The sequence below is a fragment of the Notothenia rossii genome, assembly GCF_949606895.1.
Source record: "Notothenia rossii genome assembly, chromosome: 3".
In the NCBI taxonomy this organism is placed as follows: domain Eukaryota; kingdom Metazoa; phylum Chordata; class Actinopteri; order Perciformes; family Nototheniidae; genus Notothenia; species Notothenia rossii.
The window spans coordinates 68,421,589-68,709,946 of NC_136901.1; the positions used below are offsets into that span (position 1 = coordinate 68,421,589).

General features: G+C 42.1%; 2 protein-coding genes across 14 annotated transcripts; one reads left to right on the plus strand and one right to left on the minus strand.

Moving 5' to 3' along the window:
- The first annotated feature begins 8,556 nt into the window (after positions 1-8,556).
- Positions 8,557-17,533, plus strand: LOC307032195 (cysteine-rich and transmembrane domain-containing protein 1). Of its 2 annotated transcripts, none has more exons than XM_079670028.1 (3): positions 8,557-8,722; positions 12,627-12,955; positions 15,858-17,533. In XM_079670028.1, the coding sequence occupies exons 2-3, from the start codon at positions 12,646-12,648 to the stop codon at positions 15,962-15,964; spliced, it is 417 nt and encodes a 138-aa protein (XP_079526154.1). In that variant the 5' UTR covers positions 8,557-8,722; positions 12,627-12,645; the 3' UTR covers positions 15,965-17,533. The 2 variants fall into 2 exon arrangements, with proteins under 2 accessions (XP_079526154.1, XP_079526153.1); XM_079670027.1 differs by having other exon boundaries at positions 8,560-8,722; positions 12,639-12,955.
- Positions 17,534-19,257: 1,724 nt separating this feature from the next.
- On the minus strand, positions 19,258-239,842 carry tenm2a (teneurin transmembrane protein 2a). Of its 12 annotated transcripts, none has more exons than XM_079671446.1 (37): positions 239,491-239,842; positions 186,991-187,343; positions 164,111-164,404; positions 87,355-87,564; positions 78,905-79,136; positions 69,816-70,054; positions 56,557-56,679; positions 54,199-54,404; positions 53,382-53,577; positions 51,382-51,483; positions 50,740-50,934; positions 49,198-49,398; positions 47,129-47,314; positions 46,221-46,247; positions 41,535-41,681; positions 40,505-40,715; positions 39,657-39,776; positions 38,001-38,262; positions 37,460-37,727; positions 34,964-35,107; positions 33,402-33,651; positions 33,061-33,081; positions 32,729-32,958; positions 31,156-31,310; positions 30,758-30,859; positions 30,290-30,463; positions 29,366-30,003; positions 28,491-28,666; positions 26,059-26,294; positions 25,671-25,967; positions 24,730-25,287; positions 24,322-24,591; positions 23,425-23,835; positions 23,179-23,289; positions 22,812-23,079; positions 21,770-21,900; positions 19,258-21,661 (listed from the first exon to the last, which is right to left on the minus strand). In XM_079671446.1, the coding sequence occupies exons 2-37, from the start codon at positions 187,214-187,216 to the stop codon at positions 20,924-20,926; spliced, it is 8,355 nt and encodes a 2,784-aa protein (XP_079527572.1). In that variant the 5' UTR covers positions 187,217-187,343; positions 239,491-239,842; the 3' UTR covers positions 19,258-20,923. The 12 variants fall into 12 exon arrangements, with proteins under 12 accessions (XP_079527572.1, XP_079527568.1, XP_079527577.1 ...); XM_079671442.1 differs by having other exon boundaries at positions 54,199-54,425; XM_079671451.1 differs by lacking the exon at positions 87,355-87,564.
- Positions 239,843-288,358: the final 48,516 nt, after the last annotated feature.

Consider the following 288,358-nt stretch of genomic DNA (forward strand, 5'->3'; position numbering starts at 1 on the left):
TTTATAACAGCACACTGATTCAATCTGTGGTCTGTTAAGGTCTGCCTATATTTCAATAAGAGCTTGTCTATAACGTCTTGTGTAATGGAAAACCGTGTGGCCCCAGAAACCTGTTGAGAGTTAACCAGTTGCATAAGGCCTCACATATAGAATGGTGTGTTTTTGTGCACTGGAGTCAACTCCCCTCACAGACAGACTTGGCCCCTCTGTCATGGATTGGTTAAGTAGTTAAGCTTCAGGCTAAGTTATTAGCATTTAAGTCAAACATAAGCATAATCTTTGTTGCTTGAGATGCCACAGTCTGAAATGACTAATTAACCACAAATGATTCTTATACGGGATGATGCAATATGCCAGTATCAACTATAACTGAAATAAATATTGATATTTAAAGAATACTAATATGATTATACTGACCATGTGATTTTCTTTTGTTCATCAGTTCCTACTGATGCCTAGATGTCAAATTATTATATTTTGTGATTTAGTAGTTATGTTTACATACTCCACCTACCTATGATTCCTTGAATATTTATTGAGTTTTTGCTACTGTATAATACCCTGAGTACTGCACCCATATGTTGAGTGTCATTAATTTGCCAAACTAGACCAAATGCACAATAAACCAAAATAAATAAATGTACTGATAACATTCATGCCATTTTCTGGATCAAACACATTATTCTTAATTATTTTGGCAACAATAATCATGTAGTGAAAATCTGATAGAGCAACAATCCACATTCTAAATGTTGCTGTAGATGCGCTGAGGTGAGCCAAGAGCACACTTTTCATATGTAGTTCATTGACATGTTTCAGTCACCCTGGAAACAAATGTAAAACTTATATAGTCATGATACCTTTGTACAGTATTAGAATCAAAGTGCACCATTAGCATCCAGACCCCTGGACTGTTATGTATTCATCCTCTTGACCAGGGTCAGGGCTCGGTGCGTCTGTTTGTTTTCAGACGCTGATTTGTAGATTAGGCCGTCTGACTGTAGGAGATGGCCTTTGATGTCAGCTGCAGCTCCAAAGGCCAGGCATATTGAAACCACTGACTCTGCAATGCTAGGGGGGGGGGGGGGGCGGGGGACACACCTGCTGGTTTTCAACAAGGCAGTTATCTCTTGTGACCCCAAAACTTGGAAAGTTATTGCTGATGTCAAGGTAAATACAAATAAGCAGGTCTCTATGCGTCATATGTAGGTTAGTGATGTAGGTCAGTCTGCTCAGCTGGTCAGATCCCACGGCCTTGCACTCGTCTGGCAACAACCTTGCATTCCATCAACGTTACCTACCGACTTTAGGGCGGGAAGTTCAGAATGACATGATTTCACTAATTATCTCGGAGCAGGGTCAAACATGTGCTTAGTATTTGACCAACCACATTTCATCAAATAAGATCTCGCAATGTAAACTGGCTGTCTTCCAAATGTTACTGTGCCCTAAATCAAATTCTGGACCCAGACAGACCAGGTGATAAGATAGCCTTTTGCACAAAGTCAGGGTTATACGTTATCACTTGGCTGCCTTTCTAAAATGTGCATATTTCCTTTCGGGCATAGGAGGTTATTTTATATTGGAAATGATAATCCAGTGTTTTGGTTGGCACTAAGAGAGAAGAGGGTATGAGTCTTTTGTTCCACATGGACACAAACCGGTACACTATGTTATTATTATGCCATGTGGCCTACTATCCTGCGATGGGCATCAATGTGCATTTGGTTTGTCAGTTTTGGGAGCACAGCCAATTGTTGGGGGCTTTATCATGCTTGCAGCTACATCACATACATACCTTTTATAAGTAGCATCTGAAGACCAGGGTGGAGTTTAGTTTAGTTTTCTGGTCAAACGGTTAGATAGAACGACTGCAGTGATGTTTTGACCCTGTATGGACTATTTCACTCTGGCAGAAAGTGTGTTAGTGGGACAGTGATTCAATTCTTTAAGCATCAGTTTTGGGTTTGTTACCTCCACCCTTAGGCAGCCCTAACTATTCCTTGAAGTGAGCCTTTGTTTTAGAGGAACCTTTGGATACTACTTCGATTTGGGAGGCGTGTGGCGCAGTGGATAGAGCCTTGCTGTTGGGATCAGGGGGTCAAGGGTCAAACCCCACTGCAGTCAGCATGTTGGTGTGTCCCTGAGACACTTCACCCCAAATTGCTCCTGTCGGGATTGCCCACAGTATTGAGTATGTAAGTCTAACAAGTGACATGTAATGTAATTTAGTGCTTAGGGTAATTCCAGCTCTGTGTGTTAAACAGCTGATGCCTGGGGTCCACTTTGTTACAGCCCTGCAGATTTATGTACAACATAACAAGAAACTGAGAAACAAACATGGAGGTCAGTAATCAGTCATGTATGGGTGTGTGGAAATGTGCAGCTAACACAACCAAAACAGCAGATGTGTCCAAAAAAAGAGCTCTGGGGAAGGCAGTGACCTTTATACGGTATAAAGGTCACTGCCCCAGGTGCAGGCGTGGCTCATCAAGCTGAGAACTCATTATAGCTATATATTTTGTATTGTATTATGAATGGACCTGGGGCTGTCTCATTATCAGATTTTCATTACATGATTATTGTGGACACAAATTTCACAACTATAATATTATTTGGATAGAATGCAAGACAAAAAAGCCACCAAGGAAATAAAACATAGAACCCTAGTTGAGTAGAGGGGACGTCTCCCCCTCCCCCATGGGAAGAACAAAGCTATATCAACATAAAATAAGCAACTACATGGCATAAATCTTAAAGAATAATGTTTCATTTAATAATACATGTATTAACAGTAAATGTTCTCATATTGGTTTCTCATACTCTGAGTTAAGAATGTCCACCTCTGCTGCCCTTACACACACCAAAGTTTCCAGTCCATTTATATTTACATTTTTTACAGAGGGGTTTTTTCAAATACCATTCATAGGCATAGCCTGTATACATTACATTTGAAACCAAAAAACACAAATATTTTTAGTTTACGACAGGATTTGCTTGTATATGTAGTGACACAAAAATATTTTCTCCCTCTAAAAACCTTTCAATTTTACATGTCAACAAATGTAAATAGAAATGTGAACATGACGTCATCCATTGCTCGGATTTCAGTTTTTGTAATGTGGGCGAGTTAGCACATATTTAATAAATTTCAGAAAACTTGTATTTCAAATAAAAAAATTCTGAATGTAAGTAATCAACTGGTCTGGTTTCATGGTGATATCTATAAGTAACAATTTCACACTGTAGTGTCTCCCATATGTTTTTTTCACTTTGGACAAAACTTAAACAATGTCTTCATGCAAAATTAGCATTTATTTTCCATTTGCACGATATCATGGTGAAAACATGGCCACTTAAATATGAAGTAAACCTCATGTCAACAATGATCTCATGGCATGCTACTGCATGCCATGAGATCATAGTTGGCTCCTTTTCTGGCCCCCATGTTATTTGTTAATAATTACAAATTGATAACTTGGATTACGTCAAGAAACCTTTTCCACTGCTGTAATCTGTTGCTCAATGGGAGAAACTGGCATGTTTATCACTGGACATGTGACAGTGACACATAAGCCTGTCAGTAAGTCAGTGCACAAGGTATCCATCACCGAGCAAGGGCAAAAGAGTGTGTAAAAATGCGAGTGACAAGACTTATTCTGCTGTTTAGAAATGCGATCAACTCTAAATGACAACATAATGTCATTTATTTCAGTAGTAAATAAAGTCATAATAAAAAATAATTATGTAATTGCATCACACATCACATTTAATCCAAATTGTGACAAAAAGGGTGTAAATGTGTCACAATGTCTTTATTTTTTCTGAGTTAAAATGCTTCATTTTGGCTTGTAGAGAACATGTTTAATGTTTGTTTGCCATTCATTCAGTTGTTTTTCCTTCACATCAACCTTGTAGCAATGTAAACAACCCTCCTCCACTTTCTCTCTGAGTTTCAATGAACTCTGGTGATCTTGCTCAATTGCCCTTTCCCAAACTATGTACCCTCTCCCCCTCCTCCCCCTTGCCCCGAAAGAGGGTTGGGTAGAGTCCGGCTCTATTTCTGTCAGCTGCTCCTGCTGCAGCCCTTGGTAAAGGCTCGGGCTGTATCGTCGGGGCAACCATGAAAACAGACACTCGGACACACGCCAAATCTATAACATGACAGAACAGGGACCTAGGTTTGGAACACACATACAAACCAACATCTACTTAAACATTTATATTAAAGGCCCACAGTTGCTTTTTTGACTAAATTGTATTTATTTCCTAAAGTTGTTTCACTTTATTAACTGCTTGTGTCTCAGATTAATTTTCACTTTGTTGGATTTCACTGGGTTCATTGACATGTAGGCTATATTTCATCACTGGTTTAATCCGTTTAATTCCTCTATTAAGATTTGCACTAAGGGACTATTTACATTTTTCAAATTGCAGATAAAGACAACAAACTATTTTCCTCATAGCTTACAGCTAAGTCTACAGTGAAAGCAAACCTTGCTTTCTATACATCATTTCTATTGACAAGCATTTGCCATGCATACTGTATGGCTCACACAAAGCTCATGATTCCTCTGCTATTTATCAAAGAATCACATGTGGATGGAATAAGTATTCAGATCTTTAATTAAGTAAAAGAAAAAAAGAAGAACAAGTCTAATAATACTAGATGGTGTGTAAAAGTCCTTAATTCCAACTGTTACTTAAGTTAAAGTACAGAAATATTTTCTTTACAAGTATCAATGGTAAAGCTATTTATTCTCCTTTCACAATGTTATTATTATACTTTCAGGGGTTGTAGTTTGTCAACAATGAGCTACTTTTAAATACTTAACAAAGGCTACCACTGGGTAGTTTAGTTGGGTAGTACTGCAACATATTTAATAATTTACCTTTTTTACTTAAAATTAACCAATAACTTAAATTGTCAAATGAATGTAGTGAAGTAAAAAGTACAATATGTGCCTCTGAGTCGTAGTTGACTTATCATGGAAATACCAATATGTACAAGTTTGTCAACATGTTACTTAAGAACAGTACTTGAGTAAATGTACTTAATTAATTTCCACAAGTATGCCTTCCAAACAGTCTCAGTCTTTGGACAGCTGCTGCCAGACTATTGCTTAACATGTCTCCTTCCATCAACATGTTTTCCATGCATGACTTTGTACTGGCTGTAAATATAGCTTAGCCTGCATATGTCAAAGGTCAGGTCCTTGTATTCTCTGGGAGCATCAATAATCTCCAACTCTGTCTGTTGTTATTGGCCACCATGTTGTACACACTTCATTGTGCAAGCTCCTATCACATGTTGCTACACTGTGAGGTGTCACGTTGCGGACAGGGAGCGTTTACTTTTAGGTCTCACTGTCAGTGGCAGCTGTCAGGCTGGCTGGCTACCGGCATGCTTTTATTTTCATACAGTACTCATGTAGTGTCATGTCTGATGGAGGAACTGAGATGATGTTTCACAACCCTAACCCCCCTCATGGGAGAATGCATGGGTGTGTTTATCAGCAGCCATGGTTAAAGTTACAGATTATATATATATATATATATTAACAGAAAACAAACAATACTTGGCTATAGATTAACTACCAAACGGTAAATGTGCATACCTTACACTGGTTTTATACATCTTGCAACATTGTCTTGCACCATTTTATTCCTATTCAGTTATTTATTGCTCTATTTTGTATTGGTTTAACAGTTTTATGTCCTGTATATATTCATGTTGCATTGTTGGAGGAACATGGGACTTAAGTTTTCCATTGCCACTGTAGCTACTGTAAATATGACAATAAAGCCTTGAATACATTTTTTACACTGACAATAAATACATATGTGTGTATTTGTAAGTGTTCTTTATTCTTTGCTGTGAGCTTTCTTGTTGCTGCCCACCTAAAGTCCCTAAAAGCCCTGACCCACCTACCCCATTTTGGGAGTCAGAGGCCGTCAGAGGCAGTCGGGCATTCGCGGCGCCCATCGCCCATCCCCCATCCCCCATCTCCCCAAATGACAAAAAAACGTTCTAATTTTGTCTGTTTAGCTGTTACATCTCCTTGTTCTCTCTTGTCCTTCCTCTTTTGAGGGCTGCTCTTGTGCTTTGGTTTGCTGTACATTATAAATGCAAGCTATTAAATTGTTTATAATGCAACCGAACTTGTTGCTGCTACCTACAGTACAGGTTGATTAAACCATAGATATATATATATATATCTATGGATTAAACGGTTCGCTCGTCACGCAAGGTATCACATGACATGAAAGGGAGCAAGTTCATTGGACAAATTACAAATAAATGTAGGATGCTTGGTTACTTTGAAGACTGCGTGAACCGGTCAATGCCATTGGAGTCCCCCAAAAAGAAATATTTAAAATATATATATATATATATATATAAAAATATATTTTTTTTTTGGATGGGCCCCTGGCCGGCTCTGGGCCCCGTCAATAGTTACGCCACTGGTAAGGACCTTTAAAAATGCAGAGACACACATGTGCAGAGAGGCCCCAGAGCCTCATGAAAGAAACAGAGCAAACTAATTCATATTGACTCCCTGCGCTAATTATAATTACACATACATGCTATTTGGACCCTGTGACCTAGATAATTGTCAAACACTTCATTAGTTCAAAAGCATCTCATCTCCATGTTGCCAGCTTTCCTTTAAATTAAAGTTTTACGCCATGTTGTTGTGCCATTGTTATTTTAATACATTACAGTGCTGCATTGTATTGAATGGCCTTCATCTGAGTGGCATGCTTATAATTATTTTCCCTACAAAAAAACAACATAGATATTGGCCAATATTAGCCTACATTAAAGGTAGGGGTAGGTAAGAATGGAGAAACCTAGAGTGCGCTAGAATTTGAAAGTACGCAGCCGAAAGAAATCTGCCCCTTCCTTCAGACTTCATTACAGAGCCCCTCCTCCAACACACACGAACGCGCACATGACCAATGAGGGTACGAAATAAGTTTGTGCAAGAGATGGAAGGCTGACAGGCAGGATAGGCCATCCAGTTATTTTAGCCGGGCCGGCTAAAATATTTGGTCGTGCTTTTTACAGTATTACGGCTTCCACAGATGACATTTTTTTATGTATTTATTGTCAAAGCATTTACTGTATTCATTGCTATCGGGATGTTAAGAGCATTCCATGGAATATAACAAAAAGTGTTTCTGAAGTGAATTAGGGGAGAGTGGGGTAAGTTGAGCCATTTTGTAGTTATGCTGTCCTCTAAGCAAGGAGAAATGACACATAGTAAAATGAAAGCACACACCTATAATTCAGGATGTCTCCTATCAATGGATATGATAAGAATTCATATTTGATCAAGGGCAGTGAAAATATTACTTCTAAAAAAAAAGTGGTCTTGTGGCTCAACTTGCCCCGGGTTAGGGGTAAGTTGATCCAGGTCAGGGGGTAAATTGAACCACTGTTCAAACCTGGGCATACCTGTTCAAACCTGGGCATACCTACAACAAATCTTAAAGGTAACTTTAAACAATAAATAACAAACCAAATACAAGTTTAGTTTTCAAATATTTTTAATATAAATTTCGATTGAATTGATTGATTTTTTTTTTAACATGTTAAAGGAAAAGTAATCATACAAATGGTGATACAATTTCATACATCTTACCAATCAAACACATTGTAAATTCAACTTTAAATGTAGCCTATATGAGCTCTTATTATCAACTTGGCCTACTTTCATTAATTTCTCCATTGAAAATCTGGCTCAACTTACCACAAGGCCCATGGTTCACTTTACCCCATAGCCACCATTTTAGAAAAAATAGCCTAGCATTACAATTCAGTCATCTTTAGCTTAATGATTCACATGGTTTAATACGCTGCCAACACATCAACATATACAATATATGTGTTTAAACCTGGATATATATTTTTTGACATGACATCAGGAAAATGTACTTTGACAATCATTTACCCACTGGCTCAATTTACCCCCTTCTCCCCTACCCTACCTTTAACAACACTCCAACATAATGCAACAGCAACTTCAGAGAATAGACTGAGACTAGTCTGACATCTGCTGGGGGAAATTAGTACTGCTGCATCTTAGAGAAACAGGTGCATGTGATGAATAAAACACAATAAGGTGGTTGGATAAAAAAACTCCACAACACTTGTTAATATTTATATTGTATTATCATATATTTATGTAACATGAAGGTGGCATGTAGATTCCAATTCTCCATAAGCTCATTCAAATCAGAAATCAAATTCAAAGGACGTAAGCCTCTTGATAACTCATGAATGATTAACGTTTATAAGTCACCCATCGTGACTAACCTTAGTTATTTCGTCATTGTCTGGGTGATGGAGGCCTGATTTAATCTTTTATCAAGTCACAGGATCAGGAGTCTTCGCTTTCCCCTGACGTCCCACTGGTCATCGCTCTCTCTTCTGATTGGTCAATACGAGCAGCGAGTGTGCTGCTGTGTGACAAACAGCGACCCTGACCAATCCCCTCCTTTAATTGCCCACGATCACTCCTCCGTGCCGTACCCTTCAAATGACGTCACGTCCAGCAAACGCGATACGCATTGAGTTTGGAGACAAGAGAAGAGCGCGTTGCTCATTGCGGTAAAAAAAAAATTGTAGTAGTAAACTCTGGAGACAGAAGAAGGTGTTATTTCTACAAAGAGACTGCTGCTTTTTACACCAAACCGGGATACTATTCATTCAAAGGTAGGTGGTGCACACTTGTCCTTTACGTTATTTCGGTTGGTTTATGAGCCTAGTCATCATGAACTTAGGGGGCTGTGTAAAGTGGGTTGTGGCCTGCAGGTTCCACTTCTATTCGGCCTTTGTTAGCAGCCTATAATGTTTCTTAGACATTATAATGATATCCCAGTTTAATTTCGGAGTGAAATATACAAAATTACTACACTACTGATGTAAATAGGAACCATATTTAAAAAACAAACAACGGCTACCATGGTAATATTAGGCTAATTACAAACTAGCGTAATAGTGAATCTCAAAATGGTGTAAGACAGTAGCATGTTTATTTAGCATGCAACACATCTTTGGTTACCAAATGATATATTTATCAGGTTTGTTGTGACTTGGCTCAGGCCATATGTTTGCCTGCGTTGTTGCTTGTGTGAGATATTTGTCGTTGTTGTCCTAATTGGGTCCAGTGGGGCTGTCTTCATGCTCACATTCAGCCTCTTGGTCTTGTGATGTCTGGATGTGGAGAAAGTAAACACAGGCTGCAGGGCTGTAGCATGGCCTGTGTGAGCAGTCTCAATTAAATAAAGCTATTTTTTGTAGAGAACTAGGCCAAAATAGACTTTCAAAACGATATTTCTAGGAATAACATTCATGTAATGTGTAAACTAAGCCCTTGTACTGGATATATTACCTTAAGATGCCATTTTACCCTGGAGATTCCACTTGTGTGTGTTAAATTCCAAACAGTTTTTGCTATGTTTTTCACGTTTAACATAAAGGAAATACAACTGCATTTTATATGCAACCCGTGTTGTACATGGAGAATAATTGATATGGTTGACAGGGTCATTTTCATGTTACAACACATTTCCTGTTCAAACTTTTACATAGAAAAAAGGGAACTAGTTAATGGGCTACATGCAAGATCTCCCAGGATCCTTTTTTGATCATTTATATTTACTGTAGCTAATATCAGTTTCCCTAAAGAAACCTGTCAAGGCTGGTTTAAGGGGGTTTTGGACCCTCCAGCTGATCAGGTTGGCTGGTTAAGATGGAAATAGCTGTTTCCAGTAGTCATTAGATGTTAATTTGATCAGACAACTTGTTTTGTATTAATTTGATTAAGATGAATTAACTCTAGTTTGCACGTAAATTATTTTAAAGTGTAAATTGTTAAATCCTGCCAGACACAGATGTTAGTGAACCGACTAGGCCTATTTACTCCTTTTATCAATAAAAACAATGCCATTGTCTGAGGGATTTAATGGATTCAGAGACGTCTCAGGTGCACTGTCTGTGTGTGTCACTCTGAACGTGATATAATCATCATGATACTGCTGTGGAAGCATACCCTGAGCTCACTCACCTATTTTTAAAGTCAAACAGGGTAAAAATAATCAGTAACATGCAAAGGAACTCACACTTAACACAATGTGCAAATCTTTCTAGGAGCGACTTCTCCTGTAAATCACTTCTCATGTAGACTTTAATCTGATGCCTAAGAGTGGAGCAGTTTTATACAGGTACAATGGAGTCCTACAAGGTGCACTTTGACACTGCCAACATCCTTATTGGTGTCAGATTACAGACACCAAGGTCCCCTTTTGAAAAGGCCCTTTCTCAGCCTTTAGCCTGTAATGCAACACTCTCGAGTCACACACAGTCCACAAGGTGGATCAAAGATTACCAGAGAGACAGAGATCTGATAATTGTGTTATTTTGCTGCCTCCTCGCTGCCTTAAGGTACAACAAAAACAAACCATCAGGGATAACTCTGTTCCTCTGGGAGCATGGTAACCATAGTAACAGAGGCCTTTCCATCTGTCAGCAGCTCTAAGAACATTCAGGTCACGAGAAGTCATCCATCTTTGAAAAGCACTGCAAAGAGATGCTTATTGCCGAGGTTCCATCTGGATAATTGTGACAGAGTACAACAGTAACAGTTGTATTTCCTTTGTTTCCCCTTTGTTATATTTCATCTCACTCCACCTGTGCTAAAGAGCAATGTAACCTTTCATTAGGTACCCAAGAACCATCCTCAAACCTTATTATGTTATACACCTTACTATTTTTCTAAATTAGGTAATTAAAAATGAGGCAAAACAATAGCTTTACTTTAAACCTTATAAATAGAATATTGTTTTTGACGATAGTCTTTTTAACAGTAATGTTTTTTGACACAGGATGGCTTTGTTTTAAGCAAAGAATTGAATGATGATGGAGAAGCTTAGCAGGAGGGATTTGCAGTGCTATTTAGATGTTTATAGTGTACACACACAACATGACAAGGCAATCCTGGAAGGTTACCAGCGATCCAGTTTTCCATCTGGCCTTTTTTCTCTCCTTGTTGTGGCTGTTCTACATGAGCAAACCCAGCGGTGAAGGCTAGCATGAGGGTGGGGGCGGACCTGGATCTGCTTTATCGGAAGCCATTATTGGCAGGTTGGAAAATGCTAACCTCCTCTTGAGGTTTAGAGTGGAGCATTAACCTTTAATGCTGATGACAAACATGTATTGTAGTTTCCAAACAGCCGTGCGATTAAAACACTTCCTGGATATTAAGCAACGCCATTGCAATATTTAATCTCCATTGTGATGTTCCTGTAACACGGAAATGACTAATGTTGATTATTTGTCACATTACATATTTGTTTTTCTGAGTAAAGAGTGACGATCAAGGCGATTGGTCACTGCGTTATATTTCCTTTTCCCCATTGTTCATTAGCCTCACCCTGCCTCACACAGTGAAGCTGACTCCTCCATTTGTAAAGTGTGTGACCATTAAGAAAATGGTGCTACTCTGTAGTAGGGTGGACGTTGGTTGTAATTGACTATTGACTCCCTCAACTAGTAACAACAAATCTGTTGTGCTTCAATTTCCTGCGTGGCTGTGGAGAGCATAGTTGTTTGTTTGTGTGAGACGGCACAGAAGGAGATATTTTTAAAGGAATTAGGGAAAAATCTGTGCAATGTACTTTCCTGTTCTGGCAAACAGTTGCATCAGTTGTTCTCTGAAACCAGGACTCAGAGGAGCTCATTGTCTAATGTGACTCAGGAGGCACACACACACACACACACACACACACACACACACACACACACACACACACACACACACACACACACACACACACACACACACACACTCACATTTCTCTGCGGTCCTTACAAAACCACACATTATTCTGATAATTTCATTTAATTAAGGCGCATTCTCATAAATTGAACAATAATTGCAAACTATGTCGATAGATTGGTGATTGAGCTTCACCGCAATAACCACAACATATGCATACTTTTATTGTTGTAGTGTGGGAATTGAGTATACAGGTATGCAGTATAATTAAACTATACATGAAAATATGTATTTCCAGCTTTGTTATACACTAATATATATAAGGGTTGTTTAATTATGTATAGTCTGTATTGTGTATTACTTTTACAATATATCCTCATATAGGTCTGCATGTTGCATAAAATCCGAAAAACATTCCCTACTAATTTATTTATTTATTTATTTATTGTTGATTCCTCCCTTATTATTACTGCCTAACTATTTTATAATTTTCCAAATATACATTTTTTTTTATTTAAGCAATTACTATTATGCCTATTTTTGCTCTTGTTTGTCATGCATCATGTCAGGTTATGTACAGCGACTCGTTTTTCAGTATTTGTCCCCTGTTCCTTTTTTTTTCTACCACCTCAATAGTCAGTGTGTTGTTTTTGCACTATATATATTATATATATATATATATTTCTTTTTTAAAGCAGATAAACATGTTCCAAATTCTTATATCTGTCTTTTTTGTTCTTAGTATTGTATTACTTGTATTCTTCCCATTTGTGAATACTGAGTACACACCTCCTTTCTCCATTGTTTTCACCATCTCTCTTCTATTTCCTTGTCATTGAGGTGATCGTTCAGCTAAAGGATGAATTTTGAGCAGCCCCCTCCGTACCCAGGCAATGGCCCCTCTGCTCCAGGCTACCCGGTCCAGGGCCCGCCTCCACATGGCTACCCTAACCAGGGTTACCCTCCACAGGGATACCCGGTGAACATGGAGCAGCCCAATCCAGCTTACCCCAACTACCCTGCGGGACCAATGGGCCCTGGAGGCCCCGGAGGCCCTTATCAAGACCCCGGACAGCCTCCTTATGGGTACGCTGGACAACCGCAACCACAGTTTGGCTGGCAGGGGGGACCCCCTGGACCAATGTATGGGGAGGCTCCCAAAAACACAGGTGAGTGGTAAGACACAAAGGAGATGAATGCATATGTATTAATAATATATATCAATAATGGTGTCAGAGCAGTGTGGGTGGAGTGCCACTGAGGAGAAGTGCTTTCCTGTAGTTCATGCAGGGCCGCCCCTCCCTCCACGCAGATCACGCAGACTGCGTGGGGCCTCATCTTTGTGGCCTCATCTTATGCGCAAATGCGGCGCAATCATGCGCTGCGAGGCTCCGGTGCTAACAGTTCACCAGCGTGCTCCACTAGCACCCGCGCACTCCTCCTCCCCCCCCCCCTCTCAACGCTCTCGACACATGTGACGACTTGTGTACAGACCTGGGGGGCCTCATGAACCACCTTTGCGTGGGACCACAAGTTGGCCAGGGGCAGCCCTGAGTTCATGTATTGAGAGGGAAAAGTTATGTTGAAAAAGCTAGAATTTGTTTGCCAGGTGAGTTCAGGCAAAACCAGCAGTCTCCTGATGTAGACACGTTGTTCACACACTGAAAGTCTCTTCTTTTGATCAAATAGTCCCTTTCGGTCACATTCTGTTTCACATAAGTGTATACTTATATTGCTATAATAGACCTGCTTTTGGATTTTCTCAAAAGGCCGTCGCGACAAAGAGAGGCGAGCTTACACGCTATAATACTTTTTCTTTGCATTTGGTCATGTTGCAGGGGACACTTTTTTAGTATTGATTACTGAAATTACGTGTACTGTCTTTTACCACAGTAGATTTGAGACAAACCCCCCTTCATTAATTGGTGGGAGTCTTTTACCGAGCAAGAGACTCGCATTGTAAAGAATCTATGAGGAAATTCCTGTGATAAAAATACTTGTATTCAAATATTGGAAATTGATCATAACATTTGACCATTTTGGAATTGTTCTAATTACAATCTCTCAAAACCATTACATGAAAAGGATAGTGTTTTTAGTTTTTTTAAAGGTGGGGTTGTGTGAGGTTTTAAAAGTCAGTGTATTTACCGTCAGTAGATTGCAGTCTGCATTCCCTCAGATTGAAGAAGCAGACAGGAGTACCAACACAAGCTGAACAATGTAGTGCTGTAGAGGGAGGGCAGCAGCAAAAACATATTTCTAGTCACCCAGAAAATATATTTTTGAGTGTGCACATTATTTTGAATATCTTCACTACTTCACCCTACCAAAACCATTTTAGAAAATAAACTAAAGCCGCTATGTATTCTTTATGTGCTCTTATCAAAGACTCTTTTGACAAAACTTTGATTTTACCTCGATCGGTTTGTTTGCGCTATTTTGTGACTTCAGTGAATCGAAACTAACCCTTAAAAACACAAAAGTCACACAAGAAAAAAACTAAGCCATGAAGGCAGCGGTGCCCAGCAACTCCTGTTTTCTGCAAAGTTAAATGTCTTTTTTTGTCAAAGGAGTCTGGTGGCTTTCTGCCGGTCACAATTTTGTACAGCGGCAGCCCAATATGTCTTGAAATTGCAAATGCAGAAAAATATATGTGCGTCACTAAAATGTAAAACCACTATAAGCAGAACATGTTCAAAACTCAGAGGCTCCAAACGAACAAATGTTTGACTGTTCTGATTAAAATAAAACGTAATTATTATGTATTTTATTTATTTATTTGTTTATTCCACACATGGCAGTTATTTTAAAACCAAACATGTACACTTTTTGTGTAGCCCATGGTGGAAAGGAGCAGGGAGAAGAACATCTGATTTTACCTGCCCCTAAAAAATAAAATAACAATACAAATGTAAAATCAAAAGCAATGTTCTGTCAATCACAGTTGCTTACAAATACCTACAAAAACATAAAACCAGAACACAATCAAAAGTCATCTTCATACTGTCTGAATTATCAAGATAATTGAGCATTTATTTTCTGCCTTTTTGACTGATTAATACAAATGAGTGTTTAATTGACTGGGACTGAAAAACCTGTCACCATGTAGAGTAAGAGCAACTAAGGATTTAAAAGGTGTGAAGGCTTAAGATAAAAGGTGTGTGTAGGCATCAACGCCTCACAACTGAGCATCCAGAAAAAAAAAGGCACACATGTCATGGTAAAATATTCCAAATGAATTTGCAAAGCGGAGAACACGGTTAACACTGTTATCTATTAAACACGAGCAGCGAGGTGTTACTGCTCCAGATAAGCCTCCTCTTTCTGATCAAAGGTCTGCGCGCTGCTATCCAGATTCTGGCTTTGCGTTGGCTGGATTGACATTCATTATTAAATATTGGCCAATCATTAACCAGTCATATCATTATCAGGGTTCGGTGTGATAAGTGGTCAGCTAGCCTTACTTAATCTCTGGTAGTCGGTCGCCTTGGTAACCTATGTCATAAGTCAGTGCACCTGGCTGTTAAAGGCTTGATGAGTGTTACCCTCCACATGAATGATTAATCACAAAAACCAGGAAGGGGGGGTGTTTCTGTCCCTGTTGTTTGACTATTTGTGTGTAGGTGGAGCAGATGGTGAACTTAACATAAGAGTAACACAGCCTCATGACTTATTTAGCTGTATTGACTGAAGGAGATATAAAACCAATGTGGATTAATGGGAAATGCGTCGTTGGCAGAGTAGAGGCGTGGAGTTCAGGAAGCTCTCATTTCATTAGTCTAATGATACCTCAAAGCACTGCTGAAGTTACTCAACCGTCACGGCGTCTGATCATGGCTGCTATGGCATTACCATGACGATGTGCCTCCCGTGAAGAACGTAATTAGTGGAGAATCATAGCCATGGTTACACTCGAGCTCACCGCTGAAGACTTGACGGTGAATTATCTCAGTGTTTCTCTACGATTTTAATCACTAATTGCTTTCTTTGAATTGTCTCTCCCTCCTTCCCTCCATCCCCTTTTTTATATTCCCACCCTGCTTCTCTCCCCATCTCTCTTTCTTTCTCCAGTGTACGTGGTGGAGGACAGGAGAAGAGACAACTCCGGCTCGGACTCGTGCCTGACGGCCTGCTGGACAGCTCTGTGTTGCTGCTGTCTCTTCGACATGCTGACATAACTACTATCCAATTCCTGTTCACCCCCTCGCCCCCCATTTCTGTGCCTCGAACCCCATCACCCTTTCCCAATCCTCCCCCTCTTTATCTGCCTTAAACCTCGCACTCTCTCAAAACCAACCCTCCGTTTCCTCTACAAGTCTTTTATCCTCGTCTATAAATAAAAGCCTCGATTTCAATATGGAAGTCTCTGTCCGGAGCCGCTTACTTGGCGTGAATCCCTCAGCACTGAATAACTCACTGACCCTCTGCAGGGGCTGCTCTTTAGCAGTTTGTAACTGAGCTAACCTGAGAGGCAGGCTCTTCACTGTAATCTAACACCAACACACCAGGAATACACACACACACACACACACACACACACACACACACACACACACACACACACACACACACACACACACACACACACACACACACACACACACGCGCAGATACATAGCAACAAACGCATACACACACACATGCAGATACATAGCAACAAACGCATACATAAGCTGTGTCTCAATTTGAATACTTATTTGAATACACTGCATGTCATAGACTGTGAACAATAGACTGGGTAATGTTCTCCTAAAACGCACAGGACTGCTGTGGCCTCACGGAAAGTTGAAGATAGCCACTGTTAGCTAGTTAGCTAGCTAGCCGACATAGACGTAAGTGGTGGCAATCACTACAAACTGCTGAATTAGCCCAATAAAATGAATGGTGGCTTCTTTTAGACAATGGTATAGTGGTACGTTCATTTGTATAGTGCTGTGTTTACTGGAGCAATCCCAAATGGTCACTCCCTTCCATTACGAAGCCAAGATGGCGGTCGATGAGGATAAGAAGTGCCCAGTGTTCCCGTGTTCCACACTCAATTTCTGGACTGTTATGATTACACCATCCTGGTATTCATAATGCACTGCATGTTTCGTACTTTGCAAAGGAACCCACTTAAACACTCAAAACTGCTAGTGTAAGTACAGAAGTATGCATATTGAGACACAGCATTACAGTATACTTACATCTCAGGCTAATCTAGTGTGAGGCTCTTTGGCACTTTATGATGATTACCTCTGTAAGATACTCCTGCCTGCCCTGTCAACCATCCCTTAACTCCCCTTCTGCTAGTTCCCAACGCCAAGGGCAACTCCTTACACTGCCCCCCCCTCCCCCAACCCCACCCAAAGGCCACCACCAACACCCCGGCTTTTAATGAGCCACAGGGCGCTCTTAAGAAGCTGATGCTTGAGATGTATCCCTTTCATTTGCACAGAAGCTGTTTTCGCCGACGTATGTCTTCAGGTGGAATCATGACGATAAATGGAATGCATTTTTTTAAAAGATGACAGTGATTTATGTTTGATTACTGTCAGCAGTCGATGGCCGCAATGTTTTTTTTTTCTCATTGTGATCTTGATATGAAAAATGATTCCAATGTTATTTTTATTACATACCTTGGAGATAAAACTGGAAAATGAAAATAAAAAAAGAAGAAAATGTGATTTCTTAAAAGAAACCAAATAATCTGTCAGATGTCTTTTTGCTTTGGATGACTTGCATTAAAATAATTTGTTCCCATGAAATAGCTGGTTTTGTTGTTTGTGTATGTGATGGATTGCGATGTGTGTGGTGGAGGTTACAGGAAAGCAGGGAGCATAGATCTGTATACTGTAGCCGACGGGGCCAGGCCGGATCCATTCGACTATTTATAACCCAGCTGCTGGTGCAGGATGTTGAGGGCACATGGTTGCCTGCCTGACACATTACCAGTATGTTTCACACATGAAAAAATAGGAACTGTAGGGGTAGGTTCACACACAACTGAGCAGGGAATCTATAGGATGTTTCATGGCTTCCTGATACACAACCCAAAGGCAGTTGTAGAAAAAAAGTAGTTTAGAATTTACATAAAACATTTTATGCTACTTTTTACATGTATCTGAAAGGGGAGGGGTCATTCTGAATAATCCATACTTTACTTTAAGACATTTTCTTTGCTGATACAAAGCTAGGATATAAAAACTGTGAGTGAACCAACACTCAAAATCAAACTATGAGCTGTAAAACAACAAAAGGTCGTACACTCAATAGACAGTCGTAATATTGCCGTTTTTGATAATTCTTTGTGGGTATCCCTACAACTAAATCCTTCCACAAATATTGAAGCTATTTGAAATGTAAGCAATGCTGTAGACCTTCCCCGGACCTGTGCATGTTCCATGGAGGACATTTTTGACTCGCCACAGTAGGAAAAGCACAGGTGTAAATACTGACAGTGACGATGGCCGAATTTGATATCAGCTTCCTGGTATGGTGCATGCTGGCTCCCTATCACTGGGGCACTTGAATAGGAGCTGTCGTTAGTGTTATTAGTAACACCTGGGCCTTCCCTACTGTGACAAGCCATGTCTGCTGTGAGTGTCTCTGAGCTCGTTATGCATTGTCAGCTGTGAGACCTTTTTATACACAGGTGTGTGCCTTCCAAAATCACGTCCAATCAGTATTATTTAACACAGGTGTACTCCAATCAACCGTCTCAAAGATTAGCAAGAGAAACGGGAGGCTACAATTCAAGTGCCATTGCAAAAAGGTACGTAATTGTATGTTCATTTGGTATTTTCTTTTAATTACCCAAGCTGAAAAATTATCTAAATATTCTGTTAGTCATTTGGGGTAGTTGAGTGTAGATTGATTATTTTATTAAATACTTAGCGTAGTGGTACAACATTACAAAATGTAAAAAAGGGGGATATAAATACATTCTAAAGGCGCTGTAGTCATGTATTCAATTTGCGTGATAATATATAGATTATTACAGACAATTTAACCTGTTTTAACACAGTCGAGGGAGAATGAGGCATTTAAAATTCAATAGAGTGGTGGAAAATTATCCCAGGGAAAAACATTTATCCGTAAGCACTTAACAGGCGTAATTGAAATGGCTTCATAAATGGCACATCCTAATCGAAGAACAGTCAGTGTAAAGAAGAATATTGGCCCCTAAGCATTTGTGTTTGGAAATGTAAGCAGTATGTCTGAAGAAAGGAAAGCGGTAGTTGTGCGTGGGCAGGCCTTTCGTCTACTAATGAGTGTATTGGTTATTTATTTGAAACAAGAATATATAGAGCAAAAACATACCTGTTGAGTGAGGTTGAGGCACAATCTGCTTGTTTTCATTAAAGGAGCTTTCCCATAACACCAGTGCACCTATGTTAATGTGAGCTGTTGGAATTACGACTGTGAAAAAGAACATCAATCATCTTCAAACACAAAACAAAAAACGAGATGAAAGTGAACTACACGCTGCTCAGTTGAAGTAAACAATTATGTTTTATTGATAAGGTTCTCAGAAGAGTCTCGTTCAGTGAATGTATAAGAATCATCCTTTGATAATACTGATTTGGTACATTATGACATCCAGCACGAGTCTCTTCACAGTGAGAGGGATCCATTACTGCTACTGCTGTTGGGATCTAGGACAGATTAACCTCTGCTTTCAAAACCAAAAAACAGTCAAAAACAACAAACTCGGGGTCGATATTGTAGATATGGAATATTAGAGTGCCACAAAACTCTAGAGTAGTAAGACCAGCTAAAGATTTTGCACATTACAAGCCACTTCCTCTTAGAAATATAAAACTTGATATTCTGGACAATATTCTACTGTGCTGCATAAAGGTAGGTCTATACACTGTACATCGAAATATAGCTCGAAAAAACAGATTTCACAGTTTTAAAGACTTTATTTAAAGTATAAACCGCTTCTTTTTTTTTTAAACACTTTATTACATAAATTATTCTTTTTGAGAGTGACTATTATTTGCCCCCGGCAGCAAACTGAAATTAATACAAAAACAAAATTTCTTACATATTTTACAAAATAAAATAAACTCATCCATTAATGTTCATTTGGAATAGAACTGGTGACTCATTCATGATTGTCATATAGTACTAAGAATAAATAAATAAAAAAGAATAAAATAAATACTAACTTAGCATGTTTTTTCCGGACTCTGTGAGTGGTGTGTTTGATCATTCTGTACAGAAGTGCCTTGGTGAAAGTCTCACAATTCTACCGCGACTGAAACGTACAAAACTACGGCATCTACGATATACGCAACATCCTGAAATTTAGTGAAGTCGGACACATATGTAGTAATATGATCTTCACCCCATTTTAAAATAAACAATGCTGTGTGATACACTGTCCACAAATATAGCCATCACTTTTTTTACTTTGTTTTTTTAAAAAGTGTTTTCGAGTCCATTAACAGCTTGGTTTTGTTGAAGGATGCCGTTAGCTTGTGTGTTGCTTGGTTGGATGTGCGCTGACTCAGCAGCAGAGGACTGGTCCGTGGTGGACGATGGGAGGCCTGAGACAGGGAGACGACTCATACTATTGGACGACCTTTAACATTTCCTTTGTGTGTCGCGGTTTATGACGTCTTCCTTTGATGTGTAGTTGTAATGGCTGAACTCTGGAGTGGCCTTGTCTCCACTTTGGTCCCTTTGCGTTCAGTGTCTATTAGAGACAGAAAAGCGTTCGCCGCAGAATCCAGCGCAGTACAACTCCACCGCGTGCTCAGTAGCTGTCATGGCCGCCGCTCTCAGTGTGACCCAGAAAATATGGGCGAAAATATCACTATCTTTTTTAAAAAGGGGAATCTTCTTATTCATTAAGCAACGGTTCTCAAAGTTCTTCAGTGCTTTTTCAGTTGTTCAAAGTTTTTTTCCAAAAAAACAACAAAAAAACATTTGACTAAACTTTAAATGTTTTGCCTGTGGCAGTAAAATCAACAATAATATCTTTCATTCTTTTCAAAAGTCCCTGCAGCGTTCCATAGTAACCCCCTTTTGTTGGTTAATTCTCCGTGGGTTTAGAGAGGAGAGGGGTCCGAGGAGGCTGGGTAGGAAAAAGGAGCAGGATCTAGAGAAGTGAAAGGTGGGAGAGAGAGGGAGAGTCTGATGGGCTGTTACCTCTTGCCCATCTCGTTCTGTCTGAGGAACTGGATGTTGTTGCTGCTGTCAGCCAGTTCTGGGTACTGCTCCACAGGCAGTACATAGTATCCATCGTAGCCCTGTACTCTGCCCGTTGTTAGGAGCTGCTGTCTCTCCCCCTCCGTCCAGAGGCGACTGCCTCCCTTCCCGTCCCTGGCCCTCTGCTGCTCCTTGGCCCAGGCCCCAGACAGGGCTCTCTGCCTGGCCAGCTCCAACAGTCTTACCTTCTCTTCGTCCACCACGTCCGCAGCAAGCCCGTACCGAACACTCAGCACTAACGAGGGAACGGCGAACTCCACAGTCACGCCTCTCCTCGACCGGCCGCTCACCGTCACATTGATGCCGCTCTCCAGTGACTTCCGCCCGTTAGTTAGCCCCAAAGCTAACAGGTCACTGTCCGCAGAGCCGACTTTCACAAAGTAGTGGCAGTCCTTGGCGTCCAGGGTGTAGTGGGTGCCTTCCAGGTACTGAGCGCCATTGAGCACCAGAGCCACTTTGCGGCTGTCGTCACTGGCCAGAGCCGACACACCGGCCACCACCCGGCCTTCCTTCAGAGCCAGCATCACCCCTCGGCCTATTATTGGGGTGCTGGTGCCGAACCAGTGACCCGGCTTGTCCTTGCGTCTTCTCCGTTCCTTGTTGAGGAGACGACCCTCCAGGGCCATGAAAGCCTGGTTGTGACGCTCTGCTGCCTGCTGCACACCTGTGATGAGCTACAAGAGAAACAAGAAGAGTGTTTTTGACTTATCTGTGTTGACATAAACATCTGAGCCACTATCACAGGGTTAATATTGGCTTGATTCTGTCGATGCACTCCCTACCTGTCCGTTCTCACAGTGCTGGGTGGCCTGCAGCTCGTAGGGCGGCTCCACAAAGTAGAGTGAGTGTCGGGGGAACCCTGGGATTATGTTGCTGAGCTGGAAGCCAAACATCACCAGCCAGCTTTTCACATCTAAGCCAGACAGGAGGGGAATTAATTAAGTGCAAATGAATCATTTTTCCTCATAAAAGGTGAAAGTGTGTTTGCTTGCGTGACTCATCTGGTGTTATGCAGAGCTATCAGCTACTTTACTATCCGCAATACATTCTACTTGCATATTGTTTCAGCAATAATCGGATTCTCCTGCACTCTAGAGATATCAGAGACAATGTCAGGACATACCGTAACAAGCTAATTTGAGCTTGTTCTGGAGATGTGATTGAATTACGGATCTGCTGTCTGAACAGTACACTGTGGGTTCCATCGGACTATTCTGCTGTATACTCAAAGCCCTGAGAGGCAAGTTTAATCAAATATATTATGGTAATGAATTCTCAAGGTCTGATCTCAAATGTTATCTTTTATTTAGAGTTTATGACATAAGAACTGGTGGAATAATCTTTCTTATTTCATATTCTTTTAAAAAATATATTTTTTTGTAATACCTATTTTGGCCACAGGAGTGCAACAGTACCTCAGGTTGTAAATGAGACTCAAAGCAGAGTTTATGTTTGAAACAAAAGGAACATGTATTATGTGTTAGTATTTCATATCACATTATTGTCTTGTATTTCTTTTGGCAGCAAATCTATTTTCATCTTCATGTAACTTGTGATAAATATCCTTCAGAAAAAAAAGTTTTTATTTTGTTCTTCCCCTATTATTATTATTATTATTATTATTATTATTATTATTATTATTATTATTATTATTATTATTATTATTATTATTATTATTATTATTATTATTATTATGTCATAAGCACAGGAGAGAAAATAATGTCAAATGGATCACTATTTCAGAAATCAGTTTCTAGATACCATGGGGGAAATTCATACAACATAATTAGACATTTGCACATTAAAAACATATGAATCCTTTACCTGTGACATAATTTTTGACATCCAGCATGTCACTGAGGGGGTTGTTGTTCTTGAACATGTACAAATTGAACGGAGCGGGATCCTTCCCTATCTTGGGCCAGATGCTGTAGTCGGGCGAGGTCCAGCGCCCGGCCAACACGTCGTAGTCCCGCTGGGTGAAGTGGACCAGCTTAGTCAGAGGGTCGTAGAGACCGCCGTGGAAACCCACCACCAGCTGGAACTCCGGGTTTGAATCCAGGTACACTTCTCCGTAGGCTGTGTACTGCACCTGGGTGACACAAGTGGAGAACATTTGCAATGCAGATTAGTTTTAACACCTAATTTAAATTTTTGAAGCTGTAAAAGAATGTGAGATTTTGTAAATTACCTGTTTGATCATTTGCCCATTGCTGCTGAAGACAGCCAGCGGTGTGCCAGTGTTGTCAGAAGCTATGTAGTATTCCTCTCCACTGCTCACCTCCATGGCAAACAAATGTCCCTGATCACAAGAAAGTCATAAAATTGAGGGTACAATGTTTTTTACTATAAAATGAAACCTATAAATATTCAGGTTTCCCGAGAAAAGATGATCAATATATGCAGATTAGTCGGAATATAAAGAAGGGATATGTACCTGCAGGTCATAGTAGAGTGATGAGATCTCCGAGCTGGAGTGGTTGAAGATGTGTGTGACCCTGGTGGGGTGGTTGAGGTTAGCATAGAAGAACTGCAGGTGCTGCCCCAGGCTGTTCCTGGTGGACACCCTGCGACCCAGCCCATCGTAGTGATACACCACGCTCCAGCCTCCGGGGCCCCGATTGTAGGCCCTCAGCAGCTGACCTTTGGAGTTGTAGTCAAAGACGTCTGAGCCGCGCTGGCTGAGGTAGCCGTCTTCATCCACGCGGTACTGGACGTCTCCCAGGCGCGTGATGCGGTCTCGGAGGTCGTAGCGGAGCGGCAGGATGCGGGCGCTGTTCCCGGGGTTCAGCAGATGGAGGTTACCGTTCAGGTCGTAGCTGTAGCGCCAGGTGGACCAGTCATTCACCTGGAGAAAACAAGGGGGTTGAGTTTTGGTCTATTGCAATCATGGCCTGACAGGTTAGAGTGGTCTTAATTCAACATTAACAGCCTTAATGTTGGTGCTTCACTAGGGAATCAAGATTCAACATCAGATACTTTAATAAGTTGATAATAAACTGTGTAGCCAACCAACAGACATTTCAGAGAAACCCTCCCAATCAATGTTTACAATTTAGTGGATCTTTTTCTCACAAAAGGCAGGTAAACAAAATGGCATTTCAATGTCTAATTCTGATAATAAAAGAAATCTGTAGTTATTAGGAAGGAGGTTGTTTAAAATATGGAAGTGGAATATTATAGAATAGTTTTGTGTCGTTTCATTTTTGACTCAGAACTTTTTATCCTCGGAACACTTTTATAAAGTGCAGGCAGGGTGAAGATGCTAAAGATTAGACAGTGCTTAACAAATCTATATCAAAGAGTACAAACTCTCTCCAAACTAAATATTCACCTTGACGCCGCTGAGCTGTCCGTCTCCATCATAATCATAGCGGTACTGAGTGGTGTTGGCGTATGGCCCGATTTTGAGTTCTCTCTTCACCACCCGTCCCATGCTGTCGTACTGCACCGTCATCCAGTACATCAGCGAGCGGAAGATCTCGTACTGGACCTCCTTGATGCGACCGTGGGTGTCGAAATGCTTGCTCAGCGTCATAACGGCAGTGGTGATGATTTGATTAATGTCGTAGTAAATGACCCCAAACTTTCCAAAGTGCTCCACCTGAAAGGTTTAGAGAAAAGATGAGTCAGTGGCTGCCAAAAAATGTACATCCACAGACAAATGTGTTTTTTAAATACATTTTTTTGTACATCATTGCTCAAAATTAATGAAAAGTAGACTAGAGGAACATTTTGGCACCTTTCCAGAGATCTCGTCGTATCGGTATAGGTCAACAGGAAGTGGCGTCTCACTGATGACTGGCTTCATGCTGGCGATGCGGAAGCTGTTGTCGTGGTAGGTGTAGTCGAACCTGGCGTTGACCATTCCCTCCTCGCTGAAGCGGTAGATCTGCTTGTCAATGAGCGGGCCCATTTTGCGATAACGGATGGTGCAAGAGAAGCCCCCGCTTTGCAGGTTGACCATCTTCAGCACGCCGGCCGTCTCGTCGTAGCCGAAAGTGACGGCAGTGCTGTCGTACACGATCTCGGACAGCTTGGCCAGCTTGCCGTACTTGTAGAGGACGCGGCGGCCGGTGCCCATGAAGTGCGTGGCCTGAGGTCGGCCGTCCTCACTGAAGTCGTGGATGATGGAGGCGTTGCTCTCTGGAGGGTTGTAGGTGTTGCGGATGTAGCCCACTGATACGTGCGTGAACATGGTGTGGCGGGCCACGCTGGGCATGGTGACCGCTGTGACACGACCCGAGGCGTCAAACTCAAAGACGTACTGTCTCTGGCTCTGCAGCAGCAGCACCATGGACTGGGAGCAGAGAGCAAGGGAAAATCCGGATTAATATAATAGCATTATCAATGGATGACTTGCCTCCTGTGAAATAGCACCGGCAGTAATTTGCTTTCAACTGACACATTTGAAACTTCATAACCATGAAAATGATGTATTACTCCACTAAATTCTACAATTCAAATTGCTATTCATTACATGTCACACTTTTATCCAAAGCGTCTTACATACTCAATACTGTGGGCAATCTCCACAGGAGCAGTTTGGGGTGAAGTGTCTTGCCCAGGGACACAACGACATGCGGACTGCAGTGGGGTTTGAACCTGTGCTCCCCTGATCCAAACACCAACGCACTATTCCTCCTTGCCTTGATTTGATACCTAGATGACAATGTGACTTACTTTGTCAAGGTAGCTGTAGCTCCACACCTTCCCATCTACGAAAGAGCGAGACAGGACGCGTCCCTGGGGGTCAAACTCTGTCTTCTCGCTCATGCTCCCCCTCTGCAGCCCGACCAGCTGTCCAGTGGTAGAATAGGACACATTGACCACCGCCAGGCTGCTGCTGGGCAACCACATGGCTGGCCGGCCCTGAGCGTCGTACATGATGCGCAGCGTGAACTTCCGGTGGTCATCGTAAATCTTCTCTGTGCGCGTGTTGCGGTCAAAGTCAATAGATAGAAGATTGCGACCATGAGCCTAAAGAAAAAGGGGGGAAAGGAGAGGTTCATTTCATCTACAATGTCATTATTATATCTAACAGGGGTGCGTTCACTCAAAGACAACTCACTCTGAGCTTCCTCCCGAAGACGGTGACCCTGCCCTTGGTCTGCTCCTTGCGCAGACGCCATTCAATGGAGTTGAGGCCATTGTCAGTGGGCAGGGTGATGTTCCTGCGGCCAATCGTAGGGCTGACGGAGCCTGCCAGGAGGTGGGGCTCGGTGTGAAAGCTGATTCCCATACCATTGGCGTACATCACTCTCAGGGTCCCATTGTTGCACAGCTGGTAGCTGTTCCTCACCTGGTCTGTAGGGGGAGAGAAACAGGTATAAGGGAGGCAAGGACAGAAGCCACTAGGAAGACCAGATGATCTTGGTCTAAATGTTGTAAGAATTAAGTTATTAATACAAGAAAATACAATTTAAAAGGATAGTTTGGATGTTTGAGGTGGGGTTACATGAGGTACTTATGACAGTATAGTAGATGGCAGTCAGCATGCTCCCAGTAAAAAGTCTTAGAGGAGTTAAGGCATGGAAGCTAAGAAATGTACTGCAGCGATGTGAAAAATGTATTTTAGCCACCTAAAAAAATGGCCAACGTAGAAAAACATAAAAAGTCGTAAGAGTGCACTTTATTAAGAGAATTTTCACCACTTTACCTTGCCTCCTCAAAGCTCTTTCCATCAGGGAACTGAAGCCATTACATCCATCTATGTTCGAGCTAAAGCCACCAAAATCTATAGAAATAAACAGCCATTCTACCTTGAAGAATCAAAGTCGCTGGTCTACTGCTGTTTTTGTTATTGTGTGAATATGATGATTAGGAAATAATCAAAGTCTCACAATTACACAAACTATCCCCTGCAGTCATCCATAGCAATACATTGGTAAGCTTCCGGGCCATAACTCCTGCCTCCACAGGCACAGTACCTCATACAAAACATTTTAATTTGTATTTGCCTTCTGCCGGAAAAGTCAAGTTAACTAGAGAAGGAAAAGTACAATCTTAAGCCGAGAAGCTTGTGTCAGTAAGACCCAAATGATGTCTATAAAATATTTATGGACCTGATTCCTCTTTTTGTACAAACTCCAAAGTAATCTGAATGAAAATAGTCAGGCTGAACTGACTATCTATAATCTGCCCATCTTTACAGTTTAATGACTCACTCGCAAACACAAGAATGGAAACAGATAAGCCCATGCCTAATGCTGAGGTAAAATGTTCCCTCAGATGTCTGAAAACAGGCATCCCGATCACACGATGCGATTGAAACGAGATAAAATAGTTTTTCCGCTCAGAAATATCTGGCAGATGCGGAAAGAAGGCTTTTTCCCCCTTATAATTTCATTTAAAAAAGGTTAAGGGATCAGATAGTGTCTGCATTTGAAGCCCCTCTATAAATGACAGTAATCCATAAGGCCAATTTGTAATAAAGCTCCAGGCACATTTTTAACAATGCCTCAAACAGACAAGTGAAGCTTTTTCCATTGACTTGGCAGCAACGGCCTTTAGATAAATCTTCTTTGCTCTCTCTGTCTGAACGACCTCGTAATAAAACAGAAGCAAGGGAGGGGGGGGGGGCGAAACGAGAGCTGGAGGGCCGGCGAGAATTCACTGTGCATGAGTTAATGAAGAGAGCGAGGAAGAGAGGGAGATGGTTAAGTGAGTATGTCAGCAGAGCCGTGCTGAAACCCACACAGTGCGGTGGAAGCCTTAAATGACTTACAGCTCTGCGAACAACTCTCCCCCATTTTCCTTCCGCAACGCAGGTGGGTTTCGCTGAATACATCTACAACTTATTCTCTCCGAGGCCTTCACACTTTCACAGTCTGCATACTCACACTTCTGTCACGCCACTGGTCAAGGAAACATTATTCTCCTTCTTCTCCTTCCTCTTTAAAGAACCAAATAAGCTCAGGGATCATGGGGGAAAAAGAAGAGGGCTGTGTTTTTAAGTTCTACGCATGTGCCTGAGAGGGGGAAGCTTGAGGGATCAGGAGGATTCACCCCGTGTGAGTTAATGAATTTTTTTTTTCTGTGATGATATTCAAAAGCAGGATGATCCCAGCTGGGATTAGCAGCTATATATTGGTAATTTCACTCCATGACAGGTAGGGAGAAGAAGGTTGGATGTGGAAAGGAATGGAAAATCATTTCCTGGAGCCGGCTCACAGCGGAGTGAAAATTACAAGACTTTCAATTAGAGTCGGCAGGCCGGCGCATATTCACCATCACAGAGGGCGGCTATGTTTTGAATACTGAGATGAAGAAGCTTTAAAGTCTGCCAAAGCTCAGACTACATAAAAACAGACCCACTTTATCGGCTGCTCTATAATGAATTAATATCATAAATATTGATTGATTTATATTGCCCTGTGTTGATGACTAGAGGCAAGCATTTGTCCACCTTCGTGCCACATCCTCTGCAAGTGTTTAAAAATTCATGAGCGGCTCGTTTTTCCACTGCACGTCCTGTTTGTGCGGCTGAGCGAGTCTCCCTACCTTGGACCACGGTGTACGAGGCTTCGACGGAGGACAGGTTGGTGATGACTGTGACATCGTCGTCTCTGCTGGAGCTCTCGATGTCGATGTTGATGGAGCGCTCGATCTCACGGTGGAGGCTCGTCACCATGCCCGTGGGGTACGTGACGTTGGTCAGGCGGCCCTCGCTGTCGTACCTGGAGGACGGGAGCAGAGCGGTGAGGGGAGGACGACATGTATCGGAGGACAAAACTGAAGGATGCTGCCGCAGAAAACACACTTAATTTAGAAATTCAAAACTCCATGTCAAGGCTTTGTATCTTTCATTTTCATACCACCTGATGTTGTAAATATTTGTCTTTCACATGTTTTGGACACACTCACAAACTCAAAGTAAAATTTGTTCTGAAACTATCATTTTTTTTCATCAATTCATTCATATTTTATAGATTAATTGTTTGATCTATTGAATCAATGTGATGTCTTTTTAATGTTTAGATTTGTCAGTCTAACACCAAAGATGTTCACTTTTATATAATTGAACACAGAGTAAAGCACTAAACCTCAATGTTTAAAAGGCTGAATACAGCATGTTCTGTAATTTTTGAATTAAGCCAACGAAAACTCCTGATCAAAATAGCAAATATAATCTTTATGTAAATGTATCATTTGGTTATTTAATTAATCGTTGCAGCTCTAAAACCTTTTCAAGTCATCCTTAGAGGAACTGGCTGCAGTTGTAAAAGCTAACTCTGGGGGGCAGCAGCACGCTGTGTGAGTTGTCAGAGGAATAATTGGGAATGCAGTAGAACATGGCGAACGTAAAACCCGTGAACTCATTAATTTTGTATTTCAGGCTTGTAGGAAAAGTGGTGGACACTCTCCCAAACACTCACTGGTAAAATGTGGTCCATCCAGTCTCATCAGCTTTGGTAGCCAGGAGGCCCGTGTTGCCACTGTAGCCCATCAGAGCCACTTCCTGGCCCATGGCTGACACGCTCCGCAGCCCTCCGGTGGGGTCCAGTCCCAGCATCACCACCTGATTCTCTGGGAGCAGCACCAGTCGGAGCAGGCCGGCCCCCCCTCCCTGGCCCTGGCCATCCCTCCTCACCTTCACTGTGTTGTTGCAGTTATCCACCAGTGTGGCCAGCTCTCCGTCAGGGCCATAGGTGAAGTTGTAAAGTGGCTCACCAGTCACTAAGCTGATTGTCTGGATGTGAAGCCCCTCCCCGTTGAAGACATACAGCTCCTGTTCCCGTGGCGATGCGACCTCATACTGCGCAGCTCCTCCGAATCCAACGCTGGAGACAGCGGGGCCCGGCCTGTTGGCTCGCACGGCCCTGATGCGAATGTTGTTGAGGTCTGCGATGAAAAGGGTCCCATCAGGGGACACGGCCAAGGATGTAGGCGAGTTCAAGCCGGCATCTGGGGCGTAGCCGTCATCGCCGTAGAAACAGTTGCAGTTGACATCATTCTTGCAGTCGCAGTCGGAGGCGACGCCAGCCAGGAGAGAGATTTCTCCATTGGTGCTAACCTAGGAAAAAAATGACAGAAAAATGCAATTACAAAAAAACAAAAGTCAACAAGCAATGAAAGAAAATGTCTCACCAAAAGTGCAACTCATTTTGTGTTATCAAAAGGGATGTAGTGTCTGTAGATCTGAAAACAATCTCAGAATGCCTTAAAAAAATAGAAACACCCACGCAGCCCGACCAGCTGTGCTGTCAGTTTTTGCTTGCCAACAAAATACGCCCAACACATTCATTCTAAAACAACAACAGGGCTGAAACAACTGTGTACAGCTTTTCTCCATCTCATACCTGTCTAACTCTGTTGATCTTTTTCTCATCCGTCTCGGCGATGTACAGGACGCCGGTGTGGGACAGGGCGATGGCCGTGGCGCTCTCCAGGGCCGCGTGTATGGCCAGCTTACTGAGGCTGTAGTCGATACCCGGCACTTGGCAATGCATGGGCCGACCTGCGATGATGCTCACCTGTGGGCAAGGACAGAAAATCAATGATCAAACTGATAATAATATCCCAAATATAAAGAAGTGCGCAGCCTTTTCTCTCTAAAAGACCTGCGGTTAAACTTCCCATAATGAATTCCAGAAAGTATAATATTCTAAGAGCTAATTAATCAGCAACGTTACCGCCAGTGTGAAACTTTGAAAACCATGTTTTAACTTTTACTTCTAAATTGGCTTGAGAAAAGCCTAATTGGGACTAAATCCTGTCACAGCCACCCTAAGGGTCTTGTCGGGGCAATGGAGCCTTGTGGTACAGACCTGGTGGTTCTCAGTGATGCGTAGGACGACATTGTTTTCCAGGATATAGAGAGAGTTGTCCATGGGGTTCACTGCAAGGTCCGTGGGCCACTCGAGACGCACCTAATGGGTAGAAAGAAAAGTTAACCGTGAGATAATATCTATGCTGAAGGAGGCGTTTTGAAAGGACGCCAAGGTTCGCACAAGTCTCTTCTTCATTTTTTTAAGTGACTGCGGTCTTCACTCTCTTCTGATCCATTCATTTATCCACAGTCTCTTTAATCCCCCCCTAAATCAGTCCCTCCCTGACCTCCTGGCGCGTGTCCACACAAGCTCAGCACTCACTGGGCCGTTAGATCATCATCCATCACACCATCACCCAGAGTGTCTCTTGCACTTCCCTCTTATGACCGGCGTACCTGGCTGACGTCCATGCTGGAGTCACAGCTCAGCGGCCGCACGGCAGTCAGATCGTTGGCCCCCAGCAAAGTGGAGATGATGCCGTTCTGGTCCACCTTCCGGATCATGGTGGCATCCACGAAGTACATCAGCCCGTTTTTATCCACAGCAATACCTGTCAACGCAGAGATGAACACCGTGAGTGACGATTCATAACTCAAACGCTGCGGGGCAACCCAAAGACATTTTAAGTCAATTAAACTGCACTCTTTCCAACGGCTGGAAGCGGATGGCAGCCCTGACAGCCCGATTGCTCAATGCTTCATTGGATGACACTGAAACAAGTAATGTGAGGGGCATTGAACTGTTCGAGAAGTGTTAGTTTTGGGATGAGTCATCGGGATGCGGAGCCGAGCTCATGCTCCTCCCAGAGGGCGAATGTAGACTGCAAGCAGATTCTTTAGAAAAAGCAAGTGATCTATTTCCTTCCTTCCTGCTTTCTTTTTTTGTTCTTGCCCCCCCATCTTTTCTACCTTTGTCTCTTCTCTTTCTCATCGTTTACCAGTGCTGCTGCGTCAGCCTCATCGGCCTAACAGGCAGCAGGCATTCAAGACAGGTGTGTTTGTTCGAGGCAACTGTGCACCGAAATAACTCCTAGACGCAACGAGATACACAACAACAGATGGAGGATACAGGGAAGGGTAGAGTGTAAATGAGAGAAGGATGGAGAAGGATAAGGCAGAGAGAGGGCAAGCTGATGCATGCTTTCTGACTTCTCCTACGACAGGTAAGAGTGAATTAGGGTCTCATTGGCTTCCTTCATAAACACTCACACACACTGTATATGTATATATATATATATATGTGTGTGTGTGTATATATATATATATATATATATATACACACACATATATATATATATATATATATATATATATATATATATATATATATATATATATATACATATACACGTACTATCATCTGAAGTCCTACATACACACACTGGTGTCAGAGGCAGGAAATGTGATCGAGTGACATCCTTGACAGTTTGGTGTCACAATGTTCTGTGATCCATAAAAATAATTCCATTAATAAGTTCAACGTTAACCTGGTTTATAACCTCCTTCTGTGTCTGCCCTGCTTTAGTTGAGACAAGACGGGTACATAGTGAAAAAAAGGCTCTTTTTAAAATGGCATTTTAAGAATTCACCTGAATGCAACAATTTATGATTAATAATTAATTAACCTTAATCATGGATCTGTAATCATAACCAGATATATATGTAATTGGCTCCCTACCTAGAGCTGCAACTAAGGACTAGTTTCTTAATCAATTCAATAAAAGTCAATTAAATGTCACAACTTTCCTCCACAGGGTGACCAATTTAAATGTCTTATTAGGTCCAAAAAACACATTAAAAAAGCCACAATTAATTATATTTATCATGTAATAAAACGGAGAAAAATCTGCACACTAACATTTTAAAAGCAGGAATTGGATAAAGAAAACATTTTTGCCTGATAATTGACAGAAACGATTATTCAATCATTAACATAATTAATTCCTTAGAGTTTTTGCCAGTGGCTCACCTTTGGGGCTCATAAGTGTAGCTTCAGTGGCTTTGCCTCCGTCCCCGCAGCGCTCATCAAATGGCAGGCACTGCTCCCCAGTCCCAGCTACCACCTCTGCATTGTCCGACAGCAGGCGGCCTCCCGTTAATGAGCGCACGCGATAAATTCTGCGCGAGTTAGTGTCCGAGATGAACAAAGCCCCAGATACTGGATCCACTGCCAGGAAGTACTTATGGGTCGGGTTGTTACTAAAGGCGACATGAAAAGAAAACGTGATCAGTGAAAAGATTGATTTTATATGAAGAACTTTTTCATTGTTAACTTTTCTTTTATAGTTGTAAGGATCTTACCTGTGTCTGAAATCTTTGTTCCTTTGAGGAAGGAAGCGAGACAAAAGCACAACAAAAACACATTTTAATTCACACAGTCTGCGGAGAGCAACCTACAGAGAGCAATACAAAGCTGGCTATGGTGTGAACAACAGCATTTAGCCATGGGTAAAAACACCCTGGAGAAAATCTAGTACATTTCCATCCCCAGTGTGTCACTTACTTTTTTTTCATAGAGGATGCAATCCTACATGTTCAATGTACTGAAAATATCTATTTTCTCCCTCTGCGTCACCTGTCATCATACTTTAATCCAACCAGCCCATCCATCTAAAAACGTGTAAGCTTTCTAATGATTATACCTTAATTCCAGGATGCCAGTTGTGTTCATAGATGGGTAGACCCTTCGCACAAAGTTGAGATCCCCGACATATATGCTACCATCGGTGCCCATTGCCAAGGCGACCGGTGCCAGCAGCTTGTTGCCGTCTGCCAGGCCGTTACAGCTGGGGCAGGAGATACTGCGCCTCCGTCCATTTCCCATGACGCTGAGGACCACCGGGGGCTGCTCGGTCACGAAGATGTTCTCACCACTTCCCTTGTGAAGGATGCCTGGACAGGGTAGAGGGTGGAGAGAAATAAGAGTAGATTCAGGATCATCATTTCAATTAGATGATCTGTGGTAACACTCAGTTAGAGCAATAGAAGCTGTATCTCATATCTCAACATTTAGAGGGAGTGCCAATAAATTATGTAAAGACAGTAATGGTCCCCGAAGAATGATATCTAATAACTTTGATGGTCCCCTGAACTTTAATCTCAAATTGCCTTTAGGTTGACATTTGTGTGAGCAGATAAAATGTCTCAAAAACTATTGGATGGATTCCTGTTAAATTTGGTGCAGACTTTATGTCCCCCTTTAATAACTTCAGTTTTTCGTCTAGTGCTATCATTAGGTCTAACTTTGTATTCGTCAAATACCAAACTAACGACATTCCCACCATGTTCTGTATTATTTTCCTCAAGTGCAAGCTAAACTACGATGGTAGACATTAAACTTTCCAAATATCAGCCAGTTAGCATTGTTATTGTGAGCATGTTAGCATGCTGATGTTAGCTTAAATAGCTGCTAGCGTGGCTGTAGGCTCTTTATAGCCAAATATATATATTTTATTGAGGCTCACAAGCAGCTGATATTGTATATTTTTGATTTAACATCAGCCTTTTTGATAGCCAAAGTAAAACAGTGTACAATTCACCTTTTTCAGGAAAAACGTAATTTTATTGTAGAGCTGGCTAGCATAAGGTAAAGAGGAAGGCTTGGCTTCATTTCCCCCACTTCTAAAAATACCACCAATGGTTCTTCAGTTGTGTCCATTCCATTAGCGAATTGATTGTCACAGCAGGTGAACATTGGTGCATCAGCCCATTGATATTGCCCTGCTTTTTAGTATTACTGCGCAGAGTGTAGATAATGGTATGTTAGATGATGCAACAAGAATGGCTCCCCCTCGCCTAGAAATAAGTTTCTGGAAAACGTACATTATCTCTGCTCCCCCACCCTCCTCCACTTCCCTACCCCCTGCCTTTGTTTCAGTAGCTTTCACTAATTGATTGGTGACGGGGCACATGTTTACTAGGTTGGGCTGGCTTGGATGAGGGTTTCAAACTAGGTGAGACAACTCAAGCATTTCCTGTGAAAATCCACACCAACAGGTAAAAAGAGGCTCTTGGCAATTGCATGTGAACCACAGGAAGCAAACAGACTTACCTCCTCCCCAAGACAATAGCACGTTTAGTGAGATATACATACTGTAAACATGTTCAACACGGGGGAATGACTAAAAATACATTTGAAGTAAAGCATGGAAAAATATGTGCTTTGCTTATTAGTGAGGGAATATACGGGCGTGTGTGAACGTACCACTGCGTGTGTTGAGTATATGATGCTTGTCGAGTGACCAGCCGCCCAGACCGGTGGGATCCAGTTCGTAGCCTTGCAGAAGGGCTGTCCTCTTCTCCCAGAGGATGAGATTGGCACAGGACTCGTATTCATAGCCCACAGACACTACATGTAGGAAAGGATACAGGTGAGAGGAATAGATGAAAAAAGAGGTTAGTATCAGAGAATACATACAAATGAACAACCCAGTCTCACGGGATTTCGTGTTATACCCACAAAATTAATTTAATCTATTGATTCGTGTTCACCAACACGATTTTCGTTTCGTGTCACACAGGACAATATTAAAAGCAATGTATTTCTATTGGTAGTATGTTTCGTGCCTGCACCACGCCTTTTTGTCCGGTCGGGTCTTGGAAGACCAGAAGTTGTGTGGTTCCTAAAAACATTTTCTTACTCAATATCTTACCCTAACCCTATCCCTTTTATTTTAAATTGTATAATGTTGGAGTTTTTTTGCCGTTGGCAAGGACAATAAATGGGGCTCAGAGCCTCAGAATACTGAAATCTGTATTTTTTGTCATCTTTTTTTCCTTCTAATTTGTTATTATTTGGTGCAGGCACGAAACATACTACCAATAGAAATACATTACTTCTAAAATTGTTCTGTGTCAGAATACTGAAATTTGTATTTTTTTTTATCAGTTTTTCCTTCTAATTTGTTATGATTTACATTGCTTTTAAAATGGCGAAATTGTGTTGGTGAACACAAATCAATAGATTAATTTTGTGACTATAACACGAAATGCCGTGAAACTGTGTTGAAATTAAACAGGAGGCGAGGATGTGCAAAACTTGATCAATCATAGCCTATCCTCCTAAGGTAATTTAAGTTGTGAGTTGACGTGTGATACACAGAGAAGCTAGTTAGCACCTGTACCGAAATCTGCACTCGCACCTAACTAACACTCTCACAAGCTGCTAAATCAATTAAAAACCTTGTTAATTGGGCAGATTAGCCACGCAGGCCTTAAATGTGCAGGCCGCGCCGTTTGCCAAGAAGTGAACCCTGATGCACATGACCGAGCCTCAGCTGATTTGGCTAAGTGTACAAAAAAAGGAACATTTGGTATGATGACAAGTTAAGACAAGTTTTTTGCGCATACGTACGTTTATTGTACTGTATGTGTTCATGCATGTGTTCGTTGTTATGTTTAAACTTGTTAAAACGAAATGTGTGTTAACACATCAACTCCCACCTGAGTTACAGTGAGAAATTGTTGCCAGCACATTTTCAGCTTTACTCCAAACAATAATGTATTATACCTGCATCTGTATCCAAGCTTAGCAAGACATAACTTAATTGTAAACAATGTATTTGATTCGAGAGCTTTGAGAAACGTCAAATTTACAGCTACTCTAGAGAAGTATGGGATCTTTGAGTGAATGTAATTTCCCAAACAGTGTGTCCCTGTTGATTTTACTCCACATTGAGGTCCCAGATGGCCACTGCATCTGTGGCCTGACAGCGTTGTTTGGCTGACAGCATCTGTGAGCGACTGTGACAGCAGAATGTAATAGCACTGGGGCTCCCATGGACCCATGCTAGATGTTCCAGCAGCTAACTGCTAACTCACCCTGATGGCTAATAACCCTTCACCACAGCTACGGCTGGCTGAATGAACCAATCGTGGCTTCAATGAAAAATAGACGTATGAGAAAAAACAAAAGGCACTTAACTGTGACTACTTCCTAATGGATGGAAGCCGGGTTTCTGGCGTATTAACTCTCCTACACGCTCCCTAATTAGCCCTCTCTCACCCTTTGTCATAGCCAGTGCTGGCTTACTGGTAAAGTTTCTAGTCAACTGGAAAAAAATACAAGCACTTATAACTGCTTCTCTTCTGTCCACCCCTTAAAACTCACGGATGGATCACTGAACAGATCTCGGCATCATGTACAGGCAAACAAAGTGTCAGGCCCAACCCTTTAAAACAAGACACATATCAACTAGCAATTGAACCAAAATGTCCTAATAGTAACATTACAATTATCTCAGAGACACGAAAGGGTTTCAAAGACTTAAACCAACTACAAAGCAACTACAAAGAGACAGAAAATGACCACAAAGAGACTTAACAACTAAGATGTGCAAAATGACAAAAAGGGGTACAACAACTACAGACAAAAAACTACAAAAAGACAAAGAAAATAATTACATTTGAATAAAAAATTAACACAGATAAAGTCAAATGAGATCCAAAAATGTTTCACAGGGACAAAAGTTGATTACAAAGCTACAAAAATAAACAAAGGGGCTTAAAGAAACTAAAAACTACAAAGTAAAACGACAAAATGAAACAAAACTGACCACAAAGACACAAAAGTTATTTGTAACATGTACGAAGAGAAACAAAACAACAAGTGTCTAAACAGCTTTAAAGTGGGTGGTGGGAGCTTTTGTATATCTGTGGACAGAGCCCATTTGTCTCATAATCTGCCAATGCTTCCACTCACCAACAGCTTGAGATAGCCCGTAGACCCTCTGCCCATATGCGTCGGTCTTATCCCAAATGTAGGTGTAGGCCAAATTGGGCGAGGCATGGAACCACTTCTGGAAAAGATGGCCCTCCACTGCTACCATGAGGTGAACCTTCAGCAGGCCCATGGACACCACCGCTGGGGTCATGGTCACCTTGAGCAGGGAGCGGTAACCCTGAGTCCTGGAGCTTAGGTAGCACAGCTTTAGACTCGAGCCGGGCACCTCGATCAGCTCATGCAGCACCTGGAAGACAAAGAGAGAAGATGACAGGGGAGGGGGATTAGGCGGGATTAGAGAGAGAGGGAGTAATGGGGGTCACGCTTCCACTGACGGCTGAAGGACAAAAAAGGGGAAAAAACAATGGAAGAAATAAAGAAAAAGAGAAAGAGGGGAATAAATGGGGGGGGGGAGCTATGGAAGTGAAAGAGAAAGAGAGGAGATAGAAAGGAGAGTGGGAAGAGAGTGAGGGAACCAGAAGGGAGATTAGCCGGCTGCCAGAGGTCAGTGGTACTGCACCTGTGTCTCCGGTATGATGGGTTTCTCCCCTGGCTTGGAGCTGAAGAAGGAGGAGAGAGGGGATGCAATCACAAGAGGGTCAGGCCTGACGAAGCCGCTCAGGTCACAGCCCGGGATCGTGTTCTCTTCTGTCTTAAGCACCAGAGTGTCCATAGCATAAAACTGGCTCCAGGGCAGCCACACGGTGCGCTCCTGGCTCAGGAAGGGGGCGCGCTCGAACCGCAGAGTCAGTGACGCACCACCGTTAGCTATCAGGTCAAACCTGGAGAGGTTTAAAAGAGGATGGGAATGAGGTACAGATGGGGACGTGTTGTGGTGGACGAACATTGGACTGTCAGTGTTTCTAGTAAAGGCTAAACTCCACTGCTTTAATTTAACAACAAAACGAAAGAATTGTACAAAAAACTTTAGCTACACATATAGAAAGAGAGTCTAGACAACAGTTAAAGGTCTGACATATAAACAGCACTCAAGAACACTGGTCTCATTGTGTAACAGATTGTATTAGATGCTCTTTAACTTTTTGTCTCCGAATGATGATTAACAGCTGTAGGGTAATGATTAGAATAGGAAAAAGAAGGTTGTAAATGGCCAGAGCTTTTTAAGTGTGTGGACTCGCTGCTGCCTCCAACCACTGCAAGGAAATAACACTCATCAGAACTAAACAAGGTCAGACAGGGACATGAGAACATGATCATTCAAGTCATAAGTCTCTGAAACTGGTTAGTAACTGCCCCTGAAATGCAAATGTAATTAAATGTTACAAAAGTTCAGATGTTTCAGCGGCAGCTCGGCCTAAGTGGAAGAAAATGCTGCAAGGAAAGCGTAGGTAAGAGGAGGAGACCTGAGACAGGAAACACAGAAATTGTACATTTAATGAATAGGGGTCAGCTTAAAGCACCAAAGAAACACATTTTCAAATAACATGTTACGGGTGCCAGCCAGACTTTAAATTCAATAAAACTTGTAGGGGAATATTGGACAGAAAAGTTAACTTGAAGCAGCATAAAACTCCCCTGAAAGTGGAGCTCCTGCAGGAGAAATGGAGAAACATGTCAGGTGAGATACCCAAATGTGGTCAGAAGGTGGACATTAAAGCAAAGAGCTGCGGTACTTAAAAATCCAATTTCAAGGTTGCTTTTCAGTTTTGCTTTAAAAGTTTCTTTGACGGCCTGTCATTCACTTTCACATATTAAAACATGTTTATTTCAAGTGAAACTTCTGCTGTTATAAAACCTGAGATAATGCCTTATTAATTATAAATAATAACGTTTTTTTTCCAGCAATTATTCTGACTAGTTCACAATATTGTATTATTTATAGTGTTTTTTTATATTTCTTGAACATTTTACCCATTGTTTTCATTCAATTTTCCTTTCTGTTATGATTCTTATTAATATATTTTCACTTAGGATATTGAGTTTTGACTCCCAGTTGTGTTGTTCTTGTAAATACATTTCCTCTTCTCTTACTCAAAATCCCCTTTCTTTGCTGTATCTAATTATCTATTGCTGTAACAGCCAAGATTCCTCAAGGGATTATTATTGTTTTCTAATCTAATCTAATCTAATCAAATCAAATCTAATCTAATCTAATAATAACGCCTATGTGGTGAGGTAGATTCAGCAAGGAGCGCTGGGTAGCTGTTGTACATACATTCCATCCTGCCGTGTCAGCGTGTATCCGTAGTGGGGATAGTTGACAAAAGACACGTTCACCCCCACCAGAGGGGTTCCATCTGTAGTCAACACCTGACCCCGGATCAGAGATGCCAAACTGGAAGGAGACAGAAGAGACAGAGTGAGAGAGCGATAGTCAGCCCAATCTTCCTAACCATCCATCATCTGGTTTGATTAATCTCACCATCTTTCAATCATCCAATTTGCCCATTCATTGCTCTGGTCTTCCACCCCTCATTAATTAGAAACAATCAGCAAACTCCGCCATCTAGATTAGCTCTTGTCAATCATGTAGACAAAACATGATGTGGGATGTGTGTGTATGTTTGCGTGTGACTGTGTGCCTTGGAGAACTGCCACATATAGAATAACATATAACTTCACTTTGATGAGCTTTCCTTTGAAACATCTGATGTAGGCGTGTGTAAATGTGTGCAGACAAGAATCAGCCCCATGGACAGCGCTTCACAGCTCTGCTAAATCTGCGGGGAGATCTTGGCTCGGCCCTGCTTTGGCTCTGGGATTTGATAGGACCTTGGCGGGCTCTGTGAACCATTCTAAAGTCTATTTGATATTTACGTCATTGGATCTAAAGTTGTGCTATTTTTCACCGCATGCATTTACTCGTATGAATGTCAGTCCTTCGCGGAGCATCAAAGCGGCAATATTCTAAAACATGCAATCTCACAGGCATAGACCCCTTTAACATGATTGGCCAGCATGAACATGACATACATACATTTTCCTAGTGCGTACATCAAATATATGTCCACCTTTCTAGCTAAATATAGCACCATGAATCCTAACGTGGTTTTCTTGCCATACCTGGAGTTGAAAGGGTTTTCCCCAGGGAGGATATGGGTGCTGTCCCGTCCTACGAGCATCTTGACGCGGTCGTAGAAGGAGCGGACGCGTGGCTGGGACAGGGGGTTCTGCTGGATGACCAGGAGGGGGTCCCGGGAGCCGCGGCACAGCGGGCTGTTCTGGCAGGGACTCTGGATGCAGCAGTCTGGGTCCATGCAGTCTGTGAGTCCATCTGGGAGAGCAGTAACGAGGTTGTGGTGTGAGAATAGCAAGGAATGCAAAAAAAGCTACTGCCAAATTTTTCCATTCCTGATTGAATATTTTGATAATCTTTGATTATTTCGTAAAGGAAAGATTGTTATTGGCATTCATAGTGAGAGCTCTTCTCATTAGCTCTCTATATTAATTGAATTGGTTTTATGTAGGAACTATTTTCTTTCTCCTAAACTACAGCTGCATACGAGTAAGCACAGGTCCAAGAGTATATTTATGCTGCCTTGTACACAATGATATGAGTTACTGCCGAGTCTGGGCAAAACATCATCCTTTTCAATTGATCCTATAAGACATTTGAGAGAAATTGGCATAAAAAAACATATTAATTACTGAGTTATGGACAAAAATGTGTTTTGTGAGGTCACACTGAACGTTTAACTGGACATTTGTGGCATGTTTGAAGACATTTTCTCAAGGCTTTCCTCAGATATTGAGTTGGTGGTGTGGACGCTAGAGGCATAAAATAGTTCCTACATGAAACCGCTCACAGGCTCTGTGGATTATGTGGAGCAACAAGGTCAGAATTTCTGGAAAAAGACATAGCTGTTCTTGAAGTTATTTATTTGGCCCTTTTTATCTAGTTGCATTATATTTGAGGGAAGGCAGCCATCTCCAAGGCTGATATTGCCAACAGTTGGCAACTCACACTAAAGAAATCTACATTGATAAATAGCTCTCCAGGCTATATATGTATTTTGGGTCAAATTGTCCCTTTAAGTGATGCCTGCACTTAACACTTTCATCTCAAATGCTCTCCTGCTCCCCCCATATTCACCTCCTTCGTTGTCCTTGTTGTCGGCGCAGGAGGTCTCCATGGCAACACTGCATCCTGGGCCCCTCCAGCCTGTCTGGCATTCACAGTGCCAACTCTGCTGTCCCATGGTGCACTGGCCGTTCCCGTTACACAAGTTAGGACAGCCGTCTGCGAGGAGAGGACAGGCGGATAGAGGGGGAGGGAGGTAAGAAGGGAGGAGAAGGGGGGAGGGAGGGAGGGGTGGTGGGTAAGAAGCAGGGTGATGCTTGTTTGTTTTATCACTGATGATGCACAGGCGAGCAGACATTCGTCCAAACACACAGGCGCTCTCATGTGGTTATGATAGACCAATGAGTCTGACGCAATTCAATAAGCACGTGGTAGCATATTGTAAATATCGATTGTTCAAAACGTCTATTCAATTCAGCACGTTCGATGTTCATGCACATCCCATCCGCATGTCTCTGCACCCTTTGGGATGGCAGCTTGTGTGTGTGTGTGTGTGTGTGTGTGTGTGTGTGTGTGTGTGTGTGTGTGTGTGTGTGTGTGTGTGTGTGTGTGTGTGTGTGTGTGTGTGTGTGTGTGTGTGTGTGTGTGTGTGTGTGTGTGTGTGTGTGTGTGTGTGTGTGTGTGTGTGTGTGTGTGTGTGTGTGTGTGTGTGTGTGTGTGTGTGTGTGTGTGTGTGGAAAGAACTCTTGATTCACTTACTTGATGGAGCTCCACACCATCATCACACTCTCTTACTTATGATTCAGTGTAGGTAATGGGATTCTGATGGCCTGAGAGTAATGCTTTCTCATGAGAGAATGGGATTATGTTTGATAGTGTGTGTGTGTGTGTGTGTGTGTGTGTGTGTGTGTGTGTGTGTGTGTGTGTGTGTGTGTGTGTGTGTGTGTGTGTGTGTGTGTGTGTGTGTGTGTGTGTGTGTGTGTGTGTGTGTGTGTGTGTGTGTGTGTGTGTGTGTGTGTGTGTGTGTGTGTGTGTGTGTGTGTGTGCGCGCCGTGGCAGTCTATGAACTAATAAACCTTCACATTAGATTATGCAAAAAGCTCTACCAGAATCTGAGGCCCTGGAGCCAAGAAAGTTCTGTAACTAGCATAGCAAGGCCACCCACAACTCCAGAGCGACTTTAAGGCGAGGAAAAGCAGACATTTTAAGGGCATCTGGATAGGGAAATTTGCAATTATAGAAGACAGTGCCATCTTGAGAAATTACTATCTGGTAGCTCCTGGTTGGTTGAAATGGTGATTTTTTCTTTTTCAAAGAATAGCTTGACATTTTGAGGAATACGCTAATTCGTTTTTGCAAAGTGTAACGTGAGTTTAGCTTAGAATAAAGGCTAGAAGCAGCTAGCTTGGCTCTGTTTAAAGGGCACACAATTCACCTCACAGTACCAATGAAGTGTGAAGATCTTCTTTTGCTTAGGTGTCTAAAAAGGTGTTAAAAAACTTAAATGTTATGGTTTTACTGGGAATAAGAATGTTAGGGACTACATCCTAGCTAGGAGCAGTGAACTTGTTATATTTGTCAAATGCAACCAGCAGAGATTTTAAGAGGTTTTTGTGCCCGGTCAAGACTAGGTCCCAAACACTAACTTACTGTTCACATATTCTAATTTTTACAGTTAAGACAGGGCCAAGCTAGCTGTTTACACTTGTTTTCAGTCTTTAAGCCAAGCTAACTGGCTACGGGATCCAGCTAAATGCTGAATTTACAGATATGACAGTAGTATTCACCTTCTGAGGTAACTCTATGTCGGAAGTGTATATTTCTTTAAGACAACAACTATATCTAATCTTGATCTAAATAAGGTGTCCTTGGATTTTCACGGTTTTCATCACACTTGGCGGGGGTTTTGTTTACGTCTTAAGGAAGTGTAGTGCGAGCTCATTTATTAGTAGTCACTGTGTAGTGTATAGAGAAGGACATCATACCGTTAAACCGTTAAACCGCTGAAAGGCATGCTGGGTACAGACTTCTGTAGCTAGCTTATTAGAGTTCATTCAGACATGTAAAGACAGAGAGACAGGCACTTTTCTGAGGGACCATCATTCAACGAAATTGGTTCCTTTTATCCTCTAAATACCAAGAGATAAGAACTTTTGTTTATAAAAGCTCACTGACATTTTTTTTAAAATAATTTGCATTCACGCTGAGACACTGTTGCACATCGATGTCTTTTTAAAAAAAACTTTATCCCTGGCCTTCCAATTTTCCCATTTTGCTTTAACTTCAAAACTTTTAGCATTCACCAAGTCTGTGTGTTTGCCACATTATAATCAGGGAGAGTCGGGGGAAAAAAGGCAAAATGACACACAATGACAATGTTTTCTCCAGCAGTACAAAGAGCCTCTAACAAACTTGTCACAGTGATTTCCTCCTCAATAAATGAAGGAGCAGGATGCGACACTCTTAAGTCTACCCACGGGATATGGAGGCAAAGGCAGGGTTGACTGATAAAACAATACGTGCATGCACGCATAGGCACTTACTAAAAAACACAAACACACACACTCACAGACACACACACACACCCAGCACGACGCACCCTAGAGATATTACCTGACATTTCCCACTCAGTAGTAGTGTGCTGACACAGATTGAGGAAGGACAAAATAACCCAGCGAGAGATTATGAATATGAAATGCTTTTCATTGAGTCCCGCTCAATAGATTAATGAACATGTTTTCACTCAAGTTGCTCTGTAGGATTTTGCCCTCTAACAAATCGCTGCATCAATAAAGCCATGCATTATGAATACAAATAGTGCAATCTAAACCGTGGCAGCGGCTAAATTAACAGGCATTTCACCCCGATTGGCATTTTATCATACGTCTCAAGCACCAGGCGATGAGGGAAAGTCAACAGAGGACTTTGAGAAAGACGCCATCTTGTTTGAACTCCTAAGAAAAAGGGAGGAGGGGGGGCAGAGAAGCTTAACCACGTTTTTCAGCTCAACAAGACGAATCAAATCAAAGGTTTTTATCTTTAATTATGACCATTTTCTGCATCAGGGGACTGCTCACAACGCTGTATTAACAGTCAGGCTGGAATAGATTGTCCCCAAGTATTGAGCTCGGGGAACAAAGGCAGTTAGCAGTGATTGCCTGTTAAATGGAGTTGCCATTTAAAGCAACCAAATACTTATGAAGCACCCGGACAGGACAATCTATAGCGGGCATTGATCGGCTTGCCTGGGCAGGCCTGACACAAGACTCCTCTCTCTTTAATGCCAGGGCCCAATCAATACCCGCTCATGCTAACTAGAATAAAGTGGGATTTCAGAAACTATTAACTCCACCCTCCTCACTAATGTAGTTGGACTCTGATAAAATCCCCTTGAAAAGGAGAAGAAATTGCCTTGGGTTATGGGTCAGCACACACACTCTGGTGCGGTGTGTGTCGGGGTGTATGACTGGATAAAGAAAGATACCGCTGCGAGGGAGGAGTCAGATAGAATGAAAACTTATAGCATGAAAGAAGAATTTGAGCTAAAAGTTCCAACATATTTTCCAATTCCCCGTGTTTCCAGCTTTGTCTCCTCTAAAGGTCATGAAGTAAAGGTCACTGCCATATATCCAGCTGCCTAAAGATGGACCAGATAATGCCGCACTTCCTCGGATAAACCTCCACTCATCCACTCCTCCGGTTCCTAATGAGCTACCTTGGAAATGATATTGATTACTTTACCCCTCTGCTTCCCTTTGGCTCCATGCGTTCTTCTTTACTCTCCCTCTCTTGTCTTGCTCCCTCTTTAACCCTGCGATTTACCTTTTCTCTGGGCTGGCTCTTCATAAAACAATGAGAGCTATTCCATTAAGTGTAGAGGGTGAGAGGACACTCTCAACGGTGCTCGGGGGACCTGTACTGTCAGGCAATCTGTGCCGCTCTGTGTAACCCGACAGAAGTTCACCTGCGGGGCTATCTATTAAGCATTCCTGCCGTGCATTTGGGACAACTTACCCTAGCACCTTTCTCTGTTTGGGTTCATGTTTAACCTTACCCATGATTCTGTGTATCTTTATGCAATCTTATTTAACTGTGTTCTTTATCTGGGCTTACATTGGAGGGTATGAGTTTAATGAAAAGATAGAGAATCTGGAATAGTGCGCTGAGTCACGCTCACACAATCAAACACATACATACTCACCGAAAATAAATGTATAAACTGCTCCATCATTGCTGGGAATGTTGCCACAGATACCCAGATGTACACACACTTTTTGACACCATATTAAGGCCTTGCATCAGTGGCCTATGAAATTTGCCAATTACCTCAAAAGTTCTTTACGGCTTTTACCGTTTTCCCCTCATGTGAAGCAGCTATGTTTACGCGAAACATGACTGGAATACCTGAGCAGAGTTATGTGTTTGTGTTTCAACATTGGAAAATCTAGAGCTCACACACACACGCATGCACATCCACACACTCACAGCACAGCCCCTCAATATTGCTGATACCACACTAGGCTCTACGGTACCCCACAACACATCTAGGCTCAATGACAGCTGGCCCCCGCTGCAGCGCACTGCTGTAAGGGGGGGGTGCGCTGCAGCGGGGAGTCGTCATTGAGGCTGGCACCCTCATCTACAGACAGTTATCACCACAGAGTCTACAGAGCCAAGCCAGGCCGAAACCCACAAATGCAGCAGCTAGCTTCTACCACCACAGGCTAAGAAACAAAACACCAGAGTCAGATACGGTACCTGCTTTGTCTACCATGCTCCCATGGTCTGCAGTGGGAGAAAACATGCAAAAGGTAAGAGATGGGGAGAGTATTTCTTTTTCAATAAATGCAAGCAACATCATGCAGAGCTGAAATGAACAACAGGCAAGCTGAGATAAGCTAACACCGACAGTGTCTGGTGCTAGTGAAGTGTACTTTGCGCCTAGCTGGAGCCTGACAACTCTTTCATCTTGGGCTGATGCTGCAGTCAAAGCTGCCCTACTTTCTGATGGGGGAACGGGGAGATCATAAACTCCTGTTCCCCTGTGCGTATATATGTGTTGGCGTGCGTGCACGTTTACATGTGCTGCAGTGCGGTGTTTGTTTGTGTGTGTATCACATTGCACTCACAGTGTTTGTGGTGACAGGAAGACTTTGTCTCTCAAAGCAATGTGGGTGAATCAAAGGAATCTGGCACTCATCCATCCAAAGTGACAGTGATGTCAGAATGAGACGAGGTGATTGACTGACATTAAAGACACTCGCACATACTGGCAACACTGTGCGCATGCACACACGCACACACAAAATGCATTGGAGATATTTTTGGATCACAGTGAGGTGAAGAGTTTTATCTTTCATCCAAGTTACTTTGGTGTTACAAATGCCAAATAAACTGACATTCCTGGGTTGTGCAGTTGAGAGGCAACCCATAAGTGCCTAAATCTTGCTATATTGTAAACCTAACACCCCCACTTTTATGGTGTTTGCGCCTCTCCTCTCTGTTCGCCCACCTCCTATGTCACTCATCTTCTTCAAATGTCCCCTTTTGCCTGTACTTTTCCAGATTTCTTTTAACAAAGTGTAAAGGAGCTGCCAGTTTGTTCTGACTGGGTTTTCGGTGCCCACACACACACCTCCAGTTGACACACAAATGTGGGCGCTTACCTATGGTGCAGTGCTCTCCGTTCCAGCCCTGGTGACACTGGCACTTGCCGTCCTTGCAGGTTCCGTGTTTGATACAGACCGGGTTGCACACACGCTGGTCGCAGCTCGCGCCCGTCCAGCCCTCCTCACAGCGACAAGCTCCGCCCATACACACTCCGTGGGTGCCACAGTCCACTGAGCACACCTCTGAAGGAAGAGAGGAAGATCTGGGTCACAAACATTGTTCTGGGAATCTAAATATTAGGAGATTGGGGAAGAGGAGCCGAGTTCATGTCAATTAATACATAAATACTTTTAGCACTGCACTAACACCATGTATTCAAACCTTTCTGCATTTTGTTATTGTATGTTGAAATGTATAGATTACTCTATGATTATATATATATATATATATATATATATATATATATATATATATATATATATATAGCTAATATTTGGTAATATATGTGTATAAAAGTGCCTAAAGCAGCAAAAAAAAGCCACAACAATCAAACCCACATACACTCCACAAAAATACAATGCTAGACCTTCAATTTAAATCAGTGATAATATTTTTGTGAACACCGCATTTATTTAGTTTCTTTCCATTACAGTCACAGTTTGGGGGATGTAGATGTTGCAGGGAGCGACGGTGCATGTTTATATGTGTGACACAACCCCGCCCATGTACTCAGGACCCCCGATGTGCGGGGAGATGTAGTACGTACAGATGTTTTGATGCACATTTGCTGAGAGATCCTGCAGCGAGGAACAATGTTGTCTTTATTAAAGCTAAGCATTTATTTATTTCGTAAAAAATACTCCATCTGTGTTTGTGATCCTGACAAAGAGAAGCAAGACATGGTGGGGGACGCTGTCTGTCTTACAGCAGCTCAACAGCTTTATTTATTTGAGAAAAAGAATCCTAAAAGTTTAATATTTCATTATAAAAGGCATTTCATAAGCAATGTCTTTTCAGTTTTTCTAGGGAATTATGAGCCTCATGCACAGGAAGTGACTGCAGATGAGCTCCATTTTTCTCTTGTCCCCGACACAAACTTTATTAAATCAATTTATATATAAAAAGAAAATATGGAACTGTTTATATACTCGATGAAGGTCGAAGAGCAATTGCAATCAAACAAATAGTTTAGCAGGAAGCAAGACAGTGTGCTGGAGTTCTTCTCATTGTCACAGTCAGGTGTGCAAAGATTTTTTCAAATGACCTCCATTAGTCTAACATCACTTCATTTGCTCCCAGGGCAATTCAAAGTCAATGTCAAAGTTATAATAAAAAATTATAATCTATAAAGCTCATAATAGTTTGGCTCAAGAGAGCATATTTTACTACAGTCCAATCAGACCTCCAGCTAATGTATAGCCTGATGACCTGCTCTGTTGTTTAAAGTACAATTAAAATTGTGGATTTCTATTATCTGCTGTGTGTGTGTGTGTGTGTGTGTGTGTGTGTGTGTGTGTGTGTGTGTGTGTGTGTGTGTGTGTGTGTGTGTGTGTGTGTGTGTGTGTGGGGGGGGGGGCTTGGTGCGGGGGTGTGTTACATGTTCGCTGGTGTTGTATGTGGGTGGTTATTCTTTAGTTTTTTTCCCCCTTTGTTGTAGCTTTTTTTTCTTGCACTCACATTCTTTTATACAATGTTGTGACTTTCATGTGACGCCCATTGCAATGGAATGTGCTTTATGCAGCTTGAATTGCCCATCATGCATTTCTGGATGCTACCCTGATAATCATAAAAAGCTGTCATAACCATACTGGCCCTGACGATGATGATTGTACTTAGCATTGACACTAAAGTCCCACTAGTCACATTTTGTTCCTGTTAGCAATTTGGCTAAGATAATGCAACAGTTGCTCCAACCCATTTCAGAGCAAGTTGTATTGTTTGTGATTTTGTACATTTCATCCAGACCAAACCATATCAGCCTTGAGTAAAAAGCTAAACTAATTAGCCATGTATCCTAGGGGACCACACAACATGTTGGCAAAATGGGAAGTCAGAATCAGTTTTCGCTTAACTGTGACGCCTAGACTCTTCTTTTTTTACTCTGCTCTACTGCAGTCCTACTTACCCATAGAGCAGTCGGGTCCCATCCAGTTAGGGTCACAGCTGCAGAGCCCGGTGTCCGGTATGAAGGCCCCGTGTCCGTGGCACTGGTCTGGGCATTGGGCCCTGGGCAGCTCGCAGTGCAGCCCCCCCCAGCCCGGCTTACAGTGGCACTCCCCATTCACACAGATACCATTGTTGGAACATGTCGGATCCAGGCAATCCACTGCATCACGCCACACATACGCCCATGTGAAAAAACAAACAGGGGAAAACAAAATAAACAAAAAGCAATGCAGTCTGGACAAATCACATCGGAGACATACATTTAATACGGTTGAACTTTTGACAAAGGACATACTTTCAGTCTTTGTGTACACAAAATGATAGTAAAACAAAAGAGAACGCTATCAGACATATTGCTAAGCCAATTAAAGTGACCAATAATGAATAGCTGAGGCTATAATTGGGGCATGTCAGCAAATGTGTTCCACTCTGAAAGTGCAGCAAGGCTCGCCGACACATTATTCGGTGTGAGCGCTCGCATGCGTGCATGAGCGTGCGCGTGCATTAGTGTGTACGCGTGAATGCGCTAATACATAGGGGAGAATCTGACACTGTCAGTCTGCCAGGTTGACAGGCAGCTCTGAGTCCGAGCAGTGAGTGAAAACCAATTTGACAAATTACCTCCTCCCGGCAAAGAGCCCACCCATCCCTCTCCGTCCCGGTCGCTCCCACTTTCCTCTCCCTCTTTCTCTCTCCTCATCCTCTTTGTCTGACACCTCTCTCACCCCTCCTCCTCCTCAGGCATGATTAACCCCTATGCACATACACACATGAAATCACGCGCTCGCACATAACCTCGGCCCTCCGTTTCTGTTTGCCTGGCAGAAACTGCAGATCACAGTTATCGATTTTCATGTCGCTGGCACTCCAGGTAAATTGTTTGAGGGACTCGGCTGTGATGAATATCAGATTTGAGACCAGGGGAGAAAAAATGTGATGGGAGGGAGAGGGAGAGAAAAAAAAGAAACGCAGGAGAAAATGCTGACCTTGTTCTCCGGCCCCTGTGTCTGGACTTTTTTCTATTCGTCACTTTCTTCCCTTTGTCTTTTATTTCCCTCTCCTGATCTTCACCCTCGACACACTGCGCTCTATATTCTCCTTCCTTTCCAATTCTCTCTCTTTCTTCATACATATTCACCTGTCACTGCTACCCTGACTCCCCTTCCGTCTCTCATCCCTCTCCTTTACTCTCTCACGCTTTCTATCTTTCTTACGACCCAGAATGTGGCGGCCTGATCCTTCTTAACTAGGATCAATAGAAGCAATTTCATCCCTAAATAATATCTCTGATGTGTTTGGCTGTGGTATCATACTTCATCTGTATATATGGAGAGAAAGCAGACTCAGTCAGATTAGAGATTATGCTATGATGAGCTGTCTAACTGGAGTAAGAAGGATGTGTGAAGTGTGTTTGTTGTGATGCTCCCAACATCCATGTTTCATGAAAAAACTGAGGGACAATCATACATCCCTGAGGAACACCATATCTATTAACTCTCACCCTGGGAACAGCTCTGTCCTTTGTAGCCGATGGAACACACACAGTTGCCGTCGGTGCAGGAGCCGTGGCTGCTGCAGAGGGGATCGATGCACTGCGTGAAGGGGACGTCACACTCGGGGCCCTTCCAGCCGCTGTAACACACACAGGAGCCCTTGTCGTATTGACCGTTGCCGCTGCATAGCACCGGGCACGCCGCTGGAGAAACGGAGAATGTGGAGGGGGGAGAGACAGAAAAATAAAAAATGTGAAGACTTTTAAGAGAATGTCTTACACACACCCATCCCCGTATAGCCCCACCAACATTTCCCAGTGCAGGAGGGTGAATAGAGTGGTTAAAGGGCCTCACAGTGGCGATGACATGAAGAGTAATTACAGGCAGAGGTAACTAAACTATTCATCAAAGCTGTCTATCCCAGGTGAGCGCCGAGCCAGTGAGACGTTAGCTAAGGGGGGGAGCTGCCATTCATCATCAGTCATCTTGTCTGGGCTCCACCAAGGGCCACGCACAATCTTACCGCTCCTAATCCTCTCTGCTGGCTGCATAGAGCCTAAATGTGCCTGTTCGTCTAATTAGACGGTGGGGAAAACGGCATATATCCTTTTTTTTACGACGGAAGAAACACATTTGCGAGAAGCTAATACCTTTGGAGCAGTCCATGCCGTGGAATCCTGGGAAGCAGTGGCACACGCCAGAATTACACTCTCCGTTACCATGGCAATTGCGCGGGCACTCTTGCACTGAATCTGTGAAGGAGACAAAATGAGATGGAGAGGGAAAAGAGGGAAAGGGTAAGAGAGGAGTCTGATGGCAAGTATCAAAGCATTCGATTTGATAATTGGCACCATTCATTCTTTAAGGCACTGCAAATGGAGTCACACAGATTCCTTGCGTTCCTTTTTCACTGAATCTTTTATAGTGTGAGGAGTATGCATTTTGAATCAGACACGTCATTACCCATCCATTATTTCTCTCCATGCTGAATCAGAAGATACACAGACTCTTCTTCACCCCTGCCACGTTTTGCTTGTTTACTCTCTGGACCCACCAAGGTCATTAATACTTTATCCAGATGTGGTGGTGCGTCAGATTTTAGTGTGTTTCTGGCTCTGTGGTTACATGACCTCAGTGCTCTTTCTACCTTTCAGTGCCTCCCAACCCACTTCCCAGAAGAGAGGAGCTTGGAAGGGAGAAACAGGGTCGATGCTAATGATAAGGAGGCATTTTGGACTTTCATCCCTTCCTCCTTCGCTCTAGTTCCGCTCCTCTTACACAAAGCATGACTCAGCCTATCCACACTGCCTTCCTCTCCAACACTTCCTCCTTCTTTCTCTGTACTCAGCCTTTCCCCCCTCCCCCAAAAATCCCCACGTCTCCCTCTTACCCTAATGCCACCCTCTCTCTCACTCTCCTCTTCAGCTCCTCCTTCACTCCACTCCACTCATATCTGGTTTTGCCCCCACCATTATGTCTCTCCTCCAGCTCCCCCCTCTCCCTACTCACTCTAATTCTGCCCTTGCTGCCTCTCCCTGTCTCCTCTTCCGCTGAAAGCACTACCGCCAGATATTGACAGTGAAGGATTCTTTCACTCGGCTTGACTCTTCCTATTCACCCCCCCCCCCTCCCCCCCCTCGGTATCACACTCATGCCTCCAGCACAATTGAAATTATTTGGGGCGCTGTTTCAAGCTCTTAAAAAACATCCCATTTACAGGTTTATTTGGATGCATCCTTATCCGTTTCACACAAGCACAACACCACAACACATTCTACACTCTCTGCTATATTAGCTTATGTTTTTGAATGCATACTGTCAATTTGTGCTACTGCATTTTGGCAAAAATAAATCTTTAGACTCACTAAGCGGTCCTGCCCGCTTTACAATGTTGCTATAGTTGTGTTGCTAGTGGCAACACTGTGCACATGCGATTGTGAGTGTTTTTGCCCCCTGTGAAGGTGCAAAGTCCATATCCCTGTTAAAGGGGAACCATTGTTCCAGATCAAATGTAGGTTGATTTGGTTTTGAGGGTGGTTTTTATCAATTTGAACATTTTAAGGGTCATGTTAAGATGGTTACCCTCAATTTGTGACATGCAAGATTGTTATAGTATTGGTTGTTGGTTTTCACAAAGTTATACAAATTACGAACACAACCCTCCAGAAAGTTTCTCATTTTTTAAAATTCTTGCTAACCTAAATATCCGGTCATTTCTCAAGTACACAACATCCACATACTTTGTTGTTGAAACGCATTGGATACTCAATTTGACATTTTACCTACTATGAATATAATGTTAATGTGATTTTGAACATAGCCTATGATCAAACTAGCAGCAGTTGACTTCAATTGTGGGTACTGTAACGACTATGTTTTGATGTGTGGAATAAAACAAACACAACACCAATACTGCAGTAGGTTTCTCTTAAAAAATATATGGTGCATTGTGAGTCCAACAAATGTAACTGCAGGAGTGCAATGCTAAACTGCTGGAGTGCTCTTAAATCAGTGTCACTGTAACAAATAGCTTCATCTCTCTCTACGCTTTCCATCTCCCAAATGCTGCTGCTTAATCTCATTTCAGCTCCCAACCTGCCTCACCCTCCTTCCCCACTTATTCTCCCTCCGCCCACAACTTCAAACTCACCCATGATGTTTGTGCTGAAGGAAACCGTCTCTCTCTCCCGCCCGTCGTTGTAGAAGGCCAGGTGCCAGGCGCCGGTGTCCAGGTACTGGACGAACACCGCCTCGTTGAGGACCACCGTCTGGATGCTCCTCCTCTCCCGCGGAGACTCCACCACGCTCCACTTCTCCTTCCCATCCAGGCGCTCCATATAGTCATACTGCAGCAGAGAGAAGGACAGAGAACGTGAGGAGGTGAGAATAACATTATGAACCCTGTGATTCAACTATGAAGTGCTGCCGTGGCACTTTTCAGACTTTGAAAGATGGCCAATTGTTATATGTGCAGGGAGATTAAAAGATGGGGGAAGTAAATGTGGTTAGAAATGTCCCCAGGATGCATGAAGAAGGCCACAGAGAGACTGTCTTTCTCACTGAAAGTTTTTTTTTTAAACTGCTGCAACAACTTCACGGCCTTCACCAGTTTAAGTCAGGTCAGACAGTGAAACGCTTGTTCAGATGCAATTATCCCAAGCTACAAATCAAATCTAGTGTTAATTGAGTAGTCTCTAATTAATACGAGGCAGTAAAAGTTACATTACTGCGAAATCTAATTAAGTGTAAATCTTAAACTAAATGAGTTCTTTCAAATGACTATTATAATGAATCACAAATTAATTTAACATGTCCCATGACACAGGCAAGTTTTTTTTATCAAATGCATTCTCCGTTTTGGGTGATCAATACGAAGATAATGTGCTCCCTAATGAGTAGAATTATAATTCTTTGATTGCTTTAGATAACCCTGAAGGTGTAGAAGCTTTGGTGGAAGTTTTTTTTACCTGTGCGTGTGAGGGAGGCAGGCCCTTGCGGATGTACACTCCGAAGAGGGCATCCTTTCCGAGGGAGATGTTGAACTTGAGGAATTGGGGTTGGCTGAGGTGGAGCAGAGACCTCCAAAACACGCCCGGTGGGACTTCCTGGGTCACTCGCCTCCCGACCTCGATGGTGCCCGTGTCTATACTGCTGTTCCGGCCTGCCCACGAACCTGGAGTGAGGGGAAAAGAAACTGCATAATCTGTGATTATAGGCATCGATTGTCAGAGTCAATAGTTAATCATCACATTTAACTGAAAATGAGCTGCTATAAAAATTCATGGCCATCGAATGGTAGAAGATGAGCCCCATTAGCTTTTGCAAACTGTGCGCCCAAAGTTTATGTAAACTGAGCGTTGTGATGTGTGGCGGCGCGGATGCAAAACGCTGCCTTTGTGTCAAACGTTGTAAGATCGTAGAGTTTGTTTTTCTGGGCTAAAATGAGAGCGGGCCGATAGAACTGCAGGGCAGAGCTTTCCAAGCATCCACGGAGAGAAACACACAGCAATCCAGCAATCAGGTCAGTCATCTAAGAGCAGAGCGCTGAGGCCCAGACAGTGTATGTGTGAGTGTGTGTGTGTGCGGAATAGCGATGAAATAAAAGTAACAACGAGAGGAACAACAGCAGCATCTGGCCTAGACGGCTGGGGAACACAACACAACAGTCCTCTCATTAATACAGAATACAGACACAGAGCAGCAGCCCACACATACCTATAGTACACGCTCTGTGTGTGTGTGTGTGTGTGTGTGTGTGTGTGTGTGTGTGTGTGTGTGTGTGTGTGTGTGTGTGTGTGTGTGTGTGTGTGTGTGTGTGTGTGTGTGTGTGTGTGTGTGTGTGTGTGTGTGTGTGTGTGTGTGTGTGTGTGTGTGTGTGTGTGTGTTACAGAGCGAGATCGAGCTAGTGAAAGAAGAATAGATGGAAAACCGCATGGGGGCTTTAAAGAGAGAAGGGGGGGGGGGTGCAGTTGGTGTTTTACCTCTTTTCTGACTGAGACGATAAACCTAGCTCAATGCAACTCTGGTTAAATAGAAACACGCTAATAGCACATATAGTATCCTTTAGTTGGTGAGCGCTGATTTATATTTTTTCTTGTGCTTTAAAAATAATCTGTGAGTCTGTCTTTCATTTCTTTCTACTACAGTGTCTGCGGACCTCAGCCCTGAGCCAATTTGTGAGGACACGAATCTTTAAAAATTGAACAAAAATACAAAGAAGAGTGTGTACTGCATTTCTTGGGGACGATTTTCGTTGGCGGGTTAATACGCATTTGGCATGTTAGTGAGTATTTACTGCATTTCTTGGGGACTATTTTCAGTGGTGGATTAATACACATTTGGAATTACTTCCTGTCTGCCTTCTTCTGTTAATTTATCTGACGTCTAGCGCGCTCCGTCTTTTAACTTCTTTTCCTTTCTCTTTCTTGATCTTCCTTAGCAACGGTCATTATAGTCCTTGACAGCGGCCTGTACTGCGGTATTAACATGCGTGGTATCACATGTTCTGAATTGACCAATCAGAATAGTATACAACTAAGCTGTGTAATAAGTGAGTATTAACATCAGTAGAATTCTGTATGTGCAATGGAGTCAAACACTAAATGTTTATTGTAATAAAAGAGTGTGTTTTCATAGTTTTTTTGATTTATGGCACACAATAAAAAGCTTTGTCATTTTTAAGTAGTTCATCCCTCCGTTTCGGTCTTTCCTTAAAGATCACCTATTATGCAAAATCCACTTTGTCATGTCTGTTATACATAACCATGTGTCCCCTCAGTGTAAAGAGATTCTGAAAGTTTCAGGAAAAAAGATGTGTTCACTTTTTGACCTGATCCATTTATATAAAAACCTGTCTGAAAATGAGCTGATCAGATTCTGGCCACTTTATGATGTCATAACGATTTATTTGGCTTGTGTAACCATTAGCCAATCACCAACCAAGGTAGCCCCCCCCCCCCCCCCCCCCCACCTTATCACCTGAATCTCCTCCTAGGGCACCATTGTGTTCTTTTTAACAAAATATCTCTCAGAGGGGCGTGGGGAGTGGCTCCTTATTTTCATCTAAAGTAACAGACAGAGAATCAGAGGGGTTTATGGGATGCTGCAATGATATAGCCAAAGACTTCAGAGACATGGTTTATATATCTGAGACATATAATATATTGATGAAAAACAGTATAATAGGGGACCTTTAAGGTTTTTTGATAACATATCACCACCTATTTCCAATTGACGCAGTCATGTCGTCCAGAGTTTTGCCAACTCTACATATAGCGTGTTGATTCTTCTGTGGGGTGTGTCTGTGTGTGTGCTGCAGTTCATACCTCTGCCTCCAGAGGGCAGCGTGGCCACATCGCTGTTGACAGGCAGGCCAGCTCCCAGTCCGTTGTTTAACACAGGGCCGTCGGAGGGCTTCAGCTGCCATGTCAGACCCAGCACGTTGATGGCTGCACACAAAGGCATGGAGAGAAGAGGAGACTGTGAGGACATACGACTTGAACGGTGGATTGTCTACGAGCCTGGCACAACAAAAAGCCTCACTTCAAGGCTCATCAAGCCAAATAAATACAAGAGGGTGAACCATTAAGTCATTTAAATGGCAGCTTTTACAGAACGGCACTTTGATTCTCGTGTTAATGCGAATCAATCAAATGACACTTTGGCAGGTAACCTACAGCACACAAATGGAGTCTTACAAAACTCACAATTAAAAACCATAGGGATTTTCTTTACCTCAACCACTCACAAATCTTCTTTCAACCTGACAGCGTCTCCTTGCTTGTATTTATGCCGCCTCGCAGAGAGCAAGTGACAGATTGCTCTCTGAAGAGATGGCTCTCTGACTCTCCTTTTCCCTTCTCCTCTTTCCTTTGTCCTCTGTTCTGTAATTGTGTGGTACTGGTGGTATAAAACTACTCCAGTGTGTTCGATCCTCACTTTGTCAGCTCTCTCGCTCCTAAGTCTGCTGTCAAGCGTGACCTCCCCCGAAAAACAAGCAAAAAACAAAAAGGTCTCTTACTGTACACAAAAGTTTTAGTTTGGTATAGACATATGTTTCTACGGGTTGTAAAGGATTGGTTTAATCCATCAGATGTTCTCATATGTGAATATTTGAAATATGTTATAGAAGTGGCACCTGCAGCGTTGCATATCCACATGAACACTGTGGTGTGAGCTTTGAGGATGCACACGGTGTGGATTTGTGATCATGTGCGATGTATTATGTAGGTCTTATTGCGTTCCTCTCAACGCTGGCCCCTGAGCCCTATAACACCTGCACTGAAGCCTGAGAATCAATTTCCCTCTTGTCAAATTCCATCTCCACATGCCCAGTTTCTGCACACACAGGGACGAGCGTATACAAGTTGCGAGAGAAAGAAAGAGAGACGCGGCTTTAGGAACTGCTGCCGGGGCAGACTCATTCTCGCCCCGGTGTCCCATCTCTCTTCCTCTCTCTGTTTCTTTTTTTTAATGTTTCCTCTCTTTCTCTATCCCTCCCCTCCCTCGCTCCCGGTCAAAAGAAAGCGCTGACACCTCGGCTGCTGCTCGGCTGCTGCTCGGCCTCCACTGTCAGCTCTTTTTTTATTTTTCATGGGGGGGCTGGAGTTCAGAACAAGAGAGACGGAGGCGAGAGAAGAAGAGCAACTAAACCCCCCTCCCCCCCACACACCCCCCTTCCCTGTCTCTTCTCTCTTCCATCCACCTCTTGCCCTCGCCTCTCTCATCACGCTGACCTTCATTCCTCTACCTCTTTTCCTATTAATCCCCCCCTTTTTTCTTCTTCTTCTCCTCTTATCTTCGCCTGTCCTTCCTTGTAGATAATGCAGACATGCATCCGCGCACACATTCAGGCACACGGAGAGATGGTATCACGTGAAGCAGTCGATGGAAAGATTACCTGTTGAATCGGCAAGAGACAGTGAGCAATAGTGAGTCTATTGTGATGGCGCTCTCAATCTAGGTCATCCCCAAGAAGGCACCAGACAGCCCTATAGAAAGCGTATTGTGTATGTTTGCCCACTGTGTGTGTGTGAGGGGTCGCTGCACATCTGTGGTTCTCCTAGTTCTTTTCTTCTGTGGGTGGTTGTGGAAAGTCGACCAACAGATGGCACTCTTACTCCTCGGCGACAGGAGCTCAAAAGCTTTGTCAACAGGTTTTCTTTGCAGCAGCACAAAGAGCAGGAGAGACAGAAAGAGAAAGAAGACAGAGACAGACTCTTGTTTTCATTTACAAGCTCCATCCCTCTTATTAACAGCACTTCTTACTTAGTTAGGGTGTAATTTTAGCCCATACCCAAATGCTGAAATTGATGCATTTGGCTTTGTGTTGCCATCATTTTAAGCATTTTCTTTTCAGGTCATAATTGCCGTAATTGGTGTTTTGGAGCTGCATTGGAAGGCTTTATTAAATGCCATGCCGATAATGCCTATCTGAATTGAATTCGACTGACTGACACCAAGAGAAGCCTCTCTTTGATCTCTCATATTCGTCACGAGTAAACACACATGTACACTCAACACGGAGAGATCACAGGGAAACAGGTTTAACAAGCAAACGAGTCGGATTAAAAATAGATCTGTTGCTTCGAGAGGTTTTTATGTAATCTCAATGCATAATTCAGAGAGGCAAAGTGCTTGCCAGTATCATCTGCAAAAGACAGCATGTGAAACGGCAGCACACGTGAACCTGTGACAAAAACAAAATGATAGATAGGGGGGGGGGGGGGGGCTGGTGACAAGAGACGATAAGAAGGACGAGGTGGTGGTGGTGGTCAGGCTCAGAGACGGGGGTCAGGAGGACTTTAGGAAAAAACCTCGACAGAGAGGAGGAGACAGGAACAGAGAGAATACTGGAGGACAGCGAGAACTGAGGGAATATTAAAGAACATAAAAAATCCCCTGAAGATTTAAAAAAAAAAAAACAGGAGGAAAAACTCCAGATGATGCTGCAGAGAGGAGAGGAGGAGATGAATAAAGGCCCCTACGGATGGGAAAAAGGGGGGAAGACGAGAAGAGGATGGCAAGTGGAGAGGAAAGATTTAAGGGATGAGTGGCCCTGTATTCGTTGACTGGTAAGAAAAGATGGCCGTGATTCATCCTCTGACAGTAAGTGCTTCTCAGTGCGGGGCAATCAGACAGAAATACAATGTGTATAGGCTACGTGTGTTTGGGGAAATATTTATATGCCTCAGAGTTAAAGGGTGCAAATGGATTTCTGCATGAGAGTGGCAGAGATGGAGAAAAGGTGACTTTGTAGACAGAGAGTGTCCCCAGACTGGAAGATATATCATCATCATTCTTTTCCCTGGAACATGCTTCAAACTCCTTTCCTCTCTCCGTGCGTTGTCATGTCTCTCCCGTCCCTGTCTCATCTCAACCATATCATTGCCTATTTAAAAGGCAGCATCTCCCATTCAAGCAATTGCACTGCTCCTAATTGCACCAAAGCCAAAGTGGCCCTCTTGCATGTATTTCTTGCAATGTGATTACGATTACACACACACAGAGACTGCAGGCAACACACTTCTCTTTGCCATCTCCCCTGGCCGTCCTGGTAAATGCATATTAACTGTTCTAATTCGCTACTAAATTAACAACTCTGACCTCAATTAGGGCGGTAATTGTAGCTGAGGCCAGCCCCCCATCCTCGGCCCGGCTGCAAATTGGTTTAGGAAGCCCTTTTCCCCTGCTTTTTCTAAACACCTCCCCAATTCCAAGGCCCCTCATTTGGTCCAGAACAAACACAAAAAGAAACCACCTTAAAAAAAAACGCACCGTCGCTGTTTCTTTTTTAACCGCCTCACTCTTTATCTCTGCGGCAAAGGGGTGCAGTGCTAATACGGAGGGAGAGGAAGAAAAAAAGCAGCCTCTAGTTTCTCGATATCCAGCAGCCATTTGGGATATTTCTTAGACTTTCCCACACAATAGCCACTTATGTAGTCTATGAATAAAGCAGCTTTCTCTCTCAGCTAAGTTTTGAAGGCGCTCGGCCGCTCGCTGAGATCATTTAGAGTCTCCGACGGAGGGACGGGGGCGGCGGTTGGCTGCTGCCCTCGGGGGTCATAGACACTGAGAGAGACAATTTGTCTGCTGCTGAGTGTATCTGGGTATGCATGCTTATAGCTTGGTATTAACAACAAGTACGCGCGCGCGCGCGCGCACACACACACACACACACACACACACACACACACACACACACACACACACACACACACACACACACACACACACACACACACACACACACACACACACACACACACACACACACACACACACACACACACACACACACACACACACACACACACACACACACACACACACACACACACACACACACACACTGCTGCTGCAACCCCCGACGGGGCCTCCTCACCCAGCTGATGCAACTGAACTGTAATTGACTGCAACACAAAAGGTTATGTGAGTTTTTTACCTGCAAAACAGTGTCTACCAGAGAGAGACGGCAGCTCACTCAATCACACGGCAGAAATGGCTTCCTTATTGGCACTGAAATATTGAGACGGCTCGGCGCAGATGTAGCTGTGTGTGCGCGTGTGTGTGCCCGTGATGGGCTAAATGAAAAGAGATGTGAATCTGAGTGATGTCCTCCTTTTTCTGAATCCTCATTTCCTCTTCAGATATCTCAACCCTGACCCCTCCCCGCGCCTTCTCTTCTCCACATCAACCCACTCTGCAGCGTCTCATCCCTCCCTATACCTCGGTCCTTTCCCTCTCATCGATCTGTATTAGAAACAGGATATGAGGAACTATGCTATCTTATCGCAGATCACAGAGTGAGAGGGAACGAGTGAGGGAGAAAGACGGAAGGAGAGGGACTGAAAGAAAATGGGAGACAGAGAAACAGGGCCGCAATTTTCTTTCTCTTTGCATTCATCCATCTCCGTTTTCTAACACAGGACCAGCGGAGCACCATGGGCCTAATTGGACTAACGATTGGGCCCAGATAAGACCCGCGCTAATGAATAAATGAATGAGGAAATAATGAATGAAATGAGCCCGTGCAGGCTAATGCATGCATACGAAACAATCAGACACAACCCCAGCTGGAAGTACTCAGATCCTTTACTTAAGTAAAAGTAGAAATACTATTGTTTTAAAATACTCAATTACAAGTGAAAGTCGATCTAAAAAATGCTACTTAAGAAGAACTAGAGAACTAATATCGGCAAAGTGTACTGAGGTGTAATTTTGACAAAGTAAAATGTCTCTTTTCACGGTATTCTACTGTTCATTTATTATAGTTCTGTTTGTATCACCTGTAAATACATTTTCATCAGGACTGCACGAAATCGAAGATTATCTTGACTCATATTGCAACATGATCCACGATATTGGAGGGATTGAAGATTTTTTTTATTCATTTACTTTGCTGTGATTTTTTTCTAGAGCATTTGTACCAACAAAATGATGTTTTATTCAGTCAGCAAAATATTATTTGTAGGCCAGGATAGATTTATAACATTTCATACAAAATGATACTTTAACACATGTTTTGCCTTTAACAACGTTTTTGCTTCCAGGTATTTGAATATTGCACTTGTCCATATTTCGATTTTGATAAAATGTTGATCAATTGTGCAGCCTGGTCTGACAGATCTTAGATAATGGGTAGATTAGTAGTACAGTATTGTATCCTATCACATATCATGTGTTTTACAGTATATGTACAAAGTAACTATGAGTCTTAAATAAACTTAGTAAAGAAAAAAGTGCAATATTTGTCTCCCAAAAGTAGTTGAGTAGATGTATCATACAATTAAAATGGCCAAATATGCTAAAAGCCTATAATACTTTGTTGCATTCCACCACTAGCATCAACGTCAGTGAGGCTGCTGAATCTGGATCCATTCACATAAATCCTCTAAAGCACATTCAGAAACTCCAGCGACACACCAACAGAAAGTCAAAGGGTGAACACTGATGTCCCGTCTGAACAAGTGTACACCCTGCCTTGCATCACCTGGCTGGGGAAAATGACCCATTTATCCCTTCGGTGCAGATGGTTTAGCACCTTGTGCCTGGTTCCCTGCCCTTTCCCCGGCCCTGCAGCATGCGGTAAGATCCTCACCTCTGAGGGTCCGACAGGCCCTGCTGCTACATACACACGCTCCCCGTCTGATCCTCGTGCCCAGGTCCCTGCATTCACCATATGCCCCTCACCTCATCAACCCCCCCACACTGGCATGAGCGACACATCCTGACCTCTAGCTGTTCCACCTTAGGATCAGCAGACGGAAAGCCACATGCAGAGGGAGAGGGGACTCAGGGGTCAAGGAGCTAGTAGCTACTTTGTGAGACCTTCACATAGTCAAGGGTTCACTTTGTTGTTATTTCAAAAGATGTGATAACAAAAATAGGAAATATATTTTTTTAACAAAAGAAACTGGAAAACGTGATCCCCCCCCCCCCTCAATTATTTATAAGCAGAAGCATGAACCAAGGATAGCAAGATTAATCTGAGTCCATTGAGGATTATTACAATTGGAAAATACATATTTCTGCTTTAAAGTATATGACTTTCGTAATTTTATGGTTTCATCTTTAATAAAAGTGAAGCAATAAGAATAGGTTTCAGTTCTTTAGAAATACTAAAGTGAAACAATCCAAAAAGGAACATCGCTCATCAAATGTAATAAGAAAATCTGTTAAAAATTAATTCAAAGAATAATGTTAAAAAACTTTTGACACATAATTAGCAAAGTGTTAAGACTTTCTCTCGATGATTCTCTTCATGTTCTTTTTCAGGAAGCATGTACTCAGGCAGAGGGAGACTCCCCATGGGGTCGCCAAGATAAATCTGACAAGTTGTGAGATGATTCAATATGTAAGAGAGAAGATAGAAAGGTCACATTTATCTTAAAAACATATGAATCTTAGATTTGTGTCAGAACATTTCACCTCTCAGGCCTCTAGAGAAAACGCCTCAATTTAAAGGAATATCACATATTTAACATAATAGTGTTACTTTTTGCTTTAAAGGGCCAAACATTTCTAAATTAGTTTCAAAAGTAAACAAAATACAAATGATGAAACTTTGACACTTCAGCAGTGTTTTACATATTTCTTTTCTTTTTCCAGAGGCATGTACTAAGGCAGTGGGTTCAGACTCCCTATGGTGTCACAAAGAATCTGACAGGTTGTGAGATGATTAAAAAGGTAGAAAAAGTCGTATTTCTGCCTCAAAAAGAGTACGATTTCCTGAGCGGAGCTACTTTATGTTTTATTAATGTGAAATAAAAAACAGTTTCAACTTTAGAGACTATTCAAATAAAGGGAACATTACACTTTTGAATAGCCTCTGATCATAAGTTGCTAGACATCATTACACCAAAAGGAGATTCAAAAATGATTACAATTTTGAAACTCTGGCAACTAATTTGCATATTCTAATAATAATAATGATAATAATGGGTTTCATTTATAACGCACTTCATATTTGAATTCAAATCCCGAAGTACTAAGTGCTTCTCCCACTTTGTCTTTTTATTTTCTTTAACTCAAAGCCTAAATCTGGACAGTGGCTCCATAATCCATGTTGGGTCCCATAAGAAGTTGCATTATGAGGGTTATTGGTTGATCAATAACATAGGGATTAGGACTAAAAATCATATTTCTGCCTCAAAATCCCATGAATTGTCTCTGCCTATATATATTCTTCCTTGTAAAATGAATTTTCTCACTAAAAGCTATTGAAATCCAAATTGTTAACAGGAAGCACTGACCTGCTTCAAAGGGTCAAAATGAGTTTGGCACCACTTCATTAAGCAATGCAGCAAGAAGACACTATTTGTTGTACAATGTGATAATCAGTGTCTTTCTGTGTCAAAAAACGATTTAATTTGGAGGCATGGCGACATAAAATCTGTTGGGAAATAGCTTGGTCCTGTTTTTATAATCAACTTGATATGATCAGTGTCTCAGGTGTTTTCAAAATGGCTCCCCTTTTTGATTGTTAACAGCCCAGGGCTTTTCATATAAAGATGTGTTGTTCCACTTTTGATGCCTGGCAAAACTCCATGTTGAGATGTTGAGTCTGTGATGAAGCCAGTGTTGAAAACTAGCGGCAAATCAACATTTTTTGTTACTATTTACATTTTTCATGCATCTGTGTACATAACATAACAGAAATGGCGTTAACAAATGTGTTATATAAAAAGAAATCTCTCCTGAAATTCCACCATCTTTAAGCCAGCTTTTAAATGGTTACTTTGGCAGTGCAGCCACCCTACATCCAGATTGATGACAGAAATATGCAAATCATTACCCAAAATGCAACCCCCTTCTGTTGGAGTAATGCCTCGTATATGCTGGCCGAGCTATGTGTCTTTGCACGGTCATTAACATGTTATTATGTAAGGCAGCAGTGATATGAATGCACTCAAGTGAGACACTCATACGAGGGAAGTATGGCCAGTAAGCGATTGTGATCAGTCTGGGTACAGAGAGACAGCCATGATGGATGGAAAGCGGCCGGCTTAGAGGCATGAAGGTCACACTCGATGACAGTATGTGTGTATGTGTGTGTGTGTGTGTGTGTGTGTGTGTGTGTGTGTGTGTGTGTGTGTGTGTGTGTGTGTGTGTGTGTGGATCTGTTTAATCAATACACAGGGGAACTGGAGTCAGACTAAAAATACATTGTGTGTGTGTGTGTGTGTGTGTGTGTGTGTGTGTGTGTGTGTGTGTGTGTGTGTGTGTGTCAGTGCAAGTGCATGTGTGCTCTCATTCATCAGTGGTGACAATACCATGTGGAGTATGCCAAATTCAGCCATCACACACACACACACACACACACACACACACACACACACACACACACACACACACACACACACACACACACACACACACACACACACACACACACACACACACACACACACACACACACACACACACACACACACACACACACACACACACACACACACACACACACACACACACACACGCACCAAACACCCGTGAAAAGGTGACACTGGCGCCCGCGAGCCACTTTACTCATTGCATTCAAGGACACACCTGTGTGTGTGTGTGTGTGTGTGTGTGTGTGTGTGTGTGTGTGTGTGTGAAAATAGTCCACCTGGACTCTGACATGTCCTCGATCCTTCATCTATGCATCAAACCAGCCTTGTTCCTCTCCTTGCAAACCGTGCTGTATCTCTTTTTCTGTCAGTTTTTTCCTCTTTCTGTACATCTCCTGTCCTCTTCTCTTTTCCTCGCTTCCTCCTGCAGTCATCCCCCTGTCCTCTCTCTGTCCTCTCTCTGTCAGCCTCCCTCTGCTCTCCGCTCGCTGTGATCAATTAGGAGACATTAGTCCCACGGTTATTCCAGGTGACAGAACCTCGGGAGCCCGCGCTCTCCTTCATCCTATCCTTCTGCCTCCTCTCACTTTCTCCTCCTTGTCACTCCTGCTCCCCCTTCCCCGTCTTTTTTCTCCCTGCAGTGAAAACTCCAGACCTCCCTTCTCTATTTCCCCCCTCCCTTATACTCCCCTTCTCTAATCCCCTTCGGCGCCAACAGTGACATACCAGGTCTCCTCCGTCTCTCAAGTCATCTATCCTCCTCTTCCTCTCCACTTTGTCGCGGCTTCATGCTGACAGTGACGCATCTCCCTCCTTCCCCTCTGCCCTCTCTGCTCCAACTCCATTACACCTCCTTTCTTTTTTTTCGCCTTCCTCTATCTCGCTCTCTCCAGGTTTCCGTTCACAATGTCGGACCTCTTCCCTCCTGTATGCCAACTGTTCACCTGTATCCTAGCAACCACCTCTCCTTTGGCTTCGGTGCTCCATGCGGAGCAAGCAAACAAGACGCCGGGGGAATGAAGAACAAGCACTCTCGTTTATCCTCCTCCCTCCATCCGTTTCAGTCATTCCTTCACACGTAAAGACGCCTCCGCTGGCGTAGGCCTATGGAGCTTTAACTGAAAATGTGACTCTCTGTCCTCCAGACACATAAACTCTCTCTAACTCACATTTATGTACTCAAATGCGCACGTTTATTCCATCTTGTGTGTATGTTATATGAATAAGCTTCAAAAAGAGATATTATCTACCGTGTTTCTGAAGCACGCTGAGTCCAGCCTTTGTAAAAGCAACTCAGTGTGCATGCATACGTGTTTCCGTAGAATGTCGAGCAATTGTTGAAAAGCTTTATTTATAGTGTTGAGAAGAAAGAGAAAAGGAATTTGTTTGAAGGCCAGCATACACTCACAGCTTTGCAATCAGAGGCACACTTTGCCGCACACACATCCTGTAGGTAGCCCTGAGAGAAGGAGTATTCGTACACACACGCGCACAAAGAAGAAAAATGCTGCTCAGGCACATGTGTCCTGGTGTAATTTATGAGCGGGCTCCTGGGCGGACGCCTCGGAGGGGTCCTCTTCACGCTGCATGGCTCTGGGTACTCTGCGCAATCCCCCAGTGATTGCCGGGTTCTCTCACACACACTCACACACAAACAATGTAGTACAAAATCCCCCTTATGAGCAGTGAACTCTTCCGACCGAAACTCGCTGCACGATTAACGCTACAAAGAGCTAGGTAAACACTAGGGTTTCAGGCTTGGCAGCACTGCTACAGCTCTGTTCAGCACAGACACAACCAGAGCAAAACATTTCCTTACAGCAGCTGAAAAAGGGGGCCACACAGTTAGCAAAAGTGAAAACGTATTAACAATAAAGTATCATTTGCGGTGCTCATCTAACCGAATTATAGCCACTTGCACAATTAAGTTAGGTGGTAAAGCACTGATGTCTGGCATATAATAAAACAGTAAATACACAGAGAGCTTAGAGGGAAACTGAATAGCAACTCTTGCTTTTCACTTACTGAACTCCATTCAAAAAACAATCTGCTCTATTCATATATAGAGAGCATGCTTACAAGTCTTTTAAAGCTAGAAATGCCCACAGGAAAATCAAATGCTGGAGTGGTGCAAAAACGTTTGAATAAGTTCATTTTACAGTAGCCTCATGTAGTTCATTTGTATAGCGATTTTAGTTTTTGGGCGATTGTAGTTAAACAATGAAACCATTTGGGAATACAAAAAGCAAAAGATAGGTCATTGTTTTGACCAATCTTCAAGTTATACTTTTCTAAAACGGTGCTTCAGTGAACCAAAGGATTAACCCTAAGTAACTTTACTGTAGTTCAATTTCTTGCAGTGTTAAATAATTGGTATTTTGCAAAGTTATGTTCTTGATATATCTTCCAAAAATATTGGTCATTTTTATAATGGCTAATGCTTCACCTCAGATTTAAAAATGTATAATTTATAAATAATAACAGGCATGGTTTCTCCTTGGGGCTGCATATCCTTATGGAAATGTGTCATATATTTATACATTTTGTTTATTTGTTTGGATGATACTACCTTATATTTAAAAGGGCAGACACTGGGAATTGAGTCTTTACTTTGAAATTATAACAAGCTCATGCGACAATTATTAAGACATGGCAATACTGTTAACAAGTTGTATGTATCTGGCAAGTGCACAGATGGTGCCCTAACAATGATGTAGTTGTAGAAGGAACAAAAGTGAATAAGGCAAGCAATTATGTTCTCTGAAAAAGACAGATTTTTTCTAATGATTATCCTCATTAGATCCTTATCAACTTGCTATTATTAACGATTACATGTTCTCAGATGAAAACAAATATTTGTGTCATTGCGGCCCCTAGTGAGCCCTAATAAAACAAGATGGAGGTTGTATGCTCCGCCACATCCCTGCCCTCAAGGAGGTCTTTCTCCCCCCCCTTCTGCTCCCTAGCTCCATATGTGTGGCTGTCCAGCGCAGTGTGACCGCGTAAAGCTCAGGAGAGGATGGATCTGTCTGTGGGCCCCAGGCAAGGGGCCTTGATCTGCTCTGGAGGACACACACACGGCTCTCAAGGGCACAGAGGGGGTACGCAACGCCCCCTCACACACACACACACACACACACACACACACACACACACACACACACACACACACACACACACACACACACACACACACACACACACACACACACACACACACACACACACACACACACACACACACACACACACACACACACACACACACACACACACACACAGACACACACACACACACACACACACACACACACACAAGACTTGAGTGCAAAATGGAGACACATCCAGGACGAGCAAAGCCTACATTTTCCCAGTCAGAATGGATGGGTAGATGGATGGTGATGTGTATATAAATATATATATTTCTAAATAATTTAAAGTGATATTAATAATGTATGCAGAAGTGATGGAGGGTGGTGGGGGGGGGGGTTGTTCTGCTGATGCCACTGTTTCCTAAGATCCCCCATCTGTTGACTCTGGTCTCTGGGGTGAGAGGCCAATCAAGGGCTCGGTGACACATCTGTCTCCTCATGCAAACACACACACACACACACACACACACACACACACACACACACACACACACACACACACACACACACACACACACACACACACACACACACACACACACACACACACACACACACACACACACACACACACACACACACACACACACACACACACACACACACACACACACACACACACACACACACATTTTATCCTCCTCTTTCTTTTGTCTATCTCACACACAGATGTCTGCATTCTCGTGTCCGGTGAATAAGGTCAAAAGGGGAGGAAACACACTCACCTACACACACACTCCCACACACTCCCACACACTATCTCCGCCTTGCTCTATACCTGACAGATCCACCAGTAGTCCTGCCGAGTCTGATTTTGACAGTGTAGCACGGAGCTGCAGTGACAAAGCTCACACCTGGGAGAATCTGCTTTGTGTTTAGCTTGACACTTTTGTCGCGGTGAATACCAATAAAAGCAGAGTTCATCAGGGCGAAACAAAACAGGGCTGTTATAAAGAGATGTGTGACCAGAGGTGGGAAGTAGGGGGGTACAAATACTTCGTTACTGTACCCAAGTACATTTTTCTGGTATCAGTAATTTACTCCACAACTGATTTTTCTGACGACTTTTTACTTTTACTTCTTACATTTTGAACACAAATACCTGTACTTTCTACTTCTTACATTTTCAAACCGCATTTGGTGGCGCGATCATTATTATTTAGAGTCATTGCGTGCCTAAAACGATCCGTGTATCCATCATTTCCTGGTCTTCTCTAAAGAAAAGGGACCAATGAAAACGTTGTCATGTTGCCGTTGTTCAGCATGGAAACATTCATTAGCTAACAATGACATTAGTGTTCTATTAATATAAAGGGAGGTCAGGTACTCTTTAAAACAGCTGGTAGTTATGGGTACTTTTTACTTAAGTACATTTCGAAGCCCATACTTCTTAGTTTAGTCAGTACTTCTACTTTTAACAGAGTATTTTTAAACACGAGCATCTGTAGTTCTATTTGAGTAAAGGATGTGTTTACTTTTGCCATCTCTGGCTGTTATAAAGAGATGTGTGACTAAGCATGTGCGAAACGTAAGACCCTCTATAATTAAAACACGTAATATGTCAATCTCATGAATAATGCTTGGTGCGGTATCACTTACCGATGAAGTAAGACAGGAGGATGGCCAGCAAGGCAGCAGCTGCGATGGCTGACACCGCGGCACATTTCCAGCTGCAGTACTTGGACGGCTTCTTTAGCTTGAAGGCTGAGCGGGAGAAGGTGTTTCTGGGTAGCAGGCGAGGGGGCGGAGAATACACGGTTCCCGAGGTCAGAGGGTAACCAGGAGAGGAGCTACTGAAGAGGGGCGTGGTCCCTGACGATGTCTTGAACAAGAAGTGCCTGGAGAGGAGAACACATAAAGGAAAATGGTCAATCCGCAGGTTATTTTTTCAATTTTAGTGCGGATATAAGCAGTAAAAAAGCACTTCTTTCGAGGTAAACAGGGTGCAGACACACCGGCCAACTACTAAATCAGAGTCGAGATTACAGGGTCACATATGGGAAAGCATCCTTCCAATTTCTCTTTCTGATGAACCCTTCCTGCCATGTAGGTTGGAACATCCTTCAACTGATTATGTCTCCAATTCATCCCGTTCCAGTCCAAAGTCTTTTTTTAACCTCCAGCTGCTCTACTCGTTTTTTTCCCCTTCTCCACTACCCTCAAATCGCTTCCATTCACCCCACTTGCCTCATTTCTGCTAGAAATGGCTTGAGAGCATCTTTGCCGTGCTCCTCTCCTGCCCTCATTGCCCTAGGAAGGTCAGAGCACTGAGGGAGGATTTGAACCATCATCCCGTTGCTCGTATTACCCATTATCCTCTGATATCTCTGCACCTGCTCACCCGACGTGTCTCCTTTCTAACCCACCCTCCCTTCCCATTTCACAATGCTATCGTTTTTTCTCGGCCTACTTTCACTCCTATCCTTCTTACTGTTCCTCAGCGTCTCCTTTCTTATTCTCATATCTGCCTCTTAAGACTTCTTTTCTGATCTGACTTTGAAGGGGACGATGTGCCATGATAAATAATTAAAAAGACTCAACCTGAGAAAACTTTTCAAGGGCAGAATTCTCAGAAATAAACTTGTAGCGCACACAGGGAGCGAGGAGGTGCTCCTTCACAGACTCCAGGTGGTAGAACAGAAGAAAGCCCTCAGGTGAGTGTGACAGATCAGAGGCCATTCTGGCTCAAACATGACTGAGGAGAGGGAGTTTTTGTCTTGGTGGAATTGCTTGTTTATGTGCTGGGAGAAATGTCTGCAAAGAGAGGATGTTTGTTCTTCACTTCTTGAAAGGCTGTTTCAGGGCAGTCTTGATGTTATAGGCATGTTCTGATCATCTTATCTTGGGTCTAATTGACGTAGTTTTATCAGTAATTACCTGGATATGATAAGATTTTCCAACAAAGTAATTGCTGAGATGTTGGGACACGCCAAACATTTAGCTTGATAATCTTACAGTAATAGTCTACTTCTTTGATGGCTCCTAAAGGATTGTTGACATCCATCTGGATTCATCGTCATCTTATTTATAGACACATGCATTTTCAAGCATTTGGACTACGTATGTTGTAAATGTATTATCTTTTTTGATTTACACACGACACCTAATTGCACATCTGTCTGTCCTGGGAGAGGGATCCCTCCTCTGTTGCTCTCGCTGAGGGTTCTTACATATATCCCAATTAACTGGGGGGTTTCTATGGGAGTTTCTCCTTGTCCGATGTGAGGGTCCAAGGACAGAGGGTGTCGTATTCGTATTCTGTAAAAACTTTAAAGTCCACTGAGACAAATGTAAAATGTGTGATATTGGGCTATATGAATACACTTTGATTGATTGATCATTTTTAATGGAGGCAAAACCAAAAGTGAGCACACAAAAAATACTGGAAATTAAGTCGTAAGGCCTAACTATGTTATTATTATTATGTTACAATTATAGATGGCTAAACACTGACGTTAGACTTTGACAATTTCTTTAATGACATAAAAATGCATAATTTAGGCTGCAAAGTCCTGCATGCAAACATTTTATAACTCCTTTCTTTCACAGAAAATATTTTTCTTTCTTTTCCTCTGTGACTTTACTGGTTAAAATGATTGTCTGAAATACTGGTTAGGTTGAAAGTCCAATAAACACAATTAAAAAAACAGATGTAAGGAAAATAAAGTGTTTTGTGCTATTTTCTATCTTTGGGCTTTGTCAAGTCATTACAATTTAAAAGGCTAAAGTCCAAGTTAATCACAAGGCATCAGTCTAAAAGTCAACGTCAAGTCTTTTCTTTGTCAAGTGGAGTCTAACGTCACCACATTTGTGACACAAGACTGCCTCAAGTTAGAGAAATGTGATCAAATGAGGAGTCCTCAGAAGTAAAGTAAAAAACCTTAGTGCTTTTTTCAAATGTGCTCTGTTCTCTAGTAGCTCACTGTCTCTTTTTATCAGCTTGTACGACCAGAAACTATTTAGAATAATGCTTAGCTGCACTTTGCTGTGTAGTCTTCCTTTTGACGTTTTTAAAACTGCTGTTTCATAACAGCTTGTGTGAGTACAAGAGTGTTCCCTTCTTAAAAATAGTCAGGGAAAACAGTTGATGTGCTCAGAGCATAACGATTTGGTTTGGGAGCACCGCTGCACTCTCTATCAATTATTCAGCCAGTCTCTGCCCCCCTCTCTCTGCCCCCTCTCTCTCTCTCTCTCTCTCTCTCTCTCTCTCTCTCTCTCTCTCTCTCTCTCTCTCTCTCTCTCTCTCTCTCTCTCTCTCTCTCTCTCTCTCTCTCTCTCTCTCTCTCTCTCTCTCTCTCTCTCTCTCCTCATCTCATGCCACTGATTGTTGGAATGGCCCTGCTTGATTCTCCTCTTTTCTCTCATCCTCCCTCCCCTGTTTTACCTGTGAGGTACGCTGCATGCCACCAAGGAAAAAATAGGAAAAAAGAGGGATAGAGGCTAGATTGCGCATGGCATTCATGTGTTCACGCCCAAACAAGCACGCACGCACGCACACACACACACACACACACACACACACACACGCACGCACTTACCCACACACGCACGCACGCACACACACACACACACGCACGCACGCACGCACTTACCCACACACGCACGCACGCACGCACGCACGCACACACACACACACACACACACACACACACACACACACACACACACACACACACACACACACACACACACACACACACACACACACACACACACGCACGCACGCACTTACCCACGCACGCACGCACACACATAGACACACTCCAAGGTCAACCAGCATGCGTCTTCGCTTCAACTAATTTTCACCGGCACTCTGTGATGGCAAGGCCAGCGGTAATTAATTGCGATACCCCCAATGTGTGTGTGAGCGCAGGGATGGGGGCGAGATGGTCAATTACTTGCGACACAATGTATGCGATTTAATGTGCTGGTATGCATTTGAACGAGGGTGCCGAATTCATTTCATTGCCTTTCTTTGTTGTTTGTGTGCAGACGCTTTACTGTGAGCTTGGTGTGGGATGGGAATATGTCTATGGGCCATACTAATTACGAGTAGGAATGGAAAGTGTCTAATGTGCTCTGGGGAGGTAATTGACATTGATTTATGTTGCGGAGGACTATGGAGGGGTTCTATCATAGCAGGCAGCCGGCAATCACAATTCTGTATCATTAGGCTGGGGTGTGTGTTTGCTTGTATGCGTGTGTGTGTGTGTTTGTGTGTGAATATTGTGGGTTTTTGACAGTGGTCCAGCATGGAAACGTCACACATAATTAGAGAGCTGACAGAACGCCCCCCCCCCCCCTCCACTCCTCCTTATCCTCTTGAGCTGCCAGCAGCACCCCCCAACCCTCCCTCAAGTCTAACCATTGCTACCTCGCTGTCATGCATCCTGTCTTACACATGCAACACACACACACACACACACACACACACACACACACACACACACACACACACACACACACACACACACACACACACACACACACACACACACACACACACACACACACACACACACACACACACACACACACACACACACACACACACACATGAACAGGCAACACTAACTCACACACTGACACACATTTGCACAGGCTCAGACATAGGCGCCCACCCACGCACAAACAATACAAATTCATGTGGGTTTTCCTTTCATGAGATCGCCCTGTACGTGTTACTAAACGTTTAATTTGCATCCTCGCGGAACAAAATTGACATAAGAGAAGGATGGAGAAGGGGAGGGGGGAGGCTATAGATTAGAACACACACTGTGAGAAGGAAGGGAGGATGTGTTTTCTCTCCATTCCAACCCTGTTCCCCATTGAGAGGAAAAGAGGACCTGGACAATTAACCACAGAACAGAGAGCATGCTGGGTAATTAGCAGGAAGTCAAAGCTCGCATTCCCCCTTGAGCGTGCGACAACACGCGCTTTCGCGGGCGATGCGCACACATTCATGATTTTTTTGTCAGCTTTCACAAACATGTGGTGGCTGAGGATAGCACTCTGAGAATAATCGTCAGAGGTAGAACAATTAGCGGAGGTCGGCTCGGTATGGGGTCGACTGGAAAAACTGATCAGATCTGAGAATGAAACAAAAGGCTTGGGGGGTGGAGGATGCTCAACGATGGCGTCAGGAGAATTGTTCCCCGCTACAATAGTAGGAAACAACAATCGGCAGATGGACGCAGTATAATGGGCATTCATTCGCTGAGTGTTGCTTTGAAAGAGGACAGGGAACACTTCTGAGGCTATGTGTAAAAGCCAAATTATACAAAGGATCATTGAGTATTCAACCATCCAGAAATGCTATGAGGAATTTCTCGACATTAAAGTAATTCAAATGACACCCTATTCTTTTTTTAGTAAAGGTGCCCCACATCACCTGAAATAAACAATAACATCTGATATTGTCAAAGGGCTGTATTGCATTATTTTCTAAAACTACACATTATGATTATTAGGATTTGGTGAATATTAGATTTGGTAAAGGGTTAGGTGATTGTTCATCATCAAGTATAGATGAAAGGCGTCATAATTAGTCTGTTAGAACTCAGCATTTGATTGAACCATTGATCAAAGACCAGCATTTTAGGTTGGCTCAAGTTAGTTTGATAACAGTCGGATACTCACAACAGAGTCTGATTTGAGTTGAAGGTCGTTTTAAGTTAATTTTTTTTCCATCTGGATTTAAGCTATTACTTCCTGTCATCATTCCGTGTTTCTTTGTGGTGTTTCAGGGATTTTGTACAGCTGTATACACTTGAAAATCAACCAAGGCTATGTGGACGGTGTCATGGGGTGTAATTATGTGATATACTAGCTCTGCCCACTTGGGATGGACTAACCTTAAGGATCATAGTCAGACTTGCAACAGAAATTACTTTTTAAGCCCCTCAAAATGACATTTAGTTGAGCAACAAGGTCAATTTAGTAGCTGAATTTGGGCTTTATATGAATCCAACATAGACTCTAAGTGTATTTGGTTCTTCCTTGGCCCATACTACACCCTTCCATCATGTTTCATAAAAATCGTCGTTTTTGAAACTGGCTGACAAACACACAAACAAATGGTAGGTAAATCATAGCCTCCTTGGCGGAGATAATGTATGAAGTGGAGTTAATAAAAACAACCTAGTTTGTAAGGGTAGTGGCTCTGCATAATGATGTTACGTTTATAGTATATACTGTTTGAATACAAGATCATATCATTACTGTAATAAACCCTGCATGGTATTATGTACTTCCCATATGCATATTAGCGTCGTGGTTACGGGGCAGGGGCATGAATCTTTCCTCCTCCACCACCCCCTGTTGTTCCCACAGGTAGCATCTCCGCATCATTCCCCGCAGTAATGCATTTGAAAGTAACCTATAGCCCCCCCCCCCCCCCCCCCACACACACACACTCTGCTGCTCCTTCCCCATAAATTGAGATGCTGCAACCCTCTCAGTGATCTTATTCCTCCCCTAGAGCTGTGGCCCCGAGCGGAGGGAGCGGGGGGGGGGGAATGTCCTGAGATCGCAGAGAGAGATTGAAACTGGCATCAGCTAGCCAAGAGGCTCCAAGGGACCGATTGGAAATCAGGTGTTTTCTGGCAATGCTGCAACACATTTACACACGTGTGCGCTCACATGCACACAGAAAAAAGGCATTCTTTTCTGTGTGTTTCTCACAAACACAGTGGCACGAGCCATCTATAGTCATTTATCTCTCACCGGTAAATGTATCCATGTTCGTCGGTCCCCAATCTTTTTCCTCTGCCTTTCTATCTTCGCTCACACACACTCCCCCAAAAACAATCTCCTTCAATCACCACCTCTCTCCATTTCCCTCCCTCTCTCTCCCGCTGTATCTCTCCCTCCACTAACGTAAACCATTCCTTTCCATTCCCCCCCCCCCCCCCCCCCTCTAACTCTCTGGACTTATATTTCTCAGCGATATCCCCCCAAAATCCTCCTCCTCCGCCTCCTCCTTCTCGTCTGTTCGTATCTCTCTCTTTCTCTGCCAGTCATTCAAGCCCTGGGGTGTTCTTAGGTGATCAATCTTCATCCTCTCAGCGCTGTCACACTGTCGGGTCATGCCAAAACACACGTGCGCACACACATCCGCTATAACGAGTGGACAACAAAATGCCAACATTTACATATGATTACAGTGGGGAGCAGAGGAAGTGGAACACACATGCGAAGGATGCGAACACACACAATCTAGCCTCCCCTCCCTCAAAAAAGTGCACGCGCGTTCATCTTCTCATGGCTGCCGGTTGTAACGAGATGGAGGCCGTGCTCTGCCAAAGCGGGGATGGTGTGACTCTCTGGCTCGGCCGCGGCTGGCTCTCTCTCAGTCACGGGCTCCAGCAGCTCCAGCCAGCTCACCCAGCCTCCGCCATCACCAAACCCAGAGAGGAGGGCCCAATCTGGGCTGGAGGGTGGAGCTGGAAACCCGTCCGCTCTGGGCTCCATCCACTGCGACAGGCTCTGAGCCATGCCCAACCCCACCACCTGAACATGACCAAATACTGGCACCGCGGAGAGCTCAACAGCGTGTGTGTGTGTTTGAATCTGTAAAGATGGCAATAACAACATAGCTTCTGTGAAAAGAGGATTTATTACTTTTATTTTCGCTACCCAAACGTCACTAAAGATAATTTGCAATAAAATAAAAACATCCTCTATACTAAAATTACATTATGGCATATGCATCGCCATGGAAACTCAGGTAAGGTAAACAATCGGGACTGGAAATTGCTTCTATTTCAAGCCGTAGGTATTCTTGTTCAATACCTTCTTCTTATCCATCATGCATACTGACGTGATGCATCAGCACAGGTTGAGCACAGACCTGAGACCAGTGGGGCTGAATTAAACATGGCCGGGCCTCATAAATACTGCACAGGGCCGACACTCAGGGGAGCTTATCCGGGACCATAAGAGCTGGAAGTCCCAGCGCCCAGCAGGAGAAACACAACTACAGCTCGCAGAGTAAATGCTCACGGAGCGAGCGTGCGCATGCTAGCAAGCATGTAGCCAGCGTCCTTCTCACTGTATGCCTCATGAATAGTAATACCCTGCATGAATGCTCTGTTTGCCTGGTAAGTGTTCTTTGTGTACTGGCAAAAGCGTGTGTGTAAAGTGTGTGAAATGGTTTGTATTTCCTGCTCCCTCAATTCAGGGTGCATGCATAATAGCTTTGACACATGGTGGCTTTCTGTATGTGCTGCTCCAGGAGATAAGGTAGAAAATGCATTTGAGTAGCACACCTTTGTGAATCAGAGGCCATGAGCACTGTTTCATTATCTTTAGGTGGTTCATATATTGGTGTAGATTGATGGAGGGGAGTTGTGACTAGCACATGATATTCTGTAGTTTTCTGTTTGATCAGTGAAGAAAAACCTGTGGCTTTTGTCAATTAGACGAATGAAAAACAAATGATACTATGAGCCTCGTAAAGGCTGCTCAATAATCAGGTGAACTGCTTAAAGGTAATGTCTTCTACCTTTGCCCTCATTCCTGACCTTTATGTTACGTAATACTACTCTGAAGGACTACCGTATGAGAGGATGTCAGAATATTGCACTGTAGCTCTCTGGCATTTGTTGAATTTGGTGCAGAAGGATGAAAATACAACTCATTCTGGGTAAGAAACTCAGTGTGGTAGACATTTGTTAAGAGGCTGTTGAGTACGGTGGCCCGCAAACGACCTACATCGACACAAAACACTTACATTAGAAGAAATGGGCTGCACTTTATAAAACGAAGCACATATTTAAAAAACAAATGTGCCAAAACAGATGCTAAAGAAGAAACATCTTCACCAACTTCACGAAAAATGCGGAAACGAGGACACTAGAAAGTGTTAAGGTTCTCGGATTATAATGTGTTGAAGATGTTTCTACTCTGCATATGTTGTGGCACATTTGTGTGTTTTAATTTGCACTTTTCTTTATGTCGTCTAATTATTATTTTTTTGGGCAGATGAAGTGCGTTAGCCCCTGTCTGCTACCGTAGTTAAGATATCCGTCACACCTTTTTATGAGAGAAACATTTCTAAATTCAAACTCTGGTCGTTTCAAAAATAATCTCCATGAAACAAGGATTTGCTCCTGAGTCATTCTGTTTTTAGATTTTAGAGTTATATTATGGTCAATTGTTTTACACTCCACTTTGTGGTTTTGTTGATATTGCAAGTCCGTTAAAACGTTTTCTTGCTTAATATTTTTTTCATTATTTGAGCTGGATGTTCATCAGTGGTCACTTGAGATGCATGTATTAAAAAATCATGTGTGAACTAATGTATCTATTTTAAAGCTGTCCACTTGTGATAGGCACCTTAAAGACACATGTTAATACCAGGTGTACACAGGTCATGCTGGTTTACACTGGCCTGACAGTGATGTTTGCCAAGGACATTAAGAAGATTGAAAACCTTTTGGAGATTTTGTATAGACCCTAGAGAAAGTAAACTGTTTTGTATCAAATTTCATCCTCCTTGGCTTTTGCTTTCTAGCATTTCTCTCCATCACCATGGTTCTTTTCTCACAGGAATGTTGTGGAAGCAGCATGGCTCTGACCTTCCGTCCCTCACTATTGATTACTCAAGGCTCACACTGCCGCATTGCTTTCAGTAGGTGGCTCTAGATATCTAGAAAAAAGAAGAAAAAAGAGGAAACATTTCTTACCTGGTCTCCAGCGGGACGTTACTGTTGAGCACCCAGCTGTCTTGCAGCTGAACAGACTCGGGGGTGGTGGGCCCGTCTCCAGGACCCGGAACCGGGGCGTGGATGGGGTTGCGTCCCCCTCTCAGAGTGTTTCTGTTCAGACTGTTTGCAGACTGGTGGGATAAGGTGTGGTGGTTGTGCGGAGGGGGCAGTGGAGGCCGTAGTGTGGATTGGCTGTGGTGGTTGGCAGCCCCTGGAAGGAGACCAAACAGAGAGGAATTTTAGCATCACACATCTTTGTGACAGAAAACAAACAGAGCTTCAGATAAAAGGGAGGGAAGGATTTTATTTCAAGCTGCTACAAGTGTGAGACAAACACGTTATTTGATATTGTTTATTTCGCAGCAAAGCAATAAAAGTAAACCTTTTCAGCTCACAGAATAGCATAATTAGCAGTCCATTACGCGCTACTGATGTGTCTGCAATCATTTTGTCGGAGTAGGTGTCGAATTTTCCAAACGGTCGATAACTTTTTTTAGCAGGAATCTCCACCTAAATAGATACATGTTATTTGATAATCGTGTTTCCACATTTTGCTTTCACTTTTTCTCTATGATTTATCCCGTCTTATTTTTAGCCAAGTCTTCCGTTCGATGTTGTTTGCCTTTTCACAACTGAGAGAAAGTGTGTGCGTGTGTGTGAGTGGTATTAGAGCACTCGGCACAGCGTGTGCCCTCATCTCTCGCTCTCAGACTTGGGGGAACATGTCAGCTAGAATCCAATACCAGCCCTTCCAACTCTGAGCTAATGGACTGTCGAGTGAGAGAGCTGAAAAACAAACCCGGATGACTCAGACAAGAACACCCATTCACACATCACCTTTCTATCTCCGACGCTCTCTCTCGGTGGGGGATTTGAGCCTGTCTATAGCGTGTGTGTGGGTTCGTACAGTAAAATCAATAAACCACATTCTATACAGTACAGGAGAGCTTGTCAGGGTTACATCACTTAACATACCTTTGTTCACAAATTGAAAGGTAAATGTACTCAAAGCGACACTGATCAAAAAGAGGGCATACAATCACTTTGTGTATCACAACAAACTGTCCAAACCTTTATTTTAATCTGAACAGGGATGTTGGAATTATTGCAAAACACACAGGGTTATTGACTTAACTTGGAATTCTTGCTTAACATCACTATTGGCTTTTTCTCACATTAAAACAACACGCTGCATTTCCTTTATTATACTACACATCTGAGCGTGGAATACATTAAGTTGATTGTGTTTGTTTGCAAATAGCCTTCTGGCGTTGATCAAAGGGTGAGCAGTAAGTGCACATATGCACACGTATGTGCGGGGTGAAAACAACAGCAGCAACTGCTTTGTCAAGCTGCGCGATCACACTTGTACCCCGAGCATTTTTCCTCTCCTCTTGAATTTGATGAGAAAAGAAACAGCGTGTAAGAAGAAGAGAGACGAGTGGATGTGGCAAACGCTCCTGCCCCCCTTTCAGCTTTGATATTTGTCCATCAAGAGAGTCATGAGCGGCATCCATGATGACGACTCCTACACTGAAACAACACACAGAATGTAGAAGTTCACAGAAACCACCTCGAAGAAATCTATGTTTTAAACATATTTATATTTGTAGCATTAAGCAGGGGTGGATATTGTCAGAATGAGTCCCTGGGCACCTGCATGCAAAAGGCCCCCCCACTTATCCTACATGGTGCCAAGTCACTTAGAATTTAAGACAATTGAGCCTTTTTTAGTCGTTGTTAGGCATCTCTGTTAATTTTTCCTCTTTTTTTATCGTATTGTATCTCTTTGTAGTTTTTTAATTGTTGTTTTTTTCTTTCTGTTATAACTTTTAGATTATCATTTTTTTGTAATCATTTTGTGCTTGTTTTGCAAATATATATATATTTTTTATTTTAGTTTCCTGTAGTTCATTTGTTTCTTTCTGCAGTTGTCTGTATCTTTGTAGTTGCTTTGCCTCTATTTGTGGTTGTTAAGCATGCACAATTGTTGTGAGTCTCTTTGAGGTGTCTATTTGTTTTGTTGTCTTATTTGTCTTTTTATGTCCCAGGTGTTTATTCTTTTCTGGTAATTGTGAGTCTTAACCTGGTTGGTGCATGACTCTTTGGGTCACATTTGTCAAACATTGAGCTAATGAAACATTGGGCCCATAATAATCCATCTATGGAATTAAATCATTCCCTCTTCATAATTTCCTTTCTCTAGGCGGGTGTTTAGATCATATAGGGGGCATGGCACTCCTTTGCATCTGCAGCTGTAATGGCGACCAGTTTGTAAGGTGACCTGATTCCACCGGGCTGCCACTGGGACGCAGGTGTCACCCACATGGCCCCGAAGAACAGATGCTAGTGAAAGGAGAGAAGAGCCGAAGTGGGCGAAGAGACGAGAGTAAGACGAAGGGGCCTGACCTCTGCTACACGGGAGAGACGCAAAACATCTGTTTGTTTGCACATGCGAAGATGCCCCTGGGAGAACCGGCGTGCATATATTGGCATATGCAAACAGATATGCAGTTACACTCCTGCAGGAAAAGTCCAACTCTTGCATCATACATGCAGAGTGTAAATTGATATTAAAGCATGCAAAGAGTATATCTCTCCTCCTCCTTTCCATACAGCCAAATTCTTTCTTCAAGGATTTTTCCCCTCTCCTTTTATGGTGATTTTATTTGCATTTTGTTTGTGTCTTTTGCTGAGATGTAAAGCACTTTGGGATAAATCTTGTTTCTTAAGAGCACTTCATAAATACATTTGAACCGACTTCCCCTCTCTGCAATGCATACATAAATGTGACAGAGCTCCAACTACACCCTATCTGCATAAATACTTTTTTATCCAAGCAGAGCAACAATGCACACAACACAGAGCATGGGAAATACACTGGGAAAAATAAGCTCACACGCACACATGAAGGCATGGGCACACAGTCTGTGCGATATGAAAATAAAAGTAGGCACCATGTTAAAATCTGCGCACAGCAAACATGCACAGGTTTGTTTTTGTCTTTGTTCACTTTCCTGCTATAAATACTGAATCGTTTTTTATTCAAAATGGGATGAATAATACATGGCACACGTTGTATGGAAGAGGAATACATGGTTTTATAGCCTTAGTTTTCTATGTACTGCTGAGCGTGTGTACAAGCATCAATTGTGTGGAAATGTATGTGTGTGTGTGTACTGTTTAACAGTCCAGTCACTATATTGTTACACAGGGACTGAGTAATAAATCCTGTAGTGTTGCAGAAACTCACATCTGCCACATTTTGTAATAAAGATTTTAACATTCTGCTTGAAAAAAGACACAGAAATGCTATTATCTATCAGACAGCTGTGAATTGTATTATGAGTCTCCCGATAAAGTCAGAAAAATGTAAATGCTGAGAAAAGTACTTGTAATTCTATGCGTTTTCTGGCCTCCTGGGGCCGCGTACTGTCAGGTTAGCTGAAGTGAATTGTTACATGATAGAATGAGATTGTTTCTTTTATTCTGCATTGAATCAATATTTGCTAAATAAAGTGCATGAATGATTCAATGCTAATGTTTACTGTTCTTTAGGCACATGCCGCCTTTGTCTTCCACATCGACTTTAGTGTGCTGCAAAACAGCTACGACCGGAGACAAATTGCTTTCCTTTTTTCTCTGCTACAGAACAAAGTGATGTCAAAGAAATGTATTTTCATGTAGACTCAAAATCCATTAAAACAAATCCTTAAAAGCTCTTCAGAGAAAACACAAACACAAGGAGAAGTGGGGTCTGCCCGAGAAACAAGGCTGAAGTATAAGGCCGTTTTTTTTCTTTCATATGCTCAGACAACTTCTGACGAGAACCCCAGATTGCTTTAGCCACAGAAACACAAATCTGACCAACCATTGGAACAGAGGCCGCGCAGTAACAAGTAGGCTGCGGGCAAATGGATCCAATAAATTAAGATAGAGGACTTAGTCAGATGAATTGTCCGGTTTGTTCAAGTACAACCCGCAGGTAGGCTGATAGGAACAACTGTTTTAACCGGGAACTCAGTCTGATAAAAGGCAAAACATGCGGTGAGGAAATAGAGCAATTAGGGAGCAGCCAAGCATTTCACATTTTATTCCACTTTATCTTTCCCTCCTTTCTTTCCTCTCTCTTTGACTTGCCAGTGTGAGTAAACAGCGATTTTGAAAAGATTCTCTTAACAGCTCTCGGTTTTGTTTTCGCTGCCACTTTTTGTAGACAAGCTTGAGCCCTTCTGACTGCTGTTGAAGCCTGACCCACTTTATTCTGTCCAACGTCCCCCTGCGCCTAGAGAGGAGGGGGGGGGGGGGGGGGGGGGGGGGAACGGGACGGACGACACACACCATATAGCTGTAAGCTGGTGGTTTGGCTCAGGCTAATCCCTGGAAGTTCATTATGCTTTGCAATTCAAAAGGAGCCTCATTCAGCGGAGGAGCATTAGCCTGTCTGCTAACCTGCATCCTCTGTAAAGCACACAAGTGAGAGGCAGGGGCTCGCCACACCATATGAATCTCACAGTGTGAGTGTGTGTGTGTGTGTGTGTGTGTGTGTGTGTGTGTGTGTGTGTGTGTGTGTGTGTGTGTGTGTGTGTGTGTGTGTGTGTGTCTATATGAGTGTGTGACCAGCTGGCAGAAACCAATGCAGTTTGTTTTGTTGCCATGGATAGGCAAACTGTTTATTGACATTTTTCTGTGGTTAACAGAAATGTTGCAGGGCAGGATATGCACCTGGATGTGTGTGTGTGTGTGTGTGTGTGTGTGTGTGTGTGTGTGTGTGTGTGTGTGTGTGTGTGTGTGTGTGTGTGTGTGTGTGTGTGTGTGTGCAGAATAGAAATGCTCATTCAGCAGTTAAAAAGGGATCATCGCAGGGCTCAGCTCCCTGCCCTCCCTCCGTCCTTCCCACTCCTTTTGTCTCAATATTTATTTTATTTCACGACCCATATCTCCACTGCTCCTACATTTCTTTAAAAAAACAAAACAGTGCCACCCCCCATTGTTTTTCATGCACCTTCTCCCTGTGTTAATTGCTATTCTCCCTGTGTTTTAAGGTGGTATCTTCCCATGTGCTGCTGCTTCATATGTCCTCTGTCTGAGAATGTCATATTCTCCTCATTTGTCATTCTTCTCAGAGCTCAGAGACTGAGCACAATGGAAGGAGAGCTTGAGGTGAAACACACACACATGCTGAAAAAAGGAGCTTAATTTCTTACATCGGCTTTCGTATACACACAAACACATACAGGCACCAAAAAAAGATATAGTTAAATGCACACACACACACACACACACACACACACACACACACACACACACACACACACACACACACACACACACACACACACACCGCCTCTGCCTTGGCTAGTCATCTCTGTCTAATTAGGAGGCAATAATCCGCTAGAGAAGAGTCATCAAATTCAGCCAAAAACAAACAGTCTCCATGAGCAGAAAAATGCACGTGTGCATATTACCCCCACGCACACACAGATGCATATAACTGCACACACACACCAGGCGCGAATCATCCCACTGTTACGCAAATGTCACCCTTACATAAGCACCATTATGAAGAATAACATTAGAGCAGAAGGAGGCAACGCGTCTTCGCCTTTTGTTTCTGTAGATTTGTTTCAACAAAGCCATTAAACATTCATTGCTTCGGCAGTGACTTGGGGTGGCTTCCCTGGCATGAGATAGCTAGCCACTTTAGAGGAGGGCTCGGGCTAAAAATAGCCTAGCATTCCCCATGCATAATGAATGGCCAGACAGCGCTAACGCTCTTTCCAGGAGCGATCTGCCACGCTCCGGTTGGCCGTCTCAGCTCTGCCGGCGTTCCCAGACAGGTGCTCCGAGCCAAACAGTATTCCCACATAAACATTCGCAGACCCAATTCCCAGCCAATCCCCGGCAACACCGTTCCGTTCCCGTTCACTTGTCATGCTTCAGTGGGAACACAAGTCATGTCTGTCCACCTGTTAGCTTAGGTAATGGTGGACTACTTTACTGGAACAACACACGCACGCAGACACAAAAACACACATACACACAGCATGCTGCTTCCTGAGGATTATCTCGCTGTGGTCAGTTTCTGCCTGGCTTGGTAAGCCTCATTTCCTGCCCAGCGTCCACTCGCTGCAGGACCACACAAATCACACAAACAGACACTCACACAGGCACATGCATAAACAGACGCCGGTTATAGGTGTTTTATTTCCTCGCAGCCGTTCCTGTGACTTCCTACATGCCAGGGTTTGTTTATGCAGTTGCCAGACTGCCACTCTAAACTCATTTAGGTCGATTTTAATGGACGCCCAAAGCCAAGGACTCTCTCTGCACCCATTAGATCAGCAGTCCTGGCTGGGAATCGTGGCAATTTGCAATCTTCATCTCAATGTTGTTCTCCTTCCATCCAAATGTTTCTCTTTTCACCCTCTAAGCTCTCATCAGCGAACCCCGTTTTATTCACATTCCCCCCTTTTCATGTTCTTTATCTCTTTGACTCCCTGTGTCTCTCGGTTTCCGTCTCCCTTACAGTCCCCATCTATTTTTATTCTGTTTAGATGTTTCTTTTCACTCACTCTGCTTTTTCATTCTTTTTTTTTCCATGCACGATGTCTCATTAAACAACTTCAAAAGTCAAAGTTTGGCTTTCTGTATTTGTGTTCCCATTTGCCTCTTTGCACCTCTTTTTTCTCTGTCATTCTTGTTTTTTCTTTGTCTCCCTCGCTCTCTGTGTGTACAGGCTCAGCAGAGACTGAAAAGAAGCCCCGGAACAGAAAGTGTGGGTGTATGTGAACAAGAATGAGAGAAAGAGAAAGAGAGAGTGTGCCTGCGAGCCTCACTCTCCCTCTTTGCCAGCGTCTGCCATTAGGGTGTCAGTGGCAGAGTGAATTTATTTGCTGTGCGGTTACTGGGCTAATGATTGATGTTGCCCCAGCAAACAGTAAACCAATTAGAAGGCTGATGTAACGTCATTTTAAAAGCCTCCTAATCACGTTGCTCTTGAACCTGGGACCCGGGCCTTCCCTAATGAAGATTTATACTGGATCAAAGGAGAGCCTAACGCCATTAACAATAGATTGTATTCCACCAAAAATCACATTAGGATTTCTCTTCCCACCCCCCCACCCCTCCCTCCCATCAGGCCGCTGCTAAATATATCTGCTGATTACAAGTGCAGATGCACAGAGGAATGGAGAAAGGAGCGGGAAAGAGAGGGGCAGAGAGTTAGACGGAGTTGGCCCACGGTTAGCTAATTGTTGGGAATAAATGTGTATGATGATGAACAAACTCATCACAGCAGATGTGTGTGTGTGTGTGTGTGTGTGTGTGTGTGTGTGTGTGTGTGTGTGTGTGTGTGTGTGTGTGTGTGTGTGTGTGTGTGTGTGTGTGTGTGTGTGTGTGTGTGTGTGTGTGTGTGTGTGTGTGTGTGTGTGTGTGTGTGTGCGTGCGTGTGTGTGTGTGTGTGTGTGTGTGTATGGGGAAGAGAAATTGTTTTGAGGGGCTGATATAAGCACATAGGGCCTGTAACAGCCAAGAGAGAGTCCAATGATGAAAGAGGAAGCATACAGCCAGGAAAAATAAACTAGTTTGTCTTTTGCTGCACTGATCTCCTGCCGGTACTTAAAATTCATCATTCCCCTACCTTTCACTTTCCAGCGGATTATTAATGTCACATGGAAAGTAAGTACAAACACACCTACTCACTGGCAAACAGTCTGCGCTGTGCAGAGTGAAGAGGTTGCTTTTACTTGCATCATTGTTTTCCGGCGATAGTTAACTAAGGTGGGAGGGTAATATTTAAAATGAGATCCATTAAGAGATGACCAATTTTGACTAAAAATTTGCTTTTATTTATTATGTGACAACAGGTTTAGGAACAGAGCGTTTTCGTTTGTTACTTTCTGTCATTAATTATAATTTGTCATTATCATGTGCAGCTCTTGCAGCCGTCTTCACATGCCGGTTGATCTTATCAAATAAAAATATTTTAAATTGAATCCTTAAATGATCAATAATAGGATTTATCTCCTCTCTCATAAATCCCTAATATCCACAATTAACCATGCTAACAATCAATTTCTGTCTTAAATCTCTTGCTGCATATTTTATGATCCGTCACAATGCAAACAATAAATGCTTTAGTTCTTCTGTTTTGATTCCCAGCCCTGCAAACAAATGCTGACGACTGAGGAATGAAAAAAAAACGAAGAGCAGAGACAAAATGGCTAAAAGAATAAGATGTGACATTGAATTAAAGCGAGAGGATTGCTTGGCATTTTCCTGAGCAGCGACTAAATCAGATCAGGAAATGGACACTTGATGAGGTAATGCAGGTGATGGATGACATGTTGATGTATAAATAAAATGAATGAAAGGGTAAAAGGGGGGGGGGGGGGGGGGTGGGTGACTGGCGAACTCTCTTTTCTTACCCGCGGACGAGGCCTGGGACCGGAGCAAGTATGAGTCCTCGGGGTGAGGCTCCAGGTGGGAGTGGGGGGAGTTTTTCTCCAGCAGGGGCACCTGGCATTCCCTGAAGGGTGGAGACAGGCCGGGGGAGGGGTGGTGGTGGGGGGCGGACGAGGAGGACGGGAGGGACGGAGGGAGCAGGGACGAGGAAGAGGTTGGAGGGAGTGGGCGACCTGGAGGATGGAGGGACAGAGAGAGAGGGGGGGAGGGGAGGGGCGCGTTAGACAAAAAAAATGGCAATGGTTGACAGCGAGACAGGGGCCTGTTCCGAGGCGGGTTTACTAACTTATCTCGATCGTTTTTATTGGATGAGCCCAGAATGCCTTAAAGGGTCCGATAACCGAAACAAAGTTTAGTTTCTGAAGCCATGAAAATCGTTTGGGTTTTATTTTGTCTCTCTACGAACACTTTGAATGAAAACCGGACTTTAATGCTGACAGTTTTCAGTGGAACTATTTTCAAGGTATTTGTAAAAACTGTTGACAGCTTATTCTGAAAAGTAGGATATACTGCCACACTGGTTTGAGTCATAGTGCTCAGACTCAAAAACCTGAATATCTTAGGCCCTCTCTAAACAATAATATTTGAAAACATAAAAAAATAAAACATATTTTTAAAAAAATTTTTTTAGTTATATTTTTCATTAGTTTTACCAAAATAACTTGATTTAATTGTATTTAAAATAACATTTCCAAAGAAATAAATCCTTCGAATCTGCCTATTCAGTTTCTGTTGGAATGTGAAGGGTTAAATGAAAGAAGCTCATCTCTGTGAGTTACTGTGAAGAGAGGAGCTGATTGGTGGTCCAGCTGTGAATTCACAGGGCCCGCTATAGTAACTGAACGAGAGAGTAATGTCAAATGACAGTACAATTAGCCAATCATATATTCCCTCTAAATGGGTGGGCTTTATTTTCGTGGACTTTATGACAAGTTCCGCCCGCTGTGAAGTTTATGCATGTGGTGCAGTGATGCGTCCTAAAACCAGGAAGTAAGCTGCGCTCGGGTTCCCTTGACGAAAAAGCAATGGGATTTCTCCATAGGATTTTGGAAAATAGCTGGAAATAATGTCTGTGGAACGAACCTGTTTGATAATGTTTTGTTCAGCCGGATAATATCCACATGTCTTACCTACTTTTATACATTTCAAATCCTATATCTAATCGATAGATTTATGATCGATAGATTTATGATTAGCATAAGTTTGTTCATGATGGCTCATGTCAGTGATAGTGATGCGAAATTATTAACCGAATCATTTTCAAGATTGAGTTACAATGATAAACTGGAGTGGCAAAGGATCAGCTGAATGACCCGCCATCAAGTGCTTCATCCAAAAGGACAGGAGGATGGACTTTTTTGTTTAAGTGATTTGATCATCAAAGGTAGGCCTAAGTCATTTTTAATGTGGGCCGCCGTGCCGACTTAATTCATTTGTAATTGTTACTTGGCTGTGGGTGCCCTGTCATGATAAGTCTTTATATAAATTGTGTTGTTTAGTGTGGTAGAGGGTCGCTGTCATTGATGCGTTTTGCACCCCGGACCACTGTTTTGATATTCCGCTGAAGTATACGCTGTGACGCAATAACTCTTCTTTTGCTTTTTATTTCGAGGGAAGGGGGGGGGGGGGGGGGGTCAGAGGGCCTAGGTATAAAAGTCACGGCTCGCCACTGCTCAAAACAATACAGCTCTGCAGAAATCTCACACTGATACCACAAAATAAAACTAAACCTGCATGAGGTAAGTAAATACATGTTTTTTTGTTATTTAGAAGAATGAAACCTTTACAATCTGCTAAATGAATGTCAAAAGAGCAGCTGCACGTTGTAATCAATAAAGTTATCCAGATAACTTCGTAGTAAACTTGCTTCTTGGAACAAACCCCTGGTCATAGCAATGTAAAGCAGCTCGGATACAAACACAGAAGCTTGCTGAGTCGATACATTCTCAGAAAAAGACAGCAGGTCTCATTGATACATTAATGAGTGACAAAGAGATATTAAATGCACTGCAGACACTCAACTCATTATTACACACTTATGCTCAATTTAGCTTAGTTTAAACAAATGTTCCGTGCTTTAACCCTAATTGATTTTCATCCATACAACCTCCAAGAATAAATTATTTGCAGCACTATCCTTGCACTTGATCAATTAAAGCAAGCCTATATAACTTAAACAGTGGCTACTGTATTAAAAATGACAAAATTATGCTAAGACATAGTGAGAAATTAGCAAAAGTAAATACGAATGATGAAGTCCCTGCAAAATCCATCTTATGTTTCCTAAAATCAGACACCATAAGCTAATTTCATTTGTTTAAAAATTCAGATTGCAATTTCTTTTATATTTTACAACTTCTTGCTTTGCCAAGAGTACGATAAGATTTTCGTGAAGGCCTACATCCATTGTAAGATTGTCCTCTACATGGTGGAGACAAAAGAAAGTTAACAACCCAATCTTTAAATAGTGGGAGCCGTGGGGACGCGTGGACACAATCAGGCTGTCCCATACACCAGAGAGCAAAAAGAGGGATGGAGAACATTTTCTCTACTCTCTAAAGGTTTGGAATCAAGGACAAAGACAGATCTAATAAATTCTATTTGCAGACGGCTCAAAATATAGAATAATTATGTCTGCCATATTTGCAGCTCAATCAATCAACAATACAGTGAGAATGAGGCCAAGGAGTCCAGCCAATCCACCGAAGAACCTGGGTTATTACAACTGCTAATTATAGTCGACCAAAGACACTTTGATTCACTCAATATCACTTATTTTCTTCTGATTCCACTTTCAACATGATGGCCTTGTGCGCCAGAGATGTGTTTCTACAATCAAAAACTGTGTATTTTCTTTTTGTGACCTTCTACCAAAGTTAAATTGTAGGGGTCCGGGGAAAAAAAATAGGCCCTAGTTTTACAAACTTATCCATTCTTTCTTTGGTCAATGAAAACTTTACCAGAAAATAGAGCAAGTACAATAAACGGCCTTTCAGCAATTCACATCTTCTTTTATCACACTTCTATTTTCTCTTTTCTTTCGGACACAAAGATGCAAGAACAGACGAGGAGCAAGATGTGAGTTCTTGAAGAAAAGGCGAGAACATTTCTATTTCTTTCTTTCTCCTTTTCTTACTGACATTTCACAAGAATACAGATGTGGTGTGATTGTAATTTGACAGCATTCACCTTCCCATCTCGGAGTATTGATGGAAATCAAAATGTGTAAAGGCCATGATAGATTGGGAGCTCTTTTTGGGTAACGGTGCAATATAGCTGGCATAAGGGAAACTGTATCAAGGCAAGGGAGGGAGTGGGGTAGATAAATGAAGACATCGTTTAAGAAACAAAGTGATTGGACATAGTCTTTGGCTAGCTTGCCCATCTTTGCTGCTTTAAAACGAAGCGCATTAATCATGGGAAAATACACATTTGAGTCCAGGTGCCATTGCAGCTTTATCGAGATATATTTGATGGAAATGGAGGCAGAGTGATGTCTCCGTCCTGCCATCCAAACTGCTCTAGCTTAGAGCTTTGCGTCATGGAAACCAGAGCTAGGATCGATACACAGCCCCCCCCGTTAACTACACCCCAGAGAGGCCAGCCTTGTCTTCTGTTTAGGTATGTGTGTGTGTGTGTGTGTGTGTGTGTGTGTGTGTGTGGCTGTGTGTCCAGTCAATCTCATCAGCGCAAACAGAGAAAAATGGATAAACAATGGCAAAGCAAACACTGTGGCCAACAGGAGGGGAGGGACAGTGGGAGAAGGATGGAGAGAAAGGGGGGAGAGACAACGAGGTCACAGAGGGGAATGGAGAGTGGGAGAAAAAATAAATAGAGGGAGAGGAGGATGGAGAAAAAATGGGACAGTCCAGAAGCTGACAAAACGTATCGGCAATTAACAAAAAAAATGGGATAACAACCAATAGAGGGTAATTAGGAAGGGAGGAGGGAATGAGAGGGGACAGAGGAGAGGAAGATGGAGGACATGGAGAGAAGTAATGAAGAGGGAAAGAGGGAATGGGCCACGGAAGGATAGAAAGACAACGATTGATCTAAATGTATCGATCATTCACTTCAATTGACGGTAAGCAGGGACCTTGCTATTTGCATGTTTCACTAAACCCATAATGAGGCTATTGGTGACAGCAGCCAATAGAAAATGTACACAAGTGTGTGTTTTTGTGTGTGAGCGTAGGTGCACACCTTTGAGATTGCTTCAGTGCATTTTTTTTTATTGTACGCGTAAGGTTACTTGTTACGCCAGCGTGGTTATTAATATTTTAAATCATTTTAATTACAAAAAAGGAAAAATTGCACTAGTTGGCCAAAAGCAATTAAGGGAACTTTAATCTCCTTAGCAATTATGCTGTGGGGCATCCTTAACTCAGTCATTTCTGCCCGCTACATATCTGGAAAGGTCAGTGGAAATTGCTTTGTGTTATTAGAACAAAGACTTAGCAATGAGCATTCCTCTTGACGATTTGTTTCCGTGGCCCGTCCTTCATCCGCCTCCCCAGCCATCTGTACACATCTCAACGTCCGCCTCGCCATCCAAACACAGAGTCTATGCTTCTCTCGCAAGTGTTGATTAGCGTGAAAAATATGTGTATCACGGGGGGGAAAAACTGCCCATCTAAGGACGGTGGGATTAGCGTAGTCCTTTGATGATTTCATTACAATGTAAGAAGAAACTGTCTTTCATCATTGGTTTCATCCGTGCATTGACTTGCTTGTATGAGTCATGTAAGTGTTCGCTGTATTGAATAATCTCATCTATGAACTTCCTTTAATCCCCTCAAAGCCAATCATACAATGGCAACAAACAGACATAAGTCTCATTGTTGACCGTCAATGACTTCTGTTCCCTTCCTTTTCTCGTCCTTGTATCCCTCCCTCTCTTCGCATTCTCCCTCCTGCCTCACGCCGTCCATCCGTCCACCCATCTGGCTGAGGTGAGGAGTTGTAGGCCAAGGAGACTGGAGTGGAGCGAGGGGATGGAGCGACAGCTGGAGCCCAGTCAGACAAGAAGAGACAAATTACCCCTCTAACGAGAGCCATTCATCATCTCTCTCAACTCTCTTCCTACACACCTCCACGTGAAATACAGCGCACCTGGATGGGAAAAAAAAACACAAATCTACCGACTACGACTTGTTGTTGTTCTCAGTTACTCGTGCGGCTCAATCAGCACGTTCCTCTATTAAGAACATGACGAAGAGAAGAAGAAGAAGAAGAAGAAGAGGGGGGGGGGACAACAAGATAAGGGAGACGTGGAATGATTGAATGATCGGCGCGCGTGTTGGGAAAGAGCGAGGAAAAAGAGACGACACACCCATGCTGGCACATGCAGAGACTCATTACCGTGGCTGCTGTCAGCACAGATGTTGGACTGAGGGGGAACTGTCAGTCAGTGTGTGTGTGTGTGTGTGTGAGAGAGAGTGTGTGCCTATATGAGTATGTGTGGTAGTGTCTGACAGTGATCTGAGGGCTATTTAGTGATGACAGCTGCTGACACAATGGGCCCTTTTCTCTATTTATCTATACAGTGCAGTCTGTCTCCTCATCTCATCTCGTCCTCTTACCCCCCCTTTCTTTTTCCTCTAATCCTCGCCTGCTTTTTCCTCATATTCATGCCTTTTCTGATATTTCATTCAGCCTGATGCACACCTGTTAGCGTCTGTAAAGTATGAGCAACAAATTGATGTCACAGCCTATCCAGGGATGGCCGAGTTTATCCACCTGATACCTTGAATGCGTTCTCCCACAACTTTCCCGCTCATGTATTCCCTTTTACAATCAGAACCACTGCAGAAAAAGAGCGGTAAAATGAGCAAAGAAGGAAAGGGAGGGATAAGAGGATGATTCAACAGACGTGTTTTAATTAGTTAAGTTGAGCTTTCACAGCCTAAAGAGATGATTGTATCACTGGCTCTTTCTTTGATGTGTAACACAGTGTCTGGGTTCTTCTGTGGCCTACAGCTCGGGCTCCGTTCCTCTCTTTCATCACGCCTGCATCACTCCATCACTCCACATCTATGCGGGCCCTTTTCCCTCTTTCTAAAACAGGCAGATCCTCCAAAAAACCCACAGAAATGCACAAAGAGCCCGCAGCAGCTGATGATGAAGACGCCTTCCAGCTGCGAAGAAGGTGCCATCCACACTCTCAGCGTCACATTACTTTGTTTCGCATTACAGCTTTTTTAGCTTTTCTATCCCTTCCAGGTTTTGTCAAATCTGTTAAAAATGAGTTTAACCTAAATGTTCTTTTCCCATGAACTAAAAAGTTTCTGATTCAAGAAGTCCCGGTTCAGTGTAGTTTATAGTATTTGGGATGGAAACCATGAATAAGTTCTCAAATGAGAACTGGTTTCTTGTTGCCTCCCTGACTATCAGATCATCTTCTCAATGCTTTCCAACAGTAGCGCAATGAAGTGGCGCAAATAGCCTCCTGAATCATGTTTCTGTTCGTCAAGTATTGTAACCATGGCGTAAGTAAAATAGTTCTAAAACTTGACGAAACAAAGGCAAGACAATTTTATTTATATAGCACTTTTGAGCACCTAGCGATTCAAAGTGCATTACAGATTAAAAGCAAAGGTTTTACCATTTCAAAATGTCAATTTCATCAAAGAGGGGAGTGCTTCCAATAGGCTGAAGCATTTGTTAACACAGTGTGTCATTAAAGTGCACAAAGGTGTGTTTTTGAATAAGGAATAAACTCACAACCCAGTAGCACCTGTAGCGAGTCCACCGGTCCGACTCCCAAAAGTCATTCAAATAATGATTTGATTCTTGACTCAAAAACCCTAAATGAAAAGCGAATGCTTTCACTTAATAAATATTTTAGATGATGATAGTCAGACTGAGGCTGCAGCTTTTAGAAGGTTACTTAAAGTGTGTGGTGCTGAATGTTAGAGATCAAGAAATAAAAGTTCTAGTTTTAATAAACCTGTATGTACTCATATTCCATCTAATAATTCATCAGAAATTGAAAAAGGAATTGACAAGATATTAATAATTTCCATTCCTCGACACTTGTAGTTCCTTATTTTGTGAAATAGAACAGCCCTATAAACTGCAAATGCTTGCTTAACCATTTTTTTACGTGTGCTTTTATACATTATAATAAATACACAATATTAAGTGTGTATTGATACTACTTTTCTTCAAACCAAACCTTTGAATATTTTACCCCTCAGATACGTGACTCATCAAACTCGGAGAATTGCAGCAACCTAAGAGTGTGGACAAAAAAAGGAAAGTTATAATAAAGAAAATAAATACAGATTGCGAAGTGGAGAGGAGAAAACAGTGAAGGCCGAACACCGCCAAGGAAGAATGTCTTTCTTTCATTGAAAGAAACCGGCAAACAGATTATCTCTGAGTCTTCCTGACATTTGGTTCAGAAGGTCGCTCCTTACTGAAGTGGCTGCCTTTCTTTATTTGGAGAGGAGGACAGACACAACATGACACCGAGCGACACACTCGACCCGAAACTCACAAACCCAGCGCCTATCTGCATCTGCTAATTGAAACATGCCTCCCTGTTGCTGTGAAGTGCAAGTGTGTTTGTGAGTGTATCCGTGGCTGTACATGCTATTAAGATGCTGCAGCACACCTATGCTGTCCATTGTCAGAGATGCCCACTGCGTAACTTGGGGCAACCACGGAGGCTGCATTACCATATAAATTACATCCATGTTGTTGCCGCTGCTGTGGATTGATAGCATTGTTATGGATTCTTTGCATTGGACCCTCATTGAAAACAATCAAAAATGAATAGCCTCCTTCTCCCACATAAATACATACACACGCACGGAGGCACGCACTCATAACTGCACACACTGCAAGTGCACATGAAACAACACACACAGACATGGACACACTTTTAACATCAGGTGCAGAGAACTAGAATAGCCTTGGAAAGAGCTAGTGTGTGTGTGTGTGTGTGTGTGTGTGTGTGTGTGTGTGTGTGTGTGTGTGTGTGTGTGTGTGTGTGTGTGTGTGTGTGTGTGTGTGTGTGTGTGTGTGTGTGTGTGTGTGTGTGTGTGTGTGTGTGTGTGTGTGTGTGTGTGCATATTGCAGAATCTGTAACAGTAAATAAGTATTTCTTTAGCTGCTACTGTGTGCGGAAAACTGCTTGATGTCTATTTGTGAATTCATTTCATGTCCGGCCAAAAAATGTAATGTTTTTAACTTCAGGGCAGACAACACAATATATAATAAATCAGTGGCAAAATAATCACATATAATAGGTATAGAATATAATAATGGACTCACACCAACTACAAAAATTAAGTCATTTTTAGAGCTTAAAAAAAAACTAAAACCAATTATATCCAAATGTGTTATTTAAATGATAAACACACAGTGACAGCACTTTGCACAATGCTGAGCAATCTCTTAGGTAATTTAAGAGCTGGGCATAAGCAGTTTAATATAGTCTATAGTAGACCTGCGATGCTGCTTTCATATTTCCTCACTTGGGAGAAGACTTGAGAGTGAAATATGGACGAGCTCTTTGACGAGTGGAGATAGACTTGCACTTACACAAACATAACAAGAGTAAACCTGCTCCCAGCTTCAGAAAGACCCTCTTAGATTTATATTTGATCTGGAAGAGCAATATCTGTGTGTTTGTTATCTCGACCGGAGAAAGCTTTTAGAAGTTGCAGTGCGAAAATAAGTAGGGTGAAATGCCCAGGAAGAGCTTTTCCTCCGATCTGCCGCATCGCTGAATTATAAGCAGAAAGTTTAGTGACATGAGAACAAATTGTGAACTACAGTTACCACGGTGTGGACATGACAGACAGAGTTGCAAGTGGAGGATGACTTCCTTCTGCACAAATTGTGTTTCACATTCTTGGCAGGTACAAAGGTTAAAGTTGAACCGAAGTAAAGCAAAACAATTCTAATAAAAGACAGCCCAACCTAAAGACCAAGGTAAGGTTTGAGAAAGACAGAAGCTTTGATAGAATACAAAACTTTAATGGAGAAAATTACACCAATTAGCACTTAAGCGTAAGTCATCGAAGCTTAAATGAAATGTTCACACCTCTTCATGACTGATTTTCCACTCTGATGGCACCCTTTTGTGGTTATATCATGTCTCCTGCACACCAGCGTTTTAGGGTGAATGCCTTTATTTCACTTGCAAAGAAGAAATATGCAAAGTATTTGCATTTTAAGATAGGGCTCATTTCATGACAATTTTAGGAAACAAAAGCCTCGCTAAAAACAAAACTGCATTACCCACAATCACCCGACAGCTCAAAGAACGGCAGTCATCATGAATCCAATGCATACGGAATAGCGAGGAACGAAAAACACGTGCGGCAGAATACAGAAACACACATCTATCAACGTAGCACACACTTTTTGCACATGAACAGGTGCTTGTACACAAAATACCTATTCAACATTCCACTGAAACAACCGGTAATTGCTGCGGTTGCTATGACAATCCGGTTCCGTAAAAAGCACAAAAAGAACAGAAAACATCTGAAAAAACAAAGAGGAAAACATTTCAAAGAGAGAAAGGAGAGAGGAAGAGCCCCGGGAGAGGAGAGAAGTGATCCGGATTTGTTTGCTGCGCCGATCTGCCAGTTAGCGACCTTGTGCAGTCAGAGATAGCATGGTGTATTGTAATCTCATGAATAAACTTGATTTCAATGGAGTCTTGTTATTGTGAGTGATGTTACATTATGTGAAGTACGTGTGTGAGAGTGTGAGCTTGTGAGGCTGAGTCAGCAGTGTCTCCTTTGACGATTAGCGAACATGTGTGCAAACACACGTGGTGTATTTAGAGGCGGGGGATAATGATTCTGCTGCGGCCTGTTGCTGAGAGAAAGCTCTTCTCTCTTTGATGTTCAGCAGATGCTATATATGGAAACGGCAGGGAAAAAAATGATTGAGTCAAAAGAAAAACAGCCACATTGTATTCCCTCTAACTAGCTTACTGTTGAGCATCTCGTTGTCTTTCTCAAGGTGAACAGGCCGGAGTCTCCACACTCTGAGCCAAATGTACTGAGCCTTCTGCGCCTCGGTTTGAACACACTCTGCGCCTCAGAGATGTGTGTGTTCTTTATCAAAGAGACACAGCGGCGTGAAGCAGCAGATTCCCTGTCTCTACGCGTGTACCTCTCGCTTTTGTGTTGTCCTTTGAAAGAGGCATCGCACAAATAATGAATATAACAGGAGCTGCAATAACTTTGGGTGATTTTACCGGATTTTACCGGAAAGGGTCTTGTAAATGGGGAGGGACATTGTTACAGGGATTATTCTCGCCTTTAATCTACATATGTTGTTGTGGTAAAGGAAAGGAGCGTTAATCAACATGTGTTATATTGAAGATTCAATGACAAGTGACTTGAGTGTGAAGGGCAAATGCAATACGTTTGTTCAGGGCTAACAAATGAGTCATGAGCCCAATATCTGACTGTTATCATTCAAAACATCGAGTATAGTTTGATCATTAAAGATAAATTATGAAGACATCTTTTATGCAACTTCTTAATACGCATTTTCTCCTCAGAAGCTGGATTAATTACCTCCACCTGACTTACTTCTAGAAACTTTTTTTATAAATAGGTAATTATCACAGTTTTATCATAACAGACGCCCAATTTATTTTCCCAGCTAGAGTTTAATTGTGGGCTTAGTTAATGAAATTGACATTTTGGATATTACAAAATTCTAGTTTTTGGATCTCAGACAAATCCCGCTGTTGAACTGCACCTTTTGAGCTCTTCATCACGCTTATGAAGCTGTCCCAATCACGGATTGCATTATTAGCTGCTGCCTCAGTAAATCAGATGTTAATTACTTGCAGATTGCGAGATCAAACAGAATAAAAGGTGCGGCGTGAACTTCCGCAGCGCACTCTCATGGATGTAACTTAAATCTGGCCAACTATCTCCCAGCACTCCCTCCCTCTGAGGGTGTGTTTGTGTTTGTGAGTGTGCGGAGAGAGAAGAGAAGCGATTGCAGATTACCATGAATGTCTAGGCTCTTTGAAGTAGCTGCTGCATTGGTCATGGGAGGCTGAGTGGATGTGTGTGTAGATGTGTGTGTGTGTGTGTGTGGCAGCGATAGGATGAGTCACAAACTTCTGCGGTCCACTGAGAAGAATAGGTGTCTGATTCAGTTTATGTTTTGACAGAAAATACACACAAAACCCCCGCGTCTTCATATATTGCACGGGTAATTGTGCATTGACACCAGCGTCTCTAATTCTAAACTGAATCCCGGAGGTTACACCCCCCCCCTTGGCGCCGTTTGTTTGTTTGTTGGAGTTGGGCGACCGCAGGACTTGAACTCTGGTGCGAACCAACCAAAGTTCTCTGGTCTGCCTCAAAAGGATGCTTTAGAGTGAACTCTGGAGTACTTCGTTTTTGTTTCGAACCACATTCTAAGCCAGTCACAGGAAGTGTTCCATTTATGTGTCATTCCATCCAAAAAGAAAAGTATTTTCCTGTTTTGGTGACTGGTAAACCTGTAGCACATTTGCTGTGACTTGTGACTGCTTATCTGAATACAAAGAAGACAGTCTTTAGCTAGCTAGCGTATACCATGGTTCCTTTGCCAGACCTCCTCGCGCTATGGGGCTAATTTGCCTGCAGCATAGCGGTCTGAAGCGCCGTTTAATCAAGGTTAGGAGAAACATATGGAGCATTTAAACCCAGCGGCCATTAGCCCGTTGTTTGGCTCATTTCTTCCAACCAGTGCAGCCTGAAAGTATGGTGGAAATAGCGAGCTAGCTTGCTTACGGGTTAGCCGCTAAAACGTTGCTTCATTTAAACAAACTTGTCACAGTAAAGCACATTACAAATGTCAAGGCAACTGTTGTGTTTTACAAAAAGCCAACTACATGACTAATAATTGAACATTTCCAACACATTACTTTTGTTAACAAGTGTTGAACCAGTTGGAAAATGTTACCAATGTTTCATCCATGCATTGGTTTGGTTTTGAATTAGGAAATTCAGGTGTGAACAATTTATTACACTCGGTCTCTCTTTCACTTTTCCTGCAAGAACATGCAATCACCTTACAGCCTAACAATTAGCACAGCTTGCATCAGCTGACATCAGCTGACTCAGAGGAATTAGGAAGTCCCCATGATGATGGACTTCACATGCAGTAGTGCATCTAGGTGTATGCCTGAGTGTGTATTTCCGAGCGCTTGTTTGTGAGCCCATTTGGCACAAACACTCTCTTGCAAACGTGATGCAACTCTCCAAGGCACGACCGGCAAAAGCCATCCGGCTCATAAACAGTTGTGCCCAGCCAAGCAAAGGCAAAATACTTTACTAGGCACAGGAGATGAGAGACAGCCCAGTCAAATGTTCAACATTAGGCTATTAGTCTCACCCCCTCACTATGAAACACAGACCTCAGAGACAAATAATAAATGCTAATCTTTGTAGGACGAAGCCAAGTCAGTTTAAGCTGAGAGCGTCGAATGAGATTTTTAATTACTGTATGACCTGGGGTATATTAGCGCATATTAATGAGGATCATTAACCTAGAGGTAACTAAGACCCCTCCTCCTTAACTACAACTGATAGCACCTCTGCTGTCTGACTAAACTCCAATATGTGTGTGTGAGCTGTCAAGAAATAATTCCAAAGATGCCTTTTTCCATCCTTTGTAATAAACTGCACATTTTTGGTAGAAGTAAATAACAAGTGAATTTCTTTTTTTCTGCTGAAGGATTATACAGCTTCGAGCTTGAACTTCGGTTCAAGAACGCCAGTGCTGAATACTGAGCCTCACCTTGTAACTTGAATGTTTTTGTGTCTCTTTTATTGCAGATGAAGGATGGCAGGGGCAGGAACTATAGAATACTTTTTTTTCATCTGGTCTTTTAAGTGGACAAAAAAAACACAATTTCAATGGGCAGCAAGTAGGTACAGGGCGGAGTGGAATAAAAGATGAGGATAAGGAGAGAACCATTTCCGTTGAAATGCAAAGGTCAAGGTAATTTGTTTGGATAAAGTAGAGGACAAACAGAACAAAAGTTTTTGACAGCAGTTTCTCTATTTGACTACAAGGAGTCCATTTGAACATAGTCTACCAAGTGCCTCTGTAACGCCACCCTCTCTTTCAACCTTGTGTCAATGTAGGTGTTGTGGTGCCATTACACTGCTGTCTTAGTGAAACAGATGCAGACTATTTTATCTCAGTAGAGGGCGGACCAGCCGTATTTGTCTTGTAACATTTGCTAAGCACACACTCGCAAACTCGCTCACGCGCAGATGCCTGAGTAAAGATACACCCATGCACACACACTCTCCCTTATCTCTTACTCAGTCCATTTCTCTCCACTCTCAGCAGTTTATCCTTTCATCTTTACATAACAGTGCTGTCCCTCAGTGACCTGCTCTAAAACGAGTTGTTTCACAGGATAGGCGCGCAACACAGCTAATCCGCAGTGCAGGGACCCACCCACCTGAGCCTTGTATCCCAATACAACATCGTATCATATCTCATACACCAACTGGAGTAAAAATATCAATAAGGTAATGAGCGGTGCGAGGGGAGTTAGCTGCGCTGATACACACATAGGGCTTATATGTGAAATATAGGGCAACGCAGCGGAGGGAAAAAAGGCTCTTTGTGCAGTGAATCCCAAAGAAAGAATTGTTGAGAGTTCTGGGTGGTTACATGCACAATAGAGGCAATCACTTGAGCTGTGTGCTACTCTGTCTGCTGCTGGTATGGAATCATGGGGCATAATGCTGCTCCCTGGTAGACATTTACGTTGTATAATCTGAGGGTAAGTGCAGTTTGGCTGAATGCACCATATACTGTTTGAATTTAGGCAATTGTGGCTTTTGGAACATTTAAGGCAAATGGCCCATCTGAGTGTGTGCGCTCAGCAGGTTTGTGTGTGTGTGTGTGTGTGTGTGTGTGTGTGTGTGTGTGTGTGTGTGTGTGTGTGTGTGTGTGTGTGTGTGTGCATCTTCCGTCAGCACACCACGCATTAATTGCCATTCCCAGTGGTCGCCAAGAGAGCGCAGGACTCCTATGGGCATCTGCACCTTCATTAGACTCTACTGATCGGCGCGCTGCAGCACCAGGAGAGGCCCCGTTCCTCTTTCATCACTTCTTCTTCTTCTTCTTCTTCTTCGCTTCACTACTCCCTTGCCTCTCTCCTATTCTGCCAACCCTCACACCGTTTTTTTCTACCTCGCGCTTTTCCTCAACCAGACCCTGCTGAGTCGTTTCCCTTTAAATGTTATCTTCACAGCGCTTCTGGGTTTATTAGGCCCGGTGCAGAGAGGAAAGAAAGAATTGGAAAGAGCAGGGGGGGGGGGGAGATGTGTGAGAAAGTTTTGCACTTGCTGGACTTGAACACAGGCGCCCTCCCTTCTGTACTTGCCCACGCTCCACGGTGTACCCCGCGCCCTCGATTGGTAATGGCTTATGATTATAACGCCTTCCCCTCTCATCCTTCACCATTTCTGTCACTTTGCCCCCCCCACCCACTGCTTCACCCTTCTCCACTTCCTCTCCGCGTTCTTTTGCATTTTCCTTTCCATCAGCCTTCCTTTCGTCATTATCTCTCAGTTAATACTTCTCACTGTCTCAATCCACAGCGCAAGTGGTTCTTACCCCCAGGGGGTAGGTACGCCAGCACTCCACAGACCCCTACAGACATGTAACGCACCCCCCTCTCTCCCCGCCAAATACTCCTCCTCCTCTCCCTCTCTTTCTCTCCTCCTTTCTCCGCAGTGGATGAGAGACGCCAGCTGGAGGAAACAGAGAGAAATGGGCCCAATTACAGCATTGGGAACTGAAAGTTGGCTAATTAACTCTAATTCGCTAACAAACTGCTTTTTCACCAAGAATCATCTTTCTCTGTCACATGGCATACGCATGCATGAGGAACTGCATTTGCATCCACTGGCAAATAGAAGAAAACGCATAGACACACATGCACATCCGCACACTTGCAGGTACACACAGGAACATACCCTCCCATCTACACACAAGCTGGCATGCCCACACAAATGTGCGCGGACCCACTTGCTCAGCTGTATTTACCGCAAGGGCAATATGTTGATTAGGTTAGAGTGGCTGATTATTGCACAGTGACAGTAAAGGAAACAAATGTCTTTCATAGGCAGGCATCTATCTCAGCGAGAGGGCTCCCAGCTACACACTGTAGCAGCAAATGACTGTGCCGTATCCAGCTATGAAAGAGGAAAGAAAGAGAGCAGGAAGAGGAGGGAGAATGAAAAAGAAGAGAGTGAAAATTGCATAAACGAGGAGCTGGGAGAACAGAAAAAAAAGTTACACGAGCGCCAGATGGAGAGGAGGAAAAACCGATGAATAAATAAAGGATGAAATTAAGAAAGGGGATGGATACAGGCAGAAGATTCACTGGGGTTTGAACCGAAGCCTTGAAACAGTCTGCCCCTACATCGATATAATGGTGGTTGGAGGCGAGAACAATAGGTTTATCTAAGGCGAAGATGTTATCTGGGGTAAAAAACACACACAGATGCACACACATACAGCCTGTAGGATGTGTCATTAGTTGCGTGTTACAGACTGTATGTGGAATTATAGTGTAGGCAGCACTTGGAACAATGAGATTGTTGATGTTCAGATATCAGAACAGGTGTCCAGTGGGCACACCAGCGCTGAAATGGCAGTCTAGTCCTGAACACAGTTTATGAGTAGGGAGGGTAATAGCATCACTTAAAGCCATTGTTAGCGAGGCTGGATATCCTTTCATCTCTCTCAATGACTCGTGAAAGCCTCCTGGATTACCCGATATGATAAGAAGCATTTTACATATATGTGATAATTCAAGTGTGTGATAATACGGATGGATCACACACAAACGCAGTCACACACTCCACACCTAATGGAATAAAATTGAAAATGTCACGTCTGCTTCGTCTTGTTCCTCCCATTTTTAGCCCCTTTTGCTCAATACTCTTACCCAGAGAAGCTGTGCTTGAGATTGAAAATGTCCCAACCAAATATTATCCATAAACTGCCAAATGCTCTCCTAGAAAGTCTGTTACTGTCTGATAGAGCCGGTCTTTGAAAAGGGCCGCTCATTGTTCGGAGCATTTACAGCAAGCAAGCAAGTGGACCTGCTGATGGTTTTTCTATTGCGGCTGGTGTGAAACCGTAAGACACAAACACCAAAAGGGTAAAATAAGGAGGTAATTGACACAAAGACGCTGACAAAAATGTGTCACTGGAGAGGCAACATGATTCAGGGTCTTCTGTACTTAAACCAGACTAATGTAAGGAACAGCAACACTTGGTTTATCATCTACTGTTTACATGTGTGGAAGGTAAACCTCAAACAGTGTCCAGATCTGAATCTTGGAAGATTGTCTGGAGATGATTATGAGAAAATGTCTTTCCTTCTCCCTCAATACTCTTCAAATTCCTTCCTCTTTGGCTCTAACCGATTATCCTGCAATGAGATTGATCGTTACTCCTCTTCCTCCCTCCCTCCATTTTTTTGGATCCACCTTCTTTTGGTCTTGCACTTGCTCCGTCAATGTCCCTCTCTCACACCTCATTAGGGATGCTAATACCACAAGTAATAGAGGACACCATTCACAGTGTGTGTGTGTGTGTGTGTGTGTGTGTGTGTGTGTGTGTGTGTGTGTGTGTGTCCACACACTCTGGAAGGGACTGTGTCTGGGAAGGGGAGATGAGTTTCCCTCTCTGATCCCATTTCTCCGTCTGGGCCCTGCTCTCGTCCTCGCTGGGAGAAAATCCGATGGAAATGCAATCACAATCAGTTAGGGTCCATACGAGGACCGAAACACACACACACACACACACACACACACACACACACACACACACACACACACACACACACACACACACACACACACACACACACACACACACACACACACACACACACACACACACACACACACACACACACACACACACACACACACACACACACACACACACACACACACACACACACACACACACACACACACACCACTACCGCAAGGGAGCCATGCAGAAAATTGTTTTGGACATGGTGATGAGGAGAGGGGGTTCTAGGATGTGGTGAGGGGGGACTTTTTAATTTACATTTTTAATGTAAAATATCATTCAAAGAGGGAAAGTTAGGCATCTCATTATACCGCTTCTTTATTACACACAAGGCACATCAGTCTCAGGGGGCCGTGTCCCGAAAAAAGTGCGCACGCAAACACACATGTGAACAACCTGCTGAGCCCTCAGGCCATAATCACCAAGGTAGAAATTGGGCTCCTCTTCATACACCATAAATCTGGAGAGGAATAATATACCCTGTCCTCCAGATATCATCAATCACAGATCATCTGTCTTGAGATTTCCCCATTGTATTGAAAGCCTTCCAGTAGGGGTCACTTTGGGGAAAACTTTGAAGGGAATTCTTACACCCTCAATATAGGATGGTTATGATGGGGCACAGGACTATGGATATGGAGGATTTGACTTTCTTTTATGCTCAAGTGCTTATACCCTTACGGTAAGTAGGTTGTTTGTCTGCACTTTTTATTAGAATAACCCATTATTAACCACAATTAATCATATGGGCGGAAAGATTTTGGAAATGGTTAAACATAAACGTTGACAACAGGAGACAGATGAGCTGTAAATCTCACATTTCACAAAAACCTCTCAAGAAAACTCTTTGATTTAAAATACGTGCACCATTGTGCATATGAAAAATATTCAGAACTGCATCTTTTACTATGAGAATGTGACCAGTTCTGCATTCAGGGCTTTGGTTTGATGAACGGCAATGAACGAGTCTACTTCAGAGCTGGAATACTTAAAAAGAACAAAACATGCTTGCCCTGTCTGTTTGTTCAACACAATCTGTTGAGTTCCACAACAGCACAAATAAAGCAAACACTACTCAGTAGTAAATCTTAATCTCCGTCTCTCTGAACCCTCGCTCTGCTCAATCAAACAAGACACTTCCTGCCTTTGGCGTTGCCCCGCCTCCGAGGTCGAAGCTAGTGATGTCATGCCAAAATGGGACTGTCTGGCTCTTTGAAAAGCCCCTGGGGCTCCTTGTGGCCTGGCCATGTCATAAACGATCATCATCAGAACGTCGGTCTGACATACGGGCTGCCATCAGGATCAACCACCTGCAGGAACACTAGCGGTGGTGCCACGCTAATGGCATGTGTACATATTTTTGCATTTGTGGATATATAAGGAACCATCTGCACTCGACGCCGTTGCTTCCTCACCACTCGTTTATCTTTGCCCACACACACACGTCTGATCGTACATCGTCAACATCTACGTATGTTTTTGTGGACTAAAAGGACATCTGCCCATGTCAGCAGTGATTTAAGTGTTCTCTAAACAGGAGCGCCAGTTGACACATGTAGTTAATAAAGCGTTTGTCTGACGGCTGAATTTGATTGATGCCGATTTGTGTAAACAGCATTGTGCGTCTATTTAAAACTTGGTCTTTAACCTGCAGTCATTCACATTCTGTTTGCTTATCATATTGAATCGTGGTTTTAAATCAGCAGGATTTGTGTCAGCGCTCTGATAATCATCCCGCACAGACACTCCTTGTCAAAAAGTATAGTCTCTCAAAGTAATGCAAACACGCGGTAGGAAAGTGAACCTTGCGCTGCCCTCCCTGTCCTTCCTCCTTTTTTCTCTCTCCTTTCATGCTGTTTTTTGTCCTCTACAAGTCTCCTGCAGTTCTTAAAGGCTGAGACGGCACCGTGGGAGTCTGATCACTACTGAGTCCACACACACGTACACACACACTGAGTTTTCTTTTTGCTGCAGAAAAAAAATCCTTGCACCTTTAGAAGTGTGTCTGTCAAAATGAAATTGCTGGCTGCATTACAAGCCTTTGAAGCTATTGGAAACTCATTTTTACAATCACCCCACAGGCAGGTAGAGAGACATCTGTGTGAGCGTGCGTTAGACTGTTTCCACCGGGTATCTCCGGCAGTATGTTCTTTAAGTCAGTTTTGCAGTTTGATTATTATTGTCTTGGCTGCAATTTGTTGCTGAGCTTGTTGTCGTTCCCCATCCCTGCAAACCAACCTCGTCTTCAAATGGATAATCCTTACCTCTGTCTTCCCTGCGAAACACAGAGCAAAGTCATTTTTCCCATAGACTCCCCGCTGGGGAAAAACAAACTTTCAAAGCCAGCCAAACAATGAGTCACACGTACACACATTCCTCTATGAAAAGACACTCCCGCTGAGAAACATCAAGAGGCACAGAACGGACATAATGGCTTTCTGATAATTATTCATAAAGGTGACTTTTGTGCGAACGCCACTAAGTGCTCGAGCCCAGCAGCACGGAAGGAGCCTGGAGTTAGTCACAACACAGGCAGATGACCAACATTATGGTCTGGCTGAAACAGATTGACACACACACACAGACACACCCCTATATTAACACACACACACACACATGGGGTATCAGCTGAGGCGCGCACATATGCAGATTCCATGACTTTGCCTCATTGAAATGTTTCAATTAGCTGCAGAGGACAGGCTGGCCACACACTGATGGCCATGCCTCCCATCTGGGGTTACTGCAGTCAAACGGGCGGGCGGATGGCGGGACAGAATGACGGACAGGCTGATAGCCCTCCACGCTGATTAATTTCTGCGAGATGACGAGGGCGGGGTGAAACTAGAACACAGTGATGGGAATAATCAGCGGAGGCACTGAGCTATACTTTTCCCAGAATAACAATATGGTCCGAGAGCATATGGTCGTTGAGTTTCTGTCAGCACAACACCTCCGGCTCCACGGTTATATCAGTCTCACGGCTCTCTTTGAAAGGAACCCTTCACCTAAGCTCAGTGGTGCAAAGTAACTATGTACATATACTTTAAGTACAATTTTGAGAGACTTGTACTTGAGTATTTTTATTGTGTTGCTACGTTGTATTTCTACTCCACTAAAATTCCGAGGTAAATCTTGTACTTTTACTTCACTACGTTTATTTAATACATTTGGTTACTTTGCAGATTTGGATTTATAATGTTATATGTAAACAACACTTAAAAAGGACTTTAGTTACACGTGGTGTAAATTCACAAACTACCCTGCAGTATACAAGTATTTAAAACTAGGTGCACCTTTACCAGCTTTGACATACACATGAATGCATCAATAATTTCATCAAAACATAACATATTATTTTGGAATGGGCCAATCTGCATAATGAGCACTTCGTTTTTGATGCTAAATTCCTTTGTACTTTAACTTGAGCAACATTTTGAATGCAGGACTTTTACTTGTTACAGAGTATTGCTACCCTTAGGTAGTACTTCAGTACAAGATCTGAGTACTTCTTCCACCTCTGCCTAAACTCTCCCACATTCTGCTTGAATCCCACTTTTATTTGCAGCAACCGGTGACAACAACAACAACAACAACAACCAATAACACCCAGAGGAAAGTAGAAGAGCTGTATCACCCCCCCACAATCTCCCCTTCGGGAACCATTCTAACTCCCCCACGCCTTCCTTTATATTCCCAGTATTTTCTCCATCTCTGGTTTCCAGAGCGATGCTTAATCGTTCCCGTACGGAAGACGCGGTGTAAAGATCGATGAAATACGGCAAGGACAAACTAAATTTCTCCGCCTGTCTATCTGCTCACCTCTCTCTCTCTGTCCGGACCTCCTCGTCATCTCTCCCTCTCTCATCCTCCATCTCTTTCCCTCCATCACCCTCTCTCTGGTGGAGGGTAGTAATCCCATTAGGATCAATATTCCAGGCGAGTGAGCATCCTTTCACTGCAGCAATTACAAACCTTTAGAGACATAAAGGAGAGCATTTCTTCACAGCTTAGGCCATCAATCAACTATTTAGCTTCAGAAGCAAAGGAGGTTGTGTGTCTGCGAGTGTATGTGGGAGAGAGAGGGTGTTTGTATGTGTCTGAAATCTGCAGTATTGTTCCGTCTGCGTTACTGAAATGACTGTTGGGATTTTCGTCTTATAGATCCTATTATGGGTGTATGAATACACGAGAGAGCTTCTTAATGCACACTTCCCATCTGGCGGTGCAACAAGGCCCTATCATGTCCCCAGTGAATGTATTAGCATTGTCCACGGTGGGATTTCACAGACGGCTAAGCTTGGATGTTTAGCCAGGGGTTAATATTTCATGCCTTCACTTTTTCCTCCAACGCTCCCATCCTCCTCCTCCACTTCCAGCCATTGCATAAAATCCCTGCAAGAAGCCTCTGCAGCATCACGGTAATGTGATGCTACTGTGCCAAAGACAAGGTGTGCTAAATAAACGTTGAACTAGGTTCCTTGCAGAAAGGGAAGTACTCACATGTTTACTTCAGTCAAAAGTAAATATACAGAGAAAAAGATATTCAGCTTCAAGTAAACCTTATGAATTCAAAATTGTACTTAAGTAAAGTGCAAAAGTATTAGCATTAAAATATACTTAAAGTGGTATAGCTCGAGCGGCCCACACATTTTGTGGTCAAATATGATAAATGATTGTATTGTAACGTTCACAGATGGAGTCGGAAACAGGCTTTTAGTTATTAGGCTTTAATAACTCTTATTTCTTAGGATCACAGATTCAGGAACAGGTAGAGCTTGGGGTTTACACCTTACACAACTATAACTCCCACACACACACCTATATATATACCCGTGTCTACGTCACAACCTCCCCGCCCTCCCCCGTCCGCTCCCCCAACCACAGGCCCGCACCTAGACCAGCATCCTGTGCAGCTCTGTGATTGGCCAAGAGACGGGGGATGCCTGAGTGACACCCCCAGCCTCCTACCAGGGTCGCTACAGTATTATAATTATTGATAAATTAATATGGTAAAGGTGTGGTTTATTTGAGTGACCTAAAAGCTGTTGGGTGACTATAATAATAACAATGATGATTAGGGATGTAACGATATACCAAATATTGCGGTATCGCGATAAATAAACGTCTCAGTGCCGTTGTGAGACTGACAAAATCTACCGCGATATTACATGGTTAATACATTTTATTTTTTTAAAAACTTTATTTAACCAGGTGGTCCCATTGAGATCATCGATCTCTTTTTCATGGGAGACCTGTCCAACATGGCAGCAAGTAGGTTACAACCATAGACTGTACAACATGAACATAAAAGAGAGAGGAGAGCACGCTCGTGAACTGTCAACGGCGGTGTTATGCCGTGTTATGCATGCCCACCGAGACATACATGCACCTCGCGGGAGCGCGCACAGCGTAAAGCAAAAACTCCCGGACATTTCAATGATCAGTACGGCAAAGTACGGTTTGGAAACCATATCATTGAAGGCAAGCATAACACGGCAAACACCAGAGCCTCGCTGCGGGGAAACTTTGGCGCTGTTCCGAGTTTGTTCTAATCTGTCAAAATGACAGACTGCTTTCAGATTTTTCCGTCATTGTTAAATAAAATATTCGGTTAACGCGACTACTGCTGTCCCAGCAACATCAGTACCAAGCGAGAGAGCTTTTTCCACAGCAGGGGATATTGTAAACGCCCAAACATCCCAGCTTCTACCTGGAAATGTGGACATGCTCATATTCCTAAAAAAAACCCTGTCTGATGATGCTGAGTGAGTGACTAGTGAGTTTGAGTTGAGTTACTTGAAAAACTAAAGTGAAACTTGATTTATTTTATTGCAGGGTCTGATTATTCAAGTTACTTGTTTATTTGTGAGCTGCAAAGAAAAGGCCTACTTTGTTTCGTAGTACTAGTAGGTAAAAAAACACTGGTTGGTCTTGTTCCAGTCTGTTACTGTCACTTTGTTTTTGACACTTGAAAATACTACTATCCGACTGAAATGCTGTACAAATCAGATTTATTATTTAATAAAGATTTTTTTTTCAAATAAAATATTTTACAATTTCCAAATTAAATCCAATATAAAAAAAAATGTCTTTCTTTATTTTTCAATATCGCGATAAATACCATACCGTGGACTTGTTATCGCGATATTATCGTACCATGAGTTTTTGGTATCGTTACATCCCTAATGATAATACATCATTAATTTGTTGATTTATACTTTGTATTAAGAATCCAGATCCGTAAAGTAGCTATTAAATAAGGCTTTAAATAAATGCAGTGGATTAAAAGTATAAAGTAGCATTTGAAAATAAGTTCAGGAACCTCATATCTTTCTGTATCTTTTTGTGATTATACTGTACAACTGTAAATGTGCTCAGATCATTTCCACCACTGATTGCTTCACAGCTGGGAATCCTTCTTAAAATGTGTTTCTCAAAACCATAAAAAAATAGAATCCCCCTCTCGCCATCCTCCTCAAAATACCCTCTTTCTTGGTCTCTGTCTCTAATGAGGTGGCGTGACTGACAGCAACGGTGAGGGCATATCACTTCTTATCTTGTCAGCTCTGCGGCCACTTGTGCCCCACAATGTCACAGGGCTCCTCTTTGCTCGCAGGCCCTCCGGCTCCATCCCCCCACCCCCCTCATCTGGCACGTCCCGCCCCGAGACGCAGGCAGCCTCGGTCGGGTCACATCTGGAGGCGCTCTCTGTGCCAGGCTCTGGAGAACAGTATGGCGATGATAACGCTCAGAAAACGGGCGAAATGCTTTTCATCAAAGAGCTTCATATACATTCGCTGCAGTTGAAAATGTAATCTGTCTCCGAGTTTAACATTTGTTAGAGACTATAACAATTTAATCAGTTCTTTAGTGGAGCGGAAAATAGAAAATGCTAAACTGTTAGGTCTGACGCAGCAGTGAAGCTTACAGTGGATCTTAGAACAACAACAAAAAAAACGGCATTCAAATGGCTGGCTATTTTTACCGCCTGTATAGAGATGCATCACAGCCTGTGGCTCAGACTGTCAAAATGATCATTCTAACACTTTTTTCATGAGAAAATTCAATTAGACTATCATTAGACCGGGCTGATGATGAGGTTCTGTTTATCGTTAACTGCACATTATTCGATTCTTCATTTAACAGGCAGCGCCTCATTTGCTGAGGATCCATTTAACAAATGCTTTCTCCAAACTTTCTTTGGGCTGAAAGATGTGGAGTTTTGAATGTGTTTGTCAAGAGCGTAGCACAGAAAAAGTCTGGGTGCATTTCCACGTCTCTCTGTTTGAAACATGCTATCTGTTTTGTGCTGAGTTCCTTTTCCTGCCAGTTTGACAGAGAAACTCAAGCATATGACGGCAACAAAGAGAGGAGGGTTTAACGAGTGGACTGTTGTGTAGAGTAAAATAGAAAAAAAGGGGGATGGAGCATTTATGTATAAAAGAGTGTTAGAAAAAGCGGCAGAAGGGGCTTGATGGCACTTGTGGAAGTGGATTAACTGTTACATCCCTAACAGAAAGGGGGAGCTGGAGAGAAGAGGCTGAAGCCGAGCCCTCTTTTTCGCGGGGGGATTTTCTATTACCAACAATAGAGAGGGGACAGATTGACTCCTATAAGGCCAGCACTGTCTGTTCTTCATTTCCTACATCCCATTTCCATCTCCCAATTCTCAAACAAAAAAAGGAATCCACTTGTAGTTCCAGCTGCACTTGGAAAGCCTGTGGGACCACATTGGGCTTAGCACCCTATTCCCCTGCTGGTGAACGACCAGATGTCATTGTAACTACTGCACATCCTTTGCCTTTGCCATCACATTATCTCAGCTTCCAGCATGCACATATCAGCACGCGCGCCTGAGGTTCCTCGTACTGATCACCCACGCGCTCCGTGCAAAACCCTGGAGACGCGGGCTAACAGGGGATGAAAACAGAGTTCTGAGAGGAAAACGTAGCCCTGGAGGGAAAAAGTGGCAGGGTGGAGGACATGTTTCCTCGGAATCAAACTGTGCATATTTTCATCTTTGCTCATAGACCATCTCCCACCGGACATCAGTATGCCAAACCAAAGGCCTGCTGCGTCTGTTTACTCTGCGCTACAAGAGAGGAGACTGAATCAAACTCATTTAAAGGGAAGGGAAATTATGTTTTCTTTGATACTACTGTGTGAAGGCAAAAGTCCCCATCAAAGCTCCCTTAATCGAGCTCCTAAATCCAAATCCTGTTCCAACACCTCCGAGGAGCTAAACGCCGGTTCGACAAATATGCACCAAACACTCGTTTCCTAAATCACATTGGTCAAATATAGGAGGAGGAGGAGGCAGGGAAAATAGTCACAGTGAAGAGAGATAATTGAAAGATGAGATGTTTTGATTTGATCCAAACAACGTGAGAATTGAAAATGCAGTGCGGTGGATTTTATGCATTAGTTTGTATACTGGTAATAACTGCTATATAGATGGCCTTTGGAAACACAGCCCACCGCTATAGGAACTGCTAAACAACATCTATCAGAGCTGGGAATGCAAACAATAGCTTTAAAGTTTGTTTATCTCCCCACACACCTCCCCAATTATAATGTCAGGAGAATCGCGTCTGCGAATCAACAAACCATTTTCCTTTTTGACTACGGGCCTGCTAGACATATTAAGACGAAATCAATGCACGGAGATTTAAATGGAACTCAGCAACACGGTCGTGTTGATGCCATTGTTTCGCTGATCTTTGCTGCATGTAAAGTGTATGCAAGTGTGTATGTTTGGAGAATAGATATGTGCTGACAGTCTGGCATCCTTCATCTGAACCCCGCATCTCTGTCAGACCGCAGGCTGGCTGACTGATGAGGGGAAGAGCAGCAAAGTGGAAAATGAGAGGAAAGGAGCAGCGAGGAGGAGGAGGAGGAGGAGGATGTGTGAAAGAGGAGCAGAATGTAAGGAGGGCAAAGTGGACGAGAGGATTTGAGAAGGCTGAATAAAACAAGGGAAACAATGTGGCTGTGTTACAGAGAAGAGGTGAGGACAGTGTAGCATCAAAGGCAGAGCGATGGGAGACACACACAGTGAAATACACAAAGATGTAAAAGCAGCTGTGTGTTTGTGTTGCATGCGCAGAGCCCAGTGTAGGTGAGTGGCAGAGTGTAATAAGAACTGTGACCTATTGATTGGCTGTAGAAACATGCCAGAGCTCAGGAAGACAGCATCCAGAGAACAAAATGGCTTCCTTCCTCTCCTGTCTTCGCCCTTTTCCTTTTGTCAGATTCCTCCACTTGCTGAATGCTGACACATCTTTAGCATCCAACCCGAGATTTGGCTCAGCTGCAAATAACATGTGGTTATTACACGGTTACGACGTGTGGTTAAGGTAACGACGCCCCAGGGCTGTGCGTTTTATCATGTGAGAGCGTTAAACAAAAAAAACTAAAAAGGGAAGTGGGCTTTCCCCGGATTGACAATCCAAATAAACGAATATATGGCGTTTCGAGAGCGGACCACACAGGGAAACAACACATTCTGCCTACATTTAGAAACGGTCAACAGTGGGAAAAAGCATTACACCACAGCACACACTTATACACAGCTTATATCATGCTCTCCATCTCCGTTCTTCAAGGCTATCACTTGTGAAAGCAGTGGACCCCGCGAGCAAGACAGGATGAAAGAGCGCGACTTGACCTTGACTCTTAGCATCGTCGATAAGAAACCGCCAAGCCTGCGGACAGTGGACTATTCAACCCAGCCGCTCTGTAACAGGCTCCCTCTCAAGGCCCATCTCCTCAGAGTTCCTGTGTTTGTGTGGAGAGGAGATCAGAGGAGTAAGTACACAGGAAGCCTATAGACAGACCAAACACTTCAAATGCCATGCGGGTGATTGATTAGCTGACCTGACCTGGACTCATGCGTCAATGAGATGGATCATGAACGAGCATCAAAGGGAGGATGCTTGTGTGTGTGTGTGTGTGTGTGTGTGTGTGTGTGTGTGTGTGTGTGTGTGTGTGTGTGTGTGTGTGTGTGTGTGTGTGTGTGTGTCGGGTTTCTAATGCGGCTATAAAGGGCCGTTCATAGCTGATCAACTGCCAGACTCTCGGTCAATTATTGATGAGGTTGTTTGATATTTAGAGACGAGGAGAGAAAGGAGAGGTGGAATGTTCGTCAGGAGTTATTATCGTCATGTTTCGAACATTTTCTTTCTCTGTTCCTTCCCAGCCCACTAACGCAACTTATTTAACCTATGGGTGATTTAAGTGTAGATGCCTTTTTTCTCAGTTTCTACACTAATGTTGAACACAATTTCAGATGAGTTTTGGGTATAAATGGTGTGTTTTTAAAGAATTGTGATGCATATTATATACATATACCTTTGTATCCCCTTTTATAGCTACTTATCAATTTGTTGATTGACAGAAAAATTGCTTTTTTAATATTTGTTAAAGAATGCAACATATTCGTTATGCAGCATGCTGTTTTGAGCCTTTACAATTTCAAGATTTCCTCTTTTGTATCGTCAATATACGATATGTTTCCCAAATGTACTTTAAAGTTAAATGTAAATAGAAATCCTAATAAATGTACTTATTCCTCCAATGGTAAGTGTCTCGGTCTCGGTCTAAGCTTTTCAAAGTCTAAAAAATAACCTTGGTGATGTCAGTGACATATGGGTTATTTCAGTTTGGAGACGACACATTAATAACAGAGAGCCTTTGACGTGGAGTTTGAAAGATGTAATCATTAACCAGACAGGAAGGCTAATAGGATCCAGCATCTTCGCTTTAGTATTTCTATAATTACTCAGAATGTGCATGAATATTCTGGGCTGATTTGTACGTGCTATAGCGTGAGAGAGCTTGTTTCACAGGAATCCACAGATCTGTCCCTGAATCTGATTCAAAGACCTCCTGAGGTACCGGAGCCAGATGAAGGCGCGGAGGCGAAGTATGTCGGGTGATAGAAGGAACGGATTTTATTTGCACAGAGCGCAGTTAAGTGCATCCTTCATTGTTTCCTGAAAGCCTTATGTTGCGCCACACATCCGATGCATGTTCCCTTTTATCTGCTTCTCGACTTTATGTTCCTCTCCGCCTTCCGATATCTGCTTGGCTGCGACCAACCAGTGTCTTCCAATTTATGCGGAGGCGCATTGTCCCACACGGAGCCCATCTAGACAATCAAGGCTACCTGATGAGACCCTTGGGGAGATGTAGGGGGGAGGAAAGAAGGATGGAGGGGAAGAACATACAGGAGTGGCAAAGGGGGGGAGGAAGATGAGGGTGGGAAACAGGCGCCGAAAAACAATGAGGCAAAATCAGAAGATAAACGAGGCGCTATTTCAGTGGCAGGATTTATGTACTGTCAACATTACCCTCGCTATTAGGGGGAATCCAATTACTCTGCGCCTCTCCTTTCTCTCCGGGAGGGGAGGGAATAAGGAGGCAAAAAGAGTGAAGGATGAAAAGAAAATGGATGCAGAAAGAGAGAACACCTCGGCATGATTTATCCAATTTCCAACACATATTTAGATATTAAGGAGAGGGAGAAGCAAAGGGAAGGCACAATGAACTCAAAAACTGAGTGGCAGAGACAGGAAGGAGCGGGGTGCACAACGGCGAGGCGTAACGCAGCGTAACAGGACGAGACTGAAAGATCCTGTGCGTGTGAGGAAAAGGGGAAAGCAGGGGGTAAGAAAAGAGAAATTTCAAAAAAGAAAAAGAGGAAGGGGAGATTTGGAAAGACAGAAGCTCCCTCTAGATTTAATTGCATGCACCTCAGCTTTTAAATGGCTAATAAAGTAAACATGAAGGATGCTAAGACAATAATTACGAGCTGTTTTAGATCGGGTGAGGGCCGACAGAAAACGGCGGAGGAGTGCAAGGTTCGTGTCCGCCTTGAAATTCTCCACGGAAACACCTCTGGAGAGCAGCGCGGGGCCTGGGAGCGGAGGAATCACAGTGCATTCTCATGATGTTATGGAGGCTACATGGAGCAAGTAAAGTAGTCTTAGAGAAGCACACAAAAAAAGAGCCCACGTACAAACGCGCTGGATTTCTTTTCAATAAACTGCCCTCAGGTTATAGTCCCAGCTGCTTTGGCCCCTCAGATATTTTGGCTTTGTTTGTGGGACCTAGCCTACAGCGCACACACACACACACACACACACACGCACACGCACACACACACACACACACACACACACACACACACACACACACACACACACACACACACACACACACACACACACACACACACACACACACCAAGGATCCTTTCAATTGTCAGTCAATGCCTTCCTCATCGTTTTCTCAACTCTCCTCCTCTCCCTCCACCAATCCATGCCCTCTATCAGTAGATTCTTCAAAGCAGCGATGATCCATTCTCACTTGATAATCATTATAAATCTCTATTAAACCCCCACCTTCTGGATAGATGGGGAGTGTCAACCCACATCTGGCACTTTATGAGTGCGTAGGTGTGTGTGTGTGTGTGTGTGTGTGTGTGTGTGTGTGTGTGTGTGTGTGTGTGTGTGTGTGTGTGTGTGTGTGTGTGTGTGTGTGTGTGTGTGTGTGTGTGTGTGTGTGTGTGTGTGTGTGTGTGTGTGTGTGTGTGTGTGAGGGGGTTTGAAATCTATAAATGAGAGTGTGGGAGAAAAGGGAAGGAAATGAGGGAAATACAAATTGACTATCTCGCAAAAACAAAAGGATGACAGAAAATCAAAAATCTGATCCCAGCCCGCACGCTTGTCCATTCTTCAGCGGTGTGTGTTTTCATGAGCCCTTTATCTCGTTTCGCAGGGCTCGCTCGTAAAGCTGCGCGGGAGCAGCCAGTGAACGCAGCGGTTGCTGTTGTGCCCTTAAGCACAGCCACTTAACCCAGGCTAACTCACTCACTCAATACACTCAATATCCAGTCAGGCAAAAATGGAAAGCCCTGCAAAGGCATGCTGCTTAGCATAAAAAGCTATAAAAGAAACAGAGCCTCGCTAATGCTGTGTCCACAGTCCGTGCACTTGTCATATCGGCTAAGGCTGCGTGTTGTTTGTGTGTGCATTTGTGCGTGTGCGCGCTCCTTAGCTGCTAGCTGGGGGCCGCGCCACACTGGATGGCACAATCAGCTCAGAGGCAGATAGCGACTTAGCTCTAACTGCTTCCCTCTGCTCGCTGTACCAACACACAATCACGCGCACACACACGCTGAAAACGAAAAGGTCAATTTCTTGCCACGCCACTGGTCTGCCCAAGAAACCCGAATTGATTGATTTGACTCGATTTTACCGCAGGCCGAGAGCGAGGCAGAGTGGGAGAGGGAAGACAGATGGACTGACAGGCAGGGAACGGAACGAGGGATGAGAGGTTGAGGCAAAGTCAGGAGGAGAAAAATATGTTTTCCTGTGTGTGTTTTTCATACAGTAACATCTAAAAGAGCAACACCTGAAGATGTGAGTTGCGAGCCAACGATTCTGTCATTGTCTATTATCATCATTGCCACTGCCACACACACACACACACCTTGGTGTGAACCTGGCATGGTGGAAGTGTGTGAGGAGAGGTGCGATTGGATCACTCTATTCTAGTCATGGTGTCAGAAGGGGGGGAGATTTTGTGTGAACAGATGGTGTTTACCTAGTAGCAGGTTGGTTGGATCACCTTACTGCCCCCCCTCTTCGCCGACCATACCATTTTAGCGATGGGTATAAACACACACGCAGGATTTGCACATGCTGGTGAAAAAAGGAAAAAAACAAAAAAACAACAACCGCAGACACGCCACTCCTCTCATCTGAATGAGGGGCGATAACTCACCAAGCCGCTGTCGGGGAAAGGATGGAGATAAACGAGGGGTGACGAAATGAGAGAGAAAGAGAGCAGCTAGAGAGGGGGCGGCAGAGATAGAGAGAAAGAGGGAGTGGAGGAGAATTGGGCCATTGGTGTCTTTTCTTCTTCTGGTCTGTAGTTATGTAGGTCACTTTTTTCCCTCCGACTCTGGAGTGGGGAATTTGTAAATCTGACATAATAAGGCATTTGGCCCGCAGTGACGCTTCTGAAGTCGCTCTTTCTTCTACGCTCATTTCCACTGCACCATTGCACAGCTTGCTGCTTTACCTGCTGATGTGAGGAGTCAGAAAGGGGAGAAAAAAGGGAGGGAGGATGAATGGAGGGAGGGTGGCAGACTTGTTTTTTTGCCCGGGGAGTGAAGAAGTGAGAAAAATGAAGAATATTTAAATGGGAACGAGCTTCTCCACACACAAGCAGAAACAAAGGAAAACAAATTCCTTGATGCTGAATTGCAGAGGAAAATGCTTGGTATTTCATGCTTGCATTCTTTCAGAGACTTTGTTTTCTTGCTCTTCTTCACCTCTAGCTAAGGTAGAAGGACAATTCCCCATCTGGTTAATAATTCACCTTTGGCTGTGACCACTCCAAAGAAAGAAAGACATTTGAATTTCCAAACATCTTGTGCAGATGTTTTCTTGATGACATTGCATGCCCTGTCAGTCCTGAAATGTTGTAAAATGTGCACATACATGCGAGTGTAGAAAACACACACACACACACACACACACACACACACACACACACACACACACACACACACACACACACACACACACACACACACACACACACACACACACACACACACACACACACACACACACACACACACACACACACACACACACACACACACACACACACACACACACACACACACACACACACACACAGAGGGGCAGACGGTGCAGTGTATGAGGTCTGACAGTGCTCTCGAAGGACCAGCTTGTGTTGCTAAAATAAGGCTGTGTCTGGAAAGAGGTGGATTCCCCTTGAGTGAGGCGCAGAAGAGCACTAAAAGCTAAGTGGAGGAGACGAAAAAAAACTAGTGAGAGGATGAAGGAGAAAGAGCAGAGGGTGAAGGGCAAGAAAAAGATGGAAACAAAATCAAACGACAGAAAGAAAAGTAGCAGAGAAGTGTTCCTACTACCTTTGAAGCCTTCATCGTGGAATCATAACTTATCCATGGAAACAGTTATTATCTATACATGACTTTAAGTGGCAATGCTTTGAGAAAGGCACGTTGAGGGATAGAAGAGATAAAACAATAATCATCTACATGTCTACATACTCTGATGTGAATGTTCTATAAAAAGGCTATGGCATGTCAATGTGAGTAATACCCAGGAAGGGAATGGGAAAATAGTCAATTGGAATAATTCTCGAAACAACCAAAAGTTTACACTGCATTAGAAGTTAGCTGAAATTATTCATTGCTCGATTAGAAAATTCATTGGCAACTAATTGTGTTTTTCTACTCCAACCTCCACCTCAACAGGTGCATATTAGAGCTGCAAATATTACAATAATATGTCTTTAATTGTCAATTGTTGCAGACATTAAAGGATGTCATATTCGGCTGGGGAAAGAAATTATCGACATTTGGAACTATTTTCTTTTTGAACAATATAAACCAAATAACTCATTGTTGAAAAATGCCTGACCTGGTTGTATTTAATGTTTTGCAGTGGAGTATTTGTTGTATTAATTGTAAGTTGTCCTTGGGTGTCTCGAAAGGCGCCTCCAAATAAAATGTATTTTTAAAATGTATATTATGAATCAACTATGATAATAATCATTATTTGCAGCCTTACTGCATTTGGCATTACGCTTTAATCAATAAAATATCTGTCCATCATTTCCAAAATAATTGTAAATTGAATATATTTGTGGGTTATGACTGCTGCTTGGCTATTGTAATTGTAAGAAAGGTATTTTTCACTATTTTAATATTTTATAGACATTATCCCAACCCTAACCCTAACCCTAATTAATAGATAGAAAACCGGTAATTCATAATGACAATGGTTGTGCGTTTTAGCCCATTTTTAGTAACAGATATGCACATACACCTACGCATATGTACGGTACTACTAGTGCCCACAGACTTACACTGAGCTGTGAAGTACTTTACAACTCAGAGTACGGGTGTTACATTGGCAACATGACTGAGAGCTTTTTACTCCGTCTCCTCTCCACGACACGACATGGTGCCTCCCCACCTTCCTCTCTCTCTTTCTGCATGCTCTACGTCCCTCACCCTCTGTCTCTTGCTCTCCATCTGTGCATGTGTGTAGGTACATTCCTTCTCCATTAGCTGCTTCTGTAGCGGTACACTGTGTGGAGTACAGGGGGGTTTGGAGGTAAGACACAAGGACGACAGAGAATAATGGACGTGGCTGAATGTAGTCCCCTTGTCCACATACTGTCACTCATAAATGATGCGCTGGAGAAAACGAGAGGGTTTTAGGTGGGATTGTATGGGAAGCAGGAACCAAACACACAGCCGAAGCAGGAACCAAACACACAGCCGAAGCAGGAACCAAACACACAGCCGAAGCAGGAACCAAACACACAGCCGAAGCAGGAACCACACACACAGCCGAAGCAGGAACCAAACACACAGCCGAAACAGGAACCGAATTGCACAATTTGCAGCTTGGCAGCGTCGCCGCACTGTGTTTAAGTGGGATTGTTTTGTGTATCTGTAATTCTTTCTGCATGTCTGTGGTGAGAGATTGTAGCCTAAAACATGAGGCATGTGTGAGATGGATAAAAATAAACATTAAAATGAGCTGCTTTTAAAGCCATCCTAAAAACAAAACACCTTTGATACATTTCACCCGGCCGTCAATCTCACGTTTTTCCGATTCTCTCTATTTATTCGGCTGCCCGTTTATTCTCAAAGATGAGCTTTTACAGGGTGTGATATTGGCAAGTGGCCCTTTTTCAATTTGGGTGGCCTTGATCACGGTCATGCAGCTAGCAGAAGAGACGAAAAATTGCGGACGCAGAACCCTAGCTGTGTTTGGAAAATATCCTTTGGCTTTTATATCAGAAGCTTTGGTGTCAGTGTGCAGCTCCGGCGGTCCGAGTGGTTATATTCTAATCGAGACCGCAACAAAAGGCCGCCTTTCTGATGCCGATGCAGCCCGGGGTAATATCCTCGCCGTGTCCCCGGAGCGCTGTTTCAATCTCACCCGGTCGAGTATGATAGAGCAAGATATGAGGGCATGAGCATCAGGAGGAAAGGGAAAAAAAAGTATGGTTATAAACAACCTCAAGATACCGAGCGATAGGGGATGAGTCGAGGTGGAGTGTGTTTGAGGAGAAGCACTCCTCCGACTGTCTCCCCCTGTCTGTCTTCCTCCCTTTTTTTCTCTCTCTCTGCTATCCTTCTCCCCCTGCAAGCCAGTGTGTGTGTTTGAGTGGGTGAAACACTGCCACAGTCCTATAGCCTCCCGTGAGACACTACTTCAAACAGACTGGAGAAGCACTGCCAAGGGTTCACTAGCTGGATATGAGTGTGTGTGTCAGCTTTGTGTCTATACGCACAGATGCCCTTTTTCACTCACTAATCTATCTTTTTTTTTTTACATTATGCACAGTTTCAAAAACAAACTTCCATAAAAGTGCCACTTCACTTTCACCCCTTTTTTTTCCTCCCTAAACACACTCACTCCGAAACACACACATCGCAGACAGACGTGATTAAACAAATCCATGGTGTCTATTAAGCGTGAAGGCTTCCCCGCTGTGAGAGACATATTAAAACCAGGATTAGCCCAAAACAATTACAAAATGCCACAGATAGAGCCTGTACTCCCCTGGATGGCGTTGTAAAGTGTGCATGCGTGTGTGAGATGGCCTCTGTCGCCTCATGTGGGCTTTAAACTGGGAACACAGGCTCCTTTGCTCACATTGCTCTCGCTTCTTATGTTTTATTTAATACTTGGCAATTGTTGGCGAGCAGAGGCAGCGGGGACCTTGAAGCGGTACGCAGCGCTAAAATAAAAACCACTTTGAACGGTGCAATGGCAACCGCTCCACTCTCATTATGTTTGTATATGTGTCGTTACGCTCAAACTGTACCGTATGCGGTTAAAACATGTTAAGAGAGAGCAACAAATGAAGCAGAAAGGTGAAGGGGGATGATTTCCACATATTACTGGATCTGAGAGTTTTGTGCTTCACTGGAAAAATACAGCACCATTATCCTCCACCATTGCCTCTCCCACTCTAAGAACCTTTCTTATTATTTTTGTTCCTTACCTCACAATCCCTGTCTTTCCTTCAGACTCTCTGGAGCAACATTTGTGCCACTTCTCACCATGTCACATTTGCATATTTGTACTCTTCTTCTCCTTCTCTCACACTTCTACAGCAGGTCTTTTCCGATGGGCTTCCTGTGTGTCGCTGGGTGAAAAAAAAAAAAACTCTTACGTCTCGTCTATAAATCATTAAACGGCTTTGCCTCAAGATACATAAGCTGACTTGCTTGTACAATATGAAACGGCGAGAGCACGTAGCTCAGCTGGTGTGTTTGCCGTTCCCAGAGTAAGAACAGAGACTAGTGGATCTTCATGTAGCTACGATGCACTTGTGGAACAAATTACCAGAGGATCTGAGTTGTACATTTCTTTGCATGCATATAAGTATTTGACTTTGAAGTGGGCTCTTTACATCCAGTTCTAATCTCTTTAATGTTAATATTTGCCTTTAATTATTCCGTTTTAATTCTGTTTAAACACTTTGTGTGAGTCAAATCCTTCAAGTATTCATACAAAAATGCTATATGAATAGACTTTTCTTTTCCTCCTTTTTTTTAACTCTTTCCTCTGTCACTCTCCATCACATCCTCCTCGGCAGAAGAAGAAGAAGTGGGAAGTCTACCTGCTGGATAATCCTGCATTACATCCTTAATCTCCTCAACGCTCACACACACACACACACACACACACACACACACACACACACACACACACACACACACACACACACACACACACACACACACACACACACACACACACACACACACACACACACACACACACACACACACACACACACACACACACACACACACACACACACACACACACACACACACGCAATCTGACACCTCTCACATAGTGGACTGTCACTACAGGGGTCTGACATCGGGGCTGTCTAGGAATATCTTAAGGACCAAAGGAAAAAAAGGTAAAAAACAAGAAAATGAGTTCGAGGTATATATGTGCGTGTCGGTGAGAAGGGGCCAAGGCGAAAGTTGAAAGAGAAAATAAAAACAGTGTGAGATATCGAGGCACAGCAGCAGTGAGTAACAGACAGCGAGGGATGAGCGCAGACGGAGGAGTGTGTGTGTCTCCGAGCAGTGGTTCTCATTAAGAAGTGGCTGCGGGGTCCAGTCACTCGACATTGATTTGTTTAAAATCCAAAGCTCAGCCATCGACAAGCTAGGCATCCTCTAGTCTCCGTCAAAGCCAACAAATGCGCACGGAGAGAGTGCGAGTCAATGACCAATAACGTATTTTTAAATCCCCGAAACGCACTCAAGCCAGTGAGTCATATTATGACACCTGTACTTAACACGGTAATATTTAAAAAGAAAATCAAAGTCCAAATTAAATCTGTCTAATTTCTTCTGTGGACCCCGACACAAATCTGAACTCCTCAAACACTTAAGTGTTTGCCTGGTTTCAAATACTCATTGTCATGTACATGTGGTTCCATGTGTGTGTGTGTGTGTGTGTGTGTGTGTGTGTGTGTGTGTGTGTGTGTGTGTGTGTGTGTGTGTGTGTTCATGGCTGAACAGCCTATGAATAGAGGCCTTAGTCAATCAATAGCAATCTACGGCCAGCCTTCGCAATGCTAATGGAACTCTGGAGGAGCTGGCATTTGGCCAGTGTGACTGCAGCATCAGTCTGAAAACACACACACACACACACACACACACACACACACACACACACACACACACACACACACACACACACACACACACACACACACACACACACACACACACACACACACACACACACACACACACACACACACACACACACACACACACACACACACACACACACACACACACACACACACACACACACACACACACAGATATAGAAAAAGGTGAAAGAGACAAGAGGTGAGAGTTACAATGTGTGTCAGTATGAGAGACAAAGACAGAGAAGGAGACAGAGAGAGGGGGGACATGCATAGAGTGAGATGGATGTGTGGCGTGACATTGTTTAGGTGATCAGGGATGATCGATGGAATCATTTCACTGCCCCCCCGGCCCTGCTGCACGGCCCATCTCCCCTCATCTCCCCCTTAAGCAGTGGTCATTAGGAACACACACGCACATAGTGACACACATGCAGGCTGAGTTTCACTCTGTCATCATCCCTAAGGCAAGGTCACAGAACACTTTCCTGTTTGGTCTGGCAGCTGTGTGCCTGTGTGTGTGTGTGTGTGTGTGTGTGTGTGTGTGCGTGTGTGCGTGTGTGTGTTTGTGTGTGTGTGTGCACGTGTGTATGTGTGTGTGTGTGTGTGTGTGTGTGTGTGCCTGTGTGTGTGTGTGTGTGTGTGTGTGTGTGCCTGTGTGTGTGTGTGTGTGTGTGTGTGTGTGTGTGTGTGTGTGTGTGTGTGTGTGTGTGTGTGTGTGTGTGTGTGTGTGCATTTGTAAATTATGAGGAGGGAGAGATCCCTCGTAATGTACAGAAAAAGGCCTTATATATTGAGTTACAAAGTCGCTTGACGGCTTGTTCGCGTAGCTCAACTAAAGTGACCTTTACAAGTCTTTTCAGAGTCGACAGTTCAAACTGAATATACTGTACTGAATATACTGTACTGAATATACTGTACTGAATATACTGCGCAAATCCCTCCTGAGCTGTAAATATGCCAGAAAAAATACAAAAGCCCTGCACCTCTCTGTTTAATCATCTTTTTGCGAAAGCGAACACATTAAGTCGAGTTAATTGAGAGAAAGCTGAAAAAAACAAATATCTCAGGCGAGTGTGTCACCCACCTCGCAAAATTGATGGACGCCTAATGCACCTTTTTTGCAGGAAAAGCAATTTCAACTGTGTTCATCAAAGTGATTCAAAAGTAATAAAACTAACTCTATAATGTAAAAATGTCTCCGGGAAAGACAAGGCTTGTAGTGCTTGCAGTGATTTAAGGGACGCATGTAATCGATCATATCTTTCTTAAAAGTGAATATGACAGCAGGGAATAATTATTTACTGCAAGGTAGTGGTTATAAACTTGACGTCAATCTAGTATCTGTATCTATTACAACCATTTTGCCATTAGCATACTTCAACTGTTTATCAATTGTTTGAGCTACTTTACCATGGAAAGGGAAAATTACATTAGATTTTTGGATGGTCATAGTTAGTCTTTTTTTAGACAGTCCAAATATGAAGGCTCTTTTAATGTTATAATGTAATTCGACCTTACTTCCCCTTTCATTTTTTGCAAAATAGTGAATTAAAATATATTTAAAATGATCATTTAAACTCAGGGTCATCTCATTATATTGCAAATAGGAGCCAACCTTTGAAATTAAAACATTTACTTTGATAATTTAGCAAATGGTTATTTAAAATATTTAATTTTGAATGTGTAACTTGCGTCCTTGTAGAGTTCAGTAGATTGTAGGGAAACTGTTTCATATTGTATATGCTCATATAGTCCAGGATATTTTTGAGCATTAATCCTAATATGGAAGCTGTTTTTATGATATTAAGACACCTTTTCTGACAGTTGGTGAGAAATGAATCCTGAAATTCAACTCTTTCTTTGTCGTTGTTGGAGGCTCCTTACACCTATACAGTACCATATTCACCATTATTGGCTATTTGATGGGAGTGGTCTCCCGCTCAAGGCTTGAAAGGTGGCGGTCCTGCTTTTTCATCACTTATTAATATCCTTTAGGTAACTATTTTAACAATTTATTATTATGCTTTTTGTATAGGCCTTTCTAAATGCCTACTTACACGTTTTTAAGCCTTCTTATAGCATTACATCGCAAAACCAGCTCACTCAATAGGATGGATGTTTCGTTCTTATAAATATATATTCTATTGAATACATACAGTACATATCTTCAGATACATTGCTATTCCACTTTCCTTTCACGTATCACCTGGCAACTGCAGTAAACCCTGGGGCCAAGTACCCTTGGGAATCTCTGCTATAGGCAAAGGTACTTCCTGACAAAATATAGGCAGAATTGTATGATTGCAGCTCCTCCACTTAAAACAAGTAACCTCGTTTCTACTAATGCACAGCAAGAACATCTTCCCTCTCTGTGCTTGGGAAACAATCCTGTATCTGACCTATTTCTGCTTCAGACGCAGCGCAGCAAACCACCTGCACGTCTCCAGCAGAAGCGGCGCTCTTTGAAATTGCCGGATGCGACTCCCTTCTAACGCGCGAAGCCACTGTCCTCACCCCATCCCTTAGAATTGCTTTCACATCTGTCGCAACGTGCCACCCAGGGAGGCAGCAAGCGGCCGGCGGGGCGGAGTGACTCACAGTCTGGGCTGGAGGAAAAGGGAAGTCTCGCCTCCTTTTTTATGTTAATAAAACAGACCTGAGGAGAGTGTTCTGGAGGAAGATATTCAGGAGACAGAACAAAAGAAGAGGTGAAGAGTTCAGGAAGCTGGAGTCAGTGCTTTGGGGAGAAGGATATTAAATATGAAGGGAGGTGAGAATGAAACGTGGACGGGCGGCGGAAGCAGCAGAGAGGCCGAGATAGCAAAGAAATGGGGGACATTAGATAAGATGAATAATGGTATAGAGAGCGCTTAGTCTGGTTTGGAGTTTACAAACAACAGCGTGATGAGTCATTGAGTCACCGCTGTTGCGACTACCCCAGAAGCTATAATGAGGCTGTGTGGATGAACAATGGCACCTCTAAGACAAAAAACCCTTTTCAGCAGAAACACGGGGATCAATTTGTCACTTCGGGATGACTGTAATTGTGACACTTTCATCTGTCACATAGTTAGCTCTGGCACGGATCGATCACTTAGAGTGTTAACGTTGCATAGCTAACAAATGGGATAACACAGCATCTCGCTTTGATTGACGATACAATGCTTTCTTGCTTAGAGGAAAATTAAAAGGTGAATGAACATGATGAATAACAGTGTAACAAATATTTGTCTTCTTTATTAATATGTAGCGTGAAGGAAGTGAAAGGATTTAAATGAACTGGAATGGCAGCTTTTGTTTTCTTTTTATAAATTAGCGTGAAGAAAAAAAAGCTGGTGATAAGAGGAAAATGACGGTGTGGATGGAGGGCTGCTTAGAGATATGAGAGGAGTGGGATGTGTTGGGGTATAGGTGACACACATGGCAGCGCCACATGCAGATGGTTCACATGAGCAGCCAGGGTAGTGAAGCATAAAACCAGCCAGCTCACTGATCAGGCACACACACACACACACACACACACACACACACACACACACACACACACACACACACACACACACACACACACACACACACACACACACACACACACACACACACACACACACACACACACACACACACACACACACACACACACACACACACACACACACACACACACACACACACACACACACACACACACACACACACACACACACACACGCTCAAAAAAGCATGCCGAGAACACCAGTTAGCTTGCCAGCCCTTAACTCACCCAAATCACCACTGTGAAAATGAATACCTCCAACCATCCATACAAAAAAACAGCAGGGCCCTCCGTGGAAGACACACACACAGACACACTTACGCTGGAAAATCAATAAATGCATTAAATATTAACATAGGCAAATGCAATCATACAATTTGGAAACCTTTCGGAAGCATTTTCCTTTTAAAGTCGAATCAATAAAAAAGCTAAAATTTTAATATCAGACGTGTAAATCTAAATGATCTTCTTCTAAAAACACTGAGATTGACTGCGGGGGCTTTTCCATGCACACAAACACACGCAGGTGCTTACCTGATGAGAGACGAGACAGATTACTGAAATACAACATTCTCTTTTCGACGATTTCAAAACATGCACACAAAGCCCTCAAAGCGCATGAATTTGACACAAAACGCACGGGTGCTGATGGCCATACACACAATAAAGCACGGTGCGTCGGGGAGGACACAGGGGGCTGAAAGCAATCTTCCAACTGACCTTGAGTGGGGAGGACAAAACGTGTGATGGAGGGAGAAAGAAAAAAAACAACCCAATGCGATGGAAAAGCAGTGAAATACATAATCTATCTCCACTGGCAGAGGGAAACAAATGCTTTCACTATGATTGAGGACACATCGCCCTTAAACATCGACACACGCACATATATGCACACACATTTTGGCTTAGAGAACACTCTGTGTAAAACTGAAGGCAGAGGAAAAACTCATCTTCCTAAAGCGGGAGGGAAACGCAGAGAGAAAAGTGATGCAAGGAAGGAGAAAATCCGTGGGTGCGGAGAATAAGAGTCAGTGAAAAAGGCCAGAATAGGTGGAAACAAAGAGGGAGCGAAGCAGACAGAGACAGATGGAGGGAGTAAAGAGAGGGAAGGGAGAAAGAGAGATGACTGCAAGTGACCGGCCTTTGTAGATGACTGTCGTTGCTCACTTTCGAGTCAGCTTCACTGAGGCAAAGTCTTAATGACTCATGGCCCAATACTCTGCATAATCAAGCTGTGCATGTGTGGGTCTGTGCGTGTTGGCGTGTGTGTGTGCGTACGAGCCACTAGTCTTGTAACAGAGAACTTTATTACCATCTGTTCCCACACATGCTTATTTGTTTAGCCGTGACACGCACGTCTTCTTCAATCGCTTTGCCATTTTCTCTCTCTCCCGCTCTGCGCCTCTTCCAATCACCTCTTCCTTGTGCGTGTCCTCCCATCCCCTCTGCCTCGGACCCCCACGTAGAAGAGGGTTGTGTTCCAATTATCAGCGTTGGACAATATAACCAAAAGAAAAAACAAAACACGGCCATCATCAGTGCCTTTCTAACTACCCTCGCTCGCCGTGGTGAAATGGAATTGTGCTCCAGCTACTTTAATCAAAGCATGTTGTGTGTGTGTGTGTGTGTGTGTGTGTGTGTGTGTGTCAGCCTGTGTCACTGTGTGTGTGCCTCAGTACCTGCAGAGGCCATTAGGTGGAGCTGGTGACTGAATGAGAGGACGAGAGGCAGGACGAATGGCAGGGTGAAATGCAAGGGAAGGCTCACTCCCTTCTACCTGTTATCACCAATTTTTTCTGGCAGTGTGTTTTTAAGATGTCCGACAGTGTGTTGTAGGCTGGATTGCTTGTGTACAGGAGCATCCATTATTTATGGTACGCTTGGAGGAGATAGTAGTAGTAGTAGTATTTTATTGGTTGAAAAAAACATAACAGAAGAAGAATAAAATCCTATTTGTGCACCATGACACATTTAAAGGCACAGAACAAACACTGTGACGGACCCTTTTTCATGCCATACATTTTAATTAGTCATGGCAGGGAAAAGCACAGGTGTGGCTAATAACCTTAACGATGTCCAAATAAACAACCATGCACAGCATCAAAGTCCCCAGTCTGGAATGCAGCCATCGTTAATGTCATTAATTGCACCTATGCCTGTTCTGCTTCGGTAAAAAAAATTCTGCAGTGGAAAAAACTTAAATAAAGGTTTAATTAGAGATCTCAGCCTAATGTTACAACCAAATATCACTGAGGATTTATCCGCAACAAGATTTCCCGCGACAAAAAACCCCACCAGACTATCCCCGGAATTCGTGAAAAAAACCGACAAACGCGCACCTGTGCAACCGCAGATCTCGTTGGCAGTTCAGAGAAAAAAGGGACGGTAGCCCGGAGGAAGGGCAGGTGTCCACAGATGGAGCGCTCTCTTTTTCTCTGCCACAGATGGACCCAATCACACCTATTTCTCTCTCACATGCCCTGTAGCCACATTACCAGCGTGAGTGTGGGTGCACGTCTGACTTGTTTATTGTCACATAAAAGGGGTGTGTTGGGAATAAGTCTCTTAATATGCGTACTTCTGGGGTGTTTATAGCCGAGCACATGGGGTGTTTACTAAGTAGAACCCTGCTCACTACAAAGAGTAAACACTGGCCTTCGATCAATACAAGTCAGTAAGTGTGTTTGTGATTGTGTTGCACATTCCCTAGAACACACGTTATACGGCATGAAAATGAATCCTAAAATTCCAAATCTCTGCTGGTTTAGGATTAATTTCATATCATATTTGCATGCATGGTGACAGATGAGCACGTGTGAGGTGGCCTGCAGAGGTTCTGTCTGTCTCAGATGGCAGGGGGTCCCGCTAGCCAATGGGACCACCCGCTCTGTAAAGCAGGAAGTGAACCAGCGATCTGTCATCTGTCTCCATAAACATACCAGTCAGGACCCTCCTAATTAGTCACCATGGAAACCATAGCTAATTCCCTGGTCTGCCATGCCAATCACGTCCTGTCTGTGGCAGCAATCAGAAAGGCACATTTATCCACCGCTGGGCTGGATCCATGTAACAGATGTGTGTGTGTGTTCACGGGTGTGTGTGTGTTTATGCGTGTGGGCGGTTCAGTGAGTTTGAGCATGTGAAAGGCCTGTATTTCCTTTGACAATGTTGCCTTTATATTTTAGCGAGAATAAAAAAAATCCCGTATTACGCCTGTCTAGCTTGTAAATTCATAATGTGTGTTCAGATAGGAGGCAGATGTGTCAGGGCTGCTGTGAGGGGTGTGTGCCGTGTTGTGATTGTCTGTGGGAAACTGTTTGATTAGCTTGACGAGCGCTAGCAATCCCCTCACACCCACAAAGCAATCAAACAACCATTATATGACAGAAAATCACAAATACACACATGGATGCAAACACGGAGACACACTTCACCTTTTCCCTGAGGTCAAACATCAACACACTCAACACAACACCACCCCTGCTGCTCCAAATAACCTGCACGAGCTCACAGCTAATCAGATTTTTAAATCAAATCACATCTAAATATTCAATCAAATAATCAGCGATTGAATTACAAAGGCAAATACCTCGAAATAACCTTGTAAATATTGAGGACCACACACATGAAATAATTATGGATTGGAGTGGAACAGGGACATCCCGTGTCCCGTCCATTTCTTGCCATCAGCTACCTGTCAATCGCTGCAATTACCATCAACTGGAACGTGCTCACCAGAAATCTGAGGACACACAAGGGCACCTGGAAAAAAAAACACACACACACACGCGGGGTTGCAGGATTGCAATTCAAACAGCACGTACTGACATTCCCGGATGCCAATCATAACTTCAAGCGCACATCAAAGCCAAGTTCTATACAGATGTATGCCGTTTGATCACCGCCGCCTGCACCGTGCGCGCACATTCTCACACGGCGCCATATGCGTGGATAACCTACATAACAGCGAGGCATTCAAATCCAGGATGTAAAGGCTGGAGAAACTGAGAAATAATTCAAGGTTTTTCAGATGAGCGGCTGTCCTTCCACAGGAGAGGGAACACGGAGACAGTCAAGTTACAGCCACGCTCTATTGTTCCTCACTGAAGAGGGTACAGCACAATGTGGAAAAGAAGTATCCGAGGGTCTTACCTGTCTCGTGAGAGAGGGTCTTGGCTCTCCCGGTGTTGCCTGAGTGATGCATCGCTCCGTACTTGTCTCTGCTTCTGATTAACCCTCTGTCCTTATCTCCTCTCCTCCACACTCCACTCCTCTCCGCTCCCTTAAGAGTCCTCTTTTCTTGATTCTCAATCTTTTAGCACCCTGTTTCCACCCTCTGGTTTAAAAAGTCCTTGCTGCCTGTCGCCTCTCCCTTTCGCCGTTGTTCTTCTTCACTCTTGTTGCCCTTCTTCTTCTCCCCTCTCCCGTGTGTTTGCAGTGAAGCACAATCCGGAGCCCCGTGCCGGAGGAGGGAAACAGAGAGAGAGGGAGCAGGAGACGCACACACACTCTCTCAGCGTGGATCGACACACGTGTAGCTGAGGAGAGGAACGCCACACACTTAGGGACAAAAGATGAGCCCTGCACTGCTTTCCCCTCTGTTTTTCATCAAGACTGCAGGTCTTTTTGTCTCTCCTTTTTTGGTGCAATCCGTCACACATCAAGGCCAGCTCGGGCTTAGGGTGAAAGGATGGATGAGGAGAGTGAAAAAGAGAGTGCCTTTCAGCCTGTCGCAGGCAGAGCAGAAGAGAAGGAGAGATGCGACTGTGGCTCCATCCTCAATCTGCTCACAGCTGAGACTGAGAGCAGACTCAACACACACACTCTCTCTCTCTCTCTTTCTTTCTTTCTCTCTCTCTCCCTCTCTCTCTCTCTCTCTCTCTCCCAGCAGCGCCGCACCACCGAGATGGAGGGGGAGGAAGGTTGACGGCGGGAGCTAACGAATGAGCCAAAGGGAGAGGAAAAAGGGGCAGAGGTGAGACAGCGAAAGAGGGGAGAACGTAACGGTAGACAGAAGGAGAAGGAGGAGGAGGTTGCAACAGGGTTGGGAGAACGCGTCGGAGCTCACGAGCAACGGAGAGTGAAAGAGTGACAGAATCATGGGAATGTGACAAAGCATGCACATCAAATCGGAAAGGGGAAAAGGGATAGGGAGAGGATCAAATGGGATATAGGAGGCGCGAAAGGAGTGGGTGGCTAGAGGAGAGAGGAGAGGAACAGGAAAAGGTGGAAGGAGAGGGACGACGGGGTTGGGGGTAAAAGGAGAGAAGACAAGGCAGTGAAGCAGAGAGGCACAAGGGGGGAGGGAGGAAGGGCAGAGGACACTGCGGCGATGAAGCCAGTAATATGTCAGATCTCACATGGGCGCGCTCACGTTCGCATAATGTCCTTAAATGGGAAAATAACAATGGCAAACAGCACAGCCACAACAGAAGCATCCTTGACAAAACCCTGACCTGAAACCAAACATCACATGCCATAAAATAATTTATCCCCACATAAAAACAAGGCTAAACCAGAGCTGTCAAACTAGCCACTAAAGGTGTGTTTCATTCTCCCTTTGTCCCCTTCCCAATCACCAGCTCAGGTGTCATGTCACCAGGTGAGGGGAGGTCCTCGCAGTGGCCAGCAGAGGGCACACATCCTGTCACATGTCAACCAAAGGAGGGCTGAGGTCGTCACCAGCTCATCAACATATTGGAGTATTAACATAATCCTTCATTACTGAACACATTGATCAACACTCAGTATGCAGTTGACACATCAGTTAAATCGCTCATTAGACATTTAGAAAGCCCTGCATCACTAAAGCTGTTTATCACTTCGAGATGTTTCAATCTAAAGGGACACTATTTGAAGTTGAGATGAAATTAAGATTGTTCTAGATCACATGCCTTGGTATTTTTGATTTAAAACCATCTTGGCTAATGCGAAATAAATTAGGAGGTGCTCTTTCTTTTAGCAACCATTTTAAACCACCATTATCACGCCATCCATCCATCGCTCCAACTCTTGAAGGTTACTTGAAGAATGATGGAACTGAAATAAAAGCCGACAGTGATCTGAGAGTGAAGGAGAACAATGTAGCCTACACTGAAGAGCAGCTTAGTGAAAGCATATAGCTAACACAAAGCAGGGGTGGAGGAGAGGGGGGAGGAGAGGGGTGGTAAAGGCCAGCCCCTGAGCCACCACTCCAGAGGATGGCTGTCTGCCTCATTTTCTACCTCTTCATGTGACATTCTCTCACGCCATCTATCATCCTCAACGAGAGTCGCTGTGTGTAGGTGTGTGTAAGCTCAACATGCACAGTAGGGTAGTTTGATTACACAATCGGATTACATATTATAATGAACCCTGGTGACAATTGACTAAAATATGCAATTCGATTTAGAATATATTCATGAAGGATTAGTTAAAAGGCTTTTAAATTGAGCATTTTTTATGAAAAACTCAAATGTATTGTGACAGCCCCTAGGCCTCGGACCCAACTCCCCTGGTTAGGGAAAGATGGCCGACACCTGATTTTGGTTGACTGCTCAGCTACAAGTATGTTTGTCTTTGCTTTACAGTATATACTGATGCATGTTCACACACCCACACACTGCTGATTAACTGACTTCACAATTTAATTAGTTATTTTAACTAAATATACTTTAATTGGAAATGAATCATTTGTGATCTCCTTGTTTAGTCCGTCCTTGAGCCAGGGCCTGACAGTATTTACTTCTATTTTTTTATGATGATGAATATATAGTGGATTCTTCGATCATTTTTATCTCGAGATTAATTTGAGTGGCCTTTGGGATTTTGATAAAGGAAACAAGAACATTGAATACACATGTTGTAACACACACACACACACACACACACACACACACACACACACACACACACACACACACACACACACACACACACACACACACACACACACACACACACACACACACACACACACACACACACACACACACACACACACACACACACACACACACACACACACACACACACACACACACACACACACACACACACACACACACACACAGCTTCAAATACCTACTTTTTTCACAAAAGGTGCAACATTTTCTAAATAGGATTTGGAAGTAATCCAGAAGTATTTAAATTAGATCACGTTGTCCTTTGCCACCCAATAGATTATGTTACAATATTTGCCAGAAAATGTTCATCCAGTAACGGCCTACAAATCAAAATAATCAGACCCAACCCACCACATAGGTAACCACAGAATAAAGGCACGGTACACACACTTGCGTACACAGGTGTTCAGGTTCCATTTACCGCAGAGGGGGGGAGGGGGGAACCAAGGGGGGAGGCAAGGGGGTTTTCTCCTATGACTTCATCATATTAAAGTTGAAAGCGCGCGCAGGTAGAATCAGCAGGAGCGCATTGAGGAGACGCTGGATTTTTCTAGATGAGGTTCCGTCGATTTGTCATGATAAAAAAAAAACCCATCTGAGACAGAAACAAATTGCTTTCTTGACAACACCTTGTAATACTCCATCATGCACACGTACACACACTCACATGAACCCCTCTCACCTACACACACCCACATGTGAACGTAAAGTGATACATTTTCTCATACGGGTTATTTATCACTGCCATTCAGGATTATTTTACCTGCCATATCTGTATAACTGTATATATTACGTGTATGTGGGATACAGAGAAGCTTCCATTCAGCGCCATTCAAAAGAGAGTCTATTGAACCGATGCTTTAGTATGAAGGTTGTGAGGCTGTATGAAGAAGAAAAAGGCGATGAAGGAACAAGAAAGGAAGAATATGAAAAGGTCACAAGGACCAAGGTGAACAATGAAGGCTTAGCAGAATGAGACAAAGTTACATCTCTTGTTGTTAGGCCTAACATACAGATTAACTCAATATATTCCTTTTTCTTTTCTTAATTCTTCACTTATTTTCTGATTCTAAAACTAAGATAAGGATTGCAAGCTATCATACATAGAATCTTTCTTACATTTTCCAAGTATCCCCCCTTCCCTCAGTGACAGTTTTTGTTCTTTTCCACCCTTACACTTGCCATCCACCTACCCCTTTCTTGTTTCTCCTCCTCCTCCAACCTGTCTCTTGAAGTGAAGCACCAAGGGAGAGCAGGTGAAGTGGGGGAGAGCGCCAGAAAAAAAAAAAAGGTGGGAGGCGAATAGATGGAGAGAGAACGTGTGCTTTAATGTGCCCCCATGGGTTCAACGTGGTCATTTGTCATGAGGCTGAAAGCTTAAGAAAAGACTAGTTAACCTTTACAGCTGATCCCCGCGAGACACAGGTAAAAAACACAGCCCAGCAAAACACCTCCAGGACACACACACACACACACACACACACACACACACACACACACACACACACACACACACACACACACACACACACACACACACACACACACACACACACACACACACACACACACACACACACACACACACACACACACACACACACACACACACACACACACACACACACACACACACACACACACACACACACACACACACACACACCTTGCAGTATAGGCTTCAGAATCGATAGTGGTGAAACCGCTCTATGAGAAAGAGGGAGGAGGTTAGCATTTTCTTTTCACCACCCCCTCCTCCCTTCTTCTCAACTCTCCCTCAGCGTCAAAAGTGTTGTCTCCCTGGTCCTTGTTCTTTCCCCCCCCCACACCCTTTCCTTGTCATGCCTACACCCTGCCAGAGTAATTAATCACCTTGTGCTAATGAGCTATTAACTAATGACAGATTGACATGCCTCTGCCCGTGTGCGCATGTCTCAGTGTGTGTCTGTGTGTCTGAGTGAGCACGCCTCCAGTGTCGCCGGAGCCACCCTCAGCACGCTAATGTGATTAATAAGGTTAAGCTCCTATTAAGGGGGGGGAGCACTAGAAGTACGCAGCACACACACCTGACGACACAAAAGTGGAAGTTCATGCAAAGAAACGCAAATAAAGAACATTTCTTCCATCCATGAGGCAAAGGATGATGAGTGTCGGCCTGGTGTCGGCCTGCTGGAAGTTGTAAATAAAACGAGGGCACGGAGGAAAATAATACTTCATACCTTTCACTATATATTCTCATTACCCAGAGGCAGACTGTGCCATACACTAATTACATCTCAGGGAAAGAGGAACCGCAACTGAGTTAGAAATGTGCTTTTTATCAAAACCTACGACCACATTTTGTTTATTTGTTGCATGGAAACTCTCAGTCGTTTGTCGAAGTCTTTACAGTCATTCACTACAGTAGATGACTCACTCCAGCCCGTGGAGATCATCAGCGAGTGTGCTTCGCTTGCTGTTCGTGACAAAAAAAACACCCCCTCCTCACCAACTTTCTGTCCTCCCTCCACTTTCAAGACTGTTTTCAGGGCCACGGACAGCTACACAAAAGCATTATGAAGAAATGTGAAATGCCCTACAACAATGTCCTTGTTTCGGTGCAAAGTGTGATACTCTCCTTCTTTGCAACAACCCTCACCTCCTAATAGACTGTGTACCAAACGATTACAGGACAAATAGAGGCTCTACATCAAATTGAAAGTGTTGGTAACAGTAAAAAATTGCAGTACCTGGAGTCTGTTTAATCAGATCTAAAGCCTGTGCGTTTCAACTCCACGAGAAATGTACTTACAGCCAGATCATTTGATACTCAGAGGAATCCTTGCACTACATAATAGAGAGTCTTCCCCAGCTGCACGTGGGTGCATATGTGTAACTGTGAGAGCGTGTGTGCGTGTGCCAGAGCATGTAGTGTACTGTATGTGCTGCTCTGACCTAACAGTGCGTCCCTCCGGAAAAGTTTTGGCGCATATCGAGTCTCATTTGCATTCTCGCAGCTCTCTCATTTTTTCTGGGGCTTTAGAAGTGAACAGCTGCTTAATGGTCATAGCTCTTCAGAGACAGGACATTGGGAAGCACAGAGGGGGTTAGCCCGGGTTTCTGCACTACCAAACACACACACACACAGACGCAGGCACGCGAGCACTCGCCGAGCCACACACCAGGTAAAGCGTGCTGCAGCCATGGCTCTGAGAGTGAGATGTGACCATTTAGCAGATGTTTTTGTTTCCCAAAAGTGACTTTCGAGGCTTTTCACACTGTTGAATTTAACTACAACGGAAAACAAAGCTAGGCACACATGCATTAAATTGAAGCTGATGTGACAAGAGAGAGAAATCCTTTTCTCCGTATGGCAAAAACAATACTTTAAAAGAAAGGATTTGTGCCGATTTAAAGCTTGTCATGAGCAAACTTCATATTCTTATATGCTCAAGGCAGTGAAGGGTGTCAGTGTGATCTAATTAAAAAAGCAAAAATGGGGGTTAAGGCGGATTTTTGGGATATAGGGAATTTGAGGCATTTTTCAGTATTTTGTGGAACTTGCAAATTCAAATAAACCCTGAACCACGGACACATTCACAAGCACATTCATCAGACTGTATTCATCTCCACACTCATTTATCAGTAGCAAACATCACAGACACACACAGATGGGTCGTGTTTCATGAGATGCCAAAAGCAGCGATTGGGTACGAGACAAGTGAGAGACGATTTTCGCCTCGCAGTGTGTGAGTGGGGAGAGCCTTCTCAGCAGGGAGCCTCACGTCTTGACCTTTACATCTCCCAGATTACTCACATGTCCTTTGTTTTAACAAAAGCACATTTCCCTAAAACAGGTTAAGGCGACGCACACGGAAGTGCACACACAAAGCAACAAATCGATTGATTGACAGTTTTATTGACCCAGGTATCATGGCTTTTTGGTCACAGGAGCCATAAATAAACATAAGAAAAACAACCTTCGGAATACATTTGATCTTTCTAAAACAAACAAACAAACAAATTAATTGAATATGGCTGTTTTGACTTAACTAGGATAAAAACAGTGATATGTTGAGGATGTCTTCAAGAAAGAAACAATTACAAATAATAAAAAATACATGTATTTGATTTCTATGTTGGCCCTCTCTTACAGGTCAATACAATTACAAATTATTATTTTATTGGCTTGAGAACTTCATGAATTTTCCATATTTTGTGAGAATTATTTATAAACAGAATTGTGAGAAGTTCTGTTTGGACTCCAGCTATACAACATGGTTAAACACGATGGATTCTGATGAACCTCCATAGATAGTGCTTTTCACATAGCAGGTTTCAAAGACCTCTTCAAAGTTTAATATCGCTTTGTTCTCTGTTGGGATTTATTTTCCGGAAACCGTACATAAAACATGCAATATTTTCTAACTTGGTGCACAACAATGCTGAAAGGTTCTAAAAATGACGTTTTAATCAGATGGATTGCTTACAAATGGTTCTCACCATGGTTACGACTGAGCAGAAGACTAGCAGCTAACGATGCTAACATTGCTGATAGCGTTAAAAAAAAAAAACAGTGTTGACAGAGCTGACAGTTTAAAACTCAGGGGGATACTTCTCTCAGTGTGAAAGGTTGTCACCTGGAGTTTTGAGCAGAGTGATTGCTTCCAATTGGTTCTCACCATGGCTACGGCTAAGCAGAACGAGAGCAGCTAACAACGCTAACTATGCTAATAACATCAACAACGATATTTGTGTTGACAGAGCTAATAGTGTTAAACTGTGAGGAAGCCACCAAAAGTGTGTGATCCCAAACAATGTCGAAATAAAGGAAATAAGTAGAGCAAATTCACAATACATATCCAACCGCCGTATATTCAGCATTCCTTTTCATAACTCGCAGTAATAACCGTATAAACCGCCTGGGGGATCGACAAACAAACCCCAAATCACATCAGAATTAATTAACATGCAGTCAGGTAACAGATGATTAACTCCAACAAGTATGTGTTCAAGATTGACGGGGACTGGATAAAAATGAAAATAAATCCTGCCTCTTTCATTTTGAGTGGCTCCTACAACTTGGGAATAGCTGTTGAATGGTTCACTAACAAAGTGCCTTAAACTCACCACAGTCAAGCAGGTGTGGGTGATTACATTAATTAACATACATTGCGTAGCTTGAATTATTGTTTAAAAGTGTTTATGATAAATGGCAGAGGTTGGGTGTAACACTTTACTCATGGGCTCAGCATACACAGAATAACAATAAAAGATGGGTGCAGAAATAAGGGTTCAATAGAGGCATACATAAAGGTAAATACCCTTAATGAAAAGAGCTAAGAAAAACACAAAAATAAGAGACAACAGCCTGCCAAATCTCACATATCTGGATGATGATGAGGAGCCAGATAGCAGGAGCAGGGAAGGACAGCTCTCATATAGAGACAAATGACCTCCCAACATCAGACACGGTGGGCTGGGGGAGAATCAAAGCTTGGATACATAGAATAGAGAAGGCAAAAAAGACACTGAGAGAGAAAAGGAGAGCGAGATCAAACACAAGGATTGATGGGCTTGTAATTTTCTCTATTCTGCCTGCTAAAGATGATGAATCCCTCTATGGGGAATTTAATCAGACTCCAACAAAGAGCACACACATAAGCAGGGCTGCAACAAACCTGTCAAGTAACCAGAACAGTACAAACAAAATACAGAGCTTTTGTGTATCCCTGTGTGACTCCAAGGCACACATTCTCAAATGTTGGGCTCAAATCAAAGTTTTTGTGTCCATCCATCAACAAACAATATAGTTGAAGGATGTGCATTATTTTTAAGGATGCACACACAGTAACAAGAGAAGATACCGAGGGACAGCATGCATGTACTTCCAAGGGAACAATGCTGTAAAAGTGTGTGTCCTTTGTTGGTTCTCTTCTGGGCATGAATGCTGCCTCTTTACCAGACTGAATAGATTACAATGCCAATGCCACACAGATCGATAGACACAAGCTATGGCCAAATTAATTGCTTGTGACAACGTAGAGGAAGACAGCAGAACTTGGGAGGAGGAGGAAGAGGAGGAGGAGGAGGAGGAAGAGGAGGAGGAGGAGGAATCGGCTGGATGGGGAAGCGCTGTAAATGTTGGGAGCGCATGAGCTCATTGTCTGGCTGAATGGTCCATGCTTAAAACAGTCATTGTTAGTCAATAAGCAATTTCAATGTGAGAGGCTTGCTGAACGTCCAGTCTGTTAATTCATTTACACCCTTGGCATTATTTAAGAAATAGAGAAGACATTGAGAAGAAGAGGATATTATATGGATAGAGAGAGTTTGGAGGTTACTGTCAATATGATGGATAAATCGAGAGAGTAGGGGCTCCCGGAAGGAGAGGTGTAAAAATAGGATAGCACCTCTCCCCTGACTCCTCTCCTCTCAGACGATTTATCCAATCCTGGGGCACCTACTCCCCCCCTCCCACTATCCCTTCACCTACGACTTGCCCTGCACCTCCTTCTCCAGACATCATCTCCCAGCATCCTTCCTCCTCTGTGTCCATTTACTCACCCCCTTAAACCTACACCCAACGCAGAGGAAAGACAAAACCTCTTCATCCCACAAGGTGTTCCTCTTCATCGCACTTAGCTGTAGAGGCTTTCAAATGTTTTACTGCTCTGATCCCAGATGAAATGCTGTTTCAGTATACTTTGCTCTTGTTTGATCAAAAACCTATATTTACCCAGAGGGATTTTGCTCACAGGGTCCTTTTTATTTTGGCTGTCTCGCCTCGCTTTGCATTCATGCTGTTGCACAGATTCAACACATTCAAGCGGGTGGCCAATGAGGGATGCTAATGGAAGGCGCTCAGAGCTCCACTTATTGTCTTGTGTGTCCTAAATGCTCAACAAGCCAAACAGCACTGAGACTACTAACGCGGGAATAGAAACAGTCCTCCACTGTTTTCCAGACCAAGTTTTTGGCCAAGTCTCAGTTCCATTCTTCTTCTGTCCTCTCCGATATCTATCACTTTCTTACTCATTAACCCCCAACCCCCCCCCCCCCCCCCCCCTCTTCGCCATCCCTCTATTCCTTTTCCTCTCTCCAGAGAGGAAAAAACAAACAGCTGTCAGGGTCAGACTTGCAGATGAATTCCAAATGACTTTGAAGGGCAGAGGGGCCGACCAACTTTCTCCAGAGGAGAGGCCGGTTACAAACACTGCACATGCATGCAAACAGCATTGAATAAATATGGCCCAATCCTCGACCCACACATACATCACACAAAGTGCAGCTGCTCTTTGAATCAATACTGCATCTTAAGTCGGCCCACTGTCAAGGTGAAGCAGTTTGTGTGAGCACAGTGGATCTGATGGTGGTGTGTGCGTGCGTGCGTGCGCGTGCGTGCGTGCGTGTGTGTGTGTGTACAAGTGGCTAATGCTGGCTCCCATGTGATGACAGATGCCGTGAAGCTCAATAAACAGAAGTGCATTGTGGGCAGGTTTGCTCACTTCCTCTGGCTCAGATTTATTTCAGGAGTCCTTCTCTAAACTTTCTCAAGACATAAGGAGTCAATTTCACCTTCGCTAGCTCGACACCCGTGGCTCAATTTGCAGCTCTCGCTGGGTCAAGAAGAGTCGATGAATCACTTTTAATCTTATCAATCATATCTATGTGATATCTCTCCATCATGTCTGTTGTCTGAGTCCACTCTCTATCACTGTCTGTTACCATTCATCCATCACAGATGAGAGAGACTTTTACATTATTCAGCGGAGCTAAGTCAATGTTTAATCACGACATTTACATCACTCTCAATTCTTTCTTGCCGATTTCTCTCTAATGGGGTCGATACCAAAGTCTAATTTGATTATGCAAGAAACATATATATTTAAACTATAACGTTTTTTGTGAAATAGCTTTAGAAAGGCCATGGAGAAATGTGAGAAAAAACAACAAAGTGTCCTGGCTCACTTTCACAGTTCTAATGGATGACAACATTACAGCGCGGTCAAAGAGGTGTGCTGCACTTACTTTTTATATTGTCTTTAGTGCCAAATAACTGATTGCAAACATTATTAGTGAAGACTGCAACTAGGCCTCATGTTGTGAGTAATAATGAATACTTAGAGACAGGACCGAAAGCAGTTGCTCTGTAATACTTCAAGGGGATCATTATATAGATTGCTTATACAAATTGATTTCTTTGTAGTTCCCATGATCAGCTAATTAATTAAATGATAGTTTAGCTTTGGGGATTTATTCCAAAGTCACACAATCCACTCCTTAGTCTGCTTGCTTTGACACTACATGAACCTATTAGAGTCCCATTACAGTGCCACAATCAACCTTTTGAGATAAAAAAACATTAGTGAGGGGTTTGGTTTCGTAAAACCCACAGAACAGCTTCTGCTTTAAGGCATGGCTAGCTTGCGTTTAACATGTTGCTAAAATTTGGTTGCTAGCACAGTGTAGCAAACACTGCGCTGTTTAGCATTGGTTGTAGTAGAAGATGCCCTAATGATTTGTCTGTTACTTGTTGCTGGTAAGTACATTTTGTTTTAAACAATTCTTCTGCTAGCCAAAATGAGTATCCCGATTAATATCCAAGTTAATGTTTAAAGTGGATGCACTTTGCTAGGCTTAGGGTACCTGCCACGCCGTGCCTTATCGCAATCCAGTTACACCCATGCTACCAAATATTGTCACTTTTTTTTTTAAATAAACAACTAAAATGCTTAAAACAATAGTCAACAAAGCAATAGTTGACGTCACAGTGGCCTAGCTACTTGTAATTTACTGTCTATGGCTGTATGCTAATGGTAAATGTGTCTGTTTGTGCTTTGATGTGTATGGATCTGTCTGTCTGCCAGAGATAGGATCATGATGAATGTCTGGATTCTGTCTAATGGGTAAAAAAAAAAGCTAGTTTGAATCATTTTCAAACCACACATAAACTTGTAAGTATATCTTACAGAGTTGGTTTAAACAATGGCTGACGAAATTGAATTGAATTTTTACTGCTCCGGTATATGTCGATGTGTATGTGCCTGCTCGTGTATGTGTGTTGGTCCTTCCAAGTCTTTGAGTTTTGGCAGCAAGATCAGAGGAACCGTGTGTTGTTGTGTTTGTATGTGCGTGACATTGTGTGTGTATGTGACAGGGAGAGAGTAGGCATGAAAGTGAGATTCTGCTCAGAGACGTTTGATGTCGAAGAACAGCGTCTGCTGTCTGTCTGCCAACTGCCAACCCTCTATCACCATCCCAACACATGGCCTCTGCAAAGTGTGTGCATGTGTGTTTGAGTGTGTGTGTGTAAGTGGCCTGACTAAGCAGGGACTTGGCTATGTGACACCGCTACAGAGCTAGTTAGACTCATAACATGCACCTGAATGTGTCACAGTGTAAATGTGTGGGCCTGAGAACGCAAAATAGGATTTTGTTTTTAATCGCATGACAGAGACAGGGCGAGGTATGAGGAAAAGAGGTGAGTACGGATGTGTGTGTGTGTGTGTGTGTGTGTGTGTGTGTGTGTGTGTGTGTGTGTGTGTGTGTGTGTGTGTGTGTGTGTGTGTGTGTGTGTATGCGTAGGTGTATTGGAAAGGGTGAGTAATCTCTCACTTTTACTAGCTCTCATCCCACACCACCAATCTTTGGATGAGCCCTTAACACACAGAGTCAAGCAAACTTATGGCTAATTGTTAACAGATGTATGTGTGGTTCTGTGTGCATCATGTATGTGAACATGCCTGTGTGTGTTGTGTGGTACAGACGCGCTCGCCCTGATCGTCTCTCTATATATACCTGCCGAATTGTCCAAGAAAAAGAGGCATAGAATATATATGTGAGGGAAAGATAAAAGATACATTTCCTTCTTATATTAGGCCTAAGAAGGCCATGGGATGCTCTTTTGCTTTAGTTAGGTGGGAAGCTAACTGAAAAGACCCAGCAGTTGTGTGAAGAACTAAAAGACGAGGGAACAAAAACATTGAAAGAGAGAATGGAGAAGAAAGCCAGGAATGAAATCTGTTAAAAAAGTCAAACTCTTGTCTTTGACTCACACTGGCAGACACACAGGCCTACGCAAACTAAGGCATGAACAAACAAAACAAAAACTGTGATTGAGGAAGCATGAGCGCACACACACATGAGAGAACCTACTGATATATTGGCAGAGCAAAAGGCTGAAAGATCAGGTGAATATACAGAGCAAAGACACACAGATCTTCCTTTTGAACGCTTCCTGACATTTTATTTCTGATAGGGCCAGATATAGCTTTTCTGCCTCTTCACCAAACAAACACACACAGTCTGCAAAAATGATGAGTTGAAGATCGAATGGGAGGTAGTTATTTTAGAGAGAAAATATAAAACGGTTAAAAAGCGAACAGTAGCCAGGCGCTTGAAATGTCCTGTGGCAGCAGACAAATAAGTGCTTCTACTGAAGTGATCCGAGCACCTCAGGTTGGCTAGATTGATGGGGAAATTAACAATGCTGCACACCCCCGAAAGGCTTGAGAGTTTGAAGAAGAAAGAGATGGGGCTTAGAATCAAAAGTACTGAATCAATATGTAGACTTGTGACAAGATACAAAAGGACTTGAGACTGAAGATTGGAGTACACTGAATAAATAAAGACATGCTGTGAGAAGTTTTCCTTTCTTGGAAATGTCCCACTGTTCTTTTCCTCAGTGTTATACCAAGCAATGACATTTCCCCTCTGTCTTTGGATAGTAACAGGAAGGCAATACAGATCTGTGATTGGTGAATTCATTTTTAATAGGTTCAGAGGGCCAGGTGGCATTAATTACACCCAGAGGTGACTGGAGCATATTAATATTGATTGACTGGATAGTTTTGATATAGTCCATTGCTGGGGTGTCCAGTGAAAAGTTATTTGATGACAGTGGCAGAAGGACCCAGTGTCAATATCATCAGAACTGAGAGGGATGCTCAAGGTCCAGCTTTGAGGAGGTTATGATTTCTGTTTGATTTCTATGTTTCTGATTTTTATCCTATTTGTCTTTAGGAATCTTTTGGCCTTGATGTCAATGCACTTGGGTGAAAGGGTGTAGCATGGTCCAAAGAAGAATCCATTACATTTTCGAGCTAGCCCAAATCACCGGCTGATAGAACCATCTCTTTTCACTTATGGAAAAGCTTTGACGGTAGTCTACGCCCTTGAGTTGTCCTTCTAGTGTCCATTTCAAATGCGCAGTCCTGAACCTGGCCGAGATGTTGACTCTATTCATGTTCATTCTTAAATATTATACTATAATATTTTTTCTTCATACCGTTAGCCTAAATATCTGCCTACATTTTTTACTTAAGTATTCATATAATATGAGTGGAGGTTTGAACAGGATTGCGGCAGTCAACTAACCAAGGGCAGCAATATAGTGGTGCTCTTATCCTGCAAAAATGTTGCTGAAATAGCAGGCAAGAGCAAAATAAGCATTTTTCTGTATTTTGAATCACCTTTTGGTAACTTTTACTTGAAATTAATTCCTTATTATGTGATTGTGTCAAGCCATAGTTCACTGACATTCAATTCCGAGCATTTCAGTATACCACTTAGGGATGTATCAACAAAGCCGATTTTCCATTTTGCCTGGAGGCCTGAATGGAATGGCCATTGTCTTTAGTTGATACAAATCTATTATAATTGCTTTGAATGGCCCTGTAACTGATCTCAGGAATCAGCTTATGCATTGTTTGTATTGTTATTGACTTTAGTGACTCGCTGCAGCCTGCCTCAAAATAGATAGTTATGACTTTGCAAAGGGATCACTTTGAACAGAGGCTGGGGTGGTCTAGTCTGACCCATTGATTCAGAGTAAAGGTGACCTGGGTGTACTATTGATTGGAACTGGTTGGACAAGTACACATTTGCATGAAGTTGGCAAAGCTTTTAGCGTTATAATCTGGATGGAGAGACGAATGATGACCAATATAAACTTCTCATGTGGCTATTCTCACATTCAACACAGTAGGAACAGGGCAGAACCAAAACAGCTGATCAAGATCCAAGCAGTCGTACTCCTTTGTTCCCTGGGCTTGAGCCCCACTGTCTGTACAACTGATACTTGGCTTAGCCGTGGAAAGGGTTCAGAAAGGGAGATTTGGGACCAGCTGAGATGCCAGGCTGTCCCCATGCCCGCTTATGGAGATGGGAGATAAAGTCGGATACTTGTCTGATGATTAGCCAGCTTCGAGCATTAAGTGGCAAAACAAGAGGAGTTGCACAATCAGAGGTTAGAGACTCTAATATAGATTTACTCATCTATTCTCTTTCCTCCCATTTGACTCCTCGCAAAACAAAGCCAACCTATTAAAGCAAGTATTGAGTGGAGAAGAAAGGGTTTTAACAGAGATATTGACATCAGTGCTAGCGTTCCCTCCCCTCCTCTGCTAAACAAGACCTGTTTCTTGGCTTGGAAGTGGCTGAACAAAGGGGTTAGCTCCCTGAATGCAAATGATAGCAATGCAATAAATGCTCAACATGAGGGGTCTCAAACTCAGGCTAATGACATTATAGGAGGCTTTATAGATAAACACCGATGGGAACCTTTTTCATAAGAATGTCAGTAATTTGACCAATTACGATCAGTTTACCTGGCATAAGGAGTTTTTGGATGCCTTTGGAAAGAGTTTTATAATGATGGGGCTCTGACAGGAGGATTTTGTGGGGAAAAAAACATGATGATGTCCTGACTTGAGCTTGGTGACCATACTTGAAATGCATGGGCACATACAGAGCCAAGTAGGAAGGAGTTAACTAAATATGCCACTAAATTGCACGAGTGCAAGTGAAGGACCGGAGTGTTTTCTTTTCTTTTGCAACCCCCAACTTTAAAAGTATAGCATGCAGAAGGCGATGACCTATCACAGTTGTTTTGATTTCTTCACACATAAACAAACACTGGCCCGCAGAGACTTGCAAGGTAATGCCACGCAATTTCTAGCCATGCTGTGTGGTACCCCGCGTTGCTTTGCTCCATTCGATGAGCCAGCATGAAGCAAGAATCAATATGGATTAACACTCTGCACGAAGCTATCCACTGATTCCTCCTCATTGCGTACAGGGAAAAAAAAGTATGCACTTAATATGCTGGATTTGAGATTTCCCCCCTTGTGATTCATAGTGGAAAAGCAAAGAGTGGAGATAAACTGACCCTGGATAAAGGGCCACCGTCACACCTGGAGAAAATAACCGGGGCCACGCCCGCCTCTCGTCACCCATCAAGCCGCATGGCGGGCGGTCTGGAATCAGCTCCTCATTTCACCTACCACACCTAGACTGATTGTCACACACATGAGCACACACACATACAGTCTGCAATGACAGGCCTAGCGGTAGGCCTCCACCCCCCCCCCCCCTGCAGCGCTCAGCGGGACCCCACAGATTATCCCAGTGCTCACAGACAGTCACAGAATGTTAATCCCCAACCATCTATTCTACTGTACTGTTAAACCTGGATCTTCCTCTCAATCGCTCCTCCTCCTCCTGAGCTCAACTCTTTCTTTGTCCATCACTTTCACTCCTCCTTTAAAATCCGCTAGAATCCCACCCCCAAATTCCCAGCTCCATCCCATGTTCAATCATGTGCTTTTAACCCGATCCTCTCCTCCCCCCTAAAATCTGTTGATCCTACTGGAAAGAGACAAGGTCTCATCCCTATTCTCTCTTATCCTTCCTCTTCGCTCCAGGCCCGGGCCTCGCTATCAGCCCCACATTGATCTTCTCATCCCCAAGAAAACAAAACACCAATCAGCCTGTCATAATCACTCTGCTGGAGGAGGAAGCGCTGAACGCCAAGCACAGCTGCTACATGTTGATGTAGAGACAGTGGAGAAGCAGACAGGGCAGCAAAGGGTAGCTCAGTCTTTTCAGTTTTTTTGATGAACATGTGCTGGATTGGTTCTATTTTAAGAAAATGTGAAAAAAGCGACCATGAAGGTTTATTAACTACACAGTTGATTCCATTCTGTTAATCATGATACTGATTCTCATTTCTTTTTTATTTGTGCACTGGAACAATAAAGTGACAGCTGCTGGAAGAGTTCCTTCAAAAAAATTCACATAACAACCTCTGAATGATATCTGGTCTCCCACAGCTTCCCTTCACTATTCACTCTCATTTGCTCTCGTAAAAATTGCCCTCTACCGTTGGGACCTTTTTTACTACTTGTCCCGCAGGATTTTTCTTCCGAACACTATGACTGCTAACTTCCAAACAATAAATTCAGTTTGTGATCTGTCAGCAGTCTCCAGACTGTTACCCCTGTCGTACTTGTGCTTTGTTGTCATGCAAACCATGGATTGCAAACTTTATGTCTTCACATACCTCAGCATCTTTCCACCGCGGCCGATCTGGCAGATCCAATAAATCTCCAGCCGAAATGTTTGCAGTGATGCATTCAAACTTGCATTAACAACTTGAACTGTAGATTTTCCCTATTACCCTTTAATAGCTTTTTGAGTCAGATAACTCGTTCTTTTTGGCACTGTTTGATACCATCCGATTATAATTGGTATCTGCTTGTCCCATATGTTCATTCTGGCTAAATCACACACATTAAGGAACATGTTTAAATCCAAAATGCCACTATTTATGGACGCCTCATTGCATTAATTGGAGACATCTTGTGCTGGACAGTTTGAGTTAGTAATAAGGGACATGCCAACAAAACTGCAGGGGCGAAGCAGTTAACACTCAGTGATTCATTTATAAATATCTGATTGATAGACTTACACTTACAGTACATTTCTCGGCTCCTTTACTGGGTTTTACGTATTTTTAAACAGTTGATACAACCTTGATACCACAAACGGAAGAATGGCAAACAAAAGCCGGTCAACATAAAACTCAGATCTATATTTCTAATCATCATGATATTCAAGGGATTTCAGATGAATTTGTTATTAAACCTACCCACGCACTGCCTTTTTCCACCCATAATATTTAATTAATTCACTAGCGTTAATATACCTGAAATCATTTGAACCTGGTGGCATTCATCACTTTTATCTACTCTGCATTGCTGAGGCTTGGTTTCCCGTCTCAGATTTCTCACGATGTTCTCTATTCAGAGCAGAGTAAAAGCACTAGAAACACACTATAAAGCTTTTTTGAATACATAATGTATTGCTTTAAGATAATTTGATTTCACTTCATGCTTTGAGGTATAATTCAAACTTAAGACTCCATAGTGTTAGAACACCTTTTTGAATCAATTTTGTATTGTCACTTGCACTACCTTATTTTTTAATAAGACCTTGAGCCTTTCCCATAGACTGTATAAAAGAGTGGGACAAAGTCACCATTTTGTCCCCCATTGGTTAGTGGACTATGGTTTTTAAGCCTCAATTTGTTTTTTTACCAACAAATTAGTGCTTGGTGATTGACATTTGAATTTTTTGCAACCAGAAGAGAGGTTGCGGCATTTTACAACCAAATAGTTAACAAGACATTTAAAGTCAACCTAGATGCACAATGAACTTTCATGAACGGAACATGCACTGTGAGAGGAAGTTCTAAGGCGGAAATATCCGTCAATCACAAGGTAGACCCACCCTAAAACATATCCTGCTTTATGTCTATTTTACTTTAGATGGGACTATATTTTAATTTATTTACATTGTGATGTGTCAAAAAAGCCGTTACACTAGCGTTTGAGACCATTATCTCATTGCAAAAGAAAATCCAGAGGTAATTCATTAAGTGAAAGATGGTTAATTTTCTCATAGACCTCTATATCATTTGACTCATGTATGACTTATAGGCAGTGCTTGAATTGGAATAAAAAAGGTGCCAGTACTCTAAATCAGCAACAAGTATTTGGCACAAAGTCATAGTATATACTATAATGCTGGTGGGTTTGTCTCTTTACTGTATATTTTAGAAAGGCTCACTGTACTTAAACAAAATGACTCAGGGTGCATCTGAGATTAGAGGGGGTGCAGTGGTAAAGTGCTATTTTTATAAGTGGGGAGTGGACCTGACACCCTCTAGTCTAGGGGGGTCCGGGGGCATGCTCCCCCAGGAACATTTTTTTTTAAATATTGAAGTTAGATGCATCAATCTGGTGCAATTTGAGAGCAAAATGAAGAGATATATGGATACCTCTCAACATCCATAATGAAACAACTGTAAAAAGATTTACTTTTTCTTTATGGATATAAAAGAAAGTAAAGCTTGACTCCTACTGGCTGGTTAAATGACTCCTTGTCCCTGAGGCCACTACCAGTTTTTTGTGCCATTTTGCTGGATTTATTTGTCAATAGCGTTGCTGCACAAAGTGATAGCCCTCTAGTTTAAATCTATTACCCAAAAAGAAACATATGGAGATGGGTTACTATTTAAAAAAAAATTGCAAATCTATTTGGGAACAGTGGGGCCGGGCCTCAAATCCTATAGGGGGGTCCGGGGGCATGCTCCCCCGGTAAGATATTTTTTTAAATGTTGGACTTAAATGCATCAATCTGGTGCATTTTGAGGGGGAAATAAAGAGACTACACCCATATGAAACAAAAATGTATACATTTAAATAATCATACAATCATAAGTACATGGCCATAACCAATAACATACAATATCCAATATGAAAAAACATTGAAACTTGTTTATTTATTTGTTTTTGGTTCATTTATAGTTGTGAGTGTGTCTGGGCTCCTGAATCGGCCTCTCCTGTCTCCCTCCTCTCCCCCCTGCTCCTCTTTGAGGCAACAGCAAAGACTAGTTTTAGCTCTCAACAAGTTTATCTTACCTTTTTTCACCTAGTTAACATTTTGTTTGTATTATTCATGCATATTTTACTAATCACTACCCCCTCAAATGGAAATATGTGTTTACATAAATGGTGACCGAACCGTTTGAGACCCACTGAGATAACTTAAACTAAGTTAACTATCTAAAGACTCAGAGAGTAATTTACCTCACCAGAGCTGTAGTTATCAGCCTCTCAGTCTGACAGCAAAGGACTCTCCCTCCACCTTGTTGTTGAAAAAGCTCCTTATATCCGTTAGCGCAGCTAGCTAGCACCAGATGCTAACAACAATACACGTAACCGGTGCGCGCGCTTTCTCGCTCGCTCGCGCCACACATACACCAACACACACCCTCCCGAGCTTGAATGACACACAGAGACCAATCGAGGGCATTAGTATGATCTGTATGTAAGTGGCAATGTCGGCAGGCCACGTCATGTAGACAGCCAGTCACCCTCTGTGAGGCAGAGTCAGACCCACATTTGCGCTGCGTTGCGTTCACAATATATACGTATATTGCCGGCGGCTGAGTACCGGCATTTTACTGAGTACCGGCACCTTGCCGGTACTCAGTAAGAAGTGCCGGTACTACATGGATAAAAATCAGAAGTGCCGGTACTGCGTACCGGTGAGTACCGGCCCAATTCAAGCACTGCTTATAGGTTACCACCTGGTCTATCCAACAGACTTTTCACATATAAACCTCGACCTCCTGGCACTAAAAGAATAGTCAACAAAGTAATTGGGAACCACTATTTGAGCAGTATGGATATATGTCCCAATTCTCATGGCAAATCAAACCTACAAACCAACTGAAGTTCTTGAGATATTTTCTGGTCTGAACGAAGTTGTGGACCAACCAACAAATCAACATTGCCATCCTTAGATGGTCTTAATAAAGGTTACTATAATATTAATGCTAAAAGCAATCACATGAAGAAAGCTGTATCACCATCTGTTACTTATCCCTTAAAAGGTCTCACAATCAAACAGTAAACATGAAGCAAACATACAAGAGTGGGGTAGTATTCAATTAGTCAAAACATTTGATGGCCGAACCAATATATGAATAGATAATGGTCAGTTGATGTACCAGTAATGGCTGTTCTTTGCACTAATGTGTACCAAGCACCAGCACTACTGCCTGTCTGCCAGTTCAGAAGATTAATGATGGTGTAGCCTGATGTCCTCTACAGTCACTAGTGGGTTGTAAATCATTCTTTGTAAAAGCGACATGTGACTTTGATTTCCGTTTGAATGTTTGACCTGTTTGATAGCTCAGTAATTGTTGCATCAAATGCGGCACTTTGGCAAACGCTGTCATTTGGAGAGACATTAGATAAAGGTTAGCTGGTTATTTTAGATACAGATGTGTATGTGTGCTTAATATCTTAAGGGGCTCTGTTATGCTTTTTGGGGTTTTCCCTTCCCTGTATTGTGTTATAAAGGTTTTTGTGCATGTTAATGGTCTGCAAAGGCTAAAATCCCAAAGTTCCCTCCAAAGGGAGTCTTTCTCTCCCCCCCCACCTCCGTTGGACTCCTTTCTTTACTTCCCTAACATAGTGACATCCTTATGTAGCACTCCCACTTCTTTTGACTAGCGCTCCAACACATTGTACCTGATAGTCTAAGCAGTTGACCAATAACAACAGAGCAGGCCAGCTAACCAATAAGAGAAGACTTGGCTCCGGTTTCAGACAGAGGGTGAAAAGAGGTGCTGCAGCACAGGCAGTATGAGAAAAATAAAGACCTTTTTGTACATTAAAGCATGCAAACAATTACAGTAGAGGCACAAATATGACCCTGAAAATGAGCATGATTAGGCCCATTTACTGTATTTAAACAAGAAATACAAATGGCAACAATATTTCATCTTGAATGCCACACCTCACTTTCCTGAAAGAACTCAATGTTCCTTATTTCAATTGGGGAATATAAACTTAGAAATACATTTAGAAAGCCTGTGGTGTCAGCCAGGAAAACTCTTGTAGGAAATTGAATGCTGCGGAAGAGCTAGAAAGTTCAATTGTACCAGAAAATGAAATACAGCTTTAATAATTACAGAAGTGAACTGGTAGAAGAATACGAGCTTTTTATTAGTCTAGTTGTCAGGCTTTGGCTATTGATAGTTCTGTATTTTATCAGTATCAGTGAAGAACTGGGTGCTTTATCATCTGCGACACATCTTAGGTGAATTACATTTCTAAATTGAACGGCACCTTTTATCCAAAAGCTTTCACTAAATGACTTCACTGCATATTGAAGGAAATGCATCAGAATATTTTAGCGCTTAGAATGTTATTGTATACTGTATATATGCCGTAAGGCAAATACAATATATTTCGAGACTTTCATTTCAAAAGTAAGCCGTGAATATTTACTCACCAGAAACCAAGGAGACGGAGCACAGCAAATAGAATATTTCTGACGTGTAACCACAGACAGAAAGTAATAATATAAAGCATAGAGGGGAATTAACATCAGTAAATATCAGCTGAGATAACCTTGCCTCATACAAGTCATTTAATTTGAGAGCAATGTCCGAATATATAGTACCATACATTTCTCTCAAAAGTGCAATTAAGTTAATTATATATACTCGTTATGTGTAGGTCCGAAAAAATACGGCTTCTATATGTATATTTACAGTATATGAGTGATGGGCCACAATTACACATTTGAATCGCGATTAATCGCATGATTTTCTTCGATTAATTGCATTGTTATGCGCAAAATTCAATAGGTCCAGGGCATTAACTTTTTATCTAGTTTGTTAGAGAAAAACAAGTTACCCTCAGAGTCCAGTGATAAGAACATTTAACTTTGGAGTGGTTACAAATAACTCTGGTTCTATAGACAAGTTTACGCGCCAAAACACGGGTAGCGCCATGACACTACACAAATGCACTTCATTTCCGCCGGAAGTCTTTTGCACAGCGTCTGTCGGTGTAAACCGATGTAAACAGTCAGACGGGCACTGGTGTAAACACAGCGATTTCGATGCTAACAGTGATGCTAGCTTGGGAACACGATTCTACTTCTTTGACTGGAGATGGCGTTACTCTCCCCCACCCGAATTCAGTGCAAAACCGGGAGGATAACATGACGACGTGGCCCAGCATAAAACCAAAATAAACTGCCTTATTTAGGTCATGCCCACAGGAGCCAACAGTTGTCTGTTGTTTACATAATGCACAATTTACATGATCTCTTTATGCTGTACAATATATCATATGTGCCTGTACTGTTTGAGTGAAAATAAAGTTTGATGTAATTTAATTTCATTATTGCACTGTTATTGCATTATTGCATTTCATATGTTCCTTAGAGTGCTACAATTTCTTTTAACACAGTTCATCATTCATATTAAGCTCATACTGAACATAAATAACACTGAATTAATTAATTGTTGAGAGGAAACTAAAGAAATGGCTTCAACAAGAAAGATCACATGTTTAATCCTAACAGGTATTACAAATTAAAATATAAAAGCAGCCCACACAATTACATCACTATGAAAATATTCATATATAATATTAAAAAATACAATGCATGCAGTATTTGTTGTGTTTATCTGTATTTAATGAACAACATGGCTGGGTGCTGGTTTGTGGTCGTAGCACTCTCTATCTAACCACTCGTTCAGGTGCTTTCTCGAGTGATTGCAACCAACTACCGCACACGTAGTTCCCGAACCACTTTTCTTCATGTTGTAATTGTTATATCCTCTTTGTCTCTGCGATATCAGTGCTTTGTCGGCACAACGGAGCTAGCTAGCAAAACAAACCCAGTCCGCCAAAACGGAAGTGCATTGCATCGAAGGGAGGAGTTCAGGATGTAGAGCGGAAACGGCTCAATAACTTGTGTATCAACTCGTCTGGAGGAGATTTAAAATGTCCATGTAAGAGTTCCGTACCTTTCTCCATGTTGTCCCGCCAGTTCTTTGCTGTTTCGGTTCATGTGAGCGCTGCAGCAGTCTTAGGCCCGCCCCAAATGCTCTCATTGGTTGAGGCGCGTGATGACGCCCATCCTAAGCCAATACTGATCAACATCCCACCCCTCCTGTGACCTCCATGGCTTGTCTGTATGTGTATTCAAAGCAACCCGGTATCACGGCAAGACATGAAAGTGTGACGATTTACCATGCTGGGAGGCGGGAAGATGTCACGATTTCGTCCCTTCAAATGTGACAGTTACATGGTATTGTTAACCCATGTTAACCAGTGGAGAAATAACCGGAAATGCCAAGCAAATGCTACCCCGACGTAATGATTTATTTTTTAATAGTCACACTCGATTACGCCGATTTTCTAGTTTCTCCAGCTGGTCGACACCTCTTTTAGCAGAAACAAAGGCTACATTAATGTATTAAATGTATGTTAATCCATGCGTGTGGATGTGGAATTAACGGACGTGACGTTGTGCGATTGAGTTGCCAGGCAACAGCTTCGGTTCCTGTTAATTTACAAACTCTTCAATTACAACCGTAGTTATATTTAAAAACATGTTAGAAGGCCTCAAGAAATACTTTAATGCAAATTAAAATGTAAATGTGAAGGAATGTGTGTATAACAAAAATACATGGGTGATAAACGAAATAATAAAATGATACAATTCAATAACGTGCTTTAACCGCCAGGTGTACCTTTCTATCAGCTCTGCACCGTTATGGTGTAAATACAGCCTATCTACCAATAGGATCTATAAAAGTGAATATAAAAGTCAGCCGAATTAGTGTTGATACTGCAAGGAGACGTATTGTGTGAAAAGAAATGTAAGATGTTGTTTAATTGCTTATATATTTATGATCCACGTCACATTTTCAGTTTTGGCGGAAGTTCTTCCTGTTTGTCTAGAAGTCTTCTCATCAGGGCTCTATAAATAGAGAACTACGGAAGATATGTAATATTTAATGCAGCCGAACCGTGTATTACAATACCGTTATATGATGACTTTCAAAGAGAAAAGCAAGCACACTCGTAATAAAGTTTTTTTTTTTTTTTTTTTAAAGTTTTCAGATTTCACATCACGTAAACACCAAATCCCAGCATGCATTGCGGCTAAACCATCCAAATCATCGAGCTGAGGATCTTGCCTGTCTGTTTCCGGTTTCGTTTATCACCGATGTATTTTGTTATACACACATTCCTTCATATTTAGATTTTAATTTGCATTCAAGTATTTCTTGAGGCCTTCTAACATGTTTTTAAATATAACTACGGTTGTAGTTGAAGAGTTTGTACATTAACATCAACCGAAGCTGTTGCCTGGCAACTTAATCGCACAGCGTCACGTCCGTTAATTCCACATCCACACGCATGGATTATCATCGATTTAATACATTAATGTAGCCTTTGTTTCTGCTAAAAGAGGTGTCGACAAGCTGGGGAAACAAGAAAATTGGCATAATCGAGCGTGACTATTAAAAAATAAATCATTATTATATTAATATTTACAATAACAACCGACCGTCGGGGTAGCATTTGCTTGGCATTTCCGGTTATTTCTCCACTGGTTAACATGGGTTAACAATACTGTGTAACTGTCACGTTTTAAGGGACGAAATCGTGACATCTTCACGTCTCCCAGCATGGTAAATCGTCACATGTTCACGTCTTGCCGTGATATCGGGTTGATTCAAAGGCAGTGAGCAACAGACTTTCAAAAACAATAATATTAATAATAAAAATAAAATGCGAGACAACAAGGTGTTAACTTGCCCAGCCCTAATATATATGTATGTGAGTTCATTAACTGTACACATGTCCCTGTAACTGCTCATAACCTGAAGCAACCTCTTTATTTGTATTCAAAAGTGTTAAATATAAGATTAACCTTTAAAGGATCCTACCAACTTATCTCCTCAGCTCTTTACTGCCACGCACATCGGTGTCTTACTTCTTTTATATTCACTTCAGGGGCTTGACCTGACACCTAAGGTGTTCATAATGTGTACAACCAACTCTATCACACACAGAGGCATTCAAAATAACCTTCACCTGCTTACACACACACACACACACACACACACACACACACACACACACACACACACACACACACACACACACACACACACACACACACACACACACACACACACACACACACACACACACACACACACACACACACACACACACACACACACACACACACACACACACACACACACAGGATTATTTTGCTTCTACAATACCATACATTCCCTCTCACTCGCTCTTCTCATTCCACTAATGAAAACAGATGAAAACTCCACAGCCCAATAACGCAAACATTAACACTAATTCCCGCTCATAGAGACAAACAATCTCCGAGACACGAGTAAATACGGCTGAGCTTCCGGTAGTGGAGGAGTGAGGGAAAGAAAGAACGCGCCCTCTGGGAAATTTTCTCTGATCAAGTGCAAAGAGATTAACCAGTTGGACTAGTGCTAATGAACATGAGATCCTAATGAAAGGAGCTCGTAAATGCAGATGAGGCATATGAAACAGAACAATGGTTGGCTTGTATCAGATGGAAACACAAGAGAAATGTACAGAAAGCAATCATTTTACCGTCCTTTTTTCTCAACCTGACGTCAAAATCCTGACAAGTTTTAACAATGGGCAGCAGAACATGTAATGTTTCATTTCAACATTACGGTAATATGTGCAATTTTGGAGAAAAGAGCAAGCCTTTGAGTCGACTCGGGGAACATTTTGTACTCTCAGCTGGAACCTGGTTAGAAGCTAGTACACTGTGTGCAACAGCCTCTTTCATAAAAGAAAAACATCAACTTATAGACAACACCGTAAATCACACACAGACAAATGGAGCAAAGGGCACAAAAGCACATCAAACACAATCACGTGTTGCGGCCGAGTAATCTAAGAGAGGCTAGAGCCAGACGTGACTTACTGATTACATAGTCCCCAAATGGATCCTCATCCTCCTCATCATCATCTAGGTAAGCTGAAGGAGGGGAGATTGAGAAAAAAGAAAGAAAAAAGCAGGAGAAAAACAAACATAAATACAAAATCAAGAGAGAAAGTATGAGTAAAACTGGAAAAGAAAAGCACAATCAAACGGAAAACAAATACAAAGTAGATGTGATGTATGGTTAAAGACACACGGAAATAAAGTGAATCCGGCCTCCTGACTTCCCATCATGCACATTTTTACCTCATTCTTTCCCTCAATCTGATACCCCGGGCTTCATTAGGAAGCAAAACGCTGGCCATTAAACTACAAAAGTAGTTTCAGCTGCATGCAGAGGAAAATATGATCACTCATAATTGGCTGGAGAATTCTCAATTTGCTCTCAGTGCTCCTTCTCTCCCTCCCTCTCTCCCTTTCGCCTCTCTTTCTCTGGCAGGTCTGAAGACAGCATGAGAGGCCATTACGGCTAACTAAATTCCCTATTAGGGCGGCAGAATGGTCGTCAGCAAGTTACAAATCCGACGCCAATGATATTCCAAACTCTCCGGCTCCTCTCATCTACCTGATAATAACACCGTTAGTATAGGGCCTTCACTGCGGATGCAACGGCTGCCTTCTTACACTGAGAACGCACAAAAACATATTTTTTCCAAAGCCCTCGTTGTCATTTTTATGTGAAAATCCCCCTCTTCATCTCTCCCTTTGTGCTTATTCACTGTTTGTGTTTCCCTCTTCTTTTTCTTCTCTTCTCTCCATCACTCCAGGCTCCCTCCCTTTAATGTGAGTTAGCATCCATCTACTGTGATCAATATCCCAGGCTTTTATTAAACACTGCTCTTATGCATCTCTGTGTGTGTGTGTGTGTGTGTGTGCGTGTGTGTGTGTGTGTGTGTGTGTGTGTGTGTGTGTGTGTGTGTGTGTGTGTGTGTGTGTGTGTGTGTGTGTGCAGACATCTTCCTGTGTGTGTGTGTCTGTCTGTTTGTGTGTCCATTCGGTTCAACAATGTCTTTATTTAGTCCGCAATGAGGGGTTCATGTTTTGTTTCATTGGCAAGTGTATGAAAATGTATGTTGAAACACCAATCTTTATTGATCTTGTCTGTGGGCATTTTTCAAACAATGGGCCTAACCCAAAGACGGACACTAGAAGTGTGTGTAAGCGTGTGTTGCAATTTTGCTCCATCCTGAGTGCATAGCTTTCACTGCATGGACAAAAAGTCCTTGAACCAGTGGGTGAAGCATGCAGCCACGCACACACACATTTACTCGCACTCACAGTGGCGTGTGTTTGTGAAAGCGAGCTGTCAGTGCTGCTCTCACACACCATTCATCACAAGCTACTAATTCTGTTAGACCATTGTCGAGCCTTTCGCACCCCACGTTGCTCTCTGAAAACTCAATCAGAGGCTAATGCCCCCAACCCTGCTAACACACACGCGCACACAAGCTCTCACTCTCAGTTTCTTACTCACACACACACTCTCAGAGACCCTGAGGGGACAGCAGTGGTCTTGGGGGACCCCACCAGTCCAACTCTATAAGTGTTGCTTGAATTTGATCGACAGGAGCTGCATTGGCCGAGTTACCAGCACTGAGAGTGGCAGAAAAAAAAGCTCCTACAATCACTGCGTGACATATAATTATAGTATTCACAAAAGTATAGAGCTTTTTATTCACAATTCAAAATGATCATGATTAAACATTATCTTAATTTACCTTGATTGCAAGACAGTCCTCTGCGTGCTCGAAAAACTCCCTAAAGTAGCAACACCTCGGCTGACTTGGTTGATTCGCTTTTGATTTATGGTGGGATTGGTTTGGTACATTAAAATAGAATAAAGAGGACAGCGCGGGTGCAGGCACTCTGCCACCTGTGCTAGCAGATTTGATTAGTTAATCAGGAATCACTTTGCCCAATGCGGCTTTTATAAAACATAATTACATCTCCAGCAACCCAAAAAGAAAAACACAAAAATTGTGACTGCAGATGTTTTAAGTGGCGTTTAAAAGTTTTCCAGCTTTGTCAAAAAAAAAATCCAATTAGCATAAAGTTTAATCAACATAAACCAGCTTCTAACGGTGCGGAAAACCCTCCAATAAAGAAGTGATGGAAACCAGGCAATTGAGCATGCCTGGACTGGCGGCAGGGTTAGGCAGAAAGGCCAGACTAAATTTAGCGCCACCTTTTCATTCTCTAATTAGGAGATTAATACATCCTGTCACACGCGTCACAATACGAGCCTATGATTTATTATCCAGTCGACCAGATGGAGAGATTGAGCGGGAGGAGGAAGACGGAGAGGGATATCGCAGCTAATCAGAATGCATGTGTGACTGGGCGTGGCCTGGGCTGTGGAGGGAGCGGCCAGTGTCCGCGTTCATAAAGTCGGCCGTATGAAGGAGATTTATTGACGGGGAAACAATGTTGAAGTTGAATTAGATTCTGCCTGTTTCCTTAACAGACAGCTCTCTTTATGAGACACAGAGGCATATGGGGCCACACACACATAAGGATGTGTAAAGCACTGGACTATGGATTGTGGCCATAAAGCCTGCACCGGGCTTCAGGTTTAAATCAATGTCAAAGCCTGATCTTATTTCATCTAATGCATGTTTTAATCATTCTCCCTCCTGATCAATGCAGTTTGGATGCAGTCATCACGCACTGCTGTGAGAATTTACAAGCGCTCCTATTCTCCCGCCCGTGTTTCCAGACGGACGTTTTACGAGGCGGTGCACAGTGTGACAGTAAATCTCTTCCTCCACTTTGCCAAAATGAAATCTCTCAATGCCGCTCTCTATGCCCATATTTGTTTGTCTCACTGTGCTGCTTGCGCAGATGAAACTTGGATTGGCTGTGCCAAGTCAACGTTCTACTCTCTTTATTTTAATAGTGTCTGGAAGGGGCAATAAAAGGAAAGTGTCTTTATTCAATACTTGACAATAAAGCTGGATGTAGGGAAAAAAATCCCTGAGTTGCATTTAGGAAACTCGTTTAACGGGTTTTACATACTTGTAGGTAATTGGAATTCAGCAGTAAATGAAAAAACAAATGAAAAATAATTACAGAGTTTTAGTTTAGAAACTGATTTAACAGGTGCCAGAGGGCTTCCCGGGAAGACAGCTACACATTTGAAACACATTGCTAGATAAGTAACTTCACATTTTAGGCAGGTGCCAACGTATGTCTGTTGTTCTCTGAGTGTTTTAAAAGTCATAATGTGTGTTTGCAGGCATGTCTATGCGCCTTTCATTTTTAATCACTGGAATAATACTGTAATAAGATTTTCATATTGTATTAGCATTCAGTTACAAAACGTGCCTTTCCTAATTTAGGAAAATGCAGGTTGAAACTATATTTATCTCCCTCTGTCCATTGCAAGCTCACAAACATACATAATAGCCTGGTCCTGTATGTAATGTATCAATGAAGAACAATAACTTAAAACACAGCAATATTCAAAGTTCTCTTTACCAGTCTTGTGATCTGTCTCCATTACATTAGGTGCGTATAGTGCTAATTGTGTTGAGACTAGCGAAGGCACCAGACTCTGTAACTGACGACTGCTATCTATCCAAAGGTCAACACTCTTTAATTTGTTATCGACTCAGGTTGTTAGTTTTTTCAGGATTTTCAAGTACTGCAAAAACAAACACTTTAAAATAGAACGTGTGCTTAGGCAACCTGAAATATGAGAAATTAAATCTTTCTAATTTGTAGCTCAACTTCAACTTCATTTGTAGTTAATTAATTATTTTTAATTAAATGTAAGGAAAGGAAAAGGAATGAGGAAATGTACCGAGCAATTACTCTACAGCCAGTTGCCCTGTTGACACAAAAACAAGCTCTCAAATAATACTTTCCCTGAGGTTTTGGATAGCTGTCACCGTGTCTCAGGGCTTTCTATTTTGGTAATGCAATCTGCAATAGGGCACACGTGCACCTTTATTCTCGTGTATGCTCCTGCCCTGAAGGGGAACCCTAGACCCACAAACTGACACCTGTCAGTCACGCCGGCGAGATGCACTGACAGAAGCATAACGAGAGACGTTGAGAGGCGCAGCGTGATCCAAGAAAAGACAGAAGAAGGAGCTTGAAAGATGAAGACGAAAAGGCGGGAGAGGAGGGAGATGAAGAAGAGGAGGTGGAGGAGGAGGAGAAGCAAGGTGAGACTTCAGAAGCTTGTTAGAGACGCGGTGAGATGAGAGTGCTGCTATTTGGTGTTTTAGCACGTCACAGTCTTTTTGATTTGTTAGCATGTGTTTATGATGTTGTTTCTCTTTCTGCCTCTGTCAATCTCTATTATTAGACTCTCAGATCCTCTTCCTGCTGTTTTGACACTCCCGTTGCTTCTATTTCACACTTGCACACACACACGTACAGGGTTTAGGCTCACTCTCACACCCGTGGAGAGACAGAGTAGCATATAGAAAGACAATGATAGACTCTGTAACAAACATATACGCGCCTTTGCAAATGCAGCCGCCGCACTGCTCGGGGCACTCGGCTGGTTAGGTCTGGTGGGAGTGAAATCTTCCTGGCTTCAGGGTGCTTTGAGGTATGACGTGCCTGCAGTATCAGATGTTCTTTTTTGCCGGAGCGAAGGGTGACATTTCCTCATTCAGAGCAACAAAATAACTAACAAATTGACTTGATCAGACACACACACACACCTGGTGCTTTTATCCGGCTGACGTGCTGCCTCAGATCTCTTCACGCTGGCAGAGACAGCGATACAGACGCCTGATCTAAATCTCCGGTCTGTGAAACTATGAGACGAGCCCAAAAATGCCCGTGGTTCCCTCTGAAGGCCTCGATAGAGAAGGTAAACTTTTGAAGTGTGGCATTCCATTGAATTGACTTTTATTTGACACGTTCTGCAATATGAATCAACACACAAGTAGATGTTTAGATCCTGTCGGAGCACAGGCGTATACATGATGAAATATCTTTGAAAAAGTGTCCTTTTTGGGAAAAACGTTTGATCTTCCCAACAATCAACCCTCGGTGACATACTGCAGGCAAACGATAATCGCAATATAGCACAGGATTAAGAAGCTAATTTCGTAAGGTCTGGAATTGCTGGCAAAGGAGCGCTCAATGGCGTTCTGCTGGCCCTGAGACAGAGAGAGCGAGAGCGGTGTCTTAGGCTGATATCTGCGGTTTCCAGATTAGCTTGGTAATTAACCACAAAGCAATTATCGGATGGTGGGATGAGAGGCGCGTCTCGGGGAAGGTGTTCCTTGATGTGTTTAATAGGTGTTGAGTATTTTGATCAGTCCACAGAAGTTGTTTCTGATTCCGAGGCCAATGGAGGTTGATCTACGGCTGATATGTGTTTCTGTCGAGAATTCAATTAATTAGACTGTTTCTTTTCCTTCCATCTAACCCTCACACATTAACCCATTCACCTCCATAAACACCTCGGCGAAGACCTGCGCAGGTTTAACACTGCGTTGGGATTAGCACGGAAATGGGGAAAGCTGCCAGTAAACAAAGTTGCCAGAGGAAGAAGTTTCCCCCTGGGGACATCCGATCTCACACTCACTTTGAGATTCAAAGACATCTTCTCTTTGACTGCATCTTTTATCTTGTGTTGGATCACAAAAGAATCCAAAAGAATCTAAAAGATTTGAATTGACAGATCAGTTGCGAGATCTTGGGAGATAAGTGGGAGAAGATGGTAGAGTTAAAGGGCTTTGTCTAAGTGTTATTGATGAAAATAAGGATGGGTCTCTAGAGGGGGGGGAGGGTCCAAGAACTGTTCTTCAGATCAGAAACAGACTCAATCAATAAATCCAACTCGCTCACAATTTATATAAAGGCTGTCTGCTTTAGAGGTGGTCTGAAGATTTCGACAATATCGACAAACCTTTAGGATCTCTTTAGAAATGGACAATCATTCTCAATCAGTCCATCCTCTCCCTGATTTGTTGTCAGTTTGTTGAGTCTAACACCCTCCCTTTTCCTCAAACCAATGGGCTTGTCATTTAACACATCTTTCAAGAGTCCTACCTGACTCGTCGTCAGACTTGTTGTCATTCTCAGAGTCTGTGAGGGTGAGCGCAGAGTTCTCGCGACTGGACACTCCCGAGCTGCGACGGGACTTAACCCGTCCTTGTCCGGCCCACAGCTGGATGGCTCGCTCTGGAGACAGCGGCCCCTCGGGGTCCGAGTCAGCATCAGAGCCAGCGCTCAGCGAGTACCCCCTCTGGAGGAGGGCCAGGTCAGGACAGTAGGGAACGGCGTTGGGGTGCGGAGGGGGAGTCGGCTCGCAGACCCCAAGCTCAGCCAGGGTGAAGTTCCCCCCTGCGAGGGAGAAAGCGGAGTTACATTGGGCGGGTGTGGGGATTGATATAAGTCAAAGGGAGTAAATGGAGACAAACAAACACTCATAAGCGTGTCTCTAGCAAACAAACCCACAATCACACGCAGAGAAGCAAACTAATTATGAAACTACGGAGGCGGAGGCTGAAAATTGGTCTTTGTTGTGCCAGGCAGGAGGGAGAGAGATGACGCAGCGTGAATCAGGCACAAACTACAAACTAGCTACTGGAAGGAATATGTAGCGGCCTGCAGGCCTGTTAAAGCTGGCTTAGAGGACCTGCCTGCCTCACTTTACTGCTCCGCATTGGCATTCATGAGGTGTTGATGTGAGATCAGAGAGCTGTTCACTTGAGGCCTCTCAGACTGTAGTGGAGCTGCTTTGCTGCCTTCTGGGTTTGATCATCTCCCCACCTAGCTGCCATCACACGCCGGACCCTGGGCTCTGGATATACTGCAGTCTGCTGCAATACTGGCCCCGCTGCCTAACACTCTCCCCCTCAAGACAAACCCACTCGTCACTTCCAAAATAAATATATAAAATTATCCAAATTAAAGCACATCAAAGGAGATCAATAAACAGTGCTGCAGCCCAATTAAATCCAAGCTGAGGAAAAAGCAATTAAGGAAAAAGGCATGCTCAACCAATTTATTCTCTATACTAATTAAAAGAGTATTGTGGATGCAATCGCTCACCATCAGCTGTTGGGGTAAAGGGATCGGGGGGGAAAACAGTTGTGATTCACTTCATTAGTGGTTTGCGAGGGAGGGGAAAGGAAGAGGCGAGCGAGGAGAGGATGGCATTGTGACTGCACACTGCGCTGGGAATCACACAGCTGTGTGACTGGGTTAACTGTGACTCATCAGGCGTACGGACGCAATCAGACTGAGAGGAATTAAACAGATGAAAATCGTCTCCTGGATCTTCACTGCTCCTCTTCACGGCCTCTTTTGGAAAACTCCAGAGTTGCTGAAAGTAATGAGGAGAGAGAGAGAGATAGAGAGAGAGGGCCTAAAAGGAAACGGGGGAGTGTTGACAGGCTCTATACTTCTACTCAGACAAACAGATGGACTGGACTAGAAAGCCAATAACTCCACAGGTGGATTCAGCTTCTACGGGCTACAGCTCGCCAAGCATCAAACAAGCTATGGAGGCCCAGAGCACCGCGAGACATGAGGGAATATTACCCATCCTCTTCTTCTGTGCTTCTTTGTCTTTTCCTCCCACTTATCATAAAAGATCACAAAAGGAAGTTTCTTTACTTTACAGTCAGGGGAATTTGACAACGAGTTAGAAATGTACACCACACTACTACTGTATATGGACAGGATCTAACGCTAGTGATGAACCCATACCTGAGATGAAGTATCGTAGGAGGACGGGAGAGAACTCCAGGAGGCCTGAGAGAGCAGAGCACATGGCTTCTTTAACATCAGCGAGGAAATCAAGCTTTAAAAAGAACTGCTCGCTAGAAAAGAGTCTACTCCACAAATGATGTTTTATGCAAATCATCCCATTCAACTAGAGCGACAATAACGGGAACACAAACACATCTTCTAATCTAAACAAACACTACATGGAAGCAACATCAAAGCGTGCGTTAGTGAATGTGCGTGTGCGTGTGCGTGTGCGTGTGCGTGTGCGTGTGCGTGTGTGTGTGTGTGTGTGTGTGCTTGCCACAAATGTCTAATGTTACGTCCCAAAGGCGACCACTCCGTACAATTAACCTGCCATAACCAGTGATTCCATATGCAAAATCCAATCACTCCTTATCACCCTGAGCAGTACAGACACAGCCTTATGCCGGAGCAATATACTCAAGAAAGATGGATTAGGGTGCTGGGTTTAAGAAGACATAAAAATCTATCTCAGTTATTCCACACATAGAAAACCAATCGCATATTTGTTATATGATAGTATGACAGATGTGGGGGCAAAATATGGGGCTTCATTCTAATCAGATCAATGCCTTTCTGTTGATACACCACCGCTGCCATTCTTAAGCTTGCACTGCGCATTAATGTGTGTGTTGAGCCCTGAGCGGCTTCCACAGCTGCTTCCAGCTGAGCGCATCTGCGTCTGTTCATTGTGTACATTCTGACATGTACGTTTGACATGTACTAATAGAGTAGAAGACATAATGTTTAAGATGGAGAGGACCAAAACAGATGTGAAAAGAAAGATGCGATAAGGCGTTTCAGGGTACGTGGAATCAAATACAAGATGAACAAGAAAGGCCTCAATCAGTGCTGTTTGTGATTAATCTGATTCAATTGAAATGGGGCATGGCTTTACGAGATAGGAAGATGTGTGTAGATCTGCGTTAGACTTCTATGGAGACATACAGTAGCAGCATGATAGGGGAAGCTTCCTTGAACCGGAGTGAATGGCAGCAAAGGCAGAAAAAACGCATGAAAGGCGAGTATGTGAGGGAAAGAGAGCAAAGGGTATGTTTGCTGTAAGTAACTACAGGATAGAAAGCAAGGCTATTTTCCAGCCTGCATGAAAACAGAATATATGAGGTGAACCATATATAACTCAATCAGTGTATCCTTAATAACATTTTAATGACTACCAATGAAATGAAATACCTGAACAGAAACAGAACTAGCAAATTACTTGAAACCACTGAGTTTAAGACCGTCAACTCACAAGCCCTCCACATGAAACAACAACATACAACTTTCGTCTGTGCCCTTGAGATTGACAAATAGGAAAAAAAGAATTGTCTGTTCCTTCTTTAACTGTAACAGATAGTTGCTAGAAAGAATTACATGCTATGATAATACAACGCTATGGTTAGGTTTTGTTCGCTTAAGCCACAAAAATCATAGTTTAGGTTTTACTACAGTACTACAGATTACCATTACTCCAGCACTTTGCTAAGTTTAGGTTAGATTCTTTGTCATGGATACACAAATAAAACACTTGGTCTTTGACGCGGACCGTTGTAGGCAACGCACGTTACCTTCGGTTAAGTAGGAACGGGTTTCCTGTGTTGAAGTTCTACATTTTGCAAACCAGATGGACTCAATACAAATCTGTCTTCTTTTTCAGCATATTGGATACTTTCTTAAATGGTCTTACTGGCCAATAGTTTTTAAAGATATGGTCATTTTGCTGACTTTTCAACAGTTTCACCTGACTTCCTGCTTTGCCACTTTGACGTAAACATTGCTGCGATACTGTTTTTCTCCAATGAGCATAAAACAATAGAAACCATGAGGCCCAAACAATGCGACTATAGCTTCCTGCCCCTGCTATGCATCATCATTTGGAGTTTTCATGCAATGCACGTTGTTTCTCTGAGAAGTGACACAGGGGAAAAGGAAGCATCTTGTTGGAACTCCAACACAATAGTGCGGGTGGGATTGGCATTTGCAGTGATCCATTAAACCACATGTACTTCCCTTGATAAAACTCATTACGGATGTGTGTGGGAGAGATTGTGTACAACGTTGCCGGTTGTGTGTGTACGAGCTCTAGTGTTTGTGCGTAGACAGCTTTGTGGGATAGAGGGGCCTATCATTAAAAAATCATTTGTGCTTGTTAGCGGTTTGACAGGCAAAGTATAGGCAGCAGGACTTTGCATTATGCTGGTTGACTTTCCCTCACCCCACTGAGTAATTCTGTATGGGACATAAAACAGGCGGAACGTGTGGGCTTCAACGGCAGCAATTACGTGGCTTTTTCCATATCCAATAGTTTACACTGCAGGCCACCCTCGGACATGCCATTTTGATCTTTGGAGCGAGCGGCAGTACTGAACAATTTCTGATTCGCCCTGAAGTGCTGAACTAGTGAACTGATTTGCTCCTGGGTGGAGGATGCATCACAATCAGGAAGGAAACGCAACTGTGCACGGCAGGCTAACAATCGCAGGGAAAGGCTGAAATTACTGTTAATAATAGCAAAAAGCCTTATTTTCTTTGCCACAGCGAAGAACATGCTAAAAAGGTTGGCTAATAGTAGTAAAAAAAAATGTAATTTCTTAACATTTTCCATTTTCATTTGCATCCAATTCAGAACTCATCTGCACTGCACTTTAGTATCAAGAAAAAAAAAAGAATTTCTCTTTTGTGTTTTCTTTTCTGTGAATTACCATGGCAATAAAATACACATATATATTCTTTCCTAATAATGGAGGGCCTAAGTGAAGAGTTGTTTCAACAGATGTAGGAGAAAGAGAGAGACAGGTGAGGTGGCAAATGATTGACATGACAGAGTAGAGACAATATGGTAGTTTTTGATGATCTATTGAAATAAATTATGAACAGACACTGAGATGTTTGTGAGGGTCATTTTACTAGTTCAAAAGAAAAATGGCGGTTATTTTTTATGTTGACAGCAAATATCAGTGCCATGATGTGTGTCACACTCAATAATCTGATATATCTGTTTTTCTGACATTCTCCACTACTTGTTTGGTCCTTGCTGCAAAACCTCACCACAGAGCATTATTTCTACAACAGTCCTATTCAACACTTGTTTGCTGATACAAATGGAAATGTCTACTCAGGTTATTTTCTTATAGACCCAATTTTAAGGGCGGTGAAATGTTCCTGCTCTCAAATCCCACCTGAAACATGTCTTGACTGTCCATAATCTGTCACTGTCTCTCAACCTAGAAGCTAAGCACAAGACAAAATGCATTTTAGGAAGTCATCATTGAGTTGCTCAGTGGGCTACTAAACATATAGGACAGAGAACAAGAGCTGGGTTGTAAAAGTGAAGAATACAGGGAATACAACTGTTTTTTAAATTAGCTCCACTCATTTATTGACCTAACTATTGCAAAACTATTTCCTAGCTGCCTTCACACACAGGCATAGTGGAACAGACTCTCAAAATCGAAATCTACCTAAATATTTCAATTTGTACCACTGTTTATTTAATTTAGGTAATGTATTTGACTCAAATTGCTTTCTAGTTGTTTCCACAACTCGTTACCACATGTAGATTTCCCAGTTGGGAACGATTACGTGTGATATGCCTCATCGTATCTTGCGGAAATACAACAATTAAATTACATACGTCGTTTAAAGGACATGTACTTAAAGAGATCTGAGTACAGATGGCCCTCCTCTCAGTCATCTCATCTCATCACACACACACACACACACACACACACACACACACACACACACACACACACACACACACACACACACACACACACACACACACACACACACACACACACACACACACACACACACACACACACACACACACACACACACACACACACACACACACACACACACACACACACACACACACACACACACACACACACACACACACACACACACACACTTTCCTGTCATCGCAGGACCACTATTTATCCTCGATAAAACACTTGCCTACCTCTGACCATGTTTATGTAAATCATCTCTTCCAAAGTATTTTTTCTTTTTAGAGAGACAGTAAAGAAATCAGAAGGAGATACATTTAAATAAACACATTCAAAATAGCCTGCAGATGCAGTGCGGGGACAATAGTGAGTGAAACCATGAATTTTGGATGACAGTGGTCATTGAATTTGTTTGGAATTGAAGCAACAGAGAACCATCCAACGTTTAGTTCGCACAGGCTGCCACGATGTGTAATAAGACGGAAATCTAATTCCTCTGAAGTTACATTTTAAAAAAAGTTAGATAAAAGGGGAAAAAATAGGGTGTGTACAATAGGGAGTGAGGCAGGCCGACAACAAAAAAAGGGAGATTATAAAATGGTATTAAAGTCCTGATCCATTTATATAGAAAACCTGTCCGAAAATGGGCTGTTCAGATTTTGGCCACTTTATGATGTCATAAGGTTTTTTTGGCTTGTGTAATCATTAGCCAATCACCAACCAAGGTAACACCCCCACCTTATCACCTGCATCTCCTCCTAGAGCACCATTGTGTTCTTTCTAACCAAATATCTCTCAGAGGGGCGTGGGGAGTGGCTCCTTATTTTCATCTAAAGTAACAGACAGAGAATCAGCACTTTGTAAACAGGGCAGAAACAGAGGGGTTTATGGGATGCTGCAATGATCTGTTTGGTGTTTGGAGCCAAACACTTCAGAGACATATTTTGTATATATCTGAGACTTATAATATATTGATGAAAAAACGTATAATAGTCGGGCTTGTACCTAGAAATGATAAGCCATCATATAGGATCTTATAAAAGCTCTGAGTCCTTTGACCATGACTTTAATACAGTCTGTACAAAGGTCAAGATCCAAAATCACTGCCAGCTGTGAGAGTGAGAATGGAGTTTACGTGATTGTTGTGCAGCTGTAATTACACACTCTCTTATTACTTTCACACATACACAAACACACTGTTCGGCGGCGGCGGAGAATACCAATAAACATCTTCACAACTCAGGGTTTCCATGGTGATGAGGTGTAGTGTAGGAAATGCAGCTCGTGGACGCATCAAAAGTGAGGTTGTTAATGAGAAAAAACCTCTACAAATGTTGATAATGAGATCGACATCTTTGCTGTGACAGTTGGTTTAACACACAAATGCTTTAGTCTCAACTATAAGTGGAACTCTTAATTAGACGTAGAAATATCAGTGTGTTCATGTTCCTATGTTTGTATCAGAGGGTTCTGCAGCTCATGGTTTACGTGCAGGATATGCAGAGCACATCTGGTTTTAATTCATTTTATTGTTTCGCAAAATTATATGTTTTCATTGCTAGACGCAACCAAAAGGTGTTTTCAGGAAAGAAAAGCTAGAATTAACATTCTTTACACTCTCCACCAAACAGCAGACATAAATATTTTGTTATTGAAAATACTCTTGGATTTTTGTTGATTTTAAATATCAATGTACTATCCAATGCCTTTAATACGTAAACAGATTTCATTTTTGTTTTTGTTCCTAAACTAAATGTATTACAATTATTTACAAATTATCTCTTTGAAAACACAGCATACCCGAAAAGGAGCAGGGAGAAGAAGATAATAGCACCTGCCCCTGTCTCCAAGAAAATAACATAGATTGACTCTAGGCTATTCCAAATAACAACAACAATCCCAATATCAATAATGATGACATTATGTATTAGCATTTTTCTTCCAACCCCTACAATTCGCTCTCTATTCAACCTGTTGCCACTTGTTTTAAGAATTAAAGCGTTTTACAATAGAACTGTATAAGTCTTTAATTTATCTTATCTCAGTCATCACTCTTATGGCCATCAGATAAACTTCCTCATCCCTCAAAAAGGAGATTATTCAACGCCTTTTATTTACGAGGATTAAAAAACACAAAGTGCTTTCCAGCAGACGACGCTGTCAAGATTTTATCTTGACATCTGGAAAGTAAACAAGTGCGTTTTGCTTTAATACGTAAACAAAGCGCTTCAAACACTGACACACTCGTTCATCTTAATGGGCATGTCAAGAATTGTGTGGTCTAATTTCAATGTGGATGTTCATTTATTTAGCGTTTCATTAAACAATGCTGTTATGACTTTTGTTTTAACTTTTGTTTTCCCACACAGTTCTCCTTTGCAGTACACAGTGAGTTGCAGTAGCAGTTTGATACCGACATGTCATGGCAGGATGACAGGGCAAGCTGACATTCAAGGCTTGGTGTTGATGATCAGAAATCCATCTCCATCACGTCCATACACACATTCATGTCCCACTGAAACGCCATTAGCGGCGCAGTAACGACCTAACAGATATTCCCAAATAGGAGCATCATGGTCATACACTTCCCACAACCCCCAGATGACATCCGTTCTCTCAGCTCCCGCCTGAGCCACGGGGGCAATTGCACCTCCTAATGAGGAGACCAGAATACGTGTGACAAATGTCATCCAATCCTGGGCTAGTTCTCCTTCTACCAAGAGGACAGCAGTCTGGCTTGGACAGGACATGACAGGACATGACACAACACACCATGCACTCTGGAGGAGGTCTTGTCACTGAAGCACTGAAACACATCTCACACACGAATAGGAGGCCGAAGATGACCAAGCTGCTGCCATCAGCATTGAAGAAATAATTACTTTTGAAATGAAAGGCTTATAAGGAATTCTAAATGCCTATGTTGAACACGTCAAGGCTAAAATAACCAAGCAGTGCAGAATAGGTGATGAGCTACCGTTTATACCATTCTATGTATTCAGACAAATACATCAAGGAATATGGTTTAATAATAGGTGAAGGTTGAACAGTCTGTCAGTCTGTCTAACATGCTCCTGTATAATATGTATTATCAAGGGGAATGAGGTATACTATGGGATTCACTATCTCTATATATCCCTGTGTGCAGGTTAAGGGGTTACCAAAGCATTATGTTCAAGCAATGTGCGCACAAATGCTTTTTCTTCATTTCTGTACGTTTCTAGACCTGCTGCTACACCCACGATCTGACCTGAGGACACCAGAATATCTGGGCCTGAAGCAGAGCATAAACGCGTCAACAAATTCAATTGATCAAATAATTGATGTTGTATATATGAAAAGCTGTGCTGTGCTACAAAGCAAATGATCACGTGAAAATGTGTCCTTAAGTAGCTGTATTGCTACTTACACATCAGTATTCTGGTCAACATTTAAAACACTAATTTAACTAAATGCGTTTATCAAACTGTAGGTAAGCATGGGAACAACAACTTCTGTTTGACACCAGCATTACATTACATTACATTGCACCAGCACACGTTTTGCAGGAAAACCGATTAAAATTGATTTATTTTACATATGTTGTCTTAAGGCCAGTGGTAGGGGTTCATGCTATAAGCTAGCCACGGTTGCTAACTTGGGACTTATATGTGTAAATATTTCGTCACATAGCATTTCTAAAGCAAACTTCAGGGGTAATTTTTTACCTGCAGTTACTTTGAGCTATCTATGTGCTAGCTAGCTAATAGCTAGCACATTGAGGAAGAAAGGCAAAGTTGTGCAGCACACAAAGGGGCAAACATATCAAAGTTACCTAGACAAAAGATGGATAGGCTGCTGATTATTAGGCTAGAGAAGTTATGACAATATGAGACTACATCACAGATTATTATATGGAGTGCTGAGTTCACAAACGGAACTAGGCAAGGGCATATTTATAATTTACTATGTTTGAATTTCTTCGCTCTGTTGTCTAATATTTCACTTTTCCCTGAATCTATTGCCTCATCCGTCATGTGTCCTTATCTGCATGGTAATGCTATAGTAGTTTATTTGCATTTTTGTCACTAAAACAAGGACAGAACCAGCATTAAATCATATACGTGTGTAAGAATTGTGTCATACTGACACATACACACAAACACACACGCACATATTTAAATTAGTGGCAGGGGAACATGTTTAATTACAGTCTACGATGCAAGTGACTCGGCTGGGAACGGGAAAAAAAACACTTGATAACACTGACATTTACAATCTGCCTCATTTATCAAAAGCTGCCAAAGCAGAGTCAAAGAGGGTCATTACATTGTAAACATAGATTAACTCAACTCGCACTAAACCCACACAACATCGTCTGAGAAATGATTTTTATTTTTGAGAAAATTGCAGATGTCAGCATGCATTTCCCTGGACTCTGTCAATTAATTGTCTTGTTTGCTAGCCGATATTTGTGTGTATGGCACGCGTACATGTGTTTCCAGAGCAAACGAGAGCCAGCATCGGTGCTAAATAGCTGGCACCTTCACCATGCATTTCCCTGGCCTCTTCCTATTATTTGTCTCATTTGTTACCCGGTGCTCAAACGTGTGTGCATGCACCTGTATCAGAGTTAATAGCCGCACTTTCATAGCAGACAGGATTTGACAAACTGAGCTGAGGTGTACTCGTGTTTATTTTGGATAATGTTACAGAGTGAATCCAAAGGGCTAATCAGAATCTGACAGACCTTTACTTAGTGCCAGTCATTCTGCTAAGTCCCAAAACGACTATTGATCACTCTTGCTCATTTACAAGTTCTTAAGGACACATCCGTGATGCGGGGAAGGATAAAGCGAGTATTTAAACTAGGCCCTTCTTGAAATAGTGTTTTGCACAAGTATCAAGCTTTGAACCAGATGTCACTTGGAGTTAAGTCCCCCTTTAAAGACGTCCCAGCATGCGTAGGGGCAGCACATTCAAACCCACAAGAGCAGTTTCCTGTCCATTAAGGAGGCATCATGGGGATGTGTGAGTGGGAGTGCGTTGAGGATCGGAGGAGCCGAGTTGATTCGGCCCAGGGATATTCCTCAGCGGCTCCTCGGCTCTGTTGCTGCAGCTACGGGACGCTTCTGAGTGTCAGCAGCTGGCAGAGGCGCAGAATGCCAGGGAGAAGATAAAGGAGGTATACGAGGAAGAGGGGAAGGGTTGCATTTAATCTCACTATTTATTTGTAATAGCATGCAGCTGCTTTGTTCTCACTTTGATCATCCGCAGTCCAGGTGGACTCAGCTGAAATCCAGTGGAATGCATTGGATACACACAGAGAATTGTACACATAATATATTGAAGCTGAACACGTCTCGGGTTTTCTTTCATCTCATTTATGTGGATTTTTGCATATAATGACCAAATCCCTATGCATTGCACTCTTTTGCGCCGCAGACACACTTGTGGGTCTTCTGTGACGCATGGTGGCACCATTAGCTGCAAGCAAAGAAGGCGTGACATGTGGGTGGTTCACACTATCCCTCTCAGTCACCCATTCACTGTGCAAGACTTCTGACTAAGCGGTGTCTAAAGGACAGACCCCTCACAGGCAAACAATTCCAGCTGTTTACATTTGAATACAACTATCAGGTTTATTTGTATTGGGGATTCAATGTTCAATTGTTCAAATGAGATATCATCTTATTAAATATGTTCTAATGTGCATCCATTTCTAGAATACAATATTTTTGTTTAATTTTGAAAAAAAGATTGTTTCGTAAGGACATTTTTAAAATCTCTCATTGTTTTTGTTTTTTAAATAAATAAAATGTTATATACATTGGGATAAACAAACCACTCAGACTATAGAAGGCAATTAAACTGAAACATTTGGTGTATATAAGTGCTAATTAATTCAATGTTCCATACATTTTACAGAAAAGGTGAACAGGGTTAACATTATGACAACACAATAAAACCTCAGTTGGTACACTACATTAGTTATGTCAGGAACATTCCTTTTTGTATTATAAGTTTACTCAAATGTTATGTTTAAATTGGCAAATTAGGTATTATTTACTGCTAACTTGTGTTGAATTAAAGACAAATACAGTTTAATGACCAAATAAGACAAGTAAATGAACCCACATTGACCCAAGTAATTAAATTAACATCTATATGAGTATTTGAGATGTTTCTTTCTACCAGTCTAAGATAATCGTATATTCCAGTGCATTGTCGAGATTTGTCTTCACTCATTAAATTAGGTCTGCAAAGGTAGTTGCATTGACCACTGTTGCTGGGTAGTGATTTGAAGTGGCCAACTCTAGAAATCCCATTTATTTCTTTGCAATGCCGGTTCCTCTCCTCCCGACATGAAAGATTTTGCAAACACGTCACACACAGTATGAAGCTGCTGTCTCTAGAGGACTCGTCCCTGAATCTCACTGAAGAGGGCACATTATGGGAGGCTGCTGCTGTTCTTGCAAATACTTGGAAGTAGTCTCTCCTTCAAGAACGAGAGTAAAGAGCAAAGAAATATGCCTCCTCCTCACCACCCAGTAGTACATTTTCCTTAACAATTAGGTCTTGAATAGAGGCAGTGGAGGCAATCATACACGTGCAAGTTTTGTAGAGTTTTTGGACAAAGCAATCATTGGCTGGGGTAGTAATTTGTCACTTCGAATCGGAAGGAGAGAAGGGAATGCAGATTAACATTAGCATGGTCTTTTAACAGTATTTTTTCCATTGACTCATATGGGATTCAATCGGCTCATTCTGATTGTAATAGCCAATACTTGCACATTTACTCTGTGAGGATGAGGAGTCAAACCTATGGAGCTTGTAAAGTGCTTATCAAATGTGTGATATGATAACTAAAGCAACAATACAGGAACAGCAAGGGTGATACCAAAAAAACAAAGATTCAGAGAAAGCAGGTGAGACAGGTGTGACAGGAGAGCAGAAGAGGAAATAAGACATGTGATAGATGGGAAGTTTCAGAGTGAGGAGGGTCAGTAGATGAGGTGGAGTGTTGTCCAGGCAGTGAAGCAGGCAGGTGGTGTGTGCCGAATTCTCGGTATGGTTTCCATCCCTGGGGGCAAGGCAGCAGAGGAGAATGGAGTGGGGCTCATTGAGATCCTTCTAAAAAGGAAAGGCCAAAGCTTTCTAGAGACTGCAGTGGCTGTGATAATGCCTGCTGTCTGGAGGTGGACCTGCGGGGAGGACACACCCCTGGGATGTGCTGAATGGGAGCCGCAGAGAAGGACCAGGAGGAAGGAAAGGAGTTTCACAGTATGGGTGGAAAAGAACAGAGAGGTAAAAAAAGGTGGCATAAAAAGAGTTTACAGTATGTGGTGAAGTCACAGGTCGATGCAGACTTAAGGAGTACTGCATTAAATGTACTCCCTAAGACTGGGAGTGACATGTTTAAATATCCTCGGTTCAGGGAATCTAAAAAAGAAAGGGAATTTCTGGGAAACTTAAAAAGATCTCGGGAGGCTTTAATAGAAAGGTTTATTCAGTGTTTTATACCTGTGTTATTCATGTTTTATGTTTATTTTATTATCTTTGCTTTTTAATGACTGTTTTTAAAGGTCATTTTATAACGTGTTTCCACTGCACTATTTCTTAATGCTCTTATTGTCTTTTATTTTTGCAAATCACTTTGAATTGCCTTGTGTTTAAAGGTGCTATATAAATAAACTTGCCTTGCCTTGGCTATATTTAACAGTATCATGTAATCAGGATACCAAATGATAAGATAAGATGCACTTTAATGATCCCAATTTAGGACACTTTTGTAACTGTATTCCTGTTACATAAAACTGTTGTAATCAGATTACCAATACATTAACAAAATGTGGTATTACCAGCAATATTACAATGTGCTAAAAAACTAAAGAAGAGCATATTGTGTTAGCAGATTGGACTTCTTCTTTGTAAACTGTATTGTTCTGTAGGCTAATACTTTGAATGGGAGCCTGCATTTGCTTTATGGTTTTCACTTTCTTTGGTTCATCTGTTCTTTATTAATTTAGTAGATGAACCCATATGCTCGTAAAAGAGTTTGGTGTGCTCAGATTTTATTTTGGCTTTTTCAAACTGTGGTATGCGCCCATGTGTTGTGCTCATAGGCTACTGCCTGAATATGCTTATTGAAAGGCAGGTTATCCTATAAACATATTTTTGATACATAATATCTTGCTGTCTTTCTTCTTAAGGTTACATTGTTCTGTTATCTTACATAATACACTTAATAAAAAAAAAGAAGTTGTATTTGTATTCATTGACTCTGCATTTGATATTGAGCTAATCCAAATGTGACGGAAAGTAATCAATATACATTGCTAGTGTGTTTTGATACTCAGATTAATTTTTTACATGGATCTAGTAATTGAATCAGAATACACTTTTAAAGTTACCCTTCCAACCCTGGGTACATAGATGCAAACTGAGAAACAGATATTTTTATATTTAAAATAAAGCCAACATGCAGTCCTTGATAAGTCTATGTGAATGACATTTGTACTCGTTTACGTTTTTGGGATCTCTGATGTTTTTGGAAGACTTTATGGTGTTAAATAGTGCACACTTGTAATGAGCTCTCTAGACTGCGGCATGCCATGGTGAGGACAGAATGTGTTTTTTGGCTGTGCTTATCCGAGCAGACTAGGTAATAACTGTGTAATGGGGAAACAGTGCAGTTTAGATCCAATCAAAGCGGGGGGTCTGTTGGAGTACACAAGCAAACCCGCTTCATCAAAATCTGCAAGGAGCCGTTTGGGACAACTAATGTTCAAATGTCGAAACACTGAAAACAAACCAAAGAGAAAAGGGTTCACTAGAAATGTTCAGTTATTATTAGAACTTATAAAAAATGTGAACGAATGGGGACTTTAACCTTATAGAAGTATATTTTTACAATACAACGGCAGTTTCCTATCAATTCCAAAGGCTTTTTAAGGAATCCGAACCACAAAAGGACCATTCATATACATTTGTATGTCATTGAATTAGTCATTTAGAAAGATTTCATATCTCAGGAATCCTGTATCAATGTAACCTCGGTTTCTTGTCAACAACATCTTTCTAACGTGCCTCGAAAAAAGAAAACAAAGGAGAAAGGTGTTGATGAATTTAAGTGAACTGTTCTTTATACAACAGCGAAACTATATCAAACCATACTCTTTAAGCTAAAACCTTACTATTTAAAAAGACTTCCACATACAGCAGGCAAGCTACTATTCTGTGCAAGTCTCATGTATTCAAAAGGTTTTTAGATAGATATAATACAAATGTTTTGGAAGTAGTGAGCATACAAAATGAGACTTGAATTATATTGTACAGGTTGTGAACGAGTGATAAAGATGTGCTGTTGTCAAAGGAGGCATGTAACTCATCAAGAATGTTAAGGTTCGTGATTCATTGTTCACTCTGGGGCAACATTTATTTTATAATCCAAGGTTACATGGGAGGAGTTATTGATTTTCAAATGGTTATTTTATGGGAGTACTTCAATAACTTTCACTTCATGAACTCAACCTGACATTTCTATTAATTTAAAGCTGGTTATTGGTTGGTAGGTAAAGGTAATATAAAATGGATGCTCTCAGGGAACTTAAATGGGAGCAGATTACATTGTGTCTTGTATTTAGGGGAGATATTTGGTAAAGGTTATTTTGTTTCATTTTTTTCTGTGACCATTTCAGCACAATACATATTTTTCAGTAAACGCGCTATCTGCGGTAAACCCTAAACCTAGCAGTTCATGTTTTTCACCCGTACATGAATCGACTGTGTATATGTCATACTCTCCCCCAGTTTCCACTGGGTCCGTCTGCGTCACGGCTGCGACGCGTCACGGCTGCGACGCGGTTTTGGTCTAGCGCCATAACCCACCGGACGCGTCCCAGAAGCATTTCAATAGCGTAGCGTCGTGCGTGCAGGCTCGCAGTTTTGTTATTGATTTGGGTTTAATTTGGGTATTAATTAACTTTAAAACATTAATATGTAGTTGTTACCTTCCACTCCACAAACTGCAGCGACTAAAAACCAGGCCTTGTCCTTTCTGATGTTGTCCTTGTAGTAAGCATTGGTTACATCATATAAAATAGATTGTTTTTCCACTTCCATGATGAAAACCTCGTCGTCCATTGTGCGTATCGTAGTGGAAGTGTTGTGATGAAGGAGGGGGGTCTGCTAAATTAGGATGGGCCTGGCCCGGATGCTCACCTTTCCACTTCCTGTGAGGGGGGGCTGCCTGCCCGACCTTACGTTACAGCTGCGCCGCGGCAAAAATAGGATTCATCCTAATTTTAGAGAAGCGCTGCGCCGAGCCACTTCTGGGACGCGTCTGAGCCGTAACGCGGCGCGTGTGGTTGAATTGCACCCATTGACTAGAGTGGCCGCGATCCTTACGGTACGTCTACACTACAGGCATCAAAAAATCTTGGAGCTGGGCGTGTCTGAAGCTTGGCGATTTTTTGCGAGCAACCAATCACATGAACCTCCCGCCCCCGACATACAAAGCAATAGCAATGTTAAAACGAAGTAAACTGGATATAAACTCTCCAAACAGGCGAAAAAACTATCAGTTTCACCCACTGTCTCTGCCACCTCCCTCCATGCCTGGTTCCTCCGGTTTGTATCCCGGTAAATAGTTCCGGTCGTAAAGAACCGGGTGATTTGCTACCGTAATATCTCGTTTGGAATATGAGGAAATGAACTGCGGTCTGGCTCTCCCAGCTTGCACGCGGTTTGATTGGCTGCGCTTGCACTGGCGGGATTTGCATAAACGGGATTTCATTGGCTGATGCCAAGCATCGAGCCTCAAAAGTTGAACATTGTTCAACTTTTGATGCCGATAGATGCTCGTGATGCTTGCAAAGCCATGCCATGCTCCCCACAATGCAGTTCGGCGAAGATTAAAAATCTTCTACGTCACCCCATTCAAGTGAATGGGCGAAGCGTTGAAAGCATTTTTTGATGCCTGTAGTGTAGACGTACCGTTAGGACCGCCGCGGCGCAGCCGTAATGCGGTGCAGCGCGGCGCAGACGGACCCGGTGGAAACTGGGGGTTACGGGCGCATTACGGCTGCGCCGCGGTGCTCACGCCGATCGCGGCCACTCTAGTCAATGGTGCTATTCCACCACACGCGGCGCGTTACGGCTCATAAGCGTCCCAGAAGCGTCCCAGGGGCGCAGGGCTCCTCTAAGATTACGATGAATCCTATTTTTCTCACGGCGCAGCCGTAACTTAGGCAGGAAGTGGAACGGTCAGAGCATCCGGGCCTGGCCCATCCCCCACATATAGTAATTGTGCAGACCCCCCCTCCTTCATTACAACACCGTCACTACGACACGCACAATGGACGAGGACATTTTCATTCTGGAGGTGGAAAAACACACTATTTTATATGATGTAACCAATGCTTTTTACAAGGACAACATCAGAAAGGACAAGGCCTGGTTTTTAATCGCTGGAGTATATAGCATATAATATATATACACACAAACTAATTTTGCAGACCCTATCCCTCCGTAGTCTTTTAAGTAGGAGGAGAAATGCCAGCGTTCTCCTCCGGTTTACAGGCACTGTGTACATTATAGAATAATTATGATGATAAATGCATTTTTTTACCACTAAAATATAGCAACACATCTTTGATTCATGGTGTTTATAACTAGGATATTATAATTATTATTAACTTTGTCTGTACAAAGTAGCCTGTCCGGGAAATATGCCCAAATCAACAAAAACTGTGAGGCGGCAGGCAAGACGCTCCGCTTCTGAAATGCTTCTGAAACGCGTCCGGTAGGGTATGACGCCGGAGGAGGCCGGACCAAAACCGCGGTGCAGCCGTAACGCACCGCAGACGGTGCGAATCCAGGGGTCTGGGGTCTGGCTCTGAGCTGAGGAAATCCTCAGGATTGAGGGAAGGTGTGTGTGCAATATACCGGCGGACCAGATATAATAGTAATTATAAATGATCCTGCAGGCCGAAATTAAATCCACCAAGGGCCTGATTTGGCCCCCAGGCCTTGAGTTTGACACACATGTGACAAACAATGTGTTGGAGTGCTAGCAAATACAAGCGCAAGTGTTTCATAATGATGTCATTGTGTTAAGGAAGTAAACTACGTAGACCAATCGATGCAAAAGGGAAAACCCCAAAAAGCATAATAGGGCCCCTCTAACCTCTTAGGTCCCACGGACCCGGTTCCGGGGCCGAAATCGCGTTATTTGCAGGAAACAACGTCTAAGGAACCTTAACATTTAATAAACTATGAATATTTTATATCCATATAACGGGGAAAAACTCATTTAACTGATCTTTTTCATTTTTTTTCTTAAAAAAAAACACAATGCTAACAGTGAGCCTGTGAATTAGCCCAGAGCGAAAAATGCTAACCTATTACTGCACCGAAAATCACTCCTAGCTCCCTTATTACTTATCCTAGCTGCACATCCAACACATCGTTTATGACCGTAAAGACACAGAATCTAACCGTGCCCACCTCAACACTGAAAGATACAAACTCGCGACTTTATCAACAAAAACGTACATTAAAACAAGTGGCACTAGGTAGCCCACAATGCTAACAGGGCTTACCTTCGTCTTTGTCTGGTCTAAACTGGTCTTCAATGGCATTAAAACGATAACAACGATGATGTAGTTAATCCATAGGTTAATATCCAATGTGGCTATGTCCCCTTTGAAATGTTCTGATAATCTATAAGCAGTAAAACTGCAATTCCGTTTTAAAAAAGTAGAGCAGGCCATTCCTACGCTCTGTAGCTTCATTGAATGCGGGAATACGCCATCTTCTTTTTTTAACATGAGTCTGTGCGGGACGATTTCCCTTAGATTCTATTGGCTCTAACGATCAGAAAGAGATGTCACATGTCGAAATCAAAGAAGGGGGGCCAGAGATATGTAAAATACACCCAAATGGCCCCAGAAGAGTATTTTTTTTGCTAAATCTGTCTAAAAAGGTCAAATATCACTTGTTTTGCATCAATCTTGATACAGGGTACTTATTATATGTTGTACTTTGGATTCCTAAAGCTTTTAGTCTACTAACCCATCATCCAAGGTTAGTTTTCCACTATAAGTACAACATATATTTTGGACGGACACTATAATTTACAGTTTTTTACCATGTTCAATCTGAATTTTCTTTAAAATAAAAAACATCTATATTGATTCTGACTCTTCTACATCCAACTCACAGGTTTATCATTACTTTGAGAAAAAAGATTATTAATTTAACCCTTTTAGAAGGGACGATATGGTCATTTGTTCTGGGAATGTCATTTTCGAGCCTGAAACCTGAAAAACAGGCTTGGGGCTTCCGGAATGCTATAAACTTTAACACTACACTGTACGTAAACCCCTTGCGCAGACGCACAGTGAGCATAATGCTAGGCTTTTACTGTATATCATTGGGAACATATCGCACAATCATTTCTAAAAAGATGCAACTTTCCTTTTCTGAAAAATGGGCAACAATTTGGCCAACAAATTAAAAGTTGTTGGAGCAGGAAGATATGTTAGATGTAGGAGGAATAGATTATCAGTAATATAACTTTAGGCAGGCCTTAAATAAGGGTCAATAAACATCATCTCTTCCTCACCTCCTTTTAAAGCGAGCAAACAGTTTCCTAATGGATTCGAAGGTAAGTCCGGAGAAAATATTTCATGCCCTTGAGGCACGAAGTAGCAAAACACAAATATACAGCATCCCAAAAAGAACTCAGACACACTCCGAATATGATTCCAAAGGGAGATGATGCTCCTTTTTAAGATGAATTTACGCTTCAGGAAACACTGAAATTCCAGCAAAGATTCTCATGCATAATGATGTGCAGTAAATAAGTAATTTTAAAAGCAATGATATCTTTGGAGGAGGCTACAACTGAGTTAGCTGCAGCATAACTGATGTTCACATTTAGAAAACATAGTGAGAAAAAAGCCATTATGTTGATACTGCTGTATGACTATTATAAACCTGAACATTTGTTTGATAAATAAAGCAAAGTGTTTGTGTTCTTAGAGTGTTATCCAATAATTACATCCCAAAATCCTCAATTTGGCTCGAGGCACATCCTTAGGACATCTGCTGCAATACTCTTTATAATTTGCACCGCATAATTCAATGCAAAGGATCTTTCAGAATTACCAAAACAGCCCAAAGAAATGTACTCGCAAAAATGTACACGGCGCCGGCATTTGTGCCTGAGCAGTGTTTTGCTTGCGCAGGATAATGAAGCAACATTGAGATTTAATCATCAATATAAATGTCACTGGATTGTGAACTAAGCTGTAGGTAAGACGCAAAGCTGCTATAGAGAAACTCAGCAACAGTAGAATGAGTTCACATGTTTGCAGAAGTTGTGCCTTTGTATGACTCACTCCCTTTTGTCTCTAATGACATGGTATTAGGCTAGTCAATATGCATTCACAGAACACAGAACCTGTATTCGTGTTAAGAAATAACCACTAAAGCAACAAAAAAAGCTTTGGAATGACCTCAGAACTTCTCAACACGATTCATGCTCACCTAACCAAAAGAACAACATCATTATAATTTAATCAAAATTAATCATATTATTCATATGGTGTGGCCCAATCATCAATACCTAATATTGCAGGTGAATTAAAAATATCAAACATCCCCTTGAAAGAGATGAATATTTGATAAAACCACAAGCACCTTATGAAAACTCAGTTTTCTCTCAAAGAACTATAAGCTGCTCAAACTAATAACACATTGTTTCCATCGCTCACTTTCTAACGCACTAGTTACAAAAATATCTGGTTGAAAGATGAAGAAAACTCTGCTGCTTCTCTCCCTCTGTCTTTCTCACTCTAAGTCCTTCTCTTTCTCCCTCCTCCCGTGGTGTCACAGTCCATATGGTGCTGCAACACTGTTGGTCTCCTGTGGCCACACTTCCCACGATGCATCTGTGGCTCTGGGCTCTCTGAGGGAGCTGATAGGCTGGGAGGACTGTGGTATTGACCAGTTATCTCCTGGTGTGAGGTCAGCTCAGTGCAGCAGCGGAGTGTGTCCAGACAAAACACACCACTGACTTATAGTCTACTGTGCGTTCCACCAATCAATCCTCCATTTTTCTATCGTTACCATTGACTCCACAGAGAATACATATGCTCTTCTGTGTGCCATTAAACATTTTCTTCTTTAAACTTCTGTCAGATTGATACATTTCTCTCATTTTTGTTCAAACCACGCACAGTCCGACATTTATCTTGACAGTTGCTTCAAGGTAAATGAAGACGTCCTATTTAGAAAATCTCTTCAAGGACCCTTAGAGACACATTTATTCTCTTTTGAGGGCAACTTTATAATTATTCCTCTCTCTTCTGTATTAGTGTGTTGTATGGCCCTGAGCTCTCTTCCCTTGTCTGTGTCCATGCAGAGAAAACAGAGCTTAGCCCAGATCAATCCCATTGAGTCGGACTCCTTTCACCAGCCAGGGATCAATAATGCCTGTTTCATGTTCCCCTGCAATATCCACGTGTGCACACACACACACACAAGCAGTTTAAAGACATGCCTATGAGAACAGACCCACCCCTTTAGAGTTGACCTATCGGCCTATTGGCTAACTTGCTCCCCAGGGGATACAGAAGTTCATTATGACAGGCTTTCCATTGCTAAAGGTCTGTATTGGTTAGAGATGGCAAATCCGGATCCTTTTATGGACTTGGAGTCTTTTGAGTCAGTCATTGAAGAGATCCGGATCATCCGAGTCATTTGAGTCATATGAGTCAGCATCACCAAGACAGTAGAAATCCTACCGGTGAAACCGAAAAGTTGTTGCATTTCACGAGCATATTAAACTGACGTTATATTAACCTCCGCTACACAGTGCCTTTTGCTTTAATAAAAAATGTTGATCACAAAAAAAAAGGATTATTTTGGGATTTGGCGAATCTGAGTCTGCTGTTGACTCGTGCATGACGACGAGTCTGCTGGATCTCTGAATCTGCTGCTATACGGTTACGGCTCTGAGTCCGCACGAGTCTGCTATGTTTTGCACAGTGAGTCAGGATTTGCGAATCTCTGAGTCTGCTGTTGACTCGTGCATAATATAGCCCGGCTGCCGCGGCTCTGAGTCCCCACGAGTCTGCATCAAGTTTCACTGATCCGCGTCCCCTCCCCTGAGCCAAACGATAACTTCTGGAAGCTATCCTACTTGCTAAAGCATAGGCAGATGGACTGGGGTACGTTGTAATGTTATTTTACATGTTATAAAGAGAGTAGCGAGTGACGCAATTGATAGTTTTAATGTGTAAGTAACACCAGGTGTAGGACTCAAAGGACTCGGGTTAATGGAGAGGGGAGACTCGTCACGACCAGCTCATTTTTAGGATCCGGTTTAATGATCCGGATGAATCAGGACTCGCCCATCTCTAGTATTGGTCCTTTGCTGCAAAGTGCAGCATTTACAACAAATGATTACATTAACAGTTCGATACCAAGGCTTCGAAACACACAGAATTTAAAAGTATACAGTATGCACCTGAAAAAGCTATACATGTGCAATATACAATATGGCTGGTGAATGTGTGAATGCAGATGTTTAGGAATCAATGAACAGGGTTGGAAGGGCTACAAGTGTTGAGCTATGCTCGGCATCATCATACGTGCTGGACAGAAACAAGACTTACCTACTGGAGCTGCTGAGATCATTGGTAAATTGGTAAAGGAAATTGTCTTCCTTGAGTTTTTTGTTTTTTAGTTGCAATTGGCAGCCTTCATTATCTGTCACATCGAAAAGTTTATTTATAAATCTGGAAACTGAAATAAGATATTTAAAACTTAAAACACATCTTTTCTATAGCCTACCTAATTTTTGGCCAAATCTTTTTATTGGGTTTCTTAATAACAGGGACATTAAAAGATTGATACCCCTCTTATGTGTAGTATAATTATGATGCTAACAAAAGCACATTGTTAGCTTAGCTAGAACTTCTAGCTTAGCACACAGACAGGAAGCAAGGGGGAAACAGCTAGCCTGGCACCATTAAAAAAAGAAAGTATATTTAAAAAAAATCAGCTGTTATGTTGCCCGTTTCTAATCCATACAACATTTTCAAAACAACATCTGCACAGAACCCATAAATCAACTTAAAATGTTGTATGAATTAAACTAACAAGATATAACATGTAGTGGAAGGGTTAGGGTTAGGGCTAAGTTAAGCTAACCAGCTAATGAATTTGGCTGTATAGTAAGTGTACAGACGTGCAGTTAAATCACCTTTTTCATCTCACTCATAGCAAGAAGCATAAGCATATTTCCCAACATGTTTGAACTTAGTCATAAGATTAACTTGATTTCCTGTTTAATGTCACCAGTCCAGCACAGTATGGATCAAGCCCACAATCACAGTGTAATAAAGCATTTGAAGGGAATGCTTTGCTCCTCAAACTCACCTTGCCTGGAGTACTCATCAGCCTCGTGGTGGACAAGATCAGTCACACAGCCGCCATAGTGCAGCCTCTGCTCATGGTCGAAGGCCTTGAGCGTCTCGCTGGAGCTGTAGGACTTCTGGGTAGGCACACGACACTCATCTGTGTCCAGCGACGAGGTGTTGTACTGGGAGTCTTTGGAGCAGCGACCCCTGGTCAGGGAGCGGTTCCTCCGATCCTTCAGATCCATGTCGTGGTTTAGTTGGGGGTAGGGATGCAAGGAGAAGAGATGGAAGTGAAGGAAGAGGAGGAAGTGGTGGGGGAGATGGAGGGGCCTCCTAGCGGGCCTCCGTAATGTCAATCTCCACTTCAGTCACCTGGAAAACAGAGGAAGAGAGAGGGAGAGAGTGGAAAAGAAAGCAAAGAGGTTGTTACAACATTAATGGATGCACTGCTGTGACTCACTCTTGCTTTGCACTCCCCGGAGAATCTATAGAGAAAGTTAGGTAAGAGGGAGCGCAGCGAGTGGACATTTGAGCAACCAGGCAAATATACATCACATCGGAGTATTGATGCGGGATAAGTAAGGCTATTGTGGGGAGAAACAGAGCTACCAGTGCTGTGGTCCACAGAGATAGTCGACCATCGACCGGGCTGAGGAAAAATGGTCAGCATACATTTGAAATCTACGACACAAACGCCATCCAGTCATCTTAAACGGATGTCAGCCACGCATTACTACAGACACATCAAAATGGGCAAAGACGATGAAAAGAAAAAGCAGAGAATGGAGAAAGTGGGAGGAAATCCGAGAGGAAAGAAGGATGGAATGATGGGAAGAGTGATGGCAGATTATCAACACTGGAAAAAGGTAAAGAGCAGGAAACTAAGAAGGAAAAGCAGCCGGATGCAACAGGAAGGATGGAAGAAGTAGAGAAATGACTTGAGGGCATTGCTAGTCTCTCCCTCATTATCAGAGTGAGAATGAATCCCGCTCCCTTAGAGGCTGGAAGGGATAATCAAACACAGCCAGACGCACATACACCCAAACACACACAACACAGAAACAAACACGTTCAATAGCACGTGTACATTACAGGTGGAGGTACCCGTGCTGAGATAAAAGCATTACCCGGTCCTGACTCAGCTTGTTACACTCCTTGTACACAGCTACACACATATATCTTCTATATGCCTCATCTGTCCACTGCTGTTGCATCACATCCCGCCCAATTCTAATCCATTCAAATGTTATACTTGTGGATGCAGATTATACATGATTAAGATGCTAATACAGCATGATACTAGCGCGGCGGCCGTGAGCAACGCATTACATTAGCAGCTAAAGATCAAAGTGCAACAATACAACAACCAGTAGTAATTGACAGGAATGCTTCCAGCAGCTGCCTGCATGGGATATTTATGGTAATAAATAGGTCACCCATGTTTCTATCGCTTCGGGCCGAGGAAAGTCTGGTCCACCCACTGCATTACAGCGTACTGTAGCATTGCATTTTCATCAAAATATCTCTCAGTCTCGACACAGTCTTTATTGATGTCAGACTGGGGCATTTCTAAAGAATGGGCACCATTTGATTCAGAATATGTGATGTAACTAATTGCATGCTGGGACGGAGTTAGAATGAGACAGGAAAAACATAGGAGAGAGGAGGAAACAAAATGTGAATCAATCTATTCAATGAGGGCTAATTTCAAAATGCTTAGAAGGTAGTATTGAAAAGTGCCCCGCTATGTCCATTGATTAACAGTAGGTATTAACTCTCATAAAGGGCTCATTATGCACCGGCATCCATCACACAAGCTATTAGGAGTTCAAACTTAATGTGTTTGCACCTTGAATGGAGGGCGAGGAAATATACAGGGCCACTGGCTCTGAACATGTTTGGGACATTCTGACTGGCATTATGCTAATGATAGGGCTTTGTGAGTTTGCGCGAGTGTGTGCACTTTATGTTTGGTAAATAGAATAGAGGTGAGTGTTATGATAACATTTCAGATAAACTGCCTTCAAAAGAGGTTGTGTTTTATTGTGTTCAGGAGAAGATTTTGGCTCTTTTCTGAAATGTTCCAAAATGTCGTATGTCGAAGTACATTTTTGGCGGATGTTATGTGAATATTGTGTAAATTAAGTTCTCTAGATTTGGGATTTATATTAATATTTCTAAAATATTTCTGAGGAAAATGTGGATATTTCCAACATAATTATTTTTGACCTTTATCATTTGGCATACCAGATAGCCAGCTTGATACAGCCTAACTAACGGGTAGCCTCTGTAGCTTCTAGAAACAAACTTGGCATCCATGTAGCCATTGCCTGACAGCTGTGTTATATATATTGTTCACAAGACTTGTATGTTGTGACCACAAGCTCACACAATCCATTTTAGGCAGCATTTGATACAACTCTTTGTGGTTTAAACACAGACCTTCTTATTAGTCAAGTTTGACATAAGGAGGATAGCATTGCAAGAGTTAGCATGGGGAAGCAGGTAGCCTGGCTTCTTGCTGAGTTAGATATTTGAGTTACACTACTGAGTGGAACAGTGGCTTGATCATAGGAGACATCAGGATTGTGTGGTATTTCCTATAAATAGTTGCCAAGCCTTTATCCCTGACAACTTATTCTAGCTCTGTATTTAGTGCACAGATCAAAAAGTAATGATAATAACCAACAACCTTACAAGGCTGATAATATTGAACTATATAAATACATACTCATAATATTGCCCTTTTATTGTGAAAAATAGTTAACAGGTGTGTATGGCAATGACAGTAGAAGGACTTGAGTAATAGTTTGCGGGTTTAAAGTAAGTTGAGTAGAAGGAGAAAAAAAAGAATGAGAGATATGTGTCGAAAGTGAAGAAAGCCAAGGGGTCAATTAGGAATCGAGAACACATATCAATCACCTTCCACCCACGCAAGAGTTGTCTTCAAGGTCGTAGAAGCACACACACACCAAACTTTTGTGTTAATTACTCCGGTGGCAGCTGCCTAACCCCCCATAGTCGTCGCACTGTGGTAGATTATCTCATTTATCAGAGGTATAATGATTTATATCATTATGACTCATGATCTCATGGTATGCTACCAGTCAGTAACACAGATACATGCATATTCATAAAAAAAACACCACACAGGACTTGGCACCCACATGAACCTGTAGCTTTCATGACAGTCCACAAAGGGTGGTTAGACGAAGGAGAGAATAGACACATGTGTGCGACCGTGAAGTGACCATGAAATCCAGCCTGAATGAGAAATGTAATTGGAAGACGACAGGGAGGGTGGATAATTCATTTTCGAAATTACAGAGGTGAAGTTTGGCACAGATAATGACCTTACGACTGCAAATAAGAGCTTGGGAAGAAAAATATGGAAAATGACACAATGCAATTCCACTGTAACTAGAAATCACACCCAGTTAATAGGAAGCTAATGACATCAATGGATTAGCGAGCATCAAACAAGATGAATTCCCCATCACTGATGTTTGATGTTTGAGATTGATTGATTGATTGGATTGGACTTGAAATACTGCTTTTACAGTAGTTGATTTTTTGTTTTCCATTAACACCAGTACTTACATTAAAGTGGACCAGTCATGTTATATTTGAAACATATATTGTAGGGCCATACCTATATAAAACATGTCTGTGAAGTTTTTTTTTCAAAATACCAAACAGATCACCCATTGTTGCAATCCCTCATACTGCTCATACCCCTGTTTTGCAGCCCTGTTAGAGAAACGCGGATTTTGGGTCCTTAGCTTGAAAAAAATAAATAAGAGAAGGCGAAGCTAATGCCTGATCAGAATTCTACTGGAGATAAAGTTAAATTCTGCTGTGATAAACACCATCCTGTTTAAACCACGTCAAGGATTATTTCTGAAACAGTATGGAGCTCAAATGCTTTTTCTCTTGCGGGTTTATCACAAGGTGAGTTCCTTTTTTAATTTCCTGCTTTTTAAACACATGTGCTCTACAGTACATGTTAGCTCTGAGTGTTAGTGAGGCTTGCTAATGAAAACGAAGACGTCCAAAACACGTCAGGCATTGTTTCTGATAGCAACTTTCTGTGGGTCCGCCGACGTCACCTCGGATAGACACGTCAGTTCGGATGGAAATCTGTATCCGCTCGTTGTACACCCGTTTTTAAAAGATTTGGGTACGGGGGAAAAGAGAGAGGGTTTTATTTTCTGATGCTGCGTGAGTTCCCTTTACGCACCGGGGACTCATATTTATGTATAAAACACATCACAAAGTGCATTTTGCATGATAGGTCCCCTTTAAGTAAAATGACATGTTAGCTTTTAAGTTTATTTATCAATATCTTGTTTTCACTACAGCTGAAGTTCCTTTTGTTATGGCTTTTCTTTTTATGGCATCTCTCCAATTTTTGCACACGGAACATCGACTGCCCTTTGTGTGTTTAGGGGTCATTATGATTGCTAACAATAAATAATCAGCCATATGCCTCCAATTTATGATCAGGTGGGATTCATCAGTCTTTTCACCTTGGTAAGAGCAGATTTGAATGAATTGTGGGGCAAACGTTGCGCTAACTTGCCTTATTCTTTCTCGGAACAAAAATGTAAGAGAATGTTGCTTCATGAGGTCCATTCCATCACAAAAGCAACAATTGCAATGTACTTTTTTCCTGAAAAAGCCTGTCAAACTCTAGTTGAGGTGACTTATTCAGTCTGTCATCTGTATAGACTAACTTAAAAGTAAAAGATATACTGTCAACCGTCTCTGGAGTCTTTCAGCAGTAGGTGCATTAGTGCATTTATGGTTTTGAAATTGCCTCAGGTGATATGTGTTTTCTTGCATCATGCCTCAAATGTGCCTTCAGAAAGCGCTGCAGAGACAGCCGGCTCTGGGAACATGCTGATCGCAATCGACCTGGCTCGACTGTGCATATTATTTCACTGCATTTGCAATGGTTACATGCGCATTGGCTATAACCCAAAGACAATTAGCTTCAAAGATTCCATCACGCCATCTCATTTATCAAACAAATTAGCGGGGAGGCGGTGTGTGAGTGCTGGAGTAGATGCTGTTTAGGGCATCACACTGTGGGAGGCTTCCTGCCCAGATGACTCCTATTGCAGGACGGGGCAAAAAACAAGGCCAGGTTTACTCTGTATAAGCTACACACTATCCTATTCTTTGACATTTATTAATATAGAAATATTCTGACTGAGCTGGCACAGTTTAAAGCTTTTTTTTTAAGTATTCAGCTCTATGTGCATCATTATCATCTGCAGATTTGCTTTGAATCATTAATTATTAAAGATCCTTTAAACATCAGAAGATAATGGATAGAGCATTTCCTATTATCCTATTCTAAGGTGACATCTTCAAATGTATTTTTTGTTCCAGTCAAAGTTTTAATCCCCCCAAAAGTTGTGTTTTTACCATACGTAAGACAAGGGAAGCAGTTGAGAAGTTTACATTTTGAAAATGTTGCTTGAAAAATGCCCTACACAAAAGAATAATACATAATAAATAGTCCAATATCTAAATGGATCGACTGTTTAATTGCTATGCACTTAATTAATTAAACCTTTACCTGTATGTAAATATGCATCTACCTTCATAGACCTGATAAAATAGAATACACAAATAGGTTTTGCATTTGCAATTCTATCTCGTCTTATCTTATGGTTAGATTAGAAGAGCCTTTAAAGCAGTAATTATCTGGCTCATTTAATTAAATTGTAACCAAACCAAAAGCAACAATCAGCCAACAAGACTGGTGGCTAAAAGCATGATAAAACCCAGCATGAAGCCTTTCCGTCAGAAAATGCATCCACTCTTCCAACACTCTTTGTCAACGGGAGATGAAGTTCTCCATTTGGTGTCTTTTTTCTCTCTCGCCTCTCTTGCCTTTTCTTTTTCTTTAATTTGAAAGGAATTTGAATAGCAAAAGACAGGCTATTGAAAACACAAGGCCACGTTATCACAAAAGACAAAATTGTGGCTCTGAAGTCTTTTGCTCTCAATGTTCTGCTGTTTTCTCTTCCGCTGCTCAAATTAAGTTGTTTACACAGTTTGCTCACAAAGACAAAGAGGGGAGTGACGGAGAGAAACAAAAGCGCAGACGTAGAGAGAGATGTTGCGTGAGAAAATAAAGGGGGACAAACACATTTGTCGCTTAAGACTGGTACTCAATTACATGTAAAAAATAAAAACAAAACCTGCGTTTGTCTTAATTTCAGGAGCAGCATCTCACTCGAGGCGCCCATATTACACACTTCATCAAAGCATCCAATTACATGTTTAGCTTCCCCTTAAGAGCGGCTAATACTTGACATCATATCTTTAAGTGTAAATCCTTATTACCCTGACAAATAATTACTTCTATTCACCAGTGAAACCTTTTTTGAGTGTGCATTCTAAATCAATGTAATTACTTTTAAGACTGTGTGGCAATAATAGCTTTTTGGTCAAATATCTCATTATGCACGATATACTTTCAATTCTGCTGTATGGATATCAATGAGCTGTACCAATGTGTGAAAAATGAGAGACGGCTCATGGAGCTTTACTGTCAGAGGAGGGGCCGGGCATCCTGATTACTTCCTGTTCAGAGATGGAAATGTGCGTGTGTCACATGTATTAGCATATATAAATCATTTGTGTATGTATCCACATCCATGACCTCTATCATTCTCCCCGCCTTGTTCAAAGCTTTGGACCAGGGCTCTGAGTGTGAGACTCCTCTCCGCGAACAGTCATTAATCATGCCTTCGATCTCAGGTATTGGCATTGAAAGTGCACGCACGCACATAGAAATAAACATACTCACACACACACGAGTACACACACAAGGCTAAAGGGTGTCTGTGGGCTGCTTACATGGCTCCAGATCAGCTGGAAACTGCGGCCCTTTCCGGGTCCAAGATGATCTGTGAGCCAACAGCTGAGGGGCGTGCAGGACAGCAAACATTTCATCACTCCCTCTCCCACACACCTCGCCTCATTACCTCCGACACCTCTTTCAGCCAAACAGAAAAAAAAACTCTCACTCATTTGGTTATGATAGGTCGTGGTATTTAGTAGCTGTGTCACTGTTTGCATTTTAGAATGAGATGGCATGCCTTCTTGGTTGGTGACTTTGCGGTGATATTGATGCACAAAAGTCATTTTTTGCGCTAACAAATTTGATAATAGCACCGCAGGGCAGGAACTAAGAAATATTGTTGTTTTTGATAAACCTCCATATTATTATGTAGATTATTCCATTAGTTGTGCACTCCACACATTGTTAGAAATTAGGCAAACATTTTCCATCCCAGATTCTCAAGTCAACTGTGATGGCTTTAAATGTCTCTTTATTCCAAAAACCAGATCATTTCACTTTAATATGATTTAAAACAGATGAAATCAGGACATTTCCATATTCAAGGAGGCTGAAGTCAACATTTTCAGACATTTCATATATATATTTTCATTTAAAAATGACTGAAAAATGGTTTTACTATCAAAAAGTTGCAGATTTCTTTCCTTCATATCCTTCAGATTTTCAGTTGATGTTAATTCATTTTTGTTGAAGCTAGCCGCAACAATACACTACTTCTGAACGCAGTTGTTGTTTTGTGCACCGAATGGTCATATCTTATATTTACAGTGTAAGAAGCAACATAATTTTTTTTCCAACATTCTCAAAGCCAAAATCCCAAGAATATTCACGTAGAACATCAGGCAATCTCTATATTTAAAGACTCTGAAGGCCACATTTTGATATTTTTATTTCATAAAAGTTACTTGAATGATTATCTTTTTATCAAAATAGTTGCAGATTTATTTTCCGTCAAATTCCATTTGGTGATACTAATGCATTTTAAGTTGATTAGTCAATGATTTTTGTTGCAGCTCTAGTCGCAACATTACCGCTTCTGAATGCAGTGTTTGTGTGAAAAAACAGTCATATCTCACATGTGTGAGCCCCTCATTAGCAAGCAAACACAGCAGAAGTCAGTGGTAGACTCAACATATGAGTCTGTGTTTTCCCCGCACTGCCTCACAACCATAAGGTCACTTAAGAAATAAAACAAGACATATGTAATTGTATGTAATTAAACCTATCTCTATTTGGTTTGTTTTAATATGAACTGAAATACAATGAAGCCAATAAACACATTTAGCAGTCAACATAATATTGTATTCATTAAAAAATGTTCCGCGGCAATGTAGATCTTAAGTGGACTTAGTTTCCCTCTCACTGAAGAGTTGTTCTCCTTTGCAGAGTAGGAATGAGAACGAGGGGACGTCCCCTGTGATCAGCCAGGGTGAATGCACTAATTATGAATTATTGTTGAGGCCGTACAAGAGTACGGGATAAAAGTTACACACCAAGGTCTGCGTGTGTGCCTCAGAGTTCTGGTACCTGCAGGGAACGAGATGGATGCATGTCGCCGCCCTGATCAGGAACTGTGAACACACCTCACGCACCTCCCAGTTTCTTCTCCTCTTATCCTGTCACTTGTCAGGATGGAAATGAAGGGAGGGGAAACAATCCACCCCTCTCTCTTCCTTGCACTCGGTGCCTGTGTAATCTCCACACTGGCTGCAGAGTGCCACAGAGCCTCTGTTTATTAGACTAATCCTTAAATCCACATTCTGCAGGCCTCGCAAACGCCTCGCAAAGCTCTAATCTGACTCAAAACAAAGGGATTAGAGACGACAAGGTCCCTCTCTCTGTCTCTCCGTGTCTGCCAGAGTGTCGCGCGGGGTGACGCACACATGTGCACAGGAACATGCCGGCACTGTTGCATGCTCTCTCCCGTCACACCCTTATTTGCTAAAGACCGATCGGTGTGTGTGAACCTTCGCATTCACACGTGCTTCCTGTGAACACAAGCTGGCTGCGACAAGACAGCCAGTTAGAGCCAAGGTGCAAACAAACTGGGTAATTACACATAGCTCAAAAACTCATGGGAGAAATGACGGACAAGATGAGAATGAGCTGTGGGAATGAGACACGGGGCGACAGCGGGGAGGATACAACCGGAATAACTAAACAAACTTGGCTTATATTATAGACACGGCTGCAAAAGCAACAGAGGAGGATACTTTCTTTTACGCAGAAGCGGTGGATGCCAACACTCCACTTTGGGGGCCACAGGCCTGTTACAGTATAAACACAAAGTAAAGCACAAACAAATCAATATTTGTCAAGTATTTATCTGCATTCAAGGGAATTCATATCCACTCTATGACACCAGGAGAATCTTTTCAAAATGTACAGCTCAGTTAAGTTTCTTTACAACACCCTGGGCCCACTTTAGACAGATGCTGCAGCTGCCGGTGGCATACTAGAAACGTATTTAATTCTCTCCTTGTTATTCTCCTTCACACAATTAGAATAACATTTTCTCCCTAATGTGGACAATGACAAATTAACCGCTGAGCATATACTCAATGTTAATGCTAACAAGTAAGTAACATCTAGTTCGTTTAGCAAATTAAGTCACTAAGAAAGTAGGGATCAGTTCACTTTCTGGCTCCTTTTACATATCTTTCAGGTTTACTAGGTTGTCATTTAACGGCAAAACCTTGCATTCTCCTTTTAGTTCCCGTCTGTGTCTGATAACATTATTGGAAACATCAAGACTCATCTTTGCCAGTACTGGCTCTTGCAAATTGTGGCCTGAATGAGATCTACATATAGCCTGACATGTAGTCTAATATGTTCTCCTCTCAGACTTTTATCTAGTGCACTAGTATAAACGCTCTTGCTGTAGTAGAAGTCTGCAGCGACAGGGATTGTTGCCACAGCTTCTGTCACACAATCTGCCATTGTTTGATCATCAGCTGATGATGAGCCAACCCAGCACCTGCCAGCAAAACTTCACTTTAGCAGGTTTCCCTGCCCTTGTTGCTATGAGTATGCAGAATGCCAGCTAGGCCAAATAAATCCTCTGATATCTTAATGATTTGCCAGTGTTAGTGTTATTTTACCTGTGAGGGATAAACAGCTTACATTTTCTTTGAGGTTTTAGTTACGTTTATGCAGTTTGAAGTTGTCAAATTTTGTAGAATAGCATAGGTCAACTTTAATTAATATTCTTTAATGAAAATACAAATGTATTGCCTTTGTAGTAGGCTGCATCAATGTAAAAATAATTAAGTGTTTAAAGAGTCCAAACATTTCAATTTGGTTTGTTACTTCGTGTTCTTTAAAGCTCAAGCTTGATATTTTGGCTGTCACCATATTGCTTTTTTGGAACCAGAAAAAACACGAACAACACTCAAAGACTGATGGAGACAGAAGAAGACCATAAACGTATTAAAATGTAGTTTGGCGAGGTTGTTAATTAAGTAGCAAGTAGAGTCATTTTCTCATAGACTTCTAGACAATTGTTTCACCGGATGAAAGAGTGCAGGTCGAAAGCACCTCACTTTCAGGTTGAGCTTTGATAGCTAGCGTGTGGCTCCATTTCACCTCCTCTATTTGTTTGCCACAATATGAAAAGGCTGCATGTTGGCAATGCAATGAAATAACTCATTGTGTGTGAGAGTCAGCATCTGACCATAGTGTGACACCGTGGCATCATATTGTAAGGGTATGGAGCACATCCATGCTGGGCTGTGCATCTGACAGGAGCGTTAGTGCAGGTGAAGGTCATGTGCAATAAAGAACAGCATGACATTCTACAGATGGATAATGTCAGGAGGGGGGTCACGGAGCGATGCTATCTTTTCTTTTATTCAGCGAAGGGATTCCTGCTCATCCTCATTCAGAGGAATCGGGCGCCTGCTGGTATGTGCGTGCGCTAAAATGGGCATGTGTGAATGTGTGGGCTTTTTCACCTATGCCCTAGGAACTAGCTGTAGCTCAAAGAGTCAGGGCAAACTTTGCTGCAGTACTGCCAGCGAGTTATTAAAACAATCGAGTGCTGACAAGCCCTGCATTCTGTCGCCGAGGGAGAGGGCTAGGGCTTAATAACTCAGTGTCACGCCTTGACATTCTTACCATCTGTCTGGGTAAAATATTCAAATGTGCAATAAATGTCACTGGGGACAGACGGTGACACTGTCTAATTAACACTATGACAGAGGTGACACACTGAGGGCTTTGGCTGGCTTTTACTGTACAACATGCATCGCCTGGGTGTGTGTGTGCATGTGCCATAACTTTTATGCAGAGGCAAAGTGCTGAGGGACACTGTGGCAATTTTTTACAGATATTCTGTCTCTTTAGAGGAAAGGCAGCTATTGTTTAACTTAACAGAAAAGTGTAGCACTAACTAACACACACATTTAAACGTGTAAATGACAGTTACTATAGGCCTATGCAACCCTGGAGCAGAGAATAAATGCCAGAGAAAAGTCATTTTCTCAGGCTCAAATGTCAAATTAGGGGAAGAGAAAAGATTGCAAGACATGTACAGGTGTCTGACGTCAACCCAAGTAGATAAAAAAAAGAGGCAAAGTCAAACTAGTGCAGGTTTGTTTTTATCCCCTTTATGTTCGAGAACAAATCTTAAAATTGATCGTTATAAAACGTTAAGCTGATTGAAAATGCAATTTAAGTAAGCATAACCAAGACAAAGTAGCTGACTGAAAAATGTCTTGCAAATTAAGAAAACCAACCTTAAACATGACATTTAACCATGAAGCCTACATGGGTCTAAGTGAAAGTAGTTAAGTGTGTAGAGTCAAAATAGCAGGCCCTGAGCACTTAACATTTGTGCAGTAAAAGGATAAACATGGGTAGCAACGGGTAGAAAATGGATGTCTCCAGGATGTAGTGCTGTTTTGTCTTAGTTTTTTTTTTAAAGTCCTATTCTGCACAATGGTTAGGCAAGGACATGAAAGAAACACACATTAATGGCTAACACAGCCACTCTAGAAAATCTGTGAGGCTGCAGGCACAGTGCTTGAGATTAATGCTAACGATAGCAAGCTAACGTGCTCACAATTAAAAGATAATGTTGAGATGGAAATAAACTATTATCAGACAATTTCAATGAAAGTTCTTGCCAATATTTTGACAATAAAGTAAATAAAATACTAGAAGTGAACAACTACACTACCAACCGATACATGTACTGTTCATCTTTTCAACAAAGCAAAGCAAAGATTGTGGAAACAACATGAATCCAATCTATCTGCAGTGTTGGATTTCATAGCAGTGTTCCACTTAATAGGTTAACATTTCTGCAGGATTTTGACTTAATTTTAAGACTTGTAAAGACTTTTTTAAAGACAAAAATAAATAAAAAATCTTAAAATCCTGTTTGCTTGCAGTTCAAACTACAGTACACCATTAACCTGTTAAGCCTGTTTTTTAGGTCTCAGGCTCGAAAATGACATGCCCAGAACAAATGACTATATCGTCACTAAGGGGTAAATTAATAATCTTTTTTCTCAAAGCAATAATAAACCTGTGAGTTGGATGTAGGAAAGTCAGAATCAATATAGATGTTTTTATTTTAAAGTAAATTCAGATTGAACATAGTAAAAAAATTAAAATGATTGTTTCCATCCAAACAAAAAAAATTACTTTTAGTGAAAACCACCCTTGAATGATGGGATAGCAGACTAAAAGCTTTAGGAATCCAAACTATAACATATAATAAGTACCCTGTATCAAGATTGATGCAAAACAAGTGACATCTGACCTTTTAGAGAGGTTTATAAAGAAAAAAAACACCTCTGGGGTCATTTGAGTGGATTTTCCATATCTCTGGAACCCATCGGTCGATTTTGATGATTGACACCACTGTTGAATCGTTAGAGCCAATAGAATCGAGGGGAAATTCCTAAATCCATCTAAACATTACTATTGGTGAATGAGTGATGCACAGCCAGCATGCCCAAAACCGGAAGCTCTCATACACTCACGTAGCTCTCAGTCTCATAGCAGCTACGTATATATGGAAACTAGTCTTATTGACATAAATGTTATGATGGATTATCAGTAATCATTTCAAAGTGACACAGAGACATTGGATTAACCTTCAGCAGCGTTTATATGGGTTTTAATGCCATTGAACACAACTTGTGATCAGAAAACAGCAAAAGTAAGGCGTATTTGCCATTTTGACCATGTAAAGTGAAGTTGTGTGTTGTCTTTGCTTGCCTTTGCTGCCCTGAGTTCTGGTTGCACAGTGATGATACTTATACCATTGGAATCTTTCATATGATATTTTGTTTATGCAGATCCGATGAAGAATAAAATATTTCTACCGTGAGTTATGTGCTCAGTGCGTTAGCACTCTTTTGCTTAGTGCTAATTCAGACGCTTGACGTTAGAGTTGTGTTTTGTTTAGGTAAAAATGGTTCATATCGTCAGTTAGCTGAGTTTCTTCCCGTTAAGTGGGACACATTAATAGGTTGTTAAATGTTAAGAAGCCCTGAGACACAGTTTTGTGAAAAAAAAGCCCCATAGCCCCAGGTTAATATACTAAGACCGACACAATCTTTTTTTAGATAAACTTAGCCCCCTTAGGTTTACATTTCAGACGTTTTATTATATAACCTTTTTAAGGACCCACAGTCACACCGAAAAAAACTGAAACATTGACTTTAATTAAGTGCATTACTGTATGTCAACCAATTTCACACAACAGTATTAGGCTAGTTGAAAGCAATAATATTAAGTTGAACCTATTTAAACTTAATATTATAGCTTTCAACTAACCTAATACAGTTGTGTGAAATGTGTTGACATAATACACGTCATTCAATTCAAAGTTTGAGTTTTTTCAGTTTTTTCAGTGTACCGGTGTTATATTTCCATTCATAACAGTCACAATTACATCGATACATGTGTGTCCGGTAGGTCTGAGCTTCCCGTCCTATTAAAAAATGTTCACCTCTCTCCCTATCGCTTAAAAATGTGCGGAGCTGGCTGCTCCTCTGCCAGGTAGTCTTGGCACCAGTTCAGTTTCAGTTAGATAAGATGAGTCTAGCGGTGATAAAACATGTTAATACTTATAATCCTCTACAAATGGCACAAAGGACCTCTTCATCATATTTCATCTCTGCTCAAATTGTACATTGCAGCTTAATAAGCAAAAACGTGTATATGTTTTAATATCTAAAATATCGTAATAAATACGAAAGTACCTGCCAGAATGTGCTTTAACTCTAAACACCCGACAAATACATGGCTCACATTCTCTCTGAGTCTGTGCTGCTCTCACTCCCCTCTCTGTACTCTGTAAGAGGCTGTTGTATGAAGCACCTTTAATGGGTTTGTGAGGGATATATTGGACTTCAGTAGGAGATTTGACACACTGTGCTGTGCTCACATGTGTGTGTGTGTGCGTTTCGATAAGTGCGTGTGCTTTTTGGATTGTCATGTAGGGCCCTGTATTACGGCGCTTTTCCACTTGTGTTACTGTGTGCACTCACACTCCAAAGCCATTAGATTCTATACGAAATCCTGAAGCTGAGAACTTTGAGGCTGAGAGCGCTGCAATTGACAGGCTGGTATCCTGTAGAGCACGTCTCTCCACTCTTGATCCGTGGTACCGTAGCCAATCTCCACTGCGGCTACAGTTGCACTTTCACACATGCATTTTGACTCTGTTACTCTATCTGTTCTCTGCAGCCCACATGTGGGGGCCACTGTCTTTAGTTGTTTTCCATATTTCAGAGGTGCAAAAGATAGCCGTTTGGTCTGCATTTGTCTGTGCCTGCTGTACTGTGAATTAATCTAATGCCATTTACGCATTGTCTCGGAGTGGTGTTTCCGACCTTCGGGGGCCAATATGACCACCAATGACATAGCTGACTGGGCTCATTTAGCATGCTAGATTTACCTTCATTAGAGAGGATGCACACAGAAGGAAAGAAATGAAGGGTAAGAGGGGGAGACGAGAGAATGACAGCTAGGCTTTTTTGGGGTCACTTTGCAGTAAAGCTGGACAAAAAGCCAAAGACGTCTCATAAAAAAAACAGCCATATCCATAATGGCTACCCAATAGAGAAAATGTATTAATTTAGCAGTTGGAGTTAAATTAAATGCTCACCACACAGGGTTAGAATAAAACACAGCGAGGAACTTTATACAAGTTTCTGGGCTGTACCTTAGAGTACAGTGACTCATTAGGTTTTGCGAAAATAACATACATTTTATGAAAAGCAATTAGAAAGACTTAAAAAACTATTTATCCAAAGATAATTGGCTTTCATTAGTCAGTCCTTCAAACAATAAAAAAAATCAAAATTCATTACAAATGAGGGAACTACAAATCTACCCAATGGGGTAATATATATTTAGACATATTACATGATCTCTGTTGCAATACGTCTTCTGGCCGCTGATCTTGCATCCAATGGGCAGATTTGTTTTCTGATAGAAATTTTTAAATTGAAAATAAGAATATATAACCTGGGTGGTGAAATGGGTTCTACATGCAGTGATGAGTTATTTCAGATGTTATCTAAGAGATTAGGACTGTAACTGTGTTAAACTAGACATATCATCTTCATTTACAGCTTGATAATTTTATTTTGAGTTCCTAAAAGAACATGTTTACATGCTTTAATTTGTTCATACAGTCCCTCCAAATATACCTGTATAGATCCCATGTCTGAAACACTCCGCATGTCTCTTTAAGAAACGTCCTGAACAAAACTGATTGGTCCATCTCAGCGTCTGTACACCATAATTGCAGCCGGGGAATGATTGTAATGTACTGTAGATGCAGTTCTACATACCTATATATACTTTGTATAGTTGTGACATTACCATTTTCAGAAGTACTGACAGCCCGTTTAAAGGTGCAGGGTGCATTTCTCTTTAAGCGCTTTGATACTTTTACAATGTTATGTAGCATTTAGACCTACTTTATAATACGCATAACTGGAAATCTTACCTTTTACAATAAGGGACCTTTCATATTTGCCAACCTAAGCCGCACCAACAGAAACAGATGCTACAGGCTAACCAGAGGTCAAACATCCTTTAACTCTGTGCCACAAAGACAAAGTAACACCAGAGTGCTCGAGGAAGTCACACAACGAGGCTGGAGATGTGTGTGTGTCGGTGCCTCAGTGTGTGGTCTCATGGAGGATATATCCCACAGAAACTGAAGCACGCCGCTCAGGCCCCCCTGCGACAAATCGTGTGAGGTCACCACCAATGAGTCCTGGCCCTTGCTCTGGGTCAAAGTCACAATAACTGCGGGCGATAAAGTGGTTTCTATGGAAACTGGTGGTTTTTCCCGCAAATCAGAGAGGAGAAAGGAGTCCTCAGGGTGTGCATGTCTCAAAGCACTCAGACCCCTGGTGATTTATCCCTCCCAGCTCCTGTAACACACTTAACCATTAGGACACAGTGATAAGAGATAACATAGTCTGGTACATAGTTTTTGGGGGTGAGATAGGCGGGAAAACTGCCTGCCCATCGCTCTCATTTTTGTTTGTTCTCAGACTGCAGTGTCCGACATCATAATTTTGAGCTCTTCATAAATGCTTTAGCTGCCAGTTAAAATACACCAGCGATAACTCATTGTGTGGTGGCCATTGTGATTGCAACAGCCATCACGCTATGCAAAAATAAACACTGCCTTTTTGTCCTATACGCCTACACCGGCACTTTATAAAACCCTATTTATGAAAAATATTTCGTAGGCTGCCACTAAAGCAAGGCCAAAGCTGTGCTTTAAAATACAAACCTGTAGGAGTGGGTGAACTGTTTGAAATCCCTGTATCAGAGAGCATTTTTAAGATCCTACTGAGATCTGAAGACATTTCTTAAGAACCACCTGAGCTCCTTGCTCTGACTAACTGGTGAGATTGATTACAGCTCCGTAGGGGACTCCTGTGACCACAGAACTCTTGCAGAACAGCCCAATTTCTCTGAGACACAGCAGTAGTAGTAGTAGTGGTGGTAGTTGTTGTATCAGATGTGGCGTGGAGTGGTCAAAATAATAGTGGTTGTATTTCGGGTGGCAGCAGCCGCACCAGTCTTGTATAGTGCTGTATTGATGGAGATTGGAGTGGAGTGCGCTCCCTCCTTCTCCACACACACAGGCCTATATTGGATTTCACGCTGGCTGCCCATTCACCAGACACTGCAGTGCATTCCTAACCAAGGGCCTTGAGGCAATACGGCTGCTTTATTTGTTTATAATGTTTAGGCTTCCCGCAAATGGCTTGCGCTGCAGTCCCGATAACTATGCATAGTTACATTTAGGCAATCGACTGGGCTCGTTTCGACATGAGCGCCGCGGCTCAATTCATTTGGAATGGACTAAAAATCCAATAGTGTTGTCTAAGTGGGAGGAGGAAAAACGGAGAGGAGGAGAGATGTAGAGGGAATGGGGAAAGAAAGAGCAAAGGCCGAAGGGGGGCTGATGATGTCATTTAAAAGTGATAACCTGCGCTGATATATACCTCTGTAAAGAAAGTTGTGCACTGAAAGAATCAGTGTCTACCGCCATCTCCCCCCCCCCCCCCCCCCGTTCAAATATGAATGGCAGATGAAATATAGATGCCTTCCCACTGCCCTCGGTGACCAAACAGTCCTTTCTCTGAGCGTAGAGCTCCGACACATCTATGTGTATCCCTCCGGCAACAGCACCCGTAAAATCTATAAAGAAGCCAACTGCCAACTTCCACAACTTCAACTCCATTAAGAGATATGACTGCATCTGATACAAATTCCCTGGAAACAAACTCTAATTTGCTGAATTGATGACAGACGATGACACCCGGGTGGAGAAATTAAGTTAGTGGTGTTGCAGTAGGTTGTCTCGGAGATGACACACAAATGACGGCGTCTGGTGAAGGGAAACAGTTGTGAGTCATGTCACTGCATGTGTGTGTATCACTAGCCTGAATCATTGCTGCTTGTGTGCTTGTGTGTGTGTGTGTGTGTGTGTGTGTGTGTGTGTGTATGTGTGTGTGTGTGTGTGTGTGTGTGTGTGTGTGTGTGTGTGTGTGTGAATCTCCCATCTTGTTCACTAGCCTACTCCTCTCCCAGCTGCTCAGCTTCTCACTCCATTTGCTCCAGACTTCATACACATCTGCCCACAAAATCCATCCATCTCTCTCTCTCTCTCACACGCACGCACGCACGCACGCACGCGCGCGCGCACACACACACACACACACACACACACACACACACACACACACACACACACACACACACACACACACACACACACACACACACACACACACACACACACACACACACTATTTCTGCAGCCATAAAACTACACATAATCCATTGGGCAAAGCAGAGCGTTCAGTGAGGTGCATTTATCGCTGGCTTGTAACATGAACAATCTAAGAAACGGTGGCCTTAGCCAACCAAGGTCAGCCTTAAAAAAAAATCTACCTTTTTCTCCACTTCACATTTTTCACAATCTGTGTGAAACGGAACATCCTTGCAAACTTTAGGCCATGTCTAAGAAATTCATTTTCTACGTGGTTGTAGCAAATAAGAAATCTGAAGCCTCCCAAAGGCTCCTGTGAAGTGAAGGATGAAAGCCTGTGAGCAGGAGAGTGGGTAGAAAGCTGGAGAGGGGTTTGATGCGCTCTCCTGAGTGAGGGGAAGGAAGAAGGAGAAAGAGGAAGAGAAAATGCAAAGGGGAAAAAGTGTCCTCTGAAACAAAATAATAACTCATTGATGCAACCATTTCCCCTTAACCTCAAACAGTGAGCTTCTGAGCTAAAACGGGCAGAAACCGGGGAGTTTTCTTAAAAAAGAAAAGGGAGATAAACTCATTCGTCCTCTGCTTCCCCCCCCCCCCCCCCCCCCTTTTCCTTTAGGCTCTTTGAGCAGGAGTGGTTGCATCTCTCAGAGAAATGACAGTTCTTCTTCAGGAATTTGGTTCTGTAATTAACCTGCTCATTTGCTAATTTGACTGTAATCAAGCCTCTCATCTTTCCCAGCGGGGCGCCGGAGCTCTTTGAGCAGACAAGGCAGCAGACAGTAGCTGGAGCTCGGTGATGAGCTGCATCAAGAGCCTCCTCTCCTTTACTTCACCTTCTGAAAATGTGCGTTCACTGGAATGAGCAAACAAGTTCAGGTTAAATGCATGGCGGAGGCATATGGTGTAAAAAAAACTGGCCAATGAAGGACGATGACTTTCCTCAAGGATGCTCATCTCTGCTGTGTCTCAGCCTCCGCAGCCTCACACATTTTAAGAAAAAAAGGAAACACACACATAGTTATCCTCCAGTCAACCACCATTCAGAGCCAACTATCCAGCTGACATTTACATCTGTCAAGACCAAACCTGTGTCCCTTTCTTCTCCCCAATAGATCAGAAGACACTGTATTTCTTTTGATTCATTTTTCTTGTATTCTTGCTCTTTTGCTGTTTCTATCTTCTCTCACATTGAAATGTGGCGACAACAGACTCTCTACACAGACTCTATGGGTTGCCAATGGCAACAGAAGCGCAGGGTATATGGCATCAGACCGGCTATTAGTTTTGATGTGAACTTCATAGTTAACAATTATGAGCGCACGAGAGAGACCGAGCCACTGGGGCAACATTTACATGCAGCCTGTTAATCCGTTAATGGGGCTGATTGAGTCGCACACCAAACGCAACACTTCAGCCAAAGTAACCTGATCACGATTCTGATTGGGCGGTTGTTCGGCTGCCCACAGAAAATCTGTTCATTAGATGGATCTTAGTGCAATGGCTCCAAGTAATTGTCCATTGCATCATGTCATAATTTCAAGAGTCTTCACTTTAAAGAGAATAATATACTCAATTTTCAAAGGCCTTTTTGGGTCCCTCTAATTAAATATGTGTAATTGTTATATATGGTGAAACAGTATGCCATGTCTTAATCTTCAGATTTAGTTTGAAGGACTAATACAAAAGCTGTTTTATCCAATTAGGTGGTCACATGCTACACAGACCAAATGCATTACATATAATGTTTTGATCAAATTACATAATTATTTGGTGGTTTGTTTAATTGGTGTAGTAGTGTAGTAGACGGAGAGAGGCAGACGGAGACAAGGAGGAACTTATTTAAGAACAGAGCAGGTCTGACTCAGAAACAGTCAGTTTCAAGAGACAGAAAATATGTCTTTGACACATCGAGTGTGACTGAGGAAGTTCTCCTTATCCCAGCCTTTCCTCTGTCATTCTCTTTGTCTAATAGTATTTTTGTATAATTCATAAGCTAACCGCTGCTCCGTCTCAGTTTCTCCTTCCTAACTCACAAAAACTCACCTCTTCAATCTGGCTTTTAATGTGGGATTGTTGTTATATTGTTTGATTTTTATTTGACTTCAACTATATTTATTTGTTGTTCTTTTATTTTCACTATCTCTGTAAAGCGACTTTGAGCACCTGCAAAAGCGCTTACAAAATACATATATTATTATTATTATTATTATTATTATTATTATTATTATTATTATTACTATTATTATTATTATCATCATCTTCTTCACCTTTTCCTTTTTTTCCCCAGGCCTTGATCTGTGGTTGTTCCTGGTGACACCACAGCAGGTGTTGTGATAGGAGGGATCAGCCCGCCTCAGTCCAATCAGACGTTTGGTAGTCGTGTCCAGGAAGGGGAATAATCCTTTAATGAGACTAGCACACTAACATTCTTGCACCTTGCACACACTCAAATGGAAAGAGGTGCCGCACAGACACAAGCGCCATAAACAACATGTGCTACTGACACAATTACCAGGACTCGGTAACCTACGCGAGGTGGGTTTCAAGCCACCGTGACAAAGCAGCAGAGTTAACCAAAGGACACAAGAGACTCAGCGCCAAAAAAAGGACACAAGCTGTAAGGATGCATCCTGTGGACTAATGATTGGTACATTCTGACGTTTCGTGTCAGGCATCTGCATGCAGTTGCCATCTCGACACAAAATGGGAACGGCACAAAAGTAAAGTGGTCGGTTGGCATGACGACAGCACCGAGTCAAAGTCTAAAGAGCTACCGGGCCCAATTATGAATGTTTGGTCAAATGTGCACGTGAGCACACACACACACACACACACACACGCACGCACGCACGCACGCACGCACGCACGCACGCACGCACGCACGCACGCACGCACGCACGCACGCACGCACGCACGCACGCACGCACGCACACACACACACACACACACACACACACACACACACACACACACACACACACACACACACACACACACACACACACACACACACACACACACACCGTTCTGACACATGGGTAACATTTCCTGCAGATGTAGAAGTCAAGGGGTGAGAAAGAGGTGTTATCTCCCAAAATACCGGTCTTTTAAATATCGCACATAGGTCCTTACTGAACATCCTTCTCAGTCCCACAATACATCTCATCTAACCACCACCATCTGGTACTCCAGTTGGAAAATGACCCTAACAAGCACCCTTACCTGGCATCGACCTCTGATTAAAAAACGTTTCATCAGTGTATAATGCATTTTTCTGAAATCTGGAAAAAAGCTGTTTCAGTGAACCGAAGTCTCAACATCTACACTGGTTTCCCGCGGAAGATGCTTGTGGGCCTCTGGCTTCACTGTTCTCTTTCTACTTTTTTCTACTCTACATAGAGACATAACTCGCCTACTCTTCAAAAGGCTGATCCGCATCAGGGCCGCATAAAAAAATTCCCTGATGAAGCAAGATCCAAATGAGCTGCGTGTTGCAGTGCAGAATAAGTCAATAAAAGTGGATGGATTTTCAACGAGGGAACAATTATGTGTTTTTGTAGTGGGATGATGTTTACCTCAGTATTCTGCACAGTTTGTATATCAATTTTTCTGCATATCCTCTGTGTATTAATATAGAAAAAACAAGGTATGTATCCTCCTGCGTGCTTGTGTGTGTGTACTTATGGCATCTGAAGCCTTTGCTCAGCAGCCCTCCACCTCCAACCCCTCCTGGTGTGGCCAGAGGGGGGGAGAGGATAGAATGCAGAACACACACTCCTGTGGGATTAGGACTATTTTTAGATAAGCGCCCCCTGGCTGTGCTGGAGAGGAGACATGTACCTGTGACTAATCCATAACACATGCATGCAAACAAGCCCCGCACACTGAGAATGAATGCATGCACCCAGCTTTGCCCATGCATGCTAATGAAAACTCTAAGACACGTGTTTGTAACATTGCACTTGTCACAATATGTGTGGGAAAGTGAGTATGAGAAACAATAATTAAAGGTCCCGTGTCATGGCCATTTCCACTGATCATAATTCCATTGTATTCCAACTCACATTGGTTTCTCATCATCTCTATATAGTATGTGTATTCACTCTCTGTCCTAAACGCCTTGTTGGAGCTCCTGCCCCCCCCTCCCTGTGAGCCCACTGCTCTGATTGGTCAGCTCGCCCACTCTGTTCTGATGAGTGCACCACCGTTACAGCGGAACATCAGTGATTATGTGTTACAATGGCGTTTATTAGCAACCAGAAAAGGACACGAGTAATGACAAACAGATGAGAATGCTGCGTGGGGTCTGGGGGCCGTGTTGGCGGGACGTTGCGCGGCTCGCTGCTGTGAGGAGCGGACAGTGTGAGCTGGGTTACCGCTGGTGTCATTTCCTGGTTGCTGCGTGGGGGTACTAGCACCCGCACCACCAAACGCGGAGCACCTACAGTGTAAGGGCGCCACAGTTCTGCCGCTGCGAGACTCCACTAGCAACCCCCCCCCCAAGCGTCACAGTTTTGCCGCTGAGAGAGTGTGTGTGTGAGGAGCTCCACGGATTGGTCCATTTGGACCAATAGGTCCATTTGGGTATGGTCACGTCACTGTGCCCAAGAAGAAATAGAGAGATCTCCAACGAGGCGTTCTGGGGCAGCATAGACAGGCCTTTCGGTGTTAGAGTTTTACTCGCTACAGGGTGTACTTTGAGGGTGTGACTTTGCAGACCGTTTACATGCAGAAAAAGCAACATAACACACAAGGGGACGGGCAATAACCAGAAAAGCATAACATGGGACCTTTAATGATGTCAAAGACGACTTAAAACAAACACATTCTGTGTGTTCGGGTCTGTGACCCCTCACCCCGAGACAAACCACCGTTGCCACAGCAGCGGTGTCGCCACCTAACCCTTCCCCTCAGCTCTCACCTCTACAGACAGAAAGGTCTCATCTAAGTTTCAAACCCCGTAAAATATTCATCAGCACCGAAAAAGGAAAACTTTTAATACACATGAAACAAGACCCAGCTGCCTTTGTTGTTGCTCCCTATCTCTTGCTCCCTCTCTTTTCTCCCTTCCTCCCTCCCGCCTGTTCCCTCTCTGTGGTTCCTCATGAATAATGAAGGCATATAGAATACAGTGGCTCAGATTGTCCCTGCAGTCGGATACAGCTCTCCTGTATTGATCAAATAAGGCCCCCTAAATAATTAACTAAGCCTTTGTCATGCAAATGAGTGGCCGCAGCAGAGAGTGTGTGTCTGTGCGCTTGTGTGCCTGCGAGTTCAAAACATTAGGAGTTGACGAAGGTTCATGTCGGGCCTGCAAACAAGTTGCACCTCACTGTTAAACTTGTGTAAGGACACCCTGGGGTTGGCGTGCGTATGCAGCCACACACATCCAAGCTCAAATCAAGCCAAGAGTATAATTAGTCAATGAATGAGTGCATTTCTTCTAGTTTCATAAACCCTTACTTCCCTGATCTGTATATTGCTGCTTTTCATAAACCTTCCCACTCTCCTTACCTCACGTTTCTGTTAATGGAGATGATAAACGGTAGCAGTGAAGAAGAACGAGATAAAGCAACAAGGGCACAGAGAAGAGAAAAAACCGAATTTATACCGGCGTCTGTGCTGAGCCTCCGGTTTATCGAGTTTACAAACTGCGAGAGAAAGAAGATGAGATAACTTTCACTCATTGTGCTTCTCATTCATCCCCACTCTTCAATAGTTCTGGCAACACACCGGCGCTTGGAAAAAGAACCTGACTTTGTCTCTTTCTTCCAAGGACAGGCTTTTTTGTAATGCAACAGTTCTTTGTGACAAACAGCTCATTTCCATTCAACCCCCATTTGTCTTTGTATTCAGTGACTTCTGTTTGATATGAATGGCTGTCTTTCCTCTGGTTACCTTTCATTTGTTTTCCTTTTGGAAGAGATGTAAAGTTACTCCCTTCACATGTGGCAATTGGCAGACTTTACTGGGTCTGGTCTTGTAATAGATCATTGGGGGAAGTGAAAAAATAAAGATAATACGTTCTTTTAAAACACAGAGACAGTGATATAAATTGGATTCTGTAATAAACAGGTTTGGAGATGTTGTCGTCTCTGTGACTGGTGCCTCGACAGATTTTTAGCTGCTTGCGATTGGCACGCCTTGTACATGAATTGTTGGAACTAACATTTTTACTTTTTCCTTGTCTTTAGGTGGTGTAAAGCAGTGGTTTTCAACCTGAGGTTTAAGACCTCAGAAGGGGACACAGAATGAGTCTAAGGGGTCCCAAGACAATTATTGATACAGCAAAAACGAATGGCATCATCACACTCATGTATCAGCCTTTGTTTGTTTTGGATTATTTTGTTATTTGCAAATGAGCAGTCAAATACACATGTGAACGTTGTGAACATTAAAGGTCCCAGGTCATGGCCATTTCTACTGATCCATTGTTGAGGTCTACTAGACTAGATTTACATTGTTCAATGTTCCAAAATCACATTGGTTTCTCATACAGCATCTTTGGATAGTATGTGTATTCTCTCTGTCCTAAACGGCTTGTTGGAGCTCTTGCCCCCCCCCTCCCTGTGAGCCCACTGTGCTCTGATTGGTCAGCTCGCCCACTCTGTTCTGATGAGTCCACCACCGTTACAGCGGAACATCAGAGATTATGTGTTACAATGGCGTTAGCAACCAGAAAATGACACCAGTAAGGACAAACAGATGAGAATGCTGCGTGGGGTCTGGGTGCCGTGTTGGTGGGACGTTGAGCGGCTCGCTGCTGCGAGGAGCGGACAGTGTGAGCTGGGTTCATTTCCTGCTTGCTGTGTGGGATCTGCGAGACAGCGAGACATCGCGAATGGATGTGGGAAGGGGGGGGTGCTGAGGGGGCTGCAGCACCCCCATCTGCGAGGCTCCACTTTATTTATGAAGATACAATTTTCACAATTCTTTAAATGAATTGTGACTGTTTGTCTTTTTGTGTGAAATACGATAAACAGTACATGTCATTCTCATAAACAAGTCACAAAACTTACAGTATGAAAATGGAAAATAAGTATTTAATTGAACATAAATTGGCATAAATGGAGAGCAACCTTGGCTGTTAATTCAATGAAGTCATATACCTGATATGATGTTTAGAGAAAGAAATGTAATAAAAACAAAGACAAGGGGATGACACTCCAGTTTCTCAAAATGTATATTTGTAATTAATTAACTTTTACTATTAAAATAATAAGAGAGATGTTGATAGCTGCACAGCATGGGTATTCATTGCTTGGTAATATAACTTTAATTATGGGAACCATGGCTAAGCATTATTGTTCATTTAGTATTTTCTTCGAATTTGTTGCCCTTGGGTTCAAATGAATTAAAGCTCAAAGGTTCAAATTTTTGTTGGAACTGATATTACCTGTAATTATGTGAGTTGCCATGATCAAGGCTGATTATTAAATTCAGTAATTTTTCAAAGTGTAATTTGCTAATCTTCTCACTCTTTTAAACACAAGGGGTGCAGAGTGACAACATGTAGCCCAACTTTTACCGCCATCATTTCAACTCATTTTTCATTTCCATGGCAACAGGCAGAATGTATAGTTCCCTTTTAATCTCTTCCTCATTATGCTAATTAAGACCAACCACTAAGGATCACACCAATAAGTGCTCTTTTTCTCCATTTTCTTTTCTCCACTTCCTCTTCCCCTCAGTGCGTTACTCTACTCATTTAATCACGATGGCTCAGAGAGTTAGCAGCATAACAACACAGGCTTAACCTCGCTGCCATTGATGTACCGTTCATGTTGAACGGTGTTAAAAGCTGATTTCATAGCAAATTAAATGTTAATTTTCCACTGAATATCTAAGCATCAATTTGCAATTTTTCTGTGCAAATATACATGTGGCTGTGTGTACTATACCTGTGTGTAAATGTGCTGTGTGTGCTTGTTTGAGTGCCTGCAAGCGTACACACCAACACGCCTGTGTCCTAAATGTTCATGTGTGTTTCAGGGGATATTAAGCAAACACAACTGCCTGTGAACTCTTTACAATCCTCACAGGGCAACTTTTGGTGCAGCAGAAGTGTTGCCTCAGCACTCCACTTTGATCAGTAGTTGGTGTTTTATTGCAACAGCCCCCTTTTTTTCATTAGTCGCTGGGGATGTAGCCAAGTTATGTTGGTTGTTAATCTCCAAATATACCTCTCCTTAGCTTTGGTCATGCAAATCTGTGATCACGAAGATAGAAAAGTTAATCTCAGAAAAACGTGTTGTTTGTCCCCAGGCTTTTTGTGGCTTTTTCTCTATTTCTGAAAGAAGGGGGAAAAGTGGGAAGGATAAACACAAGGAACGAGCAATGGAATACAGGAAGAAAAACAATCTCCAAACTTCTTTCTTAATCTCTCTTTTTTAAGTCTTTTCCTTCAACTTTGCAGCCCCAAATTATCTAAATAGCTGTCCAAAATTGGAAAATTACAGCAAATTGGAATGGAAAGGGGCAGTTGACATTTTCGTAGATTTTTGTCAATAAGCATTGTCACCCTTAGACACCCCATGTTTAACAGCAGCAGACCTTGGTTTAGTTGCTACTCCAGATCCGCATCTATCCACTGTCACTCAACCACCATGACAGAAATGCCAAGGAGGCATGTTGAAAAAGCCAGCTTCTTTTGTCTTTTCCTCAATTACAAAATACCAGCAAAATCTGGGTACAATACATTCCTCATGAAAAGATGACACGATGACAGGAGATTGTGAAAAATGACCTTGTTTCTAATTATGAAAAATTCACCACAAATGTAATAATTAAACATGTCACTGAATTATCCTCAAATCCCAGGTTATTACGCCCAGGCTGCGTTGATATTAAAATTGTTGAATGTTCTTATAGTTCAAATTAACACAGTGTTCTATTAGGGTACTAATAATATCTTGTTTTCACGTGTTTATTTTCTCGTCGCTAACATATGGCTCTTCGGTTACAGCTCTCTAATTCCTATGTTTACCATTGATGTCCTAACTCCATTCACTCATTGGATCAGCTCTGCTCTCCTCTCTGTTTGCAACTCACGCATGCCTACAGGGACCAAAAGCATTAATTCCCCACAGCGATACTTAACATGCTCACTTGCTGGCTTTAGTACACACACATGCAAACACACACACACACACACACACACACACACACACACACACACACACACACACACACACACACACACACACACACACACACACACACACACACACACACACACACACACACACACACACACACACACACACACACACACACACACACACAAATAGAGGACTCAGGCCTTGCTAAAGCGAAAGCAGGCAAACTCCACCCCCCCGAGCGCAGCAACATCTCCCCAGGACAGGAAAAGTAAATGAACAAGAGTGATTTGTGTGTAAGCGTGGAACCGAGCACACAATGTGTTTCGCCGTAAAGCTTTTCTGTCAGCTCTGAAGGCTCTGAGAGCACACGGTCCATACAAATAGGTCGCCTCGGGGCCCCGCTTCCACTAATACGCACAACTATCAGCAACAGATGACAGAACTGGGGTGGGGGGGCGACACGGGGAAAGGACCAAAAGCTGCATCACCCCTAACGGAGGGAGACAGATGGCTGGGTGGGGGGAGAGGGAGTCAGAAGGAGCAGCAGACAGGGTATACGTTTGCAACTACATTAGAATAAAGGGACACAAGTGGCAAAGAAGGACTAGAAAACAGGAAATGCACGCACACATGATGAAAACACTGTCATTACTGTGAGAGGACACATGTAATGAGTCTGTGTATTACATGTTCCTGAGAAGAGCAGTGTGGGAGTGTTTAATAATGATGTGTTATGAGAGACAGAAAGCCAGAGACAGGGACAAATCAAACTGAGAAATGAAGGCGTAAGAGATGCAAACAAAATGATTGACGGAGCGAGACGGAGCAGTAGATAAAGGAAAGGAAGAGATGGAAAAGGAGGGAGATGGAGGGAGGGGAAAGGGGGAGACTGCTGGAGCTATGACAACCTTTACAGAACACAGCATGCTCCCAAATGTATGCTGAAATGTCACTGACAGTCAGCAAGATGATCTGCAACACACAGACAATGCAGCTGAAGAAACCAAAACGCCTTGGTCAATACCGTGGTCAAAAACATAAATATTTCAAAGGCATTTCTACCTGTTTTATCCAAACAAATTGTTTTATTTGATGTTCTCTTTTCTAGCCTCCATCTAGTTGAATCACTCTTTTAGTACGACTGCTGATTAATGGGCTACATTCAGTTATATTTAACACTGCTATTGTTAACACTGCTATTGAGTCAGATAATCAGGACTTCAATCGAGGGCTCCACATTTTTTTTGGAAAAACGCTTTAAAAAAAAAAGCAAACGTAGAATCGAAGCCTGTATGAGTCATGCGTGGCTTGTTTCCACTGTTTGTGTGTGTGTGTGTGTGTGTGTGTGTGTGTGTGTGTGTGTGTGTGTGTGTGTGTGTGTGTGTGTGTGTGTGTGTGTGTGTGTGTGTGTGTGTGTGTGTGTGTGTGTGTGTGTGTGCGTGTGCGTGCTGCTTTCAAGTAAGTTAAGAAGGGCCCCACCTGCTTGAGCACCTTTTAATGATTATTGATGAAGTTGCTCACTTAAAGAGAAAAACAATTAAGACCCTGCCAGCGCAGAGTCCACAGCCACTAATGAGCGGGAGCATGCTCGGGCCTGCTCGCCGTGCTGCTGACTAGTGTGTTAAAGCTAATGGAAGCAACACTTGTTCTAATCGCACCTGAATCCTAAAGGCTGGCGGTAGCTGTCACTGTCAATGTCTCTACAGGACTGCAGCTTACAGGGCTAAAGGGAGCGGCAGATGGGAGATGGAGCCCGGGGGTGGTGGCGTGTGCAGGCGGATTTTCGCATCTGCTGTTTACACATGGGCAACCTGACCCTTCACCTCTCCCGCATGCCCCCGAAGAAACCAATAAAATCATGGGGTGAATGCCTTCGCCTCCTGCAGCAAATCTGAGCTTTCCTTCTTCGACACGGACCTGCCATCTCTTGCTCTCTCGTCTCCTATCCTCAACACTTTTCCAATACTAGTTTGAGTTCAACTCATTCTAAGAATCCAACCAAAGCTTTTTTCATTTATAGCAGAGCCACTGGCTGTGTGACCTTTTTCCTCCTCCAGCTGTTTCCTCCTCCCCCTGGCTACACTTGTCTCATCCTCTCTGTCTTTTACTCTTTGTGTCCATCTCCATCCAGGAAATAGGGCCAGAGAGTGTCATTGTATTGCACCATGTGTGTGCCGACCGAAAAAAAAAAGGGTGAGTAATACAGCTAGAGGGACAAGCGAGAGAGAACAAATAACGTCGCCCTCCAGAGAGCTGGGAAACATTAGCTGATCCTATGTGTGTGTGTGTGAGGGCAAGTGTGTGTGGGTAAGTGTGTGTGGCGAGCAGACACCACCAGGTCTGACTGGAGGATTAACACAGCCTATGTGGGATACACCACCCTTACACACACAGCTAAATCCTCAGCTGGATTTGTGCGCATCATTCCGTCTTTCTTACTGTCCGCTCATTCCCTCGTTCTGAACCCCAATCTCATCTCGGGGAGGATTTATGAGGGGGCGCACATCATCCCTCCAACGCAACACAATCTCAATTGGAACTGAGAAGCGCCTTATTCCAAAAGCAGACATCCATTAAATCGAGGTATTACTGTAATACAAATATCGGACAACTCCATCTCTTTCTATCTCCCTCCGTCTCATTCAGGCTGAACATCAGCGAGAGTGATGTTATTAATATAGATTCGCCTATAGTGTGCAGATATTTCATTTCTATGTGTATCAGATTAAAACACCTTAAGGCAAAGGACCTGTAACATCACATTTAAATATAGAAAAGCTGCTAGGTTAGTGCTTGGATGATGATGATGAGGCTGGGGTCTTGTTTAGGCTCCATGTTGAATGGTATGGGCTAAATAGGTGTGTAATATCCCATAATGAAGAAGGCTCCTTTTGGCTGACAGGCTCAGGAGACAGGGATTGGAGCAATCTAGTCTCCTCATCTTCCTCCTTCCCCCGAAGACTCTCCGATCCAATTATCAACCTGGCATGGCTCAGCTCGGCACCGACTCTGCCAACGTGGGTGAACTATGTTTCTTCTACTCCGTCTCGCTTACGTTCCCCTTCATTCACTCACTCCACCTTTATCTTTTGCCTGGCTCTTCGTTTACCGGCGCTGTGTGACGCCGTTATGCTCTGTCAGCCTGCAGCGGGCTTCTTCTTCTGCATTTCTTCTTTTTTTTATTTCGCATTGTAATGCTGTGTATGTGTGTTTGTCAGCTGTGCGCTGAGAGGGAGTTTCAGGCTGATTAAAGAGATGATTTATAGGAGCATGATGTTGGAGGAATTCCCTGATCGCTCCTCAAATCGCGTCTTCTCAAATGAGCTCTCTCCACTCAGCCACAGTCAACCGCAGAGGAATCTCGCCCCCAAGACACAAGCACACACACACACACACACACACAAATTCATCTTTACACACGCAGCTGAAAAGTAGATTTTTGCCTAGGAATCAATGCCCTTTTATCTCCGAGTCACTTCCACACAAAGCCTCTGAAATGATTACCATGGTATGTTTGTACCACCGCTACGATCTTTAGTTCTATCTGCCTTATTAAAATCTGAATTGAAACTAATCTTCAGATAATATCTTTCCCAAATCAGACACCTAATAACCAACCAGGACTTTTGTTCCTTTTCTATTCTGTTAAAGGCCCGGAAAACCTATTTCCTCAATAAGCTTCTTACCAGCAGTAATGTGGGCCGACATCAACACAGTTTGAACAGATTTAGTTTTTTTAATTGAGCGTTTCACTGCATTTTAAGTTTTGCATGAGCTCATCTCACTGGTTTAAAGTGGGTGGGGGTCAATTGGAAAAAAAATTGATGAAACCTGTTTTCACGCACCAATCATAATAGAGCAAAAATACTCATCTCAATCTCATCACAGCTGCCTGATTAAGCATCTTAGACAAGTTGTTGGACTATTAATACATAAAACATAAGAAAGTGTTTTTTATACTTTAACCTTGATTGTAGCATAATAAGCTTAATACATATTTAATGTTATTGAGATATACAACGCATTTCCATGCTCTTTAAATTTGATCACAATGACAAACTGTTTTTTTTGCAGTGTGTATCTTTCTCTCAATGTGCCTCCCATCCATTCTGGGTACCAAATATTTGCAGACGCCTCTCACTCTGAGAAGACATTTAAACCGACTCTCTCACACATATTAAAATGACTTTCTGTGATCCAAATGCAAGCAGAGGATTAAGCCGACCATTAAAGTTCATAACACAGGATTGAAAGCCGCTGTTACTCCCAGATTTAATAAAAAGGCTTTTGATTAATAATAACGACACTAAACAACAAGAGATTTCTCAATAGCTGTTATTTGGATAAACCAACAACAAATTGGGAATCTTAATGGCTCCTTAGTCTAGGTTTGTTTATACTTGACTAATCACAAAAGTGCCTAAGCTCATGATGGAGTTCTTAAAACCTACATTTTTTCAGACAAATAAAAAGATAAAACATCAAAAATATGTATAAAAGTCAATACAATTGTTGTTTTAACTAAAGTGGGCCATTACGAATTTGGTTGTACTCACGGCCCGTCCACACAGCGGCGTGCATTGACGCTTCCCCATTCACTTTGAATGGGGTGGCGTCACTTTTCGCCGAACTGCATAGTGGGAAGCGACAAGGAGCGTTGCTGGCGTGGCTCGCTGCAAAAGTTAAGCAATGTTCAACTTTTGACGCCTCGGCAGAAGCGTCAGCCAATCGAATCATATGCCAGTACAAGCTCTAGCCAATCAAACCGCTGCTTGTGTGTCAGGGGCGGGAGATTCATGTGATTGGTTGTTGGTCGAGTATCAGACACGCCTGCCGGCAAGCGTCAACGCACGCCGCTGTGTGGACGGGCCGTCACTGCTTCTTTGTGTTTTCTGGTTCTCACATTACTCAATAATCACACAGGACTCCAGTTGAGGATTACAGAAGCTTTCTATAGCAGCAAAAATAGCTAATCCAGCTCATGCATTGAGGATGAACTTGGTTTATATTTCCCATTCTGTGAACCACATGTAGCCTATATTTCTTAACAAGGGGTGGGGCGGTAAACAGAGTGTGGATATGGAAGACAAAATCGTTAAAAACGACACAATTAGTATCTCAGGTACCTTAACAAACTTTGATGTTCAGCATTCAACAGGCTATTGCATTTGCATTCTCTGTTGCATCCATATTATCTCATATAGCCTTAATCTATCTCTGCACCAGTTAGTGATTTCCTATATTTCCCAGGAAACCTTTTGACATACTCCAGAACTTGCCTGGGCTGGTAATATTCAACTGGATAAGATGTAAAGCCGGAAACGCCAATATTGGTATTGATAACATTAGCCTTATTCTGTATGAGCAAAAGATAATATTTTCAGTCATGAGAAATTGATCATTACAGCCACTTTCTCCTATTTTAGCAGCCCATACGGCACTGCGTATGGGCAATATGTCATATCATAGACTTCTAAAGTGACATAGGATGTTGATTCTTTGATTCTGAGGGTATGATTTTGATATTTTTAGACACCCATTATTTTAATCATCGGAAATAAATACAAATATAAAACAACAGTTACGAATAAACAAGTCCATAAAAATAAGGTGTACACTGTCCGTTTCTTGGCAGATGCCGGAAATCTTCAGTTATTCTACCCACTGTGGAAAGCCACAGACACGGACTATTTTATAGTCCAATGCAGGGCTTCCATAGACTGACCATCTCATATGAAATCCATGGGGGAGTTCAGAGAATCCACTTCACCTAATTGGCACGGCTTCCGAATGCAGGAGAAAAATAGTGGCCAGTAACAAAACCTACACGGAGCGTCATCATGTAATCTCTTTTGTGTTTTCCAGTCAATCATTTTTTCTATCAGTTTAATAAGCAACGAGCAGCGGGATGCGCTCTTTGCTGCTAATTTCCAATCTATAGCCCCTGTCTTGTTACGTTGTATAACCTATAAGCAAATTATGTGTTGGATAGAAAATATAGACGTGCAGTGTGTTAATGTCCCCGGTCTCTTCAGGTAATTGTGTTCTATTGGGAGAGCACTTCGATTTCTGACACATTGGGAGTGTTTACTTTTTTTTTTTTCAGTTTTCTTTTCAAGCCCGGCCTGCAGAGAGCGAGGGGAAAGGCCTTGAATAGTAATGAGTGTGTGCTGTAATGCAACTTCAGTTGAGAGACTCATTTACAAACTGAAGATTTCCTTATTTTTTTTTTTCACTCTCAGCACAGCGGTTTTGGTTGATGTTAAAAACAATGTTATCCTGTCTCAAGGTTATGCTTTCTCTCTTTTCCCCCCGATTCCTCTGTTTCTTCTTGAAAATAATTGTTTCACGCCATGGCTACGTGGGTTATTAGCTGAATCCTCCAACAGGAGTGTGGGCTAAATGGAACGGTGTCAAGAGGCTGGCTGCCCTGCTGTGTATATGTGTGTGTGTGTGTGTGTGTGTGTGTGTGTGTGTGTGTGTGTGTGTGTGTGTGTGTGTGTGTGTGTGTGTGTGTGTGTGGTGTGTGTGGTGTGTGTGTTGGGGGGGGGGGGGTTCAGTGCATATTTATGTGTCTATCACAGGTTTTTGAAGCATCACAGTTCAACTGAATGGTCGAATTCGGATAAACTACAATGCTACCGAAATTGTTGAGTATCTTCTGTCAGAGAAAGGGTGCTGTTTTGAGATAAGTGTGAATGTATTTATGCATATTTGTGTAGGATGGTGCTATGTTGTTATAGAAAAAGGTCAGGAATACCTGGAGGGTAGAAATGGAGAGAAGAGAGAAGCATTTGCCAAGGACGAATACTGAGGCACACTGAAGGGGTGACATCCAGAGCAAGATGTATAACAAATACTTATAGACTGTATATTCGATAAACCAATCCCAACACAGAAACAAATCTGTTTCCAACCAATAATGTGTCTGAGTTTTAGAAACGGACTGCCCCCTTCCCAAAGTCAGCACAGTGGGTTGGTTGAGTTAGCGCTGTGTTCTGTTGTTCTGGGATCAGAAGCTGGATAGTTAGAATGATATTGATGAAACTAACTGCCAACTGTAACTGATCCTGGATAAGCTCATAGACTTTTGTATATTTCAACTCAATTAAAAGGATACTGACAGGATTAAAGGTTTGTCTTTATTTCTGTATGATTTGCATATTTGAATAGATAATCTATTCACAGCTTTATCATTGATTTTTAAGCATCAAAATACAATTTGTCTTAATAGTTTGAAAGATTTATATATATATTATTTATATATTGACAGTACATCCTATAATGGTAGTTGTGTGTTTATCATCATTATATAAAATTTAACTCCTCCTGAACATCTTATATACATATTTAATCATTTATATTGAATTATATCAAAGTTGTTAAAGCAAAATCCAATAAATATATATATCATTTATGTTATGCATCATTCTTTGTCAAAACCTGGTGGCTACAACACATTAGTCATCTCGAAAACGCTATCAACAACATTTTGATCATGATTCAGGTGTGTTATGCTATTAGCTGCTAGCATTGATAAGGAGGACAGCAGAGGTGTGATATGATCACTTCTTTCTTACTCCAAACACAGAGGTTGACGTTGTCTCAACTGACATACATTTTTTGCCAAATACGGGAGAGTACTACACAAGACTTGTTAACGAACGTTGGGCAAAGTCACTGCAATGTCCCTTTAAGTGAATCTTGTGCTACTAAAAGAATCAATTAATGTATACAGGGATAAATACTGAACAATAAAAACGGTTGTGCAAAGTGTCTTACAAAACAGCACCAGGTTTTAGTCATCTTTGAAGTCTTTTGCTTCGACTGCTGGTGTTTCCCCTCAAGTCATGAACAAGACACAAAGTCCCATTGATGCTCACTATGCTCCTCCTCCTCCCCTCTCTCTCTCTCTCTCTCTCTCTCTCTCTCTCTCTCTCTCTCTCTCTCTCTCTCTCTCTCTCTCTCTGATTTACTCCCCCACACACACAGACGAGTTGCCCGAGTAAAAGCTGCAGCAAAAAAATAGAATAAATAAATAAAGCAGGCCGCCTTTGTCCGATTCTTGTGGAAGTGGAGCTGATGTTAGTGAAGCTGGCAGCCACGGATGACTGGGAGCCACCAAGGCCTTGGTCAGCTGACATTAACCCGCCCCTAAAATGTTCCCCGGCCCTGCAGCGGTGTCTGCCTGTGTGTCTGCCTGTGTGGTGTGTGTGTGTGTATGTGTGTGTGTGTGTGTGTGTGTGTGTGTGTGTGTGTGTGTGTGTGTGTGTGTGTGTGTGTGTGTGTGTGTGTGTGTGTGTGTGTGTGTGTGTGTGTGTGTGTGTGTGTGTGTGTGTGTGGGTGTCTGTTTTACTGTTTGTCCATGTCCAAATGTTACTTTTAAGTGTAGTATACTTTTAAGTATAGCCATTCGTCGCAGGGTTGGAAAGGAGCATCAGAGAGGGAGGGAAGGGAGAGAGAGGGAGAGAGAGCGTCAGAGAGGGAGGGAAGGGAGAGAGAGGGAGAGAGAGAGAGAGAGGGAGAGAGAGCGTCAAAGAAGGTGGTAATCTGAGTGGATCTGAGCGCTGATCCTCTTTGGCTCTCACAGTGTGTGCATGAGGTCACATCAGGCTTGAGCTCTGGGATAAGATGGGCATGGAAGCAGAGTAGATTCAATATTTGGATGGGGAGCTAAAGTCACCAGCAACAGATTGAAAAGGATCAACGTTATAGCACTTTAGAAAAAATACGGGGACAATTATTTGAATTATCCGTCTTAATTCCGTACTCTATATATGTGTGTGTCGATATGAGGAGAGAACAACATCTGTCACCGGATTACAAACAAACACAGATTTACTCAAACAAAACCTAGGAGGTATATTGGGTCAATGACCATTCAAATTGCCTTCAAAGGTCTGAATTGAGTCAAGGGATGAGCCTCCAGCAGTATTCCGGGGATGAGGCTGAAACCCTGGCAAACAGAGCAGATGGGTCAGTGGCGCCGAGCCAAAGCCCTCCTTAACCTGCTGGATCCGGGAGTCAGCCACACTTCACAGCTATGCAGAGATCACACACACCATCCCTCCTACTGTAAATCTCACACTGCACTCACATTCAGAGCAGGTGTAGCCAATTGGATTAAACAATCCCTTCCTCACTGCTGGAACTTAAGGTGATAAAACACAGCTCACTAGTTTTGTTTATGCCGTAAAAATGGTTACCGCCTTCCTTGATAATGTCATAAAAAGGGATACATTTGTTTCTTTTGGGAATAAGCAATAATACAGTGCAGTTAATATTCCTTTTTACAGACTTGTTTATTTTCATGTAGACTGGAGCATTAGACATGCCATTATAACGCCCGGGTAAATTGGGCCACTGGGGCTTGATCCATCCCATAACAAGCGGAGCAATTCTAAAACATTTATGCAACATCGCCCAACATTACAGCTTTCGGTATTTGTTGTGGAGGAATGTATGGTCCCTATAGATGATCAATGTTGTAAAAGCTCAACGCAGTTTTATTCTCTTGTCACAGCGAACTGCGGGAGGAAACTAATCCATTTAGCACGCCCCCCAACGAAACAGCCATTATCTCGCTTGGGAGTGTTACAATTTAATGCAGTATTAGCAGGCTGATTGTCCTGAAAACTTACTAGATTGTTCCGCGTTGTCAGGAAAACATTTTTTAAACAGCTCTCTCTCTCTCATTTGTCTATAAACATGCGATTCTGCAGATCAACTTCGGCTCTGCTTTAATCTGCTGCAAGAAAGAAGGAAAAGGAAGGGGAATTTGTGCACCTACATTGGTAGCAATTACTTTTTCTTATAAATCATCGTCAGGAAACTGTGGGGGCACACAGGTTGAATAAAAACGTCAGTTTGGTTTAGGGCACATTGTTATCACAGACATGCCAGTGCTGAGACTGTGAAATAGCGAATACGGTTTCACTACTCTCAAAAAGAAAAAATCTCTCGCCTACTGGGCTTGTGTTCCTCAACTTCAGCTCTACCGATGGTATATCCTCTTGCCGATGATGAGTGCCGGGTCTGGAAATTGCATCCCACACTGGATTTCATCCCTCACCATATACTTGAAGTTATATCCTAGCTTCAGCTGGAAGCAGCAGCACAGCACATGCCTCCAAATAACACACTGGCTTTTAGTGTGTTACTGCAACAAAAAAGCTTCTGTTTTCCAGCAAAGCAGAGACAAACGAGACAAATACGGGGAAAAGGGAAAGACACATTCCCAATTCCATCTCTTTTTGGGGGAGAAACATAAAATAAGCAACCATTATATGAGCACTACCCCATGCTGTGTTCCCTTGATTCCCTCTAGCTATTAGCAGCTTAGGACACAAATAGATCACACAAGATATTAAAAAGCAGCAGGAATCTAACAGTTTAAAAGTCCCACCGTAATCCTCACTGTGGAACACAAACACGCCTTGAAAGCAGTCAAATTATTATGTTTTGCTGAATCTTTCTTATTTTTTTACGGTTATTGTTTTGCATTCGTATTTTATGGCCGTGTTTTTGTGAGAGATAGAATTTAAAGACACAACCCCATAATCTAGGGTTTAACTCGTCAGCAACAACAACTCTGACAGACCCGCGTTCATGTGTTTGTGTTTAATGCCACAAAAATCGAAGCAGATTCAAGAACTCAAGAGACAAGAAAAACAATGAAAATGTGAAATTTGTATCACTACACCAGATTTCAAAGCTTTACCCTCACAACTTCAGTCACAGATTTGGGCATGACAGGAAATAAAACATTTTGTCAGACTCGATCGCAAATCATATGGTAAATGAGGTTGACGTTAACAGATTTTGACATCATCTAAGCGACAGCACCTCAATATGTTAAGATAAAATAAGACAGGATAGGATGGACCTTTATTAATCCGCGTGGGGAAATTCAGTAGTTCAAACAGCAACAGGGTAAGGATGAAAAACAGGACAGCACAGATCCACACAGATTAATAAAATCAAAGATAAAAATAAAATTGATAAAAAACTATGAAGTAAGAAATAAAATGAAAATGAACATATATACATATTGGGTCATGTATACATATTACATATATTTACATGAATGTGTGGAAACAGTGTGTATTTATGTCCATTCATTGTGTCACATTGTTGACCCCTTGTTGTGCAGCCTGATGGCTATTAGTCATATCAGAACATGTGAATAACATATTCATTTATCTACAAATGTGGAACAATCTTCCAGGAAGTGATGATAAAGACAAGCAAGGCATATTAATAATGTAATCGGAAATGTGTTTTTTTGTACAAATATCGAAGCTTTTGTGTTGTGACACGATTTAACTCATTTTAAATACTTTCGATCTCCTATGTCCAATGCCTCCACAAGATCCATCTGTGCTCCTGTACTTCGGACTGAATCACTCCATTTCCCATTCTGCCTCAAACACTCACTGGATTTAGTTTCATGGGTAAAACACAAAACGTTGAGGAAAATAAAATACCGGCAGACATAACAAACATAGAGGCAGTTTAACTGATTATGTCGGTGCGACTTTACAAACAAAATCCATGAAAATCCATGAGACTAAATCCGCAGCAGGATGCCAGTGTTTGCTCTAAGATGAGTCTGAGTGGTAAAAGGCAAAATCCAAATTTTAATACCAAAAATTGCACTAAAGCCTTTTTTACATATCATACGCTGACCTTACAACAGATGAAGTGATTTGAGTTTTCGGGGAAATTTCCAATTTAGAGTCTATTCACAGAGTTGTGTTCGGCTGTTAAAGCTTATGAAAGGAAGGTGGTGAGTATTTTTTTCCTCGTTTGAACATTTCTGCTGCAATCAAGGCTGTTTGGTTTTATAGTCAGGGTTTAGTTTTGCTCAAAAGATGCATGGTCAAACACAAAATCGTGATTTAACACTATTGACAGAGAATAGATGTGCTCTTTTCCCCTAAATTCAGCAGACCTGTTATCAAGCACACTCTGTTTAGTTAAATTAAGATAACACTAGTATAAACATATGAAATGTCATTTTTTGTTGCCATTGAAAAGAGTTTCAACATATTTTACTCTGTCGTGAAACTTCATTTATCAAAAAATAAAGGAGATGTCGATTATAGGTGTCCCAGTTTTCAGCAGAATCTAAATGAGTTGAGAAATAGAAAAGCTGTCCACTCCATCATGCAGGTATAGCAGCAGGACCAATAATTGTTTATTAAGCACAATTAACATATCTGGCAAGTCAAATAACATCATCACAAATCATAATCTTTCAGAATGCTGTGAAAGATTGCTTCATCAGTCACTTCATGCATTATAATATACTAATGTATTTACATATAAAGCTCTTTAATATCTTACATAAATAGGTCAAATATAGCACATTTGTCTGACTTCTCATAAAGGGATGGTTATACATATGTTAAGACATTTTCATACTACCTGTGGTGCTATTTATCAGTCTGGTTTATTTTGGTGAGAGTTTTATAGTGTTTGAGATACCGGCTATAGAGATGTCTACCTTCTCTCGCATATAATGAATATAGATGGTGGTGCTCATAGCCGAATAAATACTTTTGAAAGGCTCATCAACAATGTCTCTTTCCAGAAATCATGACAAGGTTGCTCAAGATAACTTACACGCACTGCCATGAGCAGATTTATGTAAGATCTCTTTTTCTTTCTACCCACAGTATCACTGTATCATAAACTCATGGACAAGAGGCTTTACAGAGCTAACTAACGTTAAGCTAAGTCAAAGAAAACGCCATTATGTTTACATCTCACATTATTTCAAGCCTGTGGTCCATAAGTAGTGCATCTTTCCTTCTGGGCAGTGATAGAGTATGCCAGAATAGTTGTGTAGGAAAGAAAATAGTTCCGAATTAAAACTGCTCACAACAAGGTCTGTGGATTATCTTGAGTAACAGGGTCAGGATTTTTTGAAAGGGACGTTGTTGCTGACTTTTTCATTTGGGGCTTTGAGCACCATAAACCAAGTTTCATCTAGTTAGTTCTTGTTCTAGTCCAATTGGTGTCGCTAAGGATCATGGTTCACTTAAGTCTTCTTAAACACACATTATCCGGTATGGTGTCTTATAGGGATGCACCGATACCACTATTTTTCAGACCAAGTACAAGTACATGTAAGTAAATGTGAGTAATTGCCGATACCGAGTACCAATACTGAGTACTTAATAATACCATATGGGGTCTGCCATTGTTTAAGGACTTATTAGTGGAAAAGAAACTGTGAACAGACTTGGACAGTTCCAGAAAACCTTGATAAGTGCTGCCATTCCTTTTAAATTAAGTTATTGTTGCCACAGTTCCAGACGTTGGTGCGCCGTGGAACAGATCGGTTTTGTTCACAGTCATATTTAAGTCAATAAAATATTTTCAATTAAAATTGGGAGTCAAGTCTTTAGTTTGCGGCTTTGCGTCGGATGTTCCTTTTTTCAATAACGACCGCCTTGCTTCACATTATCCCTTACATAGTTTGCAGCCTGCTCAACTTTTGTGATCATCTCTTGTCCTAAAATGTTCTCAAACTGCAGACTTTGCTCTTCCTCCGCATACCTGCTCAACTGACGAGAGCACGTTGCAGTAAAGCGGTATCGGGCGCGGAGTAGATTTGCGATAACAAGTACGAGTACATGAGGATAGTATCAGACCAATACCCAATACTGGTATTTGTATTGGTGCATCCCTAGTGTCTTATGTGGCTATAATAATAATAATAGGAATAATCAAACTGAGGTAAATCTGTCAATGTGAAAATCGTATGCTTCAAAAGAAACAACTCAAACTTTACAACATAAATCCAAGCACATTGTTCCAAGAAGCCATCCTCAGTCCTTATCAGCTCTCACTCGTCAATTAAACACAGATTCTTAAATCAATGTTGAGTAAAAGCAGGGTAATGAACACACTGGAGTGGACTTGAAAACATCTGGTGTCTAAACCCACCTGCCTAGACAAACTCCGACACAAACACACTGATGTGACATGCCCGTATTTGCCAGGGTGTCACCTCACACCTTATGCCCTTCAGGACAAACAAATAAAGAATCTTAAGGTGGCACAACAGCCGGTCGCAATTAGAAAATACTTAAGGAATTAGCTTTAAGTAGGGATGTTCTGACCGGGCATTATACAAATAACACCTAGACAATCACACACTGCGTACTTACATGAACGAAAAAGCCACTTTTGCACACAAATGTCTCAGAGGGTGAACCACATCACAACGTCCTCTCACATTATTACTATTCTTTGTAAACATGAAATATGAATGGTGCAGACGAGTTATTTTCTATGTGCAAGTGTGTCTACATGAGTGTGTGATGTGTGTGATGAGATTAGAATCATGCAGGACATTCATCTATTCTGTAGCTGCCGAGGAGATTGAGTGGGGTTGGGTGATATGAAAGCACTTTCACAAAGGATTACATTACTGTCTCTCCCATTCTGTCTGTCATACAGTACTCTTTGGCTCTCTCCAGTCCTCACATTTGATAACTGACACCACCTATGATATGAATTGAGTATAGATTAAGACTCAAAGAAAAGGAGCTACATGCACATGGGTATTAGCGCTCTATGTTTGAGTTAGATATTTCTTTAGTGGAATTCATCCTCCTTTGCTATTTCTGTGCCATTAGCCATGTGTAAATAAAGTATGGTAATCTACAACAAACGTCCTCAGTTGGAAGAGAATGAATGAAGCAGAAACATGCTAAGTACCACTGGTGCCATTATACGAGATTATTAAATGTATGTTTAAATGCCTCATACTGTAGACATAATGAGAAGGATAACCATTAGTTAATGAAATAGGTTGCAATCTAGTCTAGCTGCTGGCCATTTAATGGCAGTTAGCAGCAGTAGGGGTTGATGTATGGAGCGGGGGTTTGCTCTGTTACTGTGTGGGAATGCTGCTATGGCTTTAAGTGCATTAATCACTCTCTGTGATCTGGCATCAGGGATTGGGTTTGCATAAGGTAATGAAATGAAGTTCTAATATTATGAAGAAATATTAGAGGCAAAAACAATGTTTTTCCTGCATATTATTTTGAGGGAAACATAATCCCGCCAGGAAAACATGTTTTTTTAAAGCATGTTTTTAATCAGTGTCCGTGGAAATCCATAAATGGTCAAAGCTGTGGATGACCCTATCAAAAATTAGACTTTCATTTAGGGTACCAGTGTTTGTTTCACCTGCAAAAAACAGTCAACATAGACTTCAATTACTTAAACTTTAATATTTTGAGCCAAACCACAAGGTTTTACCTACAATCTAAAAAAGTACTTGGATTGCCTTAACATAACATTTTGTTGCACTTTATTAAGTTGGAATTCCCAACCAAATTAACCACATGCAACACGGGAGAAAATGTAATTCCATTTTTGGTGATCGAGAATTCAGTTTAGTTGTATGGAAAACATTTTTTATAGGAAACAGTTTTGATTTATTCAGATAAACAGTCGCAGGCTACAGCATAGACTATGATTGCAGTTGCCACTATTTATTTCTGACTTATTGCCTTTTTATTTCCTGTAGAAAATATTACACCATTAGTAAGACTGGGCGTTACCTAGTAAACCAGGATTGAAAGCTTAAGGATTCCTTCTTTATTGTAAAATAAATTTACACCCATTTGTCTTCATGGGTATTCACAATGCAAGGTATTTTATTACAACAGAGCCAGCCTACATAAGGCTCCGTATAAACACTGAGCAATCTAGAGATGTAGATGTTTTAACATGATTAAACGCTTTGCAGTAGCAAGGCTTATAGTAAGCCTGTCTCTCAAATTAACTTGATTGCCTCTGACACATTCAACAAGAACTTAACTTGTTATCAATCACGTCGCCATTCAGCGGTTACTACCTTTTTCTGTTGTTTTTCCTTTGCACATATCTCACATATGAACTTTCTCTATATGCCTAAAGACATCACTAGAAACATTTAATTGCAACCGCAAGTTTGTTTATAAAAATGTTGTCGGCAAATAACATTCCTATAAAAAGAAACAACTCTCTCACAAAAGAGAAGGTCACTGTGTTCACAGGATAAAACTGGTCACTAGAGAGATAGAGAGAGATACTAAGAAAGAGAGAGCCGTCTCGATAAAAACATACAGGGAAGTCATAATGACAAAAAGCGTAGGAATCTAAGCTACAGTTGAGTGTAAATGCTCTCCATTACAATAAATGACTTCATTACAATAAGGATGTGTTCAGCCACCCTCTGTGTTTTCAATGAGTTTAACTGTGCAACGATTCGTTGAAGTGTGCTCAAGTAATAGAGCTTCAGATGCAGCCTGTGTTATTTACACGTATCCTCTCAACGTGCCAGTACAGCTCAGGACTGCCAAAGAGTATTTGTACCTGTGCAGAGCACCTGTGTCTGCACACTTATTTGCACACACGCAGACACACAAGTGTATCTCACTGCCTTTCTCTGCACCTAATAAGACATAGGAGCTTTTAGCACCTAGCAGCACTAATCCTATAGCCTTATGCTCCCTAGTAGTGAAGCCAAATGGCCTTACACACAGGCCCTCACACACTCTCTCCCCCCCACTCCCTTTCTCTCTGTGTGAGTGTGAGCTTCTGTGAGTGTTCGTGATGAATGGATGAGGCGAAAGAAGAGAGGGGTGAATGGGAGACATTACACCACTGAGGTCAGTGAGGAGAGAGAAAGAAGAACAGAAGGAACAAGGGAGGCAGAGAGGAGAGGAGGGGATGGGTAGGGGTGAGGTTATGAGAATGTGTGCATGGCGGAATAGTTGCACATGAATTGCATAAAAAAGCACCACATGCACCCTGCCCTGCGTTTATGTCCTGCTTGTCAGGCATGCAGAGCGCGCCTGGGCCTACGCGTGTTTCTGTTATTGTGTGCGCACCGGTGTGTGTGTGTGTGTGTGTGTGTGTGTATTTGTGTGTGTGTGAGTGCATGCGTGTGCAAGGCCGAGGTAGGTTAAACTTGTACTCGTGAAGTGTTCCCAGAAGAGATTAATCATCCTGTGCTGGAATGCAGCATCGCGGTCATAAATCATCACCTGACCCCTCTCCCTCTCTCTTTCTCTCTCTTCCTCTCAGCCACACGTAGCGGTGGAGTGAGGGTAAAGGAGAGTCATTGCATATCTGCATTAAATAAACAGCCAACAGCCCTGACAGAAGCTTGAAAGGCAGGAAACAGAGCGTATTGTCCAATACAAAGGTCCAATTGATTGATCAGTCAAACATATGGAAGACTGTTAATGACAAAACCATTCACCCAACAAAAATGCAAAACCAAAATGGTAGCTATAATTGATGTTTGAAACCAAAAAACAATAATTCTGAAATAGATTGGACTAAAAAAGCATCTTGTTATGTTAACTTAACCTTCGAGTGTTGAAAAAAATGAACTACATTAAAAGATAGAACATCGATATTGGACGATTTTGCAAACTTTAAATTATTGCCAACATGTTTTTTAATATTGTATACAATTTCATCATATGGCAATGGTGAGATAATAATGTATTTGCTAATATGGTTGGATCAATAACCAATTGTTAATTTTCTTGAAGGCAGATGAGCTACATATCTATCTGCCACCCTGATCACCTCATCTTTCCATTCCGACTTGGTCCATTAAACTAACAAAGCCAATTGGTATTCAAAGTTAAACATGAATCATAAACATTATTCTAAGGATTTCTGGGAATCCATAAGATTTGTTCTGATAAAGGTGGAGGGCGAAAATGTAAATGATTGATCAAGGCGGCCGTATCCAAACAGTTTGGTCATGTTTTAAATCATGGGAGAAAGCTGTGGTTAGGATCACCAGTTAGAAAGCTTAAGGGACGGATGGAGCCAAGAAGAGCTGTTTAACAAATGTTTGTCTGAAACCTTTAGACACTCCCCACTCTGATTTCATTGGGAAAAGGAAGCCATCCGGCAGTCAATGCTACACTGTGCATTTTGCAACTCAGGTTAAAGAAGAGAGCCTTCCTTGTTCAAGTACAGGAAATTGATTTTGTAATATTAAAAATTCAACAGCCGAGTTTCATTACTTTTCTGGGCCTATTCCCTTTCCCTTGTGGAGTGGGAAAATATCCCAGTTTATTAAATTACTTCTCTGAAAAGTCTCTGGGGATGCCATCTTAACTCACGTCCTCCTTCACAAGGCCATTTTAGACTGTAACTAGGCATGTCTGCTTAGAAAGAGAGACAGAGAGAGAGGGTTTAAGCAATACAGGGGATAAAGGTACACTCAATTCCCTGAATTCATTGGCTGCCACAGAGAGTTTGTGGTTATTCCATTGGCTGTGAAAGGCACAGAATAAAATGATGCTACAAATCAGGAGTGGGGGGGGGTTAGAGTGCAGTAAATGGAGAAACCACAGTACCTGGAACTGCTAGTGTGTGGTTGGATGTGTCCCTTTGCTATGTCCTCGACTAGCAAAGGGACATTATAATAAGTGCATTACAAAGTAAGAAAGGCAGAGGTTATAAAGCAGGTTCACTGGCACAAAAGATCCTCAAGCATCATCAGTGATTTGCTCTGCTACACGTCCTGTCTGGCTCTGAAGGAGTGAAGGGTCAGGGCTTGACAGCTTCTGAAGGCTCCAGCATTGAATCGTCACTAGTGTTTTTGAGCATGACTCAACCAGCCACACCTTATAAAGGCAGCAGAGGACAACTCCACTTTCCACTGCATTTTTCACAACAGAGACAGAGAGAAAAGGCAGGAGAATTTCTAATTTGTATTGGAGACTACTCGCCTCTCCTCACTGATGGGAAGTAGTTTAAAACACAAACCCTGCACTGCAGGGTCGACAGACAAAGGCTCTTCATTGTTACTTTTTATGTAACCGAGCTCTGCAATATCAGCCAAGAAATCCTGTTTTATTCGCTGGGCAATTTGCTTGCTTTTGCATCTTAAATGGGAGTAAAGTTACTTTACAATGGGATCAACCTTTGCATGGTGTGCACCCTAGCAGATTTCCTTTTAACTGGCGGATGATGAGCATCTTACTTGTCGAAAATGGCAATTATTCTGCCAATAATGCTACAACTAAGAAAACGTTTTTATTTTCTTGATAATCGATAAATCATTTCTAATAATAAGCAAAAAATACTGACAAAATATATAATGAAAAAGTCTCAAATGACCTTTTGTCAATTGTTGTCTCAAACCAGTCAGTTAACAATCATATAAAACAAAAATATCTGCTCATTTGTGACACCAGAGAATTTGTTGACAGGTTAGCTTGAGAGATGATTGGATCGCTTATCGAAACACTTGCATATTAATGTTCACTTCATCAACTCATCTTTTTCCAAGTCATCGCAGTCTTTTTTAATCATCCCCTGAAAACCAGTGACGGATGGCCTAACAGCATGTGGTATTTGCAAACATCTTGGTACTAGACATTATCCCAGAGTGCATGGGCACACGAGTTAGTGACTTTATTTCCGCTCAACTTAAAGGCAACCAGGAAGCTCAGAGAAAGCGCCAGGAGCATGTGAGGAGGATGAGTTAAAACCAGTCGGTCAGCTGTCAGACAGATGTAGTGAATATCTTCCCGCTCTGTCATCTCTCCCAACAAAAAAACCCACAGGATCCACGAGCATGATGATCCAAGATGAAGGCTGCTCGCTACAAGCGTCACTTTCTCTAAAGCACAGCGAATGCCGGGTGTGACACGCCAGAGTCGTACGAACACACATGCACACACACAGCCATTATTTGAGCACTGCAGCTCCTTGAAAGATAACTAAAGGCCATAAAGGTCACAATGGAGAGGCAAAGAGTGTTCAGACCTCATGTTAGTCTCAGAGAAACTGCAGATAACCAAATAATATGCACTGCTAATAATCAGTCTGCTGAATTCTGGCTCCAAAAAAATATTAGACGACTGTTATGTGTTCAAAATTGTCTCACTGGCTAATTCTACATCTAATATGCGTCTTGGCGGCAATTTTGCGAGTCATTGTTCCAATAAAGAGACATCCAGGGCTCTATTTCAGCAGCAGTGCATTACACGCTATGATCCAGTGTTTACCTTGATTAAATCATGCGCAACCCACAGGCTGCCACAGTTACCATCTCTCTTCTCATCCAAAAACATGAGATTTCAGAGAGGCATCCATTTATACCAACTGTAAGGAAAGTCAAATTCGATTTATAATAATTGGGGATTTGTTCTACAGCAGAATAATGAATCATAGAAGAACAGTTTTACTCAAAGTATTGTCTGAATAAAAAAGTGATATGTTGCTTGTGAACAATAACTTGTAATCACTTAAAAATGTTACAGTGCTTTGTAGACTCACTATTGTACAAATCCAAGCCAACATTCCTCAGAAAACTTTAGTGGATCATTTTACACTCTGTGGTTTCCTAAGATCTACCCACCAATTAATCAATTACGGCAATTAATGCAATTTGCTACTTCATCAGCAAGTCTTTGTAATTTCAACCTCGTGAAAAACCACAGCGTGCCAGTATGTATGTCTAGGCAAGCTCCCCGAAGGAGCACAATTAATGTCCAAAGTTGAAATATTGAAATATGAAACAGAGAGGAAGATAAAGCAGGAATGAATTAAATTGAGAACGAGAAAGCCGGCGCAGGGAAATACGTAGGCGGACGGTAAGCAGTGCAAAACTTGTAGAATGCAGTAGAAATGTGTGTTTGTGTCTCCCGTGACACTGTTGTACCTCATGCCCCCCCAAGCTGCTCTGCAGGAGGCCACAATAGGAATGGAACCATTCCTGCAGTAGTTTTATTTTCTGGATGTGGATTTATGACAGTGTGTTGATTGTATTTCTGGCTCGAAAAAGCCATGAAATCTCTGAGAGGGGCAGTAGGTTAGAGAGAGCAGCCTATAATAGAGCTAAGCTAGTATTTTTCTATTTACTGGCATGGGCTGACAATTACAGCAGGAGTATACACAATGTCACCCCTTCTCCGTTTTCTGTCACCACGACCATCGTTTTCACCCTCCTCTTCTCTCTGTAAAGGTCAGTGTTCTTAGTTAATCAGTAGTGACAAGAGGTGGTTTCTGCTTCCATTACAACCTATCCTGTTATGTCCCAAATGATAAGATGTTAAGGTCTAATGTACCGTACAACAGCAGTGTATTTTATATTTCCAAAAAGATTTTACCTGATAAAATAACAATCATGCCCTTAACTCTAAAATGGCTTAATAACAAAAAAACAAAAACAATAGCAGCTTTAATGCTGCAGGTTTGCAGAGGCCTGTACAACGAAGCCGGATTTTGGCTTATTTTGGCTAACTTCAGGGAAAACTCTGGGTTTCCGGTCCTACGACGCTGGTTCTCTTTTTAGCGGGCTAGATCTCCATGGTAACTTATGCTGAGCGGCTAACCTGGTCCGGAGCAGGTTAGGTTGCAGGCTAAGAGAACAACTCAGTGAAAGCACTGCCTGCTGACCAATCAGAGCTCAGTGTGCAGAGTTTAAAGCGATCAAGTCATATTACAGGAAAAAGGAAATGCAGGAAAGACGGCCGGCAAAAATCACAGACTGTGTGAACGTGAACATTAATAGAATATCACCTCCTATCTTCAGAGCAATCTGACTATTATAACATTAGCGTTAAGAAAGCTTACTTAAATATCTGCCACAACATAAGTAACCGGATCAAAGTAACATGAAGTACAGTCCGCGGCATATCACATCATAATGTATCATATATTTCCTTATCTGAGTCAGCTGAGCCGTATCTGGCTGTGCAACACTCACAGTTTCACATACTGTATGCAGAAGTATTATTTTAAGCAACACATTAAGTTGACGAAACACTCGAGTCAAATGTAATTAAAGTCAGATCGTGTCTTGGACGGGGCAGCAGTGATATCATAGACCTGTTAATGTACGCATTCAAACAGTTTTTCTTTTACCAGCTGTATTCACCTTGCAGGTGCAGCTATGTGGCTTTTATCCTGGATACAGTGTTTAAGTCATGGATGTTTAAAGTTTAACGTCTTCATATTTGTCTAATTATATAGTTGACTTTTCATTCAGGAAGTATGATGACGCTGTCAGTATGCTTGTCCGTGTTTGTGATTGGTCGAATGCTCCAAATACCACCCCTTTCATGTGAACGCGCACCTAACTAGATAGGACACGGCTGGCTTGACCGATCCACTTCATAACCCGCGTGGTAGGACCGCTTAGCGAGAGCGCTTATGTTTTGGATTAGGCCAACCGGCTAACTCAAAAATATCCACGCTATGTTGAACCGGCTTCGTCGTACAGGCCTCAGATCTGCTGGGGATAACTGAATGTGTTATCCTCTCTAGAATCTTCATGGAAAAATAAAAATAAAAACGTAGTCCCTAAAACTAAATCTGATAGATTAAAGGTGTTTTTCTAATGTTGCTATGGTTGCACCGTCAGTGGCAACAGTGCTTCATATCTTGTTAAAATGCTCAGGTAAAGGAGACAAAATAAGAAAAAATAAAAACAATTGTGCAGAAAAAGTTCAAAACAGTCATGAAATCAATCAAAGAATACGAATGACAGGCACTTAACAGCCTCTCGTCTAATTATACCTTAAAGATGTATAAGCAGCCTTTTTATCATGACATCAGTAAACATGCTGCAATGTATTTATCACTGACAGCTTTTAAAACAATGAAAACAATGATGCCCATTTTGTGGTTGAAAGGGACTTTTGGCTCCAAATTGTCAACTACATTTCATTGCCCTGCTCACAGACATTCAGCCCTCTATGCGGGTTCATTATCTAACATCGAGTGGGTTCTGGATTGGTTGGGAAGGACAAAATGTATTAAGTTGGCGCTCAGTACCAATACGGGTAACGCCTGTAGCGTGAAAATGGCATTAGTGAGATTGGACCATTGAGGTTTTCTAATGCCATTTTCCGTCTGTTAGCATGTGTGATTGTGGATAGCGGTATCTGCACGACGCAGGGCGAAAAGCAACAGAGGGGCTCCACTGGGTACCACTGACCCCTGAACAGCCCTCACACCGGCGGCGATTGTATTTTTGGATGCTTGTGTGTTTGTATGCGTGTGCCTATGCATTAGGGTTATTGTGTGAATCCTTCAGTCTTTAATCCCCTAATCTGCTGAACCCTGGAAATCACTGCAGTCATCTGTCAGCTGGGTCTGAGCGGGTCTACAGGGTTCAACACACAAATGCTCACAAACAAACACACACACACACACGCTCAATGATGGTCATTTATTCAACAGGGCCTACCTCATTTCAGTCTAATGAAGATTGATGCTGCTCTTTCCAAACCTCACAGGTGTTGCAGTCAAATGTATTAATACGTAACCCACATACAGGAAGAGAGAGAGGGGGGAAGGAGGAGATACATTAACAAAAAGACATTCTCTCTTTCATCATGTTTTGAATTCACAAAATATCCAGCACGCACATACAAATGTGTGTTTATTTAAGTCAATCAGCATTATATAACTCTATGGGTAACAGCCCAGGAGTTAATCTTGTTGAATAGTTGTGAAGGTCCAAGAAGGACATGAACTCGGACAACCCGTCCTCAGACCCCTTGAGTGAAGGCTAAACCTCTCAGGCATGTTTTCGTGTTAGTGTGTGTGTCTTTGTGTGTGTTTCCCCGCCAAATAGGACACCCTGAGGACTCATCTGGAGATTGTGGTTGACACGGCCTGCTGCTGTCCTGCGTGAGCTCCTATTAGCACTTAAAGCTGTGGCTGGCTACACATACTCACACACACAAAAAACACTGGTCATAATGATGGTAGTTGGCAGGCTAGTAGGTCGCTTAAGTACACAATGTGCACTTGCATGTATGTAAATGAATGTATGTAACGATCGACACGACAAACTGAAAGTCTTTGCTTTCTTTCTTTTTTTGATGCATATGCCCCTGTCACAACGCTCAAGATTGAGGGATGGAAAGTGGGAGAGTGATCAAAGAGTTTAAGAGATCACAGACTCGCCTTGAAGAGAGCTAAAGGTGGAGGAGGAGATATAGAAGGGGCCGCGGAGAGGAAGAGGTTAGCGGTTAGATTTAAGTGTGAATCTCAGCAGGGCGTCTCATCATCCAGATCTGCATGGCATCTGTGTGTGTTTTCATGTCATAAGGTGCAGGCGGCTGCTCTGGATTGTACAGCTGGTGTGTGGGCATCATCCCTTGACACTCTACTTGACACAAATCCGACTCCAAAAGTTTTTTTCTAATGCAGCCTTAAACTTATTGCAAGCATGTGGCATTAAATCCTAAACTAAGAGTCACACTCAGAATATAGTTCCTGAGTGAGAGGCTTCCTGCAGTGTTATGGCCGTGGCTCTCTGCAGCTCCAGGGGACCCAGCTGGGCATTCAACCTCTCTGTGTCACCACAAAACACAGAGCATGGCAGCAGAGCAAGGATATTAAAATTCAACACACACACCAACACACACACACACTGCCTGGACATTTGATTTAGAACTCCACAAAGCATAACACCATGCATTATTTCTAATCCAAGGTGTGTGAGCAAGTTGGTGAAATATTAATGATTGAAGAAAAAATATAAAAGTGCAGTACAGAATAAAAGAGAAACTCAGGAAATGAGAAGAGACTATGAATAGCTGTGGATGGCACGGCGGCGACGCAGAGCTGTGGCAGTTTGGGGAGAGGAGGCGAGAGATTATGACAGGTCAAGCAGCCAATTAAAACCCACCAGTAACTCCATATTTGTCACGATGACGAAAAAGCATAATTTTTTGCGAAGGGCAAACTCACTTAATCACGCATGTACGGAGAGCGATAAGATGTTGCGGTAGCCATAAACGCACCAGGAACCGAGAGGTTATCCGGAGCTCCTCGCGCTCCTCGCGACAGGTCTAACGTGCCACCTTGACCCTTATAAGCAAGGGAGCACTGCACTGACAATAAATGGGATTTTGACACAGGATATTGCCTTGCATATGTGTGCAAACCTCAAACTCCATAGCGATTCATAAGGTCACCCCTGCTTGGGAACCGTAAGGCGTGCAGATGGACAAAATGACACACAAACTGCACTGCGGACACGCGAAGGAAGCCCCAGGTGCCCAATGCCAGCGAAGTGCATGGCTCACATCAGGTTCACAAATGTTATTACGACAAAAGGCACCTCAATGTCACCGCTCTGTGCTGCCCTCCCCTTCGTGCAACAACAACTGATTGCGTACACACATGTGTTGGCGACAGGGATGGTGTGTAAACAACAGCAGCGCGTAAGCATCGTTTCCATAGGAATATTTTAGAAATGTCACCTACCTTTTTTTCCCTTTCAGTTACGCTGGGCACAGTGCATAATCCTCCTTCTTCAACTTGAACTTTTCCCTTCGCTCCAAACGAACAGCCCTGAGCTACTTGTCATTTGTTTATTGCATACTTTCTCTGCACTGTCTGTCCTGACAAGACGCTATTGCACGCAGCGTGAGATAAGAGCACGGGGGGTGAGCTGATGGAGAGGAAAAGCTATAAGCCTCCAGAACAACATCTCTCCGATCAAACGGAGCAATCCATTCCACGGTCACGGTCGTTATAGGGGACAGTGCTGACTGGAAACGAAGGAGCCACGAAGGGCAGCTGTGAGCAAACGGCACGTCTTTCGTTGCTTCTCTTCAGAGCTGAGACGTGGCGGGCAAGCGGGCATGCTCTGAACGTGAGCGTCGGCCGATGGGCTCAGGCTGCGCGCAGCAGCATCCAGGGAGCGACCATCCACTCACAGTAGAGCAATGACCGAGGTTTGCGGAGCGCGCGTTCACGGCCAGAGCAAAGTCAATGGTCATTATGATTGCATGTGGAGAGTAATCCACGGTATTTACAGCTGCATTACTGCAGGAAGACATGCAGGATCAGTAGCAATGAAACATCTCAAAATGCAATATATAATGGCTTGTCCTTAACTAAAATAAGTGCAGTATTTGGGTTAATTTCGTTGTACATTTTTATTTTATTATAAATGTAAAGGTATACTTTTGATTAAAACATTCTAAGATATTTTTTATGTACTGTATTACAAGAATAAAAGGTCAGGTCCATTAGGCCCAATTGGCTACAGCAACAGTGCTACAGCCAGACAGGCAAAGTCGACTCGTTGTATTTTCCAGCGCTTGATCGTGCCTGCTTTGGGTGTTATACAGTAGTACCCTCCTTCTGCGGCCTAGTGCTCATTACAGTGGTCCTCATGCATCTCTTTTTAAACAGTGAACCCACTGCACTGCAGGCTACTGTTCACATTAGCACACTGCCTAATGGGCTTTCTCTGTATTAGCAGCAGCAATAGAAAGGCGCAATAACAGAAGCATGCAATTATGCACCATAATTAGGGAAAACATTGTTAACAGTTACCCTATTGCCTCTCACTCTCCAAGCTGTAAATGCATATTTCCCAATGGAGGTATGATAATAACACCCGCTTATTTGAAAACACCTTGTAAGGAGAACCTTGTGGCTCTTTTGATAAAGATTTCATTTCCGAGGCATTTTTATGCATAACTGGGGATCGGCGGGGGACATAAACCTCCCACTTCTGTCTTTATTTATTTTTTAACTCTTCCATGTCCACCAAGGATATATTGATTAAGACAAATACGGCTTAGAGCTTATCGGGTAAGTACATTCGCGAAGCCTCAATGCGATTGGAAATTCCAGATGGCAGTTAAATCCAGAGCAGGGGTGAAAGGAAAATGAGGGAATTATCGGATCTCTGGTGGGAAATACACAGGTGCGGTATGAGATGAAAAAATGCAGATGAGGGTAAAATGGCGGACTGAACCATTTTCAAGTCCCCACGTGATAACCTAAAAAAACTCAGGTTTGACTTGGGCCCATGGTAACCATTCTTAATAACGCAGGTGCAGCTTGTCCAAAGCTTTGAAGTTTCCCTACTCTGTCCATTGTGGAGTTGTCTTTTTCTAAAGATAATGAGCTGAGTGTAGCTCCTTAGAACATGAGCTTGTCAAACATGTTTCCATAGTTCTACCATTCACAAAAGTGTTATTCCACAGACCAAGAATAATTTGCTAAAACAAAATACAGACATTTGGTGCCCTGCATTGACCCTCCTCAATTCCCAGGGTGTTAGGACTGGAGAGTAATGATGTCAGCAGAATTAAATCCTTCCTTTCCATCCGTCTGCACTTAAGTCCTTACGTACGGACACACCTAGAGATTAGTCCTACAATGTCCTATAACATGCCAACACTTATCCACAGAGCATTGATGTGGAGACTGGCCAGTGAACAAACCCAGATTAGATCGCCCAGAAGCTGCTGCTACTGGTGGCTGACCAGCACATTGCTCATCGGTTTAAAAATCGACCTCGGAGCAGACAGCCGCCAGATTCTGCCTACAGGCTGCCCGTGTGCCTCTTCCTGCCATAATGCAGGATCAGCCATGGCAATCCTCCACCCTATCTTTTACCGCATTAAGGCACACCATGGCCTCTAGTTGTGTCTAAAGTACCCCTGGCAATTCACTTTATCTTCAACAAATTATATTCTCTTCTTTAAAAAACAAGCTCTGATAATAATCTAGGGCTAATACATTCCATTTCTTACATATCCAGGCTCTCCGGCCTGTCCCTTCACCTTGTGCCATAATTAGAAACCGCCATCTTAAAAAGTGATGGATCATCATAAAATCTGACCCTCGGATGAATTGTGTTGCACGAAACTCGCTCAAATGAGGAAAAAATAAACCCGAGGCGAGTTGTCAGATTTTCAAAGTGCAGATGAGTTAGCTGACCTTTCTCTATCACGAGCCAATATTAGCACAAGCCATTATAACCTATCAAAGCCTAATGCTTATAGCCAATGCTCAGGGGTCCTGGAGCCTCACAGCGAGAGTTTGCGTTCCGAGCCCTATCTCCACCGTTACAGACTGCAAAGTGTCAGGAGTTCCGTTTAACCTTGTGCAATGAGTTCTCTCCCACACATCTATCAACATCATACCCGTACCTTCAAGGGTTAACCCTACCTACACTGTGTAACTGGAGGTGTATGTGTGCCTTGCGAACATGGAGAGGAAGATGCATTATACTCTTAATTATATAATCAATTCCATTAATTCTCAAAATGCAAATTAGCTAATTAAAGGACCTGAATTTATAGAATTACCACTGATTAGCTAGCTAAGCACTACCACTGCCCTCTGGATACTCCCTTATTAAGCTATATTAACAGTACCTTTTCCTCTATAGCGGCAATACCATACATGAATCATAGCTATTCAAAAAAGTATAAAAAATAATGAAAGGAAACCTAATGTGTACTTGCTTTTAGTCAACCAAGACAGGCAAAAAGCAGCAGTAATATCCAGAGTAATAGGCAGACGGTATCTTAAGCCAATTTGAGCCCACACTAACCTCTGCTTCGCCCCAAATGCAGCTGGTTATTTAAGACCATATTAACAGGCTTTCAGGCATTTCTTTCAGTCTGCTTTTCTTCGTCCGTCTGATTGTTTGTCTCTTTAGTAAATGAAGCTTTGACTTTGTCTTCCTGCTCGGCTCATTCCTCGCTTCTCTCATCTCTCCCTCTGAGCTGTAAGTGCCCCCGCTGCAGTGGGAGCTGGCTGATGTGAGGCAGTAACAGGTACATCAGGGAGCAGGAGACAGTGCTAGAGGAAGACGATTGCTGGCTTGCTTTGGCACACCAGCCTGACGAAATTACATCAAGCAGCGGGGGGCAAATGAGCATTTACAGTATGTTTGAGGGGTAGGCGATACGTGTGTGTTCATCTTCACATGTGTGTTTTCAAGAGGAAGCATTAGATCCATCGGCATGAGTCTAGAAGCTTACAGGCAGCTTACAGAGCAGCGGGGTTTTGTTTTGGTAGGGGGGTAGTGAGAAGGAGGGGTACTGGGGTAAGACATGAGTGGAAGGGGGTGTAGAACGCTGGAGGGCTTTCAGAGGAATAGGGCACAGCTGGTTTTTAATTGAGTCTCCCCCCTACTACACGGTGTGCATGTGTGTGCACAAAAACACACACGCTCATTTTTTAGTCAGCAATTTCCCAGCTGATGGCTCAGAGGAGCTAAACACTTCGGTATGGCAGCAGCCTTCATTCAAAACCCTCCACATGGGCTCTGTTTTGGTCGTGTGACTGATAAAGCCCTCCACCAATCAAGGCCTCTGACAGCTGCATGCTCCCATGAATCTTAGCGCTCAGTCTCAACACGAGCCGAAACAGCCTGCCTCCTGCTTTACCTCAGCTTGAGATCTCAGCTGGGAGGACCAGTCACACATGGAAATTCAAGCTTGCTCTTTTTTTGAATTGTATAGCTAGTTATATGGTATGACTCAGCATAACCCATCACTTTATGAATTCATTTTACCGGAGGAGTTTGTGAAAGATTGTTTTAATTTCTCCTCTGGCAATTACACCGTCATTTGCTTAAGTATGTTTCTCCCAAAATTGATTATCTAAGGTTGTTCAAAATGTTGAGATTACAAGATGTTACACACCAACAACACAGAGGCAAAAAAAGGCTAATATGCTACATAAACTACGCCAAAAAATAAAAAGTGAAGCCAGACTGCAGGAACTGCTTTATGATCACCTGTGAGCTCTAGAATATTCTGTCAAACTATTTGCACTGTCTCTCACAGAGAACTAAAAACTCAATGCTACCGGTTTGAACACTTTGGCTAGCTTGAAGTAAAGCAACATGTTTGATATTTCGTCCGCATACCTTTACGAGGCAGTAGTTTTATAAAAACATGATTAAGGTCAAATAAAGTAGCCAAACTACTGCTATAGGTGACTATACTGAACAGTGCAAGCAATCAAAAAAGGCGGGAAAACACTCAAAGGCAGAGTAAAGTAAAACTAGACACACAAGGTGAGGTTTCTTACCAAATGAAAAAGGAATAAGCTAGAAAACCGGGATCATGACACCCAGAAGGTTATACAAAGACAGTATGGAACATCTGCCATTAAAAAAATGATATTTTTATGAAGGAATATAATAAAAATGGAATCTCTTTCACAGAGTCTTCTTGCAAGCCAGATAACTTTACACTCTTTTCAACTTCACTTTCTATGTAGTTAGTAGCACTGCATTTGTAAGGCTATTGTTCCACTTAGTTTCCTAATGGTGTTAAAGCATTCCACATACATTGCTTAGATTTACAGGTAGTTGTTGTCTAGTGTTAGTCCATGTAATAAAAAGACCTGTCAGTCCATATGGAAGTTATGGCAAGTAGCAATCCGTTGTTTGGGCTTTTAACCAGGGGAATACTTTTATTTAGAAGAACAGATTGCACATTTAACACTTAATTAGCAAGATGTACCGGTACTTATTTTACTGCCATTATTGCTCTGTATTTTACAAGAAGATGTGTTGCTGCTAAAGGACACATACTGTGCCGAGCAGTTGGTGCTGTAAACGCTTTGCCGTGTGATAACATCAGGTCGGCGGTTCAAATCCACGTTACAGCTACCATACATATTGTTAAAGAGTGCGAAATTGCAGTAAACGTTCCAAATCTAAATAAAATACTTTCTGTGTGTAGTGCAAACAGCTCGAGCTCTTATTTCCATGATGCAATGCAAGAAGAAACAAACAAGAAAGCTCTTATTTGTTTTAATGAGTTGTGAGAAAATATGTGATGTATATTTCGAAAGGAATGAGAAAATAAAATGGAGCACTAACTAGACTGTTGCTTATCCTGGATTGTATCAAGAAATTGTTGACATATTTTCTTGTTCCAAGCCCCAAAACATAAAATAAGCTGAACGATATAAATCCTTGTTATGATGTGATGATCTAGACAATTATAATTCTCTCCAGTAACAACACAGTTCATTGTTTCACAGGAGCAGACAGTAATTGTTGCTAACTCCTGTTTACAGGTGTTGTTGTGAAGCATTGCTTGCCAATGCTATTAGTGTGGTATGGGTATACAGTGCTCAACACCGGCATTAACTCACAAACACGCTCTTAGTCCTTGGTGTCCTACTTCTTGACCACATCTGAATGCTGTCACGAGCCCTTTTTGAGCTCTGCACATGATATGCCAATTTCCATGAACACACACACACACACACACACACACACACACACACACACACACACACACACACACACACACACACACACACACACACACACACACACACACACACACACACACACACACACACACACACACACACACACACACACACACACACACAAATGTGGACCTACTCATATATGATGAGCCCCATTCCACTTCGTCTACATTGCTCTTTCACATAGAAGGAGTTGACACCACATGACTGCTACCTCATTAGAGGCTTTAGCCCGTGAGCTAACAGGCCACAGAGACAGTGGGCCATGCCATGATTGCTAATTATAATAATAACAATAACACTGCCTTAGGATGCTACTTGATTTTCTTTTCAATTAATTTTATCAGATGCACTCGAGGGGAAAGCAATGGAAGAGGCAAAGGGAGGAGGGGGGCGTTCACCGCCACACGCTGGCTCTATAGGAGGGAAATGATGTGTTTATTCTACATACTTGGCCAGATGACAGGCTGCATAATTGCTGCCAAATGACAATGGCTAACCTGCGTTTGAATAACAATCACAAGTGTGTGACAATACTGTTGATGTGACTGATGCTATTTACTGTACCACCAGTTGCAGATAACCAAATCTGCTGTAATTTTCCAATACATTTGACACACAGAGGGAGCTTCTTTGAGCCCCTTGAGAGGGAGGATGTCTGTCTGAGATAGAGAGGTCTTGTTGAGGCACGCTGAAGTGAAGGGGGGCCATAAACACATGTTTCCGAAGGGGAAACCGTGAACATCTGTGCGATATTGCTTTTGATATTTCTCAACTTTCTCCCGGATCAGAGTTCAGCTGCTGCTATTTCATGTCATTATGTTTGGAATAGATAGCAGTCAGCCACAGGTGCCTCTCAGACACAGATACCGTGGAACTCCTAAATCTGTACATCAGCATACAAATGCACACACTGACTCACAGCCAGATTGCTTGGTGATAATGTATTCAGGTATGATATGTATTTCCTGGAGATATGTATAATATATTTTGACACTTTTGTCAGCAGTATTACCCTTCCCGGGCACATACTGTAACACATGGGGTAAAACCCTATTCTCACACTGCCAGGGTGAGATTTCAGAACAACAGCAATAACTCCACAAGACATATGCTGCCTACAAGAGAACATAGCTTAAAAACATCTCAGAAAACAGAAGGTTTAATTAATGCAGGGTTAGGGATTGTAGGGACAAACTTCAACTAATTACAAGTACACCCATGAATCACTTTGACAGTTTTGTTTGTTGGTTGGCACGCAGTACAGAAGAAGTATTTTTGCGGTAAAGTTGTGGGGTTTAAACACCTTCAAAACTCAAAACTCATTGCAGTGCTCTTGTCCATATCTTTTTGCTAAAATGCCTTATCTAAAATACAGTCCAATGCTTAAAGATTAGCGCTAATAGCTGAATAAAGTTATAGTGAAATAATAAAGGTCTTCAGAGAGTTAGTGGAGGATCAAGTCCTTGATAAAGGGGTCCACTCAAACCAATTACTTGTTGGTTACAGTGACAGGATGACAGTTGTGTATTGGGAAACAAATGAATATAGCTCCCCTACTTGTTACAAAAAACAAGAACAAATTATAAAAATGAATCAACACATTATTTCTTCCCACTCATTCCGCTCCCAAATCCTGGGCTTACTTTTTTGCCTTTCTTCTCTTTTAATTGCCTTCAGGAGGTCTAGATTAAAGTGGCACTTTGGCAAGCCCTTCCTGACAAGACCTCTGGCTCAGGCTGACTCTCACACCTCACAACAGACGCATTTGCCTCAAGCACATCTACTTTGCAACACGAATAATTGAACTCAGACGCAAGAAAATAGGGACAAATTGCACTCAGCTGCAAAACTTTATGGGAATGATTGAGCTGTATTATCTCTAGCGCAATATGTTTGGTGAATTGGACGGGAGACAGGAAAGATAGGAGGTAGAAATGAAGTGCAATTCATGTTCACGGAGTCGTGTGGCGTAGTGGGTTGTCCGTAGCTGTTGGGATTAGGGGGTCACAGGTTCAAACCCCACTGCATTCAGCATGTCGTTGTGTCCCTGGGCAAGACACTTCACCCCAATTGCTCTTGTGGGGATTGTCCACAGTATTGAGTATGTAAGCCGCTTTGGATAAAAGCGTTTAACAAGTAACATGTAATGTAATGTTGAAATAAGATTGTATTCTGTCAACATCAAACAAATCTGGATTCATAGCTGCAAAATAGCGGTCTTTTTTGTAAAGTGTTCAATTCTACAATGAGAACTTGGCCAGAATGCTTTGCAACCTTAAACATGATATGCGGTAAAACGGCTCTGAGCTGACGTTGCTGTTGGGTTTCCATCAATAGAGTGGTGCCGCCCGACTAGCATGTAGCGCTACACTCGGTGTCCCGCACAGCTCGAAATTGTAGCACAGCGCTTCATTCCAAGTTCTAATAATTTCACCTTTGACCTTATTACTGCTGATCTTTCGACGGGCAGCCAATCAGATAATAGTTGTATGTACCGGATGAATGGAAGGATGAAACCATCTTTATTGGTCACACATGTTCATGCACACAGCACACAGTGACATTTGTTTTCTGCTTTTTACCCATCCTAGTACTACTAGGAGCAGTGTGGCGGCACAAGCTAGCAGAGCTAACAATAGAAACGTAACATAACTGGAATTTTCCCCGCAGTGCTCTGCGCCCAGCCGCGGTGAGCAAAGAGCAAATCAAATATCATGTGAATTCAGCTTTAGCCAGCCATACAAGCAGGGGATATATAGTTCCCACTGGCTAACAGAAAGGCAACCCGAAATGTCATTACATTCCATGAATTCACTCGTTAGCAAGTACAACATTAGTAACAACATATACCCTTTGTGAATAACCTCTATTGTGAGTTGGTAAGATGGTTATATTAGAAGGTCAGGAAGCAGGCCAGTTTAAAGCAATTAAGAATCTAATAATATATTCGGTGTGACAGTGCAAGTGGAACCAATATGCCGTTTATACAGATTGCTGTGGGGAAGCATTATCCCTGCTCTTATATTATACTGTTCTGTCACGTTAAACATCCAGCCAAGAGGACCAATGATAGTAAACAATGTCTATCAAAGTTAAATTACTGTCGCTCTGTGTTTTAACATCCACTCTTCTTACTTTATCTCTGTTCTTTGCTACAGAAATGGGACATGTGCCAAATATATATTTTTTAAGTCAGTTTCATGGAGCAACTACAGCAAAATAAAAGCAAAATCAATATCAAACACTACAAATGAAAAACACACTCGTAAGGGGATGCAACGCTGACACATCCACCCTATTGAACTAACAGGGAGGGATGAAAACATAAATATAATTAAGTAAATGAAGCCTTGTCTTATTTGCATGATCTCAATTAATGTGCAGTCCATGTAGCTGCGACAGGAACAGACCAAAAATCGAATTAGCAGACATGAGTCGGCATCTGTCTTTGGCTCTTGTGTCCCTCTGGACTGGCAAGAATGGCAGGGCTGGTGCCAAACAGCCCATTGTTTTCACTAGAGATTGATGAATGGGTGGATGACAGCATGCTGTTTGCCAATCACGGAGAAAAACGTACTCTGGTCGAACACAGGACAGCAGACATATTAGAGAACAAGATGGTGATTCAATGAACTGCCACACTGTGAGTTATGCCGGTGGTTGAGGCAAGAGAGGCTTAGAAGTCTGAGTATATTAACTATCCTTTTGACTCAAAGGTTTGTAATTGATTGATCAGCGACTGATGAGCATTAACAATCAATTGCATTTTAGAACAACAGTAGCATGTACACGTATTAATCATAGAATGTATATTCACTCTGAACCTTGTTTTGTTGGGACCAGTAGCGACTCGAGCGAGTGGAGCTTAATAAAAACCTCACAATAGACATACAAATATATTTTAGGCTAACCAAAATGTTAATATTTACTTTCATGATCTGAAAATAAATGTAAAGCTAGTTTGGACAACCAGACTGACAACACCCAAACCTGACAACACCTTGGTAGCTGGTTGTCAATCACAAGATGGCCCTGACTGCAAGAATACACGGCTTTATTGTATATTTTTCTCTAAATAGGACCATCATTTATTTTACAAAATGAACATCATTGTGTATTGGAGAAGACTTGAAGCTAGCAATTGAGACCATGACCTCATGTTTACAATGCCTTTGGGTGTTATAAATCAAGTGAGAAGAAAGGCCATTTTCTCATACACTCCAAATCAATCCGACTTGCAATCAGTGCTGGTAGGGACGTCCACAGACATTTTGGGGGGCAGGGGCTCAAGTGAGAAAAAGAGCACATCCCATAATCATTTATTAAAAGAAATGTAAAACTAAAAGTTAAATATAGTTGCACATCTCTGGCTTACCAACCAATTCATTTTAATACCCTCACACTCACGCAATTGTTTAATACTCAACATAATTCTAGAAAATGATCAGTTAACACAGAGACATTGGTCTTCTGTAGTATTCACTACGCACAAGAGCAGACATCAACAAAGGAAACTATGCCACAATGTGCATGTTTTCTTTCCATTAGTTAATTGCTATAATAATTAGTTTGTTTTAGCACAAAATTAAGTCCTTTGAATTATTTTTGTGGTATTCAAATATATAACACTTCAAAATCAACAAAAATCTTCACACAAAACTGAACAAGGCTGTTCTCTACATAAATACGCAAACCAACCTAAACTCCAAACTACAAGTAGGCCTAAGTTTAGTTGCAACAATTACACTCCTCTCCTACTCATTTACCTTTACTTTAATTGGACAAAACACATCAAAAATGCTGAAAAAACGGTGCAATTTTTTTTATTAAGAACATGCAAAAATACTTAAATGTTACTGAAATTATTTAACAAGGTCTTGAAATCTGAAATTAAATATTTTGTTAATAACTTATTTTGTTACTAACTTTCTTTGTATCTTGTATCTTTCTTTGTACTTGGAAGTTGTTAAATATGTTTCTGTGTCTTCACTTGTTGTCTGCCCTTCCTCCCTTACAGCAGCCACCTTCTGGGGGCCATGTCCCTGTAGATGTTTATTACTTCACTGTGGATAACAGGAATGTCCTTCTCAATATAGCGAGGAGGAGGAGATCAGAAAGCCTCTCTTCTGTACTTTGGCTTCTGAGTGTGTCTTTCACACACTGGCAGTTTAGTCATTTGTTCATCACCACTCACCTTCAAAATAAGCCAAGAAAAGCCGGTATAACGTGGGACAGTAAAGTGGGAGGTGCTGCTACCTGTCTGTCTGAAGGGACTGCGAGACGTGGAGGGAGGGAGGGGAGAGAGAGCAGCGGAACTTCACAGTCTAATCTCCCGACCTGATATTTTTATTTTTTATTCAATCAATATATTTTTGGAAAGTGTGCGCAAACAGCAGTAGATACATTCATTTATTTAAAAAAATAAAATAAAAAGCACCCCATAAAAAGGGTACTTTCTCTGGAGGAAGAAAAAGGGCAGGGGCTCAAGCCCACTTTGAGGTCTATGTGTGCACGTGCCTGCTGGCCATTTAAAGAATGCAGGTTAAAGGCACGGCATGGCTGCACTTTTCAGATTGCCATTTGGTATTCATTTAAGCTCAATCATTTTAGCCTGATACAACAAAAGTGTATCCTTATTTCAAAATGACTTCTGTCTACTATTAAAATATAAAATGTAAACTGTGAATGTTAATACGGTTGGCTTATAAGCTAATTTTGACTGAATGACATCGTCCAACACATTTATTTAAAGAGCTGCAAACTGAGACAAATGGAACACCAGAAAATCATTTCTTATGTGTGAATGTGCTTGCGGCTACTTCTGTATCATACAGCTAGTGGTTGTGAAATGCGCAGGTAAAACCCATTTGTGTTCTTCAGCATATGTGTGACCCTGAGCCTATTCTCATTTCAACTCCATGTGTTCTCACAGGTATATTTGTACGTGTGTGTAAATAACCAAAGTGAGTGCTTGTTTGTATGTCTGTGTGACCGCAGTCAAATTAAGTGATCTTCCCTCCATGGAAATAGGCCAATTCTTTTCTGTAATGGCGTCTTGTGACCGCTTCGAAGGAGAAGATGGAGATTCCCTCTACAGTAGTTCCAGCTTGGCCAGTAAATGGTGCATGTCTCCTCCCATCAATCACAGAGCTGCACTAACAGACAGCTGGCTGCCTTATATGCACCTCCATTAGGAGTATCTGTTCCTCACTGAAAATCATTGGAATCTCAATAGATACTCCAAGTATATGGAGGACTTGTCCCGAAGGCAGATTCGCCTGCCGTTCCCTGCCGAAGGTGTGAATGAGTGTCAGGATTTCAGTTGACAGCTTTCCGCCCCACACACAGTGAACGGGGAATTACATCATGGCCACTGATGGCTGAGGAAAAGTCAAGTCCACAGCTGGAATATAGAATTGTATTTTTATATCAGACTTTGAGTGAAAACTTACAAAAACCAATGTAATTTATGTAAACACAAGTAGGGCAAGTCATTTTAATAATGTAGTGCATCAATACATATTTTATATGAACAGTTTATCCTCCTATAACAGTGTTTACTTTTGTTCTCCTTCTTCTTAGATGACCCCAGCAAGTTGGACTGAGCGTGGCTGGGTTTGCCTTGAAGGGTAAAGTTAAGTGACTTGTTACTCAAACTTTTACGTGCTCATAAAGGGCTGTTTTGGTCACAACAGTGTCCTGAGTCTACATCCTCTACATATTAATCCTGCTTGCCACATAATATATATTTACATACATCAAACAGAACCCTTATAAGTGCACCTTTTTGACATTCTGCATTGCTGCAATTAAGGGGGGTAGAAATACGATCGATTTAAATACAAATAATGTTCGTAAAACTAGTGTTTTTAATTCTGGACTAAAATAAGCTGTATGTATGACATACCCATTGACATTTTCCCAAAAGTCATATGGTTAAATATGTTTGCAGAATAGCAGCACGGGCATGTTCTGCCCTACTCTGCCTTTGAATAGGTTACCTTGTTTCTTTTGATGAAAATGTTATAAAGTCTTATTACAAGTCCAATTATAATACTCCATTCTGATTGGTCAATTTGGACATTCCAGAGGTTGTTAATTTTCGCTAACATACTGCTGCTCAGGAGAACAAACCATTGCTAAGGAGGCTCAAGGGACTTGTGATTCGTTTTCTATATCAGAAAACACCAAGGAATACTTTTGAATATTCATTTTTATATTTGTGGAAAAAAAAAAACAGAAAGAAAATCCGGATAGAGCCACATCTTTCTCTGCTTAGCTCTCACTAATGGATGGACAGGTATTTTTCTAACCTGTAACCACACACAATACAGTAGTTAGCTAAAGACATGCCTTTTCACATAACGCTAGGCTTCAACTGTATGTTGAAAGCTTAATAACTGCTTGAGGTAGAGTACTGCAATACAGGTTGCCTCTGTCGATCAATATGAAACAAGACAAGATGTGTTGGTAAGGTATAAGAATGTTGATAGTCACATCTCAGCCATATCAGAAAACCATCATTAATCTTTGAGATGAAATAAAGACACAAAAAAAGGAAACAAACAGCAATTTCATCGTGCTCTTATGAAGTGTGCAATCTGTAAGAAGACACAATGAACACTCCAATCAATACTTATCCTTTCTTCCCCACTGTCTCTCGGTAATATATTGGAAATGGAGTTGGAAAAATTGATTCTGTACACAGCGCTACAGGCCATAGGAAAATGAAATGAAAATGCAAATGAAGACTGCTGTCTTTGGTGTGTTTCCTCCCTCCACTTGTTACTCTGAGGCCTTTGCCGTAGCCATTTGGAATTTGGTTGATTTGCCATTTCACCCTATGAATACATTCAAACAGAGAGGCAGAAGGACAGAGACAAGAGACGAAATGAAGGTAGGGGGTAGGATGGTTAGATTGAGATTGTAATCATTATTTAACATTATTAATGCATAACGTCAGCCATATGCTGGAGTAAAGAAGGGAGCATAAGTTATAGTGGTACATTTAGGGCAGGAGGATATGGCTGAGAGCACACAGACGATAACAACTTCACAGAAAGGTCAGAAAGCTATTTCAGAAACTGACCAAAAAGCATCCGTCTGTCCCAGCAACTTGCACAGGCCCACATTCAAGTTCAAGGCACGCACACACACACACACACACACACACACACACACACACACACACACACACACACACACACACACACACACACACACACACACACACACACACACACACACACACACACACACACACACACACACACACACACACACACACACACACACACACACACACAAAAACAAATACAATTCCCTTTTCTCAGGGTTAAAGGAACTGTACTTCTGCTCTGTACAGCCACTCAAGTTGTCTGAAATTGCTTCGTGCCAGTCAACTATTTTACATGAAAGGAACCTCTTTGTTGTTTATCCTCTCTCTCTCTGTCCTGTAACGTCAGAGGTCCAACTCGGGTTGAGTTGAAGCACTGCCAGGCCTCGGTTATCGACGGTCGGGATGACTGCCCATCCGCCGTTGCTAGGCGTAACAGCTCGACGTTTGGTTGGCGACATTCGTTTTGCAAGTTGGTCTTGCACCATGTCTTGCTACTCACAGAGGAGGGCACGTGAAGGCTGTATGTATGTAGTAATGATGTATTGATCAATGAAAAAAAAGTCTGAAATGTCATGAATGTGTTGAGCCCCTACATTCTCTAACGGTCCATCTCATTTATATTAAACCTTTTTTTTTTATCTTTCATCTTATGGCAAGTGAAAACAAAATGCCTTTTTTTGTCTATGGGGAATAATGTATTTGTTACAGGTCCTGAAAAAATTACTTGAGTGTTTGTCACAACAACAATAACAACAACAACAAAAACTTTGTGCTAACTGATTACATCTTCCTGCCTAGCTTACTTACTAACTAACTAACAATGGCAACCCTAACTTATTTATGTTAGCACTGCACATTTATAATCCAATCCTATTTTAGCATGCTAATGCTTGCTAGCTAGCACAAAACAAAGAAGCTTAGGCTGATAGGAATGTCATTATCTCTGCAGTTATTTCATTATAAACCAAAGTATTGGAAACATTTGCATTGTGACCTGATTAAGCCACTGAAGTTACGACTTTGAACATCGATGTGTATGTTCAAAGCAATCAATTCTTATAGACCTTTAACTTAAATGTGCTAAAAGACATTTCAGGGATCACAAAAGGTCATTAGGATACATCCTCAGGGAGCTATGAACATCTGCACCCAATTGTGAGCCAATCCACCCTGTAGGTATGAAGATCCATTACTGGATATGTAAAAACCACTGCTGGCGCTATATGGAAAGCCTTGTAGATTCATCTTCTTGGCCAAATGGGTATCTGTACAACTTTAATGGCAATCCATCCAGTGGGTAATTTCAGTCTTGATCAAAGCGGTAGACGCACTGACATCACCATCCCTTGAGCCATGCCGCTAGCATGCCTTTAGAATTATAGCTGAGAAAGGAATAGCAGTCACACAAATGTGCTATTACACATGCTGTCTTTAGCAGTACATCTCTATTCTGATACAGATGACATTTTAAAAGTAACCTTCTCAACCCTGCCAATACGTAACTCTTATTTCAGGCTAAGGGAGTCTCATGTGGTTCAGCACATTAACATTTCCCAGGTAGATTGACTCCGACTAATCCTCTCCAATGTGGTCTGTGGCAGGCCTTCAGCGAACGTGCCTGCTATATCCTGTTCTTCCAGAGGTGAGATCCACGGATGACAGTCTGCTGTAATACCTCATATGAAGGTGTTGTTTGTCTAGATTAAATCCCCTCAGTATTGTATTGTAAGAAGCTGTTCTTCCATTTAAAACCTATATAATCCCTGGAGTAAGGTGACAGGCCTATAATAGTGGAGCGCAGATCCTTGGCGTTGATGTATACAATAGTCGTAACCTCACACATCTCTATTAGTGTGTCCACTGACACAGGCATTACAATCCCCCATGGGAAGTCAACTAAGATAAACAGCGGCGAGAAGCAGACCCGACTCTCATGCTTCAAATATAGCTGCTCATTTTTCAAAACAAAGCAGGTGGCAATACTTCAAATATGAGAGGGCATCCGTCTTGTTTTTGAGTTATTTCCATTTCATATCGTGGTTATTTTAGCAGAAACTTGGTGCATAACAAAAAAAAGGTATGGTAAAAAGTGAGTCTTTGAAAGCGGCAGAGTGCATGTGGGTGCATGTTAGTGTCCTCGGGGATGCATAAAGTCTTTGATATGCAGCAGTGACACACATACGTTCTGTGTATGCGTGTTAGCAAGAGTGTGTGGATGCGGTGTGTGTGTGTGTGCCTTTGACACAAGCCTGCGCATCTGCGTGGGGCCTTTTTGTGTTGGAAAATTGGCCTAACATCTGTGAGGATGTAAGACTACTTTTATCCACGGCGGGGACATGGAGGGGATCACACAAGCCCAGAGGGAGGCCGAGGGTTTCTGGTTGAGTCCAAACCTCCTGCTGGGGGGCCCAATGAAGGATAGCGGGGAGGATAAGAGGAAGTTCCGCTTGGGGGCATGTTTTTCTTTTAGGGTTGTGTGACACTGAAAGTGGCGCGGAGCGAAAGCGGGATCTGGCTATCGGTAACAGAGGAATACTTCCCTCCTTCACACGCTTTCTATTCTGATCTCCCCTGGCTTGTCCCCAGTAGAATTTCCGCCGCAAGAAAGTGTGTGTTGGAGTGGGGAGGGGATGGGTTTGGCCTTATTTGCTAACACAGTCCAGCCCAACAGAAGGCAAATTGCATTCTGTGGGGGTGTCTTTCCTGTTCCCATGGCAGAATTTGTTCACTTTGTGCCACTCGACAATAAATCATAGCCCCCCCCCCCCCCCCACCACCACTACCACCACGACCGCCACCCCCTCCGGAAGGTTTGGACGTGCCACCACTGGCAGCTAAAACAAGCACTTCACTCACTCTGATTTATTCCTCCCCATTGCAGGAGGAGAAGAGGAGGTGCTAACAGGGTCCCTGGGAATGGTGAGAAGAAGTCGCCTGCATGTGTATACTCATATGCCAATTATGGCGAAAAGAGGACAAACGGACAGCTATGTTTTTCTAAGTTTAGACCACCCTGATATATTTTTTGCTTCCAGGGGTTGGCAATCAAATGCGAGTCTGGCTCTGTGATGGCTTCACCCTGGCACCTGTAGAGGTTGGAACAAGACCTCCTCCAAGTACAAAATGAAGAGCCACACACGCATGCAAGGAAATGGGCATGACTGGGTTGATGTGTCTGAGAAAAAGGCCTCCTCCAGATACCATATTAATCAGCAGGCTGGAAGATGCAAATGACTGGCCTACATGGAGCTAGCAGCACGAAGCCAGAACTCTCACAGCACCATGGACAGATGGCCTGCAGGTCCACACCGGCAATCGCATACCTCTCTCTCTTATTCTATGTCTCGTCTGCTCTAACTCTATCCAATTGCTGTGTCTTTATTCTCTGTTTTTCTGACAAAATGATTACATGTCCCTGCAGTTGCAACTGTTGTGCATCAAAACAAACAACTAACAATTAAAATAAAGTGTGACGCAGCTGGATTTTTAGTTCAAGTGAGGCGGTGTAAAGTTAAGTAGATTGTTTTCCTTCTGCCTGCCCTTTCTGACTCTTTCTAGCAGGCTGCAGTACAGCTAGCACAGTGCAGAAGGCAGAGAGCAGAGTCTCTGACCTATTTAGGAAACTGGCAAGAGAGCAGCCAGGGAACATCAAAATACTTCAAAGGCTCCCTTTGAATCCATCGTTACGCCCAACTTAGTGTGAGCGCGTGCAAGCATGCACACCGGCGCGTACAAACACACTGCTTCCGTGCACACACAAACTTCATCAGCCAGCCTGCACTCTTTCTCATACACACAGCCCCCCCCCACAAACACACACACACACACACACACACACACACACACACACACACACACACACACACACACACACACACACACACACACACACACACACACACACACACACACACACACACACACACACACACACACACACACACACACACACACACACACACACACACACACAAGCTCCCCCGATATGTATTCTGTCTGAGCTCTTCGTTTGAACTGTGTCCCACATTGCTAAGTACGAAGAAGTCGCAGAAATCACATTAAACGGTAGGTCTGCCACCAGCGTCATGACTCAGGCTGCACCATGGAAATTCTGTCCCTGACCCAACTGTATAGAATCTTCCTGCCCTTCCTATATATCTCCATCCGCGATAACTTTGCTTCTTGCTGCGGCAAAACTAAACTAGAAAGTAAAGTTTAAAGGTACTGTGCACAGAGGGATATAGATAAAAAATGCATGGGAAAAATATGTATTATTTTTCTTCATTTGGCTGTTAAAAAGGCCAACGCACCTTCAATTCATTACAAGGGGACTATTTTTAGTCTGAAACAGGCCTTCTGCGGCACTCTACAACACAGCAAGAAGAAGCCAGCACGTGTTTCAGGACCGCGGAGAGCTCCTGTGCTACACCAGCTGGTCAGAACCTTGGACAGCACCATCAAAAGGGGCTCCGCTCTGTACAGCAGCCACCTCAACCTTGGACATCTGCAGCAGGCTGTGTGTGTGTGTGTGTGTGTGTGTGTGTGTGTGTGTGTGTGTGTGTGTGTGTGTGTGTGTGTGTGTGTGTGTGTGTGTGTGTGTGTGTGTGTGTGTGTGTGTGTGTGTGGGTGTGTGGGTGTGTTTGTGTGTGATCACACGCCTGTCGTTTATCCCTTTCCAAAAACAACATTTCATTGCTTTGAATTAGCTAGTTGAATGCTGTGTGTGCCCATCGCCTCTATGAGGCTTTCCATTCTGACACTTGCACCTTAGATAGCAGATCGATAGAAATGAGATGAAGCGAGGTATTCAACAGATGACAAATGGAGAGGTTGAGGGAAAAGGGGACATAAATATAGGAAGTCTTTGAGTTCGTTTTTCCTTTCATTGAGGCGAGGGTCAAGGGGCACTCCGACTTTCACGTGTTTTTTTCTGCATATCCGTGTGTGGGCCTGCACTGTCAATGGGACATAGCAGCGGATTTCTTCGAGGTCACACCACGAGGCCTCTTTGCAGCTAGAAAATGCTTGTTTGTGTGTGTTGAACGATTACTTCTCTTTCAGTGTTTAGGTCAGTATGTCTGTTTATGAAAGAGAAGACAGAGGAGGAAAGAAATTCATATTTGTGTGCATTGACGTGTACTGGGTTTCACCAGAGGGCATTTCTTTAAGCAGCGTTTCTGTGCCTTGGAGCATTAAATAAATGGGAGACGGAGCAGAAAGCATTAGCAGGCCTTTTAGTTGACAGAAATGCCAACAGGACAATATCAGCACAGTGCCTCTTGCTGGTCATGTGGCATGTAGGTCGACCTGTGCAAACCGTAACGCTGCTTCTGTGTAGATGTACCTGTATGCGCATGTGGGCGAACATGCGTGTCTGTAGAAAACAAATAGTTTGTCTGCGTCCGAGAAATGTCTGCGTCACATATTTTTTTGTGGTAACTGGAGCAAGCCCAAACGGACCCCATGGTTGTTAGGGAGAATGCTGCATCCTTTCTGAGAGGGATCTGGGACAAAGGAGGGGGCTACAGGCCTGAGGCGGAAGACTGAGGGGTGACTCCGGGTAACGTGGAAGATAAGTGGGTACTCTGGGGTGAGTGGCTGGGGTCATGAATGTATTCAGGACACTGGAAATAAAGAGAGAGGGTGTATCAGTATTAGGCCACTTGAGGATTTATTCTCAGGGATTGTGCAGCTAGGGGGCAACAGGAAGTATTTGTGTGTTTCTGCGCATTTACCAACATTTTATTTCGTATAAAGAGCAGATTTTATGCATCTGCAGATGTAAGTTATTACACTATTAAAATAAATTGTCTAACTTTATTTAGCAGGGGCCATAATATGGAATAGCCTTCCGCTAAACAAGCAGTACAAATTCAGAGGAGTTTTTCAAAGGTCATGTATTGGTTCGTCTGGGGTAGGACACCCAATTTAAATATGACAGAAAGGATCTGGGCGTTTTATTGTTTTTTCATCTTATTGTTTTATTATAATTATGCTTCCTTTAAAAAATGTGAACGTTGGTGCTTTTAATGCTTATATTTTCTTTTTTTTGGTTTTGCGAATTCCTTGTGTCCTCATACATTGTGTGTCAAGGAAGAAACTAGGACCATTTGGTTAGATCCTGGTTAGATGCCTTGTTTTAGGAAATCTGTACATTTTTGAAATAAGTGTTTCCCTGTTATTCATTGCGTTGTTTTTTGCCTTCTTGATTTGATCATCAATACAGTAAATAATATGTTATAAGTTAAAACCCCTTTTCCTTTTGTTCATCTAATAGAAATAAAACTCTCTTTTCCCTTTCATACTTACTTTATTTGAAGTACCCACATTTTGTGCTTCTGTATTATTTTATCAAAGGATGATAAAGCACTTTTCAAATTAGCATTAGCCCTACATTAGTGTCTGCGATCATGCTCATGTATATATGTGTGCCTCTGTGTGTGCACTAGCTTGAATGTGTTTCAGAAAGTGCGCGAGTGAGAGCATGAGGAATTCAGAGCAGAGGTAATGCAAACTGATGTTAATTATTCAAAATGCATAAATCTGACCACTTTAGTCAAATTAAAGCCTAAACTCTCGTATTAAGAAGACCTCCCTCTGCTCTCTGCACGGGAACAGGGGGACAGGGGGAGGTGCATAATCAGGGAGAAGCTCATAAAGCACATTGCAATGTGATTGAATTTACACCTTTTGGCTGTTACCACTACATCTCAATGCATGTGTCAGGAGACTCATTTCAATTTTGCTTCCAGGATAATGAAGTCACTGTTTTACAGATCTTTCTAACTTTTACCATTCTTAAAAAAATATTGCGTCCATTACGCATTTCTGCAGTGTCGGATTACTTACCAAAGAGACGGAGGCAGGAGAGTGGCTCCTGCAGTGTCACATCTGTATAAAGTGTATACCTTGAAGTACATTTCCACTGGGAAATCTACAATCTGCCAATATTGGATATTCATTTGCTCAGATCTTAAAATGGGATAATTTAGTCGGGGGAAATGTATGACTTACATTTTTTTTTTTTTTTTTTAAAAACTCACCCATGGCTATGTGCCTCTGAGGAACACACTTAGGATACTGTAAGTCTTTCAGATTTTAGAGTTTTTCCTGGAGTTAAAAAAACCCCATGAAAAACCAACAATAAATGTTTTCCTACTAAAAGTTTCAAAGTGTAATTCTTGATATTAACCCCGTTGCAAAAATATAAAAAACACATTAATAAGCCACACTGGTGCACTGTGCCACGTTTATTAATTGCCACAAAAGTGAGCAATGTAGATTATTTTGAGTGTCCCACATACCACATACAGCCTGCTGCTGTAAATACTCATTAAAGCACCAAATCCGAAGCCAAAAATAGTCCAAAACAACGATTTTCACATTTGCTTCAAACCACTGTGCCCAGCTGTTTTCGGAAAATATTTAAATTGTAAAAAAAATACGAAACCATACACAGTAATTGATGTACTTCATAAGCAGGAACGCATGTTGGGAATAACGATGTTAGATGGTATTGACACAAACACTAAAATAATGTTGGCTATTATGACATTTGTTGAAAATAATAAAAGATTAGAAAAAATACATCTCGTTCCTTTTACCACATTATTCTAGGGCAGATGCTTCTGCAAATTCTGTGACATATTAGGGTCGTAAATCGAAACACAAAGCACACAAGTAACAGCAGGACTTAGTAGAGAAAGGTCTTACTGTAACAGTTTCCGGATAAGTGAAAGATAAAGCAACATTACAACAATGAAAGGCAATCGACAACGAAGAGAATAGGGCTATCATAATTGTATTGCCTAACTTTGAAAATGAAGATATTGATAAGACAGCACGGTTGGAAATATTGGCATATCCAAGCGGTATGACGCAGCTGTAGTGAGAAAAGGGAGGGCTCTCTCTTCCAAGTCTCTTGCAAATCAATTGGCTGATGGATAACATGTCTTTTGTGAAACGGACTGGCCTGCCTGTCTCCCACTTGAAAGAATTGCTTCTGAATAACAAAATGGCAGTTTGAACCGTCGCCATGGATTCTTCAGACATTCTCATTTGTAATATTATGGTTTTCTTCAAGAGTACACTCGGCGCAATAATAGGTTGGGCCCTCAAAATAAATGAATCCCCATTGGATTTTCCCATAAAACAAAAGTGCAAGTTTTCATGCGGCTAAATGCTTTGTCTCTGGTTTTTCGCTCAAGCCACTGACACACACACACTTTTTGTCTCTTCACACATGGAGCTGCCACATCCTGGCTGATGGGATAAGGGCAGACGCAGGTAGGCCAGCTAGGCTCTGTGCCATTGCTCCCAGCTCCAGGGCAGCAGTGTGTCTCACAACATGGAGGACAGGGGAGCAGACAGGAGCGAGAGCCGCCCGCTACACTGTATATCCCCGGGGCTGCGTGGCATGGCGGTCACTGCCTCTGCCCTGACATAAGCCCTGGCCAAAGATGATGGCTCTGTGCCCCTGCTGCAGGCCTCTGCCTCCACCTCCAGCCCCTTCCATGGCACGAGCCCCTGCACTTAGCAATTTCACAATACACCCTAGAACTAGACAACTTGCTCTGGATGATAACACCCAGCTATGTTTAAGGTGTCGATGAGATGAGAAACACTGAAAATGAAATGCAGGTTTTCACGCCTTGGGCTACGAGTGTGTTGCTTACCTACACCCCCTCTCCCAGACACTCAGCATGGATGTACGTTTGAGCGGCTTCTAGCTTCCGTATGCATTGTGACAAACCCATAAACATGTGATTTATTCCTATTACACACTACAGACTCGTGTCTGACAGCATGTGGGCAGATTGCTCTAACAATATATCCTTCGGACCATCTTTGAGGAGTGTGCGCACTTCCACCACCCACACGCTGTACAAAAAACGTTCTGCTATTTCAGTTACCTATGCAACACACAAACATATTCAAAGTGCTATGTGTCCTGTCGGATGTTGGATATAGCGATCATGTTTTTTCTATGGGCCCATAGAAATGGGCTGCTTTATAATGCACATTTTGATAAGAATGTGCATTAGAAATGACTGGTAAAGAGCCGTAGGCCACACATACTCACATTTGTTTGACTGGATTAAAATTGAATTTCATTTCAGTGTAACAATTAAAAAGGAAAAATAAAACGACTGGGCAAGGACAGATTCGATATTAAAACCTGCACTTAAATTGGAAAAAACAGGAAGAAAGCTACAATGGAAAAGAAAGGTCGGGAGAGAAAAGGAGAGGCGGATACTGTAGGAAAGCTGACAGAGAGGGAGAGGGAAGAGCGAGTGTAAGCGCCAGCTGATTTAGTGGAGGCTAAACTGGGAGGAACAGTGAGCTATGTGTGCTACGGCGCAGCTCTGCCACTGAGAAAAGAGGGAAGTCAGCCAGCATGTGCATCACACAAACACACGCTGAGTAAAAACACATTGAAAAGAGTCCTCTGAGCCAATGTTTCCTCCTTTCCTTTACTCTCCTTGAACTGTCGCTATCCTGCCTTACACTGAACTACGACACTGCTGAGGGAATGACACTTTACTCACCCGCCTGCAATATCCGTCAGAGAGCTGTGTGTGTCTTTGTGTGTGAGAGTGATCTGGTAACTAGGTCAGACTGTTGGAGGAGTTCAGACCCAGCATGCTGCGACTGATAATGTCCTCTACATGGCCTACAGAGGACAACACACTCAGTCACCTTGTCTCTTACCTGTTTGTTTTCAACAAAATACAAAAAGAATATCTGGTATTCTTCGGACCAGCAGATATTTCTGTTAGGGTACAGCCAAATTAATGTTATGCATATCATGGTCCAGTGTTGATACAGCAATACACCGGGTGTGAGGTGAAGCGCCTCAGGCAAGGTCCCTATTAGCAGAGGCCTGCAGCAAAAAGAGGGGAGCCAAGCATTAAAATGAACTGCAGAATGACAGTGGAGTGTTTGGTAGTGTTAACTTCGGTGCTGCTTAGAATACAACTCAGAAACATGTGCTTTTGAGCTAGTAGCTACACTCTGCTCCAAATTAAGGGAGCGGCACGGGGGGTATACGTTCATACAAATGCATCCTTTTGACTTTTATTGTAAGGAATCAAAACACGATGACTACTCAACCCGAGGGCAAACTTGAAATAAATATGTAATTTATTTATTCTTATCATAATAAAATCAATTGTTGAATCTTGACAGAATTACTTTATAATAAATAATACCATGACATGTGGCAAAGGTGTACATATCTTTTTACCTGTGTACCACTAATGCTAGGAGCATTTTTAAATAAACTCCAGTCGCACATTTAATTTGTTTTTGTTTATAAAAGCCAGCCTATATGGAAGTGCTAAATTAAAACAAATCTGTAGACAGAAGTTTTAAGAGTCCACTAAATATATGTGGGTAGCAACACAAATAAGAGCAAGACACTAAATGAGATATGAACTATATTCATGTTTTTTGTTTTTTTAAATAGCTCTAGACAACAGCCAAGATAAACAATAAAAACAATACGTTTTTGAGCTATATTCCCAGTGATTTAAGCCATGCTGTATTTAATGGGCGTGTGTTTGTATCTCTGTTTGCTGAAGTGCAGAAAAGGCAGCTTTCTCCACATGGATTGATCAGTGGGTGGTGGTTGATTAATTTAAGTGGGGTCCGCGGCGCATCAGGTTAGTGGTTGTCAGATTATAGCCCTTAATTGATTGATTCATTTTTATTTTTCATGTAATTAAATTAGCTATTGACAAGCAAGGCAGGCTGGTTCTGATCAATAAACACTGGTGGTGGATAGAGTTTTAACAACCATCTGCATTTTTAGATAGCTTTTTATTTATTTTTTTATACATTAATCGTAGCTATGAGCCGCAGTGTTCTAAATGTCACGTTCAATAATTGATAATTATAAAAAGCCTTCTGCATATAAAGATTATAGTTTCAATTATAAGGAATAATTATGAAGTTTTATATTGAAGAACTCATGTCTATTTTATATTTAGAGAATATATAATTACATTAAAAAATATAATACACATTTTTAATATTTCACATGTGAAAAACTTTTTATTAAACTACTTCATTTACATATCAGTACCCTATGTCTTTGAGAAGAAAAAGGTAGTGCTGTAACCCTGTAATTTTGAATGAATTGTATGCAATCTTATTTCTATGAGACTCTGCTTTTTCTTTCGTAAAATTTGATTTGATGATTACGGGACATTCCATTTTACTCCACATTGAGTTATTACTCACAAAACATTAATCATCTCATCACACGGAAGGCACTTACAATTCCTGGCAATTTACTTCAAGGTAATGTAACACACTATATCCCCCAATCTCGGATATAAATCAAGCTACTTAGGGCCTGCATTATTTTGCATTACAGCGTTTCATTGCTCAAGGTACTATGCAACAATAGCAGGTTTGTTGGGCTAATATTTTAGCATTACTTTTAAGGAGTATGCTTTATTTTATTCCATCAAATGTACAATAGTGTTACAACCAAACAATACTTATCCCCCAGAAAAGACAGTTAAAAACAATGACAGCCTGAAATATCAGCAAACTAACCAAGCTATGTCAGCAACCAAACAAGCAAACTACATTGTACAAGCTAATGTTCAAATATATTTAGCTACTTTATGTAAACACTTACATTTAGCTTGCTATCGGCGTTCCTATGGGCGCCGTTGCTTTTTAAAAGTCCTCTTGTTGGCCACCAAGTTTAGACAAAAAGTGAATAGGCATCATTGCAAAACTCCAACAAAAAGGGATGAGGTTTCTCTTGAGGGAATGCTGTTTGTTGACAGCAGCTTTTTGATGTGAACTAAATTGTGAACTGTGAGCCATAGTAGGCATATACCAGTCCACCACTTCCAGCTTTTACAGAATGGTTTGACATGCGGCAACTCATATCCTATAGCCAAGGAAGCAGCTAACTGAACAGAGGATACATTGATAGCTTAGTCTGCGCTGCTAGCTGAGTCATTCTACAGAAAAGGTGGAATCTGGGTGATAACAATCTGCTGAAATATATTCCTTCTAAACACATCTAAAACCTGTTAAATAACTAACTCTTAACTTGATGAATTCACAACAAGTAGAGCTTAAAGTATTTTTATTATTTTTTATTATTTGTATACATTATACAAAGCTTATTTATAGAGGAACATCACTGGTGTTACGTGCTACCAGGAAGAAGAGTAGCAGTGACGGTAACACCAGTGACAATTTGGAGAAAACACTACCATTTAAAAAAAAATGGCTGCCATATGTCAAACCAAATATGGCTTCAGTCAATATCAAAATCGTTTAACTCTTCAATACAATACATTTTCCCATTCAAATGTTCACCCCTATGGCTATGCAATGAGTAACACTAATGACAGACTTGAAAAACGCACGTAACATTTGAAGATAAAATGACACCTTTAAAAAACAAAGTAAGACGTATCTGACTTTCCTTTAGTCTTTGTCCACTGCACTGCCTCAAATTATCTCTTGTTACAGGAAGCACTTCAGAGACAGTACATTATTTAAAAAATAAAAGCGTTTTGTGTATCAGTAACACCAATGACGTAATTTTGGGTGACTGACATTTATTTGATATTATTAATAATAATTTGCGTTATTTTTTTTACCATTTCAGTGTTATATTTCATGTATGTAATGTTATGTAAATATAAATTAGATTTATTTATTTAAAAAAATATATTTTAAATGAAAACTATAGGCTCCACTTCCTTCCATGTATGATCAAAGTGACAAGGCAGTTCCTTGAACTTGGCATTTTAAATACATTGCAATTTATGTATAAAACCATTTTTTTTTTTTTTTTATTTAGTACCATTGCAAAGACAATCTCTATTTATTCAACATATATAATGAATGTGAATATTAGGTCAACGTCATGTATTTTGGTGTCTGCAAAAGTAAGTGACAGTACTTCCACCTTTTCTGTAGAATGACCCAGGTAATAAAGAGGAAGAACTTCGAAGATGTAAGTGTATCTACACTTATTGGCTTATAAACTATAGGCCTGTTCCCTTTTGTTGTTATTATATTGAATTTACAATCAATTTCATGATATCCAGGGCTTAACATCTTCCCTATTAATGTAGGCTACAATCACGTCATTTGACTTGTAATATGCATTGTGAAGTGACATGTTAAATGTTAGCAGCAAGGTGGAACTTTTGACATGGGGGCAGTTTCGCCCCGGGTTGTCTCAGGAGGAAGCTTCCGCCCACTCCTCAAAAGCATGACGAACTACATTCCCCCCTCCTGCTCGCTATCTGCATTTACAGGTTAGTAGTTGGTACAAAATATCAATGTCAGCTCATGTCGAACCGAGTTTTATTTCGAAGTGGTTTTTGAAAGTATTTTGATATCGTTATAAAAAATGCTGTAATACTTTAGAAACATTGATATTCTGCCGCTGTTGGCAACTTGGTACGTTCCGACGGTGTGCAGTCGATGAACGGTGTAGATTTTTTTTTTCTTCCTAATCATAGTCTTGAAGGCAGCGGTGATTATATTACCTGAGAAACGTCTTGCAGGCAGGTCACCTTGTTCAATGTTTGATTAGCAGCCTATCTTGTGCAGTGTTTTTATTTGGGTTCTTCCTGTGCATATACAGCTTTTAAAATGTGTTATATTGTTTAATGCTGTATGACAAAACAGTTAAATGTCACAGACCTGTACTTGTTAGTGTAAGATGTGAATATTGCAATGTGTGTGTTTTCAAAGGTATGGCTGTCTGTTGTATACAAATAGCCTTCTGGGCTTGTAGCGAACACTTTTTATATTTCTTTGAGTGATAGCTGTGTCCAATGTAGGTGTATACATCCTGAGTAATTACAGATTAGACATACACTTTGAACACAGTCTATTATAGCTGTTACTTTGACATTTTACAACTTGCACTATACCATTACAGGCTAGCTGCAGTTTCTGTATTGCAGGTTTCATTTGAGCAGATGGACTTTGTTATGATTCCCCAAACCATTGCTATATTCCTTGGAAAGCCATTGAGTACAATCAGGGTGTCCGCGGGGTCTTAAAAAGTATTAAAAGTTGATAAATCAATTTAGTGAAAATGAAGGCTATTAAAAAGCATTTTCCAAGGTATTACATTTTGTAGCTTGTTTTCAATAAGTATATAAATTGTCCAAAGAGGTTGTATTCTACAGTCTGCCTGAATGTAATCATTACGTAGGTGTGTAGTGTGATTCTGTGTAGTTTATTTATGGCCTCCCGTTGGGTTTGACGTCATCTGAACAGGACATCGCACGCTCACTGCTTGATAGCGCGCAAAGCTCCGTTTACGCCGATTGTTAAACAACATCGTTATGGGGAAATGCAAGTTTGCGTCCAAATGGTTGGAAGATAAGGAGGAAGGACAATCAATACTGTATATAGGAAATGTGAGGTAAAGTGTCGCCAATGTAACCGGTTAGAACTCAAAGTGGCGATCAGGTCTTAAAATGTATGGGCATTTGAAAGGGTCTTAAAAAAGGTCTTAAAAGGTATTACATTTGACTTCAGGATTCCTGCATATACCCTGACAATGGAAATGAGAATGTTGGATAATCCATCGTATACAAGACATGTTAATAAAACTGCAAATGTGTAAAATAACAACCATGGACATCTCAAGCTAAATTACATCCATCAGCTTACAGTGGTTTATTGAACATCATCTTTACTATAATTGAGGTTAAAAATGCTCGTTTGCATGAAATATAAGTGCAAAAACAATCAATCGATAATCTACAGCTATGAGTGCATTCAACATGGCATGTTAACGTTGTAAAGATTATTTTAGGGTGGATTTAGGGCTGTTTGATTTGAAGATACAACATTGATGCTACCATCAATGTCCAACCATCCATTTCAACAATTTTAAATGAGTTGTGTTCTCCAGCAGTAGAATATGAAACAATGGGTTAGCTGGTTCTACTACACTGAAAGAAAACAATTAAATTTGTTTAGTCATATCTTATCTCTCCTTCACCTCCCCTGCTCTTTTCCATTAACTGTTTTAAAACCCCCCTTAACATCTACAACCCACCTCACACCAAAACTTCAGAGCTAGCCAATTTCACATCCTCTCTCTGTTGATCTATTGGGGTATAATTGTTCCAATAAAATGTGTAAATGTGTCCCAATTTGTATACTGGAGAATTCAGAATCACAATTCCTTAATTTGTCCTGCAACATGGACATTAACTATAAAACAGTACAAGTATACTTACTTATTACACTTTTTTTTTTAAATAACTAAGTATGCATATCATAATAATACAAATAAAAAACTAAAAACAGATAAGTACACCATGCTAACAAAAGTAGTAGTATATTTATAATGTGACCATATCAAATTAAACAATGTAGCTGGTACTGTTTGACTATCGTGAATAAATTGAGAGAAAAAATAAAGGGTGAATTGCACGAGGGTATATTGTACAGTTTTATATTAACATGCGGTGTTATTGCATGTCAGAGGTATAATAGTTAAATTATGAATGTGAACAGGAAAATTGAAATGTGTACTGTATTTAGATGTGCAACTGTACCAAGATGTGTGAGTGTTTACACTGTTGTTCATTTCATCAGCAATCTGCACATGCATGCTTAGCTTTGTGAATAAGTACAGTAGAACAATGCTGCCTGCCCAAACCTAGTTTGGCACCACACCATGTGCTGTAATATTTATTTTTTACACATTTCATATTTTACATTCTTTATTATTTACAAAAATAAATTATAAATAAACTGTGAACTTTTATGCTACGATGTATGTGATGTCAGATAGTAACTAAAAAAAAATCGTGGCTACGTCAAATAAATGCATGCGTCTGTTGTGATTTGTGATTCATCCACATTTAGGCCAATCACAGCGTCGCACTCTGCCGCCTATTCTGGATTTGTTTATTGTTTATTGTGCATTCTGTAGACTCCCATTTCTGTTTGAATTACAAAATGGACATCAGAAATTGGCTTAAAAGGTCTAAGGATTTATTAAAACGAAATAGCGATGAAAGAACTGCAGCCGATGATGCTGCTGGCACCTGCCGTTGCAGCAGCACGCCTTAATGTCACAAGCTTGACCTCGGCAAACCCCGGGGCTGAGTTAGCGAGCCCAAGCCTTGACTCATCAAGGCGGCCGCCTCCAACGCTGTCCTCCGAGGCACAGCTCCTTGTGCCCCTACCATCACCACCTGCGTTGCCACACCCTGCACGACACCCGCCAGCATCCTCCTCCTCCGTGCCGGTGCCTCCACTACAGACGCTACCTTGCAGCACATCAACAGGTACTATTGGCCCAACCGCTCAAAGACCAACAGCCCCAGGTGATCTTGGGGTTAATAAACCCAACCAGGTGAAACTGGATCGTTATCCAGGGAGATTGTTTTCAGGAAAGAAGCGCACTTTTGCCACTGCATGGTGCAACAACAGGCCATGGCTTGAATATTCGTTAAAAGCAGACGCAGCCTTTTGTTTTCCCTGTAGACAGTTTAAAGTAAATACGTCTTCATCTGATGTGGATTTTACTGTCAAAGGTTTTTACGACTGGAAACACGCATTACAGACTGATAAAGGATTGCTAAGGCATGCCACATCAAAAGGACACATTTGATGTGAGAGTTTGTGGAGAGAGAGACAGATACGCGAGGAAACAAATAAGGAAATTAGTACTTTGGTGCAGATCAGCTGGCACGGAACCGTTATTACGTGTCAGCTGTCGTTGATATCATAGCTTTAGCTGTCAGCCAACTCCCTCTCAGAGGTGACCACGATTCACTCCACAGCATGTCCGAGTGCAGTGCATAGTAAAATAAACCATGCCCAAGGCGGGCTAAACAGTTCATCGTCTCCGTTTCTACTATTTCCAGGCCCGGTTCTACAGGGGTGCATAAGGGTACATTGCACCCTCAGTTGAGTCGTTACCCTCATTTGAAAAATTAAAAGTGAAAAAAAAATAATAATTAAGGTGAAAGTTATTACATATATAATAATAATAGTAGTAATAATAAGAATTTAGTTGAAATAAAATAAACTGTAATTGTGGTTAAATAACATTGTCTGCTGCATTTATTTGGTCAATTTTGGTAACGTTATTATGTCAGGTGCGCGTAACCTGTGCCGCTGCGCATTCGTCATCTGCAAGGTGCTTACACAGCAGTCAATGATGGAACTCAGAAAATGGTTAAAACAACCAGTCCTTATCGCCAGCAGTAACACTGCATCTACTGCAGGTAATAACAGTTCAGATCATGGGGACATTACGTTACCCGCGGCCACTGTGGTGGACAATAACATCCTCCCGCCCGACTCGCCAGCTTTGCCCGCTTCGCCCACGGAGGTGGAGCAGCTGTCTTCGTTGCCCCAAACACCGCCACCCATCAGCGGCCCGCAAGTGCCAGAGGACCTCGGCAAAAGAGAGCCTGCCCAGGTATATTTAAAAAAGCACCCAACTCGACTGTACAGTGGGGTAAGGCGATCATTTTGCAGCTCATGGTTTTAAAACAGAGATTGGCTGGAATATTGATGTAAAAAAAGATGCCATCTTCTGCTATGCATGTAGACATTTCGGTTCAAGTAAGTCAGATGCCTTCACCACAACTGCCTACAACAACTGGCGCCATGCTCTTGTACGTAATAAGGGACTGGAAGGCATGAATCAAGCAAAGAGCACAATAAGTCAGTGGCTTTGTGGAAGGAGAGGCGTGCAAGAAGAGAGACTGGTACAGAGGTTTCCACTCTTGTAAATGCAGCACAACTGGAGAAAACAAAAAGTAAATCTGTTTACAGTTCTGTTTCAAATGGGTGTTGAGATGTATCCATAGATCTCTTAATTTTGCTCTCCAAGTGCACCAGATTGATGCTTTTAACTTCAATATTTAAATGCCCCCGGACCCCCCTAGAGGAGGTGAGGACCCCCCTAGAGGGTGTTAGGTCCACTCCCCACTTATAAAAATAGCACTATACCACTGCACCCTCTCTAATCTCAGATGCACCCTGAGTCATTTTGTTCTGGAACCGGGCCTGACTATTTCTCTCCGAGTGCAACGATGAGGAAGCTGCCATCCTTAACCAGTGTGCCTTGCTCGTGATTTACCAGTGTTTGTGCTGCCACGCACACAATGTTTCAAAAGTGGTTTCTATGTTGCCCTTTATTTGTGTATGTATTTGCGATAGGTGTGCGTCTTTACGCAATGCTGTTGGCCTTGCTGTTTGATATATATTGTGCCGCTGGCCCGCAGCACATGACGGTTTTGTGTGCCCTCCCATGAAAATCATATATATATGAAATGTGTAAAAAATAGATCTAACAAATGTTCTGCAAAATCTAACTGTCATATATGACAGTTAGATTTTGCAGAACATTTGTTAGAAGAAGTTGCATATTTTGACCGACAGAAAGACATAAACATTCTTATCTTCATTCAAAACTTTGAAATTTGAATTACAGCGTTATTATGAATGACAAATAAAATATATAGCTTTCTTCAAAAACCCCAAAACAAGCCTCAAAGATAAAAACATTAAAGTGTGTACAGTCCAACCTAAGCTTTTAATTATTCTGTTCAATGCAGTATGTATGTAAGTAAGATGTTCTTATTTAAATGCACAATCCTTATCTGTACTTTTTTTCTGTTGGTTTGTAATTGTTATCTTGTGTCGTTAAACAAATATGTTATCTACCTTAAGTGCCTTCAAGGAACAAACATAATATTAATTACTTTATGATCGGTATTTAATGAACTCAAAAGAACAAACAGCTTTAAGCAACACACATAACTTCAGGAAGCATTTACATTTTACAAAACCTAGCTTACATTCAGTGGCATAAGGAGACATTATTGGTAAGGCTCATTAATCCAAGCTGCTACAGGCTTGGTCTTAATCGCATTAAGAGCTGTATTTTGTTATGAACATTATATTTAGTAATGGTTGTCTAGGGACAAATATATGGTGCTGAAATGTGGAAAATATCCTGATGTTTACATTTGGTTCTGTTTGCAGGAAATGGCCTATAACCTGTAAACCATATTTTTTCATCATGGAGGAGTTGTTTTGAGACTTCATCTCATTTGGCTTAAGATTTGTTTTGGCAGCGTGAGAGTCCCAGACATACCCGAGAACAAGTTTTTCACGCCAAGAGCAAGAAAGTTTGCAAGGGTCAGCCTGGCAGTGTGAGCCTGGAGTTTTATACAAATCAATGGGCATTTGGAGATCCTTTTATACTTTCACAACTCTATGCAAACATTTGTGAACAATACTGCTATAATTCCACCACTAAAATGAAACTCCAAACACATCCCGTTGTGCCAGAATCAGTCTGAAACACCCACTGGAGCACAGAGACAGAAAAGATAAGATGTCACTCAACCCTGACCTCCCACACATGGGGAGGTGGGGCAAGCAGGTTCATAACTGTTGTCAGGGCAACACTGCAGGGTGTCTTTCAGGTGTCACTGGGGATAGAAGAGATAACCCCCCCCCACACACACACACACACACACACACATCAGTCAATCACTGAATATGGATTGTTCCATGTGGTTACGCTTCCACTCCTCGCGGCACCCTCCCTTCACCAATCATGCTCGAGTGACAGTAACAGGTAGCGGGACCCCGGCTCATTGGTGGGTGAGGTGATCGACACCTTCTCCTACCTTAGAAATATCTGCCCTTTCTCCTCCAATAACTTTGATCGACATCATGGGGGAAGCAGAGAGTCAAAATCCCGAGTCCTCAGGCCTTGAGAAAGACAAATGTCCTGCTTTAGCTGCTTCTCCGTCTCTTCTATTGGCAGCAATTACATATGCATCCGCCTGCCTCTCCGCGAGCCAGCCAGTAAGACAGACAGCTTGGAGAATGAGGGCTGATAAACGCCCCATTAGACAGGTAATCGCCAGAGTATTCTTTAAATCTTAATTACATTAAAAGTCAACAGTGGTGCCATCTTGTGATAAAGAGACAGATGTTTAACAAATAACATTTTGTACCCTTTTTGTTTATGTGCGTATGAGAACAAAATAAGTAGAGTTAAATTGAGAGCACGCGTAATGAGGCGTCCATCCTAAGATTGCAGTAGCAATGTGTGATAAAGGGACAAATGACCCAAACATTTGAGTTTTTTTGTTTTGTTGAAGGAACAAACCAGTTTGGTATAAGAAAGAGAACATTCATATACCCTTTCCATACATGACAGCTTCTCCCATTGCCGTAACCTGCCATAACGCATGGTGAGTGCTAACAAATAAACTCTTATACTTGCACTGTTTCTGCTACTGCGATTCATTATTGTTCAAATGACTGAAATACTGTTCTGGCAAAGGAAGTACCACATGGCAGGGTTTAGCATGCTGTCAACAATTTTACTCGATAGAAACTAATCTAATGACCGCCTAATAACCTTCCCTTGGGAATCAAGCACTCTGCATGGCAATGCAGCTAAGCAAATATTTACTGAATAATTTTATGAATGCAGGGAGTCTTACAGCTCTGAGAGTTGATTTCAAGTAACAGAGGCCATTGCAGTTAATCTTCTGCATTGGGGATTGTGACTTTTCCTGAAATTAGTGAGCTGAAAGTGGAATGCTGAGAGTGTGTGGAGGGCGGCTGCCTTTATTTTGGAGTGCATACTTTACTCATGGGAGCACATTGAGTGATGAAGGTGTAATGTGGTGAGGCTCATCTTCATTTTGACAGCTTCCCCTCCGGTGGTAATGACATTAAGTGATGTGAGTCAGTCTAGCGTGTTCCTATTTCCTGGTCTCTACATGAAAGAGCTTCCTGATTGGCCTCATGCTGTAACAAAGACCTTTGTAACACAATTGATTGTAATTGATCAAACTAATGGGGAGATTGAACAAAAATAACTCCCTACGTGTCCAACTTTTTCAAAGCGAACCAAAAAAAAGTATTTTATTTTCCAAGTCCACATATCAGGATAACAGACAGGCCCAAAGGACATTTGCTTATTCAACTTTGCGAATTCCTCCTGTCATTTACTTAATCCTGATGTTCACACTCCAATGGCAAGACTTGAGGGACAAGGAGACGGGTGATGAAAGGATGAGAGACAAAAAGAGACTGAAGTTGTGATGGCTGTCTGCGAGTGATCCCAGGGGTGTGTGGAGTGTTGGGGCTGGGTGGACCAGGCTGGCCAGGAGCTAAAGCATGCCTGACAAGCCGCATCGGAGCCACTGACACATCTCCGAGGCTGAGCACTGACTGAGGTGGACACTGCCGGACGCAACACAGCTAGAATCTCAAACACAGTCACCCAGGCAGGGCCATTTTAATGACATTACTATGTATTCTCCAAAGTGTCATGAATAGATGCAAAAAGAAAGTGACACTTTCAAACATAATAAAAATAACTCTTTATATACTGTAACTTACAAATCATGGTGCAACAAAGCAGTGGTTTCCTTAAAGCTATGGTTGATATATTTTTCAGATTTTATTTTTGTTATATTTCTTTAAATACTTTTAGCTCTCCAGACAGCAATCAAAAACTTCTGAGCAACAACACGACTGACCAGGGGTTGAAAAGTGATGCCAATGTAAAAATTCCACTTTCAATTTAAAGTGTTTCAGATATGTATAAAATTATTATTTCTGATTACAATGCAAGGAATAGATTGCAAGGTAATGCCAGCTGCGTTTAATTACTTCATAGAACTTTCATATCTATCCTGTGGAGGTTGGACAAAAACGATAACACATTTTTTATCAACGCTGTGGGAACCAATTTGAAACTAGTGATTTAGAAACTGTATGTGGCTAATTCATCTGTCCGAGGGGGCTATTGCCTACTGTGATCAACCCAAACATCCCTCTTCACCGTCAGTAAATTAGTTCAATTTAATTCCGACAATATGACAATGTCGACGGTGTATCAGATTATTAGTTTTTATTGGCGATATCACCTAATGAAAATGTATTAGAAGTGAAACCAACCACCATTCTTAGCAGTCAGTGCTTGAGCACCTGCCACTTGAATTGTGCCCTTTTGTAAAGGCGTATTTATAATTTTGGTATGAAATTCAATGACTTTGCTGCTGTCAGTCAGTAGGCCGCAGGTAAATTGGACCTCCTTGCTCGCAGACACTTGGAGGCAAGACTTTTAGATTTATGTCAAGTGATGACCAGGATATAGAGGCTATATACAGCTTCACCTTCAAATCGTGTGTGTGTGTGTGTGTGTGTGTGTGTGTGTGTGTGTGTGTGTGTGTGTGTGTGTGTGTGTGTGTGTGTGTGTGTGTGTGTGTGTGTGTGTGTGTGTGTGTGTGTGTGTGTGTGTGTGTGTGTGTGTGTGTGTGTGTGTGTGTGTGTGTGTGTGTGTGTGTGTGTGTGTGTGTGTGTGTGTGTGTGTGTGTGTGTGTGTGTGTGTGTGTGTGTGTGCGCGCGCGCTCAGCTGAGGTTGTTTCTCGCAGAGTGGAGAGTAATCTTTGCAAGTTGACAAATGCGTTATTAGCAAATTAGCTTCCTCATTAGACGGGCTACTTACAATTACTTTGCATTTTCTATAGGCCGACACCCTTTTAATGAATGAAAAAAGAACACATTATCTTCATTACAGTAGCACTGACATCTATAAAATGTGTTGCAAACACTAGAAGAGGCAATGTTTTCCATGTAGGGTTTGTACATCTCCGCTGAATAAGAGTGCATGAGGAATACATTAACCATCTCTGTGACACTTCTTACACTAAAGAGGATAGTACATAAATACAAATAATAATTAAGGGCTGGTGGTTTTTGATTACAAATGTTCTATACAGTCAGGAATAGGCGTGTGTAAAATGTGAAGCAATTCACTGATTGTAATGAAGCCTAATTTTCCTTTACAATCATTTACCACACATAAGATTGAGTAGACAAACTCATTAAAACATGCAATAATTAAGATTGGTCTTCATGATAGAATAACGGCTATTAGGCTGAGCCAGACATTTTGATTCTACCAAATTGTAAAACCACAAATCGTGTCAATTGTTGTATTCACCCAGATTTTTCAGATGCATGAGAAACCCGATTGAACAAAATGTGGCATTCATTATTTGATGTGACATCTAGTGAAGTGTGTACATTTTTTTTTCATTAGACTGCTGTTATGTGTTTTGTGTAGAGGAAGGAGGTTTTAATATTTTTCCATTGCTAATATGCAAACTTTGCATGTTTAGTTTTAATGCTGTAATGTGAAAAAAATCCACTATCCCTCTTCTGCTGAATGGTGTTGCTGTTCTGGTTATGCACTGCCCGTGTTAATAATATTTAGTTGTCCATAGGGCAATATAAAAACGTTTTCACCCAAATGTATTACATTTATTCATAAGACTGTGAGGTGTGTAAGCAGTTAAAGAGCCCCTCTGGAGTTTTCAGCCACAAATATCGCTATGGAGCAATGTTTTTAAGAGTCCCATGTTGTTTGGATCATGCACATATCATTGATTTAATTGTTGGTACAGTAATTTGAGTCCTCTGATATGATGTGATAAATCAAAATGGCTTAAAATAAATAACTTATGGTTACTGGTGAATGAGCGTATGTGAGGAGCGTCATTTTGAAAGCTTTGTGAGATATGAATCCTGGGGCGCTGGATTTGTTTTGGAGATCAGGCCATTACAAATATTTGTTGTAAGGTTTTTGCGTACGATTTTCTTATACAAGTTCTTGTTAAAGTTTAGGCAAACTCTCTTGTGTTGTACACAGAGTTGTGGCTGTGCTTGTCAGCAGGTGCAGTCCAGACAAAGTCCTTTTTTTAAATATCAAACATTCTACAAATCCTGAGAAAATCACTTTTATCCTTGTTTTTTTCTTGCTGATTCAAGTTTCTTCTTTATATATCCGAGAAAGCAAATTGTTCGCACTGACTTTGCACCACTACTCTTCCACCTGGTTTTCCCGTGCTTCAATCTTTGGGAACATCTTCTCTGAGATGGGCTAAGGCTGGGAGATTCATTTGGGCCTGGAATTGCACACATCACTGTGATATTGAATCTAACCAAGCCAGACTGCAAAGAAAGGACATTTGGGCTGGATGAAATTGGATATTCCAGTAGTCCAATGAGTTTAAGGACGGGACTGGATAGAGAGGAAGACAATTATTCATGTTCACCAAGTTGGCTAACGTCTGGCATTCTTTTAAACAAAACAATGCTACTAAATGGGATCATTCCGGCTATCAGTAGAGATGATAAAGCCTCTAAATTAAAAAGCCCTCAAGAACAAACAAAAACAGCTGCTTTTGACTTATTTTATTGTATTTCTACATATCTTATGACCCAGATGACTGAGAACATTAGACATTATTGTTATCCCACTGCTTTCCTACTGGGCCTTGACTTAACTTCCTCCCATGGGCTATGATCAGCTCTCCTTGGCAGCATTTCTAAATAGAGAAATTGTTTGTAACAAAAGGTCAACGCTGTTAATTATACCCCTCGCAAGGATGAATGTCCCTGTGAGAATGAAGATGCTGTTCATAAACTGTCTCCTAACAGAATGGACAGGTTTGAATCTTTAATGCACCATTATTGTTCTCTGAAGCATGCTCTCGGAAACATAACTATTTGAGCATGGCCATTTCCAACTTACGCTGGGAGAGATTTCAAGTCTATTAGGCGTGAAAGCACGAGGCCCTTCTAGAGAAATGAGAATGTCAGTAGCGTAATTTTGACCACTTCTGAGAGTTATTTTGCCTTTGTTTGAATTGCATTTCCAATAGATATAGCTAAATAATTAAAGCTTTGAAATCAGTTTCATATCTCTGGCAGGCAGGCCCATTATAATTACAGGCCGTATATTTCATTATTATTACAAATTCAAGCAAGAAGTGGAAAAAAAGGAAACCTACAAGTATCAAAGGTTTTTTAAAGGAGTGTAAAGTTGTTTCTAATCACTTCAGGACTGCCACGTAAGGCTTCTTTGGAGCGAAAAACACCTATTGCTTTACTAATGAGCCCTGATCATTAGCATTAGTGAAAACCACTTTGTTCACTTTGATGAGATATTTAAAAAGTCTTGATTGTGATTATTTCAGAGAAGATTGGATCTCTTTTTCCAAATGCCAGATTGCATTACCATCATCTCGGGTGTTGTCCACACTCTTGGCGCATAATCACCACTGATTTATGTGTGATGCATCGGCATAATAGCCAGAGATTTGGTCCATTTTTGTCTTCATGTTATGCAAGCCCATAATGTTATCTATATGATTTAATGGTACGCAAGATAAAACACTGAATCAAAAAGATGCATTGGGCTGCGCACTAATGGAATACGTAAGTGAGTCCAGAAATGTCGAACAATGTCTTTAGTGCACTTACCAGGAGCTGAGTGTGCTGGCTGATATTATTTGTTTGCATCTCAGACGCATCTGAGGCTGTGCTGGGGGAGCGTAGCGTGATGGACGTTGAGAGGTGCTTGGCTGTGGCCTACAGTAGTAGCTGATCTGTGTCTGGGATCAATAGCAGCTAATTACAGCCCACATTGATCGAGAGGGCTCACTAATTTAGAGCCGAGCCCAGGCCCTCTCCATACAGAGCCAGTGAAGCAACTCCAATGCCAGCCCTCTGGCCCTGCAAACATCTCACTCAGCACTCAGACGCTCATTATCTCCGAGGAGCAACAGGTGGGGCATTTGTCTTTCTCCTGGGATCCGCTTCAATACCGGCAGACTGAATACCTGTTATGGGACATTATGGATTCTCAGATGTCATCTTTATCTGTTTTATCTTTCCTTTCAGCTACTCTTGATATGAGGCATCAAGTGGAAGTTAACGTACAGGGATTATACTCTATTCTTTCAGGATTCAGAGTTAGCGTTTTTAAAGCTGGCCCATAGTTCCTAGCAGTGGCCCTGCTTCTGACACCTCAAGAAGCGATGTGTTTTTGGTTGAATGAATCCAGTGGGACTCACCATTTGTTGGTGGACTTTAAGCAGTAACACATCCTAACAAAATCTAGCTGTTTCATATTTGAATCTGCCAGCAGCCTTCTACAGAGCAATATTCATACACCAAACAAAGGCATTGTTTGCCGCTGTCTTTAAGTAAATCAATAATTATATTATTTTTAAACTGCACTGTAACTTATTTTCTTGTATTTTGTAACATGTGTTTTTTTAACTAGTGTTATTCTCTAGTTTCTTTTCAATTAAGGTTTACCTATCACCCTGCAAAGGTTGGTTACAAGGAAAGGTAAGCAGAGCTAACCAACAGACTCACCCTTTAGCTGACTTAGTGTGTACAGGGAGCATTACCTTTTTATTCTGGGAAAACTGTCACTATGGCCGAAGTAAACAAAGAAAAAGCATGATCTTCAGAAGAAGAGGATACAAATGTGACTTTCAAGAGAAGGCATACAGTCAAACAAAGTTGGACCTCTGGGATGTTGGATCAAAAAACACATCAGCAATAAATGCCAAAAGTTCTGCGAAAGAAAACTATGGAGATATTGAAAATGATACTTTCAAGGCAAAGTTATAATGATAGACTACATGAAAAAGATTGACTTGACTTGAAGTAAAGATGACGGCCTGCACTACCAATAACCATTCTACAAAGTCTTCCCACGTCTTTTAAATTACGCCCAAAATAAATCCTTTAATTTGACGATCCTGAGTCATCTGTATCAGGGATGGGCAAATGGCGGACCGGGGGCCGCATGAGGCCCCCACCTCCTCTTTTTGCGGCCCTCAGATCAATTTAGAAAACAACGTAATAATTAGTTTGACTTGTAGTACTGGTACTACGTGATTTAGTTCGGCAGCCAAATACCGCAAAATAATCTGTGACGGGTTTGTGTTTATTGTGCACTCACAAGAAACACCGGCTGTTGTTATGCCTGCTGTGATGTTAAATTGCTCCGTTCTCCGCTTGTAATTATGCCTTTACAAGCTTCAAAGTTGTATTTATCATCTGAATTTGGCGAAACAAGTTTAATATTCTGAAAGCCAAGACTTTGTTTATTTGAAATCAGAAGAAAACAAACTGTCACAGAGTGGACCCTGCCATGTTATCTATGATTACTATAGAGTGATGCAGTGACGTGTCCTAAAATCCTGAAGTAAGCTGCGCTTGGGTTCCCTCGACAAAAAATGGGATTTCTCCATAGGATTTTGGAAAACAGCTAGAAATAAGGTCTGTGGAAAACGAACCTGTTAGATAAATGCACGTTTGGTTCAACCGGGTAATATCCACATGTCTACCCTACTTTAATAATTTTCTAATCATAAATCTATCGACCAGATTTATGATTCGAAGGGTATCTGAGAAAAATCGTGTTTTCCAAGAAAATCGGGAGAAAGAATATATTTTCACTGAATTCATGGGTAAACCACAGTTTAGTATGTTTGCAGACCGCTGCTGTAATGAAAGTAAGCAACTTTAGCCGCCACTACTACTAATTTGTGTGTGTGTGTGTTCCAAGTGAATCTGCGGCCCCCTGTTGGCCAGTACATAAATTATGTGGCCCCCACCACCATCCAAGTTGCCCATCCCTGATCTGGATCAACAGTAAGAGGGTAATATTTTGTTTTGGCTTCCTGTTGCAGTGTTCATGTGTTTGTGTGTGTTTTGGCTCGGCTGTCTCAGAGATCAAGGCCACGATCTTTTCATCCTCTGCCCTCCTGCAAGCTTTGATCTGACATTTGAATGTTGCACCTTCTGTTCTTTCATCGTTGTGTCCTCACACAACAAAATCTGTGTTGCAACTGCCTTTGGGATGTTTGGTACAACTTCGCCACAGTCTTCTTTGATGAAGGTGACCCGAGGTCGCCAACCCATCCTGATCCCACTGAAGAGCGCAAATACAGGAAGGCAAAATATTGAAAAACGCAAAGCATAAAAACTCCCCACCGGCTCTCACAAAAGGAAGACATGAGCAGTCTAATGCACCCATCCCTCAGCGCGTGACCTCTGCTTTACAATGGCATGCGGCTCAGGCTAAGCTCTGTTTTTACCTTTCTATCTAAGCACTTTCAACACTATTCAACTCTACAAGATTGCGGTGCTCTGCAGCTATTATAGCACATCACCACTCTTCCAGATTGAGCATTTTCACTCACACACACCTATCTCTTTCCTCTCCTGTTTTTCATCCGTCTCACCCCATTTCCGTCATGTGCTCCAATTGCCGGATCACCCCAGGCTCTCGTAAAGGTCCACATTTGCAGCTGAATTCAGCTGAGGGGAAGCTGGGGGTGTAATTGCTTTGTGTACTGTTGTGTGGTCATCTAATAGCGTTGGAAAGCACATACATGCACATAGACACACAAATGGCCAGTCCTTAATTTACTTCCTCTAAAACATAGTTGTAAGCACAAAAGCGATTATAGAGAAAGGTTTGTCATTATTTTTGATAAAGGCTTGAGTATGTCTCACCCTACTGTGACAGACATGAGCAGAAAGCAGAATCTGTGCTAATGGCGTATGATGAATACATGGCTCATAATTCCTTGTTAGATTTTTCTCAAATGTTTAAAGGTTAGAAAACTGGAGTTTTGAAGTTAGAAAAGCTACCATTGTGTATTCTCCAATTTAGCAACAACACATTTATAAGCAGTTTTGTTTGTTTTCTGAAAACAATTTCAGAATCAGGCACACTTTCATCAACTGGTTTGTATGAGCATAGAAGTACACATTGCAAACATGAAACAAAACAAAGACGCTTCAGCCATCTTACATCCATCCATCCATCCATCCATCCATTTTCTCCCGCTCATCCGTGGTCGGGTCGCGGAGGTAGCAGTTCCAGCAGAGAGCCCCAAACTTTCTTTTCCCTAGCCACATCAACCAGCTATGACTGGGGTATCCCAAGGCGCTCCCAGGCCAGCGAAGAGATATAATCCTTCCGCCTGTCCCTAGGTCTACCCCTTGGTCTCTTCCCAGCTTACACATCAACAAAAGAATGGAGATAACTTTTTGACCAATTGATGAAGCTTAATCGAACGTTTAACATTTCCATACAGCTTTTCTATGTCGATTCGTCAAAATAGCCATAACAATTGATGACTAAACACATAGCTAGTGACCCATTCCAACTTCCCACAGGAGTTAGTGTATCCCACATATTTTTGGGTTTTAAAAAGCCATCTATTTTCCAGGCGGGACTTTTATGGCAGGATGTTGCAACAATCAATGCCATTTTAATGTATGTGCTAATGTACTTCTGTACCACTTCAAATACTTTTCTCAAGTGCACAGACAACAGGCAAAGTACTTTTCTTTTAACAACTTATTTTCTAAACAGGTAAACAAAGTACCCATTTGAGCCAGCCTTTCCTTCTCCTCATCTGAGATTTTTTTTCCTGCTGCTCCTATAGGACTATATTTTTCCCTCTTAGCCCCATGTACAAAACATCTTCGTCCATGGATATTTCAATATGAAAAGAAGGGGGCAGAGAAGGAGCAGAAGGAGGTACAGAGTGTTGTGCCCTTCATCTGCGTTACCATGGGGATCGATCGCACTGCATCCTCTAATTGGCTGAAGAGGGTTCCATTTGGCCCCTAAGAGGCCCACTCATGGGCTCTTTCCACCGTATGTTCCATCTAGCCACTTCACTGTCCTATTCATATGAAAAATAGAGATCTTGGTTGCATTGACAAAAAACTTTGAGTACAACTTCATTCTCTTTGTCACTCACTGATACATATTTCCAGTATATCTGCTCACATCTATGCGAGCACTCTACATTTACCACACAAAAAAAAGTTGCCCAAACAACAGAGCACACAGAAAGTACAGCATGTTGCTATCCAGAAAGTCAAGAAAGACATTTTTTTCAGGCACGGGTCAGCTGTACAAAAGGCATTTAGATACAATGTTTGATCTTACAATCCTCCAGTTTTTTATTCTTTTATTTGCACCCCCCACACGCTGCTTTCCAAATTATATTCACAAAAAGGTTATTTCACCAAATCCGCTCACATAGCCCTTTCTGTTATCAAGATGAACTGCTGATGTGCAGAAGACAAATGTGCAAAGTCAGACAGCCCGTCTGCAAAAGAATGCCCTCAGCCAGACAAATGTGCTTATCTCTGATGTACTCTCACTGAGTTCAGTGCTGACAAAGAAGTGCAACTTTAACCTGGAGTTATGCTTGACACGTGTCAAAACATTATGAAGACACCAGTCTCTGAGACCTTTTATCATGTTTACACCAACAAAGATAGGATAAATCACATGTACATTTTACTGACTGTTCTCAATCTTTTCTCTATTTTCCCTTTTCTTGTCATAAGGGTAACATCTGCAACCTCCTCTATAAGCAATCAACCAGTGGTTGGGGTGCCTCAGTTCTATCTTTATTAATAACCTAAGGTAAACAAACTCGTAGTGTGTAGTGTAGATCAGTCACGGATTATTAGTGGATCTACTTAATTTTTCGGTATGATCAACAGATTTTCTTTTTCTTTCTCCTTTTCTGTATCTGATAGATTGATTACATTTGATTAAACGTGTCATAGGGAAGGCACTAGACTAGACCTTTTTTCCCCGCGTAAGGTGCTTTGAATTCTCATAGGACAGTCAGACACAGCTGTTTTTTGTATAATAAGGGTATGTTCACATTACAAGCAGATGTGACATAGACCTGATGTTTTCAGTAGTAGTGGATACAGAAATAGAATTCAACTTTTATCTGCTAGTATGCTGATTTTAGAAATTACCCTTAAGTCATATAGGTACAGCTTCATAGAGCAGACTGTAGAGTCTTTGTCTTATTATTTATTTGTCTTTTTTACTTTATTATATTGTTAATCCCCTTCCTTCTTCTTCGTCAGCTTAATTTTGGTGTCCATTCTTCTTTTGAATACATTACTACCAATTTCCCCTTCTGTCTTGGTAACCCTAGTTTTGCCTGTTGCTAGGAGTAATTTTTAACAGTTTGCATTAGTAATACATTTGTTATTGTTGAATTAATTGAGGTGTTAACACACTTGTATATAGGTTTTTATGTTACGGTTGTCAGGGAATGTGCTTGTTTTGAAATGGCGGGAAACATCATGTAAAAAGCTGGACTACAAACAGTTTTAATCATGGCTGACAGCATTTATACCAATCAGGGTTTGCTTAGTGAAAACCTCTATAATACCCAGGTGAGCTCTGTAGGCTGGATCAACACATAGCTATCACGGACAACATTCATGGTGAATTAATTGGGGCTAAACCTTACCTGCACTATTGAGCTAAGGTTTAAACACACATTAAAGTCCTTAGGTAATCTCGAAAGACTGTCATGAGAACATTCGAAAAAGCATATACATTTCTTGAATAGACGGTCGCATTTCCCCTTCCAAAATAATTGGGGGTTAATTGAAAATGATCATACAGTAAGTGAATAACAAGTTAGACATGTCATGGCAATAGTACATTCAAACAAAGTTGAATAGAAAAAAATGCAGAAAATGCTAACAGCAATGTTGTGAGAGCACCGCAGTCAGACAACCCTCATCCTTTCCTGGTACAGTACAGTACAGTACAGTTATTTTTTGTCTCTTTGTCTCTCAGTTGCTGCAGCACAGTTGAAAATTAAAGTTTTTGATTTGGGAGCATGAAGCGCAAGACGTATGCAGATTTGAATGTTTTCATAAAACACACATTGAACAAAATATACTTTGAACATAGTCTATCACGAACTGATTACATATATGCGCGATTTTTTTTCCAGACAGTGGAGTTTCCTCCGGCACTGAAGTAGTTTGATCTGCCTATCTAACTACCAGACACTGTGACCTGAATACAACAACAGGAAAACTGTCAGCAATGGCTTCTTTTCTGAGCTCATTTGCCAGTTGAACAGATGCATAGGCCCTAAAGGAAAAACAATGATAAAATGTCACTTTCTGACAAATACAATTGACCTTGGTGTAATAGCACTGTTCAGAGTGGCTTTCCTGTCCAGTCAAAATACCATGTCATGATGGCCGTTATCAGCAGATTCAATTTCAAATGACATGACAATAAAATATACTGTAAATGCCTAGAGGAAATTATAAGAGAGAATTAATTATCACATATATTTAAAAACATATGGGGCAAATTCACACCGCCAAGCAAGCCAAGGTGGCGTCCCGGTGCTACTGTGCTATTTGCACATATTCAAATGAGTTACACATTTGGTGCAAAACCGGTCCCTTTTTTATTCAAATGAGCCTCACTGGGAAAACAGTTGAGTTCAAAAATATAAACGTTATTAACTCCATGCAGTTACAGTTAGGTAATGAATGTCTTCAGAGAATTATTAATAACGTAGGCAAATGTTTCCTACAGACACTTTACAGTATAGCAGCATTGAACGATACACATTTGTTTTGCCCCGCTTCACATCATCCCACCTTCTTTTACAGACTGTAAAAGAAGGTGGGATGTGTGCATCTAAAAACACCAACAGCACTTACAGAATGGGATGTTATATATATGTCCTTTAACCTGTTAAGCCCCAAGCCTGTTTTTTAGGCCTCGAAAATGACATTCCCAGAACGAATGGCTATATCTTCACTTCTAAAAGGGGTCAATTAATCATCTTTTTTCTCCAATTAATGATAATCCTGTGAGTCGGATGTAGAAAAGTAAGAATCAATATAGATTCTTTTTTATTTTAAAGTAAATTCAGATTGAACATAGTAAAACAATTTACATCATGCATTCCCAAAACCGGAAGCTGGGTTGTAGCTCTCATAGCAGCTAATATGAAATCTCCGTTTTTGACAAAAATTGTATGATGGATTATCAGTAATCATTTAAAAGTGACACATTGCATTAACTTTCAGCAGCGTTTTTCTCTTTAATGCCATTGAACACAACTTGTGATCAGAAAAACAGCAAGTTAAGACTTATTTGCCGTTTTGGCTCAGTAAAGCTACGCTGTGTGTTGTCTGGGTTTGCCTGAGCTGCCGCGAATCTCAGCTTGAATCTGATAACTTGTTTGTGCAGTAATAAAGTATTTATACCGTGAGTTCTGTGCTAAGTGCGTTCGCATTCTTTCGCTCAGGGCTCATTTAGACACTTCTTGTGAGACTTGTGTTTTGTTTCGGTAAAAATGGTTCGTATCGTCAGTTAGCTGAGTTTCTTCCCGTTAGGTGGGTATGACATATTCATAGTTTGTTAAATGTTAAGAAGCCCTCAGACGCTGTTTCTTGCAGATGTTGCGTTTTTGCCCCTTCCCGCGGGTCCGTGGGTCTCATCATAGCAAAACAAGCAATCACTAGGTCTTATTTCTCCCAACATATGCCTTTGGAGATATTTTTTTCTGTTACAATTACAGTAAACTGTGCACCTGCAATAGTGTGACAGGTAAAGTGAAGTACAGTAAGTGTCCTGTTGTTATGGAAACAAAGTGCGTGTTCCACTTTTTATTAACCGTTAGAAGAAAGCACCGGCGCAGGCAATGCTTTGCAATGTAAGCTTTACATGATCAAAGCGTTGCTCAATTATTTTCGAGTGCTGAGAGATAGACACGGCTACTCACCAATCATATGGCACTTCATGTAACAATCATGTGCATCCTCTCAGGAATCTAGATGGTGTAGAACAATCCCAACAGCTGAATACATTTGATTCAACTGGTTTAATAAGCTAAACACAATATTGTAGTTGAAAGGATAAAACAGTCTTAACCTGGTATATCCTTGTGTGTGTGAATAGGAGACAGTTCCTTCTTTTACACATCTTATCCTGATCCCCCAAAAAAACAAAATTAAGTAAACAAGGTTGCTTTTAATAATTTTTAAGAAATAAAGGCTGAAAGTATCCAACAAGAATGAAAACGTGACATGGGTGTCTTTTCCTACTTAGCCTCCGAAGCCCTTTCGAAGTGCTTTGCTTTTACCAAGCTTCAATAAAAAAGCATCTTCGAAGTGCACTTACGGAAATTCCTCATCATAAACTCAGCTATGGGCAATAATTCACACAAATTCCCTTCAAATGCTCCTAGCCAATGGAGTAATGAAAGGTATTTTGCAAACAATTGGTCCCTCTCCTCCCACTGTGCACGGAAAGAAGGAGAAGTGACTGAGTGAGCCGTGACATTGTGCTAGCATCAGCAGGCTCTCGTGCAACTGGGCTCCCTGGCACACAGGAGTTAGCCAGGATTAATGAAGATGCCAAAGTCACTCTTCAGCTCCTGCCTCTAATGGCACAACACACAACGCAAATGTAGTCAAGACAAGATGCCATATGGCAGCATTTCCACTGACACACCGGGAACTTTTGGGCCGAAACCCTGGCACGAAACAGACAAAAAGGTATACGCCATTCACATATCGATTTATGTACACATGAGCAGGATCGTCTAAATTACATCTGAGTGCATCCCCGGCTAATTTAAACCCACGTTGTAACAGGAAATCCTCTGGTGCCCAAGCATGAGTGATATACAGATCCACCCACAAAGGCCCTGGCTCTATCCATCTCCCATGTCATTGGCATTCTAAATCTCTCAGTCATGCCTGCATCCATAATGGCCCAATTACTGCCGATGGGGAACCCACTCCCTATCTGACAATTACATCTGTTAGAGTTTGAGAGCGTTAATGCCTAAAAAATATCAATTAAGGTGATTGATCAGGATGTTAATATCCTATTAAACAGCAGTCTGGGGCTGCAGAGCATTTCTGTTGATTGGGCTCAAATGAGAGAGACTCTCCAGAATGGAGTGACTGTAGTTTAGTGGGCCAGTTAGATTGCAGATCTAATGAACACAGTGATGGCCCGGAGTTGCATTTTATTGCCAGATAACCTGGACAAGAACAACTTTGGGTAATTGCTACTGAAAGGCATTTCATGGAGCTGTAAAAAGCCGAACGGACAGACAACTTTCTACATGGATGAGCCAGAAACCGACAGGTATCAATGTCGTTTAAAAAAGGACGGAGGGAATGAATAAAAAATGTACCTTTTAAACATTGTATTAAACACTACGGTGTTTGGCAAAGGAT

Coding starts and splice junctions, on each gene's coding strand:
- LOC307032195 (XM_079670028.1), top strand. CDS start 12,646: ATGAATTTTGAGCAGCCCCCTCCGTACCCAGGCAATGGCCCCTCTGCT. Junction 12,956..15,857: donor GGAGGCTCCCAAAAACACAG/GTGAGTGGTAAG, acceptor TTCTTTCTCCAG/TGTACGTGGTGGAGGACAGG.
- tenm2a (XM_079671442.1), bottom strand. CDS start 187,216: ATGGATCTGAAGGATCGGAGGAACCGCTCCCTGACCAGGGGTCGCTGC. Junction 38,263..39,656: donor CTGACACGGCAGGATGGAAT/GTATGTACAACA, acceptor AAACCTCTCCAG/GTTTGACCTGATAGCTAACG. Junction 30,004..30,289: donor AGATCAACAGAGTTAGACAG/GTATGAGATGGA, acceptor TTTTTTTCCTAG/GTTAGCACCAATGGAGAAAT.